The 243,793-nt window shown below is 34.8% G+C and overlaps 5 protein-coding genes and 1 long non-coding RNA gene across 6 annotated transcripts; 3 read left to right on the forward strand and 3 right to left on the reverse strand.

Moving 5' to 3' along the window:
• The first annotated feature begins 1,388 nt into the window (after window positions 1-1,388).
• LOC137404906 (NFX1-type zinc finger-containing protein 1-like) lies at window positions 1,389-70,631 on the forward strand. Its single transcript, XM_068091132.1, has 24 exons — window positions 1,389-1,637; window positions 2,066-2,232; window positions 3,753-3,972; window positions 5,155-5,432; window positions 6,611-6,747; window positions 7,918-8,128; window positions 11,209-11,363; window positions 11,921-12,101; window positions 14,556-14,764; window positions 17,973-18,053; window positions 20,381-20,545; window positions 25,626-25,759; window positions 27,964-28,147; window positions 45,042-45,159; window positions 49,895-50,005; window positions 54,855-55,045; window positions 55,739-55,960; window positions 56,189-56,300; window positions 57,941-58,083; window positions 61,068-61,226; window positions 62,933-63,067; window positions 63,892-64,038; window positions 69,986-70,092; window positions 70,602-70,631. The coding sequence occupies exons 1-24, from the start codon at window positions 1,389-1,391 to the stop codon at window positions 70,629-70,631; spliced, it is 3,846 nt and encodes a 1,281-aa protein (XP_067947233.1).
• On the forward strand, window positions 29,653-45,034 carry LOC137404035 (uncharacterized). The gene is made up of 3 exons (XR_010979645.1): window positions 29,653-29,742; window positions 30,585-30,662; window positions 44,991-45,034. It is a non-coding gene; the product is annotated as an uncharacterized lncRNA (long non-coding RNA).
• Window positions 60,107-60,980, forward strand: LOC137404063 (cylicin-1-like; the record flags this gene model as incomplete). The annotated part of the gene is made up of 2 exons (XM_068090219.1): window positions 60,107-60,704; window positions 60,973-60,980. Coding segments are annotated over 2 exons (606 nt in total), but the record flags the coding sequence as incomplete, so codon positions are not given.
• A 74-nt stretch (window positions 70,632-70,705) lies between the features above and the next one.
• On the reverse strand, window positions 70,706-83,779 carry LOC137404907 (piggyBac transposable element-derived protein 2-like). Its single transcript, XM_068091133.1, has 5 exons — window positions 83,606-83,779; window positions 74,337-74,492; window positions 72,742-74,055; window positions 72,346-72,514; window positions 70,706-70,824 (listed from the first exon to the last, which is right to left on the reverse strand). Exons 1-5 carry the CDS (start codon window positions 83,777-83,779, stop codon window positions 70,706-70,708), a joined length of 1,932 nt encoding a protein of 643 aa, XP_067947234.1.
• Window positions 83,780-106,050: 22,271 nt separating this feature from the next.
• LOC137404908 (NFX1-type zinc finger-containing protein 1-like) lies at window positions 106,051-193,467 on the reverse strand. The gene is given in 36 exon segments (XM_068091134.1): window positions 106,051-106,572; window positions 107,732-107,938; window positions 109,239-109,632; window positions 116,094-116,261; window positions 116,780-116,969; window positions 123,297-123,428; window positions 125,959-126,165; window positions 127,612-127,780; window positions 131,260-131,406; window positions 132,248-132,382; window positions 136,278-136,436; window positions 138,588-138,730; window positions 140,369-140,480; window positions 140,691-140,912; window positions 142,364-142,554; window positions 143,586-143,696; window positions 144,794-144,896; window positions 148,325-148,432; window positions 148,626-148,866; window positions 149,222-149,403; window positions 149,593-149,683; window positions 155,011-155,203; window positions 156,061-156,229; window positions 161,623-161,700; window positions 164,690-164,782; window positions 168,582-168,765; window positions 171,127-171,260; window positions 173,555-173,719; window positions 178,390-178,470; window positions 181,552-181,760; window positions 186,377-186,557; window positions 187,424-187,578; window positions 189,249-189,459; window positions 190,634-190,770; window positions 192,689-192,966; window positions 193,432-193,467. Coding segments are annotated over 34 exon segments (5,403 nt in total). The 3' UTR covers window positions 106,051-106,572; window positions 107,732-107,938; window positions 109,239-109,344.
• Window positions 193,468-228,526: 35,059 nt separating this feature from the next.
• LOC137404371 (mitochondrial ribonuclease P protein 1 homolog) lies at window positions 228,527-242,839 on the reverse strand. The gene is made up of 7 exons (XM_068090567.1): window positions 242,761-242,839; window positions 241,479-241,599; window positions 240,913-241,153; window positions 238,599-238,794; window positions 235,059-235,250; window positions 233,746-233,842; window positions 228,527-229,132 (listed from the first exon to the last, which is right to left on the reverse strand). The coding sequence occupies exons 2-7, from the start codon at window positions 241,538-241,540 to the stop codon at window positions 228,979-228,981; spliced, it is 942 nt and encodes a 313-aa protein (XP_067946668.1). The 5' UTR covers window positions 241,541-241,599; window positions 242,761-242,839; the 3' UTR covers window positions 228,527-228,978.
• Window positions 242,840-243,793: the final 954 nt, after the last annotated feature.

The raw sequence follows: 243,793 nt of genomic DNA on the forward strand, positions 1-243,793 counted from the left end.
CTGGCAAAAAGGAGATTCTGAGACCATATCTTTTGCGATTCGGTTTATTCACAGATAGATTTTAATTGCTATAGCTGGACAGGCGAACGAGCAGTGTATGTCCGTCTAAACCCAGGCCAAGAGCATTACGAATAAAAATGTATTTTTTTGGATTTTCAGTCCAGCACTCTACCTACTACACCAATAAATTACTTTATCACATCTATATTTCAACCAAAGGAAACAACTATCTGCAAGCGTTGAGCCAGTAAAAATATGTTAACAACCCGTTGTGAGTGTAGTTTTGCTTTGCAAAATCTTTCATTTTTAATATTATTTATTGTTAGCAATGATCAGTTGTGCTAGACGCATTACTGCTACAAATCTTTACTAATTTTAGATCTATATACTTTGGGTGATTGTTATTGAACATTAGTACTACTGAAAGTTATTATTCTGTTTTATCAGTAATAACAATGTTGCAATAATATTAATAAATCGTTCGACTCAGACATGCTCACAGCCTTTTCAAAAATGGTTGAAAAAGTGTTTGTTTTCATTCTGCATCGCATTTGTGATATTTTTCATGGCATCAGCTAATGTGAAAGTTTATGATGCTTAGTTTGGTGTCAAAATGTTTTTATATAGACTGTGCGGTTCAAAAGCTATGACAATTCATACACGCCTTTGTCAAAAACTATGTTCTACCGAATCCGTAACAATGCCCCAGTAAAGAAACTAGTCTGGTAGCAAAAGAGTTAATTATACACATACTGAGCACTCAAGAGTCTCTCACAGTGCACACGACTGCCAAACGTACTGGTAGGCATAATCGACAATGAATCACTTTGTCTGAGATCAATAGTCAATAGTTAGTGGAGTGAGGCAATGGTAATCGAATGCTTTAATAACAATGCATTGGTGTATGCTAAAAATGCTTTTATTGAATTGGTTCACCATTATTCTTTCATCAATAGAATAATTCACAGCGTCAAGCACTTTATGTTAAATGCAGCAGATAGGGAATAATCCAAACTCATGCATACTTGTATGTCTGAACAAATGCTATAGTTTAACCCAGCTCATTGATTCATATATTTAGATATTTTAGCTGGAGTACCTCTTTAGGTATGCATGGAAAATCCAAAAGCAGCATAAGTGCTGACAGTACAGTCATACCTCAACATACGAGCTTAATGCGTTCTAGGACTGAGCTCATAACTCAATTTGCTCGCTTTTCAAGGCACCATTTCCTATGTATACTCACTAAGTACAAATTAATTCATTACCCAATGTCCTCTGGGAACACCTGTGGTTTCAGACCTGGATCGTGTACATGTTTCTAGCCTGCTTTGCTTTTCGCCTATTGCAGATGTGCCAATTGTGCTGATCCATGAATAATCTTTGACATGAGGTCTAGTAAAAGAAGTTTTGGAAGTCGTAGAGGAGGTCAAGGTCATCATCAAAACCATGGCCGAGATTTTGATAATGGAAACAAGAGAAATACTAACGAGGAAGATGCCAGTAACAGTGAAAGAGACGACAAACAATGGCAAAGAACTAGTGAGAATGTCAGAAGGAGAGGAGGATGGGAAGGTAGAGGAGGTCATGGAAGTCAAGGAAATCGTGGAGGTCGCGGAGGTCATGCAAGGAAGAAGGTAGATCTTTCAACAAAAAAAATTGGGTATAGACTGTAAGTATTTGTAGTACATTTTATGATTAGCCACCACAGAAAGTTTATAACCTGTGTGCTCACCGGCATGAATATTAGATAAATGTTAGCTAATAAAACAGACAGTATTTCAGTTATGACCTAGATTGGTTCGTAAATCTTTGTAAAAGAGCTATCGCAAACTGGACTGCATTTGAAATGTTCCCTACATTTCCAAATACAGTGGAACCTCGGTTCTCAAACGCTTTGGTTCTCGACCAGCTCCGTTTTCGACCAAAAAAATTGGGATTTGTTCGTCTCGGATCTCGACCATAAATTCGGTTCTCGACCAAACTGGAACATGCGCATCAGAATTAAACATTCGGAAGAGCTCCGGAAACAGCATATTTATATGTTTAACAACGTTGTTATTAGCCACTTTCGGAAGGTTCTCAAAAAGGGAGAAGTTTCGCGTCATTAATTCTTTACAAAAAGGGGCCATCTGGGAGGATGTCGCCTCTACTGAAGAGATTTTCTAGGGACACAACTCCTCCAGTCGAGCTACCCAAAATTGTTTGGGAGGAGGATTCTTCTTCAAAGATGTGAAGTAAACGTGCCATTGCTGTTTATATTTTCTTTTTCACACAATTTTTGATGTAACTGATCTGTTGCATTGTTTTGCTGTTTCATTATCAATTTCTGCGATTTTTGGTATTGTATCGTAATCTTTAACGTTTTCGATGGTTTAAGAGCAAAGCATGCAAAATGTTTACTTTTTTGTTTTCTTTTTCTATTATCATAGATAGAAAATCTTCTATTAACATTTAACACGATCTATATCTACCCACTTTTATTTATAGTATGCAGTATACACTACAGTTTATGGTGTAAAATGTAAAAAAGTACTTTACCGAAGTTGTTAAATCGACTTGGAACAGATTAAAACATACATACTGTACATTAATTCTAATGGGAATACTTGTTTCAGATCTCGAACAACTCGGTTTTCGACCAACCTTCTGGAACAGATTGTGTTCGAAAACCAAGGTTTCACTGTACAGTGAAACCTTTCCTTACGAAAGTAATTTGTTTCGGAAGCCATTTCGTAAGTAGAAAATGTTGTAAGTAGAAACCGATTTCACTATATACGTGTAAATGCCATAATCCATTTCAAGCTTCATACAAAACTCGAATATGGTATTTGTATAAGTTATAAATAAAAGTAATGATTAAAGCTTATAATAATTAATGTCAGAATGTTTTTGTTATATTACTACAAAATGAAAATAAAAAGTACGCATAGAAAAATACAGAGAAATAATGAACAAAAATTAGAAACAGTATGTTTGTTTACTTTTGGTGTTGGCCGTCTAGACAAGGCTAAGCGAAGACAGCGAGAAATGGGAGGACGATGGTCAGAGGAGGTGAATGTTATATTGTTGTCTTGATTTTTTTTGCTCAGAATAATTGTTTTCAGAGCATAAGTAGAAAATTTATTCAAATAAACGCGAACTGAATAAATCTATGCCATCATAAAAATGCAGAACTAGAACTGCTAGAAACTTAAGTTCTTGTACTCTATACATGACATGTGATAACTCCAAATTATACTACAAACGAAAACTAAACAGTTGTCATTTACTGACTTTTACTAGCAAATAAAACTGAGTCAGGCGTGTTGTATATTGTACCCATAGGAAGCAAATGAGCCAAAAATATTTTGGTCCATAGGTTTGGTAAACAAAATCTACAGACCAAAATGTGGCAGGCCTTTCTGACCAAAAAAAATATTAGGTCAGAGAAATTTTTCTATCAAAAGACATTCCATTACTTGAAAGTTTCGTATGTAAATTATTTCATAAGTGTGGATTCCACTGTACTGTAGATATAGATACTTGAGTGTTATCTCTTATTTTTTCTGTTAATTTCATGATGAAGAACACCAGTATTTTCCCCTCCAGTTCCTGTCTCCACTAGTAGTTGCAAACTGTTAACAGTAACTACCAGCAGTTACTAGTATAATGTGCGAGATGTAGTCACTCGTAGCACCTAGTAGCTACATCATAGGCACTAACTAGTGTGCTTTTGACATTAAATTGATGCTACCGATGATTTGCTTCAGGTTGGAAACCAAATCCACTGCGTCAACTCGTGATGCTGCCATGTTTTGCAACCAGGAGTCTTTTCAAGATCTGCTTAATGATGGGTATCTCGGTGATGACTGGGTAGATCTCATGCTTACTATTATAAATAAGGCACTGGTGGCAGACGATTCCATCAGCAGTTTTAAAGAGGAGCTGAAATCATCCCTTCTACAGGAACCGCTTCTTTTTTTAAGCAAGGTACATAGACCATGCGCGCTGATTAATGACAGCCCTGTTTCAGAAAAAAACCCTTGATCATTTAAAAAAAATCATTTTAAGAGAAATTATTTTTTGTACCATAACTGCTGATGGTGAAGGTATTGTGCTCAAACTTCAATATAAGACATTTTAAATGAATTTTACTATCGTAATAAAACGTATTATGTATACAAAAAGAAATAGCTGAACAAGCTATAGCTCAAGGTTGCCTCCTCCTGGAATTGTGTCATATTTATCTGGTGCTCAACCAAACTACAATTGATATTTTAAAAGTTTAATGTTTGAAATGTTTAGTTTGGATACTTGTGAGTGGCACCTGGCTATTCACCAGATCAACCTTTTCAAAGTGGTTTTATGACGTCTCCTTCTATTTGTTAATTATGATCATTTTAATGCCTTGACAATGTCGGTTGTTGTAAATGTTGCGTTTTTACATTGAAAGATGTGAATCTCTGATTTTTATTCAGTTTCGCTATTTCATCATTTTAGAAACATTTTGTTGCGGAGAATTTTTATTTTTTGGTTACTCATTGCTTTGGGATGCTGTGAGCAATTGTCTATAAACACCAAAGTATATTTTGTGGTTAAATCTTTTTCATTTCTGCTAATTTTTTGACATGATCGACTGTAAATATTGTATCCATGCAGTGACTAGCAATCTTTGGTAATCTAGTAATGCTTCACTGATCTACTGATGAAATTGATGTCAAAGACAGTAGCTCATCATCTCGTACTGTGAAATATTATATAATATTGTCCAAGTCATCATCTCTGACATGCTAAAATTTCAAGGTTTGTTTGAGTTTACTGTCAAAACTGCACTGGTACAGTTCTGATGAGACATAATAAGACCTTTACAAACTCTCCCAAACATGCCAATATTAATTGGCTTTGGCTAATCAATACAGAGATTAATTTGCTTAAAAAAAGTAAAAAAAGGCTTGTGTGAACGTTTTTTATAATCAGAAAATTTTTCGTTGGTGCTGGTGATTTTTTAGTTCATTAGTTTCTGCTTGGAAACAACAACTCTGCTCTAAGTTATTTGCACTGACTTCACTATTTCTAATTTCTCAGCTTTGCATGTTTTGTGTACAAGTTTTTCTAACTAAATCTTTAATTTAATTTTATTTTTTAACTTCTGGTATGACTGCCTTCTTGTAGACATGCATACAGAGATTCACTAAAGAGCTTGTTTCCTCTTGTCTCAAGATTGATCCATTATTAAGAGCTCTTCAGAATTACCTTGACATATTCCACCGACTCTGCGCCATGGATCCGCTAGTTTCCAAATCACTCATAGTTCAGGTGAAAACAGTGAAACAGCTAATGAAGGCAGAAGTTCATGAAAATGACCAACTCAAAGGAATTTTTGATCTCTATAGTCAGGCAACAGTTGAGATAGAGAGGCAAGAGAAGGAAAGAGAAGAGCGCGAAAAACGGTAGGCTGTTTATAGCAGTAAAACCTTCACAAACTAAGTTAATATGTTCTAAAATTTGCTTTGTGTGGTGAAACCTATTTAAGCTGGAAAAAAATTTTCGTGAGAGTATACAGTCATACCTCGACATACGAGCTTAATGTGTTCCGAGACAGAGCTCATATGTCAATTATCTCATATTTCAAAACAGTATTTCCTATACTAAATGACTACATACAAATTAATCTATTCTCACTCACTAGAAAAATCACCTAAAACACGATATTATGATCGACAAATGTGTTTTTAATTGTTCTAAATTACTACCTACGGTCAAAAAGTATCAAATACCTATTTAGTGGTTATAATCTACAATAATATGTAACATTAATATGTACAGTAGTGTATGTAAGTCTCACCTTCAAAACAGAGGTAGCGGCTAACGACGGTGTGAAAGAGACTTCACGGCAACGTATTCGATACGCTACACTTTTGAGACACATAATATAAACTTTAAATTTAACTTGAAAGAATCTAGCATACTAAGCAGACACTTAAAATCTAATATTGTCTTCCACTTAACTTAATTCTAATTATGTATTTGTTTTCGTTTTTTATCATTATCATTATTATTATTTTTACCATTATTATTTATCCTTATTTTTATTATTGCCTCGATTTCATCTTTACTTTCAGTCGGCCTTTTTAAAACTTGAAACTTTTTCAAACTGATTCTGTGAGAAAGACCGAGTAATGTCGTTCTCGCAAGCAGCTCCTCGCATACTTGGCCAAATAAAAAGTTTCTTGGAATCTTCCTCTCGTCTCAAATTTTTTGTACATTGGGACACTCGAATGTCGAGGTATGACTGCACCCTAATTTATTTAATCCATTCTACAGCCCATGAACTGTGAGAGCTCCTTCATAAACACCCCTAGTAATTATTTTAGCCTATGTACCCTATCAACATCATTTGTTGATCACTTTTTAAGTTTTTAGGGATGTGGCATAAAATAAACAAAACATGTATTTCTACGGAGTTGTTTTTTCTGTTGCATGATCATAAGAAACTTTTGGAACCGATTAGCTTCATATTTTTTGAGGTTTGGTCATAATTTTTTGAAACAGTATTTACACGTTCAACTGTGTGACATCATCCTCATGGTTGCGGATAAAAGTGGAGCTTAACTGATAAATGTTGCAGAATGAAAGAGATGGAGAGAACCGGCAGGGTTGTGCTAAATGAGAAACCTCTTGGAGACTTTAGAGAGATCTCAGTCTACCCAACAGAAGAAGACCTCCAGGGTGGTGTAGAACTGAGGCCTAACTGTACTGACAAAGGTATGTCTCAGAGTTGAGCAGAGGAAACTGAATCACGCTTATTTACTGTTTTTTGTAAGATTTCTTTTTCAACTATTTGTAAAAGTCATCATAAAAAATTATGAATAATGATCTTTTGAATTATGAAACAAATGATCTTGCAACCAATTCAACTCACAACTCCTGGCCCACGCTTACTGCTAGTCAATCGTTACATATATTGGGTTTTACCGTTACATATATTGGGTTTTACCGTTACATTTATTGGGTTTTTGGAACTTTCAGGTTTTCTATGCGTACCTCTCTGAATCCTATTGAGTAAGGCATGCGTGTATCCATAAATTTTTGATTTACTTTCTATTTTCTTTTATTATAAGCATTCTAAGTAACCATAAAAAATCTAACCAAATTGAAATATTTAAAACCACTCTGGATAGTGATATTTGGAAAACACTGGTTTGTTAAGACACAGTTTTTTACGACATCTAAGTCTAACCCATCTTTTTGATTAGCTAGCTAGTTCGTTGGATGAAAAATGTTGGCAGCTCTTATGCTGACTTAATTTATAGCAGTTTCTTGAGCCATCGAGCTCGTGTACCGAAGCGTGTGATAGAATTCTGCAACAGAAATATAACTTGAATATAATATAACTAGCTTAGTTTGAACTCCAAACAGCATACAATTCCAGGTGTATTCACAGTATAGTAGTAGTGCTGTCAGATGTCAGTTACATTAATATTTGTGGTTGTCTGCCTTTTATAAAGTTTTACAATCATGAAATTCAAAGAGAAAATGCTTTACTCCCAAGGATAGATTAAAAATTGATCTTTTGCTCCAATGAATATTTATCTCAGCGAATAGCCGGTTTACTAAGTACTTCAACTGAATGACTGAACTATTGGCTTTGACAAGCGCTTGTTTGAAAAACTCCATGAAGTAAAAAAGTGAGTTGTCTGCTCTTTTTCTAATACTAATTGAAATGAATAGAAAAACAGTTACTAATTTCCTGCTTTTCAAGTTTTAATGTACATTTGTTCGTAATATATTTATACCTTCACCAAAATGCTATCTAAATTTGCTAAAAACGCTCGCCGAGTGCTCAGTGAACTTGCCCAGGAACTTATTAATTTAGTACCGGCAAATAGCTTGTCTCACTCGCTAGTAGTTCATGTGTTTTTCCACCATTGACAGCGTTTGAAAGCGTTGATGACTACCTGGACATACAGTTCCGTCTACTCAGAGAAGATTTTGTCTCCACTCTCAGACTTGGAATTCAGGAGTTTAAAAAAAACCCTAACTTGCAAGGACCCAATTGCTTTAGATCTGGAGACGTTAAAATCTATGAAAATCTAGAAGTTTCATCCCCATACTTTGGACAGAATGGATTGGTATATGTGGCCAAGTAAGTTACCTAGTTGGTCTTATAGAGTAGTGAATGAGCAAGATAAAACTGATAGGGTGACTTGTGTCCCTAGCAGTAAAATTCCTTTAGCTGTGTCTGACAGGACATCCCTGAGCACTTGGTAAGAACCCCTATTGAGTAGAAATGATTTGGTAGTATTGTAAATGTATGAAAATAATTCTTGTTGTCATTCAGGCAAGTCATCATTCCTCTAGTTTTTAAAATCTCTGTAGATTTTTTACTTTTTGTGAGTTGCAGGTAGAGCTCAGTATCAATGAAATGAAACACCCAAATTTTAGCTATTCAAAAGTGTTCAGAATGGGCAATAAACACATTGAAAATAGTTTAGATGACCTTGAAAATCAGTGTTCAATACGTTAGATATTGTGTCAGTTGATAGAAAACTAGTGACTAGCACTGGCATGTTGTTACATGTATTAGCTTGGTGTCACACTTTATAATCCTGGAGTTAATGACAATTGTTCTGAAAATTGTCATAAATATCTGTCAGGCAAAATTGCGTGTTGGCTGTTTGCACGTACTTAATTTTTAAACTGATGACATTGGGAAAGCCTTGCTTATTTGGTTCGGTATCCTGTCGTAGAGATAGTCAATGGTTAGGGCAACGATGTTAGCCCTTCATTAATCATACTTCCTTTTACATAAAGATTACAGATGTTTTGAAACGCTTAAACAAACAGTTTCTTTCTTTGATGCTTCATCGAAATATAAATGTGTCTGTCGAGTTATAGCGATAAGGTTTTAGTAACGAAAAATTTGCTTCGCACAGGATATCCTCTCAAATTTCTAATTTCAGAAATGTCAAGCTTATCCATTAGACTACAGCATCAAACTAAGCATAGCCGACAATAACGGTTATGATATTCATTACATCAGTTAAAGTACGCATAACGAAGTTCTGTCACACGCAATTGTCACCAACTAGCCTCACTAGGTGAATGCCCGGCATTGCATGAGTTATAGAACCAGCTTATAAACAGTTGCTGGAAATGTAGCCTATAGGTAATGTACTAGGTAAGGTAAAGCAATGTTTATAAGCTGTTTTTTATTACCTTTGCTACGCAGGGCATTCATCTAGTACATTATAAAAGTGTCCTATGCTAGCACACATGAGCCAAAAAACTCAATCTTGCTTATGCTAATTTCACTAAATGTTGTGTATTTTCCTCGTCTGTGTTTTTTGACCATTTTTTAAGTTGAGTTTATTGTTTATTATTTAGTTTTGGAACTGCAGCATTATTAGGTTAGATCCCCACGTATTACATCCGGTTTATTAGTTGCATCAGTCATGTGTTATGATTCTTTAAGACAAAAGTTTTTTTTTAAAGTGAGTCATTGTGTCAGGGAATGGCACATCTGTGCAAAAGTTGCATAGTTCTTCTACTGAGCTGCGTTAAAGAACTGATTTGATGTATATACACTCACTATCCGAGTTCCGACCTAAATTGACTCCAACCAACTAGTAGTAAACCGACACAGTCATAACCCAGACTGAATAAATCTAAGGTGTATACTCAAGAACAGAGTGTAAATCCAGCTCAAAAGTTGCATTTGTGGCATGAATGTAGAACATTGTCAATGTATGCAAAATATCCAATAATCTTCAATTGTTATATAAATTAGTAAACTGGCAGTCTCGTCTGCAGTGAAGGATCATGTACAATCAGTATCTCCCCAACTATTCCACAATACAGCTGGTCAAGTGGCGCAGTTGGAAGTGTACTAATTCCCTGTCTAATTCCCGTCCAATGCATTTTTTCTTAACCGTGGCTTTGGACATACAGCTTTCGGACATACAGCTTTCGGACATACAGCTTTCGGACATACAGCTTTCGGACATACAGCTTTCGGACATACAGCTTTCGGACATACAGCTTTAGGACATACAGCTTTCGGACATACAGCTTTCGGACATACAGCTTTCGGACATACAGCTTTCGGACATACAGCTTTCGGACATACAGCTTTCGGACATACAGCTTTCGGACATACAGCTTTCGGACATACAGCTTTCGAACATACACCGACACGGTTTTTATTATAGTAAAGACTAGGTGAATAACCAGCGTTGCCTGGATAATAAGCCACTTAATAACAAGCCTTTGTTCAGAAAATTTCTTTCTATTCAACATATAATGTACAATGTTTACCATTCTGACTATTAAATTTCATATCATGAGAAAAGTGTTTTGTGCTGTTCAAATAAATTTAGATGTTGTCATACAGAGAAGTCATACAGGTCGTGACACGAATAGTTACTGTACTACCATTGTATGTTATTTACAGAATTATACCCTCTAAATTATTGGTAAGTTCTTTCTGATCCAAAGAGCATTGCTGACATTTGCTGGTATGTATTAAAATGGGTTGTCTTTGATATCAGTTTGCTTTCCCAGAACAGACAGAACACATATTTTACACTAAGATAATTGCTTTTTTATTATATTTTGACCAAATGTTGATCAACGTGTTGGTGTGTAAAATTCATTGCGCTGATCGGCGCACTATGCATGACTAGATCTTTAACTCACTAATGACAACAAAATGACAACAAAATGACAGTGATGTTTTTAGGTTTTTTGATTTTTGCTGGTCAAAACTAATAGGCATGTTGGTGAAGGAATGTTCAGCGTTATTATGTCTACCTCAAAGGCAATAACAACTCAAATTATTTGCATAGTTTTCTCCTCATTTTTCCTCACAGAAGTCGAGAGTTGTCTTACCGTGCAACTTGTTTAAGATGATCTGCATGCGTAGGACTAAATTACAAAACACTTCACTATTTCATGTCATGAAACAAGCTAACCTAGCTATACATCAGAATATCCTTTACTTTGTCAAAGAAGAAGGTTTTAACCCAAACTAATGTTTGTATTCATCCTTATTAATTTTTGTATTTTCATATTTTTATACCTACCAAACCTCTCTATATTTACTTCAGTTCACTAACATGAGCTTCAGGATCTTGTATGACAAATCTTCCTCTTATATATGATACTTTGAAGCTTTCAAATTTGTATCTTAAAGTTTGTTACTTAGCTTAGTACTTCTGACCACAGGCTGAACACAAAGAGTCCAATGTTTCAGCGAATGAACTGGCTGTCTTCAAAGAGGTTGATCTATGGATCCCTCCTCTGCTTGTCTCAAGATAATTTTGACAAAGTTAATCTCTTTGCTGTGATCTCTGAGCGAAAAAACAAAACCATCTCCACAGGTTAGCACTAGAAGTTGACTGCATGCGATTTTTGTAACATACTTTCAGATGATCCGCTACACAAATGGATGTAATACAATAATCTCTCACTTGTTGCTATTATTGGTGTATTTGTCATAAGAGAAAATCTGTGAAATAGAAACTAATTTTCAAAGTGTATATATAAGCCAATTTTAACAGAATAACACTTAAACTGCTTTCTAAACATATTGTATTTATTTCCTATATAATAAGTAAATTGAAGTTGTCTTGATTGACTTTTAGTTTGTATTTAAATTAGAGTCCTAGTATTTTAAGCCAGAGAATGCAACTATGTAGTACGGCTGTAGGTCGGATCTCATCTGGTCCCAATATTTGTACTTGTGCATTAGTTAGGGGTAGGCATCGCCAGAGTGTTCATCACTATAACGATGATCTAGCAAAGTTGCACTTTATTAACAGTTAATGGTTAAGTACACTATCGCGCTGTCACTACATTAGTAATGTTTTATTTTTATTTTTACGTAGTCAGCTTTACATAGACATTAACTAGGGTTTATTCTATTTTGTACCTTTAGACGGAGAGTTCGAGATCGAGTTCCTTCCAGACTCACAGGCAGCATATGATGAGCTAACGAGTAAAAACACTCCTTTCATTGCTGTGGAGTCGACTGCATATTTTGAAGCCTACAAGCATGTACTGAGAGGGATACAGAAGTTATCAGATTCAAACTTTGCTTTTGCCAAGTACATCATCAGGTTGGTGTTAATCCTTGTTTTCTACACTGCTGATCCTTTTAAATATGTATTAGAAAAACATGCTTGGTTGAAGCAAAGAGTATGTTGAACTTGAGGCAAATTAACCACATTTTAGTCTGTTCACTCTTGGCTCTTTTTACTCAAATCTGTGGAGTTGTATTACTTCAGCATCGTTTACTAGTTAGGTGTTAATTGTCTATAAGAGTGCCCCAGAGTCTAGCACACTTTTGCGTTTGTAGTTTATTTTTGCCTTTTCAAAATTATCACTAAAAACGTTGACCAAATTAGTTAAAGCTGCAGGGTTTTTTAGTATTCACTAAAGAAAGACACAATTTTTTCAACTGGAACTTCCATAAATGAGATAAGAAATGTTATAAAATATAAAATAGTACATTATTCACTTAATGTTGTTTTAACTAAATGCTACTTTGTATAAGTAAGTGCTTTTATAGTCACACACAAATCAAATATTAAACATTTTGCATATATTATTCTTCATGCGTATTACAATAAAATTGCAAAAAGACCCTAAAAAGCAAAATTAAGAAAAAAACGAGGATCGCATGCTGTGTGAATCCTTATGTCGTGTTTGCTTGTATATTGCCATGCTACAGAAAGTGTTTGCAATATCATTTCACTATGCTTGAAGCGAAAGTAAACCTAAAGTGAAAGTAAACCTAAAGTGAAAGTACACCTAAAGTGAAAGTACACCTAGAGAAATAGACAAACGCACAAAAAACATGTCTGACCAATCAGCAATTGGAATTTCAGCTACCCGGATGAAGGTGCAGCAATATATAGGAATACCCTAACTGAACTACTTCAGTTGAGTGCTTGTATACTTGTTGGTAGCACAAACTACACTATCCAGGATACAGCAGCTCTTCACTTTTCACAGTTGTAGGGGCTGGCCGGCCCTGAAAAAATAAACATCCACAAAATAGCAGCTAATTTCTTTTAAATATGTATATGAGCAAAATTTTAACACCAGAACACTTTAACCTTCTTTATAAACATAATGTATTTATTTCCTATGTATTAATTTAAGTAAGTAATTGAAGATATCTTTATTGACTGTCAGTTTACATTTAGAATTCAGTCCCAGTAGTTTAAGCCAGAGAATGCACTTACTTAGTATGGATTTAGTTTAGACTTCATCTGATCTGAATATTCGTTATTGTGATTAACTGGGTTTATTGTAAGAAGGAAGTTGCGTGAGTATGACAGGGGAATTTCTAGTTAATAAATTTCTCAATTATGCAACTATTCAGTTTTGAATTCTCCATACTCAAATTAATCTAAATCACTGCAGAAATTGTCACTGAAAAGGGGTGCCAACGGAAATGCAGGATAAACTGCCTGGGCCCACAGCCTATTAGTACTTTTATATTATTTAGTCGTGACTATTGCTGGTACAGACGTTTAATATGTATCGTACTTTTCTATCTTGACTCTAATAAAACCTTGATTTTTAGTGCATCACAGACAGCTGCACTGTTATAATAATAATCCTGCTAGTCACATGTCGCTGAAAACAGCATACAGAAAATAACTTTCAAATTTATTATTGATACACATAGATCTAAGTGGATGATTATCGCATGCTACATTTTACAAAAGATATTTTTTCGGTATTTTGTCACATGCACTCTAGAGCATAGGAAATCTGAACTCATCCTTCCACTAGGCTAATCTATTAGCTTTGACCTGAGCTTGCATTGAAAAAATCATTATTATGCCATTATGCTATTGTGCATGCTTGATAGATAGTTTGCCTGTGCCTGATAAGCCATTTACTACATGGCATTGTGCTTTGACATCACGCTATGCACGTAGTTCTGCTTCTATTTGATTTTGGTTGATGTTAGCTGTGCTTTGCTTGCGACTGTATTTTGGCAGATGTTTCACAGTTCAGTTAAAACTCCAGTTTGGAATAATTTTTCTTTCTTGTTACTTTATTCCACACTCGTCTAATCTACTAGTCTAATCTACTAATCTAATCTACTAGTCTAATCTACTAGTCTAATCTGGTAATCTAATCTACATGTCTAATCTACTAGTCTAATCTACATGTCTAATCTGCTAGTCTAATCTACTGGTCTAATCTGCAAATTTTCTATTCTACTTATCTAATCTACTAGTCTAATCTACTAGTCTAATCTACTAGTCTAATCTACTAGTCTAATCTACTAGTTTAATCTACTAGTCCAATCTACTAGTTTACTAGACTAATCGACTATTCTAATATGCTAGTCTAATCTACTAGTTGAACCAACTAGTCTAATCTGCTAGTCTAATCTACTGGTCTAATCTAAATGTCTAATATACTAGTCTAATCTACTAAATCCGCTAACTTTCTAACCTAACATATTAGTACAACTATATTGCATTCAAATAATTCTTACTTACTTACATGTAACTGACCACATCTAGTTGAGCAAATTAATTTTGTAGAGTTGAGACGAGCATATCTTCACCGACATATACAAGGTTTATAGAGACCTTCTACAGGTTCATCACAGCAGCAAACGATGTCACTCCACCTGTTTCGATATTTCAAGAAGGTGAAGGAAAATGGCCGCCATTAAACCAGTTGGGGTTCAATGAGTCACAATATGAAGCGTACAAAATGGCCTTGACCAAAGAGTTTGCTGTCATTCAAGGTACAGCTTTGCTTTTGTTAAGTGTTCGCTAGATATAGATTATTTGGGGGAAAATGAATCTTTGGGGTAAATTAAGATAAACTATAAGAAACCTGCCTGTATGACAAGTACTAGTAAGTATTTTACAAATAGTTTCAAAGCTATTTTGGTCTGCAAAAACTGTTTTTATCTGTTCTCTTAATGCTTTCTCCTCCTGTCTTTTGCTTTTGATAGCATTGCTTTTTCATAATAAATTTGTATGTAGTTGTCAATTGGTGTTAGCACAAACATGTCACTCATAGCAAAAGTAAATCTTTTCTCAGAAAGTAAATCACATCCTTTATTATTGTATCAACAAAGTTTTAATGTTAATAGCTCAATGAAGCATCATTCTGTTTAATAGCCAACAATTTACTGCTTTAAACTATTTAAAAATCATATTGCAATATTCTAACATGTCTGTAAATTCTATAGAAATCTAGTTTACTATCAGGAAATTCACCATCATGAGAAATTCATTAGGATGGTTTTAAAACAAAATTGCTTCATACCTTAATGACCATTCAGAATGTGACTAAAATTTATTATCAATTATTTAGAAAGTGTTTAAATTCAGCTCATTTTTTATTTCAGCTTTTTTGATTACAAGCGAAATATCTTAAGATTACGAGCGAAATATTTTAACAGTTCTGTACACGCCTTATGGTAAACGTTATTCTTCTCTGATCAACTTAAGGGTAGTGACTTAATAAAATTTCCAAACATTCACTCTATAGAAAGGTCTAGCATTTAAATTATTCTATGCTTGATACTGTTAATTTGCTACTATTACAAAATGCTACAAAAGTTTAATATAAATATAAACACTTGTATGTTTATATTGCTTCGCTATATAAATATACACTTATTACAAACTAAAGTCAAACTGTTAGCATCCAAATATAGCTGATATTGTGATATCATAATCTTACAGTAATACATGTAAACTGCCAAAATAATCTTTTACCAAAATTATAAGAACTGCTCAAACATTTAGCAATAGGTGAGTAATTTTTACATTTACTTCCAGTCAAAAGTTCTAATTAAATAAATTAATTAAATAATTGAAGTAAAACTGGGTAAAAAACTAACACCAGTGAGTCTGGCCTATTCTTTACAAAAAGTTAAGTTAATATCTAAAAATTTGCTTACAATAAGTTTATAAAAAACTATTTTTTGAAGTTACCAATTGCCAAAGTATGTGTTGGAGGGAATATTAATACAAGTACAGAAGCCCCTCCTACAAAATAAATAATCAGTCCAGGAACGTTTGCTGTATTTTAGTAAAATACGTATAACAGTAAAATACATGTAAATTGGCTCCATTCCAAGATCTTTCCAAACTCACCCCTTTGGCCACGCAAAAAGGAAAAACTTGACTAAACTTTTTAATTTGTAGACTACTGTGGCTGCAGTATTATTAGTTTGCATCAACAACTTTTATCCTTTTTATCTCACTGGTTTTATAGACTATGATTGGTAATTTTACAATAAGTTGATGGAGAAGCGCACATCTTCGACGTCCATTTACAACGATTGGTTCATTTTTCTAGACAGCAAAGTCTATTCTGCAAAATAAAACTAATAACAAATATATTACACACCTACAATTATACAAAACAAAAATGTATTTTTACTATAAAAAGAGTGTACTTACTACCTGTTCGTCGTGTATTTGTATCCAGGGGTCAAAGTTAGGATAAAAGATAACTTTTGGAAATACTTCTAATTATTGACATTCAGGTTGGTAAACCGACGCTGTAACACATGCACCAATCGATCGCCTCTAAGTATTTATTGACAATCGCTGTTTTGTAAAAACATCTGACAATGTACCAAGACAAACAAAAATGTCATGGAAACTGTATATATACGTGTAATATATATATTATTGGTTAAATACTATATACATTATACTAATACATTGTATATATAAATACTATATTCTACATACTATAATACTATAGATAATACTAAATAATATACTTGTAATTGTAAGGCTATACATACGTTGGTTTTTCTCACAGGTGCGGCGAGATATATTACCCTTCAAATCGACTTTGAGAAGTTGCCCCTACTTGACACTTTACATTATATGAAATTTTTTACGTTGTACAAAGCAAAAACTTCACGTAAATTCTTTACATTATATGGAATTTACGCTATAGTAGGTATACGTTATAGGAACATCTAATGTACTTTATTTAATTAATTCCAAAGTCCAAAAACTTAACCATAAATACTGCAAGTAGCCATATATAGCACTAAAAAGGGGTGTAATAAATGGCATAAAGATTAAATAGAAAAACAAAGTTATATGTAAAAACTAAATTAGTAAAGTAATAATCAATGAAAAGAGGTTCACCTTCGAGATACATGGACAAAGGCTTAGTTTACAATAAGTAGGTTTGCTGACAGACAAAAATATTCCAACTTAAACAATACTCTAGTGTACACTAGCTATAGTTTAATTAAAAGAAATAAATTAATCTATATTTTTATGTCAGTCGCCAATCTCTTTTTATTTCTAACAAACTTTTTATGTTTACTCAAAAAACTAATATTTCGAAAGTACTTCGTATGTCTAGAAAAATATTTGCTTAAACTACTTTATAAGTAAAAAAAATTAATATTCCAAATTGATCACAAGTGGATGTTCAACTGCATCTCAATATGACAAGACAGCTCTGTTACATCAAAAACTTTTCAACAAATTCTTGCAATGTTTTAATATGCAGCCATCAGTATTAAGTTCGTTTCGGATTAATACATTTTAGACTAATGTTTTATACAGAACTATAGAATAAAAAACACCACAATATCTTTCTTACAAAGAAAATCAACAACTGTACAACTAATACATGTAAATATAGAGTTAGCAAATTTAATTTAATTGGTTTTAACATTCATTGGTAGAAATGTTGTAAAAACAGAGAAATAGAAAAAGCGACCTTTTAGGTACAAAATATTTTTTACAATATTGTATTTATGAATATATACCCATGCAAGAAACAAAAAAGTTACATTGTTAATATTGAAATTATCTATTTATAATAAAAAGTAGAAGACAACTCTAAAATAATACAAAAACATTAGAAACATAAACAAGATGCAAAATAAAAGAAAAATTCTGTTATAATCATAAGCTTGCCTTTTTGATATTTACTGTAGTTGTCTCTTCTTGCTGTAGGACCACCTGGTACAGGAAAGACTTTTGTTGGGCTAAGGATTGCGGAGACCCTTCTATACAATCTGTATGGTGTGCCGTGCAGTGATTGGGAAACAGCTAGGCACGGTCAGTATATTTGTTTCAAGAAATCAGGTTATTGAAAGGCACATAAACTCACCACAGCTTTCACAACCTATCAATATAATTTTAATCAACTTTTCTTTTTGTTGCCTCCTTGATACTTTAGTACCAACAAACTGTATCTGTCAGTCTGTCCCAAGCCATGCTAAGTGCATTAGGAAAAAATATAAATAAATTATGAATTGAACTCAGATACTCATATTTTGGAGGCAGGCGTACTACAAACTGCGCCACTTCACCACATCTAAGAATAGCTGCGCACATAGTTATTGTTGGTAAAAAGTGCCAATGTGCAGTTATTTATTACACGACCTGACGACCTCTCATGTCTCACCGGACTGCCAGAGTGCTAGTTGTAGTAATAGTAATAGTAGCAGTGGTCAGCAGTGGTATGCAGTAGTCAGCAGTAGTATGCAGTAGTCAGCAGTAATCAGTAGTAGTATGCAGTAGTCAGCAGTAATCAGCAGTAGTATGCAGTAGTATGCAGAAGTATGCAATGGTATGCAGTAGTCAGCAGTAGTATGCAATAGTTAACTTAGTAGTCAGCAGTAGTTAACTTTCAGATGCCCATAAAAATAGCTAAAAGAAAAGAAAACACTGAAAACAGGGTCTCTAGACTAGGTGAGAGTCGGGGTGCATGATCACAGAAGTAGATGGAAAACCTGTGGGGAGAAACTGCTATTAGCATTGTTTCCTTAAAGTAAAGTTAGCCCACTTTTGTTTTAAAAAATGAAGATATAGGTTACTGATGGTGCCTTGAACAATACCGGCATGTTTCATTTATTAGAGGCATTTATAAATTAGATTCGTCTTTTGTGCCTGTTGAAAGTTAAATACTAGTGAAAAAGTCATAGGAAAATATTACTGCACTTATCTGATCAAATTGGAATATATTTCAATGCCTATTGGGTTATTTTAATAAGCATTCTATCAGTGCAACCCCCTCCTTGTAGCTTAATTATTTATTTACCTCACCATCCATTTGACTTGGAGGCACCTGCTCTAACACCTGCACCAATCGACCAACTTCTGTATCTCCCAAAAATGACTGTGCACATACTGGTAGTTCTTAATGACACACCTGACGATATTTCATGGCCCACTGGACTGCTGGTTTATTAATAGAGATAAATGTTTAAATAGACATTGGGCACTTTTATAAAGATAAATTTACGAGATGGCCATAAATATTTGATGCAGTTTTTGTGTTTCTGGAGCAAGTTTTTACAATTTTATTGAACAGAAGTTAAACAACAGAAGTCTAACAGAAGTTGTTTAGAAATGGAAAAATTTGACTTGTACTTCATATTTACTTGTTTCAGTCATTTTCAACTTCCTCTAATACACAATGGTCTTTACTTGCAACTAGTTGGTTATAACTATTAGCTCAGACGTTATGTGAATTATATTGGAACACATCAGAAATAAGTTTAAGCACTCATAATAATCCCTATCATTGACAATAGGCAATATTGGTTTGTCATCTGTATTATCTTTGTCAGACCTGCGTTACAATCTATAGATGCTGCATACTACTGCATACTACTGCTGCTGTTACTACCACTAAGGCCATGGCAGTCCTGTACAGAGAACGTTATGTGTGATAAATAACTGCACTTATATTCCAAAACATGGCAAGGATGGCCAAATTTTGTCCAAAGATAACTATGTGCACAGATATTTTTAGATATGGCAAAGTGATTAAGTGGCGGAGTTTGTAGTTCGCCTGTCTGCAAAATCAGAATATCTGAGTTCAATTCCTAATTGATTTATATTTTTTTCTGATGCACTTAGCATGGCTTCAGACAGACTGACAGACACGGCTCGTATTACAGTAAAGATTAATTGTATCCTCTTATGGCTCATAAAACTTATTCAACATTTTCATATTGCTGCTCTTTTATTTCATTTCTTTCTGCTCATTGGTTCGTTTTGTTTTATTGAAAAACTTGGTGGTTTATACACATTTAAGGCATTGAAAACAGAGATTTTTGTGCTTCCACACCTTTTTGTACACTAGCCTATCATTACAAGATGATCTCTTTAGAAATATTGTCATGGTGGTAAGTCATGTTTTCACTGACTATAAGCAAAATTGTAATATTGTTCTTGTGCTAGTAGTAACAGCACTAGTATCAGACCTGCTAATGTGATAGGAGCCTTTGAGTTTGTGGCTTAGTAACACATGCTTTTAATAGTGCATTAGCAAATGGTTTTACCAAAATAACCAGTGTAATATTTTTGTTTTTGCAAAACTAGTAGATTTGTCTTACTGCGCTGTATTGTAGCTGTGGCTGCCAGTAAGCATGCGCGACAATTTGAGGAGGGCAGCAGTTTTGAAAGAGAGTTGCTCTGTCCAGACAGGGTGCTTAACCAGATGCTCATAGTCTGCTACACTAATCATGCTTTAGACCAGTTCCTAGAAGGAATGCTCTACTTCTGTCCTCTGAAATGTAAGCAGTATTTACTCATGCATACAGTCATCCTAAACAATGTACAGTCAAACCTCGACATACAGAGTTACTCCGTTTTGATATTTGCTTATCGATATTTGGTTTTTGCAATATAAGCATATTGTCTATATTGCAATTTGATTATACTAGTTAAATGCCAAGGCATTGCCGGGGTAATAAAAAGCCTATTTTCAAAAAATTTGTTTTTATTTAACATACACAACATTTACTATTCAACGACTTCATATCATGAGAAAAGTGTTTTTTGTGCAGTTCAAGTTAATTAAGAAAAAAATAAAACAACTAGAAAAGTTTTTGTCATGCAAGTGCCTAGTATTACTGGTACTTTGCCAACAAACATTATACTTTTTAGCTAAAGCTTTATACAAGCTAATATTATATAGTACTGTCTCATTATAGCTATTAATAATGCTTGTAGCTTTTTTACAAAGCTTTTCTATGACCAAACATATAAATACTTGGGTTTTCTGTTATCAAATCAGTTGTCTCTGGAGTGTGCAATAAACCATTCCTCTAATTTAATACTCTATTTAATTGCTTCTGTACAGAAACATAACAGAAGCTAATTGGCGACAAGGATTTCTCTCTTGAACAGTTACAAAGAGTTTTGTTCAGATTTTATCATTGATAAAATCGATACAAAGAGTTCTAGTTCATTACAAGAGTAACTGTTCAAAATTGCACCACTACAATGACAGAAGTAGCAGACCTGATCAAGCTAATGCAGAAGCAGCAGGAGGACCAGAGACAGCAGCAAGAGGAGCAGAGAAAGCAGCAAGAAGAGCATAGACAACAGCAGCATGAGGAGTTCAAGCAGCAACAAGAGGGATACAGACATCAGCAAGAAGAGCATAGACAACAGCAGCATGAGGAGTTCAAGCAGCAACAAGAGGAATACAGACGTCAGCAAGATGAAAGAATGGAGGAGAATAAGAAACTGATGGAGCTACTACTACAAAACCTACAACGGAAACAAGAAACAGCTGCAACCGCTGTTCCAGCCTTCCCAGGTTTTGACCCAACAGCAGAGCTACTAACAGATTACATAGACAGATTCAACACATTCATTGCAGCAAATTCTATTCATCAAGACAAGATTGCTGGCACTTTTCTCACCAACCAACAGCCTACACTCTACAAGCAGCTTAGTAATATGGCAGCTCAGCTTTCAACACCCAAGCAGATCAACGACCTCAACATGGATGAAATACTGGAATTTCTCAAAGACCAGTATGACCCTAAGCGCTTCATTGTTAGAGAGCGTTACGAGTATTGGAGTGACATGCAGAGAAAACCTGGAGAAACTATTCAAGAGTTAGCTGCCAGAATTCGTCAGGATGCAACTACATGTGCCTTCATAGACATTACAGATTCATTAGATGAGGCTCTCAGAACAAGATTTATCTGCTCTGTAAACAATGAAGCAGTTCTCAAATCTCTCTTCAAGGTCAAGGACAATGAACTCAACTTCAACAAAGCTATACAGGTAGCACAGGAAACAGAAGAAGCAGCTAAAGTTGCCAAAGAGACAGTTTATGGAAACTCGTCTAAAGTCAACAAGGTTGCTCAACAGAAATCAAGATACAAATACAACTCTACACCTGACAAGCAGAAGGAAGGAAAGCTATGCTACAGATGTGACCGAACTAACCATACAGCGGATGACTGCAGATTCAAAGCAGCCACCTGCAACTTTTGTTCTAAACAAGGTCACATAGAAAGAGCATGCAAGAAAAAGAAATCATCTGCAGCAGAAAAACCAGTAAAGATGATAGAATGCACATCAACCAAGATGGTGAAACTTGCTGAAAACATCAAACTGGAGGGACACAACTTCACACTTGAACTGGACACTGGAGCATGTGACAACTTCATCTGTAAATCAATATGGGAGAAGCTAGGAAAGCCAAACCTAAAACCTACTACAGTTAACTACAAATCAGCCTCAGGACATCTCATAGAGACGCTTGGCAGATGTGAGCTAACTGCCCAATTGGATGCACAGAAAGAAGTCAGACTACCATTTGTGATTAGTTCTGTACAAGATCTCAACCTACTAGGAAGAACTGCTATACAGCAACTAGGCATCTCTATTGATGACAAGCTACAACAGAACCTTGTATCAACAATCACAGAGAACCAGCCAGATGGGAGGTTACAAATCAAGTGTAAGGAGATGTGCAAAGAATTTCCAGAAATATTCAAAGACGAGCTAGGATGTCTCAAGAACTTTGAACTAGAGATAAACTTCAAACCTTCAACAAAGCCAGTCTTCTGCCGACCCAGACCAGTTTCTATTGCCTTGACAGAAGAGCTCAACCAAGCATACGAAGCAGGGGTAGCTAAAGTCATATGGGAACCAACTCAATTCAACCAGTATGGAACACCAGTTGTACCTGTACGCAAATCTACAACAGGTCAAGCTGCAGGGAAGATCAGAGTATGTGGAGACTACTCCAAGACTATCAATAATCAGCTAGAAACACATAGGAAACCTATCCCACTACCAGAAGATCTAATCAGAAAACTAGGTGGAGGCTATTGCTACACAAAGATTGATTTAGCAGATGCCTACAATCAAATATTGTTGGCACCAGAAAGTCAACGACGACTAGCACTATCAACACACCGAGGAGTACTACTACAGAAGAGGTTGCCCTTTGGCATAAGCTCAGCACCAGGGTATTTTCAAGAAATCATGGAGCAACTGACACAAGACCTCCCAGGAGTAGCAGTATACCTAGATGATATACTAGTGAGTGGAGCCAATGCAGAGAGCCATCTACAAAACTTACGTCGACTTCTTCAAAGATTAGAAGAAAGAGGGCTCAGATGTAGAAAAGACAAGTGCTGTTTTGCTCAACCTACAGTAGAGTATCTGGGACACAAACTCACTTCAAAGGGAATCACTAAAGGAAAGAAGGCAGATGCAGTACAACAGTTCCTGATGCACTATAGAAGGACACCACTTCCTACAGGATACTCTCCCAGTCAGCTGCTGAATGGAAGACAGATGAGATGCAAGATTGACACCCTATTGCCATCACCCGCACACATAGCACAGTTTCATCAATCCAGAGAAGTCAACCGATCGGCAGAAAAGACAGTTAGCAAGATACACAGCTACAATCTTGGAGCACCATGCTATGCCTTGTATCATGGACCTAGACGCAACAGACAACCTAGATGGGTTCCAGCCATTGTTACTAAGATATATGGAACTCGTAGTCTCAATGTCAAAGTGGTACCAAAGGGACCTACTTGGAGAAGACATGTTGAACAACTCAGACCAAGATACTCAACAGAAGAAGATCAAGACCCTGGAGATAAACCTGATATAACAGAGGAGACAAAACTGCAACTACCAGCCCCTACAACTGTAACAGAGCAACCTCCGTCTAGAAGAAGACCACGCAACCCTCGTCTACCTGATGGAGATGAGTATAGCAGAGACAAACCCCGAAGGTCTAAGAGAACCAGAAAGAACCTTTAGCTTAGCGAGGAGGTGTCATGCAAGTGCCTAGTATTACTGGTACTTTGCCAACAAACATTATACTTTTTAGCTAAAGCTTTATACAAGCTAATATTATATAGTACTGTCTCATTATAGCTATTAATAATGCTTGTAGCTTTTTTACAAAGCTTTTCTATGACCAAACATATAAATACTTGGGTTTTCTGTTATCAAATCAGTTGTCTCTGGAGTGTGCAATAAACCATTTCTCTAATTTAATACTCTATTTAATTGCTTCTGTGCAGAAACATAACAGTTTTCAAACTTTTTTAAACAACAGTAACTTTTAAACTTCATATCATAAAATAAGTGTTTTGTTGAAATAAATTAGGAGAAAAAATACAACTGTAAAGGTGTTTAAATGTAAATGTGAAATCATTAGCAAGTAATGGCTAAATATAATTTGTTTTGCTACAGTTACAATCAAATATTGTTTGGTATGCACTTATATGATTTTAGTTCATTTCAGCGTTGGCATCATAAGGCGAACATATCGTATAGAGTGGTATAGAAACCCATAGTAATTATTTAATGCAAACACCTTCTGGTAAAAATCTTCAAAATCATCATTAAAAAATAGTAACAAAACAATATAATCTTAGAAGCTATAGTTACCTACAACAACTTTGGTGCAGGTTGTGGTTAGGATATGCAAGATAATGTTCTGTAATAGTCAAAACCATCTTATGTTGTAGCAATTCTCGCTAGAATACTTTGTAAATTGTTTAATTTCTCCTTCATCTCAAAAACACTAATGTATAAATGCTTTATATAAAAATATGTGAAGCATCAGATGATTAACCCATACTAGGTGAAAAACAAAATGGAACAACTCGGGTTATATACACAATCTACAAACTATGTATAAAGTTAAGTATAAAGACCTGAATTGTATATACAGGAGACCTTTGCCATACGATTTTAATTCGTTCGAGTTTTGGCATTGTAAGGCGAAAATGTAACCTAACCCTCGTAACTCGAGGGAGCACTGTACATGTAATCCTAAATTATATGTACAAACTAAAAAAATAAAGCAGTAGTCAGTAAAAAGATTTTTATTGGTAATTTGATATAGATGGAGGTGTAGGTGTAGAGGTATGGTATTATAGTAGAGTGAGTGATAGAAGTATGTGCTCTAGCTTACACTAGATGTAGTTTAAGTTTAATTATTTTACATTTTTTGATTTTAAATATTGTTTAATTTTTATTAATTGCTTCATTGTTCTTTTTAAAGAACTGTAATATTTGGAGAATTTCATACACGGTATGATGTAAATGGTTTCATTTGTTGAGACTAATGTTTACTGAAATTTCACTCCATATTTAATATTAATAAGTTATAAGTAGATTGTTAACTTTGCTACCATTTAAGAGTCCTGTTGAGCTCTTTTATTCTAAAATTATCTATTAGTAATAAAATAAATATTTCAACCTAAAATAATCTATTTGTCAAAAGCATTTCACACATGTTTGCCCCATTTGAATATGCAGCCGGCATATCATACTCGTGGTTATATCACATTGTTACTGTATTACTATTCACAGATATGATTCGTGTGGGAAGCAGAAGCAAAAATGAGGTACTTGGCCAGTGTAATCTGAAATACCGCAAAGAGTGGTTCACAGGCCAGCTAGGCATAACATATTCTCAAACTAAAAGGAAACTGGATAGGTTCATTGTAAGTTGTTCTTATTTTTTAAAAAAACTTTGTATTCTGCGTTGGTGCTACCATGTCTTGGCTTCATTGATCTATTGGTTCTTTTTTATACATCCAACACCGAATTGCCTTCTCTTTTGATTGACACTACTTTATGTGAATTATTGTGTTCTCCTGCTCTACCAATGGACTGAAACTTCAGACCTGAAATTTTAGTTTTAGTATTGTTTTGACGCAAATTCTCCAATGAGCCATGTTCTCATATGGCTAAGTGGTAAGCATTTGAAACTAATTATTTTATAATTATTTATAATTATAATTAATTTATATTATTTAGTTTATTTTAATGATTTCATTCATTCAAGCTTAGCAAAAGATGTGGAAAGCAGGGTTATGAAGAAGGTGATTTTAATTTATTTTTTTCATATGATATTGTATTAATCAGGAATTACATTTTAAATTTTATTATCTAATATCTACCGTTAATACCACAAGTGTGTGGAGTCCTAAGTTATGCATTTTCACTACTGGCAGTTACTGCCTGCGCCTGCCATTATGAAAACCTACAAGTAACTGTTGATGAATTAACTTACTGTTGTGGATCAATTATCTCCTGTTGTGTACAAAGGCTAGGTGTACGATAACTGTTTTGAAATAGCAAAGAAAGGCAAAGAGAGATGATATTGAACAGAAAATATAGCTATCCGTGGAATTAATTGGTACTGCATATCCTTCATGTATAATAGTATTGCACATATGTAAAATATAAAACAGTATTGTAGTATTAGGTTTTAAAATAGAAATAGCAATCAAGTATTTTGGACATTACTGGCATAAGGAGAGTCAAATATATTTATATATTAATTTCATAATTAACCAATAAAGACGACTGGGTTTAGTGTAGTGGTAATATCCAAGTATTACATTCAAATATGAGTGGGGTCAGCTGTAGTGTCTCATTGTGCTTATATGAATACTTCTATTGGTTGAGAATGTAACCATCTGCAACCGCTGGAAACGGCTAATGGCGATACAACTTTTGTATTAACCCTTGGAACCCTGGCCGTTCTTGTCAATGTGTATCAGTAGTCCTGGGCAATTTGTCCAATGATCCGAAGTTTTTAAACTTTTATAAAAAATATTCAAATGTGCTCATAATACAATGATATTTGGTGAAACACTAGTAAAAAAAATCGGGCAGCCCACAGCAAATGTCATCAAACAGAAAAAAACAGCATTCCACTATTAATCGAGTTAAAACTATAAAAATTCGTATGATTTTAAAAACTCGTAAAAATATTTACAGTAGTATCATATCTATTGAGCACACGTTTATCATCATTTCATGACTCAGAATAAACTGGAAAATTATAGTTGATATCATAAAATTCTTCATTTGCATCACAATCATCTATGACCTACCAACGAACGAATCGTATCGATTTTTTCACGATATCGTTCTAATAAAATTTGTTTTTAAAATGAAGGAAGTAAATAAAGATATTTGAAAACTTACAATTACAAATGGAAGTGAAAATTCTGGTCTAACATCTTGTGTTACTTAGAAACAGCTTTTGTAAGCAGAGCCATGTGAATGCCAGAATAACAGCCATTAGGGATCAAAGCGTTCATCATTCAGTACCCAGACTGTAAACATTGACTAGGATATTGAATGTTTCATTTCAATTTACATCAATTTGCATCAATATGTATATGTTATCACATAAAAACATAAATTCAGTTTTTATATTATTACACAAGCTTTCTATTGAGATGCATTTATTGACATGTTATATTTCCAGCTTGATAGTTCTGCTTAATAAGTTACTTAAAAATTGAAGGGAACTAAATGAAAATGGCTTCCAGGCCATGTGACTTGTTTTAAACAATTTAGGTTTGATATCATTGTGTATAGCTAAAAAAAACAACTCTCTCTGGCCTAAAAAAAGTTTTCTACAAAGGTGTATGCTTATGGCAGTGCAACTCTATAAAAGTGTTGTTAATCATATGTCACTTGGGGTATTGTGGGCTAATCATGATGTTAACTTCGAGATAAGTCACAACTCGGCATCAGATCCGCCGTTGAGGAATCTCTCTTTTCATCAGTTTTTAAAGTTTTCTGTGTTTTTTGTTGCACCAACATTGTGTTATTAGTTTTGTTATTGCTTTCGGTAGCCTTTGAAACCCACATACAGATGCTTGATAATATTTCATTCTCTTGGTAGGAGGAGCAGAGTATCAATAAAATCAACCGAGAGATGAAGCACTCAAAAACCCACTTTTTTCTTTACGAACATCCCGGGCTTTTTGAAGACTTCCCAGAATTCTTTGAACAAATTCAAGACTATGCTGACGATCTGGAAGATAAGAGAATAGCTGGTGATGCCATGTACCACTGGCTGAAAGTTGGTATGTTATTTAATCAATCTCTACCAAATTACTTTGTGTAAACAATATTGCCTCTTTTCGATTGATTGGCCAATCGGTCCAAAATCAATAACAAATTATTCTATTCTAAAAATACTCCTTGCTTATTAACGTGACAAGCACTGAAGTTGGAGCCTTTGAGAGGCTGCGAAAATAGTACCACAATATGCTTGACTAGCCAAAGTTTTTTTATTACTCACAATCCTAATATATGCAGCATAATGTGAGGTGTGACATAATAAGTAGCATTTGCCGCATGATATTTCCAAATCATTTCTACCTTTACATATGTCAAACAATGACACTTGCAAAAAGCTGGTACAATAAAAATCAAGAGCAAAATTTCCAAAGTATGTGAAAGCTGTCAAGTATGTTTATTATTGTATGACTGTTTTATAAAAAGGAACCATGAGAATATTTGCTTGATTTATCCTACAATTTCCATGTGCATTCAGTTAGTCACTATGACTTACATTATTTTACTTTTTATTTTTGTTAGTGTTCATTATAATTTCAACTAGCGGAATGTCCGACGTTGCATGAGTAATAAAAACAGCTTATAATCAGGAGCAGGTAATGTAGTTACCTGCCACTTGCACATTGCCAATGGCTAATTTGAGCAAGCTAGTATCCATATTGTTGAGCTTAGTAATAAGAGCCGTGAGAGCAAGCTTAGTGATCTTGCACCGTAATGTATTGCAAAGTCGCTATGCTATTTTAACTTGGATAACCACTCGTATCGCTCAATGAATCCAATGCATCTTGCGTAGCTCAATTGGTTAGCTTATTGCCAGGTAAATGGGACATTCCGAGATCAAATCTTTTGCGATATGGTTTTTTCATTTCAGGATTGTAATAGCTATAGCTAAATAGACGGACAGACACTGAGATTTATTTATATAGATTAATTCATATATTTCAGTTTGTTTTCAATTTGAGCCAAAACGATTAGTACTAAAAAACTACATTGCCAAAACATGGGTACCAAGAGATCAGCGTCAAAATAGAACCAGGCTCCAACTGCCAAATCCTTTTTATGGCATGGAAACTCCCAAGTTCATACAAACAATAAGAACGAGTCTTAGCATTTTTTTTATTTGAAAAAAAAATCCATGTAGAAGCTCCTTACAATATCACAACACTCTTTCAAAACTTCTGAAAGACAGCTTGTGCGTAGACATACCGACAAGGAATACAAACTGGTCAACTTTTTTATCTCTTGGTAAATATAGGTGTACTAAGAGTAGAGCTGTTATCGTAAATCCTACTGTTTTACCTAAATTATGTAATTTTGGAAAAGACTATACAACATTTTGTTAAACATAAAACAAAGTAGATAGACTCTTGGCATTGCAGTTGTTTAATGAAACTATTATATCTGTAGATATTTTGCAAGGAAAGTGCATGGCATGATGCAGTCATTCACAAGCATGCATATGCACTTGAACTAGACATTGTGCTCATAGAATTGTATCCTCTTGCAGATCCTCCCTCAAAAAACCAATCAGAAGAAAATGGTGAAGAGCAACCGTCAGTCTCTGTATCAGCCAATGAGGACGGTGTTGATGATTCAATAGGTAAGCCATATAGATGGGCATAAAATTCATTGATTAGGGAAGTCAGCAGACATGTCACATATAGCCAGTAGTCAACTTACTGCTGTCATATATAGATAGTATTATAATTACTTGCTGTCATATATAGCTGCTAGTCTACCTACTGGCTGTCATATATAGCTAGCAGTCTACTTGCTAGATGTCACATATAGCTAATAGTCTACTCACTGACTGTCACATATAGCTAGTAGTCTACTCACTGGCTGTCTTATACAGCTAGTAGTCTACTTACTGGCTGTCACATATACCTAGTAGTCTACTCACTGACTGTCATACATAGCTAGTAGTCTACTCACTGGCTATCACATATACATGTAGCTAGTAGTCTACTTAATGGCTATCACATGCAGCTAGTGGTATACTCACTGGATGTCACATATAGCTAGTAGTCTACTCACTGGCTGTTATATATAGCAAGTAGTCTACTCACTGGTTATCACATATAGCTAGTAGAATACTCACTGGATGTCACATATAGCTAGTTATCTACTCACTGACTGTCACATATAGCAAGTAGTCTACTCACTGACTGTCATATATAGCTAGTAGTCCACTCACTGGCTGTCACATATAGCTAATATGCTACTCACTGACTGCCACATTTAGCTAGTAGTTGCTGGGGTACAAATTTAAACATTTTTAACAGCCCAGCCGAAGCCGAATTTTCTCACATCATCTTTTGAACGTCGGTCTTGCATTGATCATTCGATATAGGCTATGATATAATTCGAATACAGTCAACATCTTGGCTAGGCCATTACAGATGTGATCTGTTGTTACATATTTCACCATTATGTTACCAGATCTCAATAGTGACAGAGATGTTGAGAATCGGCGGCTAGACTTGAATGATGATGACACTCAGTGGAAGCGGAGATCAAGTAAGAGTTTTGAGACAGAATGGTCAATCCTAGATGTTTTTGCTACTTTTACAGTATTATTTTTGCAGGTGTCTATTTCTTTTAATAAAGGTAATCTTTCTGCAGATACGTATAACTTTTTTTCTTCTTGAAATTCATTGAGTTGCTCAAAATCTGGTCAGATTTAAGGTAAACCTGCTTAGTATGAACAACCTTGTTTGAATGAATAACATACATAATACTGTAGTGTGCTAGCATATAACAAATATAATACTGTAGTGTGCTAGCATATAACAAACATAATACTGTAGTGAGCTAGCATATAACAAACATAATACTGTAGGGTGCTAGCGTATAACAAACATAATACTATAGTGTGCTAGCATGTAACAAACATAATACTGTAGTGTGCTAGCATATAACAAACATAATACTGTAGTGTGCTAGCATATAACAAACATAATGCTGTAGTGTGCTAGCATATAACAAACATAATACTGTAGTGTGCTAGCATATAACTAGCAAATCAACATTAGCTTTCTTCATGATGGCAAGTTGTTGAATCATTATTTGGTTGTAAAAATTACTTCAACGAGAGAAGATATTTTATGAAACTGACTAAAGCCCATAAGTGACTCTTACACTTTATGTGTAGACATTTATAGAATAGAGTAATTCTATGTGTGTGGTTACTGAGGTAATTGGACCAAGTTTTACTTCTGGACGAAATCTGACACGAGTTTATGTAAGGTTGCCTTGAATTTGAGTTTATTCATGTCACATGACTCGTGCTTTCTCTTAAAAACATCAGCAGCTAAAAAAACATTCTTAGCTTCGTGTACTTCACTTCTCTGATAATTTTTTCACGCAAATCAATACATGTGAGTATTTTCAAATAATTAAAATTTTTAACTTTGCTTCTATTCGATCTGTTTATTAAATAGTAATAAACAAATACCTTATTTCCAGGCAACTTTTTAAATTTCATAATATTTTTAAGACCTTTTAAGACCCTTTTATTATTTGCACTTTAAAGAAATATAAAAACTTTTTAGACTTCATGGCTAAAGCAGGTGATAAAGTTGTTCATACAGAATTCTTGAAATGGCCATAAAAAGGATATCCCAAAGCTTTGTCACAGTTGGTTCAAGTTGCTGTTTTACTCAGATTTCAATGTTCAAATTTAATGGTGATTGATATAGGTAGATATAATAAACCCCAGATGTGCGAATAAAGAAAATAAGTGAGACATATAAATAGCATGACACAACCTCATGGTGATGTGTAGAGTGAATCAGCTGATCTATGAATTCCTATTGACTTAAAGATGTTGTTGCGTCAAATTTGAGTTGATTTCAAAAGAAAGTATTTTTTGTTTGTTTATCAGTACATATGTTGTTTGTTGTGTTAGGTGATCTCATTGTCAAGATATTTGATTATTAAAGTCGAAAAAATTTGATCGCAGTAAAAACGCTCAGGCCAAAAAAGCATGCACAGACTTGCCCAAAATGATGTAACGCGTGATACAACCTGCCTCTATCTCTCGTATTCACATCGGCTATTGCGATAAAAGTCTATTCCTACGCGGCTCTAATGGCATATATTTTATCTCGTATTTGCTTGTGTTGGCTAGAACAAAATTTTAAATCCTGCTACAGATACGTTATTATCAACGTCTCAAACGCCTCAAACATGGAAAATTAAAAACTGGTCATATTAGCTTTTTCTAAATGCTGTGTAAACATCTTAGTACCAACTGATAGTTCTACCGGTCTACGGTAAGTATGTTTGAGCAAACTATGTAGTATAAGGTCTTTGTATCGGCACAGTTCCGCCGCTACCCACACTAACGATATACAGCCTCCTACAAGTCCCACCCACATGATGCCCATTGTCTATCCTGGGAGGAGGGGCTGCATATCATTCCACACACAGAAAAATAGTTTCTTACTAAGTAAAATAAGCAAGCCGCATCTTTGAAAAGAATATGTGGCGAAACCAACTACATCCCTAAAAGTCATGTACATTGTATAGTCGACTGTCAACGTTATCGAGTCATTATTGGTATCAATTTGTAGAAAAAAATTCTTTTTACTTGATTCAGATATTGATTCAAAAATTACTTGATTCAAGTACTAAACAAGTGGTGAGACTATGCCAAAGTGCCTGTCCATGCGTCTCTGATTGCACTTCATAAATCCATCTATCAGACAAGATTTCAGCACAGGTGTCAAAAGGGCTATGATGTATTCAATGTTCTGCAAATCATGTTTTGCATCATCTTCAACAATATTATTTTATTATATAATTTTTACAAGCAAAAATTTTCATCTCGGCATAAAGCTTTTATTAAAAATATCTATCCAAGTCGTGGCCACTCACATAGTTTCAGCTGATACAATAAGACAAATTCATCTACTGCAGCAAACTCAAACAAAACATGTTTTATGCAGCACACATTCAAGTCTCTCTTTCCCCTTTATGGCAGTTTCCACACTGACAAAGCTGCTTCGGCTGGTGGGACCACATAAACATCCTGTAATAAATAAAACAAATGCAATAAATATATGTCATTCATAGATAGGTCATTTTAACGTGTATTTACTGAAAGCTTTCAAATGGGGAGTTAGATAGATTGCGAGTGTAATTTTCAAAATGAATAAATGTTTAACAAAAGCACAAGCACGCCAAGCCAACGATTCAAACCTTTGGTTCTGGAAGTTAAAGATGTGCATTGATCAATCGATTTTCCTCACTTTCTACAAGTGAGAAGTGAACATCTAAAGTCTAATCATAAATCTAGTTTACTAGCTAAAACTGCCAAAAAAATTTGAAGCAAATATAGCTAGGTGAAACGATAAAAAATTATAAAACGATGATTGGTGATAGCAAAAAGTTATAATTCTATTAATTAGTACATGTATTAATGAGTACTAAAATTATTACCTTTAGTATATTCATCAATCTAAGCCATTGTATTGCTAGATGCTATGGATTAAAAAGAAGCCGTCAAGAACTCACTATGCATACGTATCTCGCATGCGCGCACAGGAAATTACATTAGAATCTCAAACAGGGAAATATAATCTGAATGTAAACTCAACAGTGTTTCAGAAAATTGATCAGGTTTCAGGGCGTGTATCCGGCAGAAAGCCGTGGTTTATTTTTGCATTAACACCTTACAATAGTTATGCAAACAGGAAACGTCTTCCCCTTTTGAAAACCATAACCTATATAGATATTGTAAACACAACTGTAAACTGAGTAAACTATATGATATAAAGGAACAAGGTTCCTAAGACTGATTGTCCATATTAGGAAAATAAGGCACATGGCAAAATACAAACTAAAAGCATAAAACTAAAAACTAAAAACAACAAGGATCAGCGCCAAATTTTGGAAAACCTTCTAATAAAAGCTGCTTTACATTTTCTCTATCAACCTAGTGGGCGCTATGACCTTGCGGTCATAATGGGTGACTGGTGGGGGCTTTGAGCCGACTACAGGCGTTGCCATACTAGGTGAATCTAACACCTGGCTGCCTGTATCATTATCAATCCCTGGTGTCAAATCATCAGTATCTGCCTTTGGTATCCGCTGCAAACGCCTTCTGTTGCACCTATACTATTGGCCCTCTTGGCGCTCTACAATGTATGAACGAGGGCCATTAGCCTCTCCTGTCACAGTCAAAAGGCTCTGACCAAGTTTTTTCAATGTCATTTTTCATCCTAACTTGATCACCTGGGTTTAGCGGAAGCAACGGATGAGAGCCTTGATTGTATCTATTGGCTGTCTTTTTCTTATATCGGGCATCTCGTTCACGCACGTCCTCCTCTGTCATTTTGGTTGGCATTATGTTCTGTAGTAGCGACGGCATTGTAGTTCTGATAGGACACCCAATCATGAGCTCAGCTGGCGAGACACCTGTAGCCTCAATAGGAGTGGCTCTATATACCATGAGAGCTAGTAAAGGATCCTCCTGATCTAATATGCGTTTGACAGTCCTTACACTACGCCCTGCTAGTCCATTTGATTGAGGGTATTTCGGTGACGAAGTAAAGTGCACGAAACCATACTTGTTAGCAAATTCGCGGAAGGCTTTGCTGCTATACTGTGGACCATTGTCACTGACTATCTTTTCAGGCACACCCCACCAAGAAAATACTCCTTTAAGCCTGTTAATTAGGGCTTCACTTGTGGTCTCTGTCAGGTGCACCAGTTCTATGTATCTCGAGAAGTAATCTGTTACTACGACATATGTCATTTCATTGTGTACCAGCAGGTCAGTTCCAACAACTCTCCATGGTCCCTCAGGCAACAGGGTTTGCCTGATAGGCGCTTTTACCTGAGCCGGTCAAGTTTTCTGACACAATCCACATCTGGCTATCTTGCCTTCAATATCCTTGTTAATTTGTGGCCACCACACAGCTACGCCAGCTCTGAGCTTACATTTGTTTACGCCCATGTGGCCCTGGTGAATCACATTCAATGCCTCCTCTTTCAGATCAGTGGGAATTACAATGCATGCATTATGCAGTAAGAGTTCGTCTGCCACAGATAGGTGAGCTCTATTTCTGTGAAAGTCAATGAGCGCTTCAGATTCATCCTTTAAATACCTGGGCCATCCTTCAGTAGTAAATTTCATAGCCCGTACAATGGTGTCTTCAGTTGTCGATGCCGTTCTGATTCTATCAATGAGCAATGCTGACACAGGTAAAGATTCTAACAGTTCATCCACATAGTGGTCTACTTCCCTATCATTCTTATCCTCACAGCTTTGCACTGGGTGTCGTGATAAACAGTCAGCTATTAAAGATGTGGTTGCGTCAAAAAATTTGATTTAATGAAATTAAGACCCATAAAAGGCTAAAACATCAGCTACAATTTGATGTCATTTTTGTCTTTGTAGACCAACCCTGTCCAGAGATATATGCGTTTGAATGAGGCCCTCTTTTAAAAAGTGCACGTTCCAGCGGGTGCTTCTTTCGTGACGTCACAAGCAATATATCTGAAAAGAAACCACGAGCGATAAATATGAGGTCACTTCCTTAGCCAATCATTAGCGCGAAATTTTTATATAGGCCGTAATAAATGTTATCACTCGTAAAACGTGTTGTCTGTGATCCCAAATTTAGAGATTTTACTCTATTATTAAATCGCACGGACATCGGTATTTACTAAATTACTTAACATCGTTACTTTAATTAATTACTCGATCGACACGTTTTATTGGCGAACAACATACATGTAATTGTAAAATTGCTGTAAAGTTACTGCGAAGGTGACTCCGAGTTTTCTTGGCATCAGGTAGTTAAAGTTCTATGGAGGAAGATCGGAGAATGGAGGTAAATTTATCTTTTTCTCTGAGTCTTCTATAGAGTTTCCTGTTGAGTTTACATTCAGATTATATTTCCCTGTTTGAGGCTATATGTAGTGTATGTACAGTGAGTTCTTGACGGCTTTTTTTTAATCTTTAGCATCTAGCTATACAATGGCTTAGATTGATGAATATACTAAAGGTAATATTTTACTACTCATTAATACATGTACTAATTAATAGAATTATAACTTTTGCTATCACTAATCATCGTTTTATATTTTTGTATCGGTTCACCTAGCTACATTTGCTTCAAAATTTTTGTGGCAGCTTTATCTAGTAAATTAGATTTATGATTTGACATAAGATGTTCACTTTTCACTTGTAGAAAGTGAAGAAAATCGATTGATCAATGCAAATCTTTAATTTCCAGAACCAAAGCTCCGATTCGTTGGCTCGGCGTACTTGTGCCTTTGTTACACGTTTGTTCGTTTTTAAAATTACACTCGCAATCTATTTAACTCCCAATTTGAAAGCTTTTAATAGATACGCTTTAGAATGACATATCTATGAATGACATATATTTATTGCATTTGTGTTACTGATTACAGAATGTTTATGTCGTCCCACCATCCGAAGCAGCTTTATCAGTGTGGAAACTGCCATAAAGGGAAAAGAGAGACTTGAATGTGTGCTGCATAAACCATGATGTTTTGTTTGAGTTTGTTGCAGTAGATGAATTTGTCTTATTGTATCAGCTAAAACTATGTGAGTGGCCACGACTTGATGAATATTTTTAATAAAAGCTTTATGCTGAGATAAAAATATTTTTGCTTGTTAAAATTGTATAATAAAATAATATTGCTGAAGATAATACAAAACATGATTTGCAGAATATTGTAGTGAATTGGATATGGTATATGGATGTCCGCAGAACTGGCGAATGTGAGTTCAAATTCAGTTTCAGCAGACTTCTCATCCTTAAAACTCTATCCCTATGTATATTCTTTCCAAAGACGTGGCTTACTTACGGTAGTAAGAAACCAGTACTGTAGTGTAGTGCTGGGCACGAGTACTTCTTGGTCAACGGGTTTAGACCCGCCCCCTTCTGTTCGGGTTTTTCGAGTATCGGGTAGCTAGTAGTGCTAGGCTCGGGTATTTCTTTGCCAACGGGTTTTTTGGGTATCGGGTTTGTTGATATGGATTTTATGTTTAAATTTTCTAAACAGATATATCTTCAAATTTACAAAGCAATTATATTTCTTTTCAATTTATTTATCATTTTTCACAGTTTTTATCGACTGACATTCGTAGTCGCAGCGTTAACAGGTGGATTGTTAAACAGTCAAGATAGTCTGGGGCTACAGGGCATTTTCGTGTCAACAGGTGGCAGAAGATAGGGTCTATGGTAGCTTAATACTTAAGCATGTTCTATGTACCTCTCTGACTTTTTGTAGATGGTGCTCCAAATCTCATAAAAAACTTTACATTATTGGCTTTTTCCGTTAGTAAGGCTTGTTGGCTTAGTAAAGCTTGGTTATAATGAATTATGTAATCCATAATAGCTAGCTGTGGTAATCAATTTAAACAGAGTTATTAAATTCTCACTGCTACTACCAACGCTGATGGCTGTTTCTAACAAGGCGATAGCGGAAACAGACTAAGGCCCTATGTGTTATTGGTGATAGCGAACACGCGCCGTATTAAAAAAGGCATAGATTTGTTTACGAAGCCGATTTGGCTAATTGCGCAAATAAAATTTGATGTAAGTATTTCTTCTCACTTTTTAATGACAAGTAATCACTGCTTGACTACAATATTTTTAGTAGGTATAGTAAATAAGGTATAATATGTTTTATTCTATCTATTAAATTAAAGACTCGTTAAACCCCATTGTCATGCCTCCTTAGCAAAAATGACACAGAAATGCTCTGTGGTTCCAGACTAAGAGCGCAGGGTGCAATAGACCGAGTTTTTGTTAACACTAACCGACGGATCTGTGTACCAAAACCCAAACTTGAATGTCAAAACCCGAACCCGAAGGACCGGAATACCAGAAATCTCTATTACCCGATACTCGAGAGAAGATAAACCCGCGAGTTCAATGAGTATCACTACCCATGCCCAGCACTACTGTAGTCGGTGTAGGCAATGATATTCAGCCCCGCCCCAAGGATAGGCAACGGACATAAGGTGGGCAGGACTTATGGGAGGCTGTATATCGTTAGTATGGGAACTGTGCTGATACAAAGACGTTATTCAACATAGTTAGCTTGACAGAATTACCGTAGACCGGTAGAATTGGTAGTCGGTACCCAAATTTTTACACAACACTTGGAGAAATTGATTAGAACAAATCTTCAATTTTCATTATTTGATGCCTTTGAAACATCCATAATAATGCATCTGTAGCTGGATTTAAAATTTTATTCTAGCCAACATGAGCAAATACAAAATAAGATATATGCCAATAGAGCCGCGTAGGACTAGTCTTTTATCGCAAATAGCCGATGTGAATACGAGAGATAGAGACAGGTTGTATAACGCGTGACATTATTTTAGGCAAGTCTGGGCACGTTTTTGTGGCCTGAGTGTTTTTACGGCGATCAGATTTTTTCGGTTTTAATCTTCAACTATCTTGGCAATGCGATTGCGTAACACAACAAACAACATATCAACTGATAGAGAAAAAAAATGCTTTCTTTTAAGATCAACTCAAATTTGACGCAACCACATCTTTAACAGACACTTTCCAGGAACATGCTGTGCCTGTGGATTTTATCTCATTAGCCTCATTAACAGTCTCTGGCATCTAATAGGGACAGCATTGAGATCACAACCAATGAAGAGAGGCACCAATGGCTTGTGGTCTGTTACCAAATGAAAACTGTCTAAGCCGCGCAGGTACTGATCGAACTTCTCACATGCCCATACACTTGCCAAGCATTCCTTCTCTATCTGCGAGTATCTGCACTCTGCTGGTGTAAGGACTCTAGATGCAAATGCGATAGGTTTGTCATTACCTTCATTTTCTCTGTGGAATGACGGCACCAAGTCCATAGCTGCTAGCATCAGCGGCTACTGTAGTCTCTTTATCTGGGCTGTAAAATGCCAGAGTAGGAGCTGTCAGGAGTTGCTCTCGTACCTCTTTCAGGGCACTTTGCTGTTCCAGGTCCCCATACCATACCACATCCTCCTTCAATAAGTCTGACATTGGTCTCATGGTTTTGGCAAGGTTAGGGATGAATCTGCCCAAGTAATTTATCATACCAATCATCGGTCTCAACCCCGTAACATCTTCTGGTGGCTTCATGTTCATGATAGCTTCAACTTTGCTGCTATCCATGCTCATACCCTCTGAGCTGAACACATGTCCCAGAAACTTCAACTTTTCCACTCCAAACATGCATTTCTTCTTATTTAGCTCCACCCCATTGTCTCTCAATCGTCGAAGGACAATATTCAAATGCTGATTGTGTTCTTCCCTGTCACGTTCTGTGACAATAATGTCATCCTGATAGGCAACCACTCCATCTATGCCCTCTAAGAATTCATTGATATTGGCCTGGAATATCTCGCTGGCTGAGCTTATTCCAAAAGGGACTCGTTTGAAACAGTATCTTCCTTTCGGTCCAATAAATGTAGTAAGCCTCTGACTTTCACCATCCAATTTCAGCTGATAGTAGCCTTAGGCTGCATCTAAACTAGAGCACACTTTACCTCCTTCCATTTTTGTTATAATGTCATCTACAGTAGGAAGAGTATAGTGCTCCCGCTTGATGGCTCTGTTAAGCTCTCTGAGATCAACGCATATTCTGACCTTCTTTCAACCTTGTCTGGTTTCTTTTGGTACAACCACTATAGGTGAGCACCAATCAGTGGGTTCTGTTACCCGCTCAATGACACCAATTTGCTGCATTCTTTGCAATTCCTCATGCACAGCCTCTATCAACGGTATGGGTATCCTGCGAGCAGTTTTCATTTTAAACGGTTCCACTCCTGGTTTTAGCCGAATTTTCACAGCCGACCCTTTCATGCACCCTAGCTCTTTCAGTTTATCCCTTTGCCTGCGCACCTCATGAATGTTCAACTTTACTAACTGTATCATTTCAGACCAGGTTCTAGATAATAAATTGTTAGTACATTTTGCTACATAAACCTTGAACTTATACAGTTTGTCCTTGACTAGGGTTTTTGCCATGAACGTCCCTTTACACTCAATGGTGCCAGACACACTGTTGAGAACAGCTTTGGTAGGTGTCAGTTCAGGCACTGGCTGCAGCTTTTGGTATGTATCATCAGTCATGAGCATCACATCTGCTCCGGAGTCAATTTTGAATTTAATGTCACTGTTGTTAATTCTCAGTTTTACATACCACGGGCTAGATTTAGATTCATCTTCGACAGAAGCAAAGAAGAGTTCGTCAGCCTCAAACTTAGGTTCTTCCACTTCCTGAACTGCCTCAGACCTGCAGCACCTTTAGAAGTGTCCAACTTTACCAAATTTGTGACAGGAGCTTTCTTTTGCTGGACATGTTTTATCTTGTGAATGCTTCGCATATCCACATTTCTGACATTTGTCACCTTGTCGTTTAGGTTTGAACCGTTGGGATTGACCAGGTTTAATGGGATGAGCTGCAGTAGCCTCTGCTATATGTGTGGATTCTAACACACGACTAGCTTTGCTCAACTTAGCTGACCTACACCACTTTACTACATTCTCTAATGTTAATTCATCCTCTTTCTTTTCCATCAAACATTCAGCTAATCTAGAATCATGCATACCAAAAAGTATTCTATCTCTTGTGTTCAGTTCTAATTGATTACCAAAATCACAAAAATCTGCATATCTCTTAATCCTAAGCCAAAACATATCAAATAATTCACTCTCATTTTGTTTAGCTTCAAAAAATTGTCTTCTATTATATATGGTGTTCTTCCTAGGGTTACAATACTTTTCAAATTTAGCTAAAACATCATTTATGACTTTACTCTTACTCTCCTCTTCCTCCGAGAACGTAGTCTGCGTGTACACTTCACGTACGTCTTCACCACCACAGTGCAAGAAAATAGCAACTTTCCTAGCCTCGTCCTTCTTAGCGCTACCGACTATCCCTAAAGCAACCAAGTAATTCTCGAATGTCCGGCGCCATCGGCGCCAAGTAGCGACCAAATCGGGTGCTTTGAGGTCTAACTCAGCTGGCGGAGGCAATGAACTTGCCATATTGACGACGCATAAGGCGATTGCAGTGGATTATCACCTAAGCTGCCACCATGTTTCAGAAACTTGATCAGGTTTCAGGCGTATATCCGGCAGACTGCCGTGGTTTATTTCTGCATTAACACCTTACAATAATTATGCAAACAGGAAACACAACAGTATATATATAGGAGACTCAAAGTAAAAGATAAATTTACCTCCATTCTCCTATCTTCCTCTGTAGCACTTTAACCACCTGATCCTCAGAAAACTCGGAGTCACCTTCGCAGTAACTTTACAGTAATTTTTACCAAGCCTGTATTCCCTGGTTGCAAGTTGGGGCGGCTAATGTTAGGTGACTAGTTATGAGCATTTGGGGGTTTGGAGGGGGCAGTGTAAGCCCCTAACAGATTTCTTTCATGTAGGGCCTCAACCGGGCATCTCGTGTAAAGTTTAAAAATTTTTTATCGGAAAGTATAAACATTTTTCTGTTATTTGAGATTTGTTTGTTTTAGGTGATGTAACTGCCAGGACGTTTTCAGATTAAAATAGGCTAAACATGACTGCAGTTAAAACGCTCAGAAAAAAATACCTTTTTCTTTTGAGCGTTTTATCAAAGATCAATTTTGCCGATTTTATTCTAAGTTTATCCGAAGGTTTTCACGCTTTTGCTGGGCCATTTCCAAGCAGATGGTTGTTAAATTTTTACCTTTTGCAAACTTTTATAAAATCGTTAACAAGAATATTTTGCCGATGATGATGATAATAATGATGCCTAAGAACTATTAAAAGTTGACGTTTATCTCTATGGCTTGGAATGAAGTGATAAAAACCGTTTCCGTAGCCGTTGGGCAAATAACTGTTCGAATTAATAATGTTGAGGTCAAGTTATCTAAAGCAGTTTATCATTGCGTGGGTACAGACCAAACAAATCCGTTCGAGTTAATCACGTGTTCGTGACAAAATTTTACATTTTATCCGAGGGTGAGTTATCCGAGTTTGACTGTATTTAACCGCCAAAAATTCCTAAAAAGTTGGGGCGGCTTAGCCGGCCAGCCACCCCAGGGAATACGGGCCTGATTTTCAAAATTCTGTTGTTCGTCAATAAAACGTGTCAATCGAGTATCATGGAATAAAAGTAGTATGGCAGTCATCATGAATGACATAAATGTCATTCATGCTCTCTGCCGACTTACCAATGTACTGACATATATCTGCCACTGTTTTGGTGATGTCAATGGTTAGAAAGAGTTCCTCGTCACCGAACTTCTCGTCTTCACCTTCCTCAGCTTTTGTCTCTTCCTTCATATTTTAAATCCTATTCCTCTGCTCTAGTCGACAGACTCTCTGCTGTAAAGTTTTGATTCTTCTTTCTAAATTTGAAATACGTGTGACAGCAGGCTGTTTAGGTCTACTACCATGTCGGCAGCTCATTTTTGAGGCTGTAGCTGTGTCCTGATTGTCAAAAGCTGCAGGATGCTCATCATCATGAATAGTAGTATCACCAGGTGTAGTATATTCAGGGTCAGATATTATGGTGCTGGCCGCTGTCTGAGATTTTCTTCCATGTTTCAGCAGGCTTTCTGTTCTTATGGTTGGTATCTATCTTTTCACAGCTTTTGGCTGAAGGTAGGCTGGATAAGCTGTAAATATTGTAGGTATTGCATCAGATTTTAGCATTGGTTTTTTTCAATACCTGGTGAAACTTTGTAGCAGTCTTTCTCAAAGTGTCTACTGCAAATTATAGAGCTTGATGTTGGGGTCCAATCCTGTCTTCGCACCGCCTTTACCCAAGCATTACGGGTTTCAGCTCGTTTCTCGTTTGGAAAGCGGCGAAAGGCCAGATCTGGGCACTGCTCCAGATTGTTTGAACATCTATAGTCACAGCACTGGCTGCAGCTTGACTTTTTCTCAGCCTAAACATTAACAATACATACATGTACTAGAACAGCTATGGCCAAATGGCGGATCTAGATCTGGATCTTTTTAGTTTTTTTGTGGATCTTTCAAGTTGTCTGTTAAAAAAGATGGTTTAAGTATTTTTTAAAAATTTGGTTTTAAAAAGATTATTATAAACTTTTCTTAGAATTTCTTTGTAAATTCATTGTATTCAGCAATGAATTTTGTGAAAAATATCATGAAACATGACTAATAAATACCCATCTTCATGAACATAAAGAGTCGCTGCAAATAGCAGTAAACCACGTTTTGATAGTATGTATTGTGAATTCAAAGTCTTCTCATCATTTTCTCACTGATATCAGACATATTTATTACATCACATTCATTCACTGATTTTTAGTAAAATTAAATATATAAAAAGTTTTTTAAAATCGTATTTTACGCCTTGTTTTAGGATGTACACAAATAATTGCATGTTTATGTATAGTAAAAAAAAATGCACATCTACAGCTTGTTGTGGATCTTTAATGTGTGTTGTGGATCTTTAATGTGTCAGATTTGGCTGTAACGGATCATGGCCAAAATCATTTGGCCATCCCTGTACTAGAATGAATATCATTACATCACTTGGAATGAGACAAAAAAGACATTTGATCAATCATGCCAAGCTAGATTACAACCCTATCAGCTGAGAGAAAAGTTTGTAATATGTGTTGTTGTAATCAGTCTAGACACTCTTTCTTTTGATAGTCCCAAGCATTCATTCACTTCAGTTTTAATTCAGAATATTCATAAAAAGGTATGTTCGTTGTGAGACCATGATGAAACAAGTAAGTTCAGTTGAGTTGGTAGTTAGCTTGTTTCCAGTAGTTTCTTACAAAGTAAACCAATGATATAGTACATGTGCAAAGGTTTACCATGTATTTAAATTTTTTATTGTGAGTTCACATACCTGGGTGTTGTAGTCTCCTCTGATGACATTTCACCAAGAATTTGGTGTTATTGTTACATTTATGACTTAAAAACCAGTATGACAAGCATGCTTTCACTACTAAACTCATTGCTCAGCTGAAGGTGCTGTTGCTGTGATGCTCATCACTGTGACGTAACGTCGTGAAAACAATAGCCAATTATATGCCTCACTTTCGCTCTATTGTAATGATAGCTATTCGCCAATCTAGGGTTTATTATATCTATGGCGATTAATATCCGAGGATATTAGGCCAACAAGCAATGTATATTTTGTTTGTGAAAAGTGTTTAATATTTTGAGTGAATTATCATTTTAGAGCATGGAATAATCTATTTGTAATTTGGGTTAACTTGTAACAAAATAAGACCTTTCATTGTTAAACCAAAGTTGATTTACTATTTCATTCTTACATCATGTTCATACACTCCCCAAAGTTACTAGAACAATGAAAATCACACCTCAGCTTACGGTCACCTCAACATGCAAACTTTTAAACATATAAGGTCAAATTTGAGCAAATATCTTTCTCGACATGGCAAGTAATTTCTAACATACAACCTCCCAAATATTTTCAAATTTTGTAGTTTTGTAAGTCAGTACATATAAGTATATGCAGCTCTTTTCCATATGGATTATCCTCTCAAATAATAATTTCGTACCTTGTTTATTTAATTTTCAAATCTTGGAAAATCTTTAGAGTAACTTTTAAAAAACAATGAAGCCATGTAGTAATGATTGTGAAAAAATTGTTAAAACAAAGGAAAAAAATGTACACTTGAACTCTGTGAAACTGTTTGATCATTAAAAATATAATATAAAATTACAAAATCAAAAAGGTTGAAATACCTTATTTTGATTTAAAGTTGATTTAATCTGAGTTGAATTAACTCTGTATCTCTATTATCACGATTACCTTGTTATCACCATGGTAAACATGACTTGTTACACTTGTTTCCAGATTCAAGCCACCGTGAAGATTTTGTTAAGACTAAAGTTTATGCAAGCGCAGCACTGCGAAAGAGCATAAATAGCTCAGGCATTCTGTCAGATGAAAGGGTTGAAGATTTGAAAGGTTTGGCCGCTGCAGGAAAACTAAATATCACAGTAGATCTTTCTGTAGATGACAGGTAAGAAAATAGCTGAACACGTACGGTGAGCGGAGGGGCTTACTCGTTGAATATTTTAATGTTTTAATTCATCTATATAAATCTCGAAGGTTGTCTGTATGTATTTTGCTATGTTCAGCTATAGTTATTAAAATTTAAGAATGAAATGTCTGTTTCATGCTGGATTTGAACTCACCGAGATTGCAACCACAAGATTAGAACTACACATGTAACCACTGAGCTATACAGTCCTTAGCAGTTTGTTGTTCTTATCACATACTGTATATCGCATGCACACACTAAATGTGCATTTTTGATTATTATCTGATATTACCTTTTGCATTTGTTATTTTTTTAACTTATTTAAAAACTAATTTTTGCTACCATTAAATTTTTTTGTAATTTGTAATTTTTAAATGTGCTGTAACAATTCTATTTCTGGTTTTTCGTAAGGTTTGATTGCGAAATCGTTAAAGGCTAATACTTTAGGAATAGCCTCTAAATTCTCTCTCTGTTTGGTCAGACAAAGTACTAGACAAAGACAGTCCGATATCTCATTTTTAGATATGTACCAGTATCGAGAGGTACCTGTATCATCGTATTCAATGTACAGTAACGTTTGTTGTACACACACTTTTATGCACAAATTGTTATTATTAATTCAACATATTCAGGATTTTTATTTTGTTTTCTCAGTTTGTATCAATCATATTATTACCAAATCATCTTTTATTGTAACCCTGGCAAAACATACTTGATTTAGCTAGTATTTTTTAATTATTTCACATTTACATTTAAACACTTTTTTAGTTGTTTTATTTTGTTTCCTAATTTATTTGACTTGCACAAAACATTTTCATCATAGGGTAAGTTGGAAAGTTACAGTTGTTTGACAAAGGTTAAAAACCTTTACAGCTGTTTTATTTTTTCTTTTCATTTATTTGAACTACACAAAACACTTTTTTCATCATATGAAGTTTAAAAGTTAGAATGGTAAATGTTGTATATGTTAAATAAAAACAAATTTACTTTGCAAAGACTTGTATTACCCAGGCAATGCCAGGCATTCATCTAGTACCTTTTCCACTCAAAGAGCTTTGGACCCATTTTCCACAGGAAAGAATGCATTGGGAGCCACAAACCCCCTTTAATATTTTAAATTTAAAAAATACTACATGTACACTTTTTGTTTAGCTTTTAATGCTTTTATAATATGTTAACACTATAAAACGAAAATGTGTGGCATGTATAATGATTTAACTGCTGAGAAAACAAAATTACACTTTTGTAAAGAACAATAAAATAGCTAATAATAAATTGAACGTAATGTGAGAATATTACGTTGTTTATAAGGTTATTTTCAAGAAAAATCGCAACTTCATGTTTAATTCAGTTCTTCTTTTAACAAAATGCCGGACTTAAATTCTAACTGCAGCAAATGTGCTACGGTTTTTCTGTGTGCTGTCAATTGTTTCTTAGTATTCGCCATATTTTGCCTACCTGGGGTAAAAAAATCAAGAAGTGTCGTACCAGCTGGTGTAATTTTGGCGGTTTTATTGGCGCATAAATAATGACGCATAATGTGGCGGACGCCAAGCCACGAATTTATTTCTGATGTTCTATATACTCGCATATAATTACTCTTATATAATTTTGCATGTTGTGTCTGTCTTTATTATGTGTCTTATTGCTAATACTTTGTTAGTTTGGCCGTAACTAAGACAACGTTTTAGCGACTCTATAAATCATTATTCTTATACGGCCTCCTACCCGGTTCCATTATACGGTCTGGGAAAAATGTATATGTATATATAGGGGCCGCTCTCGCCAGGAGAGCAGAGTAGTCGCAGCTCCACGACTAATGGAATTTCCTTCGGAATAAAATGAACGAAAAACCACACTCATTTCTTATACCTTTATGCAACATTTCTTCAGATCTAGATCGTGCTTGAGTAAAGGCTGACAAATGCTTTAGAATAACAAGCGACAATGTTTGATTTATCACCGTAATTACAATTTATCCAAAGTCAGAGAGAGCTGCAGCGAGGGGATGAAAGAGCTGCCTGCGACTCCGGCTATCATATATGATCTAGCATATATATTTATATATATATATACATATATATATATATATATAATCAAGTGTTTGTCTGTCGCCGTTCGTATGTCCAGTTAATATTGATTGATTAAAATACACACGTTTGCAGTCCAGTGCGCTGTGAGAGATCATGATGTGTTATGATTATATTAACAATATTCTAAAGTGTGGCAAGGGGTCAATATGGCTGTATGGTCTAGCAGTAGTGCGCTTCACATCCGTGCATCCGAATGTGTGGGTTCAACTCCTGTGAGGTTCCTACATTACCTGCCACTGTTTATAAGCTTGCATCTTAAGCAAATGTGTAGCCTAAGAAGTAAGAATTGTTTTTCAACAATCTGTTTTAGCAATTCTGTTTTTTGAATAATTGAACTATGCATTGAATATTATGCATTGAACTATGCGCCGGACACACACGGAAATAAACAAATGCCTTCGTTTAAAAGTTAACATGGTAAATGTTGCATTTGTTGATTAAAACTAAACTTGTTATGCAACAACTCTTTTATGCCTGCGCTACGTCGGGCATTCATTTAGTATATTATACATGTATATTGTTGACAAGTTCCATTGTAAAATAGGAATGCTTAAAATACACCTATTTTATGCTTACTTTCACTTTAAACCCAGAAAATAAATATTGGTCAGTGTAAACAGGTAATAAATGTAAAGTAATAATAAATAAGTAATAAACTGATAATAACAATAATAATACTAACAATAATAATACTAAAGAAGCAGCAAGTGACTGAATGAATGAAGTGACCAAGATGACCAGATGACTGCTGAATGACCAGTGACCAGATGAATGGAAAAGAATGACTCGTCAGGATCAGTACGCTAAGAAAGTTCAGGAAATAGAGACAAGCTCTTGGAACTCGGTGAAAACTGGATTGAAGGAAGCAGAGAGACTGATATTAGTGGACCAAGATCAAGCACTCCCAAACAACTACAGCAACTATAAAGTGTCTGTAATATAAGATCAAGGAAGTGTTAGATATATAGGATAAGTGATGAAACAGTGGTGCATATACTCACTGAGTCTGAAAATCTAGCAACAGGTAAATACAAAAAAGAGACGTGACTGCGTCGCTTTAATCATATACTAAGAACTATGCTATTACTATGGATTCCGGAAGAGTAAAAACTGATACAAGCGCCAAGTTGAGTTAGTGACGGATTATGAGTGACATAATCAAGATCTTGTAAGATTTCAAAACTCTCACCGGCTGAGTTATCAAAGCTCGGAGACCTGATTTTGTTGTGGTCAATAAGTTGGGTTCAGAAGTAACAATTAATGATATAGCTGTTCTTTGTGACTTTTGTGCGTGAGAAAAGAAAATGGAGAAGATGGAGAGGGGTCAAGATCTGACAGTGGAACTAATTCAGATGTAGAAATGAAGGCATAGGTAAAACCAATAATGGTTAGAACTCTCGGAGCCACATCGAAAGTTTAGATTATACAGCGCTTTGCGAAGTTGAGGTTAAAAAATTTGTTATAGTCCAGCTAGCAGCCCGGCTTGAATTGGTGAGCCTACTCCAGTAGGTCCTACTCATCACAACCTAATGAAACTGGGTTGTGATGAGCAAAATGCTAAACAACATGTGATTTGTTTAGCAAATATTCAAATCTAAGCGAAGGAAAACATCAATAGAATATATAAGAATGTAAAATGAAACAAAACATGTTTTACATGCTTTATGTTGAAAGTTGTTCTAAAACTCATAAACATAGAAACATAAATTGCTCATAAGTCATATAACCGAGAAGTGGTGTAGTGGGTTTGATCATTCTGTGTGGTTCTCAATGCATTGAAGTGATGCAGTGCTGAAGAGGAGCGAGTATAGGCCTTGTTTTATAATGAGCCTTCTATTCCAACAAGCATTTTCTACACTTTTAGCATCAACTAACTAATATATTTAAGCTACACAGTTTGAGAATGCTATGTTATTCTAGATCAAAATTTATTTCTTTTCATATCACTTCCTACTAGCGTTTGTAGGTAAGGCACATCCTGCAAAAAATAACATTAAAATTTAATCTAACATCAATCTAAAATGTTATTTAGTAAGCATTAGCTTTGCAAATAAACAAGCAGCTTCAATGATTTATTATTAAAATTATGTTACTGTGATTGTAACCAATCAAACTGCTTAGTTTATAAGTAGTTACTGTAATTGTAACCAATTAAACTGCTTAGTTTATAAGTAGTTACTGTGATTGTAACCAATCAAACTGCTTAGTTTATAAGTAGTTACTGTGATTGTAACCAATCAAACTGCTTAGTTTATAAGTAGGTGCATTGCCTTTATTTATTAGTTGCATAGCAGTGAAACGTGCATTAACATCATCAGCCTTTTAAATTGTTAAAGTTAATACAAAAACATACCATTATCATTTGCAATCATTTAGTCTGACGAAGCCGACGAACTTAGCGTTTGTTCCAAAATTTATCATAAATTTATAACTATTTTGATGAAAGTATTAAAATTACATATCTTAAGAGATGTATGAAAAAATTCAATACTACCAAACTATACAGAGCTGTCTGCAATTGCATAAAATTGCTATTTTATAATAAATTATTTTACCTACATGTATGTGTAGTTTGTTAAATTTTACTGGCGTGATCTCATTGAATATTTCTTGGATTGCAGATGGAAGCTGTACAGACACATTGTCGCTCAGTACCGTAACTATATGGTCCCTGCTTTAAAGAGTCATCAGGAAAACTACCGAAGATTGCTTGATGCACAAGCTGAATTGAGGTAAACCACAAAATATTTGAGTCTGACAAGAATAATTACACCTAGGAAAATGATGTTTTGATGGAAACTATAAATTTTTAAATTTTTGGATGCTAGATAATCAGACAAAGGCTAACTTTATGAATCAATGAATGTCATTTGTTGCGAAAGTTTTTTGAGGGAGTGGAGGTTTAGCAATAGGTGCAAATAATCTAATAATTATCTGTAGGAAGTTGTTTTACTTATTGATAAACCTTTTAAAATTGCTTTCAGTTACATTTGTCATAATTCTTACAACTACTTCCATTTCAGAGTGATTTTTGCTAAAAAAATATTAATAATTACGACCATTAAAATAAACATACGAATAATGAAATATTAATAACAATAACGTCATGTTATCGACAAAACACAAAAAAGTAGTTAGGCAATAATTCAGAAATATGTACTTATAAGTGATCTATTGGTGCAGGAGTTGAATTGCTGATATGCAAGCTGATTGTCACGAGTGTTAGTATAGTCAAGGCTATCTTTTATCCTAATCTGGAACCCTGGTGACAAATAAATAGACGGTCAGACAGACATTGCCCTTAATATGTATAATAACAATATATTTCTGTTTTACTCAGGCCTGTATTCCCTAGTTACAAGTTGGGGTGGCAAATGTTAAGCGGCTAGTTATGAACACCTGGGAGTTTGGGAGGCGGTGTAAGCCCCCAACAGGGTTCGGGACAGCACCTCAAAGCTCTGGACCTTTTAAGCATCAACAACCCTCTAAGTATGCATAAATGCAATCAATTGTAAGCATCAAAATCTACATAAATATATTGTTTATGGTTCATGGTAGGCAAAACTTTTTCTTTATTCAACGAACGATATAAAACTAATGACACTAAAGATTTCTGTAAGGGACATTGACAGAACAAGAACTATTACTTCTTTATTGCAATAGCTCTTGTTCCGTCAATTTGTCCATGGCAGAAATCTTTCATAACTGATTCTGTATTGTAACATTCTATGTATATTCTATGCATCCGCGCCTTCTAACTTTACTAATCACGTGGCTCTAATTATAATATTATGTGTTAGCTTCATCAGCTTTGTATAATATTATGAGTTAGCTTTATCAGCTTTGCTTTATCAGCTTTGTTTATAACTATGTGTCTTGTACTAAAACTTTCTCTTCTGGTCTAGACCTGCGAACAATAAACTGCGTTTCAATTCTCCAAGCAATATTCCTTACTTGAGCAACTTAGGACCAACATATTACATGGTGTCAAGAGTCTGCCTACTAGTCAATCATGGACAGTGGACTGAGGAGGCCACAGCAGCTATCATTTGAGGGAAATGTGTTCGAAAACTGGAGGATATTTGAGCAAGAATATGACATTTATGTCAATGCCATATATAATGACAAACCAGAGGCTGCCAGGGCGTATATGCTGCTCAACTTGGCAGGGCCAGAAGCAATAGAGAGAGAACGGTCGTTCACGTACAATAAAGCTATAACAGAAGATGTGGAGCATGGCATTGTAGCTGTACCTCAAGACCAGGGAGCAAGTAGCAACTTTAAAGCGGAAGTTCAGAGAGATCTGCAGGCTGATCACCAATGTCATCCTAGAACGCCATCGATTTAATGCACGCAGCCAAAAGGAAGGTGAGTCGTCCCAAACTTTCTTAGCAGACATTAGAACTAAAGCTGCGCAATGTGATTTTGGAGACTTGCAAGATGAGTTGTTACGTGACAGAATTGTATCCGGAATTCGTAATGATAATGTACGTAAGCAACTACTCAAAAACAGTGACCTAACACTAGCCAAAGCTATACAAACTTGTCAGATATACGAGTCTTCAGAGCAGAACGCAGCCGAGTTCAGTAAACCGATCGTAGACGTAGTAAAACGCAAATCGTATGCGCAACACCTGAGTAACAGTAACACTAACTGTAGTAGTAATCACGCTAAACCATCAACGCGACCCAGAACTGCAAGTAGTCATAATACTTTGTCATGCCGTAACTGTGGGAAACGGCACCCACCGAAACAGTGTCCAGCGTATGGTCGTAAATGTAACAATTGTGGTAAACTCAATCACTATGCAAAGCTGTGCAGGTCAGGTGCAAAGCAGCCAGGAACTGTAGATGAACTCACAGAATCGTGTCACGAAGAGTTCCGCATCGAAACAGTATCACTGCCGGGTAACAATCGTGGAGATATACGAACTCATTTTACTGTCAATGACACCACGCTAGAGGTAAAGATTGACACAGGTGCAAAAGTAAATGTAATCTCGCTCGATTAAGTACGCCGTATAGGACTACACAGTAAAACCGACCATCAGCCGCTCGTATCAATTATGAATAAGCCGTTATCCGCAGCGCCTAAGAAACTTCAGAGTATGTTACTACAGCTGAAGCCATATCGTTTAAACATCATATACAAGAAGGGCAAGACACTATACCTCACTGATACAATGTCTCGCGCCTATCTACCGGACAATGACAATAACGAACACATAGACTTTGACGTACTCGCCGTAACACCGATAACCGACCAGAAGTATCTCGAGCAACAGCAAGCCACAACCAGTAATCCTGTACTCAGTAAGATAAGTGAACTCATACTGGCTGGATGGTCCAGAAAGGAGGCCAGTGTAGCCGAAGATATCAAGCCGTATTTCGCATTTCGTGATGAACTCGCTGTTGAGAATGGTGTAGTCTACAGAGGTGAGCGTGCTATCGTACCTCAATCGCTTAAAGACGACTATATCCAGCAGCTCCATCGAGGACATATTGGCATCGAAGCAACCAAGCGACGTGCCAACGACATTGTATTCTGGCCAGGCATGAGTAGTGACATCGACAAAGCATTAGCTCTCTGCAGTATATGCCAGACATCTAGAAATCACCAGCCGAGAGAACCGTTACTATCGTATCCTGTACCGTCGCAACCATGGAGCATCGTAGCCACTGACATGTTCTACTAGAGATCGATTACGTATTTGGTGACTGTAGACTCATACTCAGGCTGGTATGAAATCGACACACTTCGTGACACCTCTGCAGCGACTGTGATTAAGAAACTGAAAGCCCATTTCGCAAGATTTAGTAGACCAGTGACTCTAATATCAGATTGTGGTCAGCCGTACAGCTCAGAGGAGTTCAGAAAGTTCATGCGAGCGTGGAATATCGAACACGTAAGATCTAGCCCCTACCACGCATCCAGCAATGGTCTGGCAGAGAAGTCTGTTCAGACAGCCAAACGCCTGCTTGAGAAGACGTTCAAGGAGGGTGGAGACATCTACATGGCTCTACTTAACCAATGCAACATGCCGAGAAAGGATATGGGCTCGCCAGCTCAGAGAAACATATCTCGCCGAACTCGCACACCGATACCGACAGCCGAGACGCTCCTACGACCCACAATCATGGACTCTGAGGCAATACAACATAAGCTGTCACAAGAGCATGCTCGTCAGAAATCATACGCTGATCACTCTGCTGTTACACTCCCGACACTCACACCAGGTGATACCGTGCGTATGCAGACCGACAAAGGCTTCTGTGACACCACCGCCACTATTGTCGGAACAGCCAACCCCCGATCGTATGTTGTGCAGCAGAACGGCAAAACATACAGACGTAACCGTCGCCACCTGCTACACGTACCGACTCCTGATCTCGCTGATACTGTGGTTCCGCCACCACCTACTATGTCTACCACCTCAGATGACAAGCCAGGTGACCCGCCAGCTCGCTCGACACCCGCCGACTCCGCCGCCGCAACTGACACTCCTGTGACAGTGACTAGATCAGGGCGTGCAGTTGTTAAACCAGTTCGATATCGCGACTAGGGAAAGGATGTAACATTCTATGTATATTCTATGCATCCGCGCCTTCTAACTCTACTAATCACGTGGCTCTAATTATAATATTATGTGTTAGCTTCATCAGCTTTGTATAATATTATGAGTTAGCTTTATCAGCTTTGCTTTATCAGCTTTGTTTATAACTATGTGTCTTGTACTAAAACTTTCTCTTCTGGTCTAGACCTGCGAACAATAAACTGCGTTTCAATTCTCCAAGCAATATTCCTTACTTGAGCAACTTAGGACCAACATATTACATGTATCTTTGTCAACATCTTTGTATAAAGTTATAATAAAAAATATAATATACATACATTATAATAATGTTTAGTTCCCAAGTCTTATAGTCTCACAAGATCACTCATTTGGCGAGATCTCACAGAGGCAATAAAGAACGCTATAGTTGCTAGTAAACTAGTTGTTGGAAATTCCAAGTGAATGAGCTTAGACTGCAATGCTTAGTACTTAGTCACCAAAAATTACTAAAAAGTTTGGGCGGCTCAGCCGCCCAGTCGCCCAGCCGCCCCAGGGAATATGGGCCTGGTTTTACTTTATTTTAGACATAAACTGTTAAGCAATATTTTTCCTTTGCGAAATAGACCTTGCTGTCTAGAAAAATTTAAAGAGCCAATGTGACGTGCCAAAGGTGTGCTCTCCTTAGCTTATTGTAAATATACCATAATCATGAACTATAAACTGAGTGCAATTGATAAGAAAAAGTAAAAAGTTTGTGAATTCAAACCATTAATACTACAGTTACCAAACAGTCGTTAATTTAAAAAAGTTAAGTTTAGTTTTTTTACTTTTGGAAAGGCCAAAGGAGTGCGTTAAGGAAAGCCTTAGAATAGATTACCTGTCTTTAACTTTACTTTTACTGTTCGTATAACATAAAATCCCTGTGACGTAAGCATCCCTGGAATGGACTATTTACATTATAGAAGCATCTGCTGTACTTTGATTTTACCTTTAGATGTACTTTGAAAATAGATCTTCTTTCTTTTAGAATGCAACAAGAAATTGATGCAATGAAGAAAGTCAGAGTTATTGGCATGACAACGACTGGCGCTGCTAGGTTGCAGCTAGCACTTCAAGAAGTTCGGCCGGAGATCGTACTAGTAGAGGAGGCAGCAGAGGTGCTTGAAGCCCACATTGTTACAGCTCTCAGCAAACACTGTAAACATCTCATTTTAATTGGTTAGTCATTTTTTTTTCTTTATGTTCATTCTATTGGACTTTATTGGGTAATATGACTGCATGTTACAGCAATAAGAGTTTTGCAACTTTTACAGATCTCTTTTATGTTATAACAGCCATTATGTATCAATGACCACTGAAGCACCTAGTAGTACTGTGAGATAAGATAGCAGTAAAAAAGAACGACAGATATAAAACCTCTGCTATCTGTATATAAATTTCAGTGTTTGTCTGTTGTCTGTCTGTTGCTTGTGTGTCCAGTTATAGCGCTTAGGCTATCAGAAGGAAAAGTCTGCTTCCCACTGAAATTGAACTCACAACATCTAAGTCTGCAGACGGAGGTGCTATCCACTAGGCTATGCGACAATACTGATGTACAATGGAATAATTGTAGTCATACTCATTACACGGATGAAAATAAGTATGCTTGAATTGATTGCATAAATATTATTGGTTACTACTAGCACACTAGAAGATCATGAATGCGTCAGAGATCATTATGCGTAACGTAATGACAACAAGCTGGTTTCATGGCTCTTATCATGGTAAAAATTTAGACTAGCTTAAGTTACTAGCTTGAGTTACTTAAATTCATAGGGTAATTATGTTATTACCCATATAATGCCGGGCATTCAGCTAATACAAGCCTATATCACAGCTTTTGGTTATGACCATGGGTCATCTTTGTTTCAGGTGACCACAAGCAACTCAAGCCTAACCCTACCGTTTATGATTTGGCTCTCAAGTACCATCTGGACCTGTCACTCTTTGAGAGAATGGTAAACAATGGTCTACCAGTAAGCACGCTGAACATCCAGCATAGAATGAGACCAGAGATCTCTAAATACATCAGAGGACATATCTATGACCGACTTGATGACCATCAGTCAGTGCTTGACAGAGACCCTGTTGAAGGTTAGAGATTGAAATCAAAAAATACATGTAGATCAATCACTAAATAGTGTCAAATTCATTCTCTAGCACTCAATTAAGCTGTAGCTCTGCAGGTATAAAATAAAAAACCTTGATAAGACCCTGCGAAAGGTTGGCCATTATAAACTCCTGCACCATATTATGACAAAAATCAATGACCATTGTCAACATCCACGGCTCATTCTTATGCTGCCAGTTATACATTTGTAGGTATGAAAAGCCCAGTCTATTTGTTTAATCATAACAACCCAGAAAAGTCGGATGAAGGAACAATAAGCAAAATGAATGAGTTTGAGGCACTCATGGTTGTAGGACTGACCAGGTAAGTTGATAGACTGTGGCTGCTCCAACTCGCTGCGTGAGAGTGTCATAAAGGCATTTGTAATTGACCATTTCTTCTCGACGATTTGAAATACTATACACTAAACTCAAATATATATATATATATATTTTATCTCATTATATTTAAAAATGTTTGCTTGTACTGATGGAATTATATCAAAAATCCTTTGTGGATGTACGCTCATTATTTTTACTGTAAAAGCTAGAGTTTCTGTCACAGAGCCTGTGTTTTTTGGGAATCAGCAGAAAACTCTGCACAAGAACCAATGTATTTAAAAAACAAAGGCCGTATTTGATTTTTTTAGTTTAGTTAAACCAGCTGCAAAAAAATGCTATGATTTTTGCTGTTTGACCTAAACATACACACGCGCACACCACACGCACACCACACGCACACCACACGCACACCACACGCACACCACACGCACACCACACGCACACCACACGCACACCACACGCACACCACACATACCGCACACCACACATACCACACACCACACATACCACACACCACACATACCACACACCACACATACCACACGCACATGTCACACATCCGCCACACACACGTTACATACACGCCACACACACACACCACACCCATTCTCTAATATAAAAATGTAGTTATCAGAAATATCTGAGACACAATTTTGAAAAATTTGCCTAGCAGAACTTTGTTCAAGTTGCTGTTTGAAACTTTTATTTTCATGCTTCCTAAAATAAAAAATAAAAAATTTGGAAACCGCGATATTAGGCTATGAAATCTGACATAAACAAAAGTTAACTGGTTAATTTGTTTCACAACGTAATAATCCAATGTCATATATTTTATGATATATGAATGATGTTTATGTATACAGTAGCTACTAAGGCGAGCCATTATAAAGGCTTTCTATATTGAAGAGTTATGTAATGTGCTGTAGCCATACTCATCATCAGGTACAATTCTTTTAGCCTACTTCCTAAATATGTCAGGCAAATGCATAAATCACTTTTGAGTGAGCGTAAGATTGCTTCTTAGTTTTATTTTGTTATACACAGACTGCAGGCTACACAGACTACACAGAATACACTAAACTATTTTGATTGTTGGAATTGACATCACTTTGGTCTAGTCTGGTTTAGTTGATGCTTTTATTATACACAGACACTAAACTATGTTGATTGTTGGACTTGATATTACTATTTTCTGGTTTAGAGACTAAATTCTGGTGAATGTTACATGTGATATTACTTTAGTCTGATTGATTGTTGAACTTGATATTATTTTGGTCTAGTCTAGTCTTTTATTTGATAGCTTTCCCACTGCTTTTGTGTTCTTGGAAAGTATTTTTGGATATTTAGCAACAGCAAATCAACTAAGATGTATTTTATTGTAGTAATTTAGTAAGGAAAGCAATTTGTGTTCAGAAAATTATTTTTGCAAAACAATGTAATTTAACATCTCATCTTTCAAAATTTTATGGTTACCTATTTTAACTGTTCAACTTTTACCTTACCAAAACTTGACAATTCACACATCGTTTTTGAGCACCAAATTATGTCAGTTGGCATAGAGAGAACCCTTGCTGGTGTTGACCAAGCTTATTGGCTGAATTAACCTTTTGCTACCTGCTACAGATATCTGTTGCGACAAGAGAGCTACAAACCTGAGGACGTAACCATCATCACCATGTACACAGGACAACTCCTGCTAATCAAGGGACAAATGCCTAAACATGAGTTTAATGGAGTGAAAATTACATCTGTTGACAACTTTCAAGGTGGCTACTAAAAATATCTAAAAATTGGCTTTTACTACTCAGCCTTCTTGACACAACTTAGATAGTGGCAGATAATTGTCAGCTTTAGAGGTATTTTAAAGTCGGATTTGTTCCAAAACTTTTTTTCTACTAATACTATCATCCTTGCTTTTTATGTTTACTGAATGTAGACAATGGGAACGACCTTAGTGTTTTAAAAAATTCCCAATATCTAATGACACGGTCAAAATATGAGGCATCAAATACAAAAGTAGAAAATTGTGTAAATAATAAATAACATAAGTAGTTCTAATTTTAGATGGTTTGGTTTATTTTGATTAAAGTTCAGACTTTAAACATGTAAACCATGTTAAAGATGAGTTTGCACAAAGGTTTAGTAGATTTTATCAGAAAATATTGGTGTTTTTCTTTCATTTGCGATTGTTTTAAATATTTGAGGTGATCTAACGGACAGGATGTTTCAAGATTAAAATCCATAAAACTTGATTGCGGTTAAAATGCTCAGATAAAGCGAAAGTGTGATTATGACATCTATAGTCGTGTAGAGACTGACAGAATAGAGACACGTAATGCTGCAACTTAAACGCAATAGTTGATACCAACTATAGAAACAGTAACAACTAGTGATGTCAACTTTATCTGCACGCCTGAGGCTCTCTCACAGCACCCTAGATGGTCAGGGTGCTAGTATTGATAAGTACAAAACTACATGAAGATACGCTGATGTGATTTGTGTCTTAAGGTTAGAAAACCCTCCCCACCCCCGAACATTTCCTCGTCTTTATGTGTTTTATTGCTAAGAGTCTTACATCCCGACAATGAGGAACCATTATTTGTAGCCTTAGCTCTTTAATACCTCTAGCTAAAAGCCCAAAATCTGTAGCAGCGGGACAACCAAAGTCATGATTTTATTAATTGTTTGTTTAATATAAAGCAAATATTGAAATTGCTAATAATGTGTTGCCTAATCAAACAGAACCTTATAAAGTGTTGTTCTTAAAAATGAACTTACACACAATTTTAGTAGATTTTATCCGAGAGTAATGGTGTTTTTCTCTTATTTGGAATTGTTTTTGGTATTTGAGATGATCTGACTGCCGGGATGTTTTAGGATTGAAATCGACAAAACTTGATAACGATTAAAACGCTCAGTATTAAGATTCTTAAGACATTGATGAGAAATGTCTTTTTATGGAGAGACTCACGTAGAGACTCACGTAGAGACTCACGTAGAGACTCACGTAGAGACTCACGTAGAGACTCACGTAGAGACTCACGTAGAGACTCACGTAGAGACTCACGTAGAGACTCACGTAGAGACTCACGTAGAGACTCACGTAGAGACTCACGTAGAGACTCACGTAGAGACTCACGTAGAGACTCACGTAGAGACTCACGTAGAGACTCACGTAGAGACTCACGTAGAGACTCACGTAGAGACTCACGTAGAGACTCACGTAGAGACTCACGTAGAGACTCACGTAGAGACTCACGTAGAGACTCACGTAGAGACTCACGTAGAGACTCACGTAGAGACTCACGTAGAGACTCACGTAGAGACTCACGTAGAGACTCACGTAGAGACTCACGTAGAGACTCACGTAGAGACTCACGTAGAGACTCACGTAGAGACTCACGTAGAGACTCACGTAGAGACTCACGTAGAGACTCACGTAGAGACTCACGTAGAGACTCACGTAGAGACTCACGTAGAGACTCACGTAGAGACTCACGTAGAGACTCACGTAGAGACTCACGTAGAGACTCACGTAGAGACTCACGTAGAGACTCACGTAGAGACTCACGTAGAGACTCACGTAGAGACTCACGTGAAGACTCATGTGAAGACTCATGTGAAGACTCATGTGAAGACTCATGTGAAGACTCATGTGAAGACTCATGTGAAGACTCATGTGAAGACTCATGTGAAGACTCATGTAAAGACTCATGTAAAGACTCATGTAAAGACTCATGTAAAGACTCATGTAAAGACTCATGTAAAGACTCATGTAAAGACTCATGTAAAGACTCATGTAAAGACTCATGTAAAGACTCATGTAAAGACTCATGTAAAGACTCATGTAAAGACTCATGTAAAGACTCATGTAAAGACTCATGTAAAGACTCATGTAAAGACTCATGTAAAGACTCATGTAAAGACTCATGTAAAGACTCATGTAAAGACTCATGTAAAGACTCATGTAAAGACTCATGTAAAGACTCATGTAAAGACTCATGTAAAGACTCATGTAAAGACTCATGTAAAGACTCATGTAAAGACTCATGTAAAGACTCATGTAAAGACTCATGTAAAGACTCATGTAAAGACTCATGTAAAGACTCATGTAAAGACTCATGTAAAGACTCATGTAAAGACTCATGTAAAGACTCATGTAAAGACTCATGTAAAGACTCATGTAAAGACTCATGTAAAGACTCATGTAAAGACTCATGTAAAGACTCATGTAAAGACTCATGTAAAGACTCATGTAAAGACTCATGTAAAGACTCATGTAAAGACTCATGTAAAGACTCATGTAAAGACTCATGTAAAGACTCATGTAAAGACTCATGTGAAGACTCATGTGAAGACTCATGTGAAGACTCATGTGAAGACTCATGTAAAGACTCATGTAAAGACTCATGTAAAGACTCATGTAAAGACTCATGTAAAGACTCATGTAAAGACTCATGTAAAGACTCATGTAAAGACTCATGTAAAGACTCATGTAAAGACTCATGTAAAGACTCATGTAAAGACTCATGTAAAGACTCATGTAAAGACTCATGTAAAGACTCATGTAAAGACTCATGTAAAGACTCATGTAAAGACTCATGCAGAGGCTCACAGAGAGACTCTTGTAAAGACTCATGCTGCTTACCTTTTAGTATCATGAAAACTATTTTATTAAAACTCCATCTATGTGAAAGATATTCTGCGTTCAAGTAATAAAATTTACATAAATAAATGTGTTGTTTGATAGGCGAAGAAAACAAGATAGTGATTATTTCCCTCGTCAGAAGTAATCCAGAAAAGAAACTTGGCTTTGTAAAGATAAAGAACAGAGTTTGTGTGTCTTTGTCAAGAGCTCAGTATGGGATGTACGTGTTTGGAAACTTTGACATGCTAAGTGCGGGATCTTGTAAGTATCTAGACTAAACATCTTTCAAACCAAGTTAACAACAAAGATAACAACAAAGGTGACTACAAATTTATTACCTTCATTTTTTTTAAACCATTCTAGTTATCACCGTTTCTTTTCCAGTTTCAAGTTGAAGCCATCTTTAACACTCAGTAGATCTATAGATAGCTAAAATGTGATATTAAGTTCAACAAGTCAAAACTTTGGACTGTCACGTAAGATATATGTTGTATCATGCCTATCGTATATGTTGGTAAAACATAAATATTTATGTAACTTTTATTTTGATGTTTGACACTAATCTGAATGTATTAAAATTTACCTATTAGAAACACAACTGTTGTGCGAGCCGAAACTGACCTTGTAAACTGAAAACCTGTTCCAAATGAAAAGTACTGGTGTATTATCTAGTGTGTATTTCTGTACTAGTAACAATTACATAAAAGGCATTATGTAGTTGTATTTAGCAAGATATGAGTTGTACGCATATAATTTATAATATCAATTTATTTCGTGCATAAATAACCTAATTGAACCTTTAGGTCTCAACATCATGAATGTATACAGTAGACGCTCCTATAATGTATACCTCCTATAACCGATACCTCCTACAACGTATACCTCCTATAATGTAAATTCCAGTTAACATGAAGAATTTATGGGAAGGTTTTGCTTCGTACTACATAAAAAATTCCATATAACGTAAAGTGTCAAATTGGACAAGTTCTCAAATTCTATTTGAATGATAACCTATCTCGTTGCACTTGTCGGAGATAAAACAACGTGTGTATAGCATTATATCCATTATATATACAACTTCCATGACATTTTAGGTAGTTGTGATAAATGGTCAGATGTGTTAACAAAACAGAGAATACGTAGCTGATCAATTGTTCATAAATACTTGAAGGCGCTCGATTGGTGCATGTGTTACAGCATCGGTTTACCAATCTGAATGTCACGAGTTGGAGTACCATAGAAAGTTATCGTTAATTTTAACCTTGACTCTTGGTTGCAGATAGAAGTAGTACTGCTTTTTATGGTAAAAACATTTTGTCGTTTTGCCTTGATGTAGATGTATAAAATATTTGTTATTATCTTTATTTCGCACAATAGACTTTGCTGTTTAAAAAAAAGCAAATCTTTGCAAATTAATGTCGAAGATGTACGTTTTCCATCAACTTGTAAAATTATCGTAATCATGGTCTATAAAACCAGTGAGATTGATCATAAAAAGAAAAGTTGTTGATGTAAACCAATAATATTGCAGCTACGGTACAGAACACATATTAAAAAAGTTACCTGAAGTTATTTTCCTTTTTAAATAACCAAACGGATGAGTTTGGAAGAATTTTGGAATGGATTAGGCAATTTAATGTATTGTCCTGTTCTTATAAAGTAAAATCTCTATAACGTAAATTTTTTTGAAACTTATTATTTATGTTGTAGGGGGCGCCTGTATAGCGCCCCTGTATAGTCTACTGTATATGCCTTTTCGGATGAGAACTCTGCATAAGTGCATGCCAGGGTCGTATTTTCTGCACACTTGTAACCAAATTTAATGGTGATGAATTTTTCCAACTTATTAATAACAAATGAATATGCCACCTGCAGCTAAATGGTTAATTTAAGCCAATCACGAGTTGTACACACATTTTTATCAAGTGAAACATGCATGCCATGTTAGTGGTTTATCCATTCATTAGCTCTCTGGAGAAACATTGTCGAGGAAGCAACCAAAGTGAACGAGCTTGGTACAAGTTTGCTTCTTAGCTGTCAAATCCACAAAAACCTTGCTATCATAGAAACACCTGAAGACTTCAGAAAAAAAGCTCCAACAGGTAATCTTGTTTGGTAAATAAGATGTATATTTTTATGTTGATAAAAGGCTTAAAAGTGTGACAGCTTTCTTTGAGGACTGCGATAGTAGAGCTGTATGTATAAAGTTAGACTTATTGAACAATATGGTAGACGAGCTAATTGTGGTCGTGCTTAAACTTTGTGGGAATATGAGTTTTACCAAATGTGATTGTAAGAATAAGCAGCAACATTGTGCTAGCTCAGCTATTTTTTGTATTCTTAAGGAGTTTCTCACTCTTTTCAGGTAATCTTTGGTCCTTGTCAATTAAGAATGGTTTCCAGAATCATGTTAATCTCCTTGTGATAAGTAACTTGTAAGCGATTATTTCGTGCTTCAGATGACGTAATAAGCTTACTTTCTATGTACTCTTACATGGCGTAAACGTTCTATGAAAATCACAAAGATGCCTAGCTACCTATTTAAAACTTAATTTGAATGGTTTTCATTATTTATTTTATCTTCTGTCTTTTTCAAAATTAAATTTGGTAATCTTTTAGCATATTTCGCTATTTTTAATAGCCTAAATATTCATGACTAATGTCAGTAGTTTATCTGTACTAAATTGAAGTAATTTCTCACATGATCAATAAAAGATCATACTGTTTTTACTATGGTTAGGCGTTTTTATTGTTGCTATCAAACCACAGGTACGTAAGATAACATATAATGGTTATTTTACGTTGAAATCTATTTGTCAGGCAAGATGTACCCAACCATCCATTAGAATTGTTTATTTAAACGAGTGAACTGCATTCCAACCGCTATGTGACAAACTCATAGTGTTGAATTTTATGTGTTCTGCAGGTGGTTGCCAACTAAAATGTAACACAACACTTGAATGTGGTCACATCTGCAAAATGAAATGTCACAGCAAGGATTGGAAACATGAAAAATATCAATGCACAGAGCCTTGCACAAAGCTTCTTTCTCCATGCAATCACTCGTGCCCAGGTGACTGTTATTTCGTAGTTAGAGTTATTTCTACCTTTTTTTGTGGAACACTTTTTGTGCAGGTCAAACAAATTACAAAGAATAAAATAATTATAAAAGGGTTTAGATATAAATGTGAAATAATTAGCAAGTAATAACTAAATTAAGTCGGTTTTGTTACGATTACAATAAAGGATGATTCGGTAATGATACAATTATTACGAACTGAGAAAATAAAATAAAAATCCTGAATATGTTGAATTATTAATAAAAATTCTTTAATATAAGTGCGTGTATAAAAGAGGTTATTGTTCCACCAGAAGCTATCCATCAAACTTTGAGTATGACAATACTGGTACCTCAGGATACCGCTACAAATGTAAAATTGAGATATCAGACTGTCTTTGTCTGGTACTTTGTCTGACCGAACAAAGAGAGAATGTAGAGGCTATTCCTACTCGAGATAATATGTGAAAAGTATTAGCGTGAAAAGTATTAGCCTTGACCGCAAGTTAGCAATTAAACCTTACGAAAAACCAGAAATATAAGTTCACGAAGTGTGTTTAACCCTTTTACTACCGTACATGTACAAATTTAGCTGTCGGCCTACTGTCAGCCATTTTACTGAAAATTGTTGATTTAGCTTCATGATATGTATACAATTTTTATAATTTCAAACTCTATCTAGAACAGTTTTGTTATATATTTTATTTTGCTAACATCTTAATAAGTAGTGTTATGCCAAAAATTCAATGTATTTACACTTTGTGCATTGCTAAAGCTATGTGAAGCTATGATCGCTACGAAGCTAGACTGATCCTCTACAATGTTCCTTACTCTTACAAAACTATTACTTTCACCACCATCAGAGTCAATGGTGTTACTTTAATTATCTGTATAATCACAACAATCTGAATAGAATACATTTTTGCAAATGTAAAAATGAGATATCGTACTTTGTCTGACCGAAAGGTGAGAGAATGACGAGGCTCTTTTGGCAAATACAGTATACTTGTCGGCGCGGAAAAAATTGGCCTTGTCCCCAGATATAATAATTAAATCTTACAAAAAATATTTCTTAACAGGAGTCTCGTAACGCATGGCCGGTAAAATAATCGGTAAAATCATCGGTAAAATAATCAGTAAAATAATCAGCGTGCGCTATATCTATAGCTATAGATATAGCTAGCGCCTATATACATGTAGAGATAACAATGTGTACTCCAGGATAGCTTTTAGCTATAGATATAGCCATATATATAGCTATATCTATAGCTATATATATATAGCTATAGATATAGCTATAGCTATATCTATAGCTATAGCTATAGCCGGAATGCAGACGCACGACATACTTTGAGAAATATATATGTAGATTGTCGAATAATTTTATATTGTTTTAAAGTACATGTATATGCAGATCTTGAAGTGACCTAATTTATCTTAAATGGAAAGACTTTAGCACTCCACACATACAGTGTTAAAATGTTTATTTTATTTGCAAAACTATTTTTTCTAAGGTTCTCCTGTAAAGTTTTTTTAACTTTGTTTAACCTCAACAAAATCTACTCTCTGGTAGGCCTATATTTTAAAAATGTGAACTCTAAATTTTTTTTTTCTAACACATTTACCTAACAATAATTAAATAACTGTTACACCTCTGACATAGTAAACCAACCATCGCGCTGTCGCAGTTAACCAACCGTAAGAAGACTAAACCAACCAATCCTCGTGCTTGACATTTAGTAGGTTTAGATTATTTAGATGGTATATAAATTAGAGGTAGTAACTATGCTGTAATTATTACAATGCCCCTTCGGATTATGGTGCCCCGTTATTTGATTTTTTCCACCTTACAATGTGGAACACGATATTTTTTGTCTTCGCCACTTGAGGACGACGGTTTTTCAACATTTTTCTGCCATATGATATCAACAAAAAGTTTTATCGACATTAAAATTCGGCAGTTGGTGTGCTGATTACATCAAAATAACGAAGATATGCTGTGTCAATATGCCCTCTCACAAAAAAAATATAATAAAAATATAGAATGAAAAATATACGATGCTCGTTTTCTATATCAGTTTAGTGTTAATCGTTATTAGTTACAGTGAAAATGAAACCATAAACAGATAGGTGATAAAATTTTAGCCGGAGACAAAGTTGAAGTTTAGTAAAATACATACTAAATACATATAAAATACATACATATAAAATACATAGTAAAATACATATTAGACTTAGCTTAAATATGTGTTTAGGCAGTTAAATTCATTCAAGTTAAATGCAACGTTTATGTTACATGTCTGTCTCGGAGGTAAAAACTCCCTACAGTATGTACTGCTTGTGGGACATTGTAATGCTACATTCTATTGCAGATTATAACCACGAAATACACTGAAACTACTGTAAGTAGCTATAGTTACTAAGGTTAACATATACAAAATTTTGATTATTATTATTCAGGGTATTTGTGTTAGATAGTTACTATGGGTTTCTATACCACTTTGTACAAGATCTTTGCCTTACGATGCCAACACCGAAACCAATTAAAATCGTGTAATTGTATACCAAATCGTTTGTCATTGTAATCGTAGCAAAACAGATTTTATTTAGTCATTTCTTGCTAATTATTTCCCATTTACATCAAAACACATTTAAGTTGTTTTATGTTTCCTCAGTTTATTTCAACTGCACAAAACACTTTTTTATGGTGTGAAATTTAAAAGCTACAGTTGTTTTATTTTTTTCTTAATTTATTTGAACTGTACAAAACACTTTCCTCAAGTTTCTACCCACACTGGTGGACTGCTGTTTATATGTTTAGTCACGTTAGCTAGTCCCCTGTCTTTGGTATTACTGGCTCATCAGATGAAAAGCTGGGCATGGCAATAATTAGTAACTCTCTTGGATATTCATATAATATCCAACAATCTACTCACAAAATTTTTCTAGTTTCTGACTATTTTACATCCATTATATTAGTAAAAAAGACCAGAGTTTATCATTTTAGCTGAGTTGGTCAGCAATGGATATGTTGACATGCCTTTTGTAACATTATATTGCTGGCCATGCATATTGATTAATCTGATTTTAGCCATGTGCCACCAAACGTGCCCAGATTGCTGTGTCAGGGTGAACACGACTTTTAAATGCGGTCATCAGCGAATGGAAGTGTGTCATTTGCTCCACAAGAAAGGGTTTGTGCCCCCATGTTTAGAGCCCTGTCCAAAACTTTTGCCATGTGGACACACCTGTGAAAATAGGCAGGTTATTGCTTTGACAGAATATTGTGTTACGTTTGCTAAAACGAGAAAAAAGTTATAACACATTGTTAATTTAAAAGAAAAAGTTAAAAGCTATCCTTGAGTACACATTGTTGTCTCTACATTTATACAGGTGCGGTCGGATTTCTTTCACATATGCTAAAGGGGCATGCCTGGCAAAATTAAACGCTATTCGATACATGCTGCTTTCAATGATAAGCGATACATACTGCTTCCAATGATATGTGATACCTGCTGCTTTCAATGATATGTGATACCTGCTGCTTTCAATGATATGTGATACCTGCTGCTTTCAATGATATGTGATACATGCTGCTTTCCATGATAGGCGATACCTGCTGCTTTCAATGATATGTGATACATGCTGCTTACAATGATAGACGATACCTGCTGCTTTCAATGATAGGCGATACCTGCTGCTTTCAATGATATGCGATACCTGCTGCTTTCAATGATATGTGATACCTGCTGCTTTCAATGATATGTGATACATACTGCTTTCAATGATATGTGATACATGCTGCTTTCCATGATATGTGATACCTGCTGCTTTCAATGATATGTGATACATACTGCTTTCAATGATATGTGATACATGCTGCTTTCAATGATATGTGATACATGCTGCTTTCAATGATATGTGATACCTGCTGCTTTCAATGATATGTGATACCTGCTGCTTTCAATGATATGTGATACATACTGCTTTCAATGATATGTGATACATGCTGCTTTCCATGATAGGCGATACCTGCTGCTTTCCATGATATTTGATACATGCTGCTTTCCATGATATGTGATACATGCTGCTTTCAATGATATGTGATACATAATGCTTTCAATGATATGTGATACATGCTGCTTTCAATGATAGGCGATACCTGCTGCTCTCCATGATATTTGATACATGCTGCTTTCAATGATATGTGATACATACTGCTTTCAATGATATGTGATACATGCTGCTTTCAATGATATGTGATACATGCTGCTTTCCATGATATGTGATACATGCTGCTTTCAATGATAGGCGATACCTGCTGCTTTCAATGATATGTGATACATGCTGCTTTCAATGATATGTGATACATACTGCTTTCAATGATATGTGATACATGCTGCTTTCAATGATATGTGATACATGCTGCTTTCAATGATATGTGATACATACTGCTTTCAATGATATGTGATACATACTGCTTTCAATGATATGTGATACATGCTGCTTTCCATGATATTTGATACATGCTGCTTTCAATGATATGAGATACATACTGCTTTCAATGATATGTGATACCTGCTGCTTTCCATGATATGTGATACCTGCTGCTTTCAATGATATGTGATACATGCTGCTTTCAATGATATGTGATACATACCGCTTTCAATGATATGTGATACATACTGCTTTCAATGATATGTGATACCTGCTGCTGTCCATGATATGTGATACCTGCTGCTTTCAATGATATGTGATACCTGCTGCTTTCTATGATATTTGATACATGCTGCTTTCAATGATATGTGATACATGCTGCTTTCAATGATAGGCGATACATGCTGCTTTCAATGATATGTGATACATGCTGCTTTCATTGATATGTGATACATACTGCTTTTAATGATATGTGATACATGCTGCTTTCAATGATATGTGATACATACCGCTTTCCATGATATGTGATACCTGCTGCTTTCAATGATATGTGATACATGCTGCTTTCAATGATATGTGATACATGTTGCTTTCAATGATATGCGATACCTGCTGCTTTCAATGATAGGCGATACCTGCTGCTTTCAATGATATGCAATACCTGCTGCTTTCAATGATATGCGATACCTGCTGCTTTCAATGATATGCGATACCTGCTGCTTTCAATGATATGCGATACCTGCTGCTTTCAATGATATGTGATACATGCCTCTTTCAAAGATATGCAATCTACATGCTGCTTTAAAGATATGCGATTTACATTATAACTCCTTATCGAATACAATAAAAAAAATTTTAGCATGCATCGATTGCATTTGCTCTAAAGCAAGCATTTAGTTATCAGAACCTTTTAATTTATTTCATGTTTTTTCATGTTGCATGTTTTCATGTTGCATGTTTCGACATGCTTGCTCTTATCCAATGGCAGCAAACCCTAATCTTACCTTTACTTCAATGAAGGCCAAGATTACCGTAAAACTTCTATTTATGTAACTGCCATCGAGCCTTTTGTAGCCCTTTCTTTATAGTGGCGTTTTATTAGGAGTGATCTTCAAATAGAGGACAGCGCTGTATTTTTTCTCTAGCTTGTCAGAATTAGGGAAAATAAATTTAACCTTTTTACAGATGAAGCATTGCTAATGTTGCCTACAGCAGTACCTATTATTAACATTAATTAACATTTTCATTAACATTGCCGTGGAACTGTATTTTTCACCCTTCTCTCATTGTGGCGTTTTTTTACGGGTGATTTTCAAACTGAGTTCAAAATGTTCAAAATGTTCAAGCCTACAGCAGTACCTATATTTGTTAAACTGTTTTTCATTAACACCAAAGTATCAGACCAAGTTAAACCATGAACTACTTTTATTAAAACATATTAGCCAGATGCAGCTAATAATTATTTTTATGGTGTCGCTTTTAAGGAGTATTCTCATTGTTCATCAGAGTGCTTTCAAGTTTTCAGGTCAGATTGTAAACCACATTATGGACAAATCTGAAGAAAACGGACATGACTTTAGTGACTTTGAATCAGAGTCTAGTTCTGATGATTGTGATGATCGATCTTTTCAGGTACACTGTCACTAAAGTCATGGCAACCACTACAGCATCAACGAAAGAATCAATAATTATTATTGATGTAACCGAGTCATTGTTAGTACCATTTTGTGCACACTTCTTTCCTGATCAGTTTCTATTATGGGTTCCTAAAGACCAAAGAATGTCAAGTAGGCAGTCAGATAGAAGTGGCGTTCAATTAAAGGGTGTCACTATATTTTTAAGTCCCTCTCTTATAGTAGCGCTCTATTATAAGTGGCATTCAAATAAAAGTGGCATTCATATAGAGGTTTTACGTTAATTATTGTAATGCTTCTATAGTTATGAGACGTATGCAATTTGAATTCAGACACTTCATGTGTACCCCATTAAGTACATGCATGTGCATTAAATACACAAACACCTTTTATGGCTGTCTCAGCTGCCCACAAGATTGTTGGGCAAAGGTTGAGCAGAAGTGCTCTAATAAATGTGCTACACATGTTAGCACATCTGTTGTACTTTCTGCACTTGCTACATTTTAGATGCTCGCGGCGATGTACAAGGAATTGTAATGAGCTTGTTGAGAAGATGTGCTCCAAATGCTGTGAGATGAAAACGATGAAATGTCATTTGGCTACATATATGCTCAACTTGTCAGTTGCAAGTTTGAAGTACAGCTATCAGTGTGACACACCATGTGACTCTGTGCTGCCATGTGGTCACAAGTGTCCTGGAACTTGTTATGAGTGGTAGGTCTAACTGTACCTGTTATTAGTGGTAGGTCTAACTGTATCTGTTACAAGTGGTAGGTCTAACTGTATCTGTTACAAGTGGTAGGTCTAACTGTACCTGTTATAAATGGTGGGTCTAACTGTATCTGTTTTAAGTGGTAGGTCTAACTGTACCTGCTATAAGTGGTAGGTCTAACTGTATCAGTTATAAGTGGTAGGTCTAACTGTACCTGTTATAAGTGGTAGGTCTAACTGTACCTGTTATAAGTGGTAGGTGTAACTGTACCTGTTATATGTGGTAGGTGTAACTGCACCTGTTATAAGTGGTAGGTCTAACTGTACCTGCTATAAGTGGCAGGTCTAACTGTACCTGCTATAAGTGGTAGGTCTAACTGTATCTGATATAAGTGGTAGGTCTAACTGTATCTGTTACAAGTGGTAGGTCTAACTGAACCTGTTATAAATGGTTGGTCTAACTGTATCTGTTTTAAGTGGTAGGTCTAACTGTACCTGTTATAAGTGGTAGGTCTAACTGTATCTGTTACAAGTGGTAGGTCTAACTGTATCTGTTATAAGTGGTAGGTCTAACTGTATCCGTTATAAGTGGCAGGTCTATCTGTATCTGTTATAAGTAGTAGGGCTAACTGTACCTGTTTTAAGTAATAGGGCTAACTGTACCTGTTATAAGTGGTAGGTCTAACTATATATGTTATAAGTGGTAGGTCTAACTGTATCTGTTACAAGTGGTAGGTCTAACTGTATCTGTTATAAGTGGTAGGTCTAACTGTATCCGTTATAAGTGGCAGGTCTATCTGTATCTGTTATAAGTAGTAGGGCTAACTGTACCTGTTTTAAGTAATAGGGCTAACTGTACCTGTTTTAAGTGGTAGGTCTAATTGTACCTGCTATAAGTGGCAGGTATAACTGTACCTGTTATAAGTGGCAGATCTAACTGTACCTGTTATAAGTGGCAGGTCTCACTGTACCTGTTATAAGTGGTAGGTCTAACTGTACTTGTTATATGTGGTAGGTCTAACTGTACCTGTTATAAGTGGCAGGTGTAACTGTATCTGTTATAAATTGTAGGGCTAACTGTACCTGTTTTAGCCCTGTTAAGCCCAGAGGTATAAGTATTGATTCTAAAATTATTTCATTGGTTTATATGAGCTGAAAGGAAGATTTTGACCTAATTACCAAAAAAAAATTTCATAATAGGTAATATACATTGTTTTTTATAAATGTTGCATATACGCAACATTGGGCTATAAGTGAATGAAAACAACAGCTATTTTCATTGTTAACAAGCATAATGTATTGTTGAAAGCCACAAAGTAAATGCCAACAGAACATGTATAATTACAATAATAATGATAATAAAAATAGTATGACATGATGGTTAGAAAATTATTTTATGATATCAAAAGGTCTGATAATTTCCACTACTACTTTTTATGGAAGTTTGTGAAGCAGTTTCTATCCTCCGTAAAACATAATCGAACTTCACATTTTGTACATACAGTTGTAGTATAACTGTTCTTTAGCTTGCAATGCCTACATCTACCCCTGCTCTCACATTTTCCTGGCCAGTGGCCTATGTTGTCAAATCTAACATCCTCATTGACAACTACCACCTTAGAAATTTTCTTAGCTGCTGCTGAATCATCTAAGGATGGCCGACCTCTCTTCACTGTATTGACATTTATCAAAGCATCAGCTACACCAGCCTACAACGTGTACCATTACAATTTACCCCAAATAAGAGTTGCATTTTTTGTTATATGCAAAATTCAGAAGTCACTATCAGCATATAGGTACATCTACAGCACATCTAAATTGTTTTATTATACAATGCGGTATAGGTGTATTATATCATATACATAAATATATGTACATTTATGTAGGATATTATCTGGTATTATAACAAGTATGAACTGATTACATTTATGTTTACCTGAAATTTCCTTCTGCTAAGCATTTCTTTCTTGGGTAGTCCTAGCAGCCGATGTTCTCTCCTATATATGTTCCAGGCATTTACCATGGCTAATGTTACAATATGCCAAAACAAATACATATACCATCTTCTTGACCTTAGCTTGAATCGATAAGCTGCAGTAAAAGAATCTAGGAGATCAACGCCGCCCATGCTTTGGTTGTAGCTTGCTACTATAGCTGGCATTGCAAAGTACTCATAGTTCTTTTTACTCTTTACCCATCTCCTGACTTGCTGTGTTGGCTCAACACCTGTGACAGAAGAAAGCAGGCTGACTGCCCTATTATCATACCATCGCACTGCAATGATGTTATGGTTTTGATCTACTCGATAATCGATGGTACCACGCCCTTTTTTCTTTAGCTCTTTTTCTTGCAGTAGCGCACATTGGCCCATTCTATTTTTTCTTACTGTCCCTGTGTATCTCATCCCTCTTTCATTTAGAGCAGTTATCAATCCCATACTAGTAAAAAAGTTATCAGCAAATATTTTGTAATTAGAATTATATTTCAATGATTCCGTGAGTTTTGGAACAACATCAGCTCCTTGGCCTAATGCACTTCTTTGACCTGTTCCACCTTGGTAGACGTCAAAGTCATATAAAATGCCAGCTGGGTCAGCCCTTCCCCAAATTTTAAACCCCCACGGATGTGGCTTTCCTTTTATGTACTGCTGTATGGGGTTTGTCTTTCCTCTAAACTCGCACATCATTTCATCAATGCTGACGTTTTCTTCTGGTGTAAGTTTGAGGCAGTTTTCTCTAAACGATTCTAGCCAAGGTCGCACTTTCCAAAGTTTATCCTTCTGCTTGTTTTCGTCACTGACTGTAAGATTGTTGACCACATGCAGCTTGGTGAGCAAGTCACGAAATCTATTTCTGCCTATAGCGGTGCTGACAGGAGGGTAGCTGGTTTCAATCTCCCAGTATTGTCTGACTGATGACATTCTAACTAAACCCATGTGAAAATACACCCCAAAAATCTTTTCAATTTCCTTGTGGTCAGTTTGAACGGAAGTTCCAGTTTTCTGAACACTATAAATGTTGGTCTGCTGTACAATATTGTCAATCATTTCTGTAGAAATGAACCGCCTAAAATATTCCAATGGGGTGTGAGTCGCTCCATCTACTGGTGGTTCAGGTTTTGGACCAGTGAAATCCAATGCAGATGGTGTGAAATTAGCCTTGAGCCACCGATATTCTCTCCTCTGCCCCCGAACTGCATTCCCATTTGTTGGTTCCTCTTCTTCTTCATCTTCTGATTCATTATCAGACTCCTTGCAAAAAAAATGTCAACGTCAGCTTCCATGTATCAGTAAAATTTTGTTACCCGAGTATCATAGGCTATTGCAAATGTCTATAAATGTATTTACATGGGCATATGCTTATTATGGATGTATACACTATATTATACTGTAGTATATGTACATAAATTAGTATGTACGCTGTATAAGGACAGTTGCAGATATGTGGATATATGTGGAGGCCTATATAACTTATATTGTACATGTATGTACATTAGTGAATATATGAATAATTTGTTATAAAATGCATATACCTGTTGTAGTTGCAAGTTAGTTGTTTGTTGGGTAGCATCAAAATCATCATCGTCATCACTTTCTAGTCCTTCATAGTCACTGCTAGTTCCATCTATCTCATCTAATACATTGTCCACAGTCATCCTGCGATGTTGAGCCATGATTTTATAGTATACCTACATAACAAAATAAAGAGATACAGGTATTATAAATAGTTATACTAATAAGATATTATTGTATAACTATATATTTCTAAAGCCAGACCATACTTTCTTATAAATGTTCAATGTGATTTTATTTATGTTATAATTATTATTCGAAACTTTATTACAAATTTCCCTTTATGAAAATGCAAATTGTAATATTATTATTATATATGAAATCTCAATGTCTGTATCATGATATACCTAATATTTTATACATGATTGAAAAATGTAGCTTCCTCATTGTTACAAAGCATCTGATATTTATCACTATGACCATATTCTTTGTTGTGCACAAGTCCCAATGTTGCGCTGGCGCAACACATAGTTTGACACACACAAAAAAGATGTTATAGACTAAATTTATGCAACATAAATAGTTTATACAGTTAAACTACCTTTGCACTTGAGTCTAATGTAAAAAAATTCTAAAGTTCTTACCTGAGAAGAAGCAAGGACAGCTAAGCTAAAATGGCAACTTTTCCCTCTTTTTGATATAGTCACATGGGCAACTTTGAAACACCCTCCTAGGTCACATGATTGATGTAACCAACAAAAATCCTTGGAATCCTTGTAGAAAACATGCATTAGGATAAGACAAATCCAGTTTTAATGCCACAGCAATATTAACTTGGTACTAAATTGCCTACAAAGTTTGTGTTGCGTATACGCAACACAGGGCCTAACAGGGTTAAGTAGTAGGGCTAACTGTACCTGTTTCAAGTGGTAGGTCTAACTGTAAAGACAATGTCATGAATCTCCTCAGTATTGAAACAAACGCATTAATAATTGTTTTAAGGATTTTTAAAAACTTTTTAAGCAGTATTTGGGAGTACAGTATAACCTCACTTTGCACGGTTAATCACGGGAGTTGTGCCCCTACGATAAGTGAAAATCTAAAAATTATAATCTAATAAATAATAAATAAATAATCCTTTCTAATAAAATCCCTTTTCCATATATCGTAAGCATGTAACTCCTTTTCTTAAGAGTTGTTAGACACTTTTGAGTCTCGATGGCATTTAAGAGACACGATAAAGGGTGTCACAAGCAATACACCTTTGAACAGTGGCAACTGCTATCACAATAATGCTCGTAGAGGGATCTTAATAGGCCAGAGTATGAGAGAAATTTATGCATTTCATGTGTTCTAGTTTTTTAATTATCATTTATGCTTAACTATTAAAAATTTAATGAATTCTTTTTATAAACCTGTTAAGTACTGAAGCTTTGAAAGCTAAACCGCAATGTAGTGAAGGATTACTGTAATTGTATTTGGATGCTTGTAATGGAGCAGTCAAGGAGTGTTATGTAATGTATTTGTGAATATTTACATATGCTGTAGTAATGAAAGTCATCAAAACTGTCCAAAGATTTGTGGAAAGAGACTTAGATGTGGCCATAATTGTGATAAACCTTGTCAAGATTGTATCGACAATGGAGGCTGCAAAACATGCTCACAGAGTTGTCTCATCAGGTAAGTAAATATCAAATTTCTGTAAGTCACTGTTCCTGTATGTACTGAACATTCCTGCTACTCTGCTTCTGTGGTTTTAAACAAGTTGTGAGTAGCAAAAACCAGTAAAGTGTTGCCAATTGAATTGAGTACAGTGCACCCCGATTTATGACGTCCCTGTTTCACTGTTTTGTTTTCCTCACAATATGGAGCGCAACGTTTTCCTGTCCTCGAGTTACGATTTTTTTCCACCATACGAAATCGACCAAAATGTTCTCTCAAAATACAAATTCTGCAGTCAACGTGCTGCATATGTTGGAATCACAAAAATGTCAATATGCTATTTCCCAAAATCCCTATAACAACACCCAAAAAGGGATGCGATTCTTTCAGATTACTAACCTAAAAGCATTTTTAGGTTAGTAATCTGAATTCCTAAATTGTTAGTGGATTATATGATGTCTTTTAATGTGGATGCATATTTTAGTGAGAAAAAAACAAAGCATTCAAAACACTTTTTGTGAGTTTCTTGTATTCCTCTAGGCTGTATCCAAATTGCTATAACCTTGCTCTCAGGTTATTTACTATGATTAGCATTCTATGTCTACTATATCGTAAAAATAATGTATAAGCCCTAATGCATATTTGCAAGTGTATGCACTTATTGCATATAATGTACTTGGGTGTTTTTGCCTCATTAATTTGACCACCTTTAGGAGCTCACTTTAAATTCTTTAGGACTATTTCATAACTTTGCATGTACATTTGCAATATAAATATTATGTAATATACATTATATAGGTTATTATATAACATTGTATATCATTTTATATATCATATATATATTTGTATACTACAATTTTATATATATTTCTTAAAGTATGTCTGTGGATATATGGGTCTGCGTGTGTGTCTGCGTGTCACTCCAGCTCTAGATCTTAAAATCTTGATATTAAAGTTCCATGAACCGATGGATTTGAACTCACGAAAAATGCATCGACAAGTCTCTTATTCGAACGCTTTACTACTGAGCTAGAACGCCATAGTTATTAGATAAGTTTTCATATAGCGGATACACCATACACGTGTTAATTATTTTAGCTTTGCGTCCACGAGTTACGATGCTCCTGTTCAGAAATATTTCTAAACCTAAGTATATGCAACGCGATGCTTATTTGTTTTTATTTGTTAGGGCTAATTTATTCGGCCCCACGATATCGACAGTAATTTATCTCAAACTTAAAATTTGGCGATTTGGGTACTGATTATATACAGTGAAAATTCGTTTCTCAACCAACTCAGTTTTCGACCAAAGATTTTGAGATTTGTTCATCACGGAGCTCGAACATAAATTCGGTTTTCGACCAAACCGGAGCATGAGCAATGAAATTAGAACTGCTCCGGAAACATCCGTTAACAAGTGGAGAAGCAATTTACGTTTCATAAATTCTTTACGTAAAGGGAGAAACCATTAAAGACGACGTCTCCTCTACCGAAGAGATTTGCCAGGGAGACAACTCCTCCTGTCGAGTTACCCTAAATTGTTTTGGAGGAGGATTCTCCTTTAAAGATGTGAGGTAAACATGCCATCGTTGTTTATATTTCTTTTTCCTTACGATTTTTGTTGTAACTGATCTGTTGCTTTTTTTGCTGTTTCATTATCAATTTCTGAAATTTTTGGTATTGTATCTTAACCTTTAATGTTTTTGATGTTTTAGGAGCCAAACGAACGAAATGTTTACTTTTGTTTTCTTTTTCCATCATCATAAATAGAAAACCTTTAATTAAAATTAAACACAATTTATATCTACCTGTTTTTATTTATAGTATGCAGTTCACAGTACAGCTTATGGTGTAAAATGTTGAAAAAATACTATATTGAAGTTGTTTTCCTGCCTTGGAAGGGATTAAAGTTTACATAAATTTATTCTAATGAGAAAAATGGTTTCGGATCTCGAACAACTCAGTTTTTGAACAACCTTTTCGAACGGATTATGTTCGAGAACCGAGGTTCCACTGTACGTTATTAAAAGATATACTGTACGTCACTGAAAGTTGTGAAATTTTAAATTTACAGTGGTTTGAAAATCTTTACAGTTGTTTTATGTACTTTTAATTTAGTTGTCCTGCACAAAACCTTTTCCTCATGATATGAAGTTTGAAAGTTAAAGTTGTTTGAAAAAGTTTGAAAACATTTACAGTTGTTTTTGTTTTCTCTCTTAATTTATTTCAACTACATAAAACACTTTTCTCATGATATATAGTCTGAAAGTTAAAGTGGCAAATGTTGTTATATGTTAAATGCAAATAAATTTTCGGTCCAAACACTTTTTATTACCGGAGCAACGCCGGGTAATAAAGCTAGTTACATATATTAGCGAAATGCCTGGCATTGTACGGGTATTAAAAAACAGTTCATAAACAGTGGCAGGTTATGTAGTTGCCTGCCACTTGTCATTAGCCTGGCACATCGATATTAGCTGGCTATTAACCACCATGCCAACAATATATGGTCTGACAACTAATTCTTTAGTTTCTTTTCTATTTCTAAACATGTTTTGACCATCTTTAAAATATTTGTCATAACATTGGTGGGGTACCTTCACTGGGTTCTCATGTTTTGAATGGATTCGGAGTTGACCTCTGCTGATGAACTCACACCTTACCTTTTCAGCAATTCGGAGTTACCCAATATATCAATTTTTCCCTGACTCGCAATGTACTTGTCGAAACATAAATTGTTAAAGTAGACTCGCTTTCGGGTCACAGTCGCTTTTTAATTTACGTTTCATACATCTGTTACAATAACTGAGACAGGATACCTGATGAGTATTTTATTTTTTTATTTTTTGTGTTGCTGCCCTCCATATTACAAACTAGCAACAGAATTTTATACTTGCTATACAGTTATTACTTAAGAGGTCGCATGAATGATAGTCTTTTTTATGATGATAATGGATTCTATATTGACTTGAATAGGACAAAAACTTTTATTTGCAGACAAGATGAAAGTGTGATATTAATAAAATAGATTTGGTCAACACAAGAAAATATGATGTTACACAATGTTGTAACTATAAACCATAATAAAATAAATAAAAAGGTAATTATTTCTTTACCGTTTTATGAACCCATTGTTTGCCATAGTAGTAAAAAGATACCCTCATGGTGGTGTAATGAAATACGCTAAGTTTTCCTACCTTCTCTGAAAAGAGCTTAGCCAGACATTATCGATTTGAATCTTTCTACAGTGGACGTTTATGTTATGTTGAATAATAGTCTCGCAGCGAATGCCTTCGCACAAATTTAGCGAAGTGAAATGGCATCGAATCCGTTCGGACTATATGGTTTCTATGATTTGGAGTGGAAGAAAAATCTGAATCCATTTGAAGCAGAGAAACCCAGTGATTGAGACATGTCCCAATATGCCCCACAGTGAGTTTAACAATAAATTTTGTTTCATCTTATATTTTGCTTCTGGTGAAAAAGCATCTACATAATTAGCTTACAATTTCAGTGTACTCATTTAAAACTTTATTTAATAGTAATATACATTCATACCAAAATAATGCTATTAATTGCATGATACAAAATTCACTTTTACCTATGAAAATAATGTTTTAATCCAACAAGTTTCAAAAACTTCTAGAAGCTAGGATAGAAAATGGCTACTCAGGGATATAGTATAGTTTATACTTATATACAATGTAGTTCCAAAAATGTACTTTTGAAAAAAGTGAAACTAAGATCAGGTGTGATGCAAACATGTTTTCCATTGGCTCAACCCAAACAGGTGATTATCTACTTTCGATTAAGCGGAGACTTGATAGGCTAATTATACAACTACTTACCAATAATCAGAAACGTTTTGTACCAAGCCTGCAAAAGCCGCTCCATTTCTGCAACCTTTTGCTCTGATAGTTTCCTATGGCGTGTTATGATATATAGGGTCAGCATATATGTGAGATAAGACTATATGCGGAGATATACACTAGCTATAGAGCTTGTGGGTATGCATATATATATATATATTATATATATATATATATTATATATATACCCACAATATATTATATTGTGGGTATATATATTAGATATATATATACCCACAAGGTATATATATATAAATATATATAAATATATATATATATATATATGTATATATATATATATATATATCTACTATATAAACGGCAATCATTGTCTATCTGTCTGTCTGTCTATCTGCTGCCTTATAGAGTACCATACTTTTCCGACTATTAGCCGCTACTAGGTATCTAGGGCGCGTTAACAGGAATCTCCGGTTAGTACACGTCTTCATTATACATAACCTAATAATCGTTTGCCAGTTTTCATACAAAAATGACGTAATAATTACAACTCTATGGCTTTCCTTCAGTTTCATGACACGCGATGCTTTTTTGTCCTCGACGTATTAGGGCTATTTTATTTTCGGCAAAACGATATCGACAATAGACTCTTTCGTTATTAGAATTTTATTAACTCTATGAAACGCGATGCCGTTTTTGTGAACCTCTATTTTTGACTTTTCTTAAGGTTCAATTGCTAAATCGCTGTTAAGGTCACTACTTTTCACGCAAACAATTGTAGTACATGTACCTCGAATAGGAATAGCGTTTAGATTCTCTCACCTTCGATCAGACAAAGACACTACAATATTTTATTTTTACATAACATATCGTCGTACTAGTATCGTCGTAATCAGAGTTTTGATGGATAGCTATTGGTGGAACAGTAACTTTTTATACGCACACTTCTATGCAAGAATTGTTATTATTAATTCAACATATTCACGAATTTTATTTGGTTTTCTCAGTTCGTATTAATTGTATTATTACCGAATCATATCATATTGTAATCGTAGCAAAACAGACTCAATTTAGCTATTACTTGCTAGTTATTTCACTGTTACATCTAAACCCTTTATAGTCGTTTTATTTTCAAAATTGATTTGACCTGCACGAAACATTTTTTTCATGATATGAAGTTTCAAAGTCGTTTGACAAAGTAAGTTTGAAAACCTTTACAGTTGTCTTAGGTAGAATGACAAATGTTGTTATATGTTAAATACAAATCAATTTTCTGTTCAGTTTTTTTATTACCCGGGCAATGCTGGGTTGTACACAGCTAGATGTATTAGCTTACTGTTATATCTGATATCAGCCATGTACAGATAGACGTAAAGAAAATAACAAGTTATATCATCATATGGCTCACTTAACAAACTCCCAGAGTTACGACATCCACAAATCTCATCTTTGGGATTAATGCCATCACATGACAACCCACCCATTCCACTGTCTGAACATGAAGAACGTTACATTGGAAGATTCAAGATTATTGCAAAAAAGCCAGTTATTGAATCCCAGATTAAAATCCTAAAAACGGCATCACACCCCCAGTCAACGACAACACCCAGACGATAACAACTTTCGGCATGCGGTACGAAGATCCGCGTCTGGTGCCAAGCTACACCAGACAAGGATTAAAACTGAAAATTAAAAGTGATGAAACCCTTGCTGACGGAAATACAACAGGACATAGCTAGGAACCCCCAAAATTACAAAACCCAGAATTGAAGAATAGAAACTTATAGTTCCACCATTGGGCACTAAGGCTAACTCTCAACCCATATATAAGGACGCATATTTACCCATATACTTCACTCTTCAATACAAGCTTCTTCACAGCGGTCAGACGTGTCAGCAGAAGAAATGGAAGAGTCAACTTTAGGAGAACAAAAGGGGGTGACTATATTCTAAGTCTCTAGAAATTTACTTGTATACTTTTATAAGTTTAGTCTAAAGTGCAACTTATTATATATTTTCTTGTTCTTAAATAATCATAAGGTATTGTGAAACCCCTCTTTGCATACCTTAGGAATTTCCTTATCTCAGAGCATAGTCCTAGATTCTCACATCTAGGAGGGTCTTTTATAAGATCCTGAATACTTAATCAACGAAACATTGGTTAACAGTCATTGGTCAGGATTAAGCCTATCTGAGTTTATTATAATAATTTAGCAGTGCATCTGCTCATGACAATAAACCTGAGCTTACTCCCTAACCGTTGTAAGATTACTTGGTAGGATAATCCAATACTATCAATAATCAACACAACATTTCCCATCTTTCCTTTTAAACCTAACCAATTAGTTTTTCGTAATTAATTTCAAATTTTACAACAAACATTTGTAAGATCACTGTAAGATTTATCGTGTAAGATTGCAAGTATCAGTTATTCTCCACTCTCTTATATTTACATACATTTACATACTTTGAGAACTATACATATATAGAAGATATATAATTTTAAATTCTCTTATTACATTTAAAAACTTCTTATGACTTTTGAATTTATAATATAAGTTTTTTAAAGTTTGTTTCATCATTGTTATTATTTCAACTTGCATTCTTTTAAACATAAATTGAGTATCGTGTTTGAAGTTAAAACATTATTCATTTTCCTATCACTGTTATTATTACTTGATTAGTTTCCAATCTTTATTATTAATATTATTCTTTTATTCAACCATTTTTAGCAGGCATTGTTCTAATAAAATTTCAACTACAAAATACTATGATATTCTGTCGTATTTTTTAATATCGTCGTATTCAAAAAATTGATGGATAGTTTCTGGTGGGACAGTAACCTTCTTATGCCCACACACTTCTATGCAAGAATTGTTATTATTGATTCAACATATTCACAAATTTTATTTTGTTTTCTCAGTTTGTATTAATTGTATCATTACCGTATCATCTTTTATTATAATTGTTGCAAAACTGACTTAATTTAGCTATTACTTGCTAATTATTTGAAATTTACATCTAATCCCTTTTACAATTGTTTTATTCTTTTTAATTTATTAGACTGGCAAAAAACCTTTTTCTCATGATATGAAATTTGAAAGTTACAGTTGTTTGACAAAGTTTGATAAACTTTACAGTTGTTTTTATTTTTTCTTAAATTATTTTAACTACACAAAACACTTTTCTCATGATAGGTTACCTATCATGTTTTCTCATGTTACCTATGTACATTGTAGTTTGAATGTTAGAATAGCAAATGTTGTTATATTTGTTAAATACAAATAGATTTTCTGTGCAAAGACTTTTGTATTATCCGGGTACAAGTACAGCTTATGGTGTAAAATATTGAAAAGATACTTTACCGAAGTTGTTTTCTCGCCTTGAAGCGGATTAAAGTTTACATTATTTTATTTTGATGGGAAAAATTGTTTCAAATCTCTAACTTCTGGAACTGATTATGTTCGAGAACTGAGGTTCCACTATACGTTATCAAAAGATATAGGTCGCTGAAAGTTATGAAGTTTTAAATTTACATTGGTTTGAAAACCTTTACAGTTGTTTTATTTATTTTTAAATCAGTTGTCCTGCACAAAACCTTTTCTTCATGATAAAAAGTTTGAAAGTTGTAGTTGTTTGAAAAAGTTTGAAAACCTTTACAGTTGTTTTATTATCTCTCTTAATTTATTTCAACTACACAAAACACTTCATTCAGGATATTTAGTTTGAAAGTTAGAATGGCAAATGTTGTTATATGTTAAATACAAATCAATTTTGTGTGCAAAGACTTTTTTTACTACCCAGGCAACGCCGGGTAGCACAGCTAGGCTTGAGGCCGTGGCGCCACTCGGGGATGCGCGGGAGACCTTGTTTGCCCCGAGTACAGCGAGAGTCTCCAGCGAATGGAAAGTCTCGCGGCTTTCCAGATGATTGAGTTGGCGAGTGCTAGGCGATTGATTGCGAGTGCGAGGCATTTGGTTGCAAGACGATTGGTTGCGAGTGCAAGGTGATTGATTGCAAGGCGAGTGGGAGGTGATTGCAAGGCAAGTGCGAGGCGATTCATTGCGAGGAGAGTGCAAGGCGATTGATTGCGAGGCGCGCAGGCCGATTGAGTGCGAGATGACTGCAAGAGCGCGATTGTCAACTGGTCGGCGAGTAAAGACTGGTCAGCCGAGGCGGGGGCTCAGCGGCAGAAGTGCGCAATTGTCAACTGCAAATATAGACGAGGGTGAACGGATGCATAAATCTAGACAAGGGTGAACGGATGCATAAATCTAGACACATGAGTCTAGAATTTTTACTAGATTTTACACGCATCTAGCTGTAAGAGACATTGCAGATTTCTATTGTTCTCCCCAACATTGACATGTATATGTTCATAAATACTCTGATCAGGACAATTTCAGTAGACTGCATATTTGGAGTTGTTTTACCATATGAAAGACAACTCTCAATAAGCCTTATGCTGCCCGTAAATCTGCACCTGTAGGCGGGTAATGCAGCTAGTATATATATATATATATATATATATATATATATATATATATATATAAGTACAGTGTATATATATACGTTGTATATATATCTCTATATATATAATAATAGATGTATACAATAGAGCTTGTATAAAGCTGTTATAAAGCTTGTATTCAATTTGTTTAAAGTATTCAAAACGCACAAATGTATGCTGGAATTTGAATACTAGAGGCAAAAGTTAAAGGTTGGCTTGCAACAAAATAACATTACATTTACTTGGTATCGAAAGGCTCACCATGTTTTACTCCGTTGTGTTTTAGGTGCAAAATATGTGGAAATGTTATTACAAGCTCTGAAAAGCTCAAAAACGAACAGTTAATTGCAGCCATCACGAAAACGCCGTCAATTGAAATCCCTCTCTAAAGCGGCTCAAATGTTTCGTGGTTTAACATGATGTGTTTCTGTTTACACTTCCATGCAACCTCATTTGTCAAAATATTTTCGCAAATATACTTCACGCATTCAGTAAAACTATGTTTATTGTTCTTACGCGTCTATTTTGTTATCAATGTAATGCTGTCACTTTGAGTGCTGGTATCTCAAAACCTAGCCTAAAAATTAGTTTAATTTTTTAACTTTTGCTTGAAGGAGTGCATATCATCCTCTGATAAACATGAGGAGCCTGTTGGTCACCTGTGATAGTCGAAAAATGCTGCAGAAGTTGTTTGTGCCATTTGACAGAAAGTATGGGTCACATGATCAGATTATGAATAGATTATTAGACCAAGCTGAAATGACACTGTATATTTGTCTATATTCATCTATATTTGATAAGCATCTCTATTTGATAAGTATCTATGTTTGATAAGGGCTTTCCGGTAGAACCCAAAGTGTTTGTCATAAACTAGTGATACGAGACGTTTTATATTGAGCCCTTTATTGACCTTTCAGTTCACGTGATAGCATCACATTTCAAAACAATAACCACTTTGAGTTGAGTACGCCATCAAATTAAGGGATTCCAAACTACTTCTACAAACAACCTAGTTTGTTTGTAGAAGTTTGTTGTTTGTTTAGTTTGTTGTGGAAGTCAGTGAAATCAAACTGTTTGTTACAGATGTAGCCACGGTGTTAGGTGTTCTCAGCAATGTGCAAGCACTTGCGAGTTTATCATAACAACTGAAGACACCAAATGTCTGTTTGGATGCAAGCATGCCAAGTGTGAGAGAGACTGTGGAGATGCTTGCTCGATTGTACCATGTGACAAGTCATGTGACAAGATGCTCGAATGCAATCGCTGCCAAAAGGTTAGCCGCAGGTTGTCTGGCAACTTGTAGACTTAGCTATTATGTATAACAGTGTGGTAGGCAGTAGTTACTGTACTACTACTATTATATCATTATATATAACATGTCAGTGGCAAATGAAAACCATCAACTAGCAGGGATATATTGTTATACCTGTACTATGAAACAGCTACTAGTTCAACTACTTGTGCTATAAAATATGATATCATATATTTAATATCATATATGATATATATAATATAATTAATTAGTTGTCACTACCTTTTTTGACACATGTATTCCTAAATAATTATAATCTACCAATTGCTTTTGGCAAAGAACTCTTCCATATTTGACATCACGAAAAATATACCTTCCCTCACTTCTTAATTTTAATTGTTAATGCGTTGCTTCTTAGATTTACAAGGAAATAAATCTTAGCAACTATTGCTAGTGCAGCATTGAAAATTAATAAGTGTGAATACAGTTCTCAGACCTTTTACATATGTGACTAATTGACTACTTTGCTTTCTTTCAGCCATATCTTTGTGCTGGATTCTGTGGTGAGCTCTGCCCTAGAATGTGTCTGCAGTGTGACCAACCTCGAGTGATCAGAGCTCTAAGGAGCCAACTTCCTGTAGTTATTTCTAACATAACATCAGCAACAAGATGGGTTGTTTTAGCAGACTGTGAGCACCTCATTCCTGTAAGTCCTTGCTAGTTCTATAGGCTATAAGGAGGTTATCTTCCTATCTCGTTTATAATTTGCCATTCAAGGCACTTAGAATACTACCTTATGTCGATTATCTCTCATCAGTAGTGTTACCAAATATTTACATGCAGTGCGTAATACCTAATATAATTGATTCCTTTCCATAAATATTACCAATTACTTGATAACTAATCACAATCCTTTATCCTTAGTATTGCCAATTACTTTAAAAGTACAGTAGACGTTCCTATAATGTAAACCTCTTTTAACGTAAACTCCACATAATGTAAAGAATTTATGCAAAGGTTTTGCTTCGTATTATGTTAGAAATTCCATATAATGTAAAGCATTGAGTGAGTGCAAAATCTCAGATTCAATTTTAATAACGACAGTCCCGTAGTTGTCTGAAAATATCGTTTTCCTGCTTGCCATATTTGAGAGAGAAAATGTATGTATATTCGTATATGTATTATATGTAGTAGTGCCCTAGGAATCTAGTGTGCCGTAAGAGAATGTCAGGTGTGCTAATGGGACACAGAGAATAAGTATGAGTACAATTATTCAGAAATACCTAAAGGTGGTTAATTGGTGCAGATTTCACTCTACCAAGTTGAATGTGATGAGTTGGAGTCTCGTTAAAAACTGTCTTTGATTTTAGCTTTTAACTGTGTCTTTGGACAGATGGACAGACAGAAAGACAAAGAGAAATATTTTTATTTTTTTCAACATATACCTTCTTTTTAGCAGTGTAAGCTAAAAAAAGTCGTGCTGTCTAGAAAAAAAGTGAAAAAATCGATTTAAATTGGCATTGAAGGTGTGTGTTATCCTTAATTTTACATAAGGTTATCGTAAATAAGGTTATCGTAAATAAGGTTATCGTATATCGTATAGATTCCGATCTACGGCGGTTTCGTGATGGCATCGATTAACTGTTCGTTTTTGAGCTTTTAAGAGCTTGTAATCACATTTTCAGGTATTTTGCACCTACAACACAGCAGAGTGAGACAAGGATCTTTTGATACCAAATAACTGTAATGTGAATTTTGTTGCAAGTCAACCTTTAAGAAGATCTTAGAATGGATTAGGCAATTTACATCTTTTTTACTGTTTGTTTAACGTAAATTCTCCATAGCGTAAATTATTCCAGAACAGATCATTTATGTTGTAGGAGCGTCTACTGTACAGCACGATAATTCTTTACCTTGTCATACGGCAATTAAATTGTGTGTCATAGTGGACATCTCATAGCTATATACAAGCACTGAACATGGCGAATACTTTTATATACACTGTACACATGGAATGCAATTGTAAGCTCTGTGTTTATTTTCACATTTATAAAAAGCTGCAAAGGTAATCCTAAAATGTGAAAAACAAAAGTGAAAGCCGAACATCATGTGTTGACAAACTTTGTGGTATAGTGTTGCTTTCTGTACCAACAGCTGTTTGCAAAGACTGTCATGCCAAGTAGCGTGTGATGAAATTCTGGTTGTTACATTTGCTTAAATATAATACTATTAATTTACAATGCAATCAATTGATATAGGTAATGCAAAAATTATAATGGTTTTTGAAACTTGTTAATGCTATTCAGGCACAATTTGTTGACCTATTCGATTGGAGGAAGAATTCAGAACGTTTTTGTTTTCAGAATTCCTTTTTGTTTCAAAAAGGCCCTTCCTAGGCTAAACTATTCAAGAATGTTTGACTTTCGGCTAAAATAGCTTTAGTATCCACTATTTCCAAGACAAAGCTGTAATATACTAAATTATATCATTTTATTCCTATATATTTCCTATACTATTCTATATCATATATTATGATTTTAGATTCTTGCAAAAGATTCTTAGTTTCATTCAGCAAGCTTTTCTTTTTTGAACTTGTACGTCTTTAAAATACATGAACTGGTTGCCCGATGGATATATCATATACTTTCCTGTAGTTATATCACGTTTTTATAGCTTTTAATTGGTTTATAATTCCAACTTACTATCCATCCATCTAGCATATGATATGTTCTGTACACATAAGCCAGTGACAGCTGTATCTGATTTACAAATGGCAGTTTAATTCACTCGAAACAGTCAGAGTTGCAAAAGTTAAAAATCAATTCAGTAATAGTTCGAAGTCTAATTTTGTCTAAAACAAAATTAAAATTGTCTCACATTAGGAAGGTTCATATGACAGTGTGTGCCTTTTATTACAATATAAAAAGAAAACTATTGTTTCTAAAGTGAATATCAGAAAGTTTGCTTGACCAAACTAACCACATAATCAGTTTTTTATATTAATTTAAATAATAGTAAAATCGGTACAAATAATTTTTTTACAAATTACATTTGTTCATCTTTAGGTCATTAGATGGCTAGTATTATCTTATTGTCTGTTACTATATTAATATGATATTTTACAATGCTGTTATCTATCGTGCAGACAAAAAATTTTTTTTTTAAAACAGTTGAACATCAAAAGCTATGTTTGTGATTTGTTATATTTTTTTATAATGATCTTTGTAATGTATTTCTGATTATGCTTAAAGCAAGTAAATTTCTCTTTGCTTACATAAAAGTTCAAAGACTCTTGAACTTGCTGTGCCTAGAAAAGAATTGTATAACTTCATTTCTTTCAGTTTTTAACACCGACCTGACTTTCATAGATATTTGTTTTTCTTTATAATTTAACTCATCAAAATGGGCTGAAGTTCAAATCAGTAACATGATACAAGAATTACAGTAAGATTATAAATAATCTTACTGACAAATTACATTTTTTTATTTTTAGATCATTTGATGGCTAGTATTATTTTATTGTTCATTTTGTTACTAGGCATATTAAGGTGATATATTACAATGCTCTTATCTATCATGCAGACAAAGTTATTTAAAAAAACAATTGAATATCAAGAGCTGTGTTTGTAATTTATTATATCTCTTTAAAATGTTCTTTGTAATTTATTTCCGCTTATGATTAAAGCAAGTTAGTTAACTTCTCTTTGCTTACATAAAAGTTGAAAGACACTTGAACTTGTGGCTGAAAAAGATTTGTATGACTTCATTTTTTTCACTTAACACTGACATGACTTTTACAAATATTCTTTTATCTGTAGCCTATAATTTAATTTAACTCATCAAAATGGGCTCAAATTCAAATCAGTAATAAGAATTACAATAAAATCTTCCATATTTGTGAGTTTATTGCTTTTGTAATTATTTCACCATTTACTCTTTAATCTCAAAACAAAAATTCAATTGCTGTAATGTATGATTTAGCAGTATATTGTAATAAAAATGTTATAGAAATTGCGTATTGTCACTATTTCTATAAAAAGTATAAACGTTCAAAGTTGGGAAAATCCTTAACCCTTTCACTGTGATAGGCGCATTTATGCGAGTAACAATTGCGTAGTAACTTAATTTTATTGTTCATTGACAACATAACCAGCAATCTCTAGAACTTTTATGATATTGACAGTGCTGTCCAAAGATTTTTCTATAAAATTAGTCTAAAATAAAAAAGCAATTTTAAATTTTTCTTTGGGAATTTCCAACTTGAGAACGAACTTTTTTCTTTCTGACGCTCAAACTATTTAGTGTTATTATGGCTTTTGTAAGCATCTTCCAAGTTAGAAAACATATAATTATTTATGGTGATGACATTATTACCAACTCAGATTCAGATTTTCGTGATTATACAGATAGTTAAAGTAGCAGCACTGACTCTGATGGTGATCAAAGTAATAGTTTCGTAAGAGTAGGGAACATAGTAGAGTATCGTTTTAGCTTCGTAGCGATCGTAGCTTCACATAGCTTTAGCAATGCACAAAGTATAGACACATTGAATTTTTGCATAGCAATATTTGTTATTATGTTGGCAAAATAAAATATATAACAAGAGTGTTCTTGATTGAGTTTTAAGTTAAAAAAAATGGTATACATATCATGAAGCAAAATCGGCAATTTTCAGCAAAATGGCTGGCAGTAGGCCAATAGCTAAATTTTTACATGGATGGCAGTGAAAGGGTTAAAAACAAATTCACCAAAACAGCTCTTGTAATTCCATTGTTAAAATAATGGTAGTTTTTGTCACGAGTAAGTTCTTGTCTTAAAGTGTCTTTCATAGATAAATTCAATTTCATTGGCAGGCTGACTATATGGATAATTTGGTCATTGGAATAGATCTAGGGACTATCGTTGTCTGTCCTTACAAGAGCTGTGGTAAAAAGCTGGTAAACACGCATAGATACATTGCTAAAGTTCGGCCAACTACTCCTGGAACTCATATAGTAAAGCAACTTGTTGTGAAGAACCCAAAGAGTAGGAAGACCAACAACAGAAAGACTTCAGACCCTAAGCTTTCAGACAAGATGGAGCTCGAACGCTCTCTGAGTGCTCTCCTATATAAACCAACTTCTGGTAAAACTCAGCATCAGCCATCCATTGTCCCACGGCAAGGGTTGAATATTCACCATACAGTGCCCGCTCTAAGGAGAATGGTGCCACCTCTAGACAACCAGACCTCTTCCTTTTCAAATGGTGAGAGTTTGTGTTATCCAAAAAAGCTTTGCATCTGGAGTCTTGATGTAGCAGTCGTTATACATTCTCATTCACTGTCAAGACTTCAGCATTTCTTAAAGTTTGGTCTTAAATTTGAGATTATTGTATTATTGTTATATGCCTGGCATGCTAGTGGGCAAGCCATATTCTGTGCGTCTCTGAATGTGCCACGCGAGAAGAAATTATTTTTAAGACAGCTTTTGGAGCGAGGTGCCAGCAGACTTTCCTAGGAGTCTGTGCATTTCCGGATGTCACGCTAATGCTCCTAAGTCTATAAGGCAGATTTATGGCATTTCTGTTTGGAATTGCAATAAAGCAAGTGAATCCACTCTTTGTCAAAAAAATACAGAAGAAGAGTAAGCGGTATTCACTCAAAACAACCAATATTTGCTTTCAGAATAGTTCGTATATTTTCACGCAGTTCATGCTTTGTTAGATCAATGATATAAAGCCTATCCAATAGATGGCCTATCCAACCTATCCCCACAGGATAGGTTGGATAGGCCATCGTGTGGGCAGAGTTTAATGATCGAGCTCTGTTGAGATGAGCCCAAACATGGCACCAGACCAAAGAAATATGCTGAATGAAGCCCCTTGTAAATTTACAAATATTATGAACAATGGTGGTTATTTTACTGATCTGTTGGTTTCATTTTGTTGTCAAATAAATATACTTGCCCAATATTGTCACAGCTATGCTCAGTCAGTTGCCATTTACAAGCATTCATGATATTAATAGTCACCGTTGTGAAATGGCCCAAATTTGATTTTAGATTTAGATTTTGAGTATGAAAACTACACTGCACAGCTTTACCCACTGTCCCGTCTTATTAGCCAGGTCAAACAATGTGACAACAATGAAAGACTTTTGTCATTTTATGGTAGGGGTGGAAAAACATTGGTCATGGTCAAAACATGGTCTGGGGCCATGTTCAGGTTCATCCCAACAGAGCTCGATCATTAAACCACGCCCACATGATGGCCGTTACCTATCCTGTGGTTTTTTATATCATTGGTTAGATATTTCTAATTAAGGCATTCTGATCAAACCTTGTATTAGTATTATTGGTTTTGTAACAATATTACTAGTTCAGTGTAACTTATGGAATATTTGCACATGGTTTTCTTCTATGCTAGCTGCTTTGTGCAGCGTTAGCTCCAACCTTTGATCTCTCTAAATGAGATGGAAGTTTAGAAATTGACTAATGTTGATACAACAGATCACTGATACGCATAAAGTATGTCATCTAATAATTGTCACAGATATAATTTTTCAAGAGATGTTAATCTAAAAATTTGACTTATAGCTTTTCCACCGCCAAACTACCAAATTCCTGAAAAAAAGCTAACTGCCAAAGAGCGACGACGACGACAGAATCCAAGAGGCCCGCCAAAGCGGCCGAACTGGATGACTGTGCAAGAAATCGAGGAAGACGCAACGGTAGAAAGCGTGACTGAGCAAATGAGGAAGATGCGGACAAGTGATGGTGACACTGTTCAGGAAGTGAAAAGGACAGGTGAAAGCAATTTCTACTGTAGTGAATGTGGTACAAACTGGCATTGAGCTGATTTGAAAGTCTGACAAAAGTTTGAAAGGGCTTGTTAGTGTACTTTATTTAAACTTGTTTGATTAATTCCAATGCTTGGAGTGATTTTCATTAAAAATAATTGTCAAACCTCCACAGTGAAGTTATGATCATTTTTTCTTCACACTGCGGAGTATGCTTCACAACAACGTTAACTCCCGTCAAGAATAATTGGCATTTACGCCTTTCTAGTGATTTCATGAATTTAATAATAAAAAGGGAGTTGATGCTACTTTGTAAATTTGAAGTTGCTACATTCATATCTAAAATTCTAAAGGAGTGAAGCCTGTATGTCCTTTTAATAGTCAAAACCTTAGCTATGGGCTAAGAAGCATGTAAAATTTCTTGCATATAAAATTAGTAAAATTTGGTGACGCTGTGCTGTTTTTTAATCTAACTTTAGTGAGTGTTATGCTTAGGGAACACTACAATCATCAGCAACTCAACAATTATTTTCTCCGAGTTAATAATAAAAACTGTATAAACACAGATACTTTGGCTTGCTGAAAACATGCACAGTCAAATTTCAACTTACTATAGACATACAAATTTTTTGACACACGCTGTTAGATTTGATTACATATTGGTTTTGTCCTAGAAAGTAATTTTTAACACATGATGTTTAAACTCTTGCAAAGCAATGCAGTATTGTAAATTTGTACATATGTACACAATTATCCTTCACATAACTCGGTTTTACAATACTCAAATAACATTAACCAGCGCTTCATATCCTCTCTTTCAGTTTTAAAATCAGGAATTTCAAGAGTACTGGTACAATGAGTGGTAATAGTTGTGGAAAATGGAAAAAAAATGATGTTTTTCTGTGAATTAAAGAACAAGTAATTGACAACCAAGAGCAAATGTCTTCTAATCAATTTTCTAAAATTTCTCTAAAGCTGTATTGTAGCTGCTCAAGATGTAATTGCACCATTAAAATCATCCAAATGAAATTAAGACCAATATAAAGCTAATTACATATCAGGCACATCACACACAGCGTTCAATGGAAGCACTGACAGCAATGGAAATAAACTTTATTCATATTTTTTCTTTCAAGTATATATTTACATGCGTCATACTTTGTCTAGCTCGATACAGACGGCTGTCAGGTACAGCCGACAAGCGTGGAGGTGCAACCAGCAGACAGGGAGGTGCAACCAGCAGACAGGGAGGTGCAACCAGCAGACAGGGAGGTACAACCAGCAGACAGGGAGGTGCAACATTAACATGTGCGTCTCTGAACGTGTATGTGAGATGAAATTAATGTAAAAGAGCTTTTGGAGTAAGCTACCTGCTGGCTTTCTCTTAATGCTCTTAATTCTATAAGGCAGATTTATGGCATTTCTGTTTGTAATCGCAATAAAGCAAGCGAATTCACTCTTTGCCAGAAAAAATACAGAAGAAGAGTAAGCGGTATCAACCCAAAACACCGAACATTTACATGTACATTCAAAATAGTTTGTATATTTTCACACAGTTCATGCTTGGTTAGGTATTCCTAGTTAAGACATTCTTAGTATACATGTACCTTGTATTAGTATTATTGCTTTTGTAACAATATTACTAGTTCAGTGTAACTTATTGAATATTTGCACATGGTTTTCTTCTATGCTAGCTGCATTGTGCAGCGTTAGCTCCAACCTTTGATCTCTCTAAATGAGATGGAAGTTTAGAAATTGACTAATGTTAATACAACAGATCACTGATACGCATAAAGTATGTCATCTAATAATTGTCACAGATATAATTTTTCAAAAGATGTTAATCTAAAAATTTGACTTATAGCTTTTCCACTGCCAAACTACCAAATTCCTGAAAGAAAGCTAACTGCCAAAGAGCGACGACGACAGAATCCAAGAGGCCCGCCAAAGCGGCCGAACTGGATGACTGTGCGAGAAATCGAGGAAGACGCAACAGTAGAAAGCGTGACTGAGCAAATGAGGGAGATGCGGACAAGTGATGGTGACACTGTTCAAGAAGTGAAAAGGACAGGTGAAAGCAATTTCTACTTTAGTGAATGTTGTACAAACTGGCATTGAGCCGATTTGAAAGTCTGACAAAAGTTTGAAAGGGCTTGTTAGTGTACTTTATTTAAACTTGTTTGATTAATTCCAATGCTTGGAGTGATTTTCATTAAAAATAATAGTCAAACCTAGAAAGTGCGTTATGGCTTTCTTTTCTTTACACTGTGGGAGTACGTTTCACAACAAAGTTAATTCCTGTCAAGAATAATTTGTGTTTACGAATTTGTAGTGAGTTTTATAAATTTAATAATAGGGGGTGAGTTGATGCTACTTTACAAATGTGAAGTGTATACATCATCCACATTCACATCTAAAATTCTAATGGACTGGAGCATGTATGTCATTTCTATAGTCAAATCTTTAGCTATGGTTCTAAGAAGCATGTAAAATTTCTTGCATATCAAATTAGCAAAATTTAGTGAAGCTGGGCTGTATTTTAATCTAACTTTAGTGAGTGCTATGATTAGGGAACACTACAATCATCAGCAACTCAACAAAGTATTATTTTGTCTGAGTTAATAATAAAACTGTATAAACACAGATATTTTGGCTTGCTGAAAACATACACAGTCAAACCTCGACTTACTATAGGCATACGAATTTTTCGATATATGCTGTAAGATTTGATTATATATTGGTTTTGTCCTAGAAAGTACTTTTAGCACATGATGTTTAAACTCTCACAAAGCAATGCAGTATTGTAAATCTGTACACATCTACATGGTTATCCTTCACCTAACTTGGTTTTACATTACTCAAATAAAATTAACCAACGCTTCATATCCTCTCTTTCAGTTTAAAATCAGGAATTTCAAAAGTACTGGTACAATGAGTGGTAATATTTGTGGAAAATGGAAAAAAGCAATGCTCTTCTGTGAATTAAAGAACAAATAATTGGCAATTATGAGCAACAATCTTCTGATCAATTTTCTAAAATTTCTCGGAAACTGTGAAGTGGTTGTTAAAAGTAAGTGGTGCAAGAAAGAGAGAACATGAAACCAGTGAACATACATAAGCTGGTCATGATTATTAGAGATAAAATCTAACAATATCCTATGGGACAACAAAAAATGTGTATGAGTTATCTTAATTTAATGTTATCTTTAAGTTTACACTCCTAACTTGACTGTCTTTAAGATGAAAGTTAGAAAACAATGAATTTTTTTTGCATAATTGTGTAATTTTACATAATTTCACTTAATTACTTTGCTTGTAATAAACTGAAGCATTAATCCTTTATTTTTCAAGCTGTTGAAAGAATTAAACATGACTCTGTAGATTCTTATAAGGTTATAATGGCGTTAACTAAAAAACAAAGATCGGAACGGACTGACTTTGTAGGTTGAGGTTTTACCATATCAGGATACTCATTAATTAGAATTAAATAGGCACATGTTAAGGCTGATTCATATCATGTTAGACGCATCACATACAGTGTTTAATGATGAACTGACAGCAAATGAAAAAACCTTATTCGTTTTTTTTCTCGCAAGCATATATTTACATGCATTATACTTTATTCAGCTTGATACAGACGCCTGTTAGGCATAACTGGCAGGCGGGAAGGTGCAACCGCCAGGCAGGGTAAACCAAGAACTAATTTTGGCCAGGAAGAATCTGAAAGTTGGGGACTGTTTGGTTCTCAGAGGATTAAAAGTTGATTACAGTTTTTTAAGACTTTAGGACTGTTGAGCAGCCGTGACTCTCTATACCAGATGGACATCATGCCAAACTCAGACAGAGTTCAGTGTATATTATTTATAGAAACAGTGCTTCTATGGCTTTGTAGTTTACAGTAAAGCCTGCTAAAACATGAAACATTCTTGGAATAAAAGATCAGAATACGTTACAGATGTCATAAGTTGTCCAACCTTTCATGATATATTTATGTATATAAAGGACTGCAACTTGCTAATCACTTTATATAATTTGTATCTTATATATATGTTGGTTTTTATAGATTAATTTATTCAAGCAAAAGTGCAAGGATACTTCATATTTCATTCCATCAATATTTACAATAAATAAAAGTTGGTTTGATGTTGTCACTATTTGCTATTTGATGAGATACATGATATGTTATTGATAACATTCATATGCATGTGTGTCGTTAATGCCAATTATCCTGTTGATTGTACAATGCGAAGGGCTAGTAAGAGTTTTTTGGCAAACCGAAGCAACCTGTATAACAAGTCAGAGTATTAGTATGTGCGCGTGTGAGCAATCTCTCGAAGATCAAGTATGTCTGTCTAGCTTAATTACTGTAAGCAGAGGCTGTGCATGTTGTCGCGGGCATTGTTGCACAAACCATGCCTTTTTGATCTTTGCTAGACATGTCCGAGTCCAGTCCAATATGTCCTGTTGCAGGAAGAAATTTAAGGTTGAATGTCATTCCTGCCATGGAATTGAACACCAGACTGTTGTTTGCAGGACAGGCATTCTAAAACACTAGGCCACGGCTGCGCTATGTTAGTGATATTAGTGATTATCTCTAATCGATGATGTTGGTGATTACCACGGCTGCTCGGTATTAGAGATATAATGTCTGCCACACAAGTGACAAGCCACATTCAGACGGTTCCAAAGCCTAGAGGACTTTTAAAGTTTTATTCTAGATAGCCATAAAAATGCCGAAATTATTTTCTCATAGAATGTACCAGTTTAAGGGGACTTTCAGTTTCCCATCGCATGCCCTAATAAAAACAAGTGATAAAATATTGGAACAGACATTGGCTTTAAGGTAACTATGTAACTATCAAGATAATCATCTCAATACTGTATTTTTATTAGACCTAGATGAGACATAACACACTTACAACCTAAATTTAAACTACGGAACGTTTAGCAGTTTGAGCTTTAGCACAATCTAGGTGCCTTTGTAGAAAATGAAAGGTTTTCACAATACACGTATCAATTTTTGAGTTGTGACCACTACTTTGAAGGTAAATATATGTACAAAGTTCTATTGTTGCGAAAGATAAATTAATTTGTCTCAGTTTGAGATAAAACCCATAAATAATGTTCATAGATGTTTCAGACAGAGAAGGGAACATCAGATCAGCAGACATAATTTCTGCTCTCTCTGATGAAGTTGCTGTTTTAAAATGGATAAGTATGTAGAAAGGGAGAATCAGTTCAAGATAAATTTGCAAAATCAAGAAGGTAGCAGAGATGTTTGTGGCAAACAAGGGAACACATCAGCAGAGGCGTCTCAGTCGGACAATATTTCTGTCTTAAAGGCAGTAAGTAGATAAGAAGGGAGAATCAGTTCAGTAGCGTAGTACCGCTAGTCTCCATATTTCTACACTACATGGCAGGTTTGAAAGAAACAGGGATGGCTTGCTGTTACCTCTCTTTTAATAACATAATATAACAGGTGTTTGTAAGACAATGCATGGAGGCTTTGTTTCAAGTCGCGGATCATGGAGCAGTTGAGAGGCAATCTGATGGTCAAAACCGTCAAGCTAATGCATCTCCAGTAGTTATATGTGTAGCTCAGATGCCTAAGCACGACATAGGATAAGTACGATATTTTTTTAGCAATAAACATTTGCTCGGCATCTTGTGTAAGGTCAGCTTGTTGACCTTGCGGTGAACTCATGTTTTCATTAGACGGCAGGGCACATAAAGTTTATCGTTTTTTCTTTGATAATTTGGCTTACTAGTTGATTTTTGAAGTAGGGAAACTGTTTGCAAGCTATTTCATGGAAGAACGGGCTTGTATTTTAAGTTGGGGTGCTCCCTATATAACTGATCTGAAATAATAATATGGCAAAAATCACAACATTCCGATAATGAGTTGCGTTTTCTTATATTGGTACTGGCAGAGCATGATGCAAGCTACCTAATGTTAGATCTAACAGGATGTATCACAAGGACTTCTGAACTGTGTGAAATATCAGCAGAAGCAGATGCTTAAAAGCAGGAGAGTCTGAGACTACAAGAGTTGTATGCAGTCTGTTTGATCGGCAGGACTGTAACATCCCGGGTTGACAGTAAATAAATTTTGTACCGATGCCTTTGGTTATCTTTTATATGTATATTTGTCTTATTTTGTACCATAAAACTACAAACATCAAAACAACTTTATACAACATGGAGATAGTAGTGGGCTAAACACAGGTTTTTAATAATTGGCAAAAACAGAATGAGAAACATGAGCAAGCTATATAAAATAAAATTACAATAGTAAATAACGTACCTCTTACCTTTTTCAATAAATAGTTGATAAATAAAAAGCTGTTAAGATAAAATAGTGTAATAATTGCTCAGCTTCACAACCTCCTAGTATGAGAATATTTGTGAGAATGAATCTAAGCAAATAACATTTAACCAGACTATATGAAAACACCCTGCTGTGGCAGAGACAACACATAAGCTGCAAGACTTTGGGGCCACACAACTGCTACATTTGTCTAGAAACAGATTTGGTGGGTTACTGTGCTTAAGCGTATGAATGGACTAGCAGCATGGTGACTGCAAAGTCAATAAACCAGTTACCTAAATAAAAGAGACTTTCAAATTTCATAGCTAACTGGCTAGCCATTACAAAGACATATGGTACATTAAAAATATTTTCAAGAGAAACATCCAGAAAAGATTAATCGCCCAATCGAAAAAACTGCTGAAAGATATCAGAGGCAATTGTTACGCACTGTTCTACCAGTCTTTACCTGACACACCCAAAGTATCAGGAGTTAGTCACCACGTTCAACCGGTGTATTTCCATCATGTGTCCGCCATTATGGCAGAAGAGAAGATACACAAGGATAGCCTTTTTCCCACTTGACCCCAACTCTGCCATTGATATACTCAAGACAGTGCACACTCAGACGGCGGCTTCTTACAATATACAGACCATAACTTGAACACCTAAACGCTTTCTCAAAGGCAAACAGAGACATCTATAAACAGGAATCTCTCCAAAGCTTCTGTTGACGGTTAAGACTTGTAGACATGTGAGTCTGAGTTAAAGAGCATAACAGCTGTTTAGGATGTTTCTATCAGCTATTTTATTCTAGTCTCTGCTTGTACTGGAATTTTACAGAGTGGAAAATTGCGTAACAATTATGAAGTAGACTTTCTACTACTAAGGTAAAGGAATAGCTTGTTATTAGTTATTGGTGGCTTTAAAAGAGGTTGAGGGGAATGGGAACACAGGCTAAAGCTGTACGTGCAATGGCGAAAAAATACGGGCTTATATACACAGTCAGGTAATTCAAATTATAACGTAGTTAAACTGTTGCCAAAGACTAAAATGTTCTCCGAGATAAATACAGTAACATACACCTTACAAACTTACAAACATAGAAAATAGCAGAAGGTATAGAAGGACTGTTTGTTTTTTATTAACTCTGATTGGTCAGATCTATTCGCTTCTCGTTTCATTGATTTGAAGGTTGCATTTTAGATATTGTTCTCTCATTTTTCCCTTATTAAATAATGAACTACAAGAATGTAGCCAAAATTTTATAGTGTTTATTGAACTGTAAATGATGTTTGTTTTTTCAGAAATAACTGTTTTGTTGACCTAAAAGTTTGAACTACTCGTAACCACCAATCATATGTTGAGTTTACTTCTGCTCACTTATATAAACAGTTGTTGTTTTCGTTTGAGAGACAACCAAAGTTTAATTGGTATAGGGAGACATACTGCAATATTACATGTATGATAAATTTATTCAAGTATAACACATCTTCTTTAGTAACTTGAACAGCTTAGACCAAAGGTTAAGCTAGTATATAAACGTACACAGTCTGCTGCGGTATAAAGTCTATATTGTCGGTTCTTGCTTGATTTAAGCTGGGTTATACATACTTTGCTATAGTCTGTGATATAAAGAGCCCGATTAATGAATCTTGCTTGAGTTGCACTGGTTCATACAGCCCGCTATCGATTATGGTATAGAGAGTTTGTATTAACGGCTCCTTTACTAGTTGTGCAAAATTGTGCGATTAATTGTCATTGGCGTCTCAGCAACTGTAATAAAACATTGGTTTCTGTTTAGCCTGGTACGGGTGTTGCCCTGATTTTACTTCAAAAGTTCACTATTTGTTCAATTTTAGATGCTGCATTTTTCAAAATAAAAAGTATCTTTATTACTTAGCACTACCAGTTATATATTTAACATGGCAGAAGTGTAGCATTAAGTATCTTAGTCAAACTAAGCTAATTAATCTTCAATACCTAACAACCTCAAATGACACTATACATACCATAGAGGCAATCATCATAAATCACTAACCTAGTCTGGATACGATAGGACTGCAGGAATAATTCATCACTTGTGCAGGGGTATCTATTGCGTAAGTAAACTTATTACATTTTCCCCGTAACAGGGTAAATGTACTCTGTTGGATACTACTGTAGTGAGAGAGTAAAAAAGTAAACGCTTATGAAAGAGTTGTCTTCTCTGCTTTCACTAAAATAATTTATTTCAGTATCTTAGCTTTATCTAATTCAGGTTCTGGCTCTGCGCCATCTGGATAAAAATAACACCTAATTTTTTTTTAACATTTAATTGCTATTAAAATGTTAATCCAAAATTTAAAAAATGCTGTACTTTCCAAAGACTTATACATAGACGAATGCAATTGGTTGCGTGAAGCAGCAATGGCTTAACACACCAGAAGAGCGTATTTTTATTAAAGGGAAACTATAAACACAATTTACTGATGAAAGCCAACTTTTACCCTATTTGTTTTGTGTAATTTACTACGTTTAGCAAAATATAAATTATTTCTTACAACTAATAAATACTCAGAATAATATTTTAAAAACAAAAATTCCCGTGCATTCACATATAATTGAGTAGAGAGTCTTTTTTCAACTGCATATCTTGCAAAAATCGGATAGATAACGCCCTTGCGAAAATGAGTGTGAAACGGACTCACCACCGGGAACACTGATTCTCAATCAATCATCCAATCACGCGAAATATAGCGTGTGACTTGATTCGTTATTATCTAATGTGATGGAGACAGCAGTTCCCTCGCAATTGTGACAACCCGGAAACAAGTGCACATATAGAACGCGTTCTGTGATCTTAATTGCTAATACTTATCGCTAAAAAATTTGAACTATAATTTATTTCTATCGTTCTTTTATTACGTACACAATACGAAGGCTAAAAGACTCACTGCTAAAACAACTACTTCTTTCTCGTCTATGGGTACCTTGGAAGAAAAAACCGAAAAGTTAATCCTTCATGCGTTGTTTCCTACATAATGTTGCCTGATCCAATTAGGAGTTATGTAGGCTTCAAAAATGTAGAATCAGAAGATGATGATCAGAATGACGCAGATCAAGTGGAGCTTTTTATTATGGATGAAGGAAATTAATGTAAGTTCAGTTGTGAGTTGAGCAAAATATGGTTTTTATAAATATTTTAACTGAATCTGACAGCATCTTTACTTAGCTGATCTTCATGACTTGTACAGTAAATAAGTGAATAATTTATGGTTTGAGAAATAATTATATTTCAATAATTTGACTTGCGTCATGACATAAAAACACTACATTTAACAGCTTACGTTACATAAATCTAAATCGTATTATACAAAAAACTGCATCATATTTATAAATTGAATAGCCTGTTATATTAATTTTATCAATATGATACCTCATATAAAACTACTAAGGATTGGGTATAACTTTCATGTGAATCTTGAATCTCTGTGCATTTCTATTGCTGTTCTACTATCTAGCTTTGTAAAATGTTTTGAAAGTGGAGCTGCTCGGTCCTGCAATTCAAATATTTGTATATTACACCATCATAGTAATTTCAGAATGTTGCACAGTACAGTGTTAGGGTAATTTATGACTGCATGTCGACTGTATGTTCATGCATTATTCAGCAGACTGTGTGATAGTGATTAATTGAACTAACATCTTGACCCAAAAATGTGCTTTTAATACATTACAGTTTAGGTATGACTTACTGCAGGTACTTTTGGAGTTGATCCCATAGATTTCTTACAGATAATCTTTAAAAGCTCTCTTCAAAATTTAAACATCCTTCCAGCATATACATTTCTTGTGCGAAAGCCTTTAGCTTCTTTAGAGTAATATACTGTCATCTTCAGTTCCCCATTGCTATCTTTAATAAATAATTTAAAAAAATTAAAATTTAATGCCAGTTATCAACTGTGTTAATAAAATTTCTGCATAAATCTATCTTTAATGTTGTTCAAGCTGTAAAAGTGGTATTCATGCTAAAGAGTAGTATAATCCATGTATAATTTTATTGTAGATACAGCTTACCAGTCAGAACTTCTCTTCCCACACTCGTGTTGGGATCTGTCACTGCTAGTTTGATTCTCGTAAAATGTCCTGGGAGATCAAAGTCTATTCGCTTTGGTGCATAACTCAACACGAGGCTGTGGAGGTTTTCTAAAGCACCAGAGTGTTGACCATAGTTCAACAAACGCAATGTGTTTAGCTGTCTTGCTTGCCCTAACGCATTACAAAGGACTTTGTGCCTTGCACTTCCTGGAATTAACCATTCCACCTTTCTTTCCATTTCTCTGTAAACATATCAAATTATTCGTTGTTATTTTTCAATATATTATAAATCTGCAAAGTTTCTGTTTATTCAAATGTCAACCAGCTGCAGAATATTTAACCCTTTGTACAATATTTGTTTAATATTATGCAATAAATGACTGCATCTTCTTATATCACAAACCAGAGGCATTTTAAGTGATGTATAAAATATTATATAACACATTTGCCTGTGCTTTGTTATTTCTGAATATATTATTAAATTCAACATACATGTACAACTTTCATGCCAACATTTGGTGCAAATACTATATTTTTTTATCACTCACGGATCAATTGGTTCATGAGAGCAGTGGATGAACTTGTCGTGTCCTGGAAAGCTCCTATGAATATTAGCGACATGGTATCTTATGCTAAGTACCATCGCAACCAATAGCTCAGCATCGCCTTTACATTGAACCGCAGAATACCACACATGGTTCTTCATTTCCTTTATTCAAGGGAGCAACTCTTTTTGATCTTTGCGCACACTTGCTTTAGTCAGATTTTTGGCCACATTTTTTGTCCAATGCCATACATCCTATCAAAAAATTACAAATAAATACCACTAAGGTTAAGACGTTTGAATTGCTTCTAAACCATTACCTACAGTGTCACCACCACTACCACAAACACTATCACCATAACCCCTATCTACCACCATCACCAACACACACTACACATAGTTAAAAAGTTATACCTGATTGTAAGTATAGGCTAATCACTTCAAGCAATCTGTAACGCCTATATTAGTAATAGTAGCATGAATATAAAAATAGTAATGCAATCCAAATTTTATGATTATATTAGTCACGTATTTTATGAACAATTAGGGTATTTTTGACAATCCAGACCGAACAGAAAATTTAAATTCCCTGACTAACTTTTACTCAGCCAAGTTAATTTAAGTTAATCAGGTTAAAATCAAACGTATGAAACTCAGCCTGAGTCTCATTGTCACCCAGCCATATTTAATCATTGCTTTGTACTCATGTACAATACTAAATATTTCTAAGTATTATATTTATTAATTTATATTATAAAACTACTATATTGGTTATTAATATTTATTTAAAATTATTTATAAATTACTTACAGTTGAGGTTTTCCTGTTCGATGATGCTCTCTTGTAGTATGATACAACACCATTAGGTGATGGAACTTCTCCCTTTTTCACCCTTAATCTTGTGGTTTTCCCAAATTTTTCAGAATAAAGCTGGCCCTCATGAAAGTGCCTAATGCACACGACCGCACTAGCAGGTAATCTGCGAAAAGTTAAACCGGCACGCTTTGCCTTAGACAGCCACAATTTTGCTAAATTTGGCGACTGAGACACCGGCACTCTAAAAGAAGTTATGCCACAACTTCTAGTGTCAGATTCGCAACTAGCAAAGAGACATCTATCCATTGTAACTAACTGATTGTGGCTAAACAAAAAAAAATTCAATTGCGTTGGAAGTTATATCACTAAGGGAAAAGTTACCGGAAACGGCTTAATTGCGAATCAGTGATGTGCCGAGGTAAATACACCAAAATATATTTTCAACTTTGAACTTGCTAAACTAGTAGAAATGTCTGCTAAAATTTAGTTTTCTCGTTCAATTAACATAGTATCATGCATTACGAATCATATAAAACATTGTTAAAATTATGTGTTTACTTTCACTTTAACTGTCAACAGAAGCTTTGGAGAGGTTCTTGTATATAGATGTTTCTGTTAGCCTTTGAGAAAGCGTTTAGGTGTTCAAGTTATGGTCTGTATGTTGTAAGGAGTTGTCGTCTGAGTGTGCAATGCTTTGAGTATATTAATAGCAGAGTAGGGGTCAAGTGGGAACAAAGGCTATCCTTGTGTAACTTCTCTTTTGCCATAATGGCGGGCACATGATGGAAATACACCGGTTGAACGCGGTTAATAACTCCTGATATGTTGGGTGTGTCGGGCAAAGACATGTAGAGCAGTGCGCAGTAATTGCCTCTGATATCTTTCAGCAGTTTTTTTCATTGGTTAATTAATCTTTTTTAGATGATTCTCTGGAAAACCTTTTTAATGTACCATACGTCCTTGTAATGGCTTGCCAGTTAGCTATCAAATTTGACAGTTTTCCTTTCAATTAGCTAACTGGTTTATTGAGTTTGCAGTCACCATGCTGCTGGTCCATTCATACGCTTAACCACAGTATCCCATCAAATCTGTTTCTAGACAAATGTAGTAGTTGTGTGGCCCCAAAGTCTTGCAGCTTATGTGTTGTCTCTGCCACAGCAGGGTGTTTTCATATAGTCTGGTTAAATGTTATTTGCTTAGATTCATTCTCACAAATATTCTCATACTAGGAGGTTGTGAAGCTGAGCAATTATTACACTATTTTATCTTAACAGCTTTTCATTTATCAACTATTTATTGAAAAAGGTAAAAGATGTACATTATTTACCATTGTAAATGTGTTTTATATAGCTTGCTAGTGTTTATCATTCTGTTTTTGCCGAGTCTTTTGTAGATAATCACTAATATCACTAACAGAGAGCAGCCGTGGCCTAGTGTTTTAAAATGCCTAACCTGCAAACAACAGTCTGGTGTTCAATTCTATGACAGGAATGACATTCAACCTTAAATTGCTTCCTGCAACAGGACACATTGGACTGGACTCGGACATGTCTAGCAAAGATCAAAAAGGCATTGTTTGTACAACGATACCCGTGACAACATGCGCAGCCTCTGCTTACAGTAATCAAGCTAGACAGACATACTTGATATTTGAGAGATTGCTCACACACACATTTTAATACTCTGACTTGTTATACAGGTTGCTTCGGTTTGCCAAAAAACTCTTACTAGCCCTTTGCATTGTACAATCAACAGTATAATTGGCATTAGCGACACACATGCATATGAATGTTATTAATAACATATCATGTATCTCATCAAATAGCAAATAGTGACAACATCAAACCAACTTTTTTTATTTTTTGTAAATATTGATGGAATGAAATCCTTGCACTTTTGCTTGAATAAATTTATATACAAAAACCAAAATATATATAAAATGGCCCATACAAGTTATATAAAATGATTAGCAAGCTGTAGTCCTCTATATACATAACTATATCATGGAAAGTTGAACAACTGATGACATCTGTAACGTATCCTGATATTTTATTCCAAGAATGTTCCATGTTTTAGCAGGCTTTACTGTAAACTACAAAGCCATAGAAGCACTGTTTCTATAGATAATATACACTGAACTCTGTCTGGGTTTAGCATGATGTCCATCTGGTATAGAGAGTCACGGCTGCTCAACAGTCCTAAAATCTTAAAAAACTGTAATCAACTTCTAATCCTCGGAGAACTCATCGGCCCTTAACTTTCAGATTCTTCCTGGCCAAAATTAGTTCTTGGTTTACCTCGACTGCTAGTTGCACTTCCCCTCCTACCAGTTGCACTTCTCCTCCTGCCGGTTGCACTTCCCTGCCTGCCAGTTTCACCTTCCTGCCTGCCAGTTGCACCTTCCTGCCTGCCAGTTGCACCTCCCCGCCTGCCGGTTGAACCTCCACGCTTGCCCGCTGTACCTGACGAGTGTCTGTATCGAGCTAGATAAAGTATGACGCATGTAAATATATACTTGAAAAAAAAATGAATAAAGTCTATTGCAATTGCCGTCAGTTCACCATTGAACGCTGTGTGTGATGTGCCTGATATGTAATTAGCCTTATATTGGTCTTAATTTCATTTAGGTGATTTTAATGGTGCAATTACATCTTGAACAGCTACAATACAGCTTCAGAGAAATTTTAGAAAATTGATTAGAAGACATTTGCTCTTGGTTGTCAATTACTTGTTTTTTAATTTACAGAAAAGCATCATTTTTTTGCATTTTCCACAACTATTACCACTCGTTGTACCGGTACTCTTGAAATTCCTGATTTTCAAACTGAAAAAGAGGATACGAAGCGCTGGTTAATGTTATTTGAGTATTGTAAAACCGAATTATGTGAAGGATAATTGTGTACATATGTACAAATTTACAATACTGCATTGCTTGGCAAGAGTTCAAACATCATGTTTTAAAAATTACTTTCTAGGACAAAACCAATATGTAATCAAATCTAACAGCGTGTGTCGAAAAATTCATATGTCTATAGCAAGTTGAAATTTGACTGTGTATGTTTTCAGCAAGCCAAAGTATCTGTGTTTATACAGTTTTTATTATTAACTCGGACAAAATAATACTTTGTTGAGTTGCTGATGATTGTAGTGTTCCCTAAGCATAACACTCACTAAAGTTAGATTAAAAGACAGCACAGCGTCACTAAAATTTACTAATTTTATATGCAAGAAATTTTACATGCTTCTTAGCCCATAGCTAAGGTTTTGACTATTAAAAGGACATACCGGCTTCACTCCTTTAGAATTTTAGATATGAATGTAGCAACTTCAAATTTACAAAGTAGCATCAACTCCCTTTTTATTATTAAATTCATGAAATCACTAGAAAGGCGTAAATGCCAATTATTCTTGACGGGAGTTAACGTTGTTGTGAAGCATACTCCGCAGTGTGAAGAAAAAATGATCATAACTTCACTGTGGAGGTTTGACTATTATTTTTAATGAAAATCACTCCAAGCATTGGAATTAATCAAACAAGTTTAAATAAAGTACACTAACAAGCCCTTTCAAACTTTTGTCAGACTTTCAAATCGGCTCAATGCCAGTTTGTACAACATTCACTACAGTAGAAATTGCTTTCACCTGTCCTTTTCACTTCCTGAACAGTGTCACCATCACTTGTCCGCATCTCCCTCATTTGCTCAGTCACGCTTTTTACCGTTGCGTCTTCCTCGATTTCTTGCACAGTCATCCAGTTCGGCCGCTTTGGCGGGCCTCTTGGATTCTGTCGTCGTCGCTCTTTGGCAGTTAGCTTTTTTTCAGGAATTTGGTAGTTTGGCGGTGGAAAAGCTATAAGTCAAATTTTTAGATTAACATATTTTGAAAAATTATATCTGCGACAATTATTAGATGACATACTTTATGCGTATCAATGATCTGTTGTATCAACATTAGTCAATTGCTAAACTTCCATCTCATTTAGAGAGATCAAAGGTTGGAGCTAACGCTGCACAAAGCAGCTAGCATAGAAGAAAACCAAGTTCAAATATTTTATAAGTTACACTGAACTAGTAATATTGTTACAAAACCAATAATACTAATACAAGGTTTGTTCAGAATGCCTTAATTAGAAATATCTAACCAATGATATAAAAAACCCACAGGATAGGTAACGGCCATCATGTGGGCGTGGTTTAATGATCGAGCTCTGTTGGGATGAACCTGAACATGGCCCCAAACCATGTTTTGACCATGACCAATGCTTTTCCACCCCTACCATAAAATGACAAAGTCTTTCATTGTTGTCACATTGTTTGACCTGGCTAATAAGACGGGACAGCGGGTAAAGCTGTGCAGTGTAGTTTTCATACTCAAAATCTAAATCTAAAACCAAATTTGGGCTAATTCACAACGGTGACTATTAATATCATGAATGCTTGTAAATGGCAACTGACTGAGCATAGCTGTGACAATATTGGGCAAGTATATTTATTTGACAACAAAATGAAACCAACAGACCAGTAAAATAACCACCATTGTTCATAATACTTGTAAATTTACAAGAGGCTTCATTCAGCATATTTCTTTGGTCTGGTGCCATGTTCGGGCTCATCTCAACAGAGCTCGATCATTAAACTCTGCCCACATGATGACCGTAACCTATCCTGTGGGGGCTTTATATCATTGATCTAACGAAGCATGAACTGTGTGAAAATATCTGAGATAATCTGAAAGCAAATATTGATTGTTCTGGATGAATACCACTTACTCTTCTTCTGCATTTTTTTGGCAAAGAGTGAATTCGCTTGCTTTATTGCAATTACAAACAGAAATGCCATGAATCTGCCTTATAGACTTAGGAGCATTAGCGTGACATCCGGAAATGCACAGACTCCTAGGAAAGCCTGCTGGCACCTCACTCCAAAAGCACTCTTAAAAATAATTTCTTCTCGCGTGGCACATTCAGAGACACACAGATTATGGCTTGCCCACAAGCATGCCAGGCATATAACAATGGTACAAAAATCTCAAATTCAAGACCAAACTTTAAGAAATGCTGAAGTCTTGAAAGTGAATGAGATTCTATTACAGCTACTAAATCAAAACTCCAGATTGATACAGAGCTATTTTGAATAACACCAACTCTCACCATTTGCAAATGAAGAGGTCTGGTTGCCCAGAGCTGGCACCTTTCTCCTTACATTGGGCACTATACGGCGTATGTCTAATCCTTGTCGTGATTGGGCAATGGGTGGCTACGGCTGAGTTTTACCAGCAAATGGTTCATAGAGGAGAGAAGCCAGAGAGCGTTCGAGCTGCAACTTGTCTGAAAGCTCAGGGTCTGAAGTCTTACTGTTGTTGGCCTTCTTAGTCTCTGGGTTCTTCTCAACAGGTTGATTTACTATATGAGTTCCAGGAGTAGTTGGTCGAACTTTAGCAATGTATCTATGCGTGTTTAACAGGTTTTCACCACAGCTCTTGTAAGGACAGACAACCATAGTTTCTAGATCCATTCCGAAGACCAAATCATCCATATAGTCAGCCTGCCAAAGAAATTTAATTTATCTATGAAAGACGAAACTTACTCGTGACAAAAATTACCATTATTTTTACAATGGAATTATCAGAGCTGCTTTAGTGAATTTGTTCTTAAAGGTTGACTTGCAACAAAATTCACATTACAGTTATTTGGTATCAAAAATCCACCATGTCTTACTCTGCTATGCTATAAGTGCAAAACATGTGGAAATGTGATTACGAGCTCTTAAAAGCTCAAAAACGAACAGTTAATCTCCGCCATCACAAAACCGCTGTAGATCGGAATCAGTTTACTTCTCTGACGTAGTCATTACATTTGGTCATTGTTTTGTCACGTGACGTTTTCACGAAAATTGAAAGCCCAATAAAAGGCTCAATATAAAACTTTTCTTAGCACTAGTTTATGACAAACACTTCGGGCTCTACCGGAAAGCCTTTAGCAAATATAGACGCTCGCTAGTTTACAGTTTTGTTTCGGCTTGGTCTAATCGTAATCTGATCATGTGACCCATACTTCCTGCCAAATAGTGCGAATAACTTCTGCAGCATTTTCCGACTATCACAGGTGACCAACAAGCTTGTCCTGTTTATCAGAGGACGATATGCACTCCTTCGAGCTAATATTAAAAAATTATACAAATTTTTACGGTAGGCTTTGAGATATCATTGCTCTAAATGACAGCATTGCAATGATGATGAAATAGACATATAAAAACAATAGACATGGTTTTATTGAATGCGTAAAGTATATTTGTGAAAATATTTCGACGAATGAGGTTGCATGAAAGTGTAAACAGAAGCCATCTTGTACAATTACGTCCCATTTGAGCTGTTTTGGTAAGGGATTCTAATCTACGGCGGTCTCGTGATGGCCACGATTAACTGTTCGTTTTTGAGCCTTTAAGGGCTTGCAATCACATTTCTACAGATTTTGCACCTACAACACAGCAGAGTAAGACATAAAGAATCTTTCGATACCGAATAACTGTTATGTGAATTTTGTTGCAAGTCAACCTTTAAGGGTTTCCCGAACTTTGAATGTTTGTACTTTTTATAGAAACAATGGCAGTATGTCACTATTTCTATAAAATGTTTATTGCAATCTACTGCTAAATCATACAATTACACCGATTAAATTTTTGCCTTGAGATTGACGAGTAAGAGTTGAAATAATAACAAAAGGAATAAATATTATAAATAATACATTATGTCAAAAATATTGAATGTTTTATTGTAATTCTTCTACCGTGTTGCTGATTTAGGCTTCAGCCCATTTTGATGAGTTAAATTAAATTATACAAATAAACGAATATTAGTAATAGTCATGTCGGTGTTAAGAACTGAAAAAAATGAAGTTATACAATTCTTTTTTAGGCATAAGTTCAAGTGGCTTTCAACTTTTATGTAAGCAAAGAGAAATTAACTTGCTTTAATCATGAACAGAAATAAATTACAAAGAACATTTTAAAGAGATATAATAAATCACAAACACAGCTTTTGATATTCAATTGTTTTTTTTTAAATAACTTTGTCTGCATGATAGATAAGAACATTGTAATATATTATCTTAATACGCGTAGTAACAAATTAAACGATAAAATAATACTAGCCATCAAATGACCGAAAGATGAAAAAATGTAATTTGTCAGTAAGATTATTTATACTGACTTCACTATTAGTTAAATGAGTATGATTATGTGGTTAGTTTGGTCAAGCTAACCTTCTGATATACACTCAAATAATAATTCCCTTTTCATATTGTAATAAAAGGAACACAGTCTTATGAATCTTCCTAATATAAATGAAACAATTTGAATTTTGTTTTAGGACAAATTAGACTTTGAACTATTACTGAATTGATTTTTAACTGTTGAAACTCTGGCTGGCATGAGCGAATTAAACTGCCATTTGTAAATCAGCTACAGCTGTCACTGGCTTATGTGTACAGAATATATCATATGCCAGATGAATGGATAGTATGTTGAAATTATAAACCAATTAAAAACTGTAAAAATGTGATATAACTACAGGAAAGTATATGATATATCCATCGGGCAACCAGTTCATGTATTTTAAAGAGGTACAAGTTCAAAAAAGAAAAGCTTGCTGAATGAAACTAAGAATCTTTTGCAAGAATTTAAAATTATAATATATGATAAAAAGTAGTATAGAAAATATATAAGAATATAATGATATAATTTAGTATACTAGAAATTCTCCTGTCATACAGCCCACAACCTGACATGACCTCTGAACATGTCCTTTGTCTGACACGACATTTTCTGATATGACCTCTGAACCCAAATTGGCCACCACGCGGAAGACGGAATATTGACATTGTAGGATTAACCTGAGCAATGAGTAACTGTTCTATAAGTGTAAGGGAAGATAACAATTCAACACATGAACCTGGATCCATATTGTTGGCTGCACTGAATTTATTAACAGTGTCAGGTCTAACTTGTTGGCATGTATGACATAGTTGTATTTGAGCATTGTATGTAATGAAATGTTTCTCATTACATCCAGTACTTGTGAGCTGTGATACGTTGTTGGCAAGTCTGCCTAGAAAGTTGTTACGCAGTTCTTAAAAATCAGGACAATCTAAAGATTGAAAATGAGGAATGTGATGAAGGGGGCAGCATTGGGAGGAGCAATACTGTTTTGTGCAATACTTTCATGGTCAATGATGTCCATAAAATCATGATCATCATCTGGAAACAAAGGGGCTGCCAATTCCATGTCATTTACATCGCCTACAACATCTACTAAAGAATTCTCTGAATCAGATTCGAGTTGTTGTTATTAATTTGAGTAACGTGTTGTTGAACATTAGCATTTGATGTAGATGGTTGCTATTAGGACCTTCTATTTATCCTCCTATTGAGCTGTAATAATTGAGAGACACGTGGACAGCCACGGCGTCAGCCACGACGTGGTGTTCTGGGAAGTTGCATGTCCGTGGTAGTTGTCAAGTCGTTTTGAAATTAAATTCAAAAAGTCAATTATGCAAAACAAAATGTTGTAAAAAAATCACACCTAATCTACTACTATCTCAAACCTATGTTTTACAACAATAAAATAAATATTAACTAAAGCTGTAGGCCTAACCTACTATAATGTATGTAATTTAACAACAGCAATAACGAAATATGTTTGTTATAACTCTGAAATGCAATATTAGAAGTAAAATGGCAAGCTGCTGTGTAATATACACAGTTTGAAAATTGGTTGTGTTGAATGTAGAATGGTTTTGAAAGCGATCTTTAACAGAAAGCAAGTATGAGCGTTCACGCGTCTGGAGGTTTTCTGCAAACTGGAGCAAAATAAAAAAATGTTCTCATCATAAAGGGGCATTGTAGTTCGGCCCTAGCTTGTACATATGATGTAAAGAATTTTGGCTAACGTTTTAAATAATTTAATGAAACCTTCGGTAATTGGACAAAAAAAGTCCTAGACTGATAAACTGTGTACCACAATTTCGTACCTGTAAATCGGTTTACACCTCAAACGGTCTACATTTATTACAGAGACCTTTGGATAAATTCGAATAATTATTCTTATAATTAAATCTTATAATAATTTTATAAAATCAAATAATTATTCTTATAATTAAATATTTTTGCAAGATATTAAAAACGGAAAAATATTAGAAACCTTCGGCAATTAAACAATGCCATAGACTGGTGAAATGAACACTTACCACAGTAATCATCTTCATGACTTTCTGTGTTTATATCTACAGTATCAAAAAATATTTGCAATTTGTATTACCAATTGTTAGCTGCAGTAGACTACTTATTTTCAATTTTTTATCAGGTATTTACCCTAAAAAGCTACTAAAGCACAATTTTTTCTAGGCTGTACGAGAAGTTTGAAAGCAAATAGTTTGCTTACTACCGATCATATTTGCTACATGTAGGTGAAGACAGTCAAGGGCTTGTGAGTGATGATGCCATTGATGATGAGCATAGGGCTTCAACACCAATATCTGATGAATACTGCATCAACTAACTTATAATGGGAGCAAATATGCATGTGTAGTTTGGCATCAAATAACTCTCACTGTCATCATTTTTTATGAACACACCCATATTATACATGTATATATTGTTTCGTTTTCATGCATATTCATTTTTACTGTATTTTTTAAAAATATATTTTACTGTATTTTTAAACATATTTTCTTTGCTGGTGGTTGTCTGTTAGCTGGTAACTTGAGTATCTTTTTATGCATAATATATTCAAAATAACCTCTGCAATGCATCTCAATATAAATTAACAAATTGTTTGATTATATAATTGATAAAACTGTCAGTGACGTAGTGTTGGTTAGAAGCTCATAACACCTGTTCTATTGCTTGGAATTGAGAAATCTTTTTTATTAGCTGCTGATAAAGTTTGCTATCAATCTAACATAGGTCCAACAATGTCAGTACCAAAAAACTGCTTGTGAGCTGCTATGAAACATAAAAAGTAATTTTGATCAAAAAAAAGTTCACGGAAGTATTAAAAATTGTGGTTAGTAGAATTTGTAAAGGTGCACAGACATTTATATCAAGTTGTAGCCTGGAATGTCTTTGTTAAGCTGCAAAAAACAAATCAAGATTATTTTGAAAAGAATAATTAAATTGAATTTTATACTCAATTTTGTGTAGCTCTATTTTAATTGTAAGGCTACTGAAAAATTAATTAGGCTGGGGGGGCAGTCAACCAATAACTAATTAGTCCTGAATGGGTTAATTATGATTAAAAAAAGTTTTTCAAGTGTTTTATGGCGATTTTAGGCCAAATTAATCTGTGTATTTGTGTATAATCCGATCAGATGGGTAAGGTTTAGGATATTGTCTACAAATAATAAAGACTTGGTAACATACTTAAATAGGTTTTTATGTGTTTTTGTATCGTTATTATACTTAAACAACTCCATTGAAAATGGTTAAATTTGTTGATGAGATTTCGGTACAAGGGTTTGCGACGGTGTTGATGAATAACTTTCGTGAGTTGTGTGCACTCCCAAATCTCCCAAACAACTGTTTCGCTCGTGTTTGGTTGTGGGATTACAGCTTTATCTTGGAAATAGTGGATACTAACGCTAGTTTAGCCTAAAGTCAAACATTCTTGAATTGCTTAGCCAAGGAAGGACCTTTTTAAAACTGACAATTCAAATAGGTCAACAATTGGTGCCTAAATTGCATTAACAAGTTTCAAAACCATTAAACAAGTTTCAGAAGTAAAGGGGAGCACACACCTTCAATACCAATTTTAAATGATTTTGTCACTTTTTTTCTAGGCAGCAAGACTTTATTTACACTGCTGGAAAAAATGTGTATGTGTAAATAAATCAAAACAAAAATACATATTTTTGTCTGTCTGTCCATCTGTCCAAAGCCACAGTTAAAAGTTAAAATAAAGACAGCTTTAAACGAGACCCCCAACTCATGACATTCAACTTGGTAGAGTGAAACCTGCACCAATTAACCACCTTTAGGTATTTCTGATTAATTGTACACATACTTATTCTCTGTGCTTTATCACCACCCCCCCCCCCCTGATGATCTCTTACGGCACCCGTGACTTCTAGGGCACTACTACATATAATACATATACAAATATACAAATTTACGTCATTTTCTCTCTCAAATATGGCAAGAGAGAAAACAACGTTTTAAAATTAATTATGGGACTGTCGTGATTCAAATTGATATCAAGAACTTGCACCTACTCAACGCTTCACATTATATAAAATGTCTTACATAATACGAAGCAAACCTGTGCATAAATTCTTTACATTATGTGGAATTTACGTCAAAAGAGGTTTACGTTATAGGAGCGTCTACTGTACTTTTAAAGTGATTGGAAATACTAAGGATAATGGATTGAGAATAGGTATCAAGTAATTGGTAATATTTATGAAAAGGAATCAATTATATTAGGTATTATGTACTATATGTAAATATTTGGTAACACTACTGATGAGGGATAATAGGCATAAGGTAGCATTCTAAGTGCGTTGAATGGCAAGTTTGTCTGTTTATTTTCATCTATAATATAACTAAAAAAAATAATATGAAGAGTGTTTCTTACAGTATACAAGAACAAGAAAGATAGAAAAAAAATGTCACTCCAGGGAAGGTGATGATGAGGTCCCTGTGCGCAATAGCAAGGCTAATCAAGGCGTGGAACCTGATAGGTTATAAACAAGAAAAGAAGATAACCTTATTACAGCCTATCCATCGTTTTTTTTGACGTAATCAAGCAGTTTGCACATGCGCTCGTTCGCGAAAAAGCCGTCATATTTGTAGAAAACAATCGTTTTTCTTTTATTTATTAGAACTTTTTGGTGTTGTTTTGATACTATAATAAAAAAATTGCAAACAAAAGCATCGTTTTCAAAAATTATTTGCAAAAGTCTCGTGTTTTTAATGATAAAAGTCGTCGTCCTATAGAACTAGCAAGGACTTACCGGTACGAGGTGCTCACAGTCTACTAAAACAACCCATCTTGTTGCTGATGTTATGTTAGGAATAACTACAGGAAGTTGGCTCTTTAGAGCTCTGATCACCCGAGGTTGGTCACACTGCAGACACATTCTAGGGCAGGGCTCACCACAGAATCCAGCACAAAGATATGGCTGAAAGAAAGCAAAGTAGTCAAGTAGTCACATATGTAAAAGGTCTGAGAACTGTATTCACACTCATTCATTTTCAATGTTGCACTAGCAATAGTTGCCAAGATTTTATTTCCCTGTGAAATCTATAATAAATAGATGCCTAAAAATTACAGTTGAGAAATGAAATAAGGTATACTTTTCACGATGCCAAATATGGAAGAGTTACACGCCAAAGCAGTTGGTAGATTATAACTATTTAGGAATACATGTGTCAAAAAAGGTAGTGACAACTAATTAATTATATTATATATCATATATGATATTAAATATATGATATCATACTTTATAGCACAAGTAGTTGAACTAGTAACTGTTTCATAGTACAGGTATAACAATATATCCCTGTTAGTTGATAGTTTTAATTTGCCACTGACATGTTATATATAATGATATAAGAGTAGTAGTACAGTAACTACTGCCTACCACACTGTTATACATATTAGCTAAGTCTACAAGTTGCCAGACAACCTGCGACTAACCTTTTGGCAGCGATTGCATTCCAGCATCTTGTCACATGACTTGTCACATGGTACAATCGAGCAAGCATCTCCACAGTCTCTCTCACACATGGCATGCCTGCATCCAAACTGACATTTGGTGTCTTCAGTTGTTATGATAAACTCGCAAGTGCTTGCACATTGCTGAGAACATCTAACACCGTGGCTACATCTGTAACAAACAATTTGATTTAACTGACTTCCACAACAAACTAAGACATATTGCCAAATTCAAGAAGGTCCAGCTTTTTCATGGTAACTACAAGGAATAGAAGAAACGTAATTTTAAATTTTTACTTATAGTATTCAAATTTTAACTTAATTATATTAGTGCATTTTGTAAGCTTTAAAGAAATTGAAAAAATTCAATTCATAATTTTTATTTATTCCCAAAAGGGAATAAATAAAAATTATGAAATGAACACAAGTCTACCTACTATATAAGTCTACATATAATATAATAAAGCTAATGTATATACATACACACACACACATATATATATATATATATACACATATATATATATATATATATATATATATATATATATATATATATATATATATATATATATATATATATATATATATATATATATATATATATATATATATATATATATATATATATATATATTAGAAATGTATCATACTTAGAACTGAAATCAGGAATGCATTAGCAAGAAACTGTCAGTAGCTAAAAAAAAGATAAGTGAACTATTTAATTTTCCAATTTATATATAAATAGATATATATATCTATATATATATTTATATATATACACTCAATAGCTAGTGTATATCCCCGCATATAATCTTATCTCGCATATAGTGTAAGCTCACAGAAAAACAGCCCTGAAATCAAGGAATTTATAAGAACTCACATATATGCCAACCCTATATATCCGTAACACGTCGTAGGAAACTATCAGAGGAGAAGGTTGCAGAAACGGAGCAGCTTTTGCAGGCTTGGTACAAAACGTTTCTGATTATTAGTAAGTAGTTGTATAATTAGCCTATCACGTCTCCGCTTAATAGAAAGGAGATAATCATCCGTTTGGGTTGAGCCAATGGAAAACATGTTTGCATCACACCTGATCTTATTTCGCTTTTTTCAAAAGTACATTTTTGGAGTTATTTGTTCTTTGCGATGATCAGAAGCATTACAGCGAAGTAGGTTTCCCAAATTTTAGATCAATAGACTGGCTATAATTATCTATTAGGCAATAGTAGCAATGACAGTGAGTGTTTATTGTTAACAGTAATAATAATGCTGTAAGCTATAGTAATAGCGGTAACTCGTCTGACTCGGAACATGCTTAGCTTGTCCACCACAGGTATGAAAAGGACAAAAAGTCTCAGAACTGATTCTGCAACACATTTGTGGCCTTTTTATGGCATCAGATGACATAGAATTTTATGCTAATTAAAGATGTGGTTGCGTCAAAAAATTCAATTTAATGAAATTAAGACCCATAAAAGGCTAAAACATCAGCTACAAATTGATGCCATTTTTGTCTTTGTAGACCAACCCTGTCCAGAGATATATGTGTTTGAATGAGGCCCTCTTTTAAAAAGCTCACGTTCCAGCGGGTGCCTCTTTCGTGACGTCACAAGCAAGGTATCTGAAACGAAACCACGAGCAATAAATATGAGGTCGCTTCGTTAGCCAATCATGCGAGCGAAATTTTTATATAGGCCGTAATAAATGTTATCACTCGTAAAACGCGTTTTCTGTGATCTCGAAGATTCTCATAATTAGAGAATTCAGTCTCATCGTTACTGATTCAACGCGTTTCAACAATTACTAAGTTATACATAGTTTTAAAATGGCTTCAAGTTTGAGCAACCGCTACTCAGAGTTATCTGAGCAACTTTTAGTAAAAGATTGGAGTAGACAGCCTATGGTCAAAACTGACAGGCGTCAGCAGCGTTTTGCTGCAGAGGAAGACAGAATGGAGGTAAATTAACTTAGAGTCTTCTATACTTAAGTAAATGTAATATTTTTATAGTCATAAATACATATACTAATTAATAAAATGATAATTCTTTGCTATCTTCAATCATCGTTTCATAGCTTATCTGCCGTTTTACCTAGCTATAATATTTTTTTCGAATTTTCTTTGGTAAATTAGAGTCATGATTACAAATTATTTTCACTCGTAGGAAGTGGGTAAAATCGATTGATCATTGCAAATCTTTAATTTCCAGAACCAAAGCTTCGAATCGTTGACTTGGCGTACTTGTGCCTTTATTAAATGTTTATTCGTTTTTAAAATTACACTCGCAATCTATTTAACTCCCAATTTGGAAGCTGTCAATAGATACGCTTTAGAATGACATATCTATAAATGACGTATTTATTGCATTTGTTTTACTGATTACAGAATGTTTATGTCGTCCCACCAGCCGAAGAAGCTTTGTCATTGTGGAAACTGCCATAAAGTGGAAAGAGAGACTTGAATGCGTGCTGCATAAGCCATGATGTTTTGTTTGAGTTTGTTGCAGTAGATGAATTTGTCTTATTGTATCAGCTAATACTATCTGAGTGGCCACGACTTGATGAATATTTTTAATAAAAGCTTTATGCCGAGATGAAAATATTTTTGCTTGTAAAAATTATATAATAAAATTATATTGTTGAAGATAATGCAAAACATGATTTGCAGAATATTGTAGTGAATTGGATATGGTATATGGATGTCCGCAAAACTAGAGAATGTGAGTTCAAATCCAGTTTGCAGCAGACTTCTCATCCTTAAAACTCTATCCCTGTCTATATTCTTTTCAAAGACGTGGCTTGCTTATTTCACTTAGGTAGTATTCGGTAAGAATACTACTAGTAAGAAACTAGTACGTAGACGGTGTAGGCAATGATATACAGCTCCGCCCCAAGGATAGGCGACATAATGTGGGCGGGGCTTATGGGAGGCTGTATATCGTTAGTATGGGCAGCTGCAGAACTGTGCTGATACAAAGACCGTGTTCTACATAAAGTGACTAGACAGAATTACCGTAGACCGGTAGAATTGGTAGTCGGTACCCAAATGTTTACAAAACATTTGGAGAAAGTGAGTAGAACAAATTTTCAATTTTCGTTATTTGAGGCCTTTGAAACATTCATAATAATGCATCTGTAGCAGGATTTAAAATTTTATTCTAGCCAACATGAGCAAATACAAAATAAGATATATGCCAATAGAGCCGCGTAAGACTAGACTTTTATCGCAAATACCCGATGTGAATACGAGAGATAGAGACAGGTTGCCTAACGCGTGACATCATTTTGGGCAAGTCTGGGCACGTTTTGGTGGCCTGAGCGTTTTTACGGCAATCAGATTTTTTCGGTTTTAATCTTCAAATATCTTGGCAATGCAATCGTGTAACACAACAAACAACATATCAACTGATAGAGAACAAAAATGCTTTCTTTTAAGATCAACTTAAATTTGACGCAACCACATCTTTAATTTGGTGAAATATTATGACAACTAATATACGCCATTGTCAAATATTTAGCTTACCGAACATTGTCTCCATAAAAATGTATTCGGTAGCGAAAGAGTTAATTATAGCGGTAACCATTATTGGTATGTTTTTTGTTTATTAATAAAGTTGGGTTAATAAAAGTTTAAGTTGTAGTCGTTCAAGTTAAGCAGTACTTTTAACCAGATTTACGTGCGTATAAGCCGAACTCCTTAAGTTTTGTAAAAAAAATTGCATTCTAGAGTCGGCTTATACAAGGGGATACGGTATATACTTGAGCGGCCACTTTCTTTCCTAGTTTCCAGAAGTTTTCATTTGTTTTCAAAATTTGTTAGGTTAAAACATTATTTTTATAGATAAAAGTGAATTTTATATTATGCAATTAATAGTATTATTTTGGCATGAATGTATAATACTATTAAATAAAGTTTTAATGGAGTACACTAAAAATTTCAAGCTACTCATGTAGATGTTGGTTCATCTGAAGCAAAATTTAATGTAGAAAAAAGACTTATTGTTAAACTCCCGGTGGGGCATATTGGGACATGCCTCAATCACTGGGTTTCTATGCTTCAAATGGATTTAGGGATTTCTTCCACTCTAATTCATAGAAACCATAAAATCCGAACGAATACGACGCCATTTTGCTTCACTAAATTAGTGGAAAAAGCATTCACTGTGAGAGTACTATTTGACATCATAGAAACACACAATGCTGATGGATTCAAATCGATGATAACCAGTTAAGTTCTCCCCAGTAGAGGTAAGAAAATTCAGCGTATTTCATCACACCACCATGAGGGTCTCTTCTAACTACTATATGGCAAACAATGGGTTGTTCATACGACGGTAAGGAAATAATTCCCGTTTTATTTATTTTATTATGGTTTATGGTTACAATATTCTGTAACATCATTTTTTGTTATTTTGATCACATTATCTACGTTGTTAATATCCCACCTTCATCTTGCCTGCAAATAGAGGTTTTTTCCTATTCAAATCAATATAGAATTCATTATCATCATCATAAAAAAGACTATCATTCATACGACCTCTGAAGTAATAACTGTATAGCAAGTATCAAATTCTATTGCTGCTTTGTAATATGGAGGGCAGCAACACACAAAAAAACAAAAATAAAATACTCATCAGGCATCATGGCTCAGTTAGTGTAACTAGTTAACTAGGCATGAATTGAAAAGTGACCTTGACCCGAAAGCAAGTCTACTTTAACAACTTATGTTAAATCTATTCAAAACATAGAAACCCGATGAATGTACTCTACTAATGTTATGACAAATACTTGTATTTGTAGAGACAATCAAAACATGGTTAGAACTAGAAGTGAAACTAAAGATGTAGTTGTCAGACCATACATTGTTGGCATGGTTGTTAACAGCCATGTTAACAACATGGCTGTTAACTTTTAAACTTTTTATTAACAGGTCATTAATAAAAAGCCTTGAAGTGAGCAATAGCTCCTACAGATGGTAAAAATAATGGGGCAAAAACATGCAAGTATATACAATTATAAGTGTATACACTCGCAAATATCCATTAGGGCTTATACATTATTTTCACGATATACTAGGCATGAAACCATATTTAATAACCTGAGAGCAGAGTTATACAATTTTAGATATAGTCTAGAGGAGTACAAGAAACTCACAAAAATAGGTTTGAGTGCTTTGGTTTTCTCCTCAAATATGCATCCACATTAAAAGACATTACATAATCCACTAACAATTTAGGAAAAAATCAGAAACTTTGTTTTTAATTTAAAACTTTTGGAAAATTTACAGCATTCATAGGATTTATGCATCAGCTCATTTGCTTTCCAAAAGATGAAAATTGTTCGGTGATTTTGCTATACGAATTATCAAACTCCACATAATTTAGAAAAATTGAATGATATTGTAAAGATTTTGTGCGACCTTCACTATCCTCCACTAGTACAAGACTCGGTGCATGAGTTTATACATATATTTTCTGCTTAGTTCATAAGTTGTACAAGAATGCTCAAGTAACAGGCAATGAACAGGCCCAGAACAGCTCTGCCCTTCTACACAAATATTCAAGCTTATATAGCTAGTAAGCTCCGCCTCCGTTCTACTTGGCAGGACCCGGCACGGCTCGGCCTTAACTCAGCACGGCTTTGGCTTGGCTAAACTTAAGGGGACGCCATCCATCACAATATAAAGACTATTTGTGTATATAAATACAGTGAAACCTCGTCATATGACATTAATAAGTAAGGAATTGTAAGGCGAAAACGTCATATAAAGGATTATAAAAATCCATAGTATTCTAATGCAAGCAACCAATGGTAAAAAACCTCCAAATTTTATATACATACTGTATGTATTAAAAATTAGTAACAAAATAGCATATTAACCTTAGTAACTATAGTTTACTACAATAACTTTTGTGTATTTAGTGGTTATGATCTACAATAAACCATAACATTATTATGTACAGTACGTACCGTATAGAGTTCTTACTTTCGAGACGGGCTTATAACATAAACATTGAATATGACTTAAATGAATATAGTTTACTAAACACTTACTTAAGGCTAAGTGTATGTATTTTACTGAACTAAACTTTAATTTTGTCATTATCTTAAACGTCTTACGAAACACGAAAAGTGCTGAACTGAGAGAGCATCGTATCTTTTTCTTTGTGGAAGGGATTTCGGCAAATAGCATATCAACATCTTTGTGATTCCGACATATGCAGCACACCGAATGCGAAACTTATGAATTTGTAAAAATATTTCTATTGATGTCGTATGGTGAAAACATGCCACAACTCGGGGGCAGGAATTGTCGTGTTTCACATCGTAAGGTGAAAAAACAGTAAAACAAGGGCGCAGTAACTCGGGGTGCACTGTACTCAATTAAACTGACAACACTTTACTAGTTCTTTCTACTCACAATCTATTGAAAACACAGTAGCCCAAATTTTCAGTACATACAAGAAGAATGACTTACAGTAATTCGATATTTACTTACCTGATGAGACAACTCTGTGAGCATGTTTTGCAGCCTCCATTGTCGATACAATCTTGACATGGTTTATCACAATTATGGCCACATCTAAGTCTCTTTCCACAAATCTTTGGACATTTTTGATGACTTTCATTGCTACAGCATATGTAAATATTCACACATACATTACATAGTACTCATTGACTGCTCCATTACAAGCATCCAAATACAATTACAGTAATCCTTCACTACATTGCGGTTTAGCTTTCGAAGCTTCAGTACTACACAAGTTTATAAAAAGATATCATTAAATTTTTAATAATAAAAAATGCATTAAAAGTAAAAACGAAAATACATGAAATACATAAATCTCTCATATTCCGACCCATTAAGATCCCTCCACAAGTATCATTGCATTGTGATAGCAGTTCCCATGGTTCGCTGTTTCTCCTGCCATGTTTTGTAAAGCATTGAAGTGTAGTGCTTGTGACACCCTTTATCGTCTCTTAAACGTCATCGAGACTCAAAACTGTCTAAAAACTCTTAAGAAAAGGAGTTAAATGCTTACAATTAATGAAAAAGTGATTTTATTGGATAAAAGTTTATTAGTTTATATTGTTAGCATTTTCACTTAACGTGGAGGCACAACTCCTGTGATTAGCCAAGCAAAGTGAAGTAATATTGTACAGTGCACCCTCACGATATGATTTCGATCTATTCTAGGGTTGGCATCGTATGGTGAAAAACTCATATGTAGAGGTATAGAAACCATAGTAATTATATAATGCAAACATCCCCTGGTAAAAATCGTTAAAATTTTATATAAGTCCTGTGTATATGCAAAATTAGTAACATAATAATATGTCAACCTGAATAACTGTAGTTACCTACAATAACTTTATTATATTTAGTGAATTATTGGTCATGAACTGCATTAAAATGTATCGTTGCAATGTGCTATGCGCAGTACTATGTACGGTAGAAAGTTCTTACCTTCAAGACAGATGTCATATAACCTCATATATAACGTCTTATATATGTCATATATAAGATGTCAGATGACATATAACAAGAAATTTGAATTCACCTCAAATAGGTTTAGCTAACTAAACAAACAAACTTGAAGCTAAGTTTTAGTATGAACTTTTGGCCAATTTACTGAATTTAAACTTTTTATCACTAGAGTTTTATCACTTATCAGTTTCTTTCTTCGCTTTCGCTATAACTTTTAGCGAACCTGTTTAAAACATTGGTCAACCTAATTTGACCAGAAAACCCTAATAATGCTGTTTTCGTAATATAGTGGAATTTGTCAGCAGGTTCAGAAAAGTTGTCTGACCACTAGACCTTCTGTATGAAAGAATCGCAACTTCAAATTTGGTAATGATTTTGAAGAGAAAATATTACCATTTTACACAAGAAATTTGCCAAACTGAGAGAAATCGGGCATCGTGTCTCTTTCAGGCGTTGTGAAAATACTTTTAGCACACAACATTTCAGTGTATTTGTTATTTTGACGTACGTAGTAAGCACACCAACTGCCAAATTAGAACTCAGGCAAAAATTTTGTTGAATTTGTATGGTGAAATAAGATTCGTATGGTGAGGTAAAAATATCATCATGTTCCACTTCGTAATTTGAAAAAAACTTATATGAAGGTAATCATATCCTGAGCGCGGACTGCGCTACCAAATACTGCTTGAAAGGTTTTTAAGGAGCTTTAAAACGATCATTTATGTGTTTGTTTCAATACAAAGGACATTCATGACATCATCTATACAGTTAGACCTATCACTTATAACAGGTACAGTTACACCTACCACTTATAACAGGTACAGTTAGACCTACCACTTATAACAGGTACAGTTAGACCTACCACTTATAACAGGTACAGTTAGACCTATCACTTATAACATGTAAAGTTATACTTACCACATATAGCAGGTACAGTTAGACCTACTACTTATAACAGGTACAGTTATACTTACCGCTTATAGCAGGTACGTTAAACCTATCACTTATAACAGGTACAGTTAGACCTACCACTTATAACAGATACAGTAAGACCTACCTTTATAACAGGTACAGTTAGACCCACCATTTATAACAGGTACAGTTACACCTACCACTTATAACAGGTACAGTTACACCTACCACTTATAACAGGTACAGTTACACCTACCACTTATAGCAGATACAGTTAGACCTACCACTTATAACAGATACAGTTAGACCCACCATTTATAACAGGTACAGTTACACCTACCACTTATAACAGGTACAGTTATACCTACCACCTATAACAGGAACAGTTAGACCTAACACTTATAACAGGAACAGTTAGACCTACCACTTATAACAGATACAGTTACGCCTACCACTTATAACAGGTACAGTTAGACCTACCACTTATAACAGGTACAGTTAGACCTACCACTTATAACAGGTACAGTTAGACCTAACACTTATAACAGGTACAGTTAGACCTACCACTTATAACAGGTACAGTTAGACCTATCACTTATAACAGGTACAGTTACACCTATCACTTATAGCAGATACAGTTAGACCAACCACTTATAACAGGTACAGTTAGACCTATCACTTATAGCAGGTACAGTTACACCTATCACTTATAGCAGATACAGTTAGACCAACCACTTATAACAGGTACAGTTAGACCTACCACTTATAACAAGTTCCTGGACACTTGTGACCACATGGCAGCACAGAGTCACATGGTGTGTCACACTGATAACTGTACTTCAAACTTGCACCCGACAAGTTGAGCATCTCCATAGCCAAATGACATTTCATCGTTTTCATCTCACAGCATTCGGAGCACATCTTCTCAACAAGCTTATTACAAGCCACTGCACATGGCTGCGAGCACCTAAAAGACAGAATGTGAAAAAGAACAATCGGTGTGCTAACATGTGGAGCATATCTATTGGAGCATTTCTGCTCAACCTTGGCTCAACGATCCTGTGGGCAGCTGAGACAGCCATAAAGGGTGTTTGTGGATTCCATACACATACAAGTACTAATGGGGTACACATGAATTGTCTGAAGTCCAATTCCGTGCTTCTCACAACTGTAAGAGCATTACGATAATTACCTTAAAACCTCTATTCGAATGGCATCTTTATTTGAATGCCACTTATAATAGAGTTCTACTATAGGAGAGGAATTAAAGATACAGCGCCACCCTTTAATTGAATGCCACCTCCATTAGACCGCCACCTTGACATTCACTATATTTGATCTTTAGAAACCCATAATAGAAAGTGATCAGTAAAAAAGTGCCCTCAAAATGGCACTAATAATGACTTAGTTACATCAACATACATGTAATTCTTTCATTGTGGCTGTAGTGTAATGGTTGCCATGGTTTTAGTGACAGTGTATCTGAAAAGATCGACCGTCTCAATCATCAGTACTACGCTCTGATTTGAAGTCACTAAAGTCTAAATCATATCCATTGTTTTCAGATTCGTTCATAATGTGGTTTACAATCTGACCTGAAGACTTAAAGCACATGGATGAACGATGAGAAAAACACAGTACGACATTATAGCAGCCATTGTTATGAAGTATCAAAGTTCGTTTTCTAATTACAAAGCTCTACAGTTTTTTCAACTTTAAAAGTGACACCATTTAAAATAATTACTAGCTGTATTTGGCTAATATGTTTTAATAAACGTAGTTCATTGTTTAACTCAATCTGATACTTTGGTGTTAATGAAAAACAGTTTAACAAATATAGGTACTGCTGTAGAAAACATTAGCATTGCTTTGCCTGTAAAAATATTAAATTTATTTTCCCTAATTATGACAAGCTAGATGAAAAATACAGCGCCGTCCTCAATTTGAACATCACCCCTAATAAAACGCAACTATGAAGAATTGGTTACAAAATACAGCTTCAAGGCAGTTAAAGTAAGAGTAGGGTTTGCTGCCATTGGATAAGAGCAAACATGTCAATGCAAGATAAAAAGACATGAAATAAATTAAAAGGCTCTGATAATTAAATGCTTGCTTTATAGCAATTGCAATTGGTGCGTGTTAAAAATTTCTTTATTGTATTTGATAAGTAGTTATCATGTAGATCGCATATCATTGAAAGCTGCATGTATCAAATATCATTGAAAGCAGCATGTATTGCATATCATTGAAAGCAGCATGTATCAAATATCGTTTAATTTTGCCAGGCATGCCCCTTTAGCATATTTATAAGAAATCTGGCAGCACCTATAACTGTTATAGTTATAAAACATGTTATAACTTTTTTCTTATTTTAGCAAACACAACACAGTATTTTGTCAAAGCAATAACCTACCTGTTTTCACAGCTGTGTCCACATGGCAAAAGTTCAGGACAGGGCTCTATACATGGGACAACAAAGCCCTTTTTGTGGAGCAAATAACACACTTCCAATCGTTGATGACCACATTTCAAAGTCGTGATTACATTGGCACAGCAATCTGGGCACTTTTGGTGGCACATGGCTAAAATCAGATTAATCAATACACATGGCCAGCAATATAATGTTACAAAAGGCATGTCAACATATCCATTGCTGACCAACTCAGCTAAAATGTTTGCCCACATGTTCTGTAGTATATACTTTCTCCTATGGTTTTTGTCTGGCTTATCAAATGGTTTAGGCTTATCAAATGGTTTATGTTGTTTCATTAATAAATTAGATAAATCTTGGTTCTCATCCCACCCTGAACATTGAACGATTGTGTGAGAACCAAGCTTGATTCATTCATACTCAGTGTTAAAACAAACGTGGGGATGAAATCAAGTAAACAGTACACTCGTTATGGTACATTATCCAACCAAATGAGCGCTTATGTTATGCCTAGCAGCCCTAGCTGATTAAACTGGTTGGTTGCAAAATTTTACACTTCAACTGTTTCATCTCATCGAGACTTTTATTACTTCAGTTGTCATGTGGCTGTCCTTAAATGGTATCCGACTATAAAATATATAATCATTTATATAGTATGAACTCTTGATAAACTCTCCTGTTTTATTTATTATTTATTTATTGTTTTATTATGCATTTATTCATTTTCAGTTATATATTTGTATTCTAATGATCAGCAGACTTTACAAAGCACATGTATCACTCTGAAAAGCATGTTAATGATAATGTGCTTTAAGGAAGGACAATAAGGAAATAGAATCTATGCACTATAAAATGTAACGGTAAAATACCCTACAGGATGAAAATATTCGTTGAACATAAAAATTCGCGATTTCGCGAACAGTCAATCCCGCGAATTATTAAATTCAGTGAATAAATAGTTCTATTTTTAATCACAAAAGAGAATAACTACTGCATCAAATTGAAAACTAGTCGCTAGCCTAGTTTTTAATGTAAATACTAAATGTAATTGAGTTCCAAAACATTTTTAAAATCATTGCCTGAGCTTTGAGCTATCACCATTGGCAATGCATCACATTTATTTACAAAATTATTCGAGGTTGTCACAAGATATGCAGAATGGCGTCATCGCGAAAATAGCCGCGAGGCAGAAGTACTAAACGTAGCCGAGTTCCAAAACTTCTTTAAAATCATCACCAGGCTTCGAGCTTTATTGCCATTGCGTCAAACTTTACAAAATTATTCAAAGTTTTTACAGGTTATTCGGCATGGCTTCAGCATAGCAAAAAAGCTCTCCTATTCTTTTTTACATTAGAATCAACTCCATCAAAATCTAATACCGAAGTCATGATTCTGATCTGGACATTATGGTATGTATTGGATTTGCAGTGCAGATACGTTTTTCCATAATCAACTGCATTAGTTAATTCTTTTGTTTAAAAACTAAAAGCTTTCGCCAAATACTTCAGCTATTGTTTTTGTACATCCTCAACACTCGTTAATATTTTTTTCTTTTTTGTGTTTACTGCAGATTGAGAATGAAACAACCTACTCCGATTACGAAAACTAGAGACAAGTAGTAATATTCATCCAGGCAGGAATATTGGCAAAGAGGCAACCAGTCAACCTAGACCCCTTCATCGACAACAACTCCTTGATATCGCTGTAGCAAACATGATTAAATTATATATTTTATTTCATGTATAGATGTATTATAATTTATTACAAACTTGAGTGTACAAATAAAATATTTCAAATACAAATAAAATTTTACAAACCATGAATGGAGTAAATATAAACAGTTTAGTCCATGTGGCGGTTGTCTAGCAATAAAATTAAACTGGTACTCTTGATATGTGAATACTAGCGTGTAATGGTGCTTTCTGACTAGTTATTTTGGTAACAGCAGCTCTGTCACTGTCTTTGGTCGGTGTTGAAGGCGATTCTCTCGCTACTACATGGCTGGTAAGGAAGTTATCATCAGAACTCTCCTCGTGGCTTACTATTGCAAAGTTCTGCCGGTTGGCCAAAGATTTGTGCTCGTAAAGGCGTTTTTGTTCCTTTTTTAAAAACAGATATATTCTTCTCGTAAGATATATTCTTCTTGCTGAGGTCACTTCAACCTCAATTTCCAGACTTCCCTGAATGATTGGTGATCTTCTAAGAATGACATCTACCACCCTTGCAATCATTGTTCTTCGGTGTATGATGAAAAATCTTTCTCTCACACTAAAACAAATAATGATGCAGTAGGGATGGAAAGAATTAGTATCGCGTTTTACCGAATAACCAAAGTAAAATTCAACTAATTTAGTAAATGTAAAAAACCCATTACTTACCACAAATTGTTGGCTTATCAAAGGCCTCCAAAGCGATGAATATTCGTGAAAACCTCTGAACGCAGCAAAAATTGTTTACCGTAGAATTGCATGATCGCTTCGCAGTTGTAAGCTAAATATAAACCGGAACACGCGGTGTGCGCATGCGTAGGAATAACTATTACTAGCCGCAATAGAGTTAACTTTTCCTAGAGAGCGGCAGTTTTCAGCCGCGAATAAATTCATCCCCGAATATGCATGAAAAGACAATTTTCGCGAAATATAACTCCGCGAATAAATTCATCCTGTAGGGTAAACTCTGGTCCTTTTTGCTAATATAATGGATGTAAAATGGTCAGGAATTGGAAAACTATTGTGAGTAGATTGTTGGATATTATGTGGATATCCAAGAGAGTTACTAATTATCGCCATGCCCAGCTTTTCATCTGATACCAAAGACAGTGGACTAGCTAACTTGACTAAACATATAAACAGCAGTGTATATTTTACTATATATTTACTTTAATATAATAGTATATATTTTACTAAACTTCAACTTTGCCTTCGGCTAAATTTTATCCCCTATTTATTTATGGTTACGTTTTCACTATAACTATTGCGATTAACGGTGAACTGATATAGAGAGCGAGCAAGAGTTGTATCTTTTTCAGGAGTTGAGAGGGTATATTGGCATAGGATATCGACATCTTCGTTATTTCAATGTAATCAGCACACCGACTGCCACATTTTAATTTTGATAAATTTTCTGTTGATACCGTATGGCAGAAAAACGTTGAAAAACTTTCGTTCTCGAATGGCTAAAACGAAAAAACATTGTGTTCCACATCGTAAGGTGAAAAAAATCAAAAACAGGGGCATCGTAACCATATATTTACGACTTATAATTTATTTATCAACAAAATGATCTAAACCTATTAAATGTCGAGTACTAGGAATAGTTGGTTTACTGCGATGGTGTGATGACAGAGGTACAACAGTCATTTAATTATTGTTTGATGCACACAAGTAAAATAAACATGTTAACACTGTATGTGTGGAGTACCAAAGTCTTTTCATTTAAGATAAATTAGGTCACCTTAAAGTCTGCATATGCAGGTACTTTAAAACAATATAGCATGATTTTACAATCTGTGTTATACATTGATAATACATGTTTATTTACTTGAACCAAAACTTCAATTGTACTATTGCTATTAGAGTAGGTATGGTAGTAGAAATAATTCTAACTATGATGGTATTAATTAACAGTCACCTGGGCATGAGTGATTGCATGGGGAAAGAGGCTTTGTACAAGGCTCTGTACATTGATATTTTTCATGTTTCCAATCTTTGCTGTGACATTTCATTTTGCAGATGTGGCCACATTCAAGTGTTGTGTTACATTTTAGTTGGCAACCACCTGCAAAACACATCAAATTCAGCACGATGAGTTTGTCACATGGCAGTTGGAATGCAGTTCCCTTGTTTAAATGAACAATTATAATGGACACTTAGTACATCCTGACAAATAGATACCAACTTAAAATAACCATTATATGTTATCCTACGCACCTGTTGTTGGATAGCAACAATAAAAATGTCTAACCATAGTAAATACATTATGATATTTTATTGATCATGGGAGAAACTACTTTAATTTAGTACAGATAATAATAATAATTATAAACAAATAATAATAATACAAACAATAATAATAATCATCATGAGGATGGAGGCTATTTAAAGTGGAAATATTTGTTAAAAGATTACCAAACTTTGTTTTGAAAAGAGCAGAAAATAAAATAAATCACCGTTCAAATTAAGTTTTAAAAAGCCGCTAATGCATCTAAGTGATTTTCTTAGATGTTTACGTTACGTAAGAGTAGAAAGTAAGCTTACAACATCATCTGAAGCACAAAATAATCATGAACATTTACTTACTGCAAGGAAAATAATGTGATTCTGAAAACCATACTTAATTGACAAAGTCCAACAGTAGCCTGGAAAGAGTGGGCAACTCCTTAAGAATACAAAGATTAGCTAACCTAGCACAGTGTTGTTGCCTATTTTTATAAACACATTTGGTACAACCCCTATTCCCACAAGGTTTTAACTCGACAACAATTAGTTCGTCTACCATATTGTACAAGAAGTGTAACTTCATGCATTGAGCTCTACTATCAGAATCCTTACAGGAAGCTGTCACACTTAAACCTTTTATCATCATAAAAATATACATCTTATTTACCAAACAAGATTACCTGTTGGAGCTTTTTTTGTGAAGTCTTCAGGTGTTTCTATGATAGCAAGGTTTTTGTGGATTTGACAGCTAAGAAGCAAACTTGTACCAAGCTCGTTCACTTTGGTTGCTTCCTCGACAATGTTTCTCCAGAGAGCTGGTGAATGGATAAACCACTAACATGACATGCATGTTTCACTTAATAAAAATGTGTGCACAACTCATGATTGGCTTAAATTAACCATTTAACTGCAGGTGGCAGATTCATGCGTTATTAATAACTTGGAAAAATTTATCACCATTAAATTTGGTTACAAGTGTGCAGAAAATACGACCCTGGCATGCATTTTGCGTCATCTTAAGCAGAATTCTTATCGGAAAAGGCATATACAGTAGGCGCTTCTACAACATAAATAACCCGTGCCAGGAACGTTTTCATTATAGGGGTTTTACGTTACAAGAACAGTAGAAAAACTGCAAAATACATGTAAATTGCCTAATCTGTTCCAAAATCTTTCCAAACTCACTCCTTTGGCTACTCAAAAAAGAAAAAAAACTTGACGAAACCTTTTCAATTTGTGAGCTGTAACATAACTGTAGTATTATTGGTTTGTTTCGATGATTTTTCGCCTTTTTCAAATAAATCTCACTGGCTTTATAGATCATGGTTGCGATAATTTTACAATAATTTGATGGGGAGTGCACATCCTCGACGTTCATTTAAAAAAAATTTTAAACAGCAAAGTAAAGCTAATAAGAAATATTTTATACATATATATCAAAGCAAAACAACTAAATATTTTTACTATAAAAAGCGATACTATACCTGTTTGCCATCTATCTAAATCTAAGGGTCGAGGTTAGGATAAAAGATAACCTTCAACGATGCTCCAGCTCGTGACATTCAGATTGGTAAACCGACGCTGTAATCCCTGCACCAATCGGTTGCCTCAAAGTATTTTTGAATAATTACCCAGCTATTTATTGTCTGTGCTTTACCTACACACCTGACGACTTCTCTCATGGCAAACTACTCTGCCAGGGTAGTTAGTGCTATTGCAACTTTCTGTAGGAAGCTGCAATCTGCCTTACCACATACTAGTATATGATATATACTAGTACACGATATATACTAGTATATATCATAAATATAACGCTATCTTAACGTCATTTTTTTCTCCCAAGTGCAGAGAGATAAACTACTATTTGAATCAAATGTGAGAACTCGCTTACCTTGACACCGTACGTTATAAAATTTTTTACATAGTTTGCAAAGCAAAAGCTTTGCATAAATTCTTTATGTTATCTGGAATTTACATTATAGGAGGTACACGTTATAGGAGCGTCTACTGGAATGTATAATGAGATAATGCTTACTAAATTAGGCATTATATTTTTTGGCGTGTCTACATGTTGAAACAAGTGTACATATTTTGTTTAAGGTAACAACGTTAGGTTTGCATACAATACAAAGTTTCTCATACATACATACATTACATCTGCCTGTATTTTTATTATAGGACTACGTGAATTCAAAGCCCTCATGTTGCATGGGCAATAAAAAGGTGTTTGCATAGAAAATTCATTTTAATTGCTGCTAAGTTTCTTTATTCAATGAATTTGAGTAACTTAAGCTAGTTAATCTTACTATAATAAGAGCCGTTATTATAACTTGAGCCAGTGCTAGGAAAAAAGATTGTATCATGCTCTTTAAGTGTGCTAGACGTAGCACAAATATTTTAACCAGCATTAAAGACCAGCAGGTGTAACAAGTGTGATGTGCACAATTATTACATTGTATGGCAATGTAGCCGCATAGCCTAATTATTTAGCAGGCCTGCCTGCACACCGGTAGGTTCCGAGTTCAATTCCCGTTTGAAGCACATTTTTTTGTTCCCAAAACTTTATCACCAATCACTTTCACCAATCAATCGGCTTTAAGTATTTACTAGTTAAATGCCCGGCGTTGCCAGGGTAATAGAAGTTTTTGCACAGAAAATTTACTTTTATTTAACATATAACAACAGTTACCATTCTAACTTTCAAACTTCATATCATGAGAAAAGGTTTTGTGCAGTTTAAATAAATTAAGAGAAAAAATAAAACAACTGTAAAAGTTTTCAAACTTTGTCAAACAACTGTAACTTTCAGACTTCATATCATGAGAAAAATGTTTTGTGCAGGTCAAATAAATTAAGAAAGCAAATAAAACTATAAAATTTTTAAATGTAAATGTGAAATAATTAGCAAGTAATAGCGAAATTAAGTCTGTTTTGCTACGATTACAATAACAGATGATTTGGTAATAATACAATTAATATGAACTGAGTAAACAAAATAAAAATACTAGTATATGTGTCGCGGTCACAGAAACCATGGTTAAGTCCCAAATCACGAAGTTGAGTTATCCGACTTTCAAGTTGCACCAACTGAATTTATAATATTGGTAACGATTTTTGTAACACGTGCATCTGGACCAATCAAGGAGTGATCTTTCTGAATCTGAAGTCAGTTTAGCCAATAAAAGTCTTCAACCCTCAGAAAACCGTTGCTAAGCTAAACAGGAAGTACTGAAAAATCGCGTCCGATAAATATAATCGTTTCTTTTTTGCCGATTTTAAAGATAACTCTGACATTTTGGACACTAATAATCAGTACTTTAGTGTTCCAACTGATGTCAAAAGCAGTAAAAGTAAAAGGAATTATGATGATAATTTCCTAACAATTCTTAAAAGATTGTTACATTATTTAATCATAAGAATAATTATTCGATTTTATAGGATTATTATCAGATTTAATTATAAGAATAATTATTCGAATTTCCAATATCGAAGTATATAGTGACCGATAGTGTGCAATATGTTACTGTTGTTACTTTTTTAAAGATTTTGCTGATGATTTGGCTGTGCCCGATATCGCTGTACTGCCAAACCGTTTTAAATATTTACAAAATTAAGTAATACATTTTCTTATAAATATACAGCTATTTCTGTGACAACCAGCTAAAATCTGTTTAGATTTTTGAATTCAGCATAATCTTTTGAATAGAAACACAGAAATCTTGATGAATATCACAACCTCTTGATATTGGTTGCTATGACGTTTTGAAATGTAAACAAAATTGGGCATTGGTTTTCGTTTCTCAAACTTTAACACCAGTTTTCTCGCAACTATGTTTTCGCACTAATGGTAAATGCGCATTCAGTTTATTGACCATAAAATCTGCTGTAATCAAGCTAGAATCAAAATTTTTTTTGCAAAATAACTGTGACAATTTTCTCTTTCTGCTAATGTAGATAACTCCAAATCTTACAATCCCGACTTAAACATGGTTTCTGTGATCATGACCCATATGTTGAATTAATAATAACAATAATTTATGAATTATATAACTCTTATCTTGCTAAATACAACTAAATATCTGCAATTGGTACTTTATGCCTTTTATATAACTGTTACTGGTACAGAAATACACACTAGATAATACACCAGTACTTTTCATTTTAAACAGGTTTTCAGTTTAAAAGTTTAGTTTTAGCTGACGTAATAGTCGTGTTTCTCATAGGTAAATTTTAACACATTCAGATTAGTGTCAAACATGGAAATGAAAGTTACATAGATATTTATGTTTTACCAACATATATAATAAGCATGATACAACATACATATATCTTAAGTGACAGTTCAAGTTTTTGACTTGTTGAACTTAATATCACGTTTTAGCTATCTATAGATCTGAGTGTTAAAGATGCCTTCAACCTGAAACTGGAAATTTCAAGTTAAAAGCTGAAGTTAATTGCTGAAAACTGAAGCCATTCTGGCTGAAAACTGAAGTTTTTAACTAAAATGGCTTTCTAAAAATGAAAGTTGAAAACTTTGTTTTTCTTTGGCGCTAACTTTGTTTAAACTTGAGTTTTGTCTAAACTTGTTTAAACTGTATGGCTTCAACTTGAAACTAGAAAAAAATAGTGATAACTAAAATGGTTTAAAAAAATAAAGATAATAAATGTGTTGTTAACTTTGTTTAAAAAAAGTTTAGTCTAGATACTTACGAGATCCCGCACTTAGCATGTCAAAGTTTCCAAACACGTACATCCCGTACTGAGCTCTTGACAAAGACACACAAACTCTGTTTTCTATCTTCACAAAGCCAAGGTTTCCTTCCAGGTTACTTCTTACAAGGGAGATAATCACTATCTTGTTCTCTTCACCTATCAACAACAAATTTATTCGTGTAAATTTTATTATTTGCACGCAAAAGATCTTCCACATAAATGTAGCTTTTATAAAGACGTGTTCACGATACTAAAAGGTAGACAGAAGAATTTGAGATGTGGTCGTTAAACTCTACTGGCAAGAATAACGTCTAGACGTATGAGTCTCTCCGTGAGGTTCTTCGTGAGTCTGCTCATTTCTTATCAAAGTCTTAAAAATCTAAATACAGTCATACTTCAACTTACGAGTGCTCCAACGTACGAGAAATTTGAGATACGAGCCAGATTTTAAGCAAGTTTTAGCAATAACATATGAGCCATGGTTGAGATATGAGCACGCGAGTCAGTGGTCCAGTATGTCGGAGGTTTTTTATGAGAACAGCATCACTCTGTATTTTTCAACTGCTCAGGTTATACGTTTGCACCGTGTGTTTTGTGCACGTTTTCAGTGCAGAGTTATGTGAATTAAAAGTACTGTGCGTGGACAAAAAGTTAACCGGTACGATGAAGGATAATACAAAAAAAAAGCGAATGATAACAATTGATATTAAACGTGAAATTATTGAAAAAATATGAGAAATGTGTATGCTTGATTGAGCTAGCTCAGCAATATGACAGAAATACATCCACAATATGCACAATTATCAAACAGAAGGATAATATTAAGGGCATCAAGCCTGCAAAAAGACTAACCATAGTTTTTAAACGACGCAGCAATCTTCGCGACGAGATGGGGAGACTGTTCAGGCTTTTGATAAAAGATTAACAATTGGCCAGCGACAGCGTAACTAAAACAATACTATGTAAAAAGGCCAGTGCTATCTATCAAGACTATAAAAAATAGACATTCGCACAGATTGACTAGTGGTTGTGCATTAGCCTTTTGCGATGACACCTGTGTTCGTAATTTTTTGCAACATGTTGAAAGGGCGACAAAGGCAAACGTTCTTAGATAGGTTTCTCTTAAAACGACCAGCTGATCGTGGCCGCAAAACAAAGGAAAAATAAGCTAAGCTGCGAGAAGAAATTTAAAACTATGAATGCAAATGAAATTTTAATTACGTTAAGTTTAGAATAAAAGTTTGCTTTCAAATCGATGCATCAGAATCCAAATATATCGAAGTCAAATCTTGCAATGAAGGATAACCTTTCTCTTCCTCTCTGGCAAATGCTAGCGTTAGCAGCTACTTTATGTATTTAATTTTACATTTTAGTTAACCACATTTCCTTGCATTATTTTTTATTTGTTGCTTTTTGAAAGCGTGTGGTATGTTAGGACAATAACCAACATGTTTTTTCTGTTACAATATCTTGTAAGTGTTTCTGTGTGCGTTTTTCAGAGTATGGAAACTAATCAATATATATATTTAATTGTTCTATATATAAATAAATTGCACCAACATGCGAGTAAATTGACATACGAGCTCAGTCCCAGAACGCATTAAGCTCGTAAGTCGAAGTATGACTGTACTGAGCATTTTAATCATGATCAAGTTTTGGTTGCTTTTAGTCTTAAAACATGCTGACAGACCATCTCAAACATCAAAAACAGTCGCAAATGAGAGAAAAAAGTCTCTCTATTCTGTCAGTCTCTACACGACTATAGACATCATAATCACACTTTCGCTTTGTCTGAGCGTTTTAACTGCAATCAAGTTTTATGGATTTTAATCTTGAAACATCCTGTCAGTTAGATCATCTCAAATATTTAAAACAATCGCAAATGAAAGAAAATATTCGATACTTTCTAATAAAATCTACTAAACTGTTGTGCACTTTCACCGTCAATCATGGCTTACGTGTTTAATGTCTGTATTTTAGTCGAAATAATTCAAACCATCTAAAAGTAGAATTACTTATACATTTATTATCTATTAAACACACAATTTTCGATTTTTGTGATAGCTGTCCTATATTTTGACCGTGTCATTATATATTGAGAAATATTGAAGACACCAAGGTCTTTCCCATTTTCTGCATTCAGTGAACAAAAAAAGCAAAAATGATAGTACTAATAGAATAAAAAAAGTGTTGGAACAAATCAGACTCTGAAATACTTCTAGAGCCAACAATTATCTGCCACTATCTAAGTTGTGTGAAGGAGGCTGAGCAGTAAAAACCAAGTTTTATATATTTTTAGTAGCCTACCTTGAAAGTTGTCAACAGATGTAATCTTCACTCCATTAAACTCATGTTTAGGCATTTGTCCCTTGATTAGCAGAAGTTGTCCTGTGTACATGGTGATGATGGTTATGTCCTCAGGTTTGTAGCTCTCTTGTCGCAACAGATATCTGTAGCAGATAACAAAAGGTTAATTCAGCCAATTAGTTACTAGTTAGCCAATAAGCTTGCTCAACACCAGTCAGAGTTCTCTCTATGCCAACTGACATGATATGGTGTTCAAGAAAGATGTGTGAATTGTCAAGTTTTGGTGAGGTAAAAGTTGAACAGTTAAAATGGACAACCATAAAACTTTGAAAGATGAGATGTTAATTTACTTTGTTCGCAAAAAATAATTTCCTTAATACAAAGCATTTTATAAAATTCAAATGTATGCTTTTGTTTAAGTGTAATTTTTTCGTTTTTCATGCTTGTCCTGGTTTGTAATTTGTTTGAATATTCTATAAATATCAGAAGTTAAGTTGAATAATAAGTCTAAAAATTTAGGTGATGTTTGAATAATTTAAAAAGTCATGCCAACTAATTCATGATTATATTTATTCAGGTCTAATTTGGAATATATTGAATGCATTATTTAAAAACATACTTTCCAATTAAAATACCTTGCAATGACTGTTATTCACCTTATGGTATTTGCAAGGAGCAGCTGCAACAACAGAACAAAATAAACAATGTAATTTGGCTGGTGAAAGGCTATCTAAGAGAGTACAATTGAATCGTTTTTCATCAGTTATTTTTTGACATCAATTATTAAATTACTACAATAAAAGATATATTAATTGATTTGCTGTTGTTAAATATCAAAAGATACCTTTCAAGATCACAAAATGAGTGTGCAAATAATCAAATAAAAGCATCAATTAAACCAGACTAGACCAAAGTGATATCAAGTCCAACAATCAACATAGTTTAATGTATTCTGTGTATCCTGTGTAGCCTGCAGTCTGTGTATAATAAAATAAAACTAAGAAGCAATTTTACACTCACTCAAAAGTGATTTATGCATTTGCCTGACATATTTAGAAAATAGGCTAAAAGAGTTGCACCTGATGATGTGTATGGCCACAGCATATCACCTAACCTTTTACAACAGAAACCCTTTATAATGGTAGCTAGAAGCTGTACATAAATATCCTTCATATATCATAAAATATGGGATATTGGATTATCACGTTGTGAAACAAATTAACCAGTTCACTTTTGTTTATGTCAGATTTCACAGCCTAATATCGTGGTTTCCAAATTTTTTTATGTTTGTTGTAGGAAGGATAAAAAAATTGCCAACAGTGACTTGAACGTATTCCTGTTAGTAAAATTCTTCAAAATTGGGTCCCAGATATTCTTGATAACTACATTTTTATATTAGAGAATGGGTGTGTGCGTTTAGGCCAAACAGCAAAAATGATAGCATTTTTCTTTGGCAGCTGGTTTCACTAAACTAAAAAAATCAAATTCAGAAACCATGTGCAGAATCTTCTGCTGATTTCCAAAAAGACTTAAAATAAAGGCTCTGTGACAGAAACTCTAGCTTTTACAGTAAAAATATTGAGTGTAAGAATATATCAAGGATTTTCAACATAAATTAATTCTATCGGAATAAACAATTTTGAATTTAATGAGTTAGAAAAATATATATTTTAGTATAGTGTATAGTATTTCAAATTATTGGGTATAGTTGGTTTACCAAAAAAATGCCTTTGTGACTCTCTCACTCAGCGAGCTGGAGCAGCCACAGTTTATCAACTTACCTGGTCAGTCCTACAACCATGAGAGCCTCAAACCTATTCATTTTGCTCATTGTCCCTTCGTCAGAATTTTCTGGGTTGTTATGATTAAAAAAATAGACTGGGCTTTTCATACCTACAAATATATAACTGGCAGCATAAGAATGAGCCGTAAATGTTGACAATGGTCATTGATTCTTTGTCACAACACGTAGCAGAAATTGATAATAGTCAACCTTCCACAGTTTCTTCTCAAAGGTTTCTATTCATGCCTGCAGAGTTACAGCTAAATTGAGTGATGATTTAGTAATTGATCTACAAGTACTTTTGTAATTCAACCTCTGACCTTCAACAGGGTCTCTCTTAAGCACTGACTGATGGTCATCAAGTCGGTCATAGATATGTCCTCTGATGTATTTAGAGATCTCTGGTCTCATTCTATGCTGGATATTCAGCGTGCTTACTGGTAGACCATTGTTTACCATTCTCTCAAAAAGTGATAGGTCCAGATGGTACTTGACAGCCAAGTCATAAACGGTAGGGTTAGGCTTGAGCTGCTTGTGGTCACCTGAAACGAAGATGACCCATGGTCATAACCAAAAGCTGTGATATAGACTAGTAATAGATGAATGCTCGGCATACGGGTAATAAAATAATTACTCAATGAATATGAGTAACTTAAGCTAGTAAATTGAGCTGGTTTAAATCTTTACCATAATAAGAGCCGTGTGAAGAGAGCTGTGTAAGAGCTGAATAAGAGCTGTGAAGCCAGCTTGTAATTGTTACATTACGCATCATGATCTCTGACTCAATCAATCATAATTTTCAATAATCAATAATTCAAATTCAATAATCCTCAAGAGTGCTAGCAGTGCAAGCGCTTCAAGCGTATTTTAACCATGGAATGAGTATGACCACAATTATTCCATTTTGTATCTATATAGCCGAATAGCATAGTGGCTAGCACGCCTTTCTGCAGACTTGGGGGTTGTGAGTTCCAATCCAGTGTGAAGCAGGTTTTTCATTCCAAAACTTTATAGCTATAATTGGACATTCAAGTGACAGACAGATGATAGACAAACACTGAGATTTACATACAGACTAGCTGTACTACCCGGCGTTGCCCGGATAATAAAAAAGTCTGGATAGAAAATTTATTAGGATTTAACATATAAAAACATTTGCCATTCTAACTTTCAAACTACATATCATGAAAAAAGTGTTTTGTGTAGTTGAAATAAATTAGGAGATAAAATAAAAACAACCGTAAGGGTTTTCAAACTTTATCAAATAACTGTAACTTTCAAACTTCATATCATTAGAAAAATGTTTCGTGCAGGTCAATGAAATAAAAAAATAAAACAACTATAAAAATGTTTAAATGTACTGTAAATGTGAAATAATTAGTAAGTAATAGATAAATTAAGTCTGTTTTGCTACGATTACAATAAAACATGATTCGGTAAAGTATCGACCTTCACCGCAATTTAGCAATTGAACCTTACGAAAAACCGGAAACAGATGTTCAAGAAAACACGAAAAAACATTGCGTTTCATGGACTTAGTAATAGAATTCATAGAGTTTCAAATAATATGTCATTTAACGCGCGCGTGCGCTATACGGTATATAATAATGGCCTTGATCAATATGCCTTGCATAGCTCAGTGGTAGAGTGTGTAGATAATAAACTGTGGTTGTAATCTCTGTGAGTTCAAATTCATCACGGCGCAAAATTTTAATTCCAAGATTTTAATAGCTACAGCTGGACATACCGAAGGACAGGTGACAAACTGAGAAATATAGATGACAGGAGTTTTATATTTGTAGTCCTTTTTTACTTCTATTTTATCTCACTGTACTACTAGGTAATTTACTGGTCATTGATTTATAATGGCTGTTATAACGTAAGAGAGATCTGTAAAAGCCCACCAGTTGTAAAACTCTCATTGTTGTAACATGCAGCCATATTACCCAATAAAGTCCAGTAGAATGAACATGTAGAAAAACAAATGACTAACCAATTAAAATGAGATGTTTACAGTGTTCGCTGAGAGCTGTAACAATGTGGGCTTCAAGCACTTCTGCTGCCTCTTCTACTAGTACGATCTCCGGCCGAACTTCTTGAAGTGCTAGCTGCAACCTAGCAGCACCAGTCGTGGTCATGCCAATAACTCTGGCTTTCTTCATTGCATCAATTTCTTGTTGCATTCTTAAAAAAATCAATTTTTAAAGTGAGCCCAAAAGTAAAGTCAAAGTACAGCAGATGCTCCTATAATGTAAATAATCCATTCCAGGGATGATTACGTCGCAGGCATTTTATGTTATACGAACAGTAAAAGACAGGTAATCCGTTCTAAGGCCTTCCTTAACTCACTCATTTGACCTTTCCAACAGTGAAAAGCTAAACTTAACTTTTTTTAATGACTGTTTGGTAACTGTAGTATTTATGGTTTGTATCAACAAGTGTTTTACTTTTTGTTATCAATTGTGTACGGTTTATGGTTCATGATTAAGGTAATTTTACAGTAAGTTAATGTCATGTCAATTTACTTCGGTTCTTTTCATTTTCTAGACAGCAAGGTCTACTCTGCAGAGGAAAATAATACAATATATCTCATATGTTTAACATAAAGCAAAACAAAAATATATCCTTAATATACATAATAAAAATGGTGTCTGTTTATGCGTCACCAGGGTTCGAGATTAGGAAAAAAGATAGCCTTGACTATACTAAAACACGTGACAATCAGCTTGTATATCAACACTCCAACTCCTGCACCAATAGATCACTTCTAAGTACGTATTTCTGAATTATTGCCCGGCTACTTTTTTGTGTTTTGTCGATAACATGATGTTATTGTTATTAATATTGCATTATTGTTATGTTTAATTGATGGTCATCATAATTATGTATAATTTTAGCAATAATCACTCTGAAATGAAGTATTTGTAAGAATTATGTCAATAAATGTAACTGAAAGCAATTTTAAAAGGTTTATCAATAAGTAAAACATTTTTCCGACAGATGATTATTAGATTATTTGCACCTAATTCTAAACCTTCACTGCATTAAAAAAAACTTTAGCAACAAATGACATGCATTGATTCATAAATTGGTTTTTGTCTGATTATATAACACCCAAAAATTCAGCTTTTATAATTTGCATCATTAGCCTACATCATTACATCATTTTCCTAGGTGTAATAATTCTTGTCAGATTCAAAAATTTTGTGTTTCACCTCAATTGAGCTTGAGCATCGAGCAATCTTTGGTAGTTTTCCTGATGACTCTTCAAAGCAGGGACCATATAGTTACGGTACTGAACAACAATATGTCTGTACAGCTTCCATCTGCAATGCATGAAATATTCAATGGGATCACACTGTTAAAATTGAACAAACTACACATACATGTAGGTAAAATATTCTATTATGAAATAGCAATTTTATGCAATTGCAGACAGATCTGTATAATTTGTTAATATTGACTTTCTTCATACATCTCTTAAGATATGCGATTTTAATATTTTCATCAAAATAGTTATAAATTTACGATAAATTTTGGAACAAATGCTAAGTTCGTCAGTTTCGTCAGACTAAATGATTGCAAATGGTAATGGTATGTTTTTGTATTAACTTTAACAATTTAAAAGGCTGATGATGTTAATGCACGTTTCACTGTTATGCAACTAATAAATAAAGGCAATGCACCTACTTATAAACTAAGCAGTTTGATAGGTTACAATCACAGTAACATGATTTTAATAATAAATCATTGAAGCTGCTTGTTTATTTGCAAAATTAATGCTTACTAAATAAAATTTTAGATTGTTTTAAATTTTTAATGTCATTTTTTGCAGGATGTGCCTTACCTACAGACGCTAGTAGGAAGTAATATGAAAAGAAATAAATTTTGATCTAAAATAACATAGCATTCTCAAACTGTGTAGCCTAAATATATTAGTTAGTTGATGCTAAAAGTGTAGAAAATGCTTGTTGGAATAGAAGGCTCATTATAAAACAAGGCCTACTCGCTCCTCTTCAGCACTGCATCACTTTAATGCGTTGATAACCACACATAATGATCAAATCCACTAAACTGCTACTCAGTTATATGATTCATGAGCAATTTATGTTTCTATGTTTATGAGTTTTAAAACAACTTTCAACATAGAGCATGTAAACATGTTTTGTTTCATTTTATTTTCTTATATATCCCATTGATGTTTCTTTCCACTTGGATGTGAATATTTGCTAAGCAAATCAGATGTTGTTGTTTAGCATTTTGCCCATTGCAACCCAGTTTCACTAGGTTGTGATGGGCAGGACCTACCAAAGTATGCTCACCAATCTAAGCCGAGCTACTGGCTATAACAAATTTCTTCACCTCAACTGTATAATCTGTATTTTGACGTGGCTCCAAAAGTTCTAACCATTATTGGTTTTACCTTCGCCTACATTTCCAAATCCAAATTATTTTCCCTGCCAGGTTTTGATTTCTCTCCATCTTCTCCATTTCTATTTCTAGCACAAACAACTCACAAAGAACAGCTGGGCAATATAAATAATTGTTACTTCTGAACTTAACTCTTTTACTACCAAAAAATTAGGCTTTAGTAACTCTGCTAGCGAGAATGTTGAAACCCCACAAGATCTTGACCTTGTCATTCATCTTGAACCGTCAATAATTCAACCATTAATTAAAGCTCGTATCAGTTTTTACTCTTCTGGAATCCATAGCAATCACATAGTTCTTAGTATATGATTAAAGCGACGCAGTCACATCTCTTTTTGTATTTACCTTGTGCTAGATTTTCAGTCTCAGTGAGTATATGCACCACTGTTTCATCACTTATCCTATATTTAGTGAAACATGGATAACTCGCCCATGGATAGCTCGACCACATAGTTAATTCGAACGGTTTCTTTGGTCCGTTCCCACGTAATGATAAATTGCTATAGATAACTCGAACTCAACACTGTTAACTTGAACTGTTTTTTCCCAACGGCTACCGAAACGGTTGTTATCGCTTTAGAAAATCACTTTATTCCAAGGCATAGAGGTAAACCTCAACTTTTCGTAATTCATAAGCGTCGTTATTGCCACCATCGGCAAAATATTTTTGTCAACGACTTTTCTAAAGGTTTGGTGATGTTTGATTTATACCAAACATCCGCTTACATTAGCGATATTATATCAGCGATCGCCCTTCGGAAGCAAGGTAAAGTGAGGTAATCTTTGCATAAACTTCAAGAAAAATCGGCAAAATTGATCGTGGGTAAAACGCTCAAAAGAAAAAGATGTCTTTTCTTTTGAGCATTTCAACAACGATCAAGTTTTACCAATGTCAATCTGAAAAATGTCCTGGCAATAACATCACCTCAAACAACAAACCAATCTCAAATGATAGAAAAATCTCTATACTTTTTGATAAAAACTTTTTAAACTTTACATTAGAAGCATTTAATTTGAAACAAGCCATTTGTGCTTTTGATTTATATTATAGTTTGTATATGTACTGATGTCTTTTCTTTTGAGCATTTTAACAACGATCAAGTTTTGCCAATGTCAATCTAAAAAACGTCCTGGCAATAACGTCACCTCAAACGACAAACCAATCTCAAATGATAGAAAAATCTCTATACTTTTTGATAAAAACGTTTTAAACTTTACATTAGAAGCATTTAATTTGAAACAAGCCATTTGTGCTTTTGATTTATATTATAGTTTGTATATGTACATGCATCTACTAATAAATAAGTAAATACATGAACTTGTGACAGTGCTCTGATAACTTGAACGCTCTGATAATTCGAACACTTTCGCTCAGTCCCGTGAAGTTCGAGTTATCCATGTTTGACTGTATCTAACACTTCCTTGTTCTTATATTACAGACGATTTGTAGTGGCTGTAGTTGTTTGAGAGTGCTTGATCTTCAGCCGCTAATATCAGTCTTTCCGCTTCCTTTAATCATCCATTTTTCAGCTAGTTCCAAGAGCTTGTCTCTATTTCCTGAACTTCCCAAGAGTACTGATCCTGAAGAACCACTCTTTTTCGTCCATCTGGCTTTTCAGTCACTCGCTGCTTCTTTATTATTATTATTGTTGCTTTTATTATTGTTACTATCATCATCCTCGAGAAATCATTCTGGCTTGTTAACCAATATTTATTTCTATGGGTTTAAAGTGTAAGTAAGCATAAAATAAGTGTATTTAAAGCATTCATACTTTATAATGGAGTCTTTTAACAATACATAATATGCTAGTTGAATGCCTGCCGTTGCACAAATAATAAAAAGTTTCTTGCATACAAAATTTAATTTTAATCAACAAATATAACATTTACCATTTTAACTTTTAAATGAAGGTATTTGTTTAGTTCCGGTTAATGCATAATTTAAGTACTCAAAACCTCGAGGTATAGCTAAAACAGATTGTTGAAAAACATTTCTTACTTCTTACGCTACACATTTGCTTAAGATTTAAAACAGCTTATAAATAGTGGAAGGTAATGTAGTTGCCATTAGCTGAGTTTCTGTACCCAATGAATTTGAGTAACTTAAGCTAGTAACTAACTCAAACATACTCTAAGCTAATATTTTAATCTTTGCTATTATAAGAGCCATATCTGTTCGAAGCCAGCTATTTTTCCCATGAGTGTCAGGGAAAAATATTGTAGCTCACAGGAGTCGAACCCACACATTCAGATGCACGGATGTGAAGCGCACTACTGCTAAACCATACAGCCATATTGACCCCTTGCAACACTGTGGAATATTTGTAAGTGTATTACATTACATATCATGAGCTCTCACAGCCCGCTGGACTGCAAGCATGCATATCTTAATTAATCACTAGTAACTAGACATACGAATGACGAGAGACTGAAAAACACTTAAATATATATATATATATATATACTAGCTGTACTACCGGCGTTGCCTGAGTAATAAAAAAGCATTTGAACAGAAAATTTATTTGTAACTAACATATAATAACATTTGCCATTCTAACTTTCAAACTACATATCATAAGAAAAGTGTTTTGTGTAGTTGAAAAGATTTAAGAAAAAATAACAACTGTAAAGGTTTTCAACCTTTGTCCTACAACTGTAACTTTCAAACTTTATATCATGAGAAAAATGTTTTGCGCAGGTCACATAAATTTAAGAAAAATATAACAATTATAAAAAGGTTTATATATATAAGTGTAAAATAATTAGCAAGTAACAGCTCAATTATGTTGGTTTTGCTACGATTACAATAGAAGATGATTCGGTAATGATACAATGAATGCGGACTGAGAAGACCAAATAAATATCCTGAATTGTGTATAGTAGAGCTGGAGGGCATCAAAAAGCTGTCAAAAAAGTGATTTATCACTTTTGAAGGTGGGCTATGAGATAAGAGTGGCATTTAGATCAAAATTTTGAGCTGATCTCAAATATCTGGTTTCTGCACCTCTCAAACTGTCTATTTTTGAGCAATATAATTGATATATTCTTTTAATTAAATAAATGGCTGTGGTGTTTTATGTGCTTCTACCAACAATGTGATAAGGAAAATGGCATATAAATACTAAATAATTAGCAATAACCTAAGTTGGACTCAATTCTGATAATACTAAAATATTTATTATTCATATATTAGAATAATATTATAATTGTATTATATAATATTATGTGTTCTCAGTTTGGTTGATTGATATTGTGGCAGCTTTAAAGTTTGTCCTTGTTATACCGCAACTTCTATACCATTACAGATCTGCAAAACAAAATGAAAAGTATTTTAAAGACTTAGACCATTTGTATATAGTATTTTAGTATACATCTATTCATCATTAATTCTTATTATGTTGAACCTTATACTTTATTATGCAAGTGAAATCGCAATTAATCAGTCTTTCATACGGTATGACACATACGTATTCTAATCAAACATGAAGCACACCTCTGGTTACAACACCATTCAAATACTAACCTTCTAATTCACAGTCATCTGGGTTTTCGGCACCACTACTTTCATCTCCATCCTCTTTATTTCCTTTGCTACAGCAGCTGCATCTGCACATGTCCATACATTTGAGATCTGTATTGTTGCACTGACAGCGATGAGACTGGCATCCAGTTTTGCATCGACAAAACATGTTATGAGCACATCAGGAGGTGCTGGTGGTTGTATCATTCATCTAGTTTTAAGCTTTAAGCTTTTCCACTTTTCATAAACCATCCATGTTGCTGGAGATAGGTCATTGATGTCTCAATAGATTCTCTTATTGCACCATCAACTTCAACTTCAAAATCTGTTCCTAATGATTTCAGTGTGCTACAGAATTCAGGATTGTTCTTTAGCAGCTTGAAGAAAGTTATCTTCCCTTTGGAATAGAATGCGCTTACACTGTCGCATCCACTTAGAGCATGGAGCCCGAGCAGTGCTTTCGATGGTTCAGGTGTGAGGACGGTAGACAGACAGCCTATGGTTACATATCTCAACTGCTCCTTACCACAGCAGTAAATGAGTTTCTGTGATGGCAGCTTATCCACTAGAGATAGACAGCTTAAGAAAACATCTGTGTCCTGGCACTTGACTAAAACGTTTTGTTGGACACCGAGTAATTCAATGGACACTAACTGACTCATAGATGAGGACAATGTTTACATGAGCCACAAGTCATCAATGTGGTTTCTTGACCTTACTTGAACTCAGGTTAATCTGTTATTGTCAAACTTGTTTTTACATCCGATGTGTATATATATTCTAGTAGAATTGCAAATAAATCAGTTAGTCAGCATGCACTTGAGAAGATATTTACAACACTTTTGAGCTGGGTTTGTCTTCCATTATCTTTGCGATATGTGATAACATGCGCGTATCTACCTCCTCGTGGTCTGATGCCAAACTATCTATTTGGCTTACAGCAATTGATCCATCAAGATCATAGCTGATCATGTGGCATTCTTGAGAAAAAGCTGTCACAAGATCTAGTTTCTGTTTTACAGTTGACGTGCTCCATGTATCCTTCATAGATTTCACTAAGGCAGTCTTGTTTGAGCCATCTGCTAAAAATTCAGACCATTTTGGCATTGATTAGTTCGGACTAAACACAGCAATCTTCTGCCTTCCCTTCACATTTCTACGACTTTTCTCAACTCCATTAATGCTGATATCAGGGTATGTGTCACAAACAAAATTCACACGACATGTGTGATACACGCTTGCAATACTAACTATCTGTTGCAAAAGCTGACTTGCAACCATGCCAAAAGTTGGAGGAGCTTTCAGGGTCTGAATTTCGGCCATAGCAACAACCACCACAGCGTCAAAGACTGGTAGCTGATCCTGGTTAGCATATATTGATGGTTGATCATCAGCATATTTCTCAACAGCAGCCATCAGAGCTGATTTAGCAGTATTCAATATATAGAGCCATCAGAGTTAGCCAGGGAACAGCTGATGTTGCCAAAACAAATGATAACACTTTTCTCAAATCCAAGTTACGCTGTTGGCTGATCACTAACAAATTCTCAAACAGTCTGTGCGAACCATAGAGTTATCTCCCCCTAGAGTGATAACTGTGCATTCAACAACACGAGCGTTTCCGGTGCCAACAAGGAGCGTTTAGGCCACGCCCCTTTTTTGTGCTAGTCAATCGTAGTGATCGACAGAACAATAGCGTTAGCCATGAGAATGATCATGAATTTCCAATTAAGACAGTAATTATTGCTCATATTAAAGAAATGATGATTATAGTTTATTGCTCTAATACCGTACAGGATGAAAATATCCGATGGATATAAAAATTCGCGATTTCGCGAGCAGTCAACTCCGCGAATTATTAAATTCCGTGAATAATTAGTTCTATTTTTTATCACAAGGGAGAATAACTACTGCATCAAATTGAAAACTAGTCGCTAGGCTAGTTTTTAATATAACTACTAAACGTAGGTGAGTTCCAAAACATTTTTAAAATCATTGCCTAGGCTTTGAGCTAACACCATTGCCAATGCATCACATTTATTTACAAAATTATTCAAGGTTGTCACAAGATAGGCAGAATGGCGTCATAGCGAAAATAGCCACTAGGCAGAAGTACTAAACGTAGCCGAGTTCCAAAACTTCTTTAAAATCATTGCCGGGGTTCCGAGTTTTATTGCCATTGCAACAAACTTTACAAAATTATTCAAGGTTTTTACAAGTAGTTCGGCATGGCTTCATCATCGCAAAAAAGCTCTCCTAGTCTTTATACATTGAAATCAACTCCATCAATCTCGAATACCGAAGTTGAGGACGATCATGATTCTGATCTGGACATTATGGTATGTATTTGATGTGCTGTGCAGATACGTTTTTCCATTATTAACTGCATTAGTTAATTCTTTTGCTTAAAAACTGATCGCTTTCATTAAATACTTCAGCTATTGTTTTTGTACTTCCTTGACACTTGTTAAGATTTTTTTCTTTTTTGTGTTTACTGCAGATTGAGAATAAAACAACCTACTCCGATTACGAAAACTAGAGACAAGTAGTAATATTCATCAAGGCAGGAATATTGGCAGAGAAGCAACCAGTCAACCTAGACCCCTTCATTGACAACAACTCCTTGATATCGCTGCAGCAAACATGATTAAATCATATATTTTATTTCATGTATAGATATATTATAATTTATTACAAACTTGAGTGTACAAATAAAATTTTACAAACGATGAATGGAGTAAATATAAACAGTTTAGTCTATATTGCGGTTGTCTAGAGCAAAAAAATTAAACTGAGACTCTTGATAAGTGAATACTAGCGTGTAATGGCGCTCTCCGACTAGTTATTTTGGTAATAGCATATCTACATCGCTGTTACTGTCTTGGGTAGATGTTAAAGACGATTCTTTTGCTACTACATGGCTAGTAAGGAAGTTATCATCAGAACTCTCCTCGTAGCTTACTATTGCAAAGTTCTGCCGGCTGGCCAAAGATTTGTGCTCGTAAAGGCGTTTTTGCTCTTTTTTTTAAATCAGATATATTCTCCTCGTAAGTAGTAAGTAGCTGCAGTCACTTCTATCTGAATTTCCAGACTTCCCTGAATGATTCGTGATCTTCTAAAAATGACATACACCACCCTTGCAATCATTGTTCTTCCGTGTATGATGAAAAATCTCTCTCTCACACTAAAACAAATAATGAATTGGTAGGGATGGAAAACATGAATATTGCGTTTTACCGAAGAACCAAAGTAAGATTCAACTAATTAAGTAAATGTGAAAAACTCATTACTTACCACAAATTGTTGGTTCATCAAAGGCCTCCAAATCTGTGAATATTCGTGAAAACTTCTGAACGCAACAAAGAATTTATAGCTTAGTACGATCCACCCGTAGTTGTAAGCTAAACAGAAAACGGAACGCGCAATGCGCGCAGCCGCGCATGCGTAAGGTTAACTCTATTGCTAGACGTAATAGAGTTAACTTTTCCTAGAGAGTGGCAATTTTCAGCCGCGAATAAATTCATCCGCGAATATGCATGAAAAGACAATTTCCGCGAAATATAACTCCGCGAATAAATTCATCCTGTACGGTATATGCTTATTATTTAAAGCAATTCAATACCTACATGCATTGCAAAGGCACTGAATAGATGGTGTTAAGTAAGTGAGTTAATGCAATCAGTTACTCCAATGATATACAGCCCCCACACATGAGGGGCTGTATATCACTGGTTATTCATAGATAAGATAGATAGTCATACTGGGGTTGTATTACATTGGTGTGATGGGAAGCTAATCGACTGCCATCAACTGAAAGTATTGACATTGTATGGTGATAGAGTGATTCATTGACACCTCAGTTCACAAACAGCCCTTGCATGTAATATTAGATTTCAATACATATCAATCAAATACATAGACTAGCTTGAAGCAAAGATGTCCACTAGTTAGTGGACATCTTTGCTTAATGTAAGCAAGCAAAAAGTTTGAAAGTTAGAGTGGCAAATGTTGTTATATGTTAGATAAAAATAAATTATACTTAATTATACTAAATTATAATTATTTAAAAATAAAATAGACTTTTTATTACTTTATTTATTAAATAAAGCAAGAAAAAAGTAGTTGTGAATTACTTTATTTATTAAATAAAGTAATAAAAATTAGCTATGATTACAATAATTTTTTATTGTAATCATAGCTAAACAGATTATATTTAGCACTACTTGCTAATTATTTTACATTTAAACACATTTGCAGTTTCATTTTTCTTCTTAATTCATTTTAACAAAAAACTTCTTTCATGATATGAAGTTTAAAAGTTGTAGTTGTTTGAAAAAGCTTGAAAACATTTACAGTTGTTTTTATTTTCTCTCTTCTCTTCATTTATTTCAATTACACAAAACACTTTTCATAATATGTAGTTTGAAAGTTGAAGTGGTAAATTTTGTTATATGTTAAATAAAAATAAATTATACTTAATTCTACTAACTATAATTTTATAAAAATAAAATTGACTTTTTTATTACCTAATTTATTAAATAATTTTTCATTGTAATCATAGCTAAACAGATTATATTTACCCATTACTTGCTAATTATTTTACATTTAAACACATTTACAGTTTTATTTTTTTTCCTAATTTATTTCAACAAAACACTTCTTTCATGATCTGAAATTTAAAAGTTGTAGTTGTTTGAAAAAGCTTGCAAACCTTTAGAGTTGTTTTCTTTTTCCTCTTAATTCATTTAAACTGCTTAAAAATATTTTCTCATGATATGAAGTTTAAAAGTTAGAATAGTAAATGTTATATAAAAATAAATTTTCTGTCCAAATACTTTTTTATTACTCGGGCAACACTGGGTAGTACAGCTCATAGTTGATGGCAGTTGATTAGCTTCCCATCACACTAATGTAATACAACCCCAGTATGACTATCTATCTTATCTATGAGTAACTGCTTGCATTACCTTCACTTTCACTCACTATCTATTCAGTGCCTTGGCAAGTCATGTAGGTATCAGGGATTACGTGTATGTCACAATTTCCATTTTCATAATTCATTTCCATATTAATTCCATTTCCCTACTTCATTTCCATAGTATTTCCATTTCCATATTATTTCCATTTCCATAATTCATTTCCATATTATTTCCATTTCCATAAAAGTTCCGTAATTCATTTCCATATTAATACTATTTCTATAATTCATTTCCATACTATTTCCATTTCCATATTATTTCCATTTCCATAATTCATTTCCATATTAATTCCATTTCCATAATTCATTTCCATATTATTTCCATAACATTACCCTCCTTCATTTCCATATTATTTCCATTTCCATAGCATTTCCATAATTCATTTCCATATTATTTCCATTTTCATACCATTTCCATACTTGTAAAATAAAATTTCCATATCTATTTCCCCTAAAATTATGGAAATATTTATGTTTATGGAAATGAAAAAGTAGACATTTCCATAATATGTTTAGCAATCCCTGGTAGGTATTGAATTGCTTTAAATAATAAGCACATATTAGAGTAATAAACTATAATCATCATTTCTTTAATATGAGCATTAATTACTATCTCAACTGGAAATTCATGATCCTTGTTTAACCAATGATATACAGCCCCCCTTCATTGGTATATCATTGGTTTAACCCTTCTCATGGCTGATGTTATTGATCTAGTCAATCACTACGACTGACTAGCACAAAAAAGAGGCGTGGCCTAAACGCTCCTTGTTGGCACCGGAAACGCTCGTGTAGTTATCACTCTAGGGGGAGATAACTCTATGGTGCGAACACTCTAGGACTGCTTTTTTTGATTTCTTCTTAGCTGATGGTAATGTGGTAAAGGTTTTGAGCTTGTTTGACTTGATGGATGCATTGAAATCAATTTCTTGGGTGCTTAACCTCTTCTGGACCAATTCTGAAAGCTGTTTCTCTCCAATCACATTTGCTATTTCAAGATTCTACTTCACACCAATGGAGGCTTTTGCACCACTGGTAATATGTACTAGCTTGGTGGTTTGAAACGCACAACCCCGTTTGTGCACATGCGCAAACGGGTTTTTGATGTTATGAGTCTTTCATGACTTCCCTCATTTCCTCATAAGCCTCCCATGCCTTTTCACGCATCTCATAACTTGCTGTATCCGAATCACCAAGCACTAGCATCTTCTTCATGTTTGTATGTATAGTTGTTTGTTCCGGGTGAGATAGAGCCCAGCGGTGAGAGGCTGATGACTTCCTGGTAAACCCTATGATTCCACCGGGAGACTTTGAGTCTATTCTGTTTGCTCAGTAGATTGATCACAAGCAATAAAGCTGAATGGACAGTGATGTCATGATTGATAAGTCAAATACCCCTTCTTCATAAGAGCCTCATACACCTTACTATGTGATACTTTCAGATTAGTCATCTCAGCATAGTACAGCGTGCCATATCTAGTGTAGTTTGTGTGGTCATATGCAAAAAACCAAGGAAGGATCATACATGTAATTTATCTATACATTTATGTCCAAATTGTAGGCTATAACAAGTCATGTAAACTGCAAAGTGTTAGTTTTGCTGCTCCCAAAAAGTGCAGAAAAATAAAAATGTTTTCTTTTTTCCAACCGAAGTACCATCATCATGGAGTAATCCTTATGAATTTGTAAAGTTATAAATATCTAGTCTCACCTCTTCTGCTGTATCACATTCTTTCTGTCTCTTCTCATGTCTTTTCTCAGCTCTTTCCATAACAAGTTTGGTACAATACTTTTTATAACAGGCATAATGACATAACAAGTCTGAACTCTCATCAAAGTTTTCAGTGCTTAGCACTTTTTGAGCAATTTCACATGAAGTGCTCCTTTCTTCCAATATCAACCATCTGCTTGAATAATTTTTGGCTGTGGCATATTGAAGTTTAGTCACTCTGACTAGGGTTTCATTCACGGACTGATCAAGACAGTGAAAAAGCAGTTTTTCTGCATCCTTGGCAGGGATTAAAAAATGCTGAGAGTTGACTCACCAAATCTCAAATAAAAGCATTTATTAATTTTTGAGATTATAAAATAGTTTTCTTTGTCTGATATGTAACCTTTTCCAAGCAAACTTGGAGTTGTCTCCTTCCATTTCAAAAGAGCTCTCTAGCCCAAAAATGTGCAAACACATAGGTGTAGAAACATTATAATTGAATTCAGCATAAATTTCTGACTATGAAACATCTTTGTATGAATAGCCCATCTTCTGAAGGAAAAAGCTGAAATATAAGTTTATGTTCCTGCTCTACTAGTATGTTTGTATAAAAAGGTTACTGTTCCACCAGAAGCTATTTATCAAAACTTTGAATACGACGATATATATAATATATATTGTCATAATTATATATATAGAATATATATAATAATTAGATATATTGAATATTTCTAATATATATTGAATATATCTAATCTATTATATATTGAATATATCTAATCTAATATATATATATATATATATATATATTAGATTAGATATATATGTATATATATATATATATATATATATATATATATATATATATATATATATATATATATATAGGGTGAGGCTTACTTTCTTGGATATTTTAATGTTTTAATCTATAGGTATCTTAAATATATATATATATATATATATATATCTAAGATACCTATTGATTAAAACATTAAAATATCCAACAAGTATGCTTGTCCGCTTACCCTACGTGTTCAGCTATTTTCTTACCTGTCTTCTTTCTTAAGGTCTACTGTGATATTTAGTTTTCCTGCTGAGGCCAAAGCTCTCAAATCCTCAACCCTTTTATCTGACAGAATGCCTGAGCTATTTATGCTCTTTCGCAGGTCTTTGCTTGCATAAACTTTGGTCTTAACAAAATCTTCAAGGCGACTTGAATCTGGAAACAAATATAACAAGTCAGGTTTACCATTGTGATAACAAAGTACCGTAAAACCTCTAATTGAAAGCCACCTTTATTTGAACGCCACCTCCAATTGACCGCCACCCTAAGAAAAGGGTTGAAAAATAGACCGAAACTCTGATTGAACACCACCTCCATGTGACCGCCACTTTGACATTATTTGATCTTTTCGAGCCCATAATATCAACTGATCAGTAGAAATGTCCACAAAATCGTATTAATAATGAATCTTTTATATCAATATCAGTTAATTCTCTCGTTGTTCAATTCCAAAGCTTTTTGTTTTTTTGTTAAAACATTAAAAGCAACACCAAAGCAATAATCAATAACGGTTTAGGCTAGTAGTAGCTCTCTGTTTAACGCGGTCTTTCTACTTCCAAGTAGCCTACATTTATAAAAAAAGGCTTACATTTACAATGGTAGATGAACATTCAAAGCAATGCTATAGAAATAATTACTGTCTCATGCTAATAGTGGTTCCTAGTTTAACGTGGTCCTGATACTTCGAAGTGCAAGTGTATTTATAAAAACGATTTAAAATAACGATGATAGACGAAACTTTGAAAGCAACACCATAAAAATAACTACTAACTGTCTCAGGCTAATAGTAGTTCCTTGTTTTACGCGGTCCTATAATACTTCGAAGGACATGCATATAAAAACCGGTTCGAAAGTTTTGAATCAGAGGTTACGCAAGCAAACTTTTAGAAAGCAAACTTTTAACAAGCAAACTTTTAGCAAGCGAACTTTTACGCCTCGCATTAGCGCTAAATGTAGCGTGTGAAAGTTTTGCTCTGTCAAAAAAATGGTTTGGACGCTAATACCAACTATTTCAGTATTGCAGAAGAAAAGTTGAGGCCAGAAGATATTGTAGAAGGTATTGGACAACTAGAAGATGTTCGTTCCATTGAAAGCAACAATCAGAACGCAGCTAACCGAGCAAACAATGGAAATAATTTTGTTTTGAAAACGTAAATTTTTGTTTCTGCATGTAATATAAGTATGGTTCGTTTATGTCAGTTGTTCATGAATATATATGGGTATGATTTGATAGATTATTGTTGTATAACTTATAAATATGCAGAGTTATAGCATGTTAATTCATAGCATCCTACACAGCTTACAATGGATCGATGCTCATAACTCCACTTCTATTGCACATAAAAAGCTAGTTTTGATTGCTAACTGTAGCAAACATATCGGCGAGTGCAATGAATTTTTATGCAACACTGTTAAATATAGAAATAGAATAAAAGTACGTCTTCAAATTTACAATGAAATGAAAATGGAAAATTCCAACAAATTGCAAAGAAGGACACAGGCTATAATATCATTGCAGGTCAATTGCAAGCAATAGATATAAACTGGTAAAGATCTTTCTCAGTTTCTCGATGGACATTATTAAGATATCTTTGACAAGTTAGAAGTAAGTTAGCAGATTTATTGCATTCAAAATGTTTAATATTGCTCTGCTGGTCCACCGAAAAAGGAGGGCAACATTTAGGCGCCATCCGCTTCGCCGTAATAGGGCTAAATTTATTTTTCGAAAATTCTGACGAGCTATTTGAAAAATAGAATGCTAGCCTCTATTTGAACGCCGCCTTCAATGGACCGCCACTATAAAGGAGAGGTTGAAAAATAGAGTGCCATGGTGTTCAATTAGAGGTTTTATGGTAATCGTGATAATAAAGATACAGAGTTAATTCAACTTAAATTAAATTAACTGTAAATCAAAATAAGATAATTCAACTTTTATGATTGCATAATTTTATATGTTATTTTATTTTAAATGATCACAGTTTCACAGGTTTTAAGTGAACGTTTCCATCGTTTTAACAATTTTCTCACAATCACTACTACATGACTTCATTGTTTTTTAAAATTACTCTGAATATTTTTCAGGATCTGAAAACTAAATAAACAAGGTATGAGATTATTATTGGTACATTATTGTTACATATGATAAACCATATGGAAGAGAGCTGCATATAATGTATTGAATTAAAAAATTTGAAAATATTTGTGATGTCATATGTTGGAAACTACTTGCCATTCCGAGACAGATATTTGCTCAAACTTTGCTTTATATGTTTAAGGGTTTACATGTTGAGATGGCCATAAGTTAAGGTGTGGTTTCATTGTTCTAGTAACTTTGAGGAGTGCATGAACATGGCTTAAGAATGAAATAGTAAATCAAATTTGGTTTAACAATGACAGGTGTTATTTTGTTACAAGTTAACTCAATTTGCAAAGACATGTAGATTAATTCACTTAATTAATCTATAATGATGATTCACTCTAAATATTTAACACTTTTCACAAATAAAATATACAAGGTTTATCGGCCTAATGTCTTCGGATATATTGAAATCTGAGTAAAACTGTACAGCAATTTGCAAGAATTTTGACAAAGCTTTGAGATATCTTTTCTATGGCCGTTTCAAGAATTCTGTATAAACAACTTTATCACCTGCTTGAGCCATGAAGTCTAAAGTCTTGTTATGTTTCTTTAAAGTGCAAATTGATAGGAGAGTCTTAAAAGCATTACAAAGCTTATAAATTTTTCTTGAAACATGCTATTCATTTATTACTATTTGATAAATAGATCAAATAAAATCAGTTGAAAGTTTTTATTATTCAATTATTCTCAGAAAAACTCACATGTATTGATTTGCGTAAAATAAATATCAGGGAAGTGAAGTACGCGCAGATAAGAATGATTTTTTAGCGGCTGATGTTTTTACGAGAAAGCCTGAGTCATGTGACATGAATGAACTCAAGTTCAAGGCAACTTGTGTCAGATTTCTTCCAGAGCTACAAATTAGTCAAATTACTTTCAATAACCCACACATGACTCTATTCTATCATGGTCTACACATAAAGTGTAAGGGTCGCTATTGTGCTTTGGTCAGTTTTATAAAATCTCTTCTCTCGTTGGAGTAAGTTTTACAACCAAATAATGATTCAACAACTTGCCATCATGAAGAAAGCTAATGTTGATTTGCTAGTTACACACACTACAGTATTATGTTTGGTATATGCTAGTACACTACAGTATTATGTTTGTTATATGTTAGCACATTACAGTATTATGTTTGTTATATGCTAGTACACTACAGTATTATGTTTGTTATATGTTAGCACACTACAGTATTATGTTTGTTGTATGCTAGCTCACTACAGTATTATGTTTGTTATATGCTAGCACACAACAGTATTCTGTTAGTTATATGCTAGCACACAACAGTATTATGTTTGTTATATGCTAGTACACTACAGTATTATGTTTGTTATATGCTAGCACATTACAGTATTATGTTTGTTATATGCTAGTACACTACAGTATTATGTTTGTTGTATGCTAGCTCACTACAGTATTATGTTTGTTATATGCTAGCACACTATAGTATTATGTTTGTTACATGTTAGTACACTACAGTATTATGTTTGTTATATGCTAGCACACAACAGTATTATGTTTGTTATATGCTAGCACACTACAGTATTATGTTTGTTATATGCTAGCACACAACAGTATTATGTTTGTTGTATGCTAGCTCACTACAGTATTATGTTTGTTATATGTTAGCACACTACAGTATTATGTTTGTTGTATGCTAGCTCACTACAGTATTATGTTTGTTATATGCTAGCACACAACAGTATTCTGTTAGTTATATGCTAGCACACAACAGTATTATGTTTGTTATATGCTAGCACACAACAGTATTATGTTTGTTATATGCTAGCTCACTACAGTATTATGTTTGTTATATGCTAGCACACAACAGTATTATGTTTGTTATATGCTAGCACATTACAGTATTATGTTTGTTATATGCTAGCACACTACAGTATTATGTTTGTTATAGGCTAGCACACTACAGTATAATGTTTCTTATATGCTAGCACACAACAGTATTATGTTTGTTATATGCTAGCACACAACAGTATTATGTTTGTTATATGCTAGCACACTACAGTATTATGTTTGTTATATGCTAGCACACAACAGTATTATGTTTGTTATATGCTAGCACACAACAGTATTATGTTTGTTATATGCTAGCACATTACAGTATTATGTTTGTTATATGCTAGCACATTACAGTATTATGTTTGTTATATGTTAGCACATTACAGTATTATGTTTGTTATATGCTAGTACACTACAGTATTATGTTTGTTATATGTTAGCACACTACAGTATTATGTTTGTTGTATGCTAGCTCACTACAGTATTATGTTTGTTATATGCTAGCACACAACAGTATTCTGTTAGTTATATGCTAGCACACAACAGTATTATGTTTGTTATATGCTAGCACACAACAGTATTATGTTTGTTATATGCTAGCTCACTACAGTATTATGTTTGTTATATGCTAGCACACAACAGTATTATGTTTGTTATATGCTAGCACATTACAGTATTATGTTTGTTATATGCTAGCACACTACAGTATTATGTTTGTTATAGGCTAGCACACTACAGTATAATGTTTCTTATATGCTAGCACACAACAGTATTATGTTTGTTATATGCTAGCACATTACAGTATTATGTTTGTTATATGCTAGCACATTACAGTATTATGTTTGTTATATGCTAGCACATTACAGTATTATGTTTGTTATATGCTAGCTCACTACAGTATTATGTTTGTTATATGCTAGCACACAACAGTATTATGTTTGTTATATGCTAGCACACTACAGTATTATGTTTCTTATATGCTAGTACACTACAGTATAATGTTTCTTATATGCTAGCACACTACAGTATTATGTTTGTTATATGCTAGCACACTACAGTATTATGTTTGTTATATGCTAGCACACTACAGTATAATGTTTCTTATATGCTAGCACACTACAGTATTATGTTTGTTATATGCTAGCACACAACAGTATTATGTTTGTTATATGCTAGCACATTACAGTATTATGTTTGTTATATGCTAGCACACTACAGTATTATGTTTGTTATAGGCTAGCACACTATAGTATTATGTTTGTTATATAATAGCACACAACAGTATTATGTTTATTATATGCTAGCACACAACAGTATTATGTTTGTTATATGCTAGCACACTACAGTATTATGTTTGTTATATGCTAGCACACAACAGTATTATGTTTGTTATATGCTAGCTCACAACAGTATTATGTTTGTTGTTCATTCATACTAAGCAGCACCTTAGAATTGATCAGAGTTTGAGCAAACAAATATGTTCAAGGTATAAAAATGTGATACGTATCTGCAAGAGGATTACCTTTATTAAAAGAAATAGACATCTGCAAAAATAACACTGTCAAAGTAGCAAAAACATCTAGGATTGACTATTCTGTCTCAAAACTCTTACCTGATCTCCGCTTCCACTGAGTGTCATCATCATTCAAGTCTAGCCGCCGATTCTCAACTTCTCTGTCACTATTGAGATCTGGTAACATAATGGTGAAATATGTAAGAACAGAATATGTAATGGCCTAACCAAGTTGTTGACTGTATTAGTATTATGTCATAGTCTATATACGTTCAAAAGATGAAGTGAGAAAATTCGGCTTCGGCTGGGCTGTTAGGAATGTTTAAATTTGCACCCCAGCAACTACTAGCTATATGTGACAGCCAGTGAATAGACTACTAGCTATATGTGACAGCTGGTGAGTAGAATACTAGCTATATGTGACAGCCAGTGATTAGACTATTAGCTATATATGACATCTAGTGAGTAGACCACTAGCTATATGTGATAGCCAGTGAGTAGCCTATTAGCTATATATGACAGCCAGTGAGTAGCCTATAAGCTATATATGACAGCCAGTGAGTAGACTACTAGCTATATGTGATAGCCGGTGAGTAGACTACTAGCTATATATGACAGCCAGTGAGTCGACTACTAGCTATATGTGACAGCCAGTGAGTAGACTACTAGCTATATGTGACAGCCAGTAAGTAGACTACTAGCTATATGTGACAGCCAGTAAGTAGACTACTAGCTATATATAACAGCCAGTGAGTCGACTACTAGCTATATGTGACAGCCAGTGAGTAGACTACTAGCTATATGTGACAGCCAGTGAGTAGACTACTAGTTATATGTGACGGCCAGTGTGTAGACTACTAGCTATATGTGACAGCCAGTGAGTAGACTACTAGCTATATGTGACAGCCAGTGAGTAGAATACTAGCTATATATGACAGCCAGTGAGTAGCCTATTAGCTATATATGACAGCCAGTGAGTAGACTACTAGCTATATGTGATAGCCGGTGAGTAGACTACTAGCTATATGTGACAGCCAGTAAGTAGACTACTAGCTATATGTGACAGCCAGTAAGTAGACTACTAGCTATATATAACAGCCAGTGAGTCGACTACTAGCTATATGTGACAGCCAGTGAGTAGACTACTAGCTATATGTGACAGCCAGTGAGTAGACTACTAGTTATATGTGACAGCCAGTGTGTAGACTACTAGCTATATGTGACAGCCAGTGAGTAGACTACTAGCTATATATGACAGCCAGTGAGTAGACTACTAGCTATATGTGACAGCCAGTGAGTAGAATACTAGCTATATATGACAGCCAGTGAGTAGCCTATTAGCTATATATGACAGCCAGTGAGTAGACTACTAGCTATATGTGATAGCCGGTGAGTAGACTACTAGCTATATATGACAGCCAGTGAGTAGACTACTAGCTATATGTGATAGCCAGTGAGTCGACTACTAGCTATTTGTGACAGCCAGTGAGTAGACTACTAGCTATATGTGATAGCCAGTGAGTAGCCTATTAGCTATATATGACAGCCAGTGAGTAGCCTATTAGCAATATATGACAGCCAGTGAGTAGACTACTAGCTATATGTGATAGCCGGTGAGTAGACTACTAGCTATATATGACAGCCAGTGAGTCGACTACTAGCTATATGTGACAGCCAGTGAGTAGACTACTAGCTATATGTGACAGCCAGTAAGTAGACTACTAGCTATATGAGACAGCCAGTAAGTAGACTACTAGCTATATATGACAGCCAGTGAGTAGACTACTAGCTATATGTGACAGCCAGTGAGTAGACTACTAGCTATATGTGACAGCCAGTGAGTAGACTACTAGCTATATGTGACAGCCAGTGTGTAGACTACTAGCTATATGTGACAGCCAGTGAGTAGACTACTAGCTATATGTGACAGCCAGTGAGTAGACTACTAGCTATATGTGACAGCCAGTGAGTAGAATACTAGCTATATATGACAGCCAGTGAGTAGCCTATTAGCTATATATGACAGCCAGTGAGTAGACTACTAGCTATATGTGATAGCCGGTGAGTAGCCTATTAGCTATATATGACAGCCAGTGAGTAGACTACTAGCTATATGTGATAGCCGGTGAGTAGACTACTAGCTATATATGACAGCCAGTGAGTCGACTACTAGCTATATGTGACAGCCAGTGAGTAGACTACTAGCTATATGTGATAGCCAGTGAGTCGACTACTAGCTATATGTGACAGCCAGTGAGTAGACTACTAGCTATATGTGATAGCCAGTGAGTAGCCTATTAGCTATATATGACAGCCAGTGAGTAGCCTATTAGCTATATATGACAGCCAGTGAGTAGACTACTAGCTATATGTGATAGCCGGTGAGTAGACTACTAGCTATATATGACAGCCAGTGAGTCGACTACTAGCTATATGTGACAGCCAGTGAGTAGACTACTAGCTATATGTGACAGCCAGTAAGTAGACTACTAGCTATATGTGACAGCCAGTAAGTAGACTACTAGCTATATATGACAGCCAGTGAGTCGACTACTAGCTATATGTGACAGTCAGTGAGTAGACTACTAGCTATATGTGACAGCCAGTGAGTAGACTACTAGCTATATGTAACAGCCAGTGTGTAGACTACTAGCTATATATGACAGCCAGTGAGTAGACTACTAGCTATATGTGACAGCCAGTGAGTAGACTACTAGCTATATGTGACAGCCAGTAGGTATACTACTAACTATATGTGATAGCCAGTGAGTAGCCTACTAGCTATATGTGACATCCAGTAAGTAGACTATTAGCTATATGTGATATCCAGTGAGTAGACTACTAGCTATATATGACAGCCAGTGAGTAGAATACATAGGTATATGTGATAGCCAGTGAGTAGACTACTAGCTATATGTGACAGCCAGTAAGTAGACAACTAGCTGTATGTGACAGCCAGTGAGTAGACTACTGGCTATATATGACAGCCAGTAAGTAAACTACTAGCTGTATGTGACAGCCAGTGATTAGACTACTAGCTATATATGACAGCAAGTGATTGTACTACTAGCTATATATGACAGTCAGTAAGTGGACTAATGGCTATATATAATATGTTTGCTGACTTCCCTAATCAATGGATTTTAAGCCCATTTATTTGGTTTACCTATTGAGTCATTAACTCCGTTCTCATTTGCTGATGCAGAGACTGACGGTTGCTCTTTACCATTTTCTTCTGATTGGTTTTCTGAGTGAGGATCTGCAAGAGGACCCAATTCTATGAGTACAATGTCGAGTTCAAGTGCATATGCATGCTTGTGAATGACTGCATCATGCCATGCACTTTCCTTGCAAAATATCTACAGATTTAATAGTTTCATTAAATAAATGCAATGCCAAGAGTTTGTCTACTGTTTTATTTAACGAAATGTTGTATAGCCTTTTCTAAAATTAAGTAAATGCAAAAATTGATTTACAAACTGGATGCAGACATAACAAAATCTTAAGTAGAGGAAAACAGTCATATCTACAATAAAAACTACTTTGTTTGCACCTTTATGTACCAAGAGATAAAAAAGTCGACCAGCATGTATTCCTTGTCGGTATGTCTACGCACAAGCTGTCTTTCAGAAGTTTTGAAAGAGTGTTGTAATATTGTAAGAAGCTTCTACATGGATTTTTTTTAAGTGCAACAAAATATGATGCTACGGCTCGTTCTTATTATTCATAGGAACTTGGGAGTTTTCATGCCATAAAAAGGGTTTGACAGTTGGAGCCTGGTTCTATTTTGACACTGATCTCTTGGTGCCTATGTTTTGGCGATGTAATTTTTTAGTACAAACGGTTTTGGCTCAAATTAAAGACAAACTGAAATATATGAATTAATCTATATAAATCTCAGTGCCAATCCATCTGTCCAGCTATAGCTATTAAAATCTTGGAATGAAGAATCTGTATCGCAGAAGATTTGATCTTCAAATCTTCTTCCAATTGAGCTACGCAAGATGCATTGGATTCATTGGGCGTTATGAGTGGTTATTTAAATTAAAATAGCATGGCGACTCTGCATTACATTACGGCGCAACGTCACTAAAGCTTGCTCTCACAGCTCCTTTTAGTAAGTTTAGCAATGCGGATAATATATTGCTCAAATTAGCCATGAGCAATGTGCCAGGCTAATGGCAAGTGGCAGGCAACTACATTACCTGCTACTGTTTATAAGCTGTTTTAAATACCCGTGCAATGTCGGGCATTCTGCTAGTTGACACTATAATGTAAACTAACAAAAATAAAAAGTAAAATAATGTAAGTTATATTGAATATTCAAATACACATGCAGATTGTAGGATAAATCATGCAAATATTCTCATGGTTCCTTTGCATGAAATAGTCAATATTAAACATGCTTGTCAGCTTGCACATATGTTGGAAATTTTGTTCTCGATTTTTATTGTTCCAACTTTTCGCAAGCGTCCTTGTTTGATACAGTGGAACCTCGGTTCTTGAAAATAACCCGTTCCAGAAGGTTGTTCGAAAACTGAGTTGTTCGAGATCCTAAACAAATATTCCCATTATAATTAATGTCTGTAAATTTTAATCCATTCCAAGTCAAGAAAACATAAATAAATATGTAAAAAAATATAAACAGCAATGGCACGTTAACTTCACATCTTTGAAGGATAATTCTCCTCCGAAACAATTTAGGGTAACTTGACTGGAAGAGTTGTCCCCTTGCAAATATTTTCGGCACAGGAGAAGTCGTCAGAGATGGTTCTTCCTTTTTTGTAAAGAATTTATGACGTGTAACTTGCTTCTCTTTTTGCTTGAGAACCTTCCGAAAGTGGCTCATAACAACACTGTTGAACGTATATTTGCTGTTTCCAGAGCTGTTCGGAACATTTAATTCCAATGTGCATGCTCTGGTTTGGTCGAGAACCGAATTTATTTTTGAGATTCGAGAAAAACAAATCTTAAATCTTTTGGTCGAAAACCGAGTTGGTCGACAACTGAAGCGTTTGAGAACCGAGGTTTCACTGTATGTGTAAAGATAAAAATGAGTTGGAAATATCATGCGGCAAATGCTACTTATTATGTCATACTTCATGTTATGCTGCAGGTGCTAGGCTTGTGAGTAATGAACTATGTTTCCATGACTCACATTATTCGCATCATGCGATTTCTGAGTTGTGTGCAAGTTACGCATTAAGTGTTTCCACGAACACCTGCGAAGATGACATTTAATCCACTGCTTGACCCCATAGGTCAAGTATTAGCCTAATTAATGACTCTACCCTAATTAATAAATAAGCTTAGCAGCAATCGTTCGAAACGTTGGGCATGAGAGGCTGCGCAAATCCAAATAAAAAACAACTGAAGCGTGAAAATGTTTATAATGTAATAGCCATCGATATTCTAATGCGCACTATTCGCAAGTGCTGTTTCTATGATTTGCAAGCACGATGGATTCTATAAAGTTTTGCAAAACTTTATCGAAAGTTTTTAAAAAGTATTGCAAAAGATCGCAAAACTCGCGTAGTTTGCGGATTCATGTTGTTTCCATGACGGCGGTTAGCTTCCGGATTAGCTCAAATTTGTGAATTATGCGCATCATGAAATCACAGTGATGGTTAGTCAAGCATATCGTGGTGCCAATTTTGCAACCTTTCAAAGGCTCCACTTTCAGTGTTTGTCATGTTAATAAGCAAGGAGCACTTTCAAGATAGAATATCTTGTTATTGATTTTGGGCCCATGGACCAATCAATTGAAAAGAGTCCATACCCTAGGACACTTATGTATTCGCGGCATCTAACTTTCGCGTTTTCGCTGCAACGGCCTCTCACGAAAATTTCATGAGCGAAACTAAACTATCATAACGAACGAGCGAAAACGCGAAAATAAATGGCTTTCTTTATTGATATTCACAATAAAATCGTCATATTAGAAATGCAGGCAATTTTCGTGTGTGGTTGGCTCATTGGGCAAGTTTTGCTAAACTCATTATAGCTAATACACCGACTGAGCAGCTTGGCAAAAAAAATTAAGATAATAATTTTTTTTTGGAAAAGCCTAGACAAATGAAGAAGATGATGATATTAGTTTAGTCATTGAATTTGTAACTGATGAGGATGACAGTCTGGTAGGGAAAGTCATAAAATTGAATAATAATTATTGTGGTGATGAATTTTATTACCAACCAAAAGCAATAACAACCCGGGGCCATGGCCACCGCGGCACCGCGTGATATAAATACTTGAATTCTAATATTGGTGCAACATCAGTCACTGCTGCAGGGACCTTGACGATATTGATAGTCCAGGAGACAAACTGCAGCAAGCGATCAAATTGTATTATTGATCTCGCCTACACATTTCTACCTGCGGTTCACAAATACAAACTACCGTATTTTTCGGACAATTAGCCGCTACTTTTTTTCTGATGATTTGAGCCATGCGGCTTATAGGTAGGCCTACAAGGGTGCGACTAATCACTGTGGCTTATTCTGTGGCTTTTTCTTTCACCGCTAGGGCGCACTAACGGGAATCTCCAATTAGTGCACTTCTAAATGTGAAAGAAAATACGAAACAATGCCTCACGATACTGTCCCGTTAGGCACTTAGTTAAAAAGCGTCGGATAATACGAAACTGTGCCGTTCTGCACTGTTCCGTTTTAAATGGCAAAGTTGCTGCCGCGTTAAAAAGCACAGTCCTTAGTTCTGCGGCCTATAGTAAGCTGCGGCTTATGTATTGTTTTATTATCGTTTTTGGAAAATAAAGCACATGTAGCTTATATAGAGGTGCGGTTTATAGTCCAAACAGTACGGTAGTCCCAAATTGAAAAATATTTCGTACCAGTGAACTGGACCTGAAGAATCTAATGTTTGTTCCACTGCATTTATTTTCACATCACTATATTTTTGCACTCATCAGAGCTGCGAAATTAAGTTCCAGCGAAATTTTACTCTGTATGCTACTCACGAAACTACATACTAGCGAAATATAAGTGTCCTAGGGTATTGTGTACACTAAGTAATTTGATAGCGATGATTATATAACATACCAACATTCAGCCAGTGGTACATGGCATCACCAGCTATTCCCTTATCTTCCAGATCGTCAGCATAGTCTTGAATTTGTTCAAAGAATTCTGGGAAGTCTTCAAAAAGCCCGGGATGTTCGTAGAGAAAAAAGTGGGTTTTTGAGTGCTTCATCTCTCGGTTGATTTTGTGGATACTCTGCTCTTTCTACCAGTAGAACGAAATATTATCAAGCAACTTTATGTGGGATTCACAGGCTATGAAAAGCAATAACAAAACTCATAACCCAATGTTGGTGTAACAAAAAATGCAGAACTTGAAAAACTGACGATAAGAGAGACTCCTCAACGGCGGATCTGATGCCAAGTTGTTCTACTTATCTCGAAGTTAAAATCATATGATTAGCCCACAATACCCCGAGTGGCATATATCTAGCAACACTTTTGTAGAGTTGCCCTACCATAAGCATACATCCAAGTAGAAAACTTTTATTTAGGCCAGAAAGAGTTGTTTTTTAGCTACACAATGATCCCAAATTTAAATGGTTTAAAACAAGTCACGTGGCCTGGAAGCATAAAAGTAGTTGAAAGTTTTTATTATTCAATTATTCTCAGAAAAACTCGCATGTATTGATTTGCATGAAATAAATATCAGGGAAGTGAAGTACGCGGAGATAAGAATGATTTTTCAGCGGCTGTTGTTTTAAAAAGAAAGGACGAGTCATGTAACATGAATGAACTCAAGTTCAAGGCAACCTTGCATAAACTTGTGTCAGATTTCTTCCAGAAGTACAACTTGGTCAAATTACCTCTAATAACCACACACACTTAGAATGACTCTATTCTATAATGGTCTACACATAAACTGTAAGAGTCACTTCTGTGCTTTAGTCATTTTTATAAAATCTCTTCTCTCGTTGACGTAAGTTTTACAACCAAACAATGATTCAACAACTTGCCATCATGAAGAAAGCTAATGTTGATTTGCTAGTTATATGCTAGCACACTACAGTATTATGTTTGTTATATGCTAGCACACTACAGTACTACGTTGGTTATATGCTAGCACACAACAGTTTTATGTTTGTTATATGCTAGCACACTACAGTACTATGTTTGTTATATGCTAGCACACAACAGTATTATGTTTGTTATATGCTAGCACACTATAGTATTATGTTGGTTATTTTTTCATTTAGTTTCCTCCAGTTTGTTAGTAACTGATTACGCAGAACTACCAAGCTGGAAATAATGTAATATAATATGTCAATAAATGGAGCTCAATAAAAAGCTTATGTAATAATATAAAAATTGAATTTTTGTTTTTATGTGATAGCATATACATGCAAATTGATGTAAATTGAAGTGAAACATTCAATATCCTACTCAATGATCACAGTTTGGGTACTGTATGATTAAATACAAAAGTTGTATCTCCATTAGCCGTTTCCAGAGGTTGCAGATGGTTACATTCTCAATCAATAAAAGTATCCGTATAAGCACAATGAGACACTACAGCTGACCCCACTAGTATTTGAATGTAATACTTGGATGTTACCACTACGCTAGACTCAATCATCTTTATTCGTTAATTATGAAATTAATATATAAATATATTTGACTCTCCTTATGCCAGTTATGTTCAGAGTATTTTATTGCCATTTCTATTTGAAAACCTAATACTACAATACTGTCTTATACTTTACATATGTGCAATACTAATATAATATATAATATAGTATATATTATATAATATAGTATATGTATATAATATAATATACATATAGTATAGGCAGTACCAGTTAATTACAGGAGTAAATATATTTTCTGTTCAACATCATCTCCCTTTGCACTCCTTCGCTACTTCAAAACAGCCTACAGCTTTGTACACAACAGGAGATAATCAACCCACAATAGTAAGCTAACACATCAAAAGCTACTTGTAGGTTTTCAAAATTGCAGGCAAAGGCGGTAACTGCCAGTAGTAAAAATGCCTAACCTAGGACTCCACACACTTGTGGTATTGATGGTAGAGACTAAGTAATATAATTTAAAATGTAATTAATTATTAATACAATATCATATGAGGCAAATAAATTAAAAACACCTTCATAACCCTGCTTTATGAAGGGTTATAAAGCATTTTTTGCTAAGTTTGAATGAATGAAATAATTAAAATAAACTAAATAATATAAATTAATTAATTGAAAATAATTATAAATTAATTATAATTATAAATAATTGTTTTACCAATATAATTATAAATAATTATAAATAATTATAAAATAATTAGTTTCAAATGCTTGCCACTTAGCCATATGAAAACATGGCTCATTGGAGAATTTGAATCAAAACATTACTAAAACTAAAATTTTAGTAATTTGAAATTTTAGTCCATTAGTAGAACAGGAGAAGACAATTAGTCTCATCGAGCACTGTCAATCAAAGGTAAAAAAGAAAAGAGAATTTAGTGTTAGATTTATAAAAAAAGAACCAGTAAGTCAATAGTTAGCCATGGCGTGGTAGCAGCAGTGCAGAATACAAGGTTTCCTTTTACACAACAACTTACACTGAACCTATCCAGCTTCCTTTTAGTTTGAGAATATGTTATGCCTAGCTGGCCTGTGAACCGCTCTTTGCGGTATTTCAGATTACACTGGCCCAGTACCTCATTTTTGCTTCTGCTTCCCACACGAATCATATCTGTGAATATTAATACAGCAACAATATGCTAACTGCATATTCGAATGGGGCAAATGTGAAATGCTTTTGAATAGATTATTTTAGGTTGAAACATTTATTTTATTATTAACAGATAATTTTATGTGAAAAAAGGTCCAACAGAACCCTTAAATGGTAGCAAAATTAAATCTCTACTTTTAGCCTATTAATATTAAATATGAAGTGAAATTTCAGTAAACAAAATTTTCCAAATATTACAGTTCTTTAAAAAGAAAAATGAAGCAACTGATACAAATTAAACAATATTTTAAAATTGAAAAATGTAAAATAATTAAACTTAAACTATATCTAGTGTAAGCTAGAGCACATATATCTATCACGCACTCTACTGCCATACCATGCCTACACTTCTATCTAAATTAAATTAACAATAAAAAATCTTTTTACTGACTAATGCTTCGTTTTTTTTTAAATTTTTACATTTAATTTAGGATAACTTGTACAGTGCGCCCTCGGGTTACAATGTCCCTGTTATACAATTTTTCATCATACGATGTGGAACACGATGTTTTTTATCCCTGCCAATTTTTTCGCCATACGATATCAACGAAAAATTTTCTCGAAGTTAAATTTGGCAGTCGGTGCGTTGAATATTTCGGAATAACGAAAGTGCCAATACGCTATTTGCTGAAAGCGCTCCCACAAGGCCTTAAAAAAAATACGACGCTCTCTCTCAGTTGGGCGTTATTTGTTTAAGCAAAAACAAAACCAAAACAGATGGGTGGTAAAATTTTGCACAATTACAAAGATAAAGTTTACTAAAATACATACTAAAACTTAGTTTTAAGTGTGTGTTTAGTAAGCTAAATTCATTTAAGTTAAATTCAAAGTTTATATTATACGCCTGTCTCAAAAGTAAGAACTCACTATGGTACGTACTGCGCATAGTAGATTGTAATGTTAGATTTTATTGCGGATCACAACTACTAAATACACTGTATACACTCAAGTTACTGTCTATGTATATTAATCTCAGTGTCTGTTCATCTGTTATTCAGTCTGTGATTCGGTCTGTCCAGTTATAGCTATTAAAATCTTGGAATAAAGAATTTGAATCGCAGAAGATTTGGTCTCAGAACCAGGCGATAAGCTAACCAATTAAGTTACGCAGGATGCATTAGATTCATTGGGCAATATGAGTTATCTAGGTTAAAATAGCATAGCGACTCTTCATTACATTACGGCGCAACGTCATCAAAGCTTGCTCTCACGGCTCATATTAGTAAGTTTAGCAATACGGATAATAGATTGCTCAAATTAGCCATTGGCAATGTGCCAGGCTAATGGCAAGTGGCAGGCGCCTACACTACCTGCTACTGTTTATAAGCTGTTTTAACTACCCATGCAATGCCGGGTATTTGCTAGTAGGTAACTATAGTTAATAAGGTTAACGTACTATTTTGTTACTAATTTTAATATGTACAGTACCTATGTAAAATATTGATGTTTTTTACTAAAGGGTGTTTGCATTAGATAATTACTCTGGGTTTTCTATACCCCTCCATAAGACATTTTTGCCTTGCGATACCAACACAGGAACGAAATAAAATCATATGGCAAGGGTCCACTGTATATACAATTCAGGTCTTTCTATTTGGCTTTATAAATAATTTGTAGATTTTTTATATAACTTGAGCTGTTCTATTTAGTTTTTCACATAGTTTGAATGAGGCATCTAATGCTCTATATATCTTTATCTAAAGTATTTATATTAGTGTTTTTGAACGATATGAGAAATTAAACAATTTACAAAGTATTCTAGCAAGAATTGCTCCAACATAAGATGGTTTTGATGTACGAACATATCGGAACAGAAATAATGCAATATTTTTGTATTGCATGTATACCGCATATCATATTGCATACCTATATTGCATGTTGCAATAAGCAATATTGTCTATATTGTAATATGCAATATAGTCATATTGCATATTGTAATATAGACAATATATTGTCTATATTGCAATATAATTATATTTCAATATAGACGACATGCTTATATTGCAACAAGCAAATATCAATAATACCCGGGCTCTGCACCTTGACTAGCTACGCTATTGTGCACGTGGGCCCTCATCATTAAATATAGATTGATTTTTTCTATTATGTTTTTTTTATTCTTCGATGGAAATACAAACAAACAAACAATAAGAAAATATCAGAACAGAGTAACTTTGTGTGTCAAGGTTAGATCGTACAGAAGTTTGACTGTACATTGTTTAGGATGACTGTATGCATGAGTAAATACTGCTTACATTTCAGAGGACAGAAGTAGAGCATTCCTTCTAGGAACTGGTCTAAAGCATGATTAGTGTAGCAGACTATGAGCATCTGGTTAAGCACTCTGTCTGGACAGTGCAACTCTCTTTCAGCCCTGCTGCCTTTCTCAAATTGTCGCGCATGCTTACTGGCAGCCACAGCTACAATACAGCGCAGTAAGACAAATCTACTAGTTTTGCAAAAACAAAAATATTACATTGGTTATTTTGGTAAAACCGTTTGCTAATTCACTATTAAAGGCATGTGTTACTAAGCCACAAACTCACACACTGCTATTACATTAGCAGGCCTGATACTAGTGCTGTTGCTACTAACGCAAGAATAATATTTCAATTTTGCTTATAGTCAGTGAAAACATGACTTACCAACATGACAATATTTCTAACGAGATTTTCTGGTAATGATAGACTAGTGTACAAACAAGTAGCAGGTAGCACAAAAATCTGTTTTCAATGCTTTAAATCTTTAGAAACCATGGAGTTTTTCAAGAAAAATGCGGAAAGAAATGAAATAAAATACCGGCGATATGAAAATGTTGAATAGGTTCTATCATCCATAAGAGGATACATGCAATCTTTACTACGATTTTTAATACTTTAATACGAACTGTGCATGTCAGTCTGTCCAAAGCCACCCTAAGTGCATTAGGAAAAAATATAAATCAATTAGGAATTGAACTCAGATATTACGATTTTGCAGGCAGGCGTACTACAAACTGCACCACTCAATCACTTTGCCATATCTAAGAATAGCTGTGCACATAGTTATCTTTGGACGAAATTTGGCCATCCTTGCCATGTTTTGGAATATATACATGCAGTTATTTATCACACATGACAACTCTGTACCGGACTGCCAGGTTGTTAGTGGTAGTAATAGTAGCAGTAGTCAGCAGTAGTATGCAGCACCTATGGATTGTATCGCAGGTCTGACAAAGATAATACAATTGACAAACAAATACAGTGCACCCTCGAGATACGATTACCCTGATATACGATTTTTTCACCTTACGAAGTCAAACATTGCGATATCTTCACCTCGCTATACGAATTTTATTTCAACATACGAATTTGAGAAAAGTTTCACCCGAGTTAAAATTTGGCCGTCGGTGTGCTCATAACACACGTCGAAATAAAAAAGACACCGAAATATAGTTTGCCGAAAACATTCTTAGAACATTTGGAAGAGACACGATGATCAACTTCTCTCATGTCCGCATAGAAAATTTCGTGTAAAATACACAAGTGAGAGCAAATATTCATTCGTAGCGTTATTATAGCTTTTACTATAAACTTTTAAGTCAGCACTCGTATATAACTACAACTATCTACATTTAATTCGTTATCTATAGAATCTGAGACCGATACAAACGTTACAAAATGAAGGAAAAATGATTTCTATTTCAACAAAGTTGGATGTCATAAGTAAGAAGAAGGGACCCGTATTATTAACATTGTCAAGGAATATGATCGCAACCAATCAGCATTTGCCATTATTATTAAAACAAGAACTCCATTAAAGCAAGCACAAGAAAGAGCTTCCGACTGAAGATTTGAATGAGCTAGGTCATGCACGCGATCAGCATTCAAAAGGAGCAACCAGTTAGTAAAGGCGAGGATGTAGAAGATACTGAAAATCCCACATTCGCAGAAATATTTCAAGTGTTTAATTTACAGATGTGGACTGGTACATTAAAACAATGCATGTATAATATATATTATTTATCTCTTGTGTGGCATGTTTTTCATATTTTATTCATTTTATTTGTTTCCTTTTGATTTTATGTTATATTTTCTTGTTTAACCATGTATTTGCATATGGGCTTGTTATCTTCTACGTGAATACAATTCATCGTATGTATGTATGCAACTCATATAACTAGCTACTCAAGATAGTTGATGCATCCACATTACTTTCTGAAACTTGCTAAAGCCCTGTCCCCCATAGGGTATAAGTACGTACAAACTTTGTATGTATGGTTACATTGATTCTTGTGCACATTTCATATAAGACAAACTACTGTACCACATTCTCTGGATCCTTTTACAAGCGCTAGCTAGCAATTTTCTGCATTGCGCCATCAATGTTTTCAAAGACAAATTGGACAGGAATGGACAACTTCTTTTAGCCTGCTAAAAAATTCCAATTCATTACGTTTTAATTTTATTTTCAAGTGTACAGCACCATAATTAGCATGATACGTTTTTGCCTCCTCTATGCTTTACCCGCTACATGTACCAGCTAAAGCCACGTTACTCCAAAGGTATGTACGTTCAGTATAGAAATATAATTTTCTTTTTCTTTTCGGTAGCCATTAAATGGTCAAGTGTGCGAGAGGCCGCTTTCTATAACTGCATCGCTCGGCATTATTGATTTAGGTTGAAAAAGGTTTCAACCAGATAGGCTAAAGTTTATAGTGAAAGTGAAGATAGGAACTGCTGCATGAAGCATAAAATTTCGTGATAAAAAGTTGAAATTCAGTAAAATAGTTCAAAATACATACTAAAACTTAGTTTTAAGTGTAGGCTTAGCAAGCTAAACTTACTTGAAGTGAATTCAAAGTTTATGTTATGCGTACTTTTTGAAGGCAAGAACTCCTTCCCGTACGTACTACATTTGGTACACACATTATAATTTTGCGTTTTATTGCAGATCATAACCATTAAAATACACTAAATACAATACAGTTACTGTAGGTAACTATAATTACTAAAGTTAACATACTATTTTTTTGCTAATTGTCAATATGTACATTTTTATATAAAAAAATTGGCGATTTTGACCAGGGGGTGTTTGCATTGTATAATTACAATGGTCTTTATACCCCGATATACGATTTTTTCACCATACGATGCCAACCCTGGAACGAATTAACATCGTATCTCGAGGGTGCACTGTATTGCCTATCATCAATGATAGCAATGATTATGAGTGCTTGAAAAATGTTTCAGATGTGTTCCAATACAAATCACATAACGTCTGAGGTACTAGTTGTAACCACCTACATGTAGTTGCAAGTCAAAATCTTTGTATATAAGAGGAGGTTGAAACTGACCGATACCAGTAAATATGATATCATCTTTTTGCATTTTTAAACAACTTCTGTTAAACTTCTGTTGTTTAATTTCTGTTGAATAAAATTGTAAACATTTGCTTCAGAAACACAAAAATTATATCAAATACTTATGGCCATCTCTTAAATTTCTTTTTTCAAGAGTGTCTAATGCCTATATTTAAAATTTTATCTTTATTAATATCCCGGCAGTTCAGCGGGCCATGAAAGATTGTCAGGTGTGTCAATAATGAACTACAGTGCACCCTCGAGATACGATGTTAATCCGTTCCAGTGTTGGCATCGTATGGTGAAAAAATCGTATATCAGGGTAATCGTATCTCGAGGGTGCACTGTATGTGCACAGTTCTTATTGGGAGATACGGAAGTTGGTCGATTGGTGCAGGTGTTAGAGCAGGTGTCTCTAAGTCAAAGGGATAGTGGGGTAAATAAATAATTCAACTACAAGGCAAGGGTTGCACTGATGAGGTGCTCATTGAAACATTGTAAAATGACTCCATATAGTTAAACGAACCAGATTGAAGGTACTGAAACCCTAACAAATAGATTCCAAAATGATCAGATAAATGAAGTAATATTTTCCTATGGCTTTTTCATTAATATTTAACTTTCAACAGGCAAAAAAGACGAATTTACTTTGTAAAAATCCCTAGAAAACATGAAAATTAAATAAAAAAAAAGATTAATATTATAATTAATCTTCATTATTCTGGCACCATAAGTAGCCTATATTTTCTTTTTTAGGAAAATTGAGTTAACTTGACTTTGAGGAAAAAATGCTAATAGCAATTTCTCCACACAAGTTTTTCATCTACTTCCGTGAGCATGCACCCCCAGACTCTCACCTACAGTAGTTTAGAGGCCCTGTTGTCAGTGTTTACTTTTCTTTTAGCCATTTTCAGGGGCATCTGAAAGTTAACTTAACATGTTAACTTTACAGTTGTTCTGATGATTGCTATGCTAACCTTTATTATTAAAAAAGATCCTTGCCAGTCCGAAGCCAGGGTTGGAGTTTGGAATAAATAAATACATGATGCAAAACTCATGACTCCAAGACCTGACACTCCAAGACCTGACACTCCGAGACCTGACAATCCAAGACCTGACATTTCACGACCTGACACTCCAAGAACTGACACTCCAAGACCTGACACTCCAAGACCAAATCTTGGAGTGCCAAGACCACCTTCCAAGTAATTGCACAAATACTTATCTATGCTTCACAAAACATCTGACGGTCTCTCACTGCGCACTATGCTGCCAGGATAACAACATAATAATAGTAATAATAGGATAACAAATATTGAAATGAAATAAACCATTTTTCAGTGCGTTACAAGGCATGGTGAGAAATTTAATATTGCTTCACATGTCAGCTGCCAGTTTGCTGTCCGCTGCCTGGCTGGAGGCCAGTCTAATCCTACGTCAACATTGTCAGCCCTAAAAACCTTCTCACTGGGTTCGACTTTAACATATGTGCCCTAGATCTAGAACCAAAAAGCTAAACTAGCAACAATGGATTTGACTGCATGCTAACATGCCAGCAAAGCATTGTGGGTGATTATTTAGGATGATTATTACACCGCGGGTCACTGAAGTATCAAGGAGGCAGCAAAAGTATAAGTTGGGTAAAATTATATTGATAGGTTTGTAAAGCTGTGGTGAGTTTAAATGCCTGTATATAACATGATTTTTTGAAACAAATATACTGACCGTGCCTAGCTGTTTCCTTATCACTGCACGGCACACCATACAGATTGTAAAGAAGGGTCTCAGCAATTCTTAGCCCGACATAGGTCTTTCCTGTACCAGGTGGTCCTAAAGCAGGAGGAGACAACTGCTGTAAATATCAAAAAGGCAAGCTTATGATTATAACAGAATTTTGCTTTCATCTTACATTTTGTTTGTTTCCGCGGTTTTATTTTATTCTAGAGTTGTCTTCCACTTTTTATTATGAATAGATAATTTCAATATTAGCAATGCAATTTCTCTGTTTCTTTGGTGGGTATACACTCATAAATACATATTGTAAAATCTTTATGTACCTCAAAGCTCACTTTTTATGTTCTTTTGTTTTTACAACATTTCTACCATTGAATGTTACAACCTTGAATGAAATCGGCTAACTCTATATTTGTTACGGCTGTTGATTTTTTCTATTAGGCAGGTATTGCCTGATTTTAGTATTCTATAGTTTCGTATAAAACATTAGGATAAAGTGAATTAATGATAAAAGAACCTAATACTGTTGGCAGCATATTAAAATGTTGCAAGAACTTGTTGAAATGTTTTTGATGTAAAAGATCTGTCTTAAAATATAGAGATTTGCAGTTGAACATCCACTTGAGATCAATTTGAAATATTAATTTTTTTCCTTATAAAGTAGTTTAAACAAATATTTTTCTAGACATGCGAAGCACTTTCAAAATATTAGTTCTTCGAGTAAACGTAAAAAGGTCATTAGAAATAAAAAGTGAAGGGCAAATGTAATGAAAAATATATAAACCAATTTATGACTTTAATTTAAACTATAGCTAGAGTACCCTAGAGTATTAATTAAAATGAAATATTTTTATCATTCTGCCAGTAAACCTACTTATTGTAAACTACACATTTGTGCATGTATCTCGAAGGTGAACTTCTTTTCATTGATTATTACTTTACTAATTTAGTTTTTACATATAACTTTGTTTTTCTTCAATTTAATCTTCATGCCATTTATTATACATTTGTTTTAGTGCTATATATGGCTACTTGCAGAAGTTATTGTTAATTTTTTGAGCTCTGAAATGAATTAAATGAAGTACAGTTAGATGCTTCTATAACGTAAATTCCAGATAACATAAATAATTTATGTGAAGTTTTTGCTTCATACTACGCAAAAAGTCCTTATAACGTAAAGTGTCAAGTATGGGCAACTTCTCAAAGTCGATTTGAATGGTAAAATATCTCGCCGCGCATCTGTGAGAGAAAAACCGATGTACATATAGCGATACAAGAATTAAATTTATATATACTACCTGTATATATACAACTTTCATGAAATTTTGGTTCGTCTTGATAAATCGTCAACAAAACGGAGAATAAGTCACGATTGTTCATAAATAATTAAAGACGATCGATTGGTGCAGGTGTTACAGCGTCGGTCTACTAATCTAAATGTCATAAGTTGGGAGTATGGCCAAAAGTTATCTTTTATCCTAACCTTGACCACTAGATACAAATAGACGACGAACAGGTAGTGTTGTTTTTTTATAGGAAAAATACATTTTTGTTTTACTTTATTGTAGACATAGAAAATATTTGTTATTACTTTTACTTTGCAGATTAGACTGTCTAAAAAATAAACAAATTGTTAAAAAGTGACATCGAATATGTGCGTTCCTATCAACTTATTTTAAAACTACTGCAACCATAGCCCATAAAACCAGTGAAATTCATCAAAAAAGGAGACAAGCTATCGATGCAAGCTGATAATATTACAGTTACGACACAAGTAATTAAAACCAAATTAAAAATTTAAGCCTAGTTGTTTTCTTTTTATATTTTTATATAGTTGTTTTTTTATATGGTTTTGGAAAGATCTTGGAATGGAGTTGTCAATTTACGTGTATCTTACTGTTATACGTATTTTACTAAAATACTTATAACAGTAAACGTTTCTGGAACTGATTATTTATGTTGTAGGAAGGGCTACTGTACTTGTATTAATATTCCCTCCAACGTATGTTTTGGAAAATGTCAATTTCAAAAAATAATTTTATAAACTTATAGTGAGCAAAATCTTAAAAATTAACTTAGCTTTTTGTAAAAAATAGGCTAGATTCACTGATGGTCGTTTTTTACCCATTTTTATTTCAGTTATCCAATTTTTGACCGGTTTAGGAATTAAATGTAAAATTTACTAAATTTCATTGCCAAATGTTTGAGCAGTTCTTATCATTTTGACAAACATAAAAGATTATTTTGGCAGTTTACATGTATTACTGTAAGATTATGAAATAACAATATCAACTATATTTGGATGCTAACTGTTTGACTTTAGTTTGTAATAAGTGTATACTTATATAGTGAAGCTGAAACTGTTTGTAGTATTTTGTAATAGTCACAAACTGACAGTATTAGACATTTATTTTTGTCTATTATAAAGAATAATTTAAATGTCAGACTATAAAATGAGTGTTTGGAAATTTTATTAAGTCATCGCTCTTAAGTTGATCAGAGAAGAATAACATTTACCAAAGAGCGTTTACAGAACTGTTAAGATATTTTGCTCGCAATCAAAAAAGCTGCAATCAAAAATGAGCTGAATTTAAATGCTTTCTAATTGATTGATAATATCTTTTAGTCACATTCTGGATGGTCATCAAGGTGAGAAGCATTTTCGTTTTAAAACCATTCAAACAAACTTCTCGTGATGGTGAATGTCATGGTGGTAAACTAGATTTCTATAGAATTTACCGACGTGTTAGATTATTGCAATATAATTTTTAAATAGTTTAAAACAGTAAACTGTTGGCTATTAAACAGAATGATGCTTCATTGAGCTATTAACATTAAAACTTTGTTGGTACAATAATAAAGGATGTGATTTACTTTCTGAGAGAAGATTTACTTTTTGCTTGAGTGACATGTTTGTGTTAACACCAATTGACAACTACATACAAATTTATCATAAAAAACAAAGCCATCAAAAGCAAAAGACAGGAAGAGAAAGCATTAAGAGAACAGATTAAGACAGTTTTTGCAGAGCAAAATGGTTTTGAAACTAATTTGTAAAATACTTACTAATACTTGTCATACATTGGTTTCTTATAGTTTATTTTATTTTACACCAAAAATTTATTTTCATTCAAATAATCTATATTTAGCGAACACTTAATAAAAGCAAAGCTGTACCTTGAATGACAGCAAACTCTTTGGTCAAGGCCATTTTGTACGCTTCATATTGTGACTCATTGAACCCCAACAGGTTTAATGGCGGCCATTTTCCTTCACCTTCTTGAAATATCGAAACAGGTGGAGTGACATCGTTTGCTGCTGTGATGAACCTGTAGAAAGTCTCTATAAACCTTGTATATATCGGTGAAGATATGCTCGTCTCAACTCTACAAAATTAATTTGCTCAACTCAATGTGGTCAGCTAAGCAAGCAAAAATTATTTGAATGCAATAGTTGTACTAATATGTTAGGTTAGAAGTAGAGCTGCACAATGATCGCGTTAATTAAACGATTAACGTGACTAATACAAATAACCGATTAACTGAGTCGGGCCAATTAATCTTCGATTAAAATGCAACTGAGATTATGATCTTGATGTGGTTCCTTTCCTTTGTACTGTTTAGTACCATACATTAGTAATACTAACGTAGCAGGTTACTACCATTTAATTTACTAACAAATAAATATTATGACAAGCAACACTTTCTTACCAATAAATTAAACCACAATTATTTTGCACTCAACTATGAAAACACATTGAGCCGCTAACATTAAACTTGTTTATACAATACAGGCCAATACAATGCACAAGCGCCGCGCCTATCTAGCTGTAAGCAGCCATGTTGTTAGTTGTTTGAACATGTTTCTAGGTAATAGCAACAAAAGTGGTTTCAGTATTATTTAATACGTATCTTTTAGTTTATTTTTGTTTATTTTTAAAAACTTTCTTAGGTAAATTATACATGTATTTTCATTTTTCAAAAAAAATCTCAATCATTTTTCAGCTTCAGATTATTAGTAATATAAGATTGACACTTTATTGGAACATGAAAGCAGAAAAATGTCTTCCATCCTAGGTAGCGCATTTCTGTAAGTTGTTGGAAGCGGAAACAAGAAAGGGAAGTGCAGTATATGCCAGAAAGAATTTGCTTACCACCACAGCACATCATCAATAAGATATATTTTAACTAACTCTCATCCTTCTGCGCAAAAATCATCACCAGCTGTGGCAGATAACAACTAGTACTACTGACTACCGGCACTACTGTCCTCTATGAGCGGCTGTTCTCTAAAGCTGGCAATATTGTATGTAGGAAGAGTGCATCTCTTTATTCAGATAATGTGAATAAACTATGCTGCCTCAACTTTTGGCTGACTTAATTATAGACTTTCATAGACAGTTTTCATACTCATAATAATTATTACATTGTAACTTATGTACATTGTACATAACATGTACTACTGCTAACAGTTGTCTAAAATATAATTAATCTATATGTAGCTGTATTATTTGTTTTTGAATATGCAGGTTTTTGCTAGATTATTTCTAAGATTAATCGAAGATTAACTGGTTCAGACCAGTTATTAATCGCGATCAATTTTTATAATCGTTGTGCAGCTCTAGTTAGAAGGTTAGTGGATTTAACGAGTAGATTAGACTAGTAGATTAGACTTGCAGATTAGACTAGTAGATTAGACTAGTAGATTAGACTTGTAGATTAGACTAGTAGATTAGACGAGTAGAATTCTTCTAGTATATACTATATATAAAACTAAATAAATTGAAAGTTTAAGTCAATTTGAAAACAATTTAATTACTAATACTAATAGGTTCATATTTCAAAGCAATAAAATTATCAGCACTAAAAGCATCTAATATATAGATGGGAATCAAAGCATAATAAAGTTAAATAATAATAGGTGTTAAAATACTTATGATCACTATTGATATGTAGGATTTAAGTTACTAAGCAAAGCAATTATTATAAGTACAGTAAGCACTCCTACGACGTAAATAATCCACTCCACAGACACCTATGTTATGGGGATTTTACATTATAGGAACAGTAAAATCATATCAGAAAACATATAATTAGTAAACCATATACAGTGGACGCTCCTATAACGTAAATAATCCGTTCCAGGAGCATTTATGTTATAAGAACAGAAAAATACATAGAAATTGTCTAATCCGTTCCAAGATTTTTCCGAACTCATTCCTTTGGCCATATAAAAAGGAAAAACTTGACTTAAATTTTTTAATTTGCAGGCTGTACCGTAATTGCAATATTATTGGCTTGCATCGACAACTTTTTTCCATTTTTTGATCAATTTTACTGGTTTTATAAACCATGATTACGGTGTTTTCACAATAAGCTGATGGGGAGTGTATATCTTCAACGTTCATTTACAAGGATTTGCTTTTTTTATACAAAGCCAAGTCTATTCTGTAAAGTAAAACTACTAACATATATTTTCTACGTCTACAATAAAGCAAAGCAAAAATATTTTACTATAAACAGAGCGGTACTATCTATTTGTCGTCTGTTTGTAACCAGGGGTCAAGGTTAGGATAAAAGATAAATATCGACAATACTCCAGCTCATGACATTCAGGTTAGTAAATCGACGCTGTAACACCTGCACCAATCGATCGCCTCTAAGTATTTATGAATAATTGCACAGCTACTTATTGTCTGTGCTTTACCGACACTCCTGACAAGATATGTCGACACTTCTCTCATGACAAAACACCCTACCAGGGTAGTGCAATAGTTTGCTGGTAGAGAGTTGCAATTGGTCTTATCATATACTAGTATAAATGGTAAGACATTTATATTATATGTATATATGCTAGTAGACTATATACCAGTACACATATATACTAGTAGTATATATTATGTATAGTCTAGTAGAATATACCTAGTATATACTAGTATATATAAATATACTAGTAGTATATTTATATATACTAGTCTTACCAGATACTAATATATATGATATCTACTACAGCAAATTTGGTAAGAAATTTATTAAAATTTGTCTAAGCATAAAAATTACTAAAAGTTTCATATTACACAAAAGGTGTGTAACACTCATCAGATAAAATTCTTACTGAGGACTATACGTGAAATTCTGCACTAGCTGGTAAACTGAAATAGAAGCTCGGGTATCGAAAGCTAGATGGATGGGGTCTATTATGTAACGCTATTTCATAAAAGATGTTTCTTAGAATGTCTACACGTAGATAATAGTTCACGACATTTGTTTAGAGTTGCCTTCTCAGGTCTGTAAATGAAATATTTTTCCAATGTACATAATTTGCAATTTCTGATGTTTTTGAGTAAAGGTCCGGCCACACGTAACGAATTATTCGTTCAATCTGACCGAATCCACGAATTTCACAGAATTCACAGATCTATTCTGCCGAATATCATAGATTCGTCTGAGCTGTGCATGCACACCGAATTCGTTACCGAAACGCGTTTAATTGGCTAACCAATTTTTTTAGCGAGCACGATTCTATTAGCTTTGACAAGTGATATAGTCCAAGACACGTACGACGACACACAATAAAAGTATCACCGCGATATGATTTGATACATACGATGTAACTGCCTATATGCGCTAGAGATAACGACTGTTTTTGCGACGGAGCTTTTGCTGCATAAAAAGAAATTATTATTATTGAAAAAGAAATAATTCATAACTTCTAAAATATCTAAAAGAAAATTCTGGATACACGATGAGAAGTTCCTGTCATGGTGAACCAACGAGAGAGAACCAACAATAGCGCATATAGGCCATTGCATCGTATGTATCAAGTCATATCGCGGTCATACTTTTATTGTGGGTCGTCGTACGTGTCTTGGACTATACCACTTGTCAAAGCTACTAGAACCGTGCTCGCTAAAAAAATTGGTTAGCCAATTAAAAGCGTTTCGTTAACGAATTCGGTGTGCATGCACAGCTCAGACGAATTTATGATATTCGGCAGAATAAATCTGTGAATTCTGTGAAATTCGTGGATTCGGTCAGATTGAACGAACAATTCGTTACGTGTGGCCGGACCTTAAGGCTTTGGCGTGTGATAAAATCTTTCAGGTTATGCGGTAGTCTGTGCTGCTTTCTTTGAGGTCCCATATGTAGCTGCTTAGCTCGGTAGAGTGGCGTTTAGATATGTCCTTGAATGTTGATTTGTGAAGGTTATATCTAGTTTTGAAGCTGTTTTCGGTTAGCCCTACATATGTGGCTACAGGTTTTTTGTTATCGGTGGTTGTTACGTTAAAAAGCGGATACCAACACAAGCTAGAATTCTCCTCACCTAGAGCTCAACAACTAAAGGCAAGAAATAGACAAAGAAAGAGAAACACAATCTGGTATAACCCCCCTTACAGCAACACCGCACACGTTAACATCGGGAAAACTTTCTTTAAATTAATTGATGAAGAATTTTCCACTGACCACAAACTACACAAAATCTTTAACAGAAATATTATAAAATTAAGCTATAGCTGCATGAACAATGTGAAACGGGCAATCAACTCTCACAATCAGAAGCTACTATCACTGAACAATCAAGAAACAGTTAATCCTGGCTGCAATTGCAGAAATAAGAACACCTGCCCATTACCAGACAATTGCCTAGCAAAATCAGTGATATACCAGGCAAGCGTAACAGCTATATATATTTTTACTATTTAGTAATAGTACAAAATTTAAAATTGTAAAAAATTTGTTCAACATTTTTCAGTGATCATTATGAAAACGCAAAGATAAACTACAAACACTAAAAGTGTGCTAGATTTTGGAGCCCTCATGTAGACAATTAGCGCCTGATTAACAAATGATGCTGGAGGAATACAACTCCAAAGATTTGAGCAAAGAGCCAAGAGTGAACAGACTAAAGTTTGATTAATTTGCATCAAGTTCAACATGTTCTTTGCGTAATCCAGCAAGCGTTTTTCTAACGCTTATTTTGAATAAAAAAGATTAACACCGACCTGATGATGTACTTTGCAAAAGCAAAGTTTGAATCTGACAATTTTTGTATCCCTCTCAGTACATGTTTGTAGGCTTCAAAATATGCAGTTGACTCGACAGCAATGAAAGGAGTGTGTTTACTCATTAGCTCATCATATGCTGCCTGTGAGTCTGGAAGGAACTCGATCTCGAACTCTCCGGCTAAAGGTACAAAATAGAATAAACCCTAGCCAACATCTATGTAAAGCTTTCTGCTCTTGGTGTGCAGATTCAATGTGTACTTCATTTGTGCTAATTTTAGTACAACGGCGTAAGCTGCATTAATATTCGATGAAGACAATCACTTTGATAGCCTCAATGTACAATTGTGCTATTAGATGTATAATCCACAAACTTTACGAGTGTTTTTTGTATTTTTTTTTGTTGGTCCAAACAATTATTTTAGTTCATTTTAAAGTGAAATGACAAACAATTCCATTTGATTGATGTGTGGTAAACTTTGTGTAAATTCCTGAGCTGTTCAGCAAATTTTCAAATAATATGATTGCACAAAAATAAAACAAATATAACAAATAAATAAAACAAAACAAATAAATAAAACTAACGTAGCAAAAGCGCTATAGTATACTTAACCATTAAGTGTAAATAAACAATCATCGTCAGAGTGATGAACGCTCTGACATGCCTGACGCTAATTACCGAACAAAAACAAATATTCTGACCAGATGAAGTCCAAACTGCGCCTGTACTCCGTAAGTGCATTCTCTGGCTTAAAATACTTGGACTCTATTTGAAATACAAACTGAAAGTCAATCAAGATAACTTCAATTTACTTATTATATAGGAAATTAATACAAGTGTTTAAAAAGCAGTTTGTGTGTTTTGGTGTTAAAACTTGGCCTATATATACATTTTAAAAATGAGTTTCTATTTCAGATTTTTTCTTATCCCGGAGACGCCATTAATCGCAAAAATTGGGGGATTACATATTACATTGTGTAGCAAATATTTTCATCTAAAAATAGGTTATAAAATCGTATGTAGTCAAATCAACTTCTAGTCCTTACATTTGGCGATGGTTTCGTCTTTTCGCTCAGCGATCACAGCAAAGAGGTTAACTTTGTCAAAATTATCTTGAGACAAGCAGAGGAGGGATCCATAGATCAACCTCTTTGAAGACAGCCAGTTCATTCGCTGAAACATCGGACTCTTTGTGTTCAGCCTGTGGTCAGAAGTAGTAAGCTAAGTAGCAAACTTTAAGATGCAAATTTGAAAGTTTCAAAGTATCATATATAAGAGGAAGATTTGTCATACAAGATCCTGAAGCTCATGTTAGTGAACTAAAGTAAATATAGAGAGGTTTGGTAGGTATAAAAATATGAAAATACAAAAATTAACAAGGATGAATACAAACATTATTTTGGGTTAAAACTTTCTTCTTTGAAAAGTGAAGGATTTGCTGATGTATAGCTAGATTAGCTTTTTTCATGACATGAAATAGTGAAGAATTTTGTAATTTAGTTCTAAGCAGCAGGTCATCTAAACCAAGTTGTATGGTAAGACAACTCTTGACTTCTGTGAGGGAAAAATGAGGAGAAAACTATGCAAATAATTTGAGTTGTTATTGCCTTTGAGATAAACATAATAACGTTGAACATTCTTTCACTAACATGCCTATTAGTATTGACCAGCAAAAATCAAAAGAGCGTAAAAACATCACTTTCATTTTGTTGTCATTAGTGAGTCATGCATAGTGTACTGACTAGCGCAATGAATTTTATACATATCAACATGTTGATCAACATTTGATCAAAATATAATAAAAAGGCAAATATCTTAGGGTAAAATGTGTTCTATCTGCTCTGGGAAAGCAATCTATTATTAAAGACAACCCATTTTAATATATACCAGCATATGTCAGCAATGATTTGTGGATCAAAAAGAACTTACCAAAATTCCAGAGGGTATAATTCTGTAAACAACATAGAATGGCAGTAGAGTAACTACTCGAGTCACAACCTGTATGACTTACTATCACATTCGGTACATTTAGTCTCGCTCACTCATTGAGTAGATATCGTCATGGAAACATGTAGAAACAAACAGAAAACCTTAAACACCGTATGCACAAAAGGAGCATAGATGTATAGCGTAAAATGGTTTTTAGGTTTTTTGTTTTGGACATGCATGTTTGCAATTTTTAATATTATTTTATGTTTCTGTTAATATCTATTTTGATTACCAATAAGAAATTTGTTTAATATGTTTTCTTTCTTTACTATGTCACATTAATTTATTATTATCGGTTTCTTAATCTATAAATCTATAAATCTTGGTGTTTGTTTTTGGTCTTTTCTTGTTATTTATTTGTTTATTATTATTTTGCTTGACAGATATCTATTACAATCTGCAAAACAATTATCATCAATTCAAGGTTTATGGAGTATCACACCAAGCTACTAACAGCATGCCAGTGCTAGTCACTAGTTTTATATTAACTGCCACAATATCTAACGTATTGAACACTGACTTTCAAGATCATCTAAACTATTTTCAACAAGTTTAGTGCTCAATCGAAATACTTTTGAATAGCTAAAATTTGAGTGTTTCACTTCATTGATGCTGAGCTCTACCTGCAACTCGCAAAAAGTAAAGCATTTTCAGGGATTTTGAAAACTAGTGCATTGATGACTTGCCTGAATGACAATAAAAATTATCTCCATACATTTAAAAACTACTAAATCATTTCTACTCAATAGGCATTCTTACCAAGTGCTCAGGGATGTTTTGTCAGACATGCTGCTAAAGGAATTTTACAGCTAGGGATACAAGTCACCCTATCAGTTTTATCTTGCTCATTCACTACTCTATAAGACCAACTAGGTAACTTACTTGGCCACATATACCAATCCATTCGTTCCAAAGTATGGAGATGAAACTTCTAGATTTTCATAGATTTTAACGTCTCCAGATCTAAAGCGATTGGGTCCTTGCAAGTTTGGGTTTTTTTTAAACTCCTGAATTCCAAGTCTAAGAGTGGAGACGAAATCTTCTCTGAGTAGACGGAACTGTATGTCCAGGTAGTCATCAACACTTTCAAATGCTGTCAAAGTTGGAAAAACACATGAACTACCAGCGAATGGGATACGCTATTTGCGACTACTAATTCAGTAAGTTCCAGGACAAGTTTACTGAGCACTTGGTGAGCGTCTTTAGCAAATTTAGATAGCATTTTGGTGAAGGGGTAAAAATATTATGAACAAATGTACATTAAAACTTGAAAAACAGAAAATTATTAACTATTTCTTGTTTCATTTTAGTAATTATAAAAAAGAGCAGACAACTCACTCACTTCACAGAATTTTTCAAACTTAAACCACAGCGCTTGTCAAAGCCAATATTTCAGTCAGTCACTTAAGTGCTATTCGTGAACACAAGAACCGGCTATTCGCTGAGATAAACATTCATTGGAGCAAAAGATCAATTTTTAATATATTCTAAGGCGTGAGGCATTTTCTCCTTGAATTTCATGATTGTAAAACCTTGTAAAAGGTAGACAACTAAAAATATTATTGCAATTTACATTTGACTACCATATTGTAAATACACCTGAAATTGTATCTGCTGCTGCTTTGAGTTCAAGCTATGCTAGTTATATTTTTGTTGCAGATTTCTATCACATGTTTTGGTGCCCAGGTTTGAGAAACCGCTATAATAAGGTCAGCATAAGAGCTGCCAACATATTTCATCTAAAGAACGAGCTGGCCAATCAAGAAGATGGGTTAGACTTTAATGTTGTAAAAAACTGCGTCTTAACAAACCAGTATTTTCATAATATCACTATCCAGGGTAGTTTTAAATATTTTAATTTGGCTAACCTTTTTATGGTCACTTAGAATGCTTATACTTGAAAAATGAAAATAGATTGTAAATATATCAATACATGCACGTCTTACTCAATATGATCCAGAGAGGTACGCATAGGAAACCTGAAAGTTCCAAAAGACCCAATAAATGTAACAGTAAAACCCAATAAATGTAACGGTAAAACCCTATATATATGTAACGGTAAAACCCAATATATGCACCAGTTGTCTAGCAGTAAGCATGGGCCAGGAGTTGTGAGTTGAATTAGTTGCAAGATCCTTTTCTTCATAATTCAAAAATCCTTATTCATAATTATTTATGATGAGTTTTACAAATGACTGAAAAAGAAATCTTACAAAAAACAGTAAATAAGCGTGATTCAGTTTCCTCTGCTCAACTCTGAGACATACCTTTGTCGGTACAGTTAGGCCTCAGTTCTACACCACCCTTGAGGTCTTCTTCTGTTGGATAGACTGAGATCTCTCTAAAGTCTCCAAGAGGTTTCTCATTTAGCACAACCCTGCCAGTTCTCTCCATCTCTTACTTTCTGCAACATTTATCAATTTAGCTCAACTTTAATCCTCAACCATGAAGATGATGTCACAAAGTTCAACGTGTAAATATTGTTTAAAAAAATTATGAACAAACCTCGAAATATGAAACTAATCGGTTCAAAAAATGTCTTAATATTACGCGACAGAGGAAATACTCCATAGAAATACATGTTTTATTTATTTTGTACCACATCCCTGAAAAATTAAAAAGAGTCTAATTTAGGTAACTTCATATATTTTTAGAACAAACGCAATATAAAACGCACATCACCTCAGTGTTTGTTTTGGGATAGATGATGGTATATTATTTGATAGTGAGTAAATTTCTAAGTTGTCTTTCCGAGTCATACTTTACACAGCAGAAGTGTCAAGTGTGTGTTTTTTTATTTTTAATTAACAGCATATCATTATATGACAATATACCAAACTTCAGCCAGCGTTACTGCCGAATAAACCCATTGCTCCACTGCTGAGTGGCCAAACAAAAGAGAACAGAAATCTTATGCTCATTTCCAACTGTAAGTAAAGGTGAGCATTAATAAGGAGTAAATGAATAGTTATAGTATGTAAAAACACTCAACACCGTTAATCGTATTCTCAGTGATATAGGAGATAAACTCAGGAGATAAACGGCCCATAGGAAATGGGGTGATAAACATCGAACTAGTATTATATCTGAACGTTAAAATAGCAGAGTTAATTTAAATTTTCATGTTTTTATATTTGATAAATTCATATTTTATATTTAATTATTTTACCAGCCTTTTTTATTTTGATATGTTAAGTATTTTTTATTACTTCCGCTTTTTATTTTCACTTATTACTATTTCCTGATAACTACTAAACAGTTTCATTGGTTTTTTTTGGAGAAATTGATTCTCAAATGTTTGCTTATGTTTCGCTACGATTTTTTGTAATTATTCTAAAAAAAGTTTTGCCTTTGTCTTTTTTGCACTACTACCAGTTATGCTAGCCTTCTTGAGACCTAAAATTCTAAAACAAAAATGTAAGCTATGAAGCACTATTTGATATATCCAAGCACCTTAAAAACAAGCTATGTCAAGGAAGGCTGAGTAAATATGAACTGATTTACAAAACTGAGTGTTTTGCAAACTTCTGGACGTCATAAGTTAAAAATTCCCTAGGAAGTGGGAAAGATTTGCATCATTTGTTAGAGAGCTAAGAGAAGCCGCTTGCAAAAACGGCACCACTCGGTCTTCCTCGTCGGATCAGTTTTAAAAAAGGGCGGCTGAAAGTGAATGTAAAAGCGAGGCGAAAAGAAGCTAGCCGGAAAGAAACAAAAGAATGAAAACAAAGACAAAATTAGAATTAAGTTAAGTGGAAGACAATATTAGTTTTAAGTGTCTGCTTAGTATGCTAGATTCCTTCAAGTTAAATTTAAAGTTTGTGTTATGTTACCTCAAAAGTTACGTAGTGCCTCAAAAGTGTATCGTACTGGACGAGTTGCCGTGAAGTCTTTCTTACGCTGTCATTAGCTGCTACCTCTGTCTCGAAGCTAAGAATTCTGTACAGCACTTTACATAATACTGTTACATTTTATTGTAGATCATAATCACTAGATAGGTATTTGTTACTTTGTGAGTGTAGGTGGCGAATAAAACCAATTAAGCAAATGTTTTTTCATCGCAAGTTTTTCCATTCCTGTTTTAAGTGGTTTTTCTTGAGACTTCTTAATTAGTCATTTTATATAGGAAATATTGTTTTGAAATGCGAGAGAATCGTCATATGAGCTCGGTCTCGGAACACATTAAGCTCGTATGTCGAGATATGATTGAATAATCTCACAAGAAAATTTTTTCCAGCTCAAATAGGTTTCACCACACAAAGCAAATTTTAGAACGTATTAACTGTGTTTGTTTTGTAAAGGTTTTACTGCCATAAATAGCCTACCGTTTTTCATGCTCTTCTCTTTCCTTCTCTTGCCTCTCTATCTCAACTGTTGCCTGACTGTAGAGATCAAAAATTCCTTTGAGTTGGTCATTTTCATGAACTTCTGCTTTCATTAGCTGTTTCACTGTTTTCACCTGAACTATGAGTGATTTGGAAACTAGCGGATCGATGGCGCAGAGTCGGTGGAATATGTCAAGGTAATTCTGAAGAGCTCTTAATAATGGATCAATCTTGAGACAAGAGGAAACAAGCTCTGTAGTGAATCTCTGTATGCATGTCTACAAGAAGGCAGTCATAGTGGAAATTGAAAAATAACACAAAATTAAAAATTTGGTCGGAAAAACTTGTACACAAAACACGCAAAGCTGAAAAATTGGAAATAGTGAAGTCCGTGCAAATAACTTGGAGCAGAAGTTATCTTTTGCAAACCTTTTGAGTGTGATTTTCTAACTAAATCTTTGTTTCCAAACAGAAACCAACGAACTAAGAAATCACCAGAACCAACAAATATTTTTCTGATTATAAAAAACGTTTACACAGGCCTTTTTGTACTTTTTAAGGCTAATTAATCACTGCATTGATTAGCCAAAGTCAATCAATATTGGGAGAGTTTGTAAAGGTCTTATCATGTCTCATCAGACCTATACAAGTGCATTTTTGACAGTAAACTCAAAATAACCTTGAAATTTTTGTGTGTGTCAGAGATAATGACTTTGACAATATTATATAATATTTCACAGTACGAGACGATGAGCTACTGTCTTTGACATCAATTCCATCGTTAGATCAGTGAAGCATTACTGGATTACCAAAGATTGCTAGTCACTGCGTGGATACAATATTTACGGTCGATCATGCCCAAAAAATAGCAGAAATGAAAAAGATTTAACCACAAAATATACTTTGGTGTTTATATACAACTGCTCACAGCATCCCAAAGCAACGCAGAGCCAAAAAATATAAATTCTCTGCAACAAAATGTTTCTAAAATGATGAAATAGCAAAACCAAACAAAAATCAGAGATTTACAGCTTTCAATGTAAAAACGCAGCTCACGTCACCCACATTGACAAGGCATTAAAATGATCATGATTAACAGATAGTAGGACATATCATAAAGCCACTTTGAAAAGGTTGATCTGGTGAATTGTCCGGTGCCACTAACAAGTATCCAAACTAAAGATTTCAAACAGTAAACTTTTTTAATAGCAATTGCAGTTTGGTTGAGCACCAGATAAATATGATACAATTCCAGCAGGAGGCAACCTTGAGCTATAGCTTGTTCAAGCTATTTCTTTTTGTATACACATTACGTCTTATTATGATAGTAAAAGGAATTTAAAACGGCATGGTCTGTATTAAAGTTTGAGCGCAATACCTTCACCCTCAGCAGTCATGGTACAAAAATAATTTCTCTTAAAATAATTTTTTTTAAATGATCCATTTTTTTTCTGAAAAAGAGCTGTCATTAATTAACGCGCATGGGCTATATACCTTGCTTAAAAAAAGAAGTGGTTCTTGTAGAAGGGATGATTTCAGCTCCTCTTTAAAACTGCTGATGGAGTCGTCTGCCACCAGGGCCCTATTTATAATAGTAAGCATGAGATCTATCCAGTCATCACCGAGAGACCCATCATTAAGCAGATCTTGAAAAGACTCCTGGTTGCAAAACATGGCAGCATCACGAGCTGACGCAGTGGATTTGGTTTCCAACCTGAAGCAAATCATCAGTAGCATCATTAGCCCATTTAATGTCAAAAGTACACACTAGTTTAGTGCCTTTGATGTAGCTACTAGGAGCTACTAGTTAGTGCCTATGATGTAGCTACTAGGTGCTACGAGTGACCACATCTGCAAATTATACTAGTAACTGCTGGTAGTTACTGTTAACAGTTTGCAACTAATAGTGGAGACAGGAACTGGAAGAAAACAGACTGGTGTTCTTCATCATGAAATTAACAGAAAAAATAAGAGATAACCCTCAAGTATCTTTATCTACAATACCGTGGGATCTCTACTTACAAAAGACTTTGCATATGAAACTTTCAAGTAACGAAAAATTTTTTGGTAGACTTAATATTTTTCTAGATAAAGAAGGCCTGTCATATTTTGAGCCGTAGGTGTTGTCTAACAAACCTATGGACCAAAATATTTTTGGCTCATTTGCTTCTCATGGGTATGATATGATATACAGCATGCCTGACTCAGTTTTATTTGCTTGCGAAAGTCAGTAAACGACAGCCGTTTAGTTTTTGTTCATTGTATAATTTAGAGTTATCATGTATCACATAAAGAGCAGGACAACTAGCTTCTCGCAATTCTAGTTCTGCGTTTTTTATGGTGACAGTTTTATTGAGTTCTTGTTGATGTGAATAAATTTTCTTTTTACACTCTGAAAACATTTATTCTGAGTAAAACAAACCAAGACAACAATACAACAACCTCCTCCGACCATCGTCCTCCCACTTCCCGCTGTCTTTGATTAGCCTTGTCTAGACAGCCAACACCAAAAGTAAACAAGCATACTGTTTCTAATTTTTGTTCATTTTTTCTCTGTTTTCCGAGTGTACTTTTTTAATTTTGTAGCAATATAATAATAACAGTCTATCATGTATTTAGTATAGGTTTTAACCATTACTTGTATTTATAATTTATACAAATATCATATTCGAGTTTTGTCAGAAGCTTGGAACAGATTATGGCATTTATGTGAAAAGTGAAATCGATTTCTACTTACAGAATTTTTTATTTACAAAATTACTTCAGGAACAAATTACTTTCGTAAGTAGAGGTTTGACTGCATTTGGAAATGTAGAAGACATTTTAAATGCAGTCCAATTTACAGTAGCTCCAATGGACAGTTGAAATTCAGAGAGCCATTCTAGGTCATAACTGAAATACTGTCGGTTTCATTAGCTAACATGTATCTAATATTCATGCCGGTGAGCACACAGATTATAAACTTTCTGCGGTGGCTAATCGTAAAATGTACTACAAATACTTACAGCCTATATCCAACTTTTTTTGTTGAAAGATCTACCTTCTTCCCTGTATGACCTCCGCGACCTCCACGATTTCCTCGACTTCCATGACCTCCTCTACCTTCCCATCCTCCTCTCCTTTTGACATTCTCACTAGTTCTTTGCCATTGTTTGTCGTCTCTTTCGCTATTACTGGCATCTTCCTCGTTAGTATTTCTCTTGTTTCCATTATCTGAATCTCGTCCATAATTTTGATGACGACCTTGACCTCCTCTACGACTTCCGAAACCTCTTTTACTAGACCTCATGTCAAAGGTTATTCATGGCTCAGCACAATTAGCACATCTACAATAGGCGAAAAGCAAAGCAGGCTAAAAACATGTACACAGTCCAGGTCTGAAACCACATGTGTTCCCAGAGGACATGGGCAGAGGTTTTTTATAGGTTTTGCAAAAGCAAAGTTGGGTAAAAGAAATTATAAGTAGCCATTTGTGTCCTCTTTGATCTTGCTCGTGTAGCAAGATGTATGTAACTTTCACTGGTACAAGTTTGCCACTGGACTAAATCGCATGATTTATTATTATTTACAATATACAAGATATTACTTTAATGATCAAAATATTATTTCACTCTAGAAAAATGACGAAACAAAAAGTAAATTTTGTAGTGACAATTTCTGTTCAATTATCGCTAGCAGGTGGCCATACCGACCAGCCTTGGCCAACTGGCAAATCCAGTTCAAATCCAGCAGTTCGATTTTAAAAAAGTTTTGGACCTCGGCTACGTTTAGTACTTCTGCCTAGCGGCTATTTTCGCGATGACGCCATTCTGCATATCTTGTGACAATCTTGAATAATGTTGTAAAGAAATGTGATGCATTGGCAATGGTGTTAGCTCAAAGCCCTGACGATTATTTTAAAAAGATTTTGGAACTCGGCTACGTTTAGTATTTATGCCGAGCGGTTAGTTTTTAATTTGATGCAGTAATTATTCTCCTCTGTGATTAAAAATATAATTATTTGCGGAATTAAATAATTTGCGGAATTGACTGTTCGCGAAACCGCGAATTGTTATATCCATCGAATATTTTCATCCTGTAGGGTAATCATCAAGCTGTGACAAAAAATGCTGATCTACAGATATACATTGATTGGGTTGTTTGAAGTGGCCACAGATTTTTGCTTTGCAGAAGGCTTAGATACAACGACCATGGGCGCAGCCGAGTGACTGAAGTCGGCATGTTGTAGAACTCCTTCTGAGACTAGACGGTTTAACCAATCTTTAATAGCTTGTTGTTTTGACTAGGGTATGAAACGAGGTATGGGAAAAACAGGCTTAGCTTTTTTCAGATGAATAGAGACTTGATGTGATTTGCATTGGCCTATACCAGATTTGAAGACATCAGGAAACTGTCATGAGTTTGACTCTATGTGTGATTTGAGACTTTTCTGTATCAGTATTTGATATAGCATGTGCAACAGAGGAAAGACCTTGCCGAAATAACCCAAACTCATCACTCCAGTCGGGTCCAAAAAAGATGTGCGCTTTGATTAGAGTCAACAACAAGTAACTGCAATATTTTTTTAGATTTTGATTAACGTGTACATCAAAAAACATTGTCCTTTTACTTTGAGAACTGTGTTACCGCATGCACAAAGCGACGTTTCTGAAGGTCGGATATGGAGAACAACCCTAGCTGTCGATAGCCTTTCAACCTTACCATGAATCAATTAATGCTTTTGTCTCATTGAAACTTAGTCAGCACGGGATTAATAGTGGCATTTATCCGAATTTGTTAGCGGTTCCGCTCACAGATGTCCGAGATTTCAAAAACATTGTTTGTTTTATTGACTACATTATTAGAAGTGTAAGTGTTAGCTGTATTAGTCTTGAATGATTTCATGCATGCAAAACTGAAATGTTCAATACCATGGCAGAAGTTGTTGCACTGTTTGTTGCAATGTGAACACCCTTTTCGCTCGTGCTGTATGAAACCAATGATATAAACACCCAGGATCAGTGAGGGCTATCATATGGGCGGGGTTTAATAATCGAGCTCTGTTAGGATTGTGCCAGCCTGGGTTTTGGGGCCAATATGGTTTTTGCGGGGCAATCGCGTTGCCTTTTTAGGTTTTTGAGTCTAGATTTTATTGCCTACATGCTTCGATTGCGGACAATAACTTATTTCCGGTTAGTAGTACAAAACAACAAAACCTGTAACCAGCAAACATGTAATTCTCTCTTTCCGTTTTCAATTTTAGTGATATACTAGGATCCATGGAAAATAAAACATTTCAAATTACCTATTTTTATCAATTTTGAGATTTTTAGGGGTCGTAGTATATATGCTTAAAATTAAAGATAATTTACCCGAACTCACCCGAACGATCTCCTTTTTCTCTAATTTTTTATTATTATTTTGCCACCCCTAATATAAAATGACAGTCTTTCATTGTTGTCATAGTGTTAGACTTGGCCAATAAGATGGGACAACTGGCAAAGCTGTGCCGTGTGGTTTTCATACTCAAAATCTAAATATAAAACCAAATTTGGGCTAATTCACAATGGCGACTATTAATATCACGAATGCTTGTGAATGGCAACTGACTGATCATAACGGTGACAATATTGGGCAACTATATTGATTTGAGAACAAAACGAAACCAACAGATCAGTAAAATAACCAATATTGTTCATAATATTTGTAAATTTACAAAGGGCTTTATTCAGCATATTTCTTTGTTCAGCTGCCGTGTTCGGGTTCATTCCAACAGAGCTCAATCATTATACCCCGCCCACATAATGCCTGTCGCCTATCCTTGGGGGGGGTTGTATATCATTGATGAAACACTGTGGGCAAGATTTAAGGTTACATGTCTTGCCTATTTTTGTGTAGTCTTATCACTAATATTTTGTTGCCCATAATTTGCATTAGGGTTGGGGTGTTTATTTTTGTATGAAAATGCCATTTGATGAGTGGTCGGTTTCACTACTGCCTCATCTTTAACACCTGTCACTCTCTGATGTAGTCATGAAAGTAGCTTTTAAGCACATCCTGAAGACTTCCGATCTGCATCTAACAGACATTGGCTCTCATGTCAGTGTGAGTGGTCTCCTTTATTATGACATCTCCAATCTGATCGTTGACATGGCTTTTATCATATCTTATGTTATGTAAATAAAAATGCAGTTGCGGGCGAATCAGATCAGATAAGGCCTTGCAAATCAGCTGCCCAATCTGAGGACTGAAAAGCTTCAATCTGCAGAACTTTATAAAATTCATATTTAGCTGTTTGTAGGTGTTTCTTATCAGAAAAGTATTCACTGAGCTCTGTAGTTAGCCGTTGTCATCCTGCCCATACAGCTTCATTAGTAACTCGTAGGTTTCTGCACCAATCCATGACAACAAACATGCCAGTTGTTGAGTCCTGTCTGTTATGTGAATACAGTAGTGTTGTCAAAGTACTGTACCATGATCGCTTTTCTCTGCAGTAGTTATCAAACCTCGGTACATTCACAGATGGTGCTGGAGTTGTTTGGGCTGTTTGGTTAGTAGCAAGAATTGCTGTAAACTGCTCTATATGTGCCTGTTGTTGTGCATACATTGCTGCTATCAATTCTATAATATTTCTGCCATGATTGTGCCTTTAATAACTTTGATAATCCCAGTTCCGACACCAACTGTTATGTTTATAAGTAAAGTGGAGAAGAGATCTCTAGTAATTGTTTACAAGATATTTTGTAATAACTGTACGTAATAGCCCCACGTAACAAGCCAAAGTATGACACAATTGTGCAAGTGTAAAATGTGGAACAAAATCAGAAGTAAAGGAAAAAGTGGCCTAATTACAATACTCATTACAGAATATGAATACATGACAAGTACTACTACTACTACCCCCACTACGACCACTACGACCACTACGACCACTACCACCACTACCACCACTACCACCACTACCACCACTACCACCACTACCACCACTACCACCACTACCACCACTACTACTACTACTGCTACTATTTAACTGCAGCCATGGCATATTTGCATCTCTTCTAATCAGCTCGCGTGCCAATATAGACACGCTTCATTTCCTTGTATTATAGAAACTTTTCAAGCAGCTAGCTGTGATGCTGTCTTTTCACATTAGTGGTATTTTTACAAAAATTGAATAAGAAACTGTAAGTTCAAGGAATTCTTTGCCATAACTTAAGCAATGATCTTTCTCTCACCTTCCAACTATTGCCTACTACAGTCATACCTATACTTACAAGTGCCCCAACACGCAAAAAACTGGAGATACAAGTTGACTTTCTAGCAAGTTTCTTCCTTGAGATACAAGTACAGTGCGCCCTCGAGTTACGATATCCCTGTTATAGGAATTTTTCGCCTTACGATGTGAAACTCGATGGTTTTCATTCTCCCCATTTAAACCCCATTTTGCCATTCAAATTCAACTAAAACACTTGCTCGAAATTCAAATTTGGCAGTCATTGTGCTTATTATATCGAAATAACAAAGATACAGATATGCTGTTCGCTGAAAACCTTCTCACAATGCCTGAAAGAGATGCGATGACCCATTTCTCTTAGTTCAGCATTCCTTATGTAAAAAGCAGTAATATTTTCTACATAAAACCAGTAGCAAAGTTGAGAGGGTCTGGTTCAAACAGAGGGTCAGGGATCAGACAACTTCCCTAAGCCTGCTAGCAAAAATCTACTTAATCACATATTAAATTTATTTTCAAGTGTACAGTAACATAATTAGCATTGATACGTTTTTGCTTCCCCTCTGCTCTATCTACTACATGCACCAGCTCAAGTCACGTCACTCCAAAGGTAGAGTAATAAAACCTCATTTTTCATTTCGATGGTCAAGTATGCGAGAGGCTGCTACTGAGAACAGCATCACTCAGGCTTTCTTGTCGAGTTAGGTTAAAAAGGTTTTAACAAAGTTGACCAAAAGTTAATGTGAAAACGAAACCGGAAACTAATATGTGATAAAATTTTAGCGATGCAAAAGTTGAAGTTCAGTAAAATAGTTAAAAATACATACTAAAACTTAGCTTTAAGTATGTGTTTAGTAAGCTAAATTCATTTAAGTTAAATTCAATGTTTATGTTATACATGTCTCGAAGGTAAAACCTCCCTATAGTACATACTGCTGCTGCTACTACAAATACACGCTGTACATAGTGATGTTACATTCTATTGCAGACCATAACAACTATAAAATTTAACATAACAATGTTACATTTCATAGTTGTATTGTCTATTAGGTCAATTCTATTAGTGTAATTCAGTACTACAATACCTAGAAGGTATTGTAGTACTGTTGTAGTGTATTGTAGTAGTTAGGTACTGAATTACAACAATTACAACAATATATTACGGTGTAAAAACTCGTTTTTCACCGTAATATATTGTTTAGGTAGTGTTTTTATAGTATAGTAACGGATTAATTTGTACTTAGTAATTTCGTATAGAAAAATAATGCTTTGAGACGTGTGTGAATTGAAATACGAGCTCGGTTCCAGAACGCATCAAGCTAGTATGTTGAGGTATGAATGCACTGTCAACATTTATGCTGGTTTTGGATTTTCCATGCATACCTAAAGAGGTACTCTAGCTAAAATATCTAAAAATACGAATCAATGAGCTGGGTCACGCAATAGCATTTGTTCAGACATACAGGTATACATGAGTTTGGATTATTCCCTATCTGCCGCATTCAACATTAAGTACTTGACGCTGTGAATTATTCTATTGAGGATAATGGTGAACAAATTCAATAAAAGCTTTTTTAGCATACATCAATGCATTGTTATTAAAGCATTCGATTACCATTGCCTCACTTCACTAACTATTGACTATTGATCTCAGACAAAGTGATTCGGTATCAATTATGCCTACCAGTACGCTTGGCAGTCGTGTGCACTGTGAGAGAGTCTTGAGTGCTCAGTATGTGTATAATTAACTCTTTTGCTATCAAACTAGTTTCTTTACTGGGGCTTTGTTACGGATTCGGTGGAACATAGTTTTTGACAAAGGCGTGTATGAATTGTTATAGCTTTTGAACCACACGGTCTATAAAAACATTTTGACACCAAACTAAGCATCATAAACTTTTACATTAGCTGATGCCATGAAAAATACCACAAATGCGATGCAGAATGAGAACGAACACTTTTCAGCCATTTTCGCAAAGGCCGTGAGCATCTCCCAGTCGGACAATTTATCAATATTATTACAGTTTGCGGCAATATTATTGATAAAATAGAATAATAACTTTCAGTAGCACAATTGTTCAATAAAAATCACCCAAAGTCTATTGATCTAAAATTAGTATAAATTCTTAGTAGTAATGCGTCTAGAACGGCTGGTCTTTGCTAACAATAAATAATATTAAACATAAAAGGTTTTGCAAAGCAAAACTACGCTGGCTCAACGCATGCAGATAATTGTTTCCTTTTGTTGAAGTATAGATATGACAAGGTAATTTAGTTGTGTAGTAGGTAGAGTGCTAGACTGTAAATCAGAGTGCCCGAGTTGAACTCCCACGCGAGGCAATGTCATTCCTAACACTCTTGGTGTGGCTTCAGACGGACATACACTGCTCATTCGTCTGTCCAGCTATAGCAATTAAAATCTATCTGTGAATAAACCGAATCAATCGCAAAAGATGTGGTCTCAGAATCTCCTTTTTGCCAGGCGATAAGCTAACTCATTGAGCTACACTTGGAATGCATTGAATTAATGCGTGATATGAGTCATTCTCCCGCTAAAAATACGCATAGCAATTCTAGCGACATATGAGCCGTGAGAGCAAGCTTTAGTGACATTGTGGTAGCGCAACGTCACCAAAGCTTGCTCTCCCAGCTCTTACTAGAAAATTTAGCAATACGGATGCTAGCTTACTCAAATTAGTCAATGGCAACAACATTATCTGCCACTGCTTATAGGCTGTTTTTAATACCCATGCAAAGCAGGATATTCAGCTAGTTGAAGTAGATTTGACTAAATCAGTCACACTTTTGTGTACCTAATCAAGGCAAAAACTGCCAGCGTACATCTACAATTGTACCCCATCAGGTGGCACTTAAACGCTCACTATGTTTCCTTGACACCAATGACGCAGATTCAGAGTTGCGCCAACTGAGCTGGCCAACCAACCGTAGGATTACATGCATGTAATACAGGAGTATAAAAGCTCATGGCAACATCAATTGAGTTTTGAACATAATTTTAAACCATAAAAAAGTATGGAATGTTAAAAACTCTGAGGCGTAAATTTTCTGCAGTTATGTGAAAAAACAAAGTGACAATAATGTAAACTTTCTTAAGCAGGTTGAGACAAAAAGGCATGTTCTTGGCAAGTGTCAGAAAGTCTAAAGCCATCTGTTTCTAACTATACCCATCCTCATATGATCAACTGTGCGTGGATACTTATGATTACTAATAAAAACCAATCAAATTAAGGTTCAAATCATCTGAAGGCTACATGCCAAATTCACAGTCACAGATTATTTTTAACCTAATTGATTACAGTATACGCTGTGTTCAATCTATGACTATTAGGTTTGCTGCGTGAGCACACTTATATACACAGGAAAAAGCAGCTAATCGTGCAAATCAAAACTCAAGTATCGGTATGCAATAACATCTCAGCTTTGTTGATCGAGACTTCAGTTTTAGCAAGAAAAAAAGTGAAAATAATGCACGTAAATATGCTAAAGTATTAAAATATTATGTAATAGCTAAGCATGCAATTCTCCGTTGAAGTCAATCTGATTTCAATATAGAAGTAGTTGAAACGCTTATCCGTATTCTGATACATATCCCCAACTCAATCTAGTAATTCTAGATGGGATTCTGGATACCGAAGGGGAGCTGACTGGATGTCAACACTGAACTAATTCTCATAACTGGTATGCTAAAGCTTTTTTAACTAAACCATATACTACTAAAAAACCGCTTATTCAATTTCTGATACATATCCCCCTACTCATTCTAATAACTCACCATTGATGGTGTGCAACAATCCTAAATCAAAACGATTCAGATCCAAGTCATTTAGATCCAAGTCACTCAGATCCAAGAGCAAGTGGCACCACAAAGTAAGGCTGTATATTGATCACTGAAGTATTGATCAGCCTGCCTGCTCACTTGTGTCGATTCCCGTTCACTGTGCAGGCATTCACACAAGCGTATGAATAACTCAGCCGTTGTATGGGGATTCCCCACGGTTAAAAACAGCATGTAAAACAGAGCTTGCCAAACTGCAGACTCCATCACTGAGGCTGGTGTGATACATCGCTGGCAAAACATCGGTGATCATCAGTGATGGCATTTCTCGCACTATCACAAACCCATCCACATTTACATCAGCAAATATTCTGTGGCATAGGGTTTCCACTGTATAATGTAGTCGCTGAAACGATGAAATCAACTAGCAACTATCATGAAGAGAAATAGAGATGAAGCAATCCGAGACAGTCAACCGACATCGGCAATGTAGTACACATTGCACAGACTGTCGCAGATTTCTGGCAAATTTGGCAGCTGCGATGCCATCGGTCTACAGGGCACATAGTCAATGAATAATTGGCGAGAGCACAATTCCAACATACTGCAATAGAGCATGAACCAGCCTTTACTAGTGTATCGGCAAGACCACTCGGAAGACAAATGAGGCAGCTACCGCCTATAATAATTATAATACAGTGTATTATCTAGGCAGCTCATGAGAATTAGCTACTATATGGTTGTCAAAGCAGGGCCTCTCTCATCATAGAATGTCTCTTCACCCCATTGTTATCTTCTACACCACTTGCCCTCACTTGCCACTTGCCATAATAACATAATTATACTAATACTACACCACGAAGGCTGTTCTAAAATTATCTATTTCTATTGATTTATACAGTAAAAGTATAGCTACAGTACCATTGGGATTGCATAAATTGATGTTTCTGACCGATGAACAATCAATGCACGGGCTTCTCATTACATCTGTAGGAAAGGTCACATGGGTTGGGGAAGCCCCCTTGTTCATTGCTTGTACAGCCACTTACTGCAGTTTTGGATTGCAGCCCAGCCAGGCAAATGGCAGTCTTGTTGACTTCATTAAAATTGACCCCAAATATTTATTTGCAAGTTGTACTCTTTTACGAAACAGACTAGTTATCATGAATGTGATAAGATTTAATCAGTGGTGTCAAGAATACCCTCAGCTAGTCTGTACCTAACCATACCACTTCAACTGCTATTTCACTAGAGCTGCTACATGGTAACTACTTGTCATCTAATGCCAGAACTCGGCTATTTTCCACCTCAACCAACAACGAATATGCAGTGGAACCTCTACTTGAGAAATTAATTCGTTCCGGAAGCCGGTTTGTAATTAGACAACTATGTAAGTAGAAATTCGTTTTACCATATAATTATATGGGCTTAATTTATTCCAAGCCCCGCAAAATTCAGTCATAATTTTTGTTTAAATTATGAATACATTTTATGGCTAAAACCCATAGCAATACAAGTTAAAGAGGAAAAGTACACATGAAAAGAAGAAAGAACAAAAAAATAATGAATAAAAACTACAAATGCTATATTTGTTGGTTTACCTTTGTCATTGGCCGTCTCAACGAGGCTAAGCGAACATCGTGGGCAGTGGGAAGACAGCAATCGGAAGTGTGAGTGTTGTATTTTGTTTTGGTTTTATTTTTGCTCAGAATAAATGTTTTTAAGAACATTAGTAGAAAAACTATGTCGTCATACCAGAAACACCAAACTTGAATTGTTAGAAACAAAAGTTGTTTGACTCTGTATGTGATGTATAATAACTCCCAATTATACAGCGAATGAAAACAAAACGCTTGCTATTTATTGAATTTTCTAGAGAATTAAACTGATTGAGACATGTGGTGCGTCATACCCACAAAACCAAACGGGCAAAAATACGAGCTACATTTTGGCTTTTTATATCTGCAAATGCCTTTGGTGAGTCGCAGCAAAATTTCTATCAAAAGACCTTTCGTAACTTAAAAATTTCGTTTGTAGAGTAATTCATAAGTAGAGGTTCCACTGTACTTACTAACTTTAGAACTGTTATAACTAGCATTACTAAATTCATAAGTAGAAGTTCCACTGTACTTACTAACTTTAGAACTGTTATAACTAGCATTACTAAATTCATAAGTAGAGGTTCCACTGTACTTACTAACTTTAGAACTGTTATAACTAGCATTACTAAATTCATAAGTAGAGGTTCCACTGTACTTACTAACTTTAGAACTGTTATAACTAGCATTACTAAATTCATAAGTAGAGGTTCCACTGTACTTACTAACTTTAGAACTGTTATAACTAGCATTACTAAATTCATAAGCATTTGTTAAAACCTCTTTTCTTATATCATTACTTTGATAATTTAGTTTTATGTATAGTTTATGCTCTTGCATTTAGTTTTCATGTAGTTTTATATAATGAATCTGTTTTAATTCTATAAGTAATTAGTTATAATATTTATCACTGTATCTAAGCTTCAAAAACAAATTTAACAAAATAAAATATGTTGTTATAAAAGTATATTCTTTAACATGCGATACATTCGGTGTACGAACCAAAGATAAACACAAAATATCTTTGAATAACAAGGTTTTATTATATAATAAAAAATATTAATTCAGTCAAAATTTTAACTTGCATCAAGTCAAAACATGCATTGAGATATTTTGCTGCAATGCCAAAGGATTGGAAATTTATTAATGGGCTATCCCTGTTTCAGCAGTACACCAATTTGGTACTATTTACTTAGGGAGGTGCGGCAGTGCCAAAGTCTGTTATTTTGTAAAACTCATTAAAGGAAAGACAGTTTTTAGTTAAATCTGGAGTAACTTCCTCTTGGAACAATTCTCACCATTCTTCATTAGCCGAGTATCTAACAATGAACATTCTGACTTAACAGAGATTACTAGTCACATTACTAGTCACATTACTAGTCACATTACTAGTCACATTACTAGTCACATTACTAGTCACATTACTAGTCACATTACTAGTCACATTACTAGTCACATTACTAGTCACATTACTAGTCACATTACTAGTCACATTACTAGTCACATTACTAGTCACATTACTAGTCACATTACTAGTCACATTACTAGTCACATTACTAGTCACATTACTAGTCACATTACTAGTCACATTACTAGTCACATTACTAGTCACATTACTAGTCACATTACTAGTCACATTACTAGTCACATTACTAGTCGCATGTTTGCTGCTACATGTATGTGCTCATTTATATATAAACTAGCTGTGCCACCCAGCGTTGCCCGTGTAATAGAAGAGTATTTGAACAGAAAATTGATTTTTATTTAACATATAACAACATTTGCCATTCTAACTTTGAAACTACATATCATGAGAAGTTTTTTGTCTTATAAACAATGAGAAGTAGTGAGAGTTTTGCTATTAGCCAGTTTAATAATGTGAGCGATCAGCTTCTCGTGACGTTATGCTATGACCTGCGTTATAGCAAAGCAGTTAGGTATATTGCTCTGATGTAATGACTTATATTGGCAAGCTAGCAATTCCCCTTCTGTAGTCTTGTGGTCAAGGTGTTAGACTGAAAAACGGCTTGGTCCGAGATCGAATCTTCTTCGGTATGGAATATTTAAACAAATATTTTAAGATCTATAGCCGGATTTCCGACGAACATACGGACAGACATTGAAAAATATATATATATAGACTAAATCAGGGCAGTATCTACCTGTTTGAAAATGGTACTGCAGGAAGAGTTCAAGAGGGGTGCCGAGCACCCTCTCGGTGGGGGAAAGGGGTCCGGGAGTGCTCCCCCAGAAAATTTTTTTAGTATAACTAGTCAAAATGGTGCAAATCTAGCACACCTGGCTCCTGATGGGGCACATGTTCTAACAGCAACTTTGACATTACAATCCAGTTTTCTTAATATAAAACTGTTTATTGAGAATGTCTTTAACAACGCTTATTAAAAATATAATGTGAATGAAAGCTGCTGAAGGGGTTGGCCACAGCTAGCATGAGATAGAATTATCATTGGTACAATGCTGAATGGTGTAGGAGACGAGTAGTCTCCTATGAAATAATTTAATTAAATAATATTGTAGAGTTAAAAAGTAAAATTAATAGAGCACCATGTTAAAAATAATGCACTTATACTATAGTCTATAATACTGAGCAAGTAGTAGTAGATTTAAGTTTGAGCTATGCATGTTACATGCATAGCTCAAACTTAAATTTATTTCTATGAACAAAATCTTTTGTACATAATCATTCATTTACATATCTACAACTACAGAACAATACAACCATGTACAATTGTCTCTGTATGAAATGCTTGGAAGCATTCCTTTCGGTAGAGTCCAAAGCTATAACGTTGCCATGCGAGCTACCATAGCAATCGTTCTTCTCTGTATATTCCAAGTATAATAAAAGTGTAAAAAGTTTACATCACTTCTATCATCTGAATTATTGTTATTCTAATCACACCAAAATTCACTTACGATCGGATGATCAAATAATATTTTATTTCACCGTTTTGAAAGTCGAGCCGATGTTGACTGGTATTTCCAGCTTTTATTCTTTTCCAAGGAGGCGCGATTTTTTTAGCACAAAGCAACGCCTTTCGGATAATCGTTTCATATTTTAACTTATCGACTAACATCTTGTTGATGATATTTAAAACTTACTAGCACTCATATCCTTTGTTTAACGTTACGAGACTGCAGCTTTATAAACGCCTACCAAAAGCGACATAAATGCTGTTTCCCCACGGAACCGATAAACCACATTTTGGTCATTTCCCCAGCCAAAGTGTTAAAATCAAGCAAAAATTCTGTGAATTCCGGGATTGTGAGCCTCAAAAAATGGTACTGCCATGGCAGTAGCTGCAGTATAGGAGGATACGGCCTTGACTAGATGAATGCCTGGCATTGCACAAATAATAAAAATCATTTTACATAAAAAAACTTTCAATTGGTTCCTTTTTTTACTCAATAAATTTGAGTAACTTGAGCCAGTACAAATCTTTACTATAATAAGAACCGTGTCCTGTCTCTGAAGTCAGGATTAAAAGATTGCATCATGATTTCTCACATGATCACGATCTGCAAGCGTGATAGATGAAGCTTGAAGCGTGTTATTTTAACCAATCGGCATTAACGATAGACAGGTGTAATAAGTATGACATGCACAATTATTTCACAGTATGGCCAGTTGGAGGTGCAGTCTAATGGGTAGCATGCTGGTCTGCAGAACTGGAGGATCGGAGTTCATTTCTAGTTCAAAGCATATTTTCGTTCTAATAACTTTATCGCTATAACTGGATAGACAGATTATTCAAAGTACAGTGCACCCTCGAGATACGATGTTAATTCGTTCCAGGGTTGGCATTGTATGGTGAAGAAATCGTATATCGGGGTATAAAGACCATTGTAATTATACAATGCAAACACCCCTTGGTGAAAATTGTCAATTTTTTTTAATAAAAATGTGTACATATTGACAATTAGCAACAAAATAGTATGTTAACTTTAGTAATTATAGTTACCTACAGTAACTGTATTGTATTTAGTGTATTTTATTGGTTATGATCTGCAATAAAACGCAAAATTATAATGTGTGTACCAAATTTAGTACGTACGGTAAGGAGTTCTTGCCTTCAAAAGATAGGAATAACATAAACTTTGAATTCACTTATACATGAGCAATCTTTATTGTGGTAATCAATAGTCATATTTTACAATATGTTTTCCACAAGGTACCACGGCATGTAAACTAACTAAAAAGCTGTGTACAACAAAAAAAATAAAAAGGAACGCAAAGAAACTATAGTCTAACTAAAAAACTAGTAAATAGTCTAACTAATATAATAATATTGGAACTGAATGCATAAAATATGTCAGGATAATCGTATCTCGAGGGTGCACTGTACATCATTATAAGGGCATAAGCCCTTATAATGATTTACACAAATTCACATATTAGTATATTTACTGGTTCAAATTCATAACCACTAAATACACTCAAGTTACTCTAGAAAACTATAGTTACTAAGGTTAACACACTATTTGTTACTAATTTTTAATATTTATAGTGATTATACAACGTTTTGATGATTTATACCAGGGAATGTTTACATTATATAATTACTATGGGTTTCTATACCCCTCTATACGACATTTTCATTATACGATGGCAACCCTAAAACAGATTAAAATCATATGGCGAGGTCATATGATTATTCTCTCGTTATAAGGGCATAAGCCCTTATAATGTGTCATTCAAAGTGTTGCCTGAGATCTCCAGGAGTATTCAATTGTTGCAGGCTATAGTAACTTATTACCTAACACACATCAGATGTGTGTTAGGTAAATGCTAAAGATGTTGCTATTGGATTTGACACAGGCTATCCTCGAATTAAAAGTGTATCTTCCTTATTAATCGCATACAAGTCTATATTCAGTTTTTCATCCCCATTCAACAATAGACAGTTTTTAGAAAGGTACTTGTAGAGAATATGAAACCATGCCAGATTATGAATTTCAGGTCTGCCAGTGCCTATGGTATGGAGTGCCATTTGTAAAGTTTTGTGATATCCACAATATAAAAACTTTTTTAGTATATAAGTTCACATGTTTAATATGTGAAGATTCATGTTTAGTATGCTAACTTACATATTTGGTATGCCAACTTACATGTTTAGTATGTGAAAATTTGTGTTTAGTATGTCAGTTCACATGTTCTATATGGCAAGATTCATGTTTAGTATGCTAATTTTCATGTTTAGTATGTGAAGATTGGTGTTTAGTATGTCAAAATTCATGTTTGGTATGCTAACTTTAATGTTTTGTATTGCGAAACGCGCATGTTCGCTATTCCGCTGCGATCCTGTTTGATATGCCAATACGCATTTTTGTTATTCAACTTTTATTTTATATGCGATCTCCTTTTTATTACATTTCGAAGAAATGCTCCTAAGTCAATCACGGCCTGTTTTACACGTAGCCCGCGGCCCATCGATAAATAGTTGGCAAACGTGGAGAATTTCGATCAATAACCCTGGGGAGCGAAGACACTATAGCGAGATTTCCTCACTTGCGTACATCGAAGCTAGCTTTGTCACACTCGTTTAATAGAAAATTCTTTCAAATTCAAAAGTTGCTTGACTTTGAAAAAAGGTAAGAGTCAAGATTCTATTAAGACTCAACTTTCTATATGTGATTTTTTATCACAGCAAGTGAGTATTGTAGGTTACTGTTCTGTTTTGTAGTAACAACGACGTAGAGTTCTTCAACGACCTTTTTTATAATATATTGAGGAAGTTAGTAATTAGATGTTATTAAAAGTTAGATAGTTATTGAGGAATTCTCCAAGTTTGCCAACTATTTGTCGATGGGCCACAGGCTACATGTAAAAAAGGGCGCGATTGACTTAGGAACATTTCTTCGAAATGTAATAAAAAGGAGATCGCAAATAAAATAAAAGTCGAATAACAAACATGCGTATTGACATATCAAACAGGATCGCAGCGGAATAGCGAACATGCGCGTTTCGCAATACAAAACATTAAAGTTAGCATACCAAACATGAATTTTGACATACTAAACACCAATCTTCGCATACTAAACATGTAAATTAGCATACTAAACATGAACCTTGCCATATAAAACAAGTGAACTGACACACTAAACACGAATATTCACATACTAAACATGTAAGTTGGCATACTAAATATGTAAGTTAGCATACTAAACATGAATCTTCACATATTAAACATGTAAACTGATATACTAAAAATGTTTTTATAGTGTGGATATCACAAAATTTTACAAATGGCACTCCATACTATGGTAAGAGCTTTTACCTTGTGACTAGCTCTTACCTGTAGCTAGTCACAAGGTGAAAGTATTCACTTCTCTGGCGAAGGGATCATTTACTGGATGAATTGTTTTCTTTCAAGTTGAATGCTCTGATTCAACACGCTTTAACATTTGAATTGTCCAAAGTCTATGGAGTAGAGCAGTTTCATATTGATCCAAATCTGTTTAAACTGCACATGAAGTGAAAGCTTGACTGCACTGCATTCGATTTTTCTAAGTGGGCTAAAAGCGCAGCCAGTGTCTTTTTATTTGCTATAATTTTAATGTTTCGTGGACATTCCTGAATTGTTTCAATTTTCTATATTTGCTGTCACATATTTGAAGCATGGGACCCAGTGGTGTTGACTGTCAACGTTATAAAGTACAAAACCAGTATTAACAAATACTATTTTGATTATTTTAATAAATGCTACATAAATTTTATTTTCTTGATTTTGTAAAAACTGTGATTTTAACCGAGCCTGACCAATTTTATTACCTGAACATTAAAAATTAAAAATTAAATACATTAAATACATTAGGTAAATATAACAAGCACCAATTGATCTCTTTAAAGAAGAACTCTTTGGAGTCCCTTACTAAAAATTATGCTTTAAAGATCAATGATGATCAATGCTTGTCGTAGAGCAAGCTTGCTCACTCAATTTCTGCATTTAATATATACTATAAAAGATGTGAACCAAACTTCATATACAAGTGTTGATCAATATATAGTTGAGATATAATCAATAATCTAGGGTTACAGGGTCAAAGACGAACTCCGACCCTCAGTTTGTTCAGCAAGAGAAAACTAATATCACGGAACTAAATTATTTTATTTCCCTTGTGATAACCTTGTTATCCTTCTGATTATCATGTTTACATAACATGTAAAGGGCGTCATGCTGTAGTGTGTGCTAGCATAACGCATCGAGTGCTCTAATTTATCCATACAGAATGAACTCTGCTAAGGATTGCGCTCATCTTTTATGGATGTCAATTTTTTTTGGCAGTACACAACATGTGAGCTCAGGGTGTGCCATGGGAAACCAACATGAAAAAACTTGAGTAGTAATATAGTGCAAGTAATATAATATATTATTTTAATATATTATAATATATAATTAATATATATTATATGTATATTAATATATATAATATCTATTATATTAATATAATATATTAATATATATTATATATAATATATGTAATGTATAATATATAATTAATATATATTATAATATATGTATTATAATATATATTATAATATATCATAAAATGATCATAATATATATTACAATATATATTATAATATTAAGTATATTATAATATATATTATAATATTAAGTATATTCCCGCGACCAAACAGAGCGAAGCGATTGGTTGGGAGATTTATGATAAATGCACATGTGCACACAACTCCCGAAAACTATTCATCAACAATGAGACGAACCCTTGAATCAAAATTTCATCAGCAAATTTAACCATCGTTTTGTAGAGTAATTAAAGTATAATAACAATACAAAACACATACAAACCTATTTAAATATGTTACCAAGTTTTTGTAAACCGTCATTATTATCTTAAAACTTATCCATCTAATCGGATTATACACAAATAGACAGATTTATTTAGACGAAAATCGTTATTAAAACTTGTCAAGCCTCACTTTTATAAAAGTTAAGACCGGAAATTGAAACGCCGAGCGACAAAGAATAGAACGATTAAATCGTGCGCATTTCACGAAAAAATAACGTGCACTTTTCACCAGTCTTTAGCATTGTCGAAGGTTTCGGTGATTAACGTAGGAGTACTGAAATCGTTTCATTTTTGCCGATTTCAAATTAACTGACATTTCAGACACATTTGAGTACTTTGGTATTCTAACTGATGTCCAACGCAGTGTAAGTAAAGGATATGACGATGATTTTTTTTTCTAACGATTTTTATGAGATTACGATATTTAATTATAAGTTTGGATATTCTTCTTGATACTTCTTGATATTGTTAGCTATGACGTTTTGAAATGTAAACAAAATTGCGCATTGGTTTTCTATTATTACTGTATGACTATTACTAAGTTTGGATATTCTTTTTGATACTTCTTGATATTGTTAGCTATGACGTTTTTAAATGTAAACAAAATTGTTCATTTGTTTTGTATTATTACTGTATTACTATATTAATAATATTGGTTATTCCAATAATATCAGTGCATTTTACTTCTAATATTGCATTTCTCCTATTGCAGGGGGAGAGATATGAACATATAATCTTTTCCTTTCATTATCGCTGTTTGTCATTACCAAACACTTTTTTAAATAGATTTTCTAAAAATCTATATAATAAATATCACTTTTTGATATTGTTAGCTATGACATTTTGAAATGTAAACAAAATTGTGCATTGGTTTTATATTATTACTATATTAATAATCTTGGTTATTCTAATAATATCAGTGCATTCTACTTCTAATATTGGCCAATATTGCATTTCTCCTATTGCAGGAGGAGAGATATAAACATATAATCTTTTCTTTCATTATTGCTGTTTGTTGTATATAATAACACCCACACCCAGTACATTACAGCTACCATTGCAGTTATCCTATTGCACTGCAGTGTCATTTGACTGCTAATATTGCATTTCTCAACCATCAGTACCCTTTCTTTTTTCCAATATCACTTTGGTCGTGGGCTGTACGACAGTGGAATTTCTAGTATAATATATATTATAATATAATATATATTATGATATATACTAGAAATTCCACTGTCATACAGCCCACAACCAAAGTGATAATGGAAAAAAGAAAAGGTAATGCTGGTTGAGAAATACAATATTAGCAGTCAAATGGCACTGCAGTACAATAGGATAACTGCAATGGTAGCTGCAATAGTAGCTGTAATGTACTGGGTGTGGGTGTTATTATGTACAACAAACAGCAATAATGAAGGAAAAAGATTATATGTTTATATCTCTCCCCTTGCAATAGGAGAAATGCGATATTGGCCAATATTAGAAGTAAAATGCACTGATATTATTAGAATAACCAATATTATTAATATAGTTATAATAGAAAACCAATGCGCAATTTTGTTTACATTTCAAAACGTCATAGCTAACTATATCAAGAAGTTGTGATATTTATTATATAGATTTTTAGAAAATATATTTAAAAAAGTGTTTGGTCATGGCAAACAGCAATAATGAAAGGAAAAGATTATATGTTTATATCTCTCTCCCTGCAATAGGAGAAATGCAATATTAGAAGTAAAATGCACTGATATTATTAGAATAACCAATATTATTAATATAGTAATACAGTAATAACAGAAAACCAATGCACAATTTTGTTTACATTTCAAAACGTCATAGCTAACAATATCAAGAGGTTATGACCGCGCTAAGATCCTCTGGGACTTCTACATCCGGACTGACAAGCATGTCCTAGCAAACCAACCAGATATAGTGGTGGTAGACAAGGAGAACAAGAGGGCTACTATAATAGATATAGCAGTACCCAATGACTACAATATAGCCAGCAAAGAAAAAGAAAAGGTAGAGAAATATTTCCCTCTTAGAGAAGAGATTGAAAAATGCTGGGATGTAAGAACAACTGTAATCCCAGTAGTCATTGGGGCACTGGGGGGCAATAAAACCAGCGCATAAAATGTAGCTTGCCCAACCACCGACAGCAATCGACTCAGGTGAGTTGCAGAAAAGTGCGCTATTGGGAACAGCTAAGATCTTGAGGCGAGTGCTCAAACTCCTAGGTCTCTGATAGGAGACCCAACTTAGAGCAGAAATTACCACCCATACGGGTTAACCGGGTTGAGGAAACAAATTTTTTATATATACAGTCAAACATGGATAACTCGAACGTCAAGGGACCGAGCAAAAGTGTTCGAATTATCAGAGCGTTCAGGTTATCAGAGCACTGTCACAAGTCCATATATTTACTTATTTATTAGTAGATACATGTACATATACAAACTATAATATAAATCAAAAGCACAAATGGCTTGTTTCAAATTAAATGCTTCTAATGTAAAGTTTAAAACGTTTTCATGAAAAAGTATAGAGATTTTTCTATCACTTGAGATTGGTTTGTTGTTTGAGGTGATGTTATTGCCAGGACATTTTTCAGATTGACATTGGCAAAACTTGATCGTTGTTGAAATGCTCAAAAGAAAAGACATTTTTTTCTTTTGGGGTTTTACCCACGATCAATTTTGCCGTTTTTTCTTGAAGTTTATGCAGATTACCTTACTTTACCTGGGATTCGTTAAGAGCATAACTCCGAGGCATTTCAATTAGAAGTTTTACGAGGTTTTACGGTACATTCTATATCACTCACGCTTTTTTAATAGATACTTATTGAATGTACACACGTATTCTGTGTTTAGGTCAAACGATGAATAGTTTTTTTGTAGCTCAGACAACGTATATGTTTAATTACAACATTTTTTAAGACGTTTTAAACATTCAACATTCCGACGTTGATTCAACACGGAATCAACGTCGGAAAACTATTCATCACGGGCTAGCCGGGTCACGCACTCAAGGATTTTTGCCACGCACATACAAAACAACATGCGATTTTTGTTTTGTATGTGCGTGGCGAAAATCCTTGCGCGCGTGACCCGGCTAGCCCGTGCTATTCATCGTATCGCAGTACATATAAATCAAATTTCACCAAACTTTTAGAAAAGTTGACAAAAATATTTTGCCGATGGTGGTAATAACGACGCTTATGAATTACGAAAAGATGAAGTTTACCTCTATGGCTTTGAATAAAGTGATTTTCTAAAGCGATAACAACCGTTTCGGTAGCCGTTGGGCAAAAAAACAGTTCGAATTAACAGTGTTGAGTTCGAGTTATCTATAGCAATTTATCATTACGTGGGAACGGACCAAAGAAAATGTTCGAATTAACCATGTGTTCGAGCTATCCGTGGACGAGTTATCCATGTTTGACTGTATATTTATATATATATATACGTATGCAATTTCTATATATATAAATTTCAATGTCTGTCTGTGTGTCCTTCGTTATGTCCGGCTATTGTATTTATGAATATTGTATTATTCATGAATATTTCTGAATAATTGCACAGCTACTTATTGGCTGTGCAATTATTCGACACAAACGAAAAGCTTTGGAATTGGACAACGAGAGAATTAATTATTATTGATATAAACGATTCATTATTAATATGATTTTGAGGACACTTTTCTACTGATCAGTTGATATTATGGGCTCATAAAGATCAAATAATGTCAAAGTGGCGGTCAAATGGAGGTGGCGTTCAAATAGAGGTGGCGTTCAGTTAGAGGTTTGATGGTAAGCCAGTGCTAGGATAAAGATTGTGTCATTGTGTCATGCTCTTTAAGCGTGTTAGATGTAGCACATGTAGTTTAACCAACCAGCATTAAAGATCGGCAGGTGTAATGAGTGTGATGTGCATAATTATTACATTGTATAGCAATGTAGCTGCATGGACTTATAATTTAGCATGCCTGCCTGCATACCGGTAGGTTCCGAGTTCAAATACCGTTTGAAGCGCATTTTCTCATTCCCAAAACTTTATCGCTATAACTGGACACACAAACAGACAGACGATCAACACTGAGATTTATGTATACTTGCATAAATGTTGCTTTTCTCACTATGCTCCATGCGATGTTATAATCTATGTTTTGGTCTATGTCCATTATAACATAACAGGTCTGATAGAGAATTAGGGTGAGTCAGTGATTTTTATCTACTATATAAACGGCAATCGTTGTCTGTGTGTGTGATTGATTGTCCGCCTTATAGAGCGGTCTTTCCTTTTATCGTCGTACGAATTTCGGTCGTACGAAGCAAACTGAATTAATATGTGTAGTAACAGCAAATAAATTATAGAGCGGTCTTTCTTTTTCCATTCGGTCGAACGAAGCCAACCAAATTAATATGAGTACTAAATATCGTAATTTCGTAATATGGACTATTAGCCGCTACTTTTCTCTGACGATTTGAGCCAAGCGGCTTATATAAAGGTGTGGCGATTCTGTTGTTTTTCTTTCACCGCTCGGGCGCATAAACCGAAATCCTCGGTTAGTACGCTTTTTAAACAGCAAATTTTCTGCCGTGATAAAAAGCACCTTCCTGAGTTCTGCGGCCTATACAAAGGTGTCTATACAGCTATACAAATGTACTATTCATTAAATAAAATAAATTAACGAGTAGTTATTTACATGCAATTAATATTTACTGCCAACGTGTACCGAGAAGGTCACGTAAACGTTTGTTTCTTGGAGCCACTGGAAAAACGCATTTCTCACCTACTAAATTTCCACATCAAAAAGGTAAGTGTTTCTTATACAATGTTGTATTGTCTATGAATTGCCACATCTCCACTACTTAATAACGTTGGATTTGCCGCTGTTCGTGATAGTGGGTCATGTTCATTTCCTTCAGCAGCCGAGTTACTAATTTTTTTCAGCTACGAGTAGGCCTACTGTAACTTACTATTACAGAACTTTCACGAGTACTCCGAGGGTTGCGATACGCTATTGTGAAAAGAAAGAGAGCAGCTGCTATCGACTTACTGTCACCCTGCATCAGCCATGACCAGCTATACGTCGCCTGCTCAAAAGTAGGCACACGCCGAAAACTGTTTCTTCATACGCCCGACAGAAAAACCAAAAATGTTGTTTATCCGCAAGTGTTGCGTTGAACTAACATTGTGTTATTGTTTTATGTCCTTCATGTTCTGCTATACCACATGCAGCATTTTCTAACATATTTTTCAGTATATATATCTTTTCATGCATTTCTTTTCCTTATTGTATCTCATACAAAGGCTATCATGTCGGCGCTTTGTTTTAGTATTGTAAAGTGCTAATGCTGTATCTGCCTTGACATCATACTGTCTGTGCTGTTATACTTATAAATTTTATTGACACAACCTCATTACTGTTTGTATATACCATGTCAAAACACAGGCTATAGACGAAAAACTGGTGAGCTATGATTAGTGCTTTAAGAATGTAAAAGTCTCCATTCAATAAATGCTGGCGATAGCAAAATATTTTGTATAATTTTTTAAAAGATGCAAAACTTTTAAATACTGCCAGTTTGAAGAACTTCAGTTTGCCTAGCAATGTCAATTTCATTATCAGTTCTCTGTACACAAATAGGGCAACTCCGATTTGAGTGGTTTGAGACTGATGCATTGTAGACTAGCTGTAAAACGTATGGCAGATTTACATTGTTCTCCCCTACATTATTGACCTATATGACTGCATATATGTATGCATAGTGTGATCAGGGCAAAAAAATTCAGTAAACTGCATATTTGGAGTTGTTTTACAGTATAAAAGACAACTCTCAATAAACCTCTTGCTGTACATGAATCTGTTCTTGTGGACGGGTTATGCAGCTAGCGGTTTGGGGCGGTGGCGTCACTCGGGGATGCGCGGGAGACCTTTTTCGCCCCGAGTGCAGTGAGTGTATTCAGGCGCGGCTTCCCGGATGAGTTGGCGAGTGCGAGGCGATTGATTGCGAAGCGATTGAGTGCTAGGCGATTGATTGCGAGGTGATTGATTGCGAGGCGATTGATTGCGGAGTGCGAGGCGATTGATTGCGAGTGTGAGGCGATTGATTGCGAGTGCGAGGCGATTATTGCAAGTGCGAGGCGATTGGTTGCGAGTGCGAGGCGATTAATTGCGAAGCGATTGAGTGCGAAGCGATTGACTGCAAAGCGATTGAGTGCGAGGCTATTGATTGCGAGGCGGATGCGGGCCGGATGATTGCGAGGCATTTGATGGCGAGGCGAGTGCAAAAGCGCGATAGTCAACTGCGAGGCGAGTATAGACTGGTCAGCCAAGGCGGGTAGACAGGCCATGGACGGGTATGACGGGCCAGGCCATAGACGAGTATGAACGGATGCATGAATCTAGACACATGAATCTAGAATATTTACAAGATTTTACACGCATCTAGCTGTAAAACACATTGTAGATTTTTATTGTTTTCCCCAATCATTATTGACATCATAATATGTGTATGCATATTCAGGGCAACAATTTCAGTAGACTGCATATTTGGAGTTGTTTTACAGTATGAAAGCCAACTCTCAATAAACCTTATGCTGCACGTGAATCTGTTACTGTAGGCGGGTAATGCAGCTAGTTTAGTATACGTGATATAGTAGTCTGCTGTGTAACTCACTCGAAGGTGAAAAGATTTGCTGGACAGACCAGCAACAGTCATTTGGCAACTCAAAAGTCTACATACAGTTGTTATTTGTCTTATGACGGAATACAGTAATTACTCTTTACTTCGCGTCTCACCTTTCGTGGATTCTTTATTTCACGATTACAAAATGCCGTTAAAAAATAAACGAGAATTAATTAGCGATACATTGAAGAATTAAAATGCATAAATATACATAAATAAAATACATTTATAAACATGCAACTTCTTTCTCACAACAAATCCAGCTAGTCACAAGTACGACTATTCAGACCAGATCAAGTCCAAACTACATCCGTACTAAGTAAGTGCATTTTCTGGCTTAAACTACCGAGACTGAATTCTAAATGTAAGCTGAAAGTCGATCAAGATATCTTCAATTACTTACTTATTATATAGGAAATATATACAATATGTTTATAAAGAAGTTTAAGTGTTCTGGTGTTAAAATTTTGCTCTTATACATATTTTAAAACTAAAAATTCCCCTGTCATACAGCCCACGACCAAAGTGATATTGAAAAAAAGAAAGGGTACTGATGGTTGATAAATGCAATATTAGCAGTCAAATGACACTGCAGTGCAATAAGATAACTGCAATGGTAGCTGTAATGTACTGGGTGTGGGTGTTATTATATACAACAAATAGCAATAATGAAGGAAAAAGATTATATGTTTATATCTCTCCCCTTGCAATAGGAAAAATGCGATATTGGCCAATATTAGAAGTAAAATGCACTGATATTACAAGAATAACCAACATTATTAATATAGTTATAATAGAAAACCAATGCACAATTTTGTTTACATTTCAAAGCATCATAGCTAACTATATCAATAAGTTGTGATATTTATTATATAGATTTAAAAAAAATATATTTAAAAAGTGTTTGGTCATGACAAACAGCGATAATGAAAGGAAAAGATTATATGTTTATATCTCTCCCCCTGCAATAGGAGAAATGCAGTATTAGAAGTAAAATAGCAAGCTGCTGTGTAATATACACAGTTTGAAAGTTGGTTGTGTTGAATGCAAAATGGTTTTGACAGCGATCTGTAACCAAAGTGAAGAAAACGGGTCATGATTACAGAAACCATGGTTAAGTAGGGTGTGTGAGATTTAGAGTTATCTACACTAGCAGAAGGAGAAAATTCTCAGTTATGTGGCAAAAAAATTTGATTCCAGCTTAATTACAGGCTTTTTACAGCAGATTTTATGATCAATAAACTGAATGCATGCTTACCATTAGTGCCGAAACATAGTTTTGAGAAAACTGGTGTTAAAGTTTGAGAAATGAAAACCAATCCACAATTTTGTTTACATTTCAAGAAGTTGTGATATTTATCTAGATTTTTGTATTTACATGCAAAAAATTATGCTGAATTTAAAAATCTAAACAGATTTTAGTTGGTTGTCATAGAAATAGCTGTATACCTATAAGAAAGTGTAGGCCTACAACCTAATTTTGCAGATATTAAAAACGGCTTGGCAGTACTGCGATATTAGGCACAGCCATAGTATTATCAACAAAATCTTTAGAAAAATAATAACAGTAACATGTTGCCCAACATCGGTCACTATATACTTTGATCTTGTAAACTCGAATGATTATTTTTATAATTAAATCTTATAATAGTCTTATAACATCGAATAATTATTCTTATAGTTAAATAATGTAATAATCTTATAAGAGTCGTTAGAAAAACACCATCGTCATTTCTTCTACTTTCACTGCATTGGACATCAGTTGGAATACCAAAGTACTCATTATAAGTGTCCAAAATTTCAGTTACTTACTTTGAAATCGGCAAAAAAACCGGTTACTTTTTACTAGTTCTACGTTAAATACAGAAACCTTCAGCAATTGGACAATGCCTTAAACTGGTGAAATGGGCACGATTTTTTCGTGAAATGCGTACGACTTAATGGTTTTACTCTCTGTCGCACGGCCTTTTAGGCGTTTCGTTGGCCTTTCGCTTTTTTGATGGCGATTTCAGGCCAAATTCATCTGTCTATTTATGTACAATCCGATCGGATGGGTTAGTTTTAGAACAGCGGTTCCCAACTACCTTGGAGCCAAGGACCCCCTGAGCTCTTTATCTAAAAGTCATGGACCCCTTTATAAACATCATAATATATGGTGTTTATAACAATGCCTTTTAAATTGGCGTACATTATAAATTAGAATAATATAAGAGTCAATAGATTTGACATGTTTCTATTTATTTACTTACATAAAGCAATGCTATACTAAATTGCTTTGACTGTTAATTTTCAGTTTGTTAGTGGGATAGATTATACTTTTTGTTTTTCACCAAATTCTCAATTTTTGGGGAAATGGTTGACAAAGCGCATCGCATGTCATTTTCAAGTCCTAGTCGGTTTCGTTGTTTCGATTTGAGAACAGCTATGGAGGAGAAAGCAGACTCGCATAGGTATGTAGACACAAATGGGAGCAGAGTTCGAAGGGCGCGTTTGGCCGTCTGTGGATGAATCATGGAAGACCAAAATTCTTCAATGGTTTTATCTTCATAAACATTTTTGGTTATTTTACCGATCTGCTGGTTTCATTTTGTTGTCAAATAAATATAGTTGCCAAATATTGTCACAATTATGATCAGTCAGCTGCCATTAACAAGCATTCATGATATTAATAGTAGCCATTGTGAAATGACCCAAATTTGGTTTTACAACTAGATTTTGAGTATGAAAACTAAACTGCACAGCTTTGCTGCTGTCCCAATCTTATTGGCCTGGTCAAACAATGTGACAATGACAAAAGACTGCCATTTTATATTATAGGTGGAAAAATATTAATCAAAAACTAGGGAAAAAAGGCCGTTGTTTGGGTGATTTCGGGTAAATTATATTTAAATTTAAGCATATACTAAGACCCCTACCAATCTGAAAATTGGTAAAAATAAGTAAGTTGAAATGTGTTTTTTTCCATGGATCTTAGTATATCGCTCAAATTGAAGAGAGAAAGAGAGAATTATGTGTTTGCTGGTTACAGGTTTTGTTGTTTTGTACTACTAACCAGAAATCAGGTACTATCCAGCGATTGATGCAGATAGGTGATAAAAGTCTAGACCCAAAAACCTAACATGACAACGCGACCACCTCGCGGGAATTGCATTAGCCCGGAAACCCAGGCTAGCACAATCTCAACAGACTTCGATCATTAAATCCCGCCCATATGATAGCCGTCGCCTATCCTTTTAGGGTTTTATATCATTGACCCAACCACTATGACAGAAATAGCTTTAAATATCTAGCTAGAAAAACCGATGCTGGCACCAGCCTGTGGACCCCCTCAAAACCTCCTGTGGACCCCTAGGGGGTCCATGGACCACCAGTTGGGAACCACTGTTTTAGAATATTGTCTACAAATGATAAAGACTTGGTAACATATTTAAATAGGTTTATATGTGTTTTGTATCGTTATTAAACTTAAACGACTCCATACAAAATGGTTAAATTTGTTTATGAGATTTGGGCACAAAGGTTTGGGACAGCCATTCATAATTTTCATGAGTTGTGTGCACATGTGCATTTATCATAAAGCTCCCAAACAATCGTCTTGGGATTATAGTTTGTTATATTATATTATAATATACATATTATAATATAGATTATATAACACAGCAAATCTTACACAGCGTGAATGACAGAATTATTCTTAGGTATTGCAGTTGATACTCCTTAGGCAGTTCTTTTTCAATACAGTAGGCGCTCCTACAACGTAAATAATCCTTTTCAAGAACATTTACATTAAGGGATTTTACATTATACGAACAGTAAAACACATGCAAATTGTCTAATACCTTTTAAGACCTTTTCAAACTTGGCCCTTTGACGATGCACAAAGAAAAAACTTGACTTCATTCTTTCAATTTGTGGGCTGTATCATAATTGCAGTATTATCAGTATGCATCGACAACTTTTCTCCTTTTTATGATCATTGTTACTGGTTTTATAGACCATGATTGCGGTAATTTTACAATAAGTTGATGGGGGCTGCCCATTTTCGACGTTCATCTACAACAATTTGCTTATTTTTCAAAACATCAAAGTCTATTCTGCAAAGTAAAACTAGTAACAAATATTTTATACGTATAAGGTAATAAGGCAATAAGGCAAAATAACAAATCTTTTTACTATAAAACGTGGTTCTACCTGTTTGTCGTCTATTGTATCCAGGAGGTCAAGGTTTGAATAAAAGATAACTTTTGATGATACTCCAACTTGTGACATTCAGATTAGTAGACCGACACTGTAACACCTGCACCAATTGATCGCCTTTGTATTTAAGGGCGACTGCTATTCTATTCTCTGTTCTGTCGACACATTGGACGATCTATAACTATGAACTAGGATGTCGCGAAAGTTGCATATGCCGGTATAATAAATATAACGCTACACGCGCGTCGTTTTTTTTTCACGTTTGCGGTGAGATAGACCAACATTCAAATAAAAGTTTAAAACTTGCCCAACTTGACACTTTACGTTATATGGAATTTTTTACGTAGTACCAAGCAAAAGCTTCACATAGATTTTTACGTTATCTGGGATTGACCTTATAAGAGGTATACATTATAGGAGCTTCTGCTGTATATTAGTTTTTCCTTGAAAATTTTGAAATTTGATCTGTCAATCATCAATAAGAATAAAAACTACCTGATAAGGAGCCGCTGCCTAGAACACTTTATTTTACTCAAATAGGAGGATACAACAATGATACATCAGCTACAGTGCTTGTCGGTTGTTCTCTCAATAGTTCAAATGAATATAACATCGACTTTGAGCAACATAGTGGCTGTAAATTTTATTGTTTATAAATATAACTGCAGGGCAAATGTAATAATATTTTATCACTGATTCAATTATTAACATTTGTTTGCTAAACCGTGTACATTCAAAAATTGAGATGTAATTGACTTGGTACTGACAGACAAGTTTGAAAAACACCTGAGAGGATCAACTATATAACTAACCCTCTTTTACAATTGAGTCTTAGAAAAAATAGAGAAAATTCCGCTGACCTGCAGATATGAGATTATAAGCATCATTTAATTTGTTATATTAATGACTAAGATTAACTATAGGTTTATTGACCAAAAAAGGCATAGCATGCTATGATTGAACGTCTTAGCAAACTGAATAAGATAAAATTAATCCAAATTTGGCTTCATCTTTATCTTCACCCAGATAAAAAAGTTGCATTGAAAACTGTATGAACATAGCAATGTATTACAAAAAATTCTAGTCAATGAAATGTGCTTTAAACATGATGTTAGTTTACTTAATAAGTAAATTCTCCCTTGGGAACAGTTAACTGAATGGAAAAGTATACATAATCGTTTTACGACTAGTTGTTGCTTGATTATTCTGAAAATCATTTTGTAAAATCTTCAAACTATTACAACTGAGTTGCGTATATTCCATGCCATAAATTACAAATCTAACATATGCAGAGCTACACCAAAACCTCTATAGGTAACTTTTCAAAAGTCAAGATCTCAAATAAAGTAGGTACAGTACATGTATTACGGACCAGGACCTGTAGATTTGGGCATATATATAGGCCTTTATTAAAATAAAGTGAGACGAAAAAATTAAAGTGAGTTTTGTAAAAGATTAAAACTTGGCTTTAAGTATGTGTTCAGTAATCTAAATTTGCTCAAGTTAAATTCAAAGTTTCTATTACGTAGCGTCAATAAGGTTGAGTGTACCAAATGCGTTGCCGTCAAGTCTCTGCTATACTTGGGCTTATACTTATTGTACTTGTAAATGTGTCCGGGTGGCCTAGTAGTAACATCTTTGACTGTCAACCATGAGGTTGGTAGTTTGAGTCCTGCTTAATGCCGATCTGACAACAGGCTCTCACCAAGCTTTCTGGGTCTGGCTAAATTGCTGGGTCTTTCAGATCTAGATCCTAACTTATAGCCCCATGTACCACACTGACAACGTGGGCACAGATCCACCTCTGTCGTTCGCACATCGAGCAAGTGAAATCTCTACCTGGCTCTGTCAGACTGGACGTGTTGCGTAATGTCTGAATGTTAGAATTAATCTGGAACTGTCAGATTAACCCTTCAGTTTATTCTGACAGTTCCAGAAGTAGTTGATACTGAGAACAGGGTCACCTCTACTCCACCATACTGCTTGACTTAAGCATGCATCGCTAAGATGTAGGTCATTGTTGATTTCGACAGCCAGAAAAATACTTATTGTGGACTTGGTATTATATATACTCATGAGTCCACAAGTAATCTTTTGACATGAAATGTTACAATGAAATATTTCTAGGATTTTTCGGAACATTCCTGCAACATCCTGGAAATATAAAATTTTTATTTGGGTAGTTTGTGCTTAATGGAACAGTTGCAGAAAATCATTAATAATTGCAAGCTTACGCTAACAAATAAATCGTTTAACAACAAATTTTTTATGTAGCGCAGGTTTAGCACAAAAATACAGTAGAATAACAAAGCTCATTTCTTACAGCTGCCAACATCTGCTTGTACGTAAATTGGTGGGGTTCCACAATGCAAACACTGATTTATAAACGCTTGAAGACACTTACCATTTGGAAGCCGCTGGGTGATCGCAATGATGCTTACTCCATTTCAGTTAGTCCAATGGTTAGTATGTACTGACCTTCGCCAAACTCGCAGGGTCACCGTTGAATATCTGAATTTAATTAAGACTCTAACTGCCTACCCTTCTCTACTCAGTGAGTTCAACGATTGACTAGATGAAAGAACAACTAGGCTTGTCTGCTGCAAAGAATAGCAAGCAGTTTGGCAACTTTCCAAGTGTCAAGCTTAATACAAACTAACTTCTCTGAATGTCAACATGTTCAAGAACCACCCTGTACTCTAGCATGAACTTACCCATTTGTTTGCTTTCAGAGCTTTGTTATCTTTTCTAAAAAAGTTAACTCACAAAACAAGAAAGAGTATTCAACATGTTTAATATTTGTATATGACAATGTTAGTCACTAAGTTCAGCTGGTCTCTAGTAGTGCCTCTTTATGAACGTCAATATTTATTCAAGATAAAACAGTGAAACTCATTATTATGTTATAGTTTTATGTAGTTATTTTGGTAATTATTTTTATTTTGAACTCTTTTACTAATGCATAGAGTATATATTTCATAAAAATTTGCACAAAAATTATGCTAATATAAATTGTGCTAACAAACAATATGATTATTTCATTTACCACTAAAAACCAGAAGCAATACTTTGTAAATGTTCCAAACTTTAAAAACAAGATAAAATGCATATGAAAGAGCAACTGTGAAGATAATAGCTTAGGGCTTGGTGTTTTACGATGACACAAGGAAAGGCTACTTCCACAATGTATATACAATGTATATACAGTCAAACATGGATAACTCGTCCACGGATAGCTCGAACACATGGTTAATTCGAACATTTCCTTTGGTCCGTTCCCACGTAATGATAAATTGCTATAGATAACTCGAACTCAACACTGTTAATTCGAACTGTTTTTTTGCCCAACAGCTACCGAAACGGTTGTTTTCGCTTTAGAAAATCACTTTATTCAAAGCCATAGAGGTAAACTTCATCTTTTCGTAATTCATAAGCGTCGTTATTACCACCATCGGCAAAATATTTTTGTCAACGACTTTTCTAAAAGTTTGGTGAAATTTGATTTATACTGCGATACGATGAATAGCACGGGCTAGCCGGGTCACGCGCGCAAGAATTTTCGCCACGCACATACAAAACAAAAATCGCATGTTGTTTTGGATGTGCGTGGCGAAAATCCTTGAGTGCGTGACTCGGCTAACCCGTGATGAATAGTTTTCCGACGTTGATTCCGTGTTGAATCAACGTCGGAATGTTGAATGTTTAAAACGTCTTAAAAAATGTTGTAATTAAACGTATACGTTGTCTGAGCTACAAAAAACTATTCATCGTTTGACCTAAACACAGAATACGTGTGTACATTCAATAAGTATCTATTAAAAAGCGTGAGTGATATAGAATGTACCGTAAAACCTCGTAAAACTTCTAATTGAACTGCCTCGGAGTGTTGCTCTTAACGAATCCCAGGTAAAGTAAGGTAATCTGCATAAACTTCAAGAAAAAACGGCAAAATTGATCGTGGGTAAAACCCCAAAAGAAAAGAATGTCTTTTCTTTTGAGCATTTCAACAACGATCAAGTTTTGCCAATGTCAATCTGAAAAACGTCCTGGCAATAACATCACCTCAAACAACAAACCAATCTCAAGTGATAGAAAAATCTCTATACTTTTTCATGAAAACGTTTTAAACTTTACATTAGAAGCATTTAATTTGAAACAAGCCATTTGTGCTTTTGATTTATATTATAGTTTGTATATGTACATGTATCTACTAATAAATAAGTAAATATATGGACTTGTGACAGTGCTCTGATAACTTGAATGCTCTGATAATGCGAACACTTTTGCTCGGTCCCTTGAAGTTCGAGTTATCCATGTTTGACTGTATGTATAACTTCCAACGTATAGTCCAGCCTTTAATGAACATTCACTACAGGGCAATTGGAGACACAATCTTTGCAGTCAAATATACAGAAGGTGAATGGAACTGGCAACATACAATTAGAAAAATGCATGTATTGGAATTTAAATAACTACAAGTATACGTTTTCTGTTTATATATTTCTGTCGTCATCACTTTTGTTAAGAAAATTTTAATCCCTATAAAGGTAGTACTTTGTGCAGAGCAGAATATGTTGTTAATGTGGTTCCGAGATATATGCTTTTGAGCTATGATTCGTCTGCTCTTGACAACAAAAAATAATTACATTTAAGAACAAAATATAACAGTATTGTATAAGCCTATTAAATTGTAATATTTTGCTCATATTAAAAACCTAAACTGCCAACAGATAAGACATCTGCCAGCTTTTGCTATTCTGTGGTTCACAACAGTCAATTTTAAAACACCGTGTACATTCCCAACTCGTAAGGCCTCTAAATCACCGTATTTCTTCACTGGATATCTTTGACAAAATGAAGAACAGTTTTCAAGGTCAACACATCAAGTCATTTGCTAGGCACGAGTGGAGCTACGCAGCACATCCCTCATGACAGTGCCAGCACATCTTTGCAAGATGGACGACTCTTTCATCTCTGGTTATCTACCCTCTGTTTTCCTCCTTGGTACCTGCTAGGCAGCGCATACTTGATGGCAGCATCCCAGTCACGATGCTGAGAGAGATGCCTCAGGAGCTTAAATACGGATGGAAGGGTGAGTCTCTTGTTCTGTCCTCCCTCCCAGCTGCATATCACAAAAACAAATAGCTCCATAATCACTACTACAGCTACTAACCACTACTACCACTAGCTACATAATAATCTACTTTTAGATGAAACGTGAAGAGAGGTGAGTGGGTGACATCAAGTTTTTGATACCAACAACGCCTTTATGATCCAGCTTTGATACAATATTATGACACTCTCAAACTCACTATGCATACTCGGAAATCCCTGCATATCAAAAATATTATTCTTAGTAAAATAGGCTACATGATAAGCACTCATTTAGTCTTAAAGATCAACTTAAAAGATGGCTGTTAAAACACTCACATCAAGCAAAAGTGCGATTATCTGGGCGTTTTAACCGCAATCAAGTTTTGTCAATTTTAATCCTGAAACATCCTGGTAGACAGATCATTTCAAACATCAAAAACAATCAGAAATGATAGAAAAATACTTAAAGGTTGACTTGCAACAAAACAAACAAACTTCACATTACAGTTATTCGATATGAAAAGATTCACCGTGTCTTACTCTGCTGTGTTGTAGGTGCCAAATATGTGCGAATGTGATTACAAGCTCTTAAAAGCTCAAAAACGAACAGAAAATCGCAGCCACACGAGACCGCCGTAGTTTGGATTCTCTTTCCAAAACGGCTCAAATGTGACGTAGCTGTGAGAGATGGTTTCTGTTTACACTTTCATGCAACCTTATTCGTCGAAATATTTCACAAATATACTTCACGCATTCAATAAAACCATGTCTATTGTTCTTACGCGTCTGTTTTATATCGTCATTGTAATGCTGTCACTTTTAGCAGTGATATCCTATAACTTACCGTAAAAACTCGTTTAATTTTTTAGCCTTAGTTTGAAGGAGTATATATCATTGTCTGATAATCATGACAAGCCTGTTGGTCACTTGTGATAATCGAAAAGTGCTGCAGAAATTATTTGCGAAGTATTGGGTCACATGATCAGATTACGACTTGCCGATAAGACCAAACCGAAACAAAACTGTAAAGTAGCGAGCATCTATATTTGATACGGGGTCTTCGGTAAAACCCGAAGTGTTTGTCATAGACTAGTATTACAATAAGTTTTATATTGAGCTTTTTATTGGCCTTTCAATTCACGTGAAAACATCACGTGACAAGACAATAACCAAATATCATGGCTACGTCATCGAAATAAAGAGATTCCAATCTACGGCGGCTTTTCGTTTTTGAGCTTTTAGGAGCTTGTAATCACATTTCCACATATTTGGCACCTACGACACAACAGAGTAAGACATTGTGAATCTTTCGATACCAAATAACTGTAATGTGAATTTTATTGCAAGTCAACCTTTAAAGGTACTATAAAGATACTTTCGAATGGAGTCTCCTAAAATTTTGTCTAGTTCATCTTGTTGATTGCAATTTTTTGTAAGTTCATCTTTAAAGTTGATATTGCTGTTTGCAATGCATTTCCTTTGTTTACACCAGAACCTCCTTAGCAACGGCAATTCCTTAGCAACAGTAACTCCATAGCAACTGTAACTCCTTAGCAACGGCAACTCCAAGTTGTTTCACACTGCTCTGAAAATTGACATACAGGCTAATGGCCGATTGCAAAAAAAGTTTTTCAATTTTTACATTTCACCTCTACTAGCTGGCTTATGACCTTCTGAACTTATGACCTTTTGAATGTGCACAAGACGACGGCAAAAACTAATCTTTTCTCCAAAATTGTGGTAGATATGTGATTGAAATCAAAATGGCTCACGTAAACTCAATCACCTTCTACGTATAGGGAATCCGAAAGCATCTTTAAAGTTTATCAAACTGAAATTTCATAGACACGCATATCATCACCACTAATATCAAATAGACAGTCACACATCTATTTACAAAGTTCCCAAAATGCATTGTAGAATTTGAGCAAACATGTTTCTAGAAGCATACATTTTTCGAAACGTACAAGTTTTGAAGACTCTCCAAGTACTACACTGTCATGAGAGAAAGTGAAGGGAAAGTGTATGGGGTTTGGTCCAAACCTTATTTAAGGTTAAGATAACAATTTATGTAAAAAAGTACAAGACTAAAATATATAAGCAAATGCTGATAAACTAATCAAACATACTTTTTGGTACAAATGTATCGATGTTTATTAACAAAATTCAGCTCTAAAAGAATTCATTAGAAATGCAAGTCCATATTTATTTGCAAGTTCAAATTAGCTAATATATTTAGTTATAATGAAGGAGAAGACATATTATTGTAAGTAATATATAATTAATGAGATGAAGTGGAAGACAATTCTTGACAAATAACGTAAATGACAACTCCTAACAAGAAAGGTCCAATTAAAAAGAAGACGACGCTAAACAAATTATGTACAATGAAGGAGAAGACAAGTCTTAAAGAGTAATGCACAACGATGGTTAAAAGTTGACTTGCAACAAAATTTACATAACAGTTTTTGTATCAAAAGATTCACAATGTCTTATGCTGCTATGTTGTAGGTTCAAAATATGTGGAAATGTAATTACAAGCTCTTAAGAGCTCACAAACGAATAGTTAAAAAAAACGGCCATAGGTTGGAATCCCTCATTTTGATGACATATTCAACTTGACGTGGTCATTGTTTTGACACGTGATGTTATCACGTGAAATTAATGGCCAATAAAAGGCTCAATATAAAATGTCTCATAGCAGTAGTTTATGACAAACACTTCGGGTTCTACCGAAAAGCCCTTATCAAATATAGATGCTCGCTACTTTACAGTTTTGTTTCAGCTTGGGCTAATCATTTAGTCATAATCTGATCATATGACCCATATTTCCTGTCAAATGACGCGAACAATTTCTGCAACATTCTTCGACCATCACAGGTGACCAACAGGCTCCTCATGTTTATGAGAGGATGATATTCCTCCCCTCGAGCTTGGGTTAAAAAATTAAACTGATTTTCAGGCTAGGTTTTGAGACATCAGTGCTCAAAGTGACAGCATTACAATGATAATGAAATAGGCGCGTAAGGACAATAAACATGGTTTTATTGAATGCGTGAAATGTATTTGTGAAAATATTTCGACGAATGAGGTTGCATGAAAGTGTAAACAGAAGCACATCGTGTTCAACTACGTCACATTTGAGTCGTTTTCAGAGGGATTCTAACTTATGGCCGTTTTCGTGATGGCTGTGATTAACTGTTCGTTTTTGAGCTTTTAAAGGTTTATTTGCAACAAAATTCACATTACAGTTATTTGATATTAAAAGATTCACCATGTCTTACTCTGTTGTGTTGTAGGTGCAAAATATGTGGAAATGTGATTACAAGCTCTTAAAAGCTCAAAAACGAACACTTAATCGCAGCCATCACGAAAACGCCGTAGTTTGGAATCTCTGGAAACAAATGGTAATTGTGAAACAAGTTGCCACACTGATTATATAGCCTTTTCTCTGCATTTGAATTCTGCTGGCATGAGATATAGCTTTCTCTATGCATGCATTAGCATGTCTCCATTTAATGAATAGGTTTGACACCAAATTTACTGACCAAATTAAAGGCATTGCTACATCTTTAATGCTCCTTGTTTTGACAGTACAGTGGAACCTCTACCTACGAAAGTAATTCGTTCCAAAAGCAGAAAATTTTGTAAGTAGAATCCCATTTCACTATATAAATGCCCTAATCCATTTCAAACCCCAACGAAACTCGTATAACAACATTTGTATATATTGCAAATAAATTTAATGGTTAAAACCTGTGACAAATACATGTTAAAATTGTATTACTACATAATAAGGAAAAAATGTACACATGGAAAGAACAAGGAACAGAAGAATAACAAATAAAACCTCTGAACGATACATTTGTTTGTTTACCTTTGGTATTGGCATTTAGACAAGGCCCAGCGATGACTGTGGCAAGTCCACGAACGCGTGGGCAGAAAATTCTGCGAATGGTTAAAAATTAATTAATATTTAGAGTTGTTGGCTTTTTTGAGAAAGGGAGAACAACTACGACATAAAATTAAAGCCTAGTCGTCAGGCGTAGTCAGTGGATATATCTGAGTTCCAAACTTTTTTGCAACCATCATCAGGGGTCGGAGTTGCACCCATTGTCAATGCATCACAATTCTTTACAAAATTATTCAAGGCTGTCACAGTTTCTCCAGAATTCAGCCTGGCGTCGTTATCTCAAAAGTCGCTGCTGCAGTTTTTCACTGTAAAATCACCTCCAACAACTTTTAATACTGAAGTTGATGACATTGACCATGATGATTCAGATTTAGACATGGTATGTATATGAATGCATGTGCAGATACGTTTACAAGTAGAATAGAAAAGTCAAATAAGAAGTTAAACACATGCTTTACGCATGTGAAAATTTTACAGTCTATTGCTAGCTGGATTCACGGATTAATTCATTCGTGTATGTGTTCCTCTGCGAATAAAACAGTCCGCGAAAATGTAAAAAAGACAACTTCCACTAAATATAACTCCGCGAATAATATTGTCCTGCAGGGTACTTTAGCTGCACTGCAGTCCAATGAGCTATGAGAGACAGTGTTGGTCACCCATCAAGAACACTATCAGCCTGAGACTGATCATGCAAGCCTAGTACTGGATGACAACTAACAACTTACGTCATAAAGACATCAAGCGGCAGGCAGCGACATTCGATACCTAAAGCTTCGGCCTTGGAGACAGTTACTGGAGGGTTTTCAGCAAGATCAACCAGACCTGCAGAGACAAAAGACAACAATTAGCCATATTATATTTGAACCTTCGCATGTCCAATGTTGAGGTCGGGTCGTATCATGACACGGCTTGCGTGTCAAGTTCTCTGAGAACTATTACTAAACAATTTATAAAAACATTCAATCTAACAGATAGACTTCGCTCCTAGTCTCTGTTCAAGTCTTTGGGTGAGTTAACTAATACTGTTATACACAATAAAGCTAAGGCTAAGTAGATGATAATGGCAAATTTACTAGCAACTAGTGGCATCTCCATAAATGGCCAAAACCTAAACTGTTATAATGATGCAAGGCCAGCATCAGTGATACAAACTCATTTGATCACATCGTCATAGGATATGATTCGTTCCAGCTGTGTTTCACTTGATCACATTTTCTTTTGAAGCCACGAGAAAAATCTGGACCTGCCATTTTCTTGTAATCAGTTTGTTATTATAAGTCATATGAGTAGCATAAGATAGTTTTTAACAAATCCTTTTACACGCATGAGGTCACAATGAGGTCACAATGAAAAACAGACCATTAAAATATTAAGTATTTTATCATCAAATGCGACATGCAATCGACATCAATTGACTAAGCGTAGGCAAGTGTCAGCAAAATAAGTTGATTTTATTTCTGAGCCTAACGAGGAGCTGGTTCTTCACATTTCTCTAAAGGAGTTCATACGGTCAAACTTAGGGCAGCAATCTCGCTGCCAGATGTCAGACCCAGAGACACATTTATATGATTATCGACATAATAAAAGCTTCATGCTATCAAAATCTCAAAAATGTATACATCCATCTTAGGTCATCTTACTAATAGGTTTTCCTATTTTCTGTACATCCGACATACCTTCGCACTACCAGTATAAACTGTATTAGATGTTCAACTTACAAATGGACCTGACATTACAATAGTAAGCAAAGCCCTAATGTAGTATTGATAACTTATCATTTGCATTTGGTAATCATCAACAAAATTATGTTTTTCGTTACAAGTCAAAAGGAAAAAGTGAAAATACAGAAATTAGGAATTATTAGGTGAGTTGAACAGACGTGCTTTGAAAGTCAGTAAAAGTGAAATCTAATGAAATTTGATCGTTAAGAAAGCTACCCATCTATCGCAAGCCATTCCAATGACTTTTAGAGTTTACTACCAGAAACTGGTTAGAACTTGTTAAGAGCTTTATGGCATTTCCAAACCAATTTCTATACCTCCAATGACATAGACCTTCCTAGGATCATATTCCTCCATATAAAGCGGAGCATCAGGACTCAGGATAACCAGATCCTGCTTGTCAACCACCTTGGTGAAGCACTGATCACTCACAACTGCTATCTCTTTATCAAGGTCTGCTCCAGTAAGATTTTGAGAGCCAAAGAGAGCTGACGACTCCGACACATTGCCTGCAAATGCAGAGGAGCTTGCATAATTTATGACTTCAACTGGTGCAGAGGACAGTTCAAAAGCCCTGACTACACACCGACGACACACATCGATGGCAGCGTAGATATCAGCTATATATACTGACGGTACTAAAAATTGTTTTGATAAAGAGATTAACCAATGAGAATTGGCCTGCCAGATAAAGGCCATTTGTGCAGTATTTTCCATAATAAACATTAAAGTATTATTAATGTATTGGTTACCTATAATAGATTATTAACAACTTGCACAAAAATAATTAGTTTTGCGAAGTTGATTGAGCAGGAGAGAAAATTATGGTTTTAAAACATTCAATCAATTGAAGAATTAGCAAAACTATTTTATGGGCAGTTTTAATTTGCATCGGTAGCCTTCACATAATTGTTGCAAGTGAAAATATATTGGATAATATCTCCTATACAGGTATAAATAGTTGTTTGTGTGAAGCCATGTTATTAGCATTCAAAAGCCAATCTCAAACGAAACTAACTGGAAATAAATATAGCAAAATCGAAGTTATGTTCATTGAATCAAATATTCCAACCAATCACAGATGTGTCAGTTTCATCTTTAGCGACATAGATCAATATGTCTGTTCAGACATGAAGTGTTTCATAAGAGCAGCCATACTTTAAACCAAGTACAATACCATCTCAATGAAATATCATCGAAATTTTATACATAATGAAAAAAGAGCATTGACATCAAGGTCTGCATGCTTATCAAACATGTTGGCCAAGAGAGAGTAATTCTTAAAAACTGTTGTACAGGCATGTGAATAGATTATACACTGAGTTATGGCAAATTGAAGCATTTCAACAGTGAGCGTTGTGATGAGCTATCATAGAATCTTTGCTGCAAAGGTAAACATTCACAGCCACTGCCAGTACTCCATCAAAACTCAGTTTCTTGGTCTACCATAAATGTGGAATACGGACAATACATGTGGACATCCGAGTCTTCCCGAGTTTCTTTTGTGCTTTGACTATTATCATAGAACAGACCATGTTGGGGTCTGTACAGCAGCCTGTACTTCAGCGAACCTCTTGGTCCACTCTTTTGTAATCACATGGCCTAGAAGGCGCCAGTGCTTAGATCTTGGACATTGGATCTTTGCCATCTTATGATTCTTGTGTTTGAAGATGGTGTTGGTGATTAGATTATGCTCGATGGTATGTAATAGTGTTGCAATGTCTTATTTAGTGTAACGATGTCTACAGCAATGGTGAGATACTACTAGGAGTCAAGGTCAATGAGGATATCATGATGGTGTTAAAGCTATCAGGTTACTACAGTATAGGATTATCAGCTTTATGGTGATGTCATGGTTTTTCGGGACTATTGGTATATAAGCAATGAAGGACCCAACGGATGGCCTCAGTCAACAGTGTTGAAAAAGGTAGGTACCTGCACGTTATTAAACACTCGAAGCAAATAAAGAGGAGAAGTTCACAGTTGGAGTTACACTTTCCTATACCTTGATATCCGATAACTCCTTGCTAACTCTGGTGATCAATGTTCAACCCTTGCATTAAAGTCTCATGCAATGAGCAGCTTATCTGTGCTCGGGATGCTTCTCAAATTTCATCACACATCTCAATTGACGGTAAAAATTCTCTCTGGCTTCATCAGTATTTGTCATAATGGGAGCATAGACGCTTATGATAGGGAAGTACGCATACCCTTTTAGCGGAAGGCGCAGAGTCATGATCCTGTTGCTTACTGCGATTGGATCTTGTTCCATTTTATTGACTGTCATTTATGACGGTAAAGCCAACTCCTGGTCTTTTCATTTATGCTCTTCTCTGTCACTCCAAGAGAATGTGTAGCCACAGAACACCAAACTCTATGGGAGCGCTAGACGGGTCTCGCAGACTGCTTCAACATCAATCTGGCATCTTTTAAGTTCTTTTGACACCAGTGCAGTTTGTAACTTTTGTCCACTTGCACGATCTCTATCAAGAAGTGTCCTTAAGTCCATTCTGTAATTTTCAAGATGATGTCGTCAGTCTTCTTTTTGCTTCCTAGCAGATTTTTCACTGAGTGCCAGAGCGGAAGTATCACAAACCTTTTTAGGTCAGGCGATGTTCATGTCTGTATTATTACCATTGATTTTTGCCATATCCTTAAAACTGCACGCAAAAGGTATTACGGAAGGTTAGCTTTTGCATTACCAGTGTCCCTCTAGCAGCAATACAGAAATGTATCCAGCAGGAGAAACAGGTCCTGACATACTGGCATCTTTGTTCAATCGCAGTGGCTAGCTGGATGTGAGTTTATCTATCCCCCCTGCCTATGAGTGTGGCCAAGGCACGCTTTCTGTGAAGTCTAGTCAGACTCTTTGTGTATTCTATTTCGTTCCAACAGGATGCTCAGATTCACCCGCAATTTAGGTCTGGTGTAGCAAGTTTAGTTGTCGGCAATCCAACTCATGATGTAGACTGTAAACTGCCACTACTACTAGTAGACTATATTTTGTTTCGACGATATCCTTTACAAAGATTATTGCTTTCCCGTTTAAACCTTAAAAATGTAACTAAAATAAAACTTGAACTAAGAAAACTGCTATAGCAGCACAAATACTTTAAACCATAACTGTCACGAACAACTTTTATTGTACTACTAGGTATTACTAGGTAAATTGTAAATTGTATTTAATAGGTAAATCAGACACGCTAATTCCGATTTTGTACTCAAAATAAAGATTAGTCCACTAACCTTCCAAGTCATTTAGGCTTTTTTAAAGCGTTTCAATATCCGTTTCGAAAACAACACAGTCGGCATTACAAGCTCCGCCTATAAATATGTGACGAAACCTAGCTTTTTCAGGAACGGAAGTTACGTAGGGATGTTTAGACCGATTTAGAATAATAGAGATGGGTGTTTTAAAATCCATTAATATCTAAATTCAGCCTTAAAAATAATATCAGTTTTTTCTGAAAGGTAGATGAGCTATTTAACATTGCATATTTAAAAAAGCGCGATAACAACGCCAGCTTGTGATAAAACCGCGCTTTTTGAGCTCATTTTTTTGGCGTCCAGCCCATTTAAACATCATGTAACAAGCTACGAGCAATTTTAAATAGTTTATATAAAAAACTTTCATAAAAAAACTTAAACTATGGTTTAAATAATCTACTGTAAGCACCCTTAATCTACATTTTACTCGCAACTAGGGAAATAATTTTTAAAAACTTTTTTAGTTCGTAAGCTCTAATCCAAACCTTTCAGTTGCAATCCTCTAATTACCCACCCAACCACACTTATGATTTATACATCTCTACCCCCTCTTTCTAGTTCAAGCATTCCAAGAAATATAGGATACTAACACAGGTGGATAGCAAAAGGATTGCTGGCTAAATAATTATGGTGAATTATTGTAGTGATCTGACGAGTGTATGAAGTCAAGGCTCGGCCAGCCATGAGCCCTTCATAATCACAGTCTATGATTAAAGGTTGGCCATAGCGCATTGCGTGAATCGCTCTTTGCTTGTAGTAAATCATTGTGTCCTTAGATCTCTGCCACTACAAACGATAACTCTACATTTGACAATAGCACATCTGATATACAGTATATCATAGGGCTAAGTAAAATGCAATAAACAGAAAAGCTGTGCATCAAAGCCTAACAATCCCACAAAGTGAATTTCTTCATAAAAAATGCGTGGGAAATTATTTGTAGTCGTGATAATATAATTGCAACGAAACGATGATTCAATTTCTAAAATTGGGTGACGAGTAAAAATAATCCGAAAAGCTATTGTTTGCAGCCAAAAAATAGCGACAATTCTTTCCATATCTATGCAGATTAGCTGTGTCATACCAGAGCTTAGTCACACTCACTTGTCGCTACTATTTATAATTGTCAATTGACTAAAAGTTCAAAGCTTGAGTTCACATGTCTTTATTTCACATCCACTGGTTCCTACTGGTAAAACAATCTACTTACAAAGCAGATATCGTCTGCAACTTTTTTAAGCGTGATGGATGACCAATAATTATGGAGCTTGACAGATTACTTATACACTCGTAGCCAATCAAACACTGTTTCCTATGACTCCCTCACCCCTGATTGTAAAAGTACCTTGAATCGGCCAGCCAACAGAAATCAAGTCTTTTCATTTCTCTTAAATTGTGCAAAAGAGAATATATGAATATATTTCATTTATAAGTATTCATTATACTAAAAAACTAATAATTTGATGATACACATTTATAATTTTGATGAAGTTTCCTCAATTTGAATAATATCATAACATTAATCCTTGCATACTAGTTCCATCACAATTTGTGTTTAATAATAGATTTCCCGTAAATACATAAATTAAAATTAACCTGATGAGATTATTACAAATACTATTGTGAACTACAGCAAAAACGATTGATATAGCATAAAAAATGAATTCAGACAGAACTAAGTTTTCATAGCAAAATTTTGGAACATAAAATGTTGATGACTCCATATTGTAATCGCTGAGTATGCAATAGGCGTACAAATATCGGATAATTTTAGGATTGAGCTGTTTACATATTTTAGTGTAAATACAATGGAAAAAACTTTGCATGACTTGCCTTTGTAATGTGTAACAATTTTAATGAGAAAAAAGAAAAATTCAATTAGTATATTATGTAACTGAGAATCGAATGCAAAGTTCCAATGGTGATGTAATGTTGCGCGTATTAATATACACGTGTGCTAGTTTTGAGTTTCTTATTAGCATGCATTTGAAGAATTAAGTGAAATAGAGATAAAAATATCCATGACAATTATTAGCCTATGTTAAGATAAGATATTATAAAGCCTCTGTTGTGCAAATGATTCGGGAAACAAAAAATGATGAGTTGCCCAAAGCAGTTAACTTTTCGCTTTGTTGAGTAGATAATTAGTTAACTAAATACAGCAACAGAATTCCTTTTTTGTCTTTGTCCTGCATTCCCGCTTAACTCTTTCACTACCGCATTAAACTCTGACTGAACGATTATTCTGCCCAAATTAACTCAAACGGATTTGCGAAAAACCGATAGTATTTCAGCAATATCTCGAGAATCAAAACAGATAGCGTTTTACTGTAAAATGCATCTTATTCAGAATAAAGTTCTCTACAAGATAAGTATAAAGCTGTTTAGTGAACCCCACTTTCACCAAATTTCTGACGCTTTCTTTGCGTTGAACTAATGTGATGTGTTTCTTATTGCCATGACGATAATGATCTGGTTTTTCCGTTTTAAAAAAATAATTAGAAATGGAATCGTTGAGCCAAAAGATTTTTTATTGGCTGCATGTGATTGCCAACAAAGTTGTTTCGTTGGAGACCAAATTTGATTGGTCTAGCTAATGTGTGGGCTTCGTAATGAAAAAAAGTGAAACCCTATTGATAAGCCGATACATCGGCTTACGGTCTGTACTTATATTCTCGCGAAAGGCGGTTCCTTTAACTCTTTGGCTACTGTGAGCCAATACATCGGCTTACAGTAGCCCAAGAGTTAAAGGAAAGCTTGCCAAATAATCATAAATGGCTTCATGAGGAAACTACTTTCAGAGTTGTCTGCACTCTAATGCACTTTTATCAAATGATTAGACTGACGATTTTGACCTTCCTTTAACAAACCTGTGAAAAATAAGTTTACCATGTCATTACATACTTGTAAAAATGTATTGGTAGGATCTGAATAGATGGTTTTGCTTTCTTTTGCTGCAGCGTGGGTGAGATTCTTTAGCTCAGGTGTGGGCCGGATGTTATCTAATTTTGTACACGAGATGATAGTATCTGAATTTATGGCTTTACTTTCTTTTGCTGCAGTATGGGTGGGATTCTTTCGCTCAGGTGTGGGCTGGATTTTTTTAAATTTTGTACGGGAGATAATATTATCTATGACATCTTCTCTGAAAAAGAGATTTGAAAAATTGCGAAAGTAAAATACGCATTTAAAAGGGAATTGAATAAAAAAAGATAGCTAACACAATATATAAAAGAGATATATAAACAAAACTGAGAGAGAAGCCAGAAAGTGAGAAATGTATAAAAAAAAGATGAGTTTAAAGGACGCATGAATGAGCCATTGAGGTGTGCAGGAAAAATATGAAGAGAGTGCAATACATGAGATGGAGAGAGGCTTATAGCAAAGAGATTTGGGATAAAAGATACAAAAAAAACGCAATAGTATACCTTTTTAAATTTGCATTAGATGGTAAATAATTAATATACTACCTTTCGTAAAATGTTGTGGGTTGAAATATTCTAAGAAGAATTTGGTCTGGAACATTCCTCATTGTTTCCCTTTCTGCATAGAAAGTAGGCAGCCCTTGATTGTATACTTTTATAATTTTCTCTATAAAGTATGGCCTAAGGCTGTCAAAATCATCAGCTAAACCTTGTGTATTCTTTAACACTGGTATGTCGGTATGACAGTGTCGGGCCGGTGCTTGGAAAGCCTGAGAGATCACTAGACGTCTTAACATTACTTGCAATTATCTAGAAGTAAGCGAAATAAACATTTTACAATGTCAAAGTCATGAACTGCAAGGAAAAGGTAATGGCTTTTGGATCCCTACTTTCATGTATGTGTATTTGCACTCCATTTTCTAGTATACTCTTTATAAGCATGCTGCAAAGCTGTGTGTGTAGAGTGGGTAGCTGAGGCCTTGTGAATTATATGTGAAAGCAGAGAATCAATGTAACATACTCCTATTTTAATATGTTTAACTGGTAAGGACTGGTAAAATAGCTCTCTGCAACAAATAAATAAATTCTCTAGAGCAATAAAACTCAATGAAAATTCACTTAGACCGAATTTTTAGTCATCTGACAAAAAACCCTTTGAGATGAAAAAAATAAGCCTTCACTCACATACCTGCCAACTCTGACGCATTGGGCGTGAGACTCACGCAATCACCCCAAAGAAAAAATGAACATGCGTGAGATTTTTGCCCCAATTTCCACAATTTTATATATACTATCATTGATACATCAATTGCCTCAAAACCAAATCTCACGCATTGTCCCACTCTTGGGTTAGCAGGTGTGTTCACTCACGTAATTACTTTTACCAGCTGTAAATGATCAAACAGAACTTAAAGAAATCAAAAATGCACTTTAAAACTTTCGAGTCGTGTTCCATAACATAAGCGTGACATTGGTGCCAGAATCTTCTTAATGAAAAACTGGTAAATTGATGCAATGAATCATTTGCTTAAAGTAACGTTTATATTAGCCTGATTCATACTAGGTAGAAATTCACTGATTTAAATAGTTATTAGTTTAAGTTGAACTATTAAAATTCGATAATTTTTTTCAAAAATAATTAAATTAGTGATAATGTGTCGTTCGCGACTGGACGCAGGTTTTCTAGTGTCAGCATCGAACTTGCATACGGCTTGTTTTCGGGACATTAGCAAACTGTTATTTTGAAAATCCAATAATAATTTCTGAACAAAAACTACAAAACTAATAGAGGTAGGGTTTGTTTTGTGTTTGTCAATTCAGGGATTACCTGGTGCAAGGAATTTGTAGGTGCACGGGTGCACTCTGCAATTAACGTGCAAGCAAATGATACATAGCCCACACGCCGTTCCCAACTCGCCAAGTTTTAACCTCGGCTTAGCCGTGAACTATAATCTTATGAGGCGCTTCGGATCATAGAGTTGACTTTCGTTAGTTTTATGCCAGTGCCGTGTAGCGGAAGGTTGCGCGAATAATGAAAGCGTATATGGGAGGTTTTTAGTTTCCACACAAACTGGTCACGTCCACTATTTTACATGACCTATAATGGAAAGACTGCAAATACTTCCAGTAGAATTGAAGTATTTGACAAAAATCACAAAATAACTCCCATTTCCAAATGCTGAAAAATTGATTGTTGTATTATAAATTATACAATTTATACCAAGTGAACGAGGCAAAAATTTAGAGGTGTTGAAGGGAAATTAATGATTTGATGCCTGTGTAAACCACCATCATATTGCCACCATCATAGTGGCTGGTGGCAATATCCATTTGAATACTGTATGTGGCCTTTTCGTAAACTGTCTATTTAATAAGTGCGCAGGGTATTTACCAGCTGAAGCAAGAGCACAGCAGCAATTGAAATTAAAGTGTTATCTTAAAAAGTTTTAAATATATATTGCAATACATTTCAATAACAAAAAAACAAAAAATAGAAACGTCTGAGAGTTGAAGTTGTAAATGCAAAAAAGCAAGTTGTTTTACATAGCTCTGTGTTTTACTTGCCAACTAATAAAATTAATTTCAATAAGTTCTGTAGAAACTAAACTATGCATTGAATTGTCAAACTACCTTGGAAAATATATGCCATATATGCATTAAAAATTATATTAAAATATTAATTTTTTTTTAAATAAGTTATGCATTAAATTTCCAGACAGGTTTACATTACTAATTAAATTGGCATGATTGTAGCTAAATTAACTTAAGCATTAAGTTTTCAATTTCATTTTGTAAAATATTTGAAACGGTTTTGCACCACCTGATGTGGCATATAGTTGCTTTACTTTAGCATCATGCAA

Source organism: Watersipora subatra, chromosome 9, assembly GCF_963576615.1.
Source record: "Watersipora subatra chromosome 9, tzWatSuba1.1, whole genome shotgun sequence".
NCBI lineage: Eukaryota > Metazoa > Bryozoa > Gymnolaemata > Cheilostomatida > Watersiporidae > Watersipora > Watersipora subatra.

Bases quoted from the DNA above. Each gene is read 5' to 3' on its own strand.
- LOC137404371 (XM_068090567.1), bottom strand. From the start codon at position 241,540: ATGAGGAATGTTCCAGACCAAATTCTTCTTAGAATATTTCAACCCACA. The intron at 241,154-241,478 runs GTAGTATATTAA...TCTCTTTTTCAG, and splicing joins CCCACAACATTTTACGAAAG to AGAAGATGTCATAGATAATA. The intron at 229,133-233,745 runs GTAAGTTGTTAG...TGTGATATGCAG, and splicing joins CCGCTTGATGTCTTTATGAC to CTGGGAGGGAGGACAGAACA.
- LOC137404906 (XM_068091132.1), top strand. From the start codon at position 1,389: ATGAGGTCTAGTAAAAGAAGTTTTGGAAGTCGTAGAGGAGGTCAAGGT. The intron at 2,233-3,752 runs GTGAAGTAAACG...GATTTGCTTCAG, and splicing joins GAGGATTCTTCTTCAAAGAT to GTTGGAAACCAAATCCACTG. The intron at 64,039-69,985 runs GTGACTGTTATT...TCAAGTTTTCAG, and splicing joins ATGCAATCACTCGTGCCCAG to GTCAGATTGTAAACCACATT.
- LOC137404907 (XM_068091133.1), bottom strand. From the start codon at position 83,779: ATGCCTCGCACTCGCAATCAATCGCCTAGCACTCGCCAACTCAATCAT. The intron at 72,515-72,741 runs GTAAACATAAAT...TACACGTTGTAG, and splicing joins TTAGCAGAAGGAAATTTCAG to GCTGGTGTAGCTGATGCTTT. The intron at 70,825-72,345 runs GTAGGCATTGCA...CACTAATAACAG, and splicing joins ATGTGAGAGCAGGGGTAGAT to GTACAGTTAGACCTACCACT.